Source organism: Phyllobates terribilis, unplaced genomic scaffold (genome assembly GCF_046119375.1).
Source record: "Phyllobates terribilis strain yellow unplaced genomic scaffold, ASM4611937v1 Scaffold_7__3_contigs__length_470593459, whole genome shotgun sequence".
Taxonomy (NCBI): Eukaryota; Metazoa; Chordata; class Amphibia; order Anura; family Dendrobatidae; genus Phyllobates; species Phyllobates terribilis.
This window is the reverse complement of record NW_027362767.1, coordinates 297,220,296-297,508,653: the sequence shown is the minus strand read 5'-3', so window position 1 is coordinate 297,508,653 and position 288,358 is coordinate 297,220,296. Positions and strand designations below refer to the sequence as shown.

The 288,358-nt window shown below is 44.5% G+C and overlaps 1 protein-coding gene across 1 annotated transcript; it reads left to right on the top strand.

Moving 5' to 3' along the window:
* The first annotated feature begins 120,765 nt into the window (after nt 1-120,765).
* Nucleotides 120,766-287,996, top strand: SLC16A2 (solute carrier family 16 member 2). The gene is made up of 6 exons (XM_073641028.1): nt 120,766-121,125; nt 274,936-275,080; nt 277,719-278,169; nt 278,721-278,864; nt 285,063-285,291; nt 287,079-287,996. The coding sequence occupies exons 1-6, from the start codon at nt 120,822-120,824 to the stop codon at nt 287,294-287,296; spliced, it is 1,491 nt and encodes a 496-aa protein (XP_073497129.1). The 5' UTR covers nt 120,766-120,821; the 3' UTR covers nt 287,297-287,996.
* Nucleotides 287,997-288,358: the final 362 nt, after the last annotated feature.

Below are 288,358 nucleotides of genomic sequence, written 5' to 3'. Positions count from 1 at the left end.
GCAAGATGAAGGCATTGAAGCTATGCACTGGCCCGCCCGTTCCCCAGACCTGAATCCGATTGAGCACATCAGGGACATCATGTCTCGCTTCATACACCAACGTCGCGTTGCACCACAGACTGTCCAGGGGTTGGCGGATGCTTTAGTCCAGGTCTGGGAGGAGATCCCACAGGAGACCATCCGCAACCTCATCAGGAGCATGCCCAGGCGTTGTAGGGAGGTCATACAGGCACGTGGAGGCCACACACAATACTGAGCCTCATTTTGACTTGTTTTAAGGACATTACATCAAAGTTGGATCAGCCTGTGGTGTGTTTTTCCACTTTAATTTTGGGGGTGACTCCAAATCCAGGCCTCCATTGGTTAATAAATTTGATTTCCATTGATGATTTTTGTGTGATTTTGTTGTCAGCACATTCAACTTTGTACAGAACAAAGTATTCAATGAGAATATTTCATTCATTCAGATCTAGGATGTGTAATTTGAGTGTTCCCTTTATTTTTTTGAGCAGTGTATGGGTCTCAGAAAATGGCGAAATAAACACATTTTTTTAACAGATTCCTGAATTCTTTTTAGTGCTAAAATAATTACAAAACCAGACAAGTTTGGCATTGAGGTAATTGTACACACCTAGAGAATCATGCTGTAGGGTCATTTCTACTGCACAATGAACGCCGTAAAAACAACCCCCCAAAAAAACAATGGTGAAATTACTTTTTTTTTTCTTCTTCACAATTTCACCTCACTTGGAATTTTTTCTTGTTTTTCAATACAGTATATGGTAAAATGAATGATGTCATTCAAAACTACAACTCATCCCTGTAAAAGACAAGCCCTCATATGATCATTAAAAAAGTAACGGCTCTTGTAACAATGGGAGTAAAAAATTAAAGCACAAAAGCAAAAAATTGCCTCTTTATTAAGTGGTTACACAGTAAAATATGGACAACACACGGATAATATCCATGTGCTATCCATTTTTTTTACAGGGCTATTGACTTTTATTGGCAAATTTGATCCACAACACAGATCACAATTGTACATCTCTGTTTTTTTGGCGCACAATCTGTTTGGAAAAAATAGGACATGTGCAAAGGCACATTGATTGTAGTGAGTCTGTGATCTATCCTCAAAAATAATGGAAACCACATGTACCAAAAAACTGATGTGTGAAGTCCTTATACTGACAGACCACATCTAAATCAGAATCTAATAGACTTTGAGTTTCAATAGTACCCCATTAGCACCCCATAATTGAACTTGCTGGCCAGGAATATGCTGACTGATGGAGCATTCTCGCTCTGATAAACTCATCAAATGCCTATTGATTGTGACATATGAGTAGTTAAGATGCCGGGATTAGAGCTTCTTCCTGTCCATGAAACGGCAAGCAGCTACAGTCGGCTACCACTACAAGTAACATAGGCCTACAGTGAAACATGGTGGTGGCAGTGTCCTTATGTGAGGCTGCATGAGTGCTGCTGGTGTCAGGGCTCTACATTTCATTGATGGTATTATGAATTTACAGATGTACTGCTCTGTATTGTAAGAGAAGATGCAACCATCACTCTGTGCCCTTGGTGAACGTGCACTTTTTCAAAATGACAATGATCCAAAACACACATCTAAGGCCACTGCTGCATTTCTGAAGGACAGGGTGAAAGTGATTCCGTGGCCAAGTGTCTCCTGATCTGAACTCAATTGAACACCTATGGGGAAGAGACAAGTTGCCATCACTCTCCATCCAGCATCCAGGATCTAAAAGAGGTCGTTCTTGAGGAATGAAAAAAGATTGATGTTGCAATATGTCACCAACTTGTTCATTCCATGCCTAGAAGACTTGATGCTATGCTTAAAAATCATGGAGGTCATACAAAAGACCAAGCATAGTAGTTTTTGATGCGGGTTGTATTCATTTTTGCTTCAACTAATTTGAGCAAAACTGAAGATTTTGTAATTAAAGTTATTATATTAATTTTATTTTTATGTTATGGGTAGTGTTGAGCGATACCTTCCGATATCGGGAAATATCGGATCGGATTGGATCGGACCGATACCGAAAAAGTATCGGATATCGCCGATTCCGATACCGGAAACCAATGCAAGTCAATGGGACAGAAATATCGGAATGAAAATAAACCCTTTCTTTCCTTGTAGGTTAATTCTACATGAAGGAAAACAACTAAGAATAATGTAGAATGTATTGGGGGAGGTGGGGGAGACAATAAAGGCATAGAGGTTTAGCCCAATCAAATGGAATAGCAGGAATTAATATTTTTTTTAAGACGTTCTGAGTTACGGAAATATTGACTATGTTAAGTATTTTTATATTTTGTCAGATATTTATGTTTCACTACTTCCATGCTCTTCACCTTCTTTTTTTACTTCTCCCACACTTTCTCCTTCATCATCCTCAGCATCTTTTTCATCCTCTTCTTCTTCACCTTCTTCATCTTCTTTTTCTTCACCTTCTTCGTATTATTCTTTTTTTTTACATTCTTCATATTCTACTTCTTCATCTTCTTCATATTCTTCTTCTTCATCATATTCTTATTTGTGACAGGCATTCCTGTAGTTGTTATCTATAAAAGGTTGGACATTACACCTTTCGTTCTGCCCGTCACAAAAGATTTACAACAGGATTTGTCCGCGTTCAGTTTGGCCTGCAGCAGCAGGTCTTTTCCAGGGGCACCACGAGGAGGAACGGACTCACCCCCATACACTGCTTAGTCATCTTCTGCTTATAATTTAGATATTATCTTTTGCTCTGATTTTTAGTCTTATGCTTAATGTTCTTCCGCTTTTTGTTCTGCAGCTTCTTGTATTTCTGCTTCTTGGTTTTCTGTCTCTTATTCTTCTGTATCTTGGTGCTTGTCTTCTCTTCTTTGTCCTCTTGGTCAACTTCTTCAGGGTCATCTTCTTGGTCTTCTTCGGGGTGGTCTTCAGGGTCGTCGTCTTCGGGGGTCCTCGTCTTCGGGGTCCTCGTCTTCTTCGGGTTGGTCTTCTGGGTCCTCGTCTTCGGGGTCCTCGTCTTCTTCGGGGTGGTCTTCAGGGTCCTCGTCTTCTTCGGGGTGGTCTTCAGGGTCCTCGTCTTCTTCGGGGTGGTCTTCAGGGTCCTCGTCTTCTTCGGGGTGGTCTTCAGGGTCCTCGTCTTCAGGGTCGTTGTCTTTGGGGTCCTCGTCTTCTTAGGGTTGGTCTTCAGGGTCCTCGTCTTCAGGGTCCTCGTCAGGGAGATCCAGAGTGATTACCAAGAACCATTTCAAAAAGCTTGAACTTGGAAATGTAGCAGAAGGTACAAGAAAGCTGAGGAACTACCGAGAACCAGCTGACGGTACTGGAACCCGGATGGGTAGCAGAAGGTACAAGAGCCAATGGAACTGCCGAAGACCAGCTGACGGTACTGGAACTCGGTTACTAAGCAGGAGGTACCAGTGCCAGAAAGCACTACCAAGGACCAGCAGACATTGGTGGAACTTGGATACCGAAAAGGAGGCACCTAATCCAAAGGCACTGCCGAGAACCAGCTGACGGTACTGGAACCCGGATGGGTAGCAGAAGGTACCCATGTAAAAAAAAGTTCAAGGCCGCGAGCCGGCCGCAGTTACCAAAACCCACAGTCCTACAGGGGGTGCTTGTCCTATTGGCACTATGGAACCAGCCTTCATTGCCTGATCCCGCAGCCCACATAGGAGTCACCTAAACTGCAGGCACCATAGAGTCGGCTAACCCGACCGCAACATGACAGGACAACGCATTGGAGGCAAAGTGACGTTGACACTACCCGGAAACAGCTGGCGTGCTGGAACCAGGCTGGGCAGGAGGGAGTACCCGTGCCAAAGTCACTGCCGAGAACCAGATGACGGTACTGGAACCCGGATGGGTAGTAGAAGGTACAAGAGCAAATGGAACTACCGAGGACCAGCTGACGGTACTGGAACCCGGATGGGTAGCAGAAGGTACAAGAGCCAATGGAACTGCCGAAGACCAGCTGACGGTACTGGAACTCGGTTACTAAGCAGGAGGTACCTGTGCCAGAAAGCACTACCAAGGACCAGCAGACGTTGGTGGAACTTGGATACCGAGAAGGAGGCACCTAATCCAAAGGCACTGCCGAGAACCAGCTGACGGTACTGGAACCCGGATGGGTAGCAGAAGGTACCCATGTAAAAAAAAGTTCAAGGCCGCGAGCCGGCCGCAGTTACCAAAACCCACAGTCCTACAGGGGGTGCTTGTCCTATAGGCACTATGGAACCAGCCTTCATTGCCAGATCCCGCAGCCCACATAGGAGTCACCTAAACTGCAGGCACCATAGAGTCGGCTAACCCGACCGCAACACGACAGGACAATGCATTGGAGGCAAAGTGACGTTGAAACTACCCGGAAACAGCTGGCGTGCTGGAACCAGGCTAGGCAGGAGGGAGTACCCGTGCCAAAGACACTGCCGAGAACCAGCTGACGGTACTGGAACCCGGATGGGTAGTAGAAGGTACAAGAGCCAATGGAACTGCCGAAGACCAGCTGATGGTACTGGAACTCGGTTACTAAGCAGGAGGTACCTGTGCCAGAAAGCACTACCAAGGACCAGCAGACGTTGGTGGAACTTGGATACCGAGAAGGAGGCACCTAATCCAAAGGCACTGCCGAGAACCAGCTGACTGTACTGGAACCCGGATGGGTAGCAGAAGGTACCCATGTAAAAAAAAGTTCAAGGCCGCGAGCCGGCCGCAGTTACCAAAACCCACAGTCCTACAGGGGGTGCTTGTCCTATTGGCACTATGGAACCAGCCTTCATTGCCTGATCCCGCAGCCCACATAGGAGTCACCTAAACTGCAGGCACCATAGAGTCGGCTAACCCGACCGCAACACGACAGGACAACGCATTGGAGGCAAAGTGACGTTGACACTACCCGGAAACAGCTGGCGTGCTGGAACCAGGCTGGGCAGGAGGGAGTACCCGTGCCAAAGTCACTGCCGAGAACCAGCTGACGGTACTGGAACCCGGATGGGTAGTAGAAGGTACAAGAGCAAATGGAACTACCGAGGACCAGCTGACGGTACTGGAACCCGGATGGGTAGCAGAAGGTACAAGAGCCAATGGAACTGCCGAAGACCAGCTGACGGTACTGGAACTCGGTTACTAAGCAGGAGGTACCTGTGCCAGAAAGCACTACCAAGGACCAGCAGACATTGGTGGAACTTGGATACCGAGAAGGAGGCACCTAATCCAAAGGCACTGCCGAGAACCAGCTGACGGTACTGGAACCCGGATGGGTAGCAGAAGGTACCCATGTAAAAAAAAGTTCAAGGCCGCGAGCCGGCCGCAGTTACCAAAACCCACAGTCCTACAGGGGGTGCTTGTCCTATTGGCACTATGGAACCAGCCTTCATTGCCTGATCCCGCAGCCCACATAGGAGTCACCTAAACTGCAGGCACCATAGAGTCGGCTAACCCGACCGCAACACGACAGGACAACGCATTGGAGGCAAAGTGACGTTGACACTACCCGGAAACAGCTGGCGTGCTGGAACCAGGCTGGGCAGGAGGGAGTACCCGTGCCAAAGTCACTGCCGAGAACCAGCTGACGGTACTGGAACCCGGATGGGTAGTAGAAGGTACAAGAGCAAATGGAACTACCAAGGACCAGCTGACGGTACTGGAACCCGGATGGGTAGCAGAAGGTACAAGAGCCAATGGAACTGCCGAAGACCAGCTGACGGTACTGGAACTCGGTTACTAAGCAGGAGGTACCTGTGCCAGAAAGCACTACCAAGGACCAGCAGACGTTGGTGGAACTTGGATACCGAGAAGGAGGCACCTAATCCAAAGGCACTGCCGAGAACCAGCTGACGGTACTGGAACCCGGATGGGTAGTAGAAGGTACAAGAGCAAATGGAACTACCGAGAACCAGCTGGCGGTGCTGGAACCCAGGGTAAATACTAAAAACAGAGTGGAGCCAGAGGTGTAATTGGAGCAAGTTTTAAATCAGTAGTACAGTGGATGTGGACAAAGCAGGAGAATTTGCCGGACACACAGCAGGGGAACAGTTGACGTTACTGAACCCCAATAACACTGGAGCAAGCGTTGACTGTGCAGACGGCACTTCTGAGCAGCAACTAGCGGTATTGGAGCCCAGGGTAAATACTAAAAACAGAGGAGCCAGAGGTGTATTTGGAGGAGGTTTTAAATCAGTAGTACAGTGGATGTGGACAAAGCAGGAGAAATTGCCGTCCGCACAGCAGGGGAACAGCTGACGTTACCGAACCCCAATAACACGGCAGCAAGTGTTGACTGTGCAGACGGCACTTCCGAGCGCCAACTGGCGGTGTTGGAGCTCAGGGATAATACTGAAAACAGAGGAGCCAGAGGTGTAATTGGAGCAACTTTAAAATCTGTAGTAGTGAGAATGTGGACAGAGCAGGAGAAATTGCCGTCCGCACAGCAGGGGAACAGCTGACGTTACCGAACCCCAATAACATGGCAGCAAGTGTTGACTGTGCAGACGGCACTTCCGAGCGCCAACTGGCGGTGTTGGAGCTCAGGGATAATACTGAAAACAGAGGAGCCAGAGGTGTATTTGGAGGAGGTTTTAAATCAGTAGTACAGTGGATGTGGACAGAGCAGGAGAAATTGCCGTCCGCACAGCAGGGGAACAGCTGACGTTACTGAACCCCAATAACACGGCAGCAAGTGTTGACTGTGCAGACGGCACTTCCGAGCGCCAACTGGCGGTGTTGGAGCTCAGGGATAATACTGAAAACAGAGGAGCCAGAGGGGTAATTGGAGCAACTTTAAAATCTGTAGTAGTGAGAATGTGGACAGAGCAGGAGAAATTGCCGTCCGCACAGCAGGGGAACAGCTGACGTTACTGAACCCCAATGACACGGCAGCAAGTGTTGACTGTGCAGACGGCACTTCCAAGCGCCAACTGGTGGTGTTGGAGCTCAGGGATAATACTGAAAACAGAGGAGCCAGAGGTGTAATTGGAGCAACTTTAAAATCTGTAGTAGTGAGAATGTGGACAGAGCAGGAGAAATTGCCGTCCGCACAGCAGTGGAACAGCTGACGTTACTGAACCCCAATGACACGGCAGCAAGTGTTGACTGTGCAGACGGCACTTCCGAGCGCCAACTGGCGGTGTTGGAGCTCAGGGATAATACTGAAAGCAGAGGAGCCAGAGGTGTATTTGGAGGAGGTTTTAAATCAGTAGTACAGTGGATGTGGACAGAGCAGGAGAAATTGCCATCCGCACAGCAGGGGAACAGCTGACGTTACTGAACCCCAATAACACGGCAGCAAGTGTTGACTGTGCAGACGGCACTTCCGAGCGCCAACTGGCGGTGTTGGAGCTCAGGGATAATACTGAAAACAGAGGAGCCAGAGGTGTAATTGGAGCAACTTTAAAATCTGTAGTAGTGAGAATGTGGACAGAGCAGGAGAAATTGCCGTCCGCACAGCAGGGGAACAGCTGACGTTACCGAACCCCAATAACATGGCAGCAAGTGTTGACTGTGCAGACGGCACTTCCGAGCGCCAACTGGCGGTGTTGGAGCTCAGGGATTACAGTTCAGGTGGTAGAAACATGAACAGAACAGGAGACCTGGATACTTTTGCCAACAATTATTTATTCTGGAAGAGGACTGGCAAATTCATGAGAGATCCAGGCCTTGTTCATTTTGAGAAAAGTAAGCCGGTCAACGTTATCGGAGGATAGTCGCATGCGACGGTCTGTTAGTACACCACCTGCGGCACTAAGGACGCGTTACGATAATACACTAGCAGCATGGCAAGCTAGCACCTCCAATGCATGCTGACTTAGCTCTGGCCATGTATCTAGCTTACAGACCCAAAACTTGAAGGGAGAAGAGCCATCTGGGAGTACACTAAGAGGGCAAGACATGTAGTCTGTCACCATCTGACGGAAACGTTGCCTCCTGCTGACTGGAGCCGTCTGTGATGGTGTAGACATTTGTGGCGGCGGGGACACAAAACTTTGCCACATTTCGGCCATACTGGTCTTGCCTTGTGCTGAGGCGCTGCTTCTGCTCCCTCTTTGTGCAGAGCTTCCTCCACTGCCTCGACGCACTGAGCTGCTTTGTAAAGCACTAGCAGCACTGCTCTTGGTTGGAATGGAGAACATGATGGAATGCACCAGTGCGTCTTGGTATTCCCGCATTTTACGCTCCCGGTTCAACGGTGTTATGAGGCTTTGTAAGTTGTCCCGGTAGCGAGGATCTAGGAGGGTGGACACCCAATAATCTGCCGTGTTGAGAATGTGGGCGATGCGGCGGTCGTTTCTCAGGCACTGCAGCATGAAATCAACCATGTGCTGCAGACTGCCAACTGGCCAAGAAACGCTGTCCCCTGCTTGAGGCGTGATCTCTGCCTGCTCTGCATCACCCCACCCTCGCTCTAGATACTGACTACTAGAGCATTGTGTACCTCCCTCCTCTGGACAGATGTCTTCCTCATCCATTGACTCCTCCTCATCCTCCTCACAAAGTGTCCCCTGCCTAGGCCTTTGTGAGGAACCACGTTGCGCAGACTGTAGAGAAGCAGATGGCATTTGTGACTCCTCATCCTCCACCTCTTCCAAAACCTCGTCCCTTAGTGCTTGCAGTGTTTTTTCAAGCAGGCAGATAAGGGGGATAGTCATGCTGACTAGTGCATCATCTGCACTCGCCATCCGCGTGGAATAATCGAAGGCACGCAAAACGTGGCAAATGTCCTTCATAGAGGCCCACTCAGTGGTGGTGAAGTGTGAACGGCGCGCACTGCGACTTCTTTGCGCCTGCTGCAGCTGGTACTCCATTACTGCTGCCTGCTGCTCACACAACCTCTCCAACATATGTAACGTTGAATTCCACCTGGTGGGTAGGTCACATATGATGCGATGTTCCGGAAGACGTAATCGGCGCTGCAGAGCTGCAATGCGTGATCTTGCATTGCTGGAACGCCGCAAGTGAGCGCACTCTATGCGGACCTTGTGAAGCAGTGCATCAAGATCCGGATAGTCCCTCAAAAAACTCTGCACGACCAAGTTGAGCACATGTGCCAGACATGGGATGTGAGTGAGGTTGCCTAGGCCCAGAGCTGCCACCAGATTTCGGCCATTGTCACACACTACCATGCCTGGCTGGAGATTCGCTGGCACAAACCACACGTCGCTCTGCTGCTTGATGGCATTCCAGAGCTCCTGCGCTGTGTGGCTTCGATTCCCCAAAGAAATTAATTATAATACGCCTGTTGACGTTTGGCCACGGCTGTGCTCATATTGGTCACCATAACAGGTAACCCGTTCACGGGTCGATGTGGAGGTAGACCGTGACGGCTCCTGCAGCGCTGATTCAGAGAAACTGGAGTATGAGGAGGAGTCAATGTGTACAGACTGGATTCCTGCAATCCTTGGAGTTGGCAGAACACGTACAGCGCCACTCTAAAGATCTGTACCCGGCTCCACAACATTTACCCAATGGGCAGTGAGGGAAAGGTATCGTCCCTGTCCATGCTTACTGGTCCACGCATCGGTGGTCAGGTGGACCTTGCTACTGACGGCATTTTGTAGCGCATGTTTAATTTTTCCCTCCACATGATGTTGCAGGGCAGGGACGGCTTGCCTGCTGAAATAAAAGCGGCTGGGCACGTTGTATTGTGGGACTGCCAATGCCATAAAGTTACGGAATGTGTCAGTCTCCACCAGCCTGAATGATAGCATTTTAAGGGCCAGTAGTTTAGCAATGCCAGCATTCAGAGCCTGTGCTCGGGGGTGGTTTGCCGAGTATGGGCGCCTTTTCTCCCATGCCTGTGCTAACGATGGCTGTAGACTGGCCTGGGAGTGTGAGGATGACTGGGAAAGTGGTGCTGTGGGTGGAATTACACTGTGTCTCTGTACAACAGTGCCAGAGATTCTTCCATGGCGATCCTGTGAGGAAGCCGAACCAGCTGTGTGTGAGCTGGAGGAAGAGGCTACAACACGAGCTGAAGGGGTGGTAGGTGGCGCTGTAGGTTGGCCTAGGTCTTCAGTGTGTTTTTGTAACTCCACCACGTGCTTGGTCCGCACATGTTTCCACATATTTGTGGTATTGAGGTTGCTGACACTTTTCCCTCTTTTCACCTTCTGATTACACAGCTTGCATTTGACAAAGCAAATGTCATCTGCAACTGTGTCAAAAAAGGACCAGGCACTGCAAGTCTTGGGAGCGCCCGCTTTGGATTTTGGAAGAGCCATGCTCCTAATGGGTGCCGAAGTGGAGGCTACAGGCAACCAAGTCTGCCCCCTCCCTCTCCCTCCTTTTTGGGCTGTTCGGGGAATCTCTTCCTCAGAGCTGCTCCCACCACCTTCCTGTCCCTCACGCCATGATGGGTCAAGGACCTCATCATCTACACCACCCTCTTCAAACAACTGCTTCTCCTGGGTAGTCTCGACAGCACAGTACACACCAGAAAGTGGCACCTGAGTCTCATCATCAGATGCGTACTGAGGTGTGCTGCTGACCATAGGCACTGGCCCACCCGCCTCTTCAGATTCAGAGAGACAAAACGGTTGCGCATCACTGCATACTACCTCTTCTTCAAATTCTCGAATTCTGCTTGGCTGGCCCCCTCTTTCCAAGCCAAGAGATTCAGAGAACAGAAGTAGAGATGGCTCCTGTCCAGGGCTCTCTGACTGCCTGGGCAATTTGGCAGGTGGTGAAGAGACAGATGGGTGCTCTTCAGTGCTCAGGACCTGAGAGGATCTGGTACTAATTGAAGTCGATGCGTTAGCTGCCATCCATCCGACAACGGCTTCAATTTGGTCCTCCCGCAGCAGTGGGGTACGGCTAGCTCCTACAAAGCTGCACATAAAGGACTGTTCCCTGGTAAAACTGGGGGATGCTGAGTCACTGGTGCGCGCAGCAGGCACAGAATCTCCACGTCCTCTCCCTGCAGGCACAGAATCCTCACGTCCACTCCCTGCAGAAACTCCATGCCCACGCCCACGACCACATGCCTTACTCCCTGCCTTCTTCATCTTGGTAGACTGATAAAGATAGGCAGAAAAGTACTAAGGGCTTAGTGTGCTTATTCCTGAACAGCTGCTAACAGGTATAAGAAACACTAATTTTATAAAGTGTGGACTAGACTTTAATATGAGCTAATGTGGCCTACACAACTGTAAAGTGGAGTGTTTGGTGAACTTTATTTAGGTTTTTTTTGTCACAAAAAGACACTGGATGTGCCTAAAGATGTAATAACGATAGTATCACAAACTTTTTGTAGCTATTACAATGTAGGAAGGTAACCTACAATGCAATAGATGAGTCTGCAAAAAATAGGCTAATACTAATCTGGCTGGGGCTGCAGGGCCCAATGCTGCAGAAAGGCTCCTCTAACTACTCCTATATAGTGTGTTTGGAACCAATTTAGCTGAATACGGATGGAACCACCACACTAATAGGAGAAATCAGGAAAAATTATGAATTGGCAAAAAAGGACAATGTATGAGGCAGTGACACACACTGAGTGCACTACAACCAGACGTGGTTGAAGCACACACTACAGGGTGAGCTGCACTCACACACCAGACCTTGCAGACAGCGGTGAACAGTACAGATGCAGAGCACTGTGCACTAGCGCTGCAAGACCAAAAAAATTTCTCTATCTACTCCTATATAGTGTGTTTGGAACAAATTTAGCTGAATACGGATGGAACCACCACACTAATAGGAGATATCAGGAAAAATTATGAATTGGCAAAAAAGGACAATGTATGAGGCAGTGACACACACTGAGTGCACTATAACCAGACGTGGCTGAAGCACACACTACAGGGTGAGCTGCACTCACACACAGAGACCTTGCAGAAAGCGGTGAACAGCACAGAGAACTGTGCACTAGCGCTGCAAGGCACAGCGATTTATAAAGTAGCTTGGGTAAAGCAGAATAGACCAAATAGGAAGCTAAAACTGTCCCTCAGAACAACAGCATCCTATCCCTAACTGAATTCACAGCAGAGTGAGCTCAAAATGGCGGCGGCGGCTTTTATAGTGCATCATGACATCATTTCAGCAGCCAATCACAGCCATGCCATTAGTTAAGATGCCTACATGCCTAACAGGATGTGCCCACACTTCTTAGGATCCTCATTGGCTGAATAAAATGAAAATGGCTCATTGCATTATGGGAACTTCCGATTCCGGTATACGATATTGCAAAAGTATCGGAATTAAGTATCGGAATTCCGATACCGCGAATATCGGCCGCTACCCGATATTTCAGTATCGGAATGCTCAACACTAGTTATGGGTTAAAAAATGTTCTGTGAAACTCAGTCTTGTAAAAAATTTTAAAGTTGTTCTTGTGTTCAGTGAGATATTGATTAAATTCTTACTTTTCAAAGGGGATGTACTCATTTATGCTAAGCACTGTTTATATTCCTCCATATACTGGAAATAGTTACATTTCTTCCATGTGCAGGAAGTGATTTTTCCTTAGTTTTTACGCCTCCAACCTCCTGGAGTGAGACTAAAAAAATGTTTGCAAATTTTCAAATGTTGTATTCGTAAATGTCTGGCTAAGCAACAAACCACCCTCTCTTTCACTTTAATTATTGCTTAAATACCTCTAAATTTTGGTGCAAATGGTTAATAAATGTGTCCTACAGTAGATTGGTAGTAAATGCTAATATTAATAAATGTGGGCCTAATTCAACATCTCTAGACCTATGGAAAAATGCAACCATTTTTTGTAATGTGCAACATTTTCACAAATTGCGGTGCAACCTTATGATGTGCAGTGACCTCCAAGCCCTGGATGCTGCTGGAAGTCCTGGCCAATAGTGAAGAGTGGTGCACTGCAGCGGGTAACGAGCAGCGAGATGGTCGGAGAAATGAGAAATGGGCAATGAAGCATTAGGGTTTTTTTATTTGCTTGTTTTGCATTTTCTGGTCCTGTACCTGTTTCAACTTCCATAGAAATTCAAATTTAGAACAAGTGTAAGGGAGAAGACCGGGGTGTGAGTGCTTTCAAAGCAAGGGATCCGGAACTGCCGGGGCCATACCTCTTGTTGCAGGGGGAAGACAGACTGCAAGCAGAGGAGTCATGTGACAGGGAAGCAGGGGGTGTGTCGAGAGAGAGAGCTGGGAGGTCAGGTGACAGGGAAACTCCTGGTGTGACTAGAGGGAGGAAGAGACGAGTATGTTTTGCGTGGGAAAGCGGAGCTGGATCCGGCTCAGCAGAGCAGCGTGAGAGGGTCCAGGCTCCTGGCTCCAGGACTGGGAGCAAGAGCCGAGTGCAGTGGACCGGAGGAGTCAGGCCGACTAGAGAAAAGACGCAGGGTCGGTGGAGCCGGGCACGTGAGGTGCCGTGTTATGGACTAGGGGCTCAGCGGGTAAAACGGGAGACCGCCCGCTGCCGCCAGAAGACAGAGCATTGTTTGGGCGGGGATGCCTGAAAAATCAACACTGGCATCAGCGTGCATCTGCCTTGTGAGGAGCGAGAGTCAGCTAAGTGAAAAAAACGATTGATTATAACCGGTTTGACTCTGCTACATCCAGTTAAACTGTGAACTGTCAGTGATAGACTTTGACCTGCTTTTCCCTTGTTTTTCCCCCATATTTTCCGCTGATACTCCCTGCGTGGAGATTTACCCTGTTATTATAAACTTCCCCTGTTCATTAACCCCGTATTGGCTGCTCTGTGTTTCTGTGTCGCTGCATCTAAAGTACCTGTGTTACATTTGGCGTAGTCGGCAGGATGCAGTCATTAGACACAGACACTGCAGAGCAGTCCATCCTGGGAGCCCCTAGATCTAGCTTGCCGCTGGGGGCCATGCTCAGCAATCTCCCAAAGTTCACCGGGGACAATATGATGCTGTGGGACTGGACTGAGAGAGTTAGGAGTATGTTACGTATGCACCCGATGACCCCAGCTATGCAAGCCGAAATAGCCTTACTGGCCCTGGACAGCGAGGCCCGACAGTCCGTGATGTACCGCCCTCCTCATGACCGGGATACTGTAGAAAAAGTGGTGCGAATACTGGAGGAGATGCATGGGGATCCCACCAATGTAGGAGAGCTGAGGATACGACTGTTTCACCAAGTGCAGCAGGAGGGGGAGACTGTGACGCAGTGTGTTAATGCCTTACAGAGGGTGCATGTCTATACCACTAGAAAAGGCGACATGGGGAATTTGGCAATGGGCCCCCCTGACGTGATCTTAAGGGACCAGTTTGTGGCAGGCCTCAGGGATGTGCAGCTGAAGCAGGCCTTGCGGGAGCGCCTGTGCGCCAACCCACGTATGACTTTTCTAGAAGTGGGGGCGGAGGCACGTGTGAGAGAGCAGGAGATGGGGGTGACGGCCCTGGCAGGGATGGTCCGGAGTAATGAGGTACCCACCCCGCCTGCAGCTGAACCGGAATGGGCTTGAGAGATGCGGAAGGAGATACAGGAGATGCGGGATGAATGGTCCAGTCTCAAGAAGACCCCTGCCCCGACACCAGAGATACCCAGATCGATTGCCCCAGTTATGGAAAGAATTGAATTCAGGACTCCCCCCTGCAGGAGAGTTCCATAGAGGAGGGAGACAGCCCTACACAGACAGAGACACGACCTGCTGGAAGTGTGGAGGCGCAGGACATTACGCCAGAGGCTGTGCTAGCCGAGGGCGGCCCCTATCGCGACAGCCGTTAAACTAGCGGGCTGCGTGTTTGGGGGACACAGCACGGAGCCTGAGGAAGGGGAAAGAAACAGAGGAAGTCCAAAGGACCTAGTTTCCAGCAGCCCGACTGTCTGGGCCGAAATAAGCGGTCGGGCTGTTCACTGCCTGATTGACACGGGATCCCAGGTGACTACGATGACAGAAGCTTACTTTCAACAGCGATTTCCAGAGATAGCGCGGCCTGAATGGGGACCAGTAATTAGACTCACGGCAGCTAATCAATTACCCATCCCGGTCGCAGGGGTGGTGTGGATGAAGATACGAGTGTGTGGAAAACATGTGGGGAAAAAAGGAGTCGTCCTGGTCACAGGGGGAACCGGAAGTGGACCCCCGGTGACCCACGGAATGAATGTGCTGAAAGAGATCGGGCAAATCCTGCTTAGTAAGCCGATGGAGATTCCTCTAGACCAGTGGGACCCGCAAACTCCCCAAAGGAGGGTCTTTCAACAATTAATCCGAGCTGCCCAGGCTCAGGAGATGTCGAGTGAAGGGAAGATCCTGGGGAAAATAATAGTGCCAGCAGCTACAGCGCTCACCTTACCGCCCGGACAAACTGTACTCACATTACCCACACGGGCCTGCACACCTCTTGAGGGGGTCGAAGTTCAGATAGAACCAACATCGATGGACAAAGTACCCCCCGAACTCTTGGTGGCTCGGACACTGGCTACCGTCCAGGGTGGCAATGTTATAGTGCGGTGTGTTAATCTGGGCAAAGATGATCTCACACTCCATCCCAGGGCGGAAATAGCCCAGATTCTGGGAATGCCAGAGAAGTTGGTGCGACCTGATGTGGTACAGCTGTCCGCTGTACGAGGAGACCCCTGGACTCTGGCGGTCACTGTGCCGCCGGAACCCCACCAGGCTAGTGCGAAGGGGGGACGAAGAATCCTAGAACGAATGCGGGCTGAATTGACGGGACTTACACCTCGACAGGTGCAGCAGGTTGAGGATGTGCTGGAGCGGTACCAGGAAGTCTTTGCTCGCCATGATTTTGGTTGCACCGAAGCCATTACCCACGAGATTCCTACTGGGAGCGCTGCCCCAGTGCGGGAGAGATACCGGCAGATACCTCCCCAGATGTATAAAGAGGTTAAGGAGATGCTAGCCCATATGTTACAGAATGGTGTGATACGGGAGAGTCAGAGTCCGTGGGCAGCCCCGATTGTCCTGGTCCGGAAGAAAGATGGGACTCTGCGGTTCTGTGTGGACTATAGACGACTGAATGCCTGTACAGTACGTGACTCTTACCCACTACCCCGAATCGAAGAGTCCCTGTCGGCCTTAGGGATGGCAAGATACTTCTCCTCCTTGGATCTGGCTAGTGGGTACTGGCAGGTGCCCATGGCCGAACACGACCGTGCGAAGACGGCGTTCATATTACCCATGGGACTGTTCGAGTTCAATCGGATGCCCTTCAGCCTGACTAACGCCCCCGGGACGTTCCAGCGTCTGATGGAGAGGTGCCTGGGCGATTTGAACTTCGAGGCGACACTGATTTACCTTGACGACATAATTGTCTATGCCGCCACCTTCGAGGAGCACCTCCAGTGACTGGAGCAAGTACTGAGTCGCCTACAGAGTCATGGCCTAAAGGTGATGCCCCAGAAGTGCCACCTGTTCCGCAAACAGATCGAATATCTCGGTCATACTGTGTCCGGTGAAGGAGTCAGGCCCACCCAGGAAAAGGTGGCCGCCGTACAGGAGTGGCCTACCCCGAAGACAATGAAGGACGTTCGGGCCTTCCTGGGACTTGCCGGGTACTACCGAAGATTCGTGAAGAACTTCACCCGCATAGCCAACCCATTGCTGGAGCTACTTAAGGGAGTGCCGGCGGGCTCCAAGAATCAGGCGATTCGGTGGGGAAGCAGCCAGGAAGAGGCCTTCCGTGCCCTAAAAATGGCCCTGACCGAGGCCCCAATACTTGCCTATGCGGATTTCTCCCAACCCTTCATACTCCACACTGATGGGAGCCTACATGGTCTGGGAGCCGTGTTATCCCAAGTACAAGAGGGGAAAGAGCGCGTGATTGCGTACGCCAGCCGCTCCCTTCATGACTCCGAGAGGAACCCAGATAATTATAGCTCTTTCAAATTAGAGTTGCTGGCTCTGGTTTGGGCAATGACCGAGAAGTCTGCGGAGTATTTGTCCGGGTCCGAAGTCCTGGTGAGAACAGATAACAACCCGCTGGCCCACCTGTAGAATGCTAAATTGGGGGCCCTGGAGCAGCGGTGGGTGGCCCGCATGGCCAGGTACCGGTATAAGATCGCCTACCGGCCTAAGGCTGAGAATACTCACGCCGACGCCCTCTCCAGAGTGACATATGAACGGCCTGATCATGACCACGATGAAGATTTGGAGGCGGATGAGACCCCTAGCTTCCGAAGTTTCGTGGAACCGCTGGCTGCGGCGCAGGGACAGATCGGAGAGACGTCGGAAGAACAAGTGCTAGGACGGCCAAGAGATGACTGGATCCGACTTCAACAGACTGACAGAGAACTTGCTCAATTACGTCAATGGGTGGCTTTGCGGCAAGTCCCCAGTCGAGAAGAGAGGAGTACCCTGTCCTCGGGAGCACTGAAAATGCTGGGACAATGGTAGAGACTGTGTTTGCGAGACGGGCTGCTGTACCGACGGGTGCAGCTACTGTGAGAGTTCGGGACCACCTGGCAAGTGGTGATCCCAGAGAAGTTGGTCGGAGTAGTGGCTAAGGAGGCTCATGAACGAGGGGCTCACTTCGGACCAGAGAAGACATTTCAGTGGTTGCAGAGGCTGGTGTATCATCCCCGACTGCGAGCAACAATAGAAGACACTTGTCGAAGATGTCGGAGCTGTGAGCTGGTAAAGCCCCCGGAGCAGCGGGTCCCCATACAAACTATTGTGACTTCTGCCCCTTTGGAGGTGCTGATGATCGACTATTTGACTGTTGGACCAGCGCATCTCGGGTATGAACATTGCCTGGTAATGACAGACCACTTCACCAAGTTTGCGGTAGTGACCCCGACTAGAGACCAGACAGCTGAGTCAGCTGCGCAGGCCATCTGCCGAGACTTCATTCGGGTGTACGGCTGCCCAAAGAGGATTCATTCCGATCAAGGCGCCTGCTTCCAAGGCTGGGTGATGGAAGAGCTGCACCGGCTGTACAAGATTGAGAAGTCACGGACTACTCCTTACCACCCTCAAGGAAATGGGGCCTGTGAACGCTTTAATCGGACACTGATTCAAATGCTCCGCACGTTGGAGGAAGATCGGAAGGTACGATGGCCTGAGTTTGTGGCCGAGCTGGTGTGGGTCTACAACAACCGAGTGAATAGTACGACGGGGTTCACTCCTTATACCTTGCTGTTCGGACGAAAGGGGCGAGAGATCACAGAGTTAGAGCTGGACCCCGAGGAGGACTACCCACGGACGGGGGTGTCTTCCTGGGTCCGAGAACATCGGCATCGACTGCAGACCCTCTTACGGTTGGTACAACAAAAGTTTCAGGAGCTCAAACATCATGAGACATTGCCTCTTCGAGGTACAGCTCTGAGGCCCGGGGAGCGGGTGTTGGTTCGGGACAGGGGGCCCTGGGGCAAATTGAGTAGGCGGTGGGAACGGACCCCGCACCGAGTGAAGCGCAGGATTGGCGCTGAAGGACCTGTGTATGAAGTTAAACCCGAGGGGGCTGAAGGAGCCCCTACCAGAGTGGTTCATCGCAGTATGCTGCGACCCTGTCTGTCTAAAGATGACGAGGGTGGAAAATAATCACCTGTTTCTAGAGAGGGACCTGTCACAGTTGCCCCAAGCCACGACATGGACGAAGAAGAGTTGTTGATTCTACCTCCGAGCCCCAGCACTCGATTACCTGCAGTCCCCAGTGCAGGCGGAGAGGGAACAACATCGGTTGAAGCCACCGGGCAGGCGGAGATTGGAAATCCGAGTAACCCTGCACCCCCCATCGGTCAAACTGAGTTACGCCGGTCAGAACGGACAACAGCAGGAGTGCCTCCTCACCGTTACGAACGAGATCAATTGATATGGTACCGTATTGTCCAGGAAGTACAAGAATGTGAACGTTTGATGAAGGAACTCTCGCCTGTGGAATGGCGAGTTAAAGGAGAGCGGGAGTGTAAGGGGGAAGACCGGGGTGTGAGTGCTTTCAGAGCAAGGGATCCGGAACTGCCGGGGCCATACCTCTTGTTGTAGGGGGAAGACAGACTGCAAGCAGAGGAGTCATGTAACAGGGAAGCAGGGGGTGTGTCGAGAGAGAGAGCTGGGAGGTCAGGTGACAGGGGAACTCCTGGTGTGACTGGAGAGAGGAAGAGACGAGTACGTTTTGCGCGGGAAAGCGGAGCTGGATCCGGCTCAGCAGAGCAGCGTGAGAGGGTCCAGGCTCCTGGCTCCTGGCTCCAGGACTGGGAGCAAGAGCCGAGTGCAGTGGACCGGAGGAGTCAGGCCGACTAGAGAAGAGATGCAGGGTTGGTGGAGCCGGGCACATGAGGTGCCGTGTTAAGGACTAGGGGCTCAGCGGGTAAAACCGGAGACCGCCCGCTGCCGCCAGAAGACAGAGCATTGTTTGGGCGGGGACGCCTGAAAAATCAACACCGGCATCAGCGTGCATCTGCCTTGTGAGGAGCGAGAGTCAGCGAAGTGAAAAAAACTATTGAATATAACCGGTTTGACTCTGCTACATCCAGTTAAACTGTGAACTGTCAGTGCTAGACTTTGACCTGCTTTTCCCTTGTTTTTCCCCCATATTTTCCCCTGATACTCCCTACGTGTTTACCCTGTTATTATAAACTTCCCCTGTTTATTAACCCTGTATTGGCTGCTCTGTGTTTCTGTGTCGCTGCATCTAAAGTACCTGTGTTACACAAGCGTACAGAACTTTTCCGTAACTCGGGGACCAGAGACTGCCTTTACATCTAAAATAACAACTGTACTACCAGCACATTGTTTATGTCTCCATTCTTGTGAATTTTTAACTTATTAATGTAGTTGGTTTGCTAAGCGGAATTTCTCTATTATGAAGGAATATTTATTATGTACAGGAATGAACTTGGATGGTGTCCAGGGGGGTGGTTCTTGTGCCTAGAAACCCTCTCTGAACTGTTTATCTCTTTATAAAAAGTAGAGGTAGTTAATAAAATAATTTGTGCTGACAAAAAGGGAACTGTTTCATTTTTGTCAATGGGAGCTGTATAACGTTCTGTGCGGCACATATCTATAGGGACGCTGAATTGTATCATGTAACTCACAAGAATTTATCAACCTTTTATGCCAGAACACTGGCGTAATAAAGCTAAACAATTTGGGGCAAGATGTATTTTTTACACAATAAAAAATGGGCAAGCCTTAGCCAAAGGGGGCATATTCAAGATAGTCAGTGTAATGAAGGGGGCCGTATTTTGCCATTACACCATGGGCAACAACATGCTCGGAAACCCCTTTTTCATGTAAGATCTGCTTTTCAGATGTGAGATGTTCCCATTCAAAGCACTCTGATAGACTACTTAGCTCCGGCACATGTATTGCCTCTGTAGGTGGAATGCAATGTTAACCATTATAAATAAAAGCCCATCTAATCCAATTATATAAAACCCACTCCAATATCATCCTACTCTTGCAGCATTGCTGCAGCAGGAATGAGGACTTCTTCCCTAGTATTTTCTCTTAAGATACAGTCACACAACCGTAATTCTGTTCCTGGCCATTTTAGAAAGGAGATCACGCAGGCCAGTGATGTTTGATCAAATTGTTCATACGTTGTTTTTTTTCTTTTTGTAAATGGATCCAATCTGCTACACTCAGAGCATGTACGATCCTGATCCATTTTTGGCCATGCAATGTATGAGTCTCCGTTAAACCCGGATGGTACATTAAAGCCATCATCTCTTAATGGATCAGTTTTTGGCATTTGACATTGAAATGTGATTGTGCCCTTACACAAAAAAAAGTATTCAGTGTGGTTTCTAACAAAAAATACATTTTCTTAAGATTTCACAGGAGACTGAACAAGTCCACATATGGTACATTTGAGTTGCTTTAGGTGCCAATTAGTGTTGAGCGAGTAGTTTTCATTAACCCTGTCGAACAGTCAATCTCTGCATGTGTCACAGCTGTCTAACAGCTGTGACACTTGCAGCCGCGGCGACAGTAAAAGAAATGCCGAGCATGCCAAAATACTTGGCGAGCACGCTCGGGTGCTCGCCAAAAGGGTTAATGAAACCCCTCAGGCATCTAATGCAATAAAATCAGCAACCCCACAGTTACTACTTTTCACTCTGCACATTATTGCAGATCCTTCAAGTGTCAAATCTGCCACATGCTGTCATTATTGGAGAAGGATAGATGTATTTTGTGACACGTGTATGAGTTGGCTAATAACAAAAACATTATTTCTAAGTATTGCTGTTTGTACATTACCTGTACCGCCTGCAAACTGGCTGACATGATGCAATCTACCAGTCTTCTGGCGGCTATATGTTCTGTTTTTCATGTGGTTTTAATCTGGTTTGCATGTGAAATGCATTTAAAGCAGATGAAAAGTGATCTAGTAAAGAGGATATCAGTGTTATCAGACCTGCTTCAGTTTATACATTTATGATTTATGTATGGCTTTCGACTTATTAATGAAAAAGAAATGCTAACACAACCCCATTAATATCCCTTTCTTCCACATTTTGGCGGATCTACTAGTATTTATGGAAGGATCATAGGATGAGTGGGTCCAATGTTTACCAGCACCAAAAGTTCTAGAATATATTATATATAAAATAATGACAGGCCTTGTTCCTGTATGTCAGCCAGGGAGCTGTATACTGTTTTTAGACTTTAGATACCTCATATACGCAGTTATAAATCGAAGGCTCTGTAATGGTACCTGGACTGAAGCTACACATTGTCATCACCTGGATACCACAGCGGCATATTCACGGAATCCCTGGAGGAAGGAGAAACTCTTGATCTAATCAGATGGTTTACATTAAAATGTTTTCCTGTAGAGATGTATCAGTCATGTGCTGTATTGCTTAAAGCTTTAGAGACATTACAAATTTATGTGTATGAGCAATGTTTTCCCTGTAAGCGCTATTGTACTCATACAGAGAGAGATGATAAGCAGCGATGACCTGTTCTTTGAATCTCCACATATCCCTCTTCTATCTTATTCTTCTATTCTTCTCCAGTTCATCTACAAGAAAGGGCTTTATACTGAGACAAGTGGAAAGAAAAATCTCAAAACTATAATATTTATTTATACATTGATAATATTCGATACTGTACTCCACTGTATTTGACAGTTTGTACTCTATTGTCTGTGATCCCAGTGTGATGTACAGTACAGACCAAAAGTTTGGACACACCTTCTCATTTAAAGATTTTTCTGTATTTTCATGACTATGAAAATTGTACATTCACACTGAAGGCATCAAAACTATGAATTAACACGTGTGGAATTATATACTTAACAAAAAAGTGTGAAACAACTGAAAATATGTCTTATATTCTAGGTTCTTCAAAGTAGCCACCTTTTGCTTTGATGACTGCTTTGCACACTCTTTTCATTCTCTTGATGAGCTTCAAGAGGTAGTCACCAGAAATGGTCTTCCAACAATCTTGAAGGAGCTCCCAGAGATGCTTAGCACTGGTTGGCCCTTTTGCCTTCACTCTGTGGTCCAGCTCACCCCAAACCATCTCGATTGGGTTCAGGTCTGGTGACTGTGGAGGCCAGGTCATCTGGCGTAGCACCCCATCACTCTCCCCCTTGGTCAAATAGCCCTTGCACAGCCTGGAGGTGTGTTTGGGGTCATTGTCCTGCTGAAAAATAAATGATGGCCCAACTAAACGCAAACCGGATGGAATAGCATGCCACTGCAAGATGCTGTGGTAGCCATGCTGGTTCAGTATGCCTTCAATTTTGAATAAATCCCCAACAGTGTCACCAGCAAAGCTCCCCCACACCATCACACCTCCTCCTCCATGCTTCACGGTGGGAACCAGACATGTAGAGTCCATCCGTTCACCTTTTCTGCGTCGCACAAAGACACGGTGGTTGGAACCAAAGATCTCAAATTTGGACTCATCAGACCAAAGCACAGATTTCCACTGGTCTAATGTCCATTCCCTGTGTTCTTTAGCCCAAACAAGTCTCTTCTGCTTGTTGCCTGTCCTTAACAGTGGTTTCCTAGCAGCTATTTTACCATGAAGGTGACGCGCCCCTGGGCCTGTGTCGCGCTGCGTTGCGCACGCGGGAGCTTACCCGGAGCCGGATCTCTTGAGGGTTGTAGTCTCGTGGCGGTGACCCGGTCCGTGCCCAGGGAGTCAAACTGAGCGGCGATGTAACAGCGGTAGATGTAGGACGACTACGCCACCCGTTGAATGCAGCTATGGAGCTGCCGCTGCAGGACAGTCCGCTGAGGCCGGTGGATGGATGGTGCAGCATAGATGGTATAACCCCCAACGGGAGGGGTATGGCCTCAGGGCAGCAGATGTGGATGATGGGGGTAGCAGGAACCACTCAGAGACGGTGCGGTGTAATTCAGGGTCTTTACTGGTAACAACGATAGACCCTCCCGGAGTACTTGCTAGTGAACGGGGCCTGGTCAGTCCTTGAGCAGATGGGATCTCCCCTGGCCAGGCGGAGTTGTAGGCCTCCCAAACTGACTGTACTCTTCTGGCTACCTTGCTAGAAGCGGATATAAGTAGCCCACGTCCCTGAGTGTACCGTGTGGTGCTCACCCGTATGGCCGGTGACTCGGGGCCTTCTAATGGCTTCCGCTCCACGATGGCGGTGCTGGTCCCACGCGTGTGACCGTGCCTTCGGGTTTCTGGGCCTGAGGACCTGAAATCCCCTGCCGGTCGGCTTCTGCTGCTGGGTAAGAGTTAGTCCCCACAGCCTCGGACGCCGGGTCCGGTAAGAAAGCTTCTCAGTCAGGGCGAGCTCTGCAGCTGCCAGCCCCTGACTCGTAGTAGTATTGCTTCTGCTGTTTCTTGTCTCTACTCTCCTTGACTGACTAACCCTGCCTCAGCCCAGGGTTTATACAGGGGAAGTCCTTCCCCTCCCAAGACTGGGCAGGAGGTGTGGCATGCACAGGATCCCTGACCAAAGGACCTCCCACCTGCTCTCAGACATAACATTACATTACTGTGGAAAACCAGACCCCTGGGGTGCCTCATTCCCCCCTAGTGAAATTTAGTACTCCGGGACTAAACATATTTTAGAAAAAAAACATAACAAGATATAACAACAATAATAGTACAATAAGAAGAAACACATAAAGGTGGTCACGGCATGTCCGTAACCGGGTGTAGTCTTTGAAGAAAGCAAGGTGTCCATTTCACCAAAACAGGGAGACGTAACCAGGTAGGGGTCTGTCCTACCCCGAGTCCTTAACAGTCTCTAGTCCATCCTGGGTTACGCTCCAACTATGTACAAGGATTCCCGGTAAATCCACCAAGGATTCCTAAAAATAACTGGAAACACAAAATTATACACAAGCAACAATACACAGATAAACATAAATAAAACAATTTATACACTTCAAATCCTCCAGCGTGCGGGTAACTGGCCTCTAGTGGCCCTAGTGGACCTACGGAGCTGACTGTCTGGCCCTGAACTACAGGGTGTAGGAGCTGTCAAGGGTAAACTGGGCAGCTGTCTACCGGCTCTTTGTCTCACTAGGGGTACGGCAGGCTCACTATAAGCAGAGGGTTGATCCTCCTGTTCTGCTTGTGTGGAGTCTTCTGCCTCCTGGACCGGCTGTTCTTCCAGCTCTACCTGTTGCTCCGTAGGTGCTTGGGATGCTGGTTGGAGGAAGGTGAGTACGGGTACCACAACTGCACCATTGACTTGAGTCCAAGACCGAGGGAAGTCCCCGAGCACAGTACTAACCATATCTTCCCTTTCCTCTACGGGTCGATGGTCTTCTTGTTCCTCTTCAGGGTTCCTCAGTTGTTCGGGACACTTCTTCAGGTGGTCCCGGGATACAATGGCTGTGGTTTCCCCTCCGTCTTTACTGATGGTACAAACCTTCGGGTTCTCGTGGCTTGAGGGCAGTACGGTGTACGGGTCCTTCTCCCACTGGTCATCCAACTTGTGGAGCCGTCTCTTCCTCTTCAAGACCTGCTCTCCGGGTACCAGGGGAACAGCGGGAGCATACTGGTTGTAAGTTTTCTCTTGTCTTTCCCTAGCCTGACAGAGACTTCGCTCCACGCTCTCCTGTACTCTCCGGTACTGCTGCTGCCTCTCTGTGTCCCAGTCTGTTTCTGGTGAAGTGTCCTCGGGTGTCAGGACTCCCATTTCCAGGTCAACAGGTAACTTACCAGGTCTTGCCCTCATTAGGTAAGCCGGGGTACAGTTGGTGGAACCTACCGGGATGTGGTTGTATAGGTCCACCAGATCGGGCAACTTCTCAGGCCACAGACTGCGTTCTTCCAGGGGCAACGTTTTTAGAAGATCCATTACCACCTGGTTCATTTTCTCACAAAGTCCATTAGTTTGCGGATGGTAGGGTGTCGTCCTTATCTTCCGGCAGCCATACAGATTGCAGAATTCCTGGAAGACCTCCGCTTCAAAGGCAGGTCCCTGGTCCGTCAGCACTTGGTCCGGGTACCCGTGTGGACGGCAAAAGTGCTGCTGGAAGGCTCTAGCTGCTGTTTGAGCCGTTAAGTCCTTGACGGGGACGACAACCAGAAACCGGGAGTAATGATCCACGATGGTTAACGCGTAGACGTAGCCACTTCTGCTTGGGGTCAGTTTTACATGATCCAAGGCTACCAGTTCCAACGGTTGCCGGGTGACGATGGACTGCAGGGGAGTCTTCTGGCTGGCACGGTCCTTCCTTCTCAGGTTGCACGGGCCACAGTCTCTGCACCACTTCTCGATGGTTCCCCTCATGCCTACCCAGTGGAACCGCTCGCGCAGCAGGAACTCCAGCTTCTTCCACCCGAAGTGTCCAGCTCCGTCGTGGTATGCCTCCATCACCATGGCTGCGTCTCTTCGTGGCACCACTACTTGCCAGAGTAATTCATGCGTCCGGGAGTTAACCATTCTGCGGCACAACTTCCCTTTGTAAAGGAACAGTCGACTCTTCTCTGCCCATAGTTGTTTGGCTTCCTCCGGAGCGTCTGGTTCAAGGCGAGCCTCCGGCCGAGTCAGCATCTCCTTCACCAGTCGGACGGCAGGGTCGCTGTCTTGCGTTTCCGCCCAGTTGTAGTGGGGTAAGGGGTTCAACGTAGCAGCCTGCTTACTCCTTACCCGGTGGGAATACTGGATAGTCCCATGACGGTGGAATGCAGGGAGTTCAACTTCTTCCAGTCCCTCCGGATCTTCTCCTCCGTCCGGCAGGTTGGGCATCCTGGACAGGGCGTCCGCGTTGGTATTGGAGCGTCCTGCCCGGTATTTGATTGTGAACTCGTAGTTGGACAGACGGGCCATCCACCTCTGCTCCAGGGCACCGAGTCTTGCCGTGTCCAGGTGTGTCAACGGGTTGTTATCCGTATACACGGTGAACCGGGAAGAAGCGAGGTAATGCTTAAAGCGCTCGGTGACTGCCCATACTACGGCCAGGAACTCTAACTTAAATGAGCTGTAATTCTCGGGGTTCCTTTCGGTGGGTCGCAGTTTTCGGCTGGCGTAGGCAATTACTCGTTCCTTCCCCTGCTGGATCTGGGACAGTACGGCTCCTAGCCCGATGTTACTGGCGTCGGTGTAGAGGATAAAGGGCTGGCTATAATCCGGGTACGCCAGGATTTCGTCCCCCGTGAGGGCCATCTTCAGCTGGCGGAAGGACTCTTCTTCCAGCTCCTCCCATTTGAAGGGCGGCTTCTGGTTCTTGGCCTTCCGGGACTGGCCTATCAGGAGGTCCTGCATAGGTGCTGCCTTTTTGGTGAAACCGGGAATAAACCTTCGGTAGTAGCCTACCAACCCGACGAACTGCCGCACTTCTTTTACGCTGGAGGGGCTTGGCCATTCCTTAATTGCGGTGATTTTATCAGGGTCGGGAGCCACTCCGTCAGCGCTCACCACGTGTCCCAGGTACTGCACCTTTGGTTTCAGGAGGTGACACTTGGAGGGTTTCACCTTTAGGCCGTAACTTGCCAGAGCTTCGAACACTTCCGCCAGGTGTTTCAGGTGGTCCTCATACGTCTTGGAATATACGATGACATCGTCCAGGTACAACAGGACCGTCTCGAAGTTTCTGTGGCCCAGACAACACTCCATTAGTCGTTGGAAGGTTCCCGGTGCGTTGCAGAGTCCGAACGGCATGCAGGTGAACTCGCTAAGTCCCATCGGGGTGGTGAATGCGGTCTTCTCCCGGTCCGCCTCCGCTACAGGAACCTGCCAGTACCCGCTAGTGAGATCCAAGGTAGAGAAGAAGTTAGCAGATTTTAAAGCAGCCAAAGACTCCTCTATCCTTGGTAAGGGGTACGCATCCTTGTGTGTGATACGGTTGATTTTCCGGTAATCTACACACATCCTCATGGTGTTGTCTTTTTTTCGGACTAAGACTAGTGGAGCTGCCCAGGGGCTACAGCTATCCCTGATCACCCCAGCCTCCTTCATGTCTCTAAGCATCCCCTTGGCGTGTTGGTAGTGGGCAGGGGGTACGGGTCGATACCTCTCTTTTATAGGAGGATGGTCTCCCGTGGGGATGTGGTGTTCTACCCCCTTGACTCGCCCGAAGTCTAACGGGTGTTTACTGAACACTCTCTCGTACTCCTGAACCACCCAATAGACTCCTTGTTTCTGGTGTGCGGGAGTGGAGTCAGTACCCAGATGTAGTTGCTGACACCAGTCCTCCATGTTTTTCTTAGAGCCATTACCTTCCTCCGGGTGAGATGGAGGCAAGGGTTCCACAGATTGTATAGAATTTTGGTTAATGGTATATAATTTGGCTAACGTGGCATACCGGGGCAGGTACACTTCCCTCTCCCCGATATTTATTATGCGAACGGGCACCCTCCCATGGCGTACATCAACCACCCCCCGTGCTGTCAAAATGGTGGGCCTACTGTCCGAGTAAACTGGTTCTACCATTGCCTGGTAATCTCTACCTCTCAGACCAATAGCTGCCCGGCACCAAATCATCATTTCACTTTTTGGGGGCATGGCAATAGGAAAAGGGTCACACATTCTTACGCTACCAATCTCACCGCCGGAGAGTTCCACCTGTTGCCGTCGCATCAGTGCCCGGATCTCTTTCTGGAGCACCCGCTGCTCGCCGGAGCTGGCGTTCTTGGCAACCTGCTGTAAAAGGAAAATCACCTCTGCTAGACAATTTTCAATTACATTAGTTCCTAGAGTTATTTTTGGGTGACTCTCATGTTTGTCAATATCTACAATGATCAGTCCCTGTGCTGCCAGTTCGACTCTACCGATTTTGATGGTCACCTCTTTAAATCCGATCTGTGGCACGGGCTGGCCATTGCTAGCGATGATACTCAAGTCGTCGTCAGGGTAGCGGGTAATATCCGAGTCATTCCAGTACTGCTTAAAGAGCACGTACGGGATGGTGGTGACCTGTGACCCGGTGTCCAGTAGGGCACTCATGGGAATGCCATCCAGTACCACAGGCAAGACTGGACGTCCTCCCACATATCTGTCGCGCCAGTTCGATGGGCCTGGTGATCTTTTTCCTGGGGGTTGGCCCTCTACCCCAGGTTGTGCCCGTTTAAAGAACAGTACCTTGCCATATGTCCAGGTTGATTGCAGCGGTGGCAGATGGGTCGTCCGTCCTCGCTGTATCGGTCACTGGGTCTTCCTCTGGCCGGTGGGGTCCTCCTTGGTCGACGCCACGGGATGTCCTCTGGTCCGGATGCCAGCTGGATCTTCCCTGGGGTGGAAGCCTGTAAAGACTGCACAGTTCGGGTTAGCGCAGCAACGCTCTTAGCTAGCTCTTGGACCTGATGGTGTAGGTCTGGAGCCGGGTCATTGTCCAAAGCCTGCGCATCAGCTCCCACAGGCCCTGCCGACAAGGGCGCCGCCTCCTGGTGGTAAGTGATAGCAGGGCGCTTGTGGGTCACAACGCGACCCGGTGCCGGTTCTCGGAGCACCCGGATGGCTCTGTCCTTGAACTGTGCAAAGCCCAGATGGGGATCCTGTAAGGCCATTGCCCGCAACTGGGTTCGGTGGGTATTACAATACAGTCCCTCTATAAACTGTTCGGTCAACAGCCTGTCCTCGTTTCCCACTCCATCAGGGTCGGTCTGCTTAATGGCCCTCAGGGCCTCTTGTAGGTTTAGTGCATAGTCCCTTATACTCTCATGCGCTCGCTGCTTGCACCCGTAGAATCTAAGCTTAATCTCGGCTGAGGTGCGGGTATCAAAGGTGTCCTTCAGCCGGGTTAGTATCCCTGCGACAGTCTTCCTCCCAGGTGGCCAGGATTTTACTTCCCTTTTGGCTGCCCCGGTTAGTTGGGCCACCAGGATGCTCACTTTTTGCTCTTCTGTGAGGGGGTACACCTGGAAGAGGCTATCCAGCTTTTCTCTAAAGTCATGCAGGGTATGTGACTCCCCTGAGTACTGGGGTAGCCAAGCTGCTCCCGGGATATAGGGCATGGTGAAGGGCATAACTGCAGCAGCGGTAGCGCTGGTGGGGGTTGAGGCAGTGAAGCTCTCCTCCGTATCCGACATCTTCCTCCCCCCTAGTGGACCGTGGCCTACCTTGCGATGATCCTGTTCCGTAGGCCGCAGCTCCGCAGTGGATCGTCAGGGTTGAGGACCTTCCGTCGCGCTCCTGTGATGTCGGCGTCTGCTGGGCTCCTTCCAGGACCTTACGCAACGTCCGGACGTGAGGCGGGGCTTCAGTTCTCGCGCGCTTTCGGAGTCCACGCCCCTCTTCTTCCCGCGCGGCGTCCTCAAGATGGCGTCCAATGGCGGGAAAACTCCACGGATGGCGGGAAGAAGGCAGAAGATGGCGCCGGATGGCGGGAAACTTCACCGATGGCGGGAAGAAGGCTGAAGATGGCGCCGGATGGCGGGAATCTTCACCACAGGTAAGTTTGAAAAGTCTCTTTTTCAGGCACGCAGTACCCGGTGGTTGCGGGCACGAAATCCTGCCGACTACGCCAAAGTTGACGCGCCCCTGGGCCTGTGTCGCGCTGCGTTGCGCACGCGGGAGCTTACCCGGAGCCGGATCTCTTGAGGGTTGTAGTCTCGTGGCGGTGACCCGGTCCGTGCCCAGGGAGTCAAACTGAGCGGCGATGTAACAGCGGTAGATGTAGGACGACTACGCCACCCGTTGAATGCAGCTATGGAGCTGCCGCTGCAGGACAGTCCGCTGAGGCCGGTGGATGGATGGTGCAGCATAGATGGTATAACCCCCAACGGGAGGGGTATGGCCTCAGGGCAGCAGATGTGGATGATGGGGGTAGCAGGAACCACTCAGAGACGGTGCGGTGTAATTCAGGGTCTTTACTGGTAACAACGATAGACCCTCCCGGAGTACTTGCTAGTGAACGGGGCCTGGTCAGTCCTTGAGCAGATGGGATCTCCCCTGGCCAGGCGGAGTTGTAGGCCTCCCAAACTGACTGTACTCTTCTGGCTACCTTGCTAGAAGCGGATATAAGTAGCCCACGTCCCTGAGTGTACCGTGTGGTGCTCACCCGTATGGCCGGTGACTCGGGGCCTTCTAATGGCTTCCGCTCCACGATGGCGGTGCTGGTCCCACGCGTGTGACCGTGCCTTCGGGTTTCTGGGCCTGAGGACCTGAAATCCCCTGCCGGTCGGCTTCTGCTGCTGGGTAAGAGTTAGTCCCCACAGCCTCGGACGCCGGGTCCGGTAAGAAAGCTTCTCAGTCAGGGCGAGCTCTGCAGCTGCCAGCCCCTGACTCGTAGTAGTATTGCTTCTGCTGTTTCTTGTCTCTACTCTCCTTGACTGACTAACCCTGCCTCAGCCCAGGGTTTATACAGGGGAAGTCCTTCCCCTCCCAAGACTGGGCAGGAGGTGTGGCATGCACAGGATCCCTGACCAAAGGACCTCCCACCTGCTCTCAGACATAACATTACATTACTGTGGAAAACCAGACCCCTGGGGTGCCACAAAGGCCTGCTGCACAAAGTCTCCTCTTAACAGTTGTTGAAGAGATGAGTCTGCTGCTAGAACTCTGTGTGGCATTGACCTGGTCTCTAATCTGAGCTGCTGTTAACCTGCGATTTCTGAGGCTGGTGACTCGGATAAACTTATCCTCAGAAGCAGAGGTGACTCTTGGTCTTCCTTTCCTGGGGCGGTCCTCATGTGAGCCAGTTTCTTTGTAGCGCTTGATGGTTTTTGCAACTGCACTTGTGGACACTTTCAAAGTTTTCCCAATTTTTCGCACTGACTGACCTTCATTACTTAAAGTAATGATGGCCACTTGTTTTTCTTTACTTAGCTGCTTTTTTCTTGTCATAATACAAATTCTAACAGTCTTTTCAGTAGGACTATCAGCTGTGTATCCACCTGACTTCTGCACAACACAACTGATGGCCCCAACCCCATTTATAAGGCAAGAAATCCCACTTATTAAACCTGACAGGGCACACCTGTGAAGTGAAAACCATTTCCGGTGACTACCTCTTGAAGCTCATCAAGAGAATGCCAAGAGTGTGCAAAGCAGTCATCAAAGCAAAAGGTGGCTACTTTGAAGAATCTAGAATACAAGACATATTTTCAGTTGTTTCACCCTTTTTTGTTAAGTATATAAGTCCACATGTGTAAATTCATAGTTTTGATGCCTTCAGTGTGAATGTACAATTTTCATAGTCATGAAAATGCAGAAAAATCTTTAAATGAGAAGGTGTGTCCAAACTTTTGGTCTGTACTGTATATATGTGCTGCGTGTATTTATGCAGTGTGTGTGTAGGCTCTATATACAGTATATACAGTACATGTGATCATCTGATGATGGACCATAGAGTTCAATCTATTATCTTACATACAATGGAGTACAATATCGAATATTGTAAGTGTATTAATAAACATAGTTTTTTCCCCTTTTATAGTGATAATAAATACCTCACAGTAGTTGTGCTGTTTCAGTGATATTTTATACTGAGACAAACCAAATTGTGCATGCATTTTGTGCTTGCATATATACATACAGTACAAACACACATGCCCTACACAAATACAAAAAACGTATGTATGAAGAGCGGCATCCAGAAATTTAATCCGGTGCAGACCAGAAATTCAGAGAGCTAGCTTTGGGGTATGCAGCATATAAAGGCACTGTATACAGAGCAACTAAAATAAGTAGTGTAATTGACGATTTAGATTAAAGGGACTCAGCAGGGTTTTGCTATGTAATCTATAGACAACATGCTGTAGGGGTTAAAACACATATGATTCCTCTCTTATCAAGGTTTTGTTTACTTGTAATGATTGTTTTAACACCAGGAGTTTATCCTTGCCTGGACACAGCAGAGTGTGCATGCTAGTTCAACATGCCCCCTCCTATGGACATTGTATATATAGAGCCTAGTGTGGGCGGGGTTAGCTTCCTCAGCTCTGCTTCATTACTAAATCTAAAAGCTCTGATTGTGTCAGAAAGGCTGCACCCAGTAATCTAAGTTATACATCGTTGGATTCAGGGTGTCTATATCATGCTGCTCTCAGATGAGGTAGCAAAACCCTCCTGACAAATTCCCTTTAATAGTGTCATAGCATTGGCATAACAAGTAACAATGATACCTCACAGCAAAACTTGGAATGGCGCTCCACTTTTACCATGACAGTACATCCACAGGAAAAAAGATCACTGACGATCCGACCACTGCAAACACAACCAATTCCAAAAATGGGACTCTGAAATGTGCCGTACATACTATAGCTGTTTTTGGCAGTCCCATATACTTCTTCAATGTATTGGGACATTTTAGCAATTAATAAGTTATCAGCTTTCCTGTGGACACATAAAAACTTGCCAATTTGCGAATAACCTTTTAATCATCATTTTTGGTTTCTATAATGCACACAAGTAATGTCACAGTACAGGAAAGTGCTGACAGTGAGGTCACAATACAGGAAAAATGCTCATAATGATGTCACAGTACAGCGATAATGCATACAGTGATGTCACAATATAGGGATAATGAGCACAGTGTGCATAGTAAGATCACAGTACAGGAATAACACACTATAATGTCATGACAAAGAATTAATGCAGACAAAAAGTCACAATATTTACATGAATTCACTACATTGGAACATATTGTTATTGTTAGAACTCTCCTGTTAGGTTTTTTCTATTTTGCTGGTCACATGACCTTTTTGCCTATTTAATCCTGCTCCGCCCTTCTGGCCTTGCTGGACTTCATTGTAATTTCTACTCTTAAGCTAGCCAGGTGCTTTGTAACCTTTCTCAGTCAGTTTAGCTAGGTCTTTTGACCTCTATGTTCTATGTTGTTTGTTTGTCTTTTTACTGCTACAATTTCTGCTAGGAGGTGTCCATCTTTCTCCCAGTCCCTAGTTCTTGTAGGGATCCCTCCCTCACATCTATAGGTCTTCGTTCAGACTAGCTGAGGACTTTAGCGGGTCTGATCGCAGGATCAGGTTCCCCTTTACATCGTAGGGATCTAGCTTAGTTCTATTGTAGGGACAGATCTCCTGTCTTTCCTTAGTGCTTGTAGCCTATCATAACAGTTATAATGCAAACATTAGATCACAGGGCAGAGATAATGCAGTAGTGTGACAAGACATGAAAAATGCACGCCACTTCATTCATTTCTAATTGCACCTTAAGTCCAAATTGAAAGGCGTCCCATATGTGTTGGCCCATAACAGCTGCTATGCCTGCAACCCTGTAGTTATTAGGGATGAGCGAGCATACTTGGATATGGAGTTGTCCAAGCATGTTCGGGTTCGGATAGAGGAGACGGCGTGCTCGAGTCAAATGTTCAGGCATTCTCTGCATGTTTAGTCATGTTTAGCAGCAGTGTATCAGCCATGATACATGCGGCCGCGGCTACCCAAGCATTTGATTTGAGCATGCCGCCTCCTCTATCCGAACCCGAGCACGCTCCATATCCGAGCATGCTCACTCATCCCTAGTAGTTATGCCCATATGCTATGATCTGTAAATGATCAGAAAATGGCAACAACATTTTCAAAACCTCTCCATTTGTTCAGTATTTAGCATGAGCCTCACATGCAGAAACATATGGCTTTCCATTCCACGGCTGATATCAATGAGGTTATTAATAGTTGTCTGAGGAATGGTCTGCTGAATGAACTTGGGCAGCAAATCACCAAGATTCGCTGGAGCCGTTTTGACACCAGGCCGCATGTTGCTTGTGCTACTGTGAGCAGCCTTCATGGCCTAAACACGCTACGATAGTCTGCAGACTGTCCTGACTTGTCTCCCATTGAGCACACGTGGGACGTCATTGGTTGGCAACTGCAATGGAGCTGCCAGCAGCGAATCTTGATAATTTGCTGCCCAAGGGCATTCAGCGTTGCAGAACATTCCCCGATAACCATTAATAACATCACTGATAGCAGTGAAGGAGTGCAAGTGCATCTTTTGTGCGTGTCCCGATACTGAATAAATTGAGAAAATATTGTTTCCATTTTTTCATCATATGCATATCAATAACATGTCTACCCATCCTGTGAGTTCCATAATTCCACGAGTTTTCCTTCTTGGTGTTGTAATTTCAATATTGAGGAATATATGATTCAAGAATGGAAACACATATACACCTATAGAGGAATGAAGAAACAGTGTGATGATACAGAATATAGAGTATCGAAATACAGAAATAATCTGAACATAGTGTACATCAAGCAACATTATTCTGTGTGATCAAATGACAATTGCATTGTTTGATGTTTGTGTCATTTGATCACACTGAATCATGTTGCTTGATGTGCGCTATCTTCAGATTATTCCTGTATAGAGACGCCCTGTACTCTGTATCATTACACCACTTATTCATTCCTCTGTATGTGTATATGTGTTTCCATTGTTGAATCATTTTATCACTCTGTACACTGTATATATACAGTATATATATATATATATATACATATATGTATGTATATATACATATATACAGTACAGACCAAAAGTTTGGACACACCTTCTCATTTAAAGATTTTTCTGTATTTTCATGACTATGAAAATTGTACATTCACACTGAAGGCATCAAAACTATGAATTAACACATGTGGAATTATATACTTAACAAAAAGTGTGAAACAACTGAAAATATGTCTTATATTCTAGGTTCTTCAAAGTAGCCACCTTTTGCTTTGATGACTGCTTTGCACACTCTTGGCATTCTCTTGATGAGCTTCAAGAGTTACAGTAGTTTTTCACGAACCCATAGACTTGTATTTGCCCTTGTCATCCGTGCTGCTGGAATAAACGGACACGTCTCCGTGTGTTTTGAACGGACACATTGTCCGTAAAAAACAGCACCATAGATTTTAATAGGTACGTGTTGTATCTGTGAAAAAAATGGATACAACAAGTACGTGCAATACGGACATCTAAATGAGGCCTTACTGAAACTGCAGCACTGGGAGAAAATAAATTTTATTCCTCCTGGGAGCCACTGACTTTCAGTCATAGAGGTGTGTACAGAGTCGCTACAGTCACCGCTCAGTACACAGTGAGCGGCAGCTGGCACTTTGACAGTCAGCTATGCAGTGCATCTGTGCAGAGAAACATGCTATGTGCAAAGGGATCACCATATAATTATAACGTTTTTATTAGTACAAACTGCAACACAGGTTTAAAAACATTTAAAAAGTCAAACATGACATAGAAAACACACATAAGCCCACAATAGGCCCCTGAGGAAGCCACAGTGTGTGGCGATACGAGTTGGGCACCTCTGCCCTGTCGTTTCTTTTGATCATTTCTATGAATCCAGGACATTTCTGCTTTATGCCTTATTCAGGTTGTTGGTGCAATTATTGCTGGCATTTCTCTATGGTGGGCTCATAGAATTTATGTGACTCCTAATAGGGTTATTGCTTTGTGCATTTGGCATAGAGCTCTTTATTGGATATCCATAGGTAGTTGCCCTGCCATTTTTGCTTTGTTAGCACCTTATACATATTGAATGCAGCTTGTATATTTTTTGCATTGGTAATTGATGTTTCAGATACCATAAATTGTTGTTGCTTGCTCTAGGGTTTGCTATTTGTTATATATCCTGTTTAAGTCCTCATTCACCTGGTATGGTTTTGGAGGAGATTTATTCAGTTATGTTATATACTATCTATTTTCTTTTTAACTAAAACCATAACATATTGGGATATTGCTGATTTCATATATAAATAATTTCTTTTTGATCCGGGGTCCATTATTATTGTCTATTTTAGATTGATATCATTGTTTCAATCTCTTTTGTGGTCATCTGATTGACGGGGTTTTTGCCCTATTGTGGGCTTTTGTCTGTGTGTTTTCTATGTCATGTTGACTTTTTAAATGTTTTTAAACTTGTGTTGCAGTTTGTACTAATAAAAACTTTCTAATTATATGGTGATCCCTGTGCACATAGCATTTTTATTTTTTTTGTTTTGCATTATATGTCATTTTACATGCTTCAGGTTGATCACTGATATATGGTGGTGCCCTCTTTATTATCTTGTTTGCATCTGTGCAGAGCTGTCAATCTAGTTCCTGGGGCGTACATACAGCTGCTGCTCATTGGTGACTGCAGCCGCTCCGGGCATGCCTCTATGACGGAAATTTGGGGCTCCCAGGAAGGATAAGTTATGGTAATTTTCTCCTGATAGATTGGCTTTCAGCGCAGCAGCCGGGCAGCATTGTAACGCTCTTAACCGGCAGATGAACCCAATATCTGCAGGTTAATAGTGTTTGGGGACATGCAGGTTTCCTTCTTAAGAGTGAGCTGACTTAATTTTTAGTCTAGAGTCAAGATTCCCTTTAAAGTGAAACTTCGCAAGGAAATTTTGTTTCTTCAGTAACATTCTTATTGAAGTCATTCATTGTTGTCACATTTACTATAGGTCCGTTACATGTGTTGTTTTCGGCTTGTCTGCAATGTATCATTTAGTATTTCTTGGTGACCTGATGAATAGTCATGATCTTTAAAGAAACGTAACCATCTCTTTCGTCCCATGGGGATCACATGATCTCCAGGGGTATCCTAGTTAAAGTGACTTAATGATCATGAACTTAAAGACACTTCAAACGATTGTAAACTGTTGACGTTTTATTGGTTTGTCTAATGTTTAAATGGGTTGGTGGGCCCTTAGGAATAGGTAATATGACTGAGGCCGGAGTCACACTACCGTATAACACAGCCGAGTGCTATGCGATAAAACATCGCATAGCACTCGGCCCAGTGTTATACTAAGGGCCAGCTCAGATCAGTGATTATTTTCTCATGTCGATTAGGCAGCATGCTGCAATTTGCAGTGAGACTCAATTCACTCGCACCCATACAAGTCTATGGGTGCGAGTGAAATATCGGACTGCACATGGATGTCAGCCCAGTGCAGTCCGATAAATGCCGAGTCAGGCCATGGAGGAGATGGAGAAATTACTTTCTCCGTCTCCTCCACAGCTGTGCTCCAATCCTCTCATGCGAGGGAATCGCAGCACGGAGCACTGACACTCGGCTGACGCTCGCAGCAGATCAGGAGCCGAGGGTCATTACCATATCGCATCGGATGCCATATGCTGTTGTGACTCCGGCCTAAAGATGCAAGTAGCTTCTAAAGCACGTGTTTAATATCCAATGTAGTATTTTATATGATACCACAATAAAATATTGATTTATTTTATTTTAACTTCTGGATCATATTGGATTGACTTTGATTTGTTAATCAGTTTGGTACACTGTAATGCCTAAGTTTGTGTTGCAAAATGTGCTGGAGCTATATAAATAAAGACTATTAATTTGGGGACCTGCGTTAGAATTCATTTTAGGGGTCTTAAGCTATTGGACCCATAGGACTCTATTATTGCCACTGTGCGTATGTACATTATATAGTGAGTGTGCTAATATGAGTGTGCATGTATCTAATTCAATGAAAATGGAGACAGAAATTCTTCTCTTTTTCTATACAATGCTAACCACTCTTCCATAATAGGCTAATTATGTCCCACATTGTACCTTATGCACTCATTACATGAGTTTCCATGCTGCAAGTTAAATTGTGGGTTTTTGTTACAATTTGCAAAAATTTATTGCAAAACTTTGTCACTTTCAAGTTCCTTTGGAAAAAAAAATAGAGCAAAAAATATGACAACATGTGAATTTACTATACGCTCGGGTTTTGTCTAGTTTTTGTTGTAGTAAGTGAATAATCACAGAGTAAAGGGTTTTTGTGCGGTTACTGCTTTTCACTTCAGCTCTAGTAAAAGTCCATACCAGCGCTGAGACTGCTGGCAGCAGCATACGGTATTATCACCAAGGCCAGCCAAGAGCCCTTGTAGTGTTGTGAGGTCTATTGCTGCTGCCAATTAGTCTCAGCACCAACCCGAACTATTACTATGTCTGATGTGAAAAGCAGTAGGACATAGATGAGGGTTCCAAAAAATCAAGGACACATCAATTCTTTTTTTGACAGACACTGGAAAATGTCCACAAATTTACTGGCAGTCCACAAATTTATGGAAAGCTGGTAACCCTTACACATACAGTATACTGTATTAACCATACTCTTCCAGCTCTAGAATAATAATCATGGATGAATTATGGTGAGGAAAAACTGACGTGAATACGTACTGCTGCGCATTTTCCTGTGTAAAAGGTGCAGTTAAGTTGCCCATTTTGCCGTTTGCATTGCAGTATGCTAATATCTCCAGCAATAGCATAGATACCGTGAGAACTGAGGGCCGGCCGCCCTGGGCCCACTCACACGGAGGGGCCCACCCCTCGCGACCTCAACACTTAAGTATATAGGCATATGTTTTACATTAATATAAAGTAAACACTGGTCTCTGTGTTCTACCACTTTACATTTTGTAGGCTATAGGTCAATATATGCCTGTGGCCAACAGAACAATGTGATTACGCAAAAGGACATCATAGTCCTGGCACAGGCAGCGCTATGATGTTGTGATGCCACTCCACCTGCATTGGGTTGTGACAGTGTGTTGCCACTGCAATGGAGTTTGTGCTTGTAAGGAGTGGTGTCTTAGAAAGGGCACAGGGGCCTCCTTTATTAAAGGAAGCAGCAGTGCACATATATTTTGGTAACCTGAAGGCAGTGATGTGCAGTAGGATGGAGCTATATATAGATGAGAGGAGTGATTTGCTACAGTATATAGATGAGAGTAATGATATGCTGCAGGATGTTATATCCCTAGGTGGCGTACGTGGTTCGTGGAACCACTGCGCCACAGACCGGACTTACCCTGGAGGGGTGTAACTAAGCAGATACCTTGGTGTTCGCTGGAGCCTCTAGTGGTGAAGTTATGCTTGAGCGGCAGGTAGCTGCCAGGTTCCATCCGGCAGTAGCAGCTGACACCAAGGGTCAACAACATTTAGACGGGGCAGGACGGCCACTTGGGACAAGTTCAGACAGGACGGCCACTGGGACAGGTTCAGACTGTGTAGACAGGACAGCCACTGGGACAGATTCAGACACACAGGTCTTGGGTAACAGTTCTGGTACCACCGATGCGGCCACGGGGTACAAATACCGTGGACGTTGTTACAGGTTCAGGGTTCAGGCCTGGGCACTCAGCCCCCAGGGTAGCGGACGGGTACCGCTGATGCAATTACAGGAAAAGGACACAGCTAAAGCGGTCACAGGAACAAGGACAAACTATACTGGACTAAAAGGGACATAGGATATGGGTATAGTTTTAACAGACTAGGGACGGGGGACCTGACAACATACAGCTGCACACCAAACCACCCAACAATAACTATAGGGGTTGCTCAGGCGCCTTCTTATTGGGGAGGGTGCCTTTTATATAAGATGTCTCCCAGCTATTGGCTGGGAGACACCTTGCTGGTGATAGACTTAAACAAAATGCCTCCCAGCTGTTAGTTGGGGGCATTTACCAAATGCTTGCGCTTCCTCTTTAAGAGCAAGGGAGCATGCGTGCACTAGGCGCACCGCCAGCATACAATGTGGCGTGCACAGCAGAAGCAGAAGCAGGAGGCAGGAGGACGACAGGGACCGGGGCAATGAGTAAGCCGCACTGCATGGAGGGTGAAGGTGACACCATACGGGAGTGCCGGCAGCAGCTCTACACAGGATAAGGCTATATAAAAAGGAAAGGAGTTATATACTGCAGGATGGTACTTTATATAGAAGAAATGAGGGACGTACTATAGAATGGGACTGAATATCGAGGGTAAGAGTGCTCTACTGAAGGATGTGACTGTATGTAGAGGAAAGACGTGATGTACAACTGGAGGAGACTGCATATAGAGAAGAAGAGGGATGTACTGCAGGATGGGGCTGCATATAGATAAGAGGAATGATATACTGCAGGATGGGGCTGTATATAGAGGAGAAGAGTGATGTACTATAGGATGGGACTGAATATAGAGTAGAGAAGTGATATATTACATGATCAGACTCCATATAGAGGAGAGGAGTGATGTAGGTAAGAAGACTTATGTACTACAGGATGGGTCTGTATATAGAGGAGAAAAATTATGTACTATGGGATGAGGTGATATCTTCAAAAGGAATCTAAAGACCCACCTCTTCCAACAAGCCTACAACCTGCAGTAACCACCACTCCTTCATACCGATACGACCAACTCTACCCTCACCTACTTTATCCTCACCCATCCCTTGTAGATTGTGAGCCCTCGCGGGCAGGACCCTCTCTCCTCCTGTACCAGTCGCTGATTTGTATTGTTCAAAATTATTGTAATTGCTTGTGCTTTGTATACCCCTTTCACATGTAAAGCGCCATGGAATAAATGGCGCTATAATAATAAATAATAATAAGTGGAGTGATATACTGCAGGTTGGTGCACTACACATTGAGGACATTTCTTTTTAAGTTTTCCCACTTTCTGATACATCTGTGCCTTTGGGACTTCCGTGGCTAGAGCTACACGCTCCGGTCATTGACTGGTCATCTGACCAGTTCACCCAGTGGTGATCATCTTGTTTTCATAACTGCTTCAAAATTCCACCTCAATCACCTTCTTAGAAGGTGATGCAACTGTTGCCTCAAATTTTTCTGCCTCCTATCAGATCTTCGCAGATGTCTTTTTGGAGTATGGGGCCAAAGCGAACCACAGGGATGACGTGACTGAGCCTGAATGTGTTCTTGCACCTTTGTTTTCTAACTCTCCAACTGCAGGTCATCTTCTGGCCCTCAACAGGTCCTCTTCTATAATCAAAACTGTTCCTACTTCTGTTTCTGTTCCAATCAAAGATTATGAAATCAACCAAGTTGCGGACTGTGAAATGACTCGTGGCCTTGAAGAGAGATGCTGGGTGCCTAAAAAGGAAATATATGTTCCTATCCTACTCAAGACATATCATACTAAGCATCTTCTTTCTATTATCACTGTAATGCCGGCGTCCCTGCAAGCTCCCCTCCTCCCTCGGCAGGGACGTCGACTCACTCACCACCGTGGCCCCCACCCCATACCGCACTTCCTCTTCCTCCTGTTACTGTTGCTCGGGATCTGCACACAGCTCACAGATCCCCGGGCACTGTGCTTAGGGCGCATGCACGCTCCCGCCCTCTTGAAGGGACAGCGCACGCCATCCTAAAGTGTCCACAACCCATGGCTGGGAGACACTTATTATTTAAGGCACCTCCACCTATTGTGAAGTGCCTGAGCAATGTGTATTCTCTGCTAATCGCATTCTTGCTAGTTCTCTGGTTATCAGTACCTGTCTGTACCTGCCTGTTCCAAATACGGCTGCCTGTATACCAGCCGTAACTTGCCATACCTACCTGCACTTGCCGTGCCCACCTGTATACCAGCCGTGTCTGCCTGCACCTGTCATGCTCACCTGTATACCAGCCGTACCTGCCTGCAACTGCCAATACCTGCCTGTATACCAGCTGTACTTGCCCTATCTGCCTGTACTTGCCATACCCACCTGTATACCAGCTATACCAGGCTGCACCTGTCGTGCTCACCTGTATGTCTGTCGTACCTGCCGACACCTACCAGTGCCTGCCTAAATACCAACCGTACCAGTCTGCACCTGTCATGCCCATCTGTATACCAGCCGTTCCTGTCTGCACCCGCCAGTACTGCCTGTACCCGTCTGCATGCCAGCCATTCCCGCCAGCACCTGCCACTCCTGCATTCATGCTGTGCCTGCCTGTACCAGCCGAGATTTCCCTTTCTAGGCCGATCCAGCTCCATTCCCTTGGGGGTCAGCTGTCGTGCGTCCGAGGTCCATCCTGGAGTAGCAATTGGTGTCCATCTGGAGCCTAGTCTAACCCCACCTTTAGGGGCTCTAGCGAAGAGTCAGGTGTTCATCTAGTTACGCCCCACCAGGCTCTCCTCAGACCATGGCGGAGTGGTTCCACCACCATTACCGTTACAGTTTGCTCATGCCATGGAATCCGATGGCTTTCAATCTTCCTCTATCTCTGACCTATACCAGGAGGTTTTGCGCCAGAAAGACCAGCAGGACAAGATCTTCACCTATCTGAAGACAGTGACCATCCACGTGGACACGCTAACATCTGTGGCTACATCCACTCCTGTCCAATATGCGGAAACTCAGTTGTGACTCACCAGCCTCCCTGCCATGTTCCTGGTTTTGGACCCCATCTGTCGACTCCACAACGTTATGATGGTGATCCTGCCCTATGCTGAGGATTCATTAACCAATGCACTCTGCACTTTGAGCTCTTGGCACATCAGTTCGCTTCAGATCGGACCAAAGTGGCATTAATCATTTCTCATCTTACTGGTGGAGCTCTGGCGTGGCTCAGTTTCCTATGGGAGAGAGAGGATCCTCTAGTTTCCTATCTCCAGTTATTTCTTGAGGCCTTCTGCAAGGTATTTGATGAACCTGGTCACATCTCTTCCGCAGTATCCTCCCTCCTCTGATTGCGCCAGGGAAACCTCACAGTGGGCCAGTACACCGTCTAATTTTGTACACTGTCCTCCGAGCTCACCTGGAACAACGAGGTGCTGGTGGCCGCCTTCTGGGAGGGCCTATCCGGAAGAATTAAGGATGAGCAGGCTGGTCGAGATATACACACCTTGCTGGATGAGCTGGTGTCCTTGGCAACTCGGATCAACATCCGGTTTCAGGAGCGCTCTAAGGAGGTGACCCGCGAGAGAAGATCCGTGCTCTTGGCTCCTACCTTTCAAAGGCTGATCAGGCCACAGACCTCAGCTCCTCTGAGTCCATGCAAATCGACCGGGTGAAGCTGGCCAAGCATCGTCAGGAGGTCCATCATGCCGAGGGGAGGTGCTACTATTGCAGCAACCCCGAACATTTAATCGGTTCCTGCCCTGAAAAAACAGGAAACTCCAAAGGCTAGGGTCTGTTGGAGAGGCTACCCTGGGGGAGGACCACTCCTCTCTTTCGCTGACTCTGTCAGTTTCCATTTCCTGTGGAAACATCCGTTTTGTCAAACTGGCCTATCTGGTCTATGGTTCCGCAGGAAATTTCATTCAACAGGCCGTTGTGGAACGGTATCAGATCCCCATCCAACGTCTACAGAATCCCTTGGTGGTATCGTCCTTGGATGGGAAACCTCTATCCAAGGCCATTCTTTTCTTTTCTGAACCTGTTGAACTTCGGGACTTAATGTTGCACTCGGAGAGAATCTCTCTTTATGTACTATGTGGTCTGTCCCATGCCATTGCTCCTGGGTCTGCCATGGTTACGAAAACACAAGCCTATCGTAGATTGGAGATCTGAAGAAGTACTCCGTTGGGGACATGCCTGTCACGAGAAGTGTCTTGTCCACATTCGTCCTGCCCGACCTTGGGCTTCTACATCAAATTTAGCTGGCCTGCCTTCCACTTATTGGACTTACGTGGATGTCTTCTTATAAAAAGGAGGCAGAGACACTACTAATACACAGGCCATATGATTGCCCTATTGATCTACCTGGCTCCGCTCCTCTTCGAGCCTATATCTACCCTCTGTCCTAGGCTGAGACCTGAGCCATGTCCGAATATATTAAAGAGAACATAGCCAGGTGATTTATTCTGAAGTCTTCCACCCCAGCTGGAGCAGAAATCTTCTTTGTAAAGAAAAAGGATGGAACACTTCGTCCCTGTATAGACTACAGAGGTCTCAATCAGATTACGGTCAAAAATAAATACCCTCTGCCACTCAAAACAGAGCTGTTTGATCATTTCAAAAGTTCCAGAGTCTTTATTAAACTTGACCTGCAGGGCGGCGTATAACATGAACCGAATACGCCAGGGGGACGAATGGAAGACGGCTTTTAACACCTGGGATGGCCATTATGAGTATTGCGTAATGCCTTTGGGTTCTGTAATGCCCCAGCAGTCTTTCAAGAACTGGTGAATGATATCTTCCGGCACTGTCTCTACTCATGTGTGGTGGTCTACCTGGATGGCATATTGGTGTTCTCCTCCGGTCTGCCCACATACAGGAGCGATATTCGCCAGGATCTTCAGAGACTGAGGAAGAACTGTTTGTGTGCCATGTTTAAAAAATGTGTCTGAAGGCAATCCAGCTGTTCCTCAGATTTGCTAATTACTACCGCCAGTTTATTTTGCATATCTCATCTGGGACCACTCCAATCTCTTCCTTGACCCGCAAGGAAGCTATCCCCAGGGTGTGGACTCCAGAGGCTTAAAGCACCTTTGACTCCTTAAAACAGGCCTTCGCCTCCACTCAAGTGCTGCAGCAACTGGACAACAATAAGCAATTCTCTTTGGAGGTGGATGCTTCTTCCTCCGGTACCAGAGCCGTCATCAGACAGAAGTCTACTTTTGGCTGTATGGTGACCTACGGTTTCTTCTCTAAAGTCTTCTCGGATCCAGAACGCAATTACTCAATAGTTATTGAGAACTGTTGGCGATAAAACTGGCTCTGGAGGAGTGGCATTTTCTACTTGAAGGAGCAGTTCATCCTGTAATTATCTATATGGACCACAAGAACTTGACCTACCTGCAATCCGCACAGCGCCTAAATCCATGTCTAGCCAGGTGGTCTTTGTTCTTTACCCACTTTGATTTTGTTCTCCATTTCAAGCCGGCAGACAAGAACATCAAAGTGAATGCGCTTTCCAGGTCATTTCTGTCTTCTGACCAGGAGGAGGAGCCTCAAAACATCATTGAGCCCTCCAAGATGCTTACTATTGCCATGCTGGATTTTTCTTGAGTCACACCCGGAAAACCCTTCATCTCTGAAACGGACAGGAAGCGGGTGCTTCACTGGGGTCACTCGTCTAAATTGGCTTGTTATGCCAGACAGAAGAAAACAGCTCTTCTCATTTCATGGTATTATTGGTAGCCATCACTGCTCAAGGATATTGCGGATTTCATCTCGACCTGCCCCTCCTGTGCCCAGAATAAGACTCTGAAACAGCTTCTCACCAGCCGGTTACTTCCCTTACCATCTGCTCCCTGGCAGCCTATCAGGATGGACTTCATTACTGATCTTCCAGTATGGGCCGGATGTACCTTCATCTGGGTAGTTGTGGATCGTTTCTCTAAGATAGTCCATTTTACTCCTCTGTTCGGCCTTCCATTTGCTCCGGTGCTTGCATTCAACATATTTTTTGCCTCCATGGGTTACCTCTCCATATTGTCTCTGATAGAGGCGTCCAGTTTACATCTCGTTTCTGGAGGGCTACCTGCCAACTACTTAATATCATCTTGAACTTTTCTTCAGCCTACCATCCACAATCCAATGATCAGGTAGAGCGGGTCAACCAGATCCTGACCAACTATCTGCAGCACTTTGTCAATGCTCACCACACTGATTGGGCCGAACTCCTGCCTTCAGCCGAATCAGTGGCGTACCGCCAATGGCGGTAGGCCACGTGACTGCTATGGGGCCCGTGACGCGAGGGGGCCCCATAGCAGTCCAGGGGAGGACATACCGCTGCCGGTGCAGCTGCTCCCTGCACGCGGCGGGCATGGAGCGATCCCTGCTGCTCTGCTGCTGACAGGAGGAAAATGGAAGCGGAGCTGGAGGGGTCCGTTCTCTGCTTCCTCCTTGACACAGACGCGTGCAGCTAGATGACATCATCATGCAGTGCTCGCCTGGGTCAGGAAGAAAGTTTCCAGCAACTAGGAGGATGCTGCAGGAGGGCGTGCCGAGAGGTAAGTTTTCGGGTTTTTTTACTTAAAACGCTGGGGAGAGGAACAGGAGAATGAGGGGAGGTGGGGGAGAGCAATAGTGGGGCTGGGGAGAGCAATGAGAGGGATGGGGAACGAAATTATGGGGATGATGGGGCTGGGGAGAGCAATGATGGGGATGTGGTGCTGGGGAGAGCAATGATGGGGATGTGGTGCTGGGGAGAGCAATGATGGGGATGTGGTGCTGGGGGGAGCAATGTTGGGGCTGATGGAGCTGGGGAGAGCAATGATGGGGATGGTGGAGCTGGGGAGAGCAATGATTGGGATGGGGGTGCTGGGGAGAGCAATGATGGGGCTGGGGAGAGCAATGATGGGGCTAATGGAGCTGGGGAGAGCAATGATGGGGATGGTGGGACTGGGGAGAGCAATGATGGGGATGGTGGCGATGGGGAGAGCAATGATGGGGCTGAGGAGATCAATGATATGGATGGTGGGGCTGGGGAGAGCAATAATGGGGCTTATGGGGCTGGGGAGAGCAATGATGGGGATGGTGGGGCTGGGGAGAGCAATTATGGGGATGGTGGGGCTGGGGAGAGAAATGATGGGGCTGATGGAGCTGGAGAGAGCAATGATGGGGATGGTGGGGCTGGGAAAGCAATGATGGGGCTGGGGAGAGCAATGATGGGGATGGTGGGGCTGGGGAGAGCAATGATGGGGATGGTGGGGCTGGGGAGAGCAATGATGGGGATGGTGGGGCTGGGGAGAGCAATGATGGGGATGGTGGGAATAGGGAGAGCAATGATGGGGATGGTAGCAATGGAGAGAGCAATGATGGGGATGGTGAGGCTGGGGAGAGCAATGATGGAGCTGGGGAGAGCAATGATGGGGATGGTGGGGTTGGGGAGAGCAATGATGGGGCTTATGGGGCTGGGGAAAGCAATGATGGGGATGGTGGGACTGGGGAGAGCAATGATGGGGATGTGGCAATGGGGAGAGCAATGATGGGGCTGGAGAGAGCAATGATGGGGGTTTCACTTTGCTTGTATTGCAAAGCCTTGTATATTTGCCGTGTGCACATAGCCTTACAGTTAATTGGGGAGAGTCACAGAGACTGAATAATTTATATTATTGGGCGGCAGAGATTATAGTTAATGGGGGGCACAGTGCTGCTGATCACTTTGTATTTTGATTACTAAGTGGCTAATAGTATATTAATGGTGGGGTACATATTTGTATTCAGGGGCGCAGTGTGGGGGAGACACAAGTATATATACAATATATGTGACCTTGTTATTTTTAGGGCTGTACTGATCATTGTGACAAGATGAGTCGTGGCTGGGAGATGTCGACATGAAGGTCTGACCAGATGGAGAAGAAGCAGCAGAAACTGACTCTGATCAGATGAGACGTTAGCGGTAAGTTCCTGGATGTAAATATTATTCTGTATCTGCACTGTGTGACTTGGAGTGATAATGTTATCTGTAAAATCCCTTAGGCTGCATTCTCACATTTGTGTGAAATGTCCGTGTGCTGCCAGAATTTTTTATCGCATGGTCCATGGACTCGTAGAGTTTTATAGATACATAACACATCTATGAAAATCACGGATCTGAGAATGAGATCTGTGAGGGTCAGAGACTGTCCTGTTCTGATCCGATTTTGAGGATCAGAATAGGACATGCTCAATGCGTCTGTAAAAGTGGACAGCACACCGACACTGCACACAGATGCAGGACTGTAGCCTTATTATGTATAGCATACTCAGTATATAGTGTACTCACTTATTATGTATAGCGCCGTCCTTAGTTATATAGTTTCACCTTTTTTTATGTATAACACCCTCCCTTATTACGTATCATCCTCTCTAGCTCTAAGGGGTCACAGTTGGGGGATCATACTGTGTTGGGGTCACCATACTTTGCCCTGGGAGTTGAGGTGGGGTACAGTAGGGACATTATACTGCGCATGTGGAGGAATTCACCATGGGGGTATCATACTGTGTTTGGGGGACACTTTGTTGGCATGACACTTTATGGGGCAATGAAAGAGGGATCTAGGACTACAGCCGGGGGAAAATTACTATGTAACGGATGGAAAGTTGTGAGATCTGCTTTTGTGTGACCACGACAATTATTTACATTTTTTTTTGGGGGGGGGGGGGCATTTAGAACTTCTGCTATGGGGCCCCATGATTCCTATGTACGCCCCTGGGCCGAATTCTCATATAACAACCATGTAAGTGAATCCTCAGCTAAATCCCCATTTTTCGTGGTGTACGGTGAACACCCCAATATTCTGTTCCCTGTGTCTGTTACCACCGACATTCCTGTTGCTGAAACTCTCTTAAAGGACTTCTCTAAGATCTAGGAGGACACCAAGACCTCTTTAATGAGATCTTCCGAACGGATGAAGAGACACGAGAACAGAAGACGTCTGGACTTGCCTTTCTTTCACCTTGGGGATAAAGTTTGGCTTTCGTCAAAGTATGTCCGCCTCAAGCTACCCTCATATAAATTGGGTCCTCATTTCATCGGTCCATTCGAGTTTCTAGAGGTTCTTAAACAGATTAATGTCGTAGCTTACAAGCTCAAACTCCCAGCCTCTTTACGAATCTCCAATTCATTTCACGTGTCTCTCATCAATCCTGTTGTCTTCAGTCCCTTCTTCAAGGACTCAGGTATCACTCCTTCTGTCAGCACTGAAGATGTTTTCGAGGTAGAGAATATTCTAGCCACAAAAAAGATAAGAGGACAAAACTTTTTTCTTTTTGATTGGAGGGGGTTCGGTCCTTAAGAGAGCTCGTGGGAGACAGGGAGAACATCCATACCCCTCTCCCCATGGAGAGATTTATTGCGTGCTTGAAGAACAGGGGGCGTAAATGGGGGGCTACTGTAGCGCTGGTGTCCCTGCATGCTTTAATCCTCCCCCAGCAGGGGCCGACTCACTCACTGCCGTATCCCTCGTCCCACATTTCCTCCTCCTCCTGCCTGGGTTCTGCGCAAAGCTCTCAGATCCCCATGCGCTGTTGTGGCGCCCCTGAGGGTTCGACCGCCACAGGGATACTGCACTTCTCTAATGGAGTGTAGTGTTCCTCCTCTGAAGTAAGAACAGTGCGATGGTCAGGACCCTACCTCCATATCCAACACTACACTTCTCCCACCAGAGGGGGCTAGTAGGCACCAGGTGCTGCCCCTACTGTAAGTTGGGAGACTGGGGAACCAAAAGATAGGGGAACTAATTAGTGGGTGAGGGTGGAGGATTCACATTTTAGTGACACTTTAAATTTCATATTTAATACACAGCCATCTTGGTTCTTGGTCGTTGTTCTCTTTTGATGGTTCTTTGATCGTTCTTCCATCGTGACCTCCCTCCCTGAGTGTGGATCCTGTGTGGACCTGCAGAGGATGGAGGCACGGCCCTCGTACCCTGGCCTTGGGTCGAGGGGCAGGTTGCAGATAATGAATATCTCAGCACGGTCAAGGACCATGACCAAGAAGGCCCGGAGCTCAGGAGTATAGCTCCACCGCAAATGGATCCCGGGGAGGATGCAGACGGAGCGGTATACGCCACCTGTCCTAACTGATCTATTCAGAGGGATTCCGGCTGCAAGAGGGGTACCGGCCCCCGACACCTGACCTTGCTACTCTATGTCCTGGTCATGGAAGTCCAGTAGGCCCTGAGGATCCCACCGGGTATCGGAAGGAGCGGAGCTGCCACCCGTACCCTTTTTCTGAGTGAAGTTCAGAGGGAGACCCGGCCTATCTACACACACACAGACAGGAAAGGACCTGGTCTGAAGCCTAAGAACACTCTGGTGCGGCGTCTTGATTGAACACAGGACTTACTCGGAGGTTGTCGGACCCCCCCCCATCTCTGGTGACCGCAGAACTCCGTGAGGAGCAGGGAGAAGCCTTTCAACTGCAATCTCCACCGTGAGTAAAAAACCCTGGAAGTTAACCCCTATGGCCTCCGGACTCTTTATTCTGCATTACACCGCACTACGCAGCACCAGACCTTCTAGACTACAACCCCCTCCATCCTGTCCCTCTGCCCTGAGGCCCTGCTCTGCCTGTGGGGAGTAGTAACAACGATGGCTGCAATAACACCCTGCCTCAGCGGACTGCAGCAGCGCTGGTGGCCTTCACCAGGTGCCACAGGTGGCGCAGTCGAGATCAGCCACTCAACCCGGATAAGCCCATACCATCCTTTTTAAGTGCGACGGCCCTGGGTACGGAGCACCCCATCTACAACACAGGACCCGACTCCGAGTCCCCCATCTCCTAGGGTAGGGCTTCAGGCATCACACACTGTGTTTAGGGTGTGCGCGCACTCCCGCCATCTTAAAGGGACAGCACGCGCCATCCGAAAGTGGACTATGAGTTGCAGCTGAAGGTGAAAACATCTTACCGCAACACCTCAGACTTCTCTACTAATATTGGAGGAATACAATGCTTCTTCACCGAGCCATTAGCAGTTATCGACACTCAGGAGACTGAAAATATGGCCGCCGGACCTTCTAGCTAAGCGGATATTGGTTCTTCTCACGATAGTACGGAGGTAGAACAGCTGATGGAGTCAATCCCCCAACAAACACTGGCTTGTCTGTCTTCCCTTTGGGGTATGGGAATTACAACCAGAGGTTCCATAAAGCAAATGGCGAGAGGAGTGGCTGCTGAGGAGCATGGCCTGCAGGCCGCATGACTCACTCCTCCAATACAAATCACCCGGCGGCCTTCTGAGGGCCCAGAACTTGAGACTGTTTCTGGGTCTGCCCAGGAACGAACTTTACTTCCCTCTGATTCACCTCCGCTGACCACAACATCATACAGTACTGTTAAACGCGGGAACAGCTTCACTATGAACACCGTGACTCCACTAAATAGGGGGTTGGTGAATACACCACTCACTCGCCCTATAGGTGATGAAACATCTCTACCTGCCACACAGGGCATAGGTGTGATGGCCAAATTTGGGGAGCTATGTTCCTGCATCACCGACATTCCCACCAGGGATGACATGGAGGCATACATAAGTAGGCTGGAAAATGCTTACCGCACTGACGACATTCAAGTTCAAGCTCACACAAACAAATTCCAATATCTGGAGGGCAAGATGCACTCTTCTCAGACTGTGATCGATACACATTCCCACCAGTTCGACTATATAATAGAAGCTCTGGACGATGCCGAAAATCAGGTGTAACAATCTCAGAGTTTGGGGCCTACCTGAGTCTGTGGAATGTAAAGATCTCCACTCTGCTTTACAATGCATTTTCAACGAGGGCCTGGGAGAACCCCCTGATAAGGCACTTAAACTGAATGGCTCTTGGCCCCAAATCCATGGACCCTGATCATCCACAAGATGTGATCTGCCTATACAAAAGGAAGCCATTACGCAAAAGCTACTCTTCTGCCAGTTTTGAAAAGTCAAAATTACAAATATTGCCGGACTTGTTTCAGCCTTGAGACCCCTGCTGGACACACTTCGGTCACATGACCTGCCATATAGTTGGGTTTTTCATTTTGCCTCCAAGGGCGCCACACTGGCCGGATGCATATCATTCTGGCCTTGGGAGAGCCCCATGAATGGGTTTATTTTTCCTCATAAGTAGGTTTCATTAGTCCAATATTTAGTGCTTGGTCTAACTGATTAGATAATTGTTCTGATTCTAAATGTTCTAGCAGTTAGGGTAGTCAAATAGCTTCTGCCTACCTATTAGTTTTCTTCTTCCAAATTTATGGCACTTTGGTAAAGTCAACTGTATTATGAGGTTTATCTTTATCTCTATCTTGGTTCAGGGTGGGGAGCATCTCCATAGAAAGCACTCTTCTCACCTGGGACCACATTAAAACTTGTGCAATCGAGCATACTTCCTTCCTTTCTTTCTCTTTCTTCCCCTGATTCTCTGCGCTTTCTCTCCCAAAAAGTACTAGTGATATGGTATACTTTCCTCTCCCTCACGTTTTCCTAACTTACTCTTACCTTTTCTGCTTTTCTCTTCCTACAACACCACCCCCACTTTTTTTTTTCTTTCCTTACCCTTCCATGTTACCTTGCATTATCGCACTATGTCACAGATTAATATTGGATGTCTTAACGTTTGGGGGTAGAATATACCTCAAGAAAAGTCCCAAATCTTGTATGATATGCACAAAAGGCAGATTCATATCTTACTGCTTTAAGAAGCACATTTTAAAACAGGTCATCTTTCCACTTTGAGGGATAAATATTACACCTCTTGGGATCATAGCTCTAACCCGGATTCTAAATCAAAAGGGGTTTCCATTGCTCTTCACAAATTATTAGGCTATGTGCCCACGATGCAGAAATGCTCCGGATTTTTCCTGAGCGTTTCTGCATCTCCCCTGGCAGAAAAAACGCATGCTGATTGTACATGCGGATTGTACATGCGGATTGTACATGCATTTTTCCTGCCAGGAACAATTGGATGTGAAGCGTTCTTCACTGGCATTTCCACATGCGGGTTGGCAAGCGCTTTCCAAGCGATTTTAGCATCACTTGGAAAGTGCTTGACAACTTGGTCACAATATATAAATCCATGCAAACGGCATGGATTTACAGTGCCTACAAGTAGTATTCAACCCCCTGCAGATTTAGCTGGTTTGATAAGATGCAAATAAGTTAGAGCCTTCTAACTGCAAACGAGAGTGGGTTTTATGAACAGAAGCATAAATCTTACAAACCAAAAAGTTATGTTGCTCAGTTGAATTTTATTAAATTTTAAACATAAAAGTGTGGGTCAATTATTATTCAACCCCTATGTTTAATATTTTGTGGAATAACCCTTGTTTGCAATTACAGCTAATAATCGTCTTTTATAAGACCTGATCAGGTCTGTGGAGTTATCTTGGCCCACTCCTCCATGCAGATCTTCTCCAAGTTATCTAGGTTCTTTGGGTGTCTCATGTGGACTTTATTCTTGAGCTCCTTCCACAAGTTTTCAATTGGGTTAAGGTCAGGAGACTGACTAGGCCACTCCAACACCTTGACTTTTTCCCTCTTGAACCAGGCCTTGGTTTTCTTGGCTGTGTGCTTTGGGTCATTGTCTTGTTGGAAGATGAAATTACGACCCATCTTAAGATCCTTGATGGAGGAGCGGAGGTTCTTGGCCAAAATCTTCAGGTAGGCCGTGCTATCTATCTTCCCATGGATGCGGACCAGATGGCCAGGCCCCTTGGCAGAGAAACAGCCCCACAGCATGATGCTGCCACCACCATGCTTGACTGTAGGGATGGTATTCTTGGGGTCGTATGCAGTGCCATCCAGTCTCCAAACGTCACGTGTGTGGTTGGCACCAAAGATCTCGATCTTGGTCTCATCAGACCATAGAACCTTGAACCAGTCTGTCTCAGAGTCCTCCAAGTGATCATGAGCAAACTGTAGACGAGCCTTGACATGACGCTTTGAAAGTAAAGGTACCTTACGGGCTCGTCTGGAACGGAGACCATTGCGGTGGAGTACGTTACTTATGGTATTGACTGAAACCAATGTCCCCACTGCCATGAGATCTTCCCGGAGCTCCTTCCTTGTTGTCCTTGGGTTAGCCTTGACTCTTCGGACAAGCCTGGCCTCGGCACGGGAGGACACTTTCAAAGGCTGTCCTGGCCGTGGAAGGCTAACAGTAGTTCCATAAGCCTTCCACTTATGGATGATGCTCCCAACAGTGGAGACAGGTAGGCCCAACTCCTTGGAAAGGGTTTTGTACCCCTTGCCAGCCTTGTGACCCTCCACGATCTTGTCTCTGATGGCCTTGGAATGCTCCTTTGTCTTTCCCATGTTGACCATGTCTGAGTGCTGTTCACAAGTTTGGGGAGGGTCTTAAATAGTCAGAAAAGGCTGGCAAAAGAGATCTTTAATCCACACATGTGAAGCTCATTATTCTTGGTGCCTGAACTACTTCTTAATACTTTAGGGGGACCAAACAGAATTCTTGTGGTTTGAGGGGTTGAATAATAAATGACACTCTGAATTAACTTTTTACCTTTAAAATAACAAAAAAAAAAAAAAAAAAATTTGCTGCAGTGCATTTCCCACTTCCAGGCTGATCTACAGTACAAATGTCACAATGCCAAGTTAATTCCGCATGTGTCAACCAGCTAAATCTGCAGGGGGTTGAATACTACTTGTAGGCACTGTATATAGTGTAACCGTAAAGAATGTTTAAAAATTAAAAAAAACAACTTTACTTACCTTCTGATGTCCCCCGGAGTTTGTTTCGCTCCGTTCTCCCTTGCCGGCAGATCGCGGTACACTGAAGGACCTGCCGACGTCAGCATCGTGTGACCCGTCACATGACTATGACGTCAGCGCAGGTCCTCCAGTCCATCGCGAGCTGCCGGCAAGTGAAGACAAGGAGACCGGGGGCCATCAGAAGGTAAATATAATATTTATTTTTTATTTTATTCTTTTTTTTACAGGTACTATGGTACCCGGGTCCGGAGGAGAGTCTCCTCTCCTCCAGACCCGGGTACCATCCGCACATTGGAACACATGTATTCCGCATGTACAGATGCAGTGAAGCGGAATCCATGCGTTCCAATGCAAGTCAATGGCGGCGAAAACGCAGCGCTTCCGCAAAATAATTGGTAGTGCTGCGTTTTTTTCCGCAATGATAATCCACAGCGGAAATTTCCGCAGCATGTGCACAGCACATGCGGATTATCATTGGGGAACATGGCAGGCCTTCTACCAAGCGTTTTTTAAGCGTTTCTGCAGCGTTTTTGCCGCTGCGGAAACGCTTAAAAATGCATCGTGGGCACACAGCCTTAGTGTCATGTCCTATGATTTAGGAATCATACAGACAGTATTATATTATCATTGTGTTGTTGCTGCTACCTTGCAATAGGGTTTTCCCCTTTTAGAAATTGCCCTACCTCTCTCCATGTGACGCTGATGTAGCTCTGATATCAGTAACCTCTCCCTTCTTCTTGCTCATTCTGTAGGTCAGCCATGTTAAGAAGCACATGTGTCTGCATCTCTGGTTCAGAATAAGTTATTAGGTTATTTTACCTATTGTATTTGTGTATAACTACAAGAATTCAGCTTGAAAATAAACCTTCTTCTGAAATCATCATACGTGCTTCTCTTTTCGAGTCAAGCTATCTGATGATGATTCTACATGTGGTAACGGTACAGAGAGACAGTCATAGAAATGGTGTCTCAAGCGCACTACACTTGCAGCCTTGTAAGAACAATTAGTCTACTCAGTTTTGGACACCGTGGTTTATCCCGAGGGCAGATACATTTTTCTAAGAATTTGTGTCAACTCCACCATATACACAATATAGCCATCTGGTACTTGCCCAATAAAGATCCGACTCGGGTATGCTCATCTATCCTGACTTTAGTGACAGACTTCACAAAGGGAGTCTTGATTGCGGGCGGCGATTTCAAATTTTCTTTTGACCCAGAATTGGATACTTCCAGTCTCACAGATAGATTAAAGTCCTTAAACATTCTATTCAGAGCTTGCGTTTGGTTGATGTACACCCTACAGACATAAATTACACCTGTTATTCTCCAGCGCACACATCCTACAGCCATATTGATATGCTTTTACTCAGTAAACATGTCCTGACTTGGCATGTAAGATGGTCAGCCCACGCCCTCCATCCCTGGACCTGGTGTCTCAATGACAATTTACTTAAAGACCAAATTAGCATTATGGAAGTTCAGAGATCAATAACTGAATTTCCGGAAATCCATTCTCAGGACTCAACATCTCTTCCTACACAGTGGGAATCACTTAAGTGTGTGATATGGAGTATTCTAATTAAACATGGTTCTAGACCAGAGAGTGAGTAAGTCTCTCTCATTTCTTCATTGCACCGGATCAGCGTTTTAGAATCCTTTCATGAAAAGTCATTTTCAATCAATCAGCTTGCCCATTTCCTAGCAAAAGTCTTTAGCTCTGTCTCCAGTATCTCCCCGCTTGTTGCCCAGTCCCTGGAGGCTCACATCAGTATAATCCCCAAACCAGGGAAGGATCTCACAATTGTTTCTAACTACCCACCTATCTCATTGTTAAATGGTGATATTAAGTAATTCTCCAAGGTCCTTACCAATAGGCTTGCTTCCCTATTACCAGAGGTTATCCATACTGGCCAAGTAATGTTTCTTAAGGGTAACAAGGCTAGGGATAATACAAATAAAACATTTCTCCTGATGGTCCAGGCGAGGTCCAAATCACTTCCTTTGTGCTTATTGTTTGTTGATGCAGAGAAGGCCTTCGACTGGATCAATTGGAGCTTTATGTTTGCCAAGAAAGTCTTCTCATTATACAGAAGCCCTTCAGCCAAATTTAAAGTAAAAGGGTTCTTATCTTCATCAATCCCTATACGTAATAGTACACATCAAGGGTGTCCCCTGTCTCCCCTCCTTCATGTGACAATAATCGAGCACCTAGCTGTAGACATTGGAAACCACCCCAATATATATAACATATCGCTTGGAGATGGTCAATGTAAATCAGCCCTATACACTGATGACCTTCTCATGTTTATTTTTCCACTTGGCATTTCCATCCCCTCAATAATTAAAGAATATGAGACTTTTGGCCATCTGAGTAACTTTAAGGAAAACTATTCAAAGTCTGTGACCCACAACGTTTACCTGCCAAATATCGAAGTAAAACATATTAAAGAAAACTTCCCATTTAAATGGCAGAACCCAGCCTTAAATTACTTGGGAGTTACTGTCTCATCAGATTATACTAAAATATATTCTTTAAACTATCAGTCTGTTCTTGATAGGACTCTGAAAGATTTAAACAGTTATGATAAAAGGAGACTCTCCTGATTTGAATGTATTAATGCGCTTAAAATGGTTGTTTTATCCCATTTCCTGTAACTATTTCAGACTGTCCCTTTCTTTTCTTCTCTAGATTTCAATCGGCCCTTCTGGAATTAGTTTGGGAGGAGCAAGGACCTCGGATTGGCCTTAGTACCTTGCATAGACAGAAAAATTCAGGAGGAGCTGGTCTCCCTAATTTTAAACTGTATCATAGAGCAGCCCTTTTGACATGCCAGCTTGATTTGCAGTATCATAAATCTTCTAAACAATGGGTGAGCTTGGAACAAGATAGCTATTGCACACCACTTCATAATCTCCCATGGATCAGTCCAAAGAATAGAGGTCAAAATAGCATGAGGCTGACTTATTACAGGCTGCACTGAGGTCCTGAGATCATTTGACTAACAGAGGCTCTCTCTCTCTGGGCAGCGGACCACTCACACCCCTTTTCTCCAATCCAGATTTCCTTCTGGAAATGGTGGCAAAAGATTCACTCTGCTGGAAGGCAACTGAGGATACACGTTTTTTTCACATTGTTGAAGGCGCAAATTTACCCCCTCTCACCTCTTAGTAGACTTCTGATGTCAATGCCCCCCTTTCATGGCAGGAGTATTTACAAGTAAAATCTTTCCTCTCTTCATTTGGCAGAACAAAGAATTTTTCTTCTACCCCCATCAGGGCAACACGATGGCCCAGTCGTTAGCACTTCAGCTTTGCAGCACTGGGGTACTGGGTTCAAATTCCACCAAGGGCAACATCTGTAAGGAGTTTGTATGTTCTCCTCGTCTTTGTGTAGCATCGGCGTCTCTGCCTCCGGACAGGCAGAGACGCCCGTCCCCCTTACCGCTGCGCTTCTGGCCTGGCGTCTTCCGGCTCTCCTGCTGCTGCTGCCGGCGTGCGCAGCTTCCTGGGCACTGTGCTTAGGGCGCGCGCGCTCCCTCCCTCTAAAAGGTGCCGCGTATGCCGTCTTAAGGAGTCCCCGGCCAATGGCCGGAGGACTTTTCATATAAAAGGCACCTTCTCCAAAATGGAGGTGCCCGTGCAAGGTTGTAGCTCTGTGTACGTACCTCTGCTTCAGCCCTCAGGTCCCGTTGCTAGCCTGAATACCAGTCCAGTCCGGCAGCCTGACTACCAGTCCAGTCCGCCAGCCTGACTACCAGTCCAGTCCGCCAGCCTGACTACCAGTCCAGTCCGCCAGCCTGACTACCAGTCCAGTCCGCCAGCTTGACAGATGTAAGTATACTGCCTATGAATGAAAAATCCAACCACTGACCATATCAGATAGTAATGATTACAAATACTCTAGAAAAAGCTGAAAGCATGTCTAGCATAGAGTCAAAGAGTCCTGCATGTAGAATACATGCAGGTAAATATCAAAATGGTTATATGCTATCAAATAGATTGTAACCATGATAATTGCACAAGGAGATATGCATGTCAGTGAATAATAGGACCAGATATGGAACTTCCATTACCTTGGGTCATGTCTATGGAGTCCTAGGCAGCCTGGGAGGGAATGCTGGGAGTGCAAGGCATCCTCGACGCGTGTTTCGCCCGGAAGTGGCTTCGTCAGGAGGCGTCACAGAGCCTGTAACCCTTCAGGTGAGAATGCTGCACGCGGAGAGGATCTCCTTCCATGTGCTATCCGGACTCTCTCACTCCCTTTTACTAGGTCTACCCTGGCTACAGAGACATGAACCCGTTCTGAATTGGCGATCCGGTGAGGTGCTCCGTTGGGGGCAAGATTGCCATGAGACCTGCCTGGTTCCGGTTCGCCCGGCTCGACCTCCGTCTACTCCGGCTAATTTACCTGGTCTACTGGCACTTTACTGGTCCTATGCAGATGTCTTCGACAAGAAGGAAGCAGAGACACTGCCACCTCATAGGCCATATGATTGCCCTATCGACCGGGTACCCGGTGCCTCTCCACCCCGTGGGCGTATCTACCCCTTGTCGCAGGCCGAAACCCGGGCCATGTCTGAGTATATCGAAGAAAATCTGGCTAGGGGATTTATCCAGAAATCTACCTCCCCGGCTGGAGCAGGATTCTTCTTCGTAAAAAAGAAAGACGGTTCACTACGCCCCTGTATCGATTATAGGGGACTCAACCAGATTACCATCAAAAACAAATACCACCTGCCGCTCATCTCAGAGCTGTTCGACTGCCTTAAAGGCGCGAAGATCTTCACCAAGCTCGATCTTCGTGGGGCGTATAACTTGGTCCGGATCCGCCAAGGAGATGAGTGGAAGACGGCATTCAATACCCGGGAAGGCCACTATGAATACCGTGTGATGCCCTTCGGCCTCTGTAATGCTCCAGCCATCTTCCAAGAACTAGTTAACGACATCTTCCGTGACCTCTTATATTCATGTGTGGTGGTGTACCTGGACGACATCTTGGTCTTCTGTCCGGATCTACCCACACACCGGAGGGATGTTCGTCAGGTCCTGCTTAGGCTCAGGCAGAATCACCTATACGCAAAATTTGAGAAATGCCTTTTCGAGCAGACCTCTCTTCCGTTCCTGGGCTATATTATCTCTAAGACTGGTCTACGGATGGACCCCGAGAAGGTCTCTGCCATCTTAAAGTGGCCCCGACCGGAGAGGTTGAAGGCGATTCAGCGATTCCTGGGCTTCGCTAACTATTACCGCCTCTTCATCCCACATTTCTCTTACCGGACTGCACCCATCTCTGCACTCACCCGTAAGGGAGCAAATCCTAAGGAATGGACGTCCGAAGATGAGGAGGCCTTCCTCTCCTTATAACAAGCCTTCTCTTCTGCCCCGGTGCTGCACCGTTCGGATTGCAACAAACAGTTCTTTCTGGAGGTTGATGCTTCCTCTTCCGGAGCCGGAGCGGTGCTCACCCAGAAATCTCCGTCCGGGAGAATGGTAACCTGCGGCTTCTTCTCCAAGCTCTTCTCGTCCGAGCGCAACTACTCCATAGGAGACTGAGAACTGCTAGCCATCAAATTGGCGCTGGAGGAGTGGTGTCACCTTCTAGAGGGGTTCTGCACCCGGGGGTCATCTACACTGACCACAAAAACCTGGCATATCTACAAAATGCCAAAGACTCAATCCGCGTCAGGCCTGGTGGTCTTGGCTCTTTGCCCATTTCAACTTTACCCTACATTACTGCCCTGCAGACAAGAACGTTAAAGCCGACGCTTTGTCCCGATCCTTCCTGTCCTCCGATCAAGAGGAGGAGCCTATGCATATCATCGATCCCTCCAAAGTGATGAATGTGGCTCCGTTTGACCTGTCTCGTCTCCCACCCGGTAAGACGTTTGTAGCGGTTCCGAATCGTAAGAAGGTTCTTCACTGGGGTCATTCATCTAAACTAGCTGGCCATGCTGGCCAGAGGAAGACCTTCCTGCTCATTACCCGGCATTATTGGTGGCCTTCCTTGCGCACGGATGTTGTAGACTTTGTCACGGCCTGTTCATCCTGTGCCCGCAACAAGGTTCCCAGACATCTTCCAGCCGGCCGTCTCCTGCCTCTTCCAGTACCTGCTGCCCCGTGGCAACACATTGCTATGGACTTTATTACTGATCTCCCTGTTTCCGCAGGTTGTACGGTCATTTCGGTGGTCGCTGACCGCTTTTCTAAAATGGCCCACTTCATCCCTCTGCCTGGTCTCCCGTCCGCATCTGTGCTGGCTAAGGACTTCATCCATCACATCTTTCATCTCCACGGCCTACCCCTCCACATTGTGTCTGATCGAGGGGCCCAGTTCACTTCGAGCTTCTGGATAGCTACGTGTAAGCTGATGGATGTCTCCCTGGATTTCTCCTCTGCTTATCATCCTCAGTCCAATGGCCAGGTGGAATGTATCAACCAGATCCTTACCTGCTTCCTCCAGCACTTCCTCAACGCTCACCGATTGGGTAGAGCTCCTACCATGGGCCGACAAGAGACGTCTGCACCCACCTCAATTCCGCCCGAGAGACAAGGTTTGGCTCTCCTCCAAACATGTTCATCTCAAAATGCCCTCCTATAACCGGTTCAGGACCGCCCACTGTACATAAACGTCAGCGCTGCCCGGGCTCTGTGCAGCGCCGACGTTTAAAAACGGTGGGTGGTCCCGCAGCGCTCAGGACCCCCAGGGTCCTGCTAGCGCTGCGGTACCGGTTCAGAGCGATAGCTCTGACATGTGGCATCATGGGGACCTGAATGGATCAGGTCCCCATGATGTTAACCTGTTCCTATCTTCTAGATGCCGCGATCCATAGCGATCGCGGCATTTAAAAGATAGTGACAGCTGGTGGTCGGCGATCGGGACCCCCCACATACCTCAGGAGCGGCGGGGATCCCGGTGCTGTGACCTCTGACATCATCGAGACCTGATTGGCTCAGGTCTCGATGATGTCAGCGTCACACCAGCCAATCAGAGAGATCACCAGGGAAGTTTGTTTTAGCAACAAACTTTCCCGGGCGATCTGCCTGATAAATACACTGTTTCTCCTCCGATCTCAGTGAGAGAGCAGAGGAGAAACAGTGTGACAAGAGCTGTGTCAGCCTTGCCACTGTGAAAGTAAAAAATAAAAATAAAAAAGAAAGTAAGAGTTAGGGTTAGTCAGTCCTGTCAGATCTATCAGTCAGTCAGTCCTGTCAGATCTATCAGTCAGTCAGTCCTGTCAGATCAGTCAGTCAGTCCTGTCAGATCAGTCAGTCAGTCAGTCCTGTCAGATCAGTCAGTCAGTCAGTCCTGTCAGGTCAGTCAGTCAGTCCTGTCAGATCTGTCAGTCAGTCAGTCCTGTCAGATCTGTCAGTCAGTCAGTCCTGTCAGATCTGTCAGTCAGTCAGTCCTGTCAGTCAGTCAGTCCTGTCAGATCTGTCAGTCAGTCAGTCCTGTCAGATCAGTCAGTCCTGTCAGATCAGTCCTGTCAGATCAGTCAGTCAGTCCTGTCAGATCAGTCAGATCAGTCAGTCCTGTCAGGTCAGTCAGTCCGGTCAGTCCAGTCCGGTCAGTCCAGTCCGGTCAGTCCAGTCCGGTCCGTTCAGTCCAGTCAAAAAAAATAAAATGGCCCGTCAGACTTATACCGCAGAAGAGGTGTATGCCCTGCTGTGTTCTGACACTGATGACAGCGCAATCTCAGATGGAGATATGGATTTTGAGGGCTTTAGTAGCGGCGACACTGAGAGCTCAGAAATGAGCAGTGATTCTGTTCCATCCTCAAGCCCAAGGACCAGTACAGCAATAGGGGCAAATAGCGCTACTGGAGAAACGTCTCCAAATCAGGGAACACTGCCCAGTACAATCGCTGTCCCTGCTACTAGTGAATTGGCGCACCCCAGTGTACAAGGGGCTTTGCCACATGATCTAGCATTTCCCAGATGGGAGGCTTCGGATTCGGCTGCTCCATTCAGCCCTGATTTCAACGCCACTCCTGGTATAAATGTGGAGGTGGAAGATTTTGGACCAATTCATTTTTTTAATTTGTTTTTTACAGACAGCTTGCTAGAGCATATTGTCGTGCAAACAAATTTATATGCATCCCAATTCATAAGCCAGAATCCCCGATCTTACTATGCTAGGGCAAATTTATGGACACCAACTAATGTCCCGGAAATAAAAAAAATTTTAAGACTTACATTTGCCATGGGGCTTGTTAAAAAACCGAGCATTCGATCCTACTGGTCCAACCACCCTGTTCAAGCCACCCCTATGTTTTCAGTCATTCTGCCTAGGACCCATTATGAAATGCTCATGCGGTTTTGGCATTTTAACGACAATAGTCAATGCCTGCCCAGAAATGCCCCAGAACATGACAGGTTATATAAAATTAGACCCATCATTGAAAATTTGTCAGAAAAATTCTTAAGCCTCTACACCCCAACACAAAATATTTCTATAGATGAGTCCCTTGTAAAATTCAAAGGAAGACTGCACCTCAAGCAATTTATCCCATCTAAAAGGGCAAGGTTTGGAATAAAGCTCTATAAAATGTGCGAAAGTTCAACCGGATACACATCCGCTTTTCGCATATATGAGGGGAAAGACAGCCAACTAAACCCACCAGGATGCCCTACTTATCTGGGGACATCTGGAAAAATTGTTTGGGAGCTGATAAGTCCATTTTTTCAAAAAGGCTACAATCTATATGTGGACAATTATTACACCAGCATACCCCTATTTAAAAGTCTGGTTGAACACAACATCGGGGCTTGTGGGACCATCCGTAAAAACCGTCAGGGGTTTCCACAACCATTGGTCAACCAAAAGTTTCAAAAGGGGCAGTCAGGGGCTGTACGCAACGGAGAGCTGCTTGCCCTGAAATATAGGGATAAGAGGGATATTTTTGTCCTCAGCTCGATCCACACAGATGCCACAAGGGCCACTGTAGAACTAGGATCCACCACTCCGAAGCAAAAACCTGTGTCAGTCATTGACTACAACAAACACATGGGGGGTGTGGACCTTGCAGACCAGGTTCTACAGCCATACCAGGTATCAAGAAAGTCCTATACCTGGTATAAAAAGTTGGTTATTTATTTGTTTCAGGTGGCCACATACAATTCTTTTGTGTTGTACAAAAAAGCAGGAAATTCAGATCCTTTTCTTGATTATCAAGAAAAGGTAATTGAAAATCTTGTCTTTCAAAGTGTTAGCCCCGCTCATCCATTAGAATCTGAGGATGTGAAAAGACTCACTGAGCGACATTTTATTGCACTTATTCCAGCAACGGAAACAAGAAGGAACCCCCAGAAAAGATGTTGTGTATGTACTAAGAGAGGAATGAGGCATGATACCCGCTACTATTGCCCACAATGCCCATCATTGCCAGCCTTATGCGTCACTGACTGCTTTAAAATCTACCACACAGAACCACGTTTTTAAACTGTAAAAATGTATCCCAATTTGTCATTCAAACATTTGGTTCATTTAGTGAATGACATATTCGAGTAGAGCTCACTTAATTTCCAGGGGAGGTTCTCCAGAATCTAAACCTTCCATTGCGTGCTTGTTTCTGGAAATCATCCATCGAGTTAAAATGGTCACTAAACCCATAGATGAATTCCCAGAGGGGTGTCATTTCCAAAATGGGGTCACTTCAGGGGGGATTCTTTAGCTCTGGTACTCTGAAAAGTGACAGAACAGCATAATCCCCCCTGAAGTGACCCCATTATGGAAATGACACCTCTGTGGGAATTCATCTATGGGTTTAGTGACCATTTACCTATCTACTTATTTTCCCACCACTAGATTAATTTATACAGAGGAGTAGATTGTAAAATTCGGTCACTTGTTGTGGGTTTCCTCTGTTTAGGCACCTCAGGGGCTCTCCAAATGCAACATGGCGTCCGCTATCCATTCCAGTCAAATTTCCATTCCAAAAGTCAAATGGCGCTCCTTACCTTCCGAGCCATGCCGTGCGCCCAAAGAGTGGCTTTGCACCACATATGGGGTATCAGCGTGCTCAGGAGAAATTGCACAACACATTTTGGGGTCCATTTTTTCTGGCTGCCCTTGTGAAAATTAAAAATTTGAGGCTAAAGTAGCAGTTTTGTGTTAAAAATGTGTTTTTTTATTTTCACCCTTCAACATTATAAAATTCTGTGAAGCCCCTGGGGGTTCAAGGTGCTCACCACACATCTAGATAAGTTCCTTGAGGGGTCTAGTTTCCAAAATGGGGTGACTTGTTGGGGGTTTCCTCTGTTAGGCACCTCAGGGGCTCTCCAAATGCAACATGGCGTCCGCTATCGATTCCAGTCAAATTTCCATTCCAAAAGTCAAATGGCGCTCCTTACCTTCCGAGCCATGCCGTGCGCCCAAACAGTGGCTTTGCACCACATATGGGGTATCAGCGTGCTCAGGAGAAATTGCACAACACATTTTTGGGTCCATTTTTTCTGGCTGCCCTTGTGAAAATTAAAAATTTGAGGCTAAAGTAGCAGTTTTGTGTTAAAAATGTGTTTTTTTATTTTCACCCTTCAACATTATAAAATTCTGTGAAGCCCCTGGGGGTTCAAGGTGCTCACCACACATCTAGATAAGTTCCTTGAGGGGTCTAGTTTCCAAAATGGGGTGACTTGTTGGGGGTTTCCTCTGTTTAGGCACCTCAGGGGCTCTCCAAATGCAACATGGCGTCCGCTATCGATTCCAGTCAAATTTCCATTCCAAAAGTCAAATGGCGCTCCTTACCTTCCGAGCCATGCCGTGCGCCCAAACAGTGGCTTTGCACCACATATGGGGTATCAGCGTGCTCAGGAGAAATTGCACAACACATTTTGGGGTCCATTTTTTCTGGCTGCCCTTGTGAAAATTAAAAATTTGAGGCTAAAGTAGCAGTTTTGTGAAAAAAAGTTAAATGTTCATTGTTTTCTTCCACATTCCAAAAATTCCTGTGAAGCACCTGAAGGGTTAATAAACTTCTTGAATGTGGTTTTGAGCACCTTGAGGGGTGCAGTTTTTAGAATGGCATCACTTTTGGGTATTTTCTGTCATAAAGGCTCCTCAAAGTCACTTCAAATAAGATGTGGTCCCTAAGAAAATGGTTTTGTAAATTTTGTTGTAAAAATGAGAAATCGCTGGTCAACTTTTAACCCTTATAGCTTCCTAACAGAAAAAAATTTTGGTTCCAAAATTGTGCTGATGTGAAGTAGACATGTGGGAAATGTTATTCATTAACTATTTTGGGTGATATATCTCTCTGATTAAAGGGCATGAAAATTCAAAGTTTGAAAATTGCAAAATTTTCAAAATTTTCTCCAAATTTCCGATTTTTTCACAAATAAACGCAAGTGATAGCGAAGAAATTTTACCACTATCATGAAGTACAATATGTCACAAAAAAACAATCTCAGAATCAGGGGGATCCGTTGAAGCGTTCCAGAGTAATTACCTCATAAAGTGACAGTGGTCAGAATTGAAAAAATTGGCCCGGTCACGAAGGCAAAAACAGGCTCTGGCGCGAAGTGGTTAAGTTGGGTCCACGGTTTATCGGTCCATTTGAAGTCCTCAAGCAAATCAATCCATTGGCCTACAAGTTAAAACTCCCAGCCACCTTACGGATTCCCAACTCCTTCCACGTATCTCTCTCAAACCGGTTGTTCTTAATTCTTTTTCCGACGATCCAGGTAACTCCCCAGCTCCGGTCTCCGCTGAGGACGTCTATGAGGTAGAGAACATTCTGGCCACCAAGAGGGTAAGAGGAAAAGCCTTTTTTCTGGTGGATTGGAAGGGGTTTGGCCCAGAGGAGAGAACTTGGGAACCCAGGGAGAACATCCACACCCCGCTTCTTCTTAAAAAAATTTCTTCAGGCCTAAAAAAGAGGGGGCGTAAAGGGGGGGTACTGTAGCATTGGCGTCTCTGCCTCCGGACAGGCAGAGACGCCGTCCCCCTTACCGCCGCGCTTCTGGCCCGGCGTCTTCCGGCTCTCCTGCTGCTCCGTCCTAAGGAGTCCCCGGCCAATGGCCAGAGGACTTCTCATATAAAAGACACCTCCTCCAAAATGGAGGTGCCCGTGCAAGGTTGTAGCTCTGTGTACTTACCTCTGCTTCAGCCCTCAGTCAGGCTGGCGGACTGGACTGGTAGTCAGGCTAGCAGCGGGACCTACCAGTCCAGTCCGCCAGCCTGACTACCAGTCCAGTCCGCCAGCCTGACTACCAGTCCAATCCGCCAGCTTGACTACCACTCCAGCCCGACGGTCTGCCTACGGTCCAAACCCGCCAGTCTGTCTATGGGCCAGGCTAGCCTGCCTACCCGGAGAACGTACCAGTTACCTGCCGTGCCTACCAGCCAGCCTACCTGGAGGCTCCTGCTTGTTACCTGCCGTACCTACCAACCTGCCTACCTGGAGGCTCCTGCCAGTTACCCGTGGTGTCTGCCAGTCCGTCTACCCGGATCACCCGTCAGCCTGCCTGCCGTGCTCTTCTGCTGTACCGGTCAGTCCCTGCCTTCTGACCCGTGGGAGTCACCTGCTCTCATACAAGGAGTAGCACCTGATCCCTCTGCTTGGTCCTTCCCTGGTTCACGGAGTCGATTGAGCCGCCGTGCGACCTTGGTCAGTCCGAGTTGATACCTAGTTACGCCCCTCTGGTCCCTCCTTGCACCGCAGCACAGAGGGTCCACCACCCGGATCCGAACATTTTGCATGGGTTTCCTCCCACACTTCAAAGACATACTGATAGGAAATTTAGATTGTGAGCCCAAATGGGGACAGTGTCAATAATGTCTGTAAAGTGCTGTGGGAATTAATGGTGCTATATAAGTGAGTAAAATAAATTTGCTGCCTGCACATACTATATCCCTTATTTATGATCAGTATATTTTGGTCTATTGATTTTGTCATCCAAAATTGGTTGGATGTGATTATTATACCTTAAAAATTATAGTGATTATGTAAGACTATAGAATAGACCTGAGTTTTTTTCTACAAACAGTGCAATTTTTAGCCAGTTGGGTGGTATGAATTACATTTATGAATTACATTTTGGCTAACTACTTTCTCATCTTTGAGTCATAAAGACTGATCTTAGCTGGGAATAGACATCTGCATTTTTCTGCATGTAGTTTTGGCATACCTAGGATGAGTTGTCATTATGCCTGTGGCACATTTTTGGCATGTCTGTCACTGCTGGAATGATTCACCATCTAGCAATCAGACAGAAAGCACATTTACTCCAATGATAGTTGTACAATCCTCTCTGTCTCCTCCTCTACATTGTTATTTGTGATCAGTGCAAAATTGTAGAGGAAATTGACTATGATTAGCTTTAAATAGGCTGGCCTTGCTCATCCTCCTGTTACTGCATGATATGTAAGACATTGGGGAAGTGACACCCTTCACTGCCCACACTAGTGAGACATCATTATCAGCCTCTTTATTGCCATGGGCTAGGAATTTTACCATTAATCCCTTCATTGACATTGACCAATATTAACAATATATGACTATATCTTTACCATTTCCAATTCACTGATAGACTACCAAGTGATTTATCATTCACCCTAGATATGAGCGCTTTTAATCCAAGTCGAATTATCATGAAATTTGCAGGTCTCCATCAATTTGAACAATTTGTCATTGATTATTGTGATTGTCAAAACAAAGCCTGCTGCCTTTTTATATATGAAGAAGATTGCATCAGCAACAGAAGACTGACATATGACGATAATGTGTGGGATTTCCCATAATGCCTATCATCTATATACAATCGTCTTATCCCGTCTGTCTGTCTGTCTGTCTGTCTGTGTGTCTGTGTGTCTGTCTGTCCAGGAAATCCCGCGTCACTCATTGGTCCGTCAGCGGCCAATCAGCGCCGGGGGATTTCTAAAAAAAGATGGCGGCCGTTAGCGGCTCATCTGCGGGACGGAGCTGAGCGGCGATGCAGCCGGGAGATGACCGGCGCGAGGCGCTCATCTCCCGGCCGGCAACAGCAGAAGGAACCCGACCGCCGGACCCATCTGCGGGATGGAGATGCAGCCAGGAGATGAGCGGCGCCAGGCGTTCATCTCCCGGCCGGTAGCAGCGGAAGGACCGCCGGCGCCGCTGACCTCCATGCGGAAGGGAGGACCGGGGAGCGGCGCTGTGGGTCGGGAGACTTCTGCTGCGAGCGCCCGCTATGTCCCGGGTTCTCGCAGCGGAAGTATCTGCACAGGCAGCGGCGCTCCCCGGTCCTCACCAAGACGATTCGATGATTGGTCGCGGTCTTCGGACCCGACCAATCACTGATCTTAGCGCAAAACTTAAACACTATTGTGCTGATTGGTCGCCGACGCTGCCCGCGACCAATCACCGATTTGGGCGCCAAATTTAAATATCGGCCGCGACCAATCACCACAGCGGTGCTTAAATGTGGAGCCAAGATCGGTGATTGGTCGCGGCCGATATTTAAATTTGGCGCCCAAATCGGTGATTGGTCGCGGCCGATATTTAAATTTGGCACCCAAATCGGTGATTGGTCGTGGTCAGCGTCCGCGACCAATCAGCACAATAGTGTTTAACTTTGGCGCCAAGATCAGTCATTGGTCGCGGGCAGCGCCAGCGACCTATCACCGATTTGTGCGGCAATTTCAAATAGCGTCCGCGACCAATTGGATGTCAGCGCCGCTGCCTGTCCGGACACTTCCGCTGCAAGAACCAGGGACATGAGCGGGCGCTCGGAGCAGAAGTATCCGGACCCGCAGCGCCGCTCCCCGGTCCTCCCTTCACACCCTAGCCGCTGATGTCCCCACAGTATCTGCATGGTGTTACAAAGGTCTGGACATTTGTGCTAAAAAACGCTGATTGGTCGCTGGCGCTGCCCGCGACCAATCACCGATTTCGGCACCAAATTTAAATATCGGCCGCGACCAATCACCGATCTTGGCTCCACATTTAAACACCGCTGTACTGATTGGTCGCGGACGCTATTTAAATGTGCCGCCCAAATCGGTGATTGGTCGCGCACAGCGTCGGCGACCAATCAGCACAGCGGTGTTTAACTTTAGCGCCAAGATCACTGATTGCTCGCGTGCGGAGAGCGCGACCAATCAGCGAATCGTATTGGTGAGCGGGGAGCGGAATCGTATTAGTGAGGACCGGGGAGCGCCGCTGCCTGTGCGGCTACTTCCACTCCGAGAAGCCGGGAGATGAGCGACTGCTCGCAGCAGAAGTATCCGGACTCGCAGCGCCGCTCCCCGGTCCTCCCTTCACACCCTAGCCGCTGATGTCCCCACAGTATCCGCATGGTGTTACAAAGGTGCGGACATTTGTGTTAAAAATCGCTGATTGGTCGCTGGCGGGCGCCAAATTCAAATATCGGCCGCGACCAATCAGCACAGCGGTGTTTAAATGTGGAGCCAAGATCGGTGATTGGTCGCGGCCGATATTTAAATTTGGCGCCCAAATCGGTGATTGGTCGCGGGCAGCGCCAGCGACCAATCAGCGATTTTTCACACAAATGTCCGGACCTTTTTAAACACTATGCGGATACTGTGGGGACATCAGCGGCTAGGGTGTGAAGGGAGGACCGGGGAGCGGCGCTGCGGGTCGGGATACTTCTGCTGCGAGCAGTCGCTCATCTCCCGGCTTCTCAGAGTGGAAGTATCCGCACAGGCAGCGGCGCTCCCCGTTCCTCACTAATACGATTCCGCTCCCCGCTCCTCACCAATACGATTCGCTGATTGGTCGCGCTCTCCGCACGAGACCAATCAGTGATCTTGGCGCTAAAGTTAAACAGCGCTCTGCTGATTGGTCGCGGCCTCTTCCCGCGACCAATCACCGATTTGGGCGCCACATTTAAATAGCGGCCGCGACCAATCACAGATCTTAGCGCCACATTTAAACACTGCTGTGCTGATTGGTCACGGACGCTGACCGTGACTAATCACCGATTTGGGCCCCACATTTAAATAGCGGCCGCGACCAATCACCGATCTTGCCGCGACATTTAAACACTGCTGTGCTAATTGGTCGCGGACGCCAGCCGCGACCAATCAGCGAGCTTGGCGCCAAATTTAAACAACGCTCTGCTCATTGGTCGCGGACGCCAGACGCGTCCAATCAGCGAGATTGGCGCCAAATTTAAACAACGCTCTGCTGATTGATCGCGGTCGCTGGCCGAGATCAATCAGCAGTATTGGCGCAAAATTTAAACCCCACTCTGCTGATTGGTCGCCGGCCGCGACCAATCAGCAGTATTGGCGCCAAACTTAAACGTCACTCTGCTGATTGGTCGCGGCCGTCAGCCGCGAACAATCAGCGAGATTGGCGCCAAATTTAAACAACACTCTGCTGATTGGTCGCCGGCCGCGACTAATCAGCGATTTTGGTGCCAAATTTAAACACGCTCTCCATTCCTCACTAACACGGTTCGCTGATTGGTCGCGGCCGCCGCCCGTGACCAATCAGCAATTTTGGCGCCAAATTTAAACACCGCTCTGCTGATTGGTCGCGGCCGCCATCCGCAACCAATCAGCCAGATTGGCGCCAAATTTAAACAACGCTCTGCTGATTGGTCGAGGCCGGCGACCGTGACCAATCAGCAGAGCGATGCAGAGCGGGGTTTAAATTTGGCCCCAAAGTCGCTGATTAGTCGCGGCTGACGGCCGCGACCAATCAGCAGAGCGTTGTTTAAATTTTGCGCCAAAATCGCTGATTGGTCGCGGCTGGCGGCCTCGACCAATCAGCAGTATTGGCGCCAAATTTAAACACCGCTCTGCTGATTGGTCGTGACTAATCAGCGATTTTGGTGCCAAATTTAAACACGCTCTCCAGTCCTCACTAACACGGTTCGCTGATTGGTCGCGGCCGCCGCCCGCGACCAATCACCAATATTGCCGCCAAATTTAAACACCGCTTTGCTGATTGGTCGCGGTTGCCGAACGCGACCAATCAGCGATTTTGGCGCAAAATTTAAACACCGCTCTGCTAATTGCGCCCCGTCGGCCGCATACCTATTCTAGAATACCCGATGCATTAGAATCGGGCCACCATCTAGTAGCCTATATAAAAACCTAGAGAGGAAATTTCAGCAGCCATTTTAGGGTGGGGAGGTAGTGAGAAGATGTCAAAACGCACAGTTCAGCAATTGAGATAGGAAGATAGCCCTAAAACATTGGACAAATACTCAAATTCAATTGTTAAGGGGAGAGAGATATAAAAAAGGTGTCAGCAGCAGTGCCGGTGTGAATGATCAGTGATAGGCCACGTTCACATGTTCAGTATTTTACATTAGTATTTGTAAGTCACAACCAGGAGTGGAACAATCAGAGGAAAGTATAATAGAAACACGTCACTACTTTTGCATTTCTCAACCAATCTTGGTTTTGGCTTACAAATACTGAGGTAAAATACTGACCAAATACTGAATGTGTGAGTGTGGCCTTATGGTGTAGCTGGCATTTGTCCTGCTGCATTTGTATATCAAGTTACACTTTTTTCTTCATACTTAATGCACTAGGAAGCAGCGAAGCAACACCATATATTTTATAGAAAAAAAACTAAAATCAGTATCATGTTATGGCTGACTTTTTGTAATTTGTAATTTTGGCTTGAGAAATGCCTATCTTGGCAGAAACATTGCTTGATTAATCTACCTCATTTGTAACTACTGCGATATGCTTTTAAAGACAGAATAAGGGCTCGCTGTCACTTGCAATTAAATCGGACAAATGCAATCCGATAAAAACTCGGATTGCATTCGGACCAATTTAATCCTATGATGGTGTGCTCAGTGGTGTATTTTTTTCCAACTCAGATCGGATTGCGATCGGGCTGGAAAAAAATCCCAGCATGCTGCGATTGCATGCTGGATTCGGATCACACGCACCCATATAAGCCTATGGGTGCGTGTGAAACATCACACCGCACTCGGATATTACCCGAGTGCAGAGCGATTCCCGCCGACGCCGGCAACAGAGGAGATGGAGAAATTACTTTCTCTGTCCCCTCCGCAGCTGTGACACTCAGCTCAGACTCGCAGCAGAGCAGGAGCCAAGTGTCATTAGCATATCGCACCCGATGCTCTCGCATTGAATGCCATGCGGTAGTGGGACCCTGGCCTAAAACTTATATTTGATCCCTATGAGAAGTTTTCTGGTGCCTCAGATTTCCTTGATTTTTTTAAGCTGAAATCAGTATCAGCTAGAGATGGTGTGCTTGTTTGACACAAGTGACTGTTGACTTTTTGCATTTCTTGTGCAATCCAGCTTCTGAAGGGGGAATAATTGTTTTTTTAAAAATACAAAAGAAAATTTCCCAAAATACATATATTTAACAGTGACTGTCTACCTCACACAGTATGCATGTATGCATCTGTTTTACTTGTCTATACACAACACACCAATACAGTGCTCTGTTTCAGGTGTTGGCTTTTTGGATGTGTACCTACATAGCATTTTTTGCACGTCATTTTTGGGAAGGTGCATTTTGTTGAAAAATTAGAAAAACATGTTTAAAACATGTAGACATTTTAACCGTGCATGTGTGTTTTCGCAAACACTGATTTTACTAGTCTAATTTGACTTTACACGACATACCTATACTGTGGCCCTCTCACACATTTTGCTTTCTGTACATGTACCTACCTAGCATTTTTTGTCACATCCTTTTTGGAAAGGGATGAATATGGGGCTAAAAAGTTCAAAAGACAATTATAGTTAGTGGCGTAACATGAAGCTCATGGGCCCCAGTGCAAATGCACCAACGGGGCCCTCGATTATTGAAAGTCTTTAATACTACTGGTTTTTTTCATATAGGCCAAAGGGACTTTTTGGGCCCCTTAGGCACCAGGGCCCGAGTGCTAGTGCAACCCCTGCACCTATTGTAATTGTCTCTGATTATAGTGTTGTACAAAATGTCTGGTAAAATAAAAACTTGCAATGACAATGGACAGGGTACCGTAAAAGAAAAAAATATATACACCAAGGCTAAGAATGTGGGTTCACCTATCAGCAGCAGAACTACCACCACCAATGGCACCAGCCGTCCAGGCAGTAGTACTACCATCACCCATCTCAGTCTCAGCAAGATGATGTTAAAGAGGAACCATTACCAGTTTTAGCATGTTAAACTGGCCACATCATGGAATAGTGACTGTAGAGCTGAATAAAACATAGCTTTTATTTTTACATTTCTCACCTCTACTGAAGAGATATCAGGCTTGTAAAGTTTAAATTTTACTTTATGCTAAGACCAAGGGGGCGGTAACAGAGATTTGTTTCTGAGGGTGTAATTTGTCAGGATAGCCACTCCCGTTGCCACCAATTTGTCATAAACACCACTTGCTTGCGACACACGTGCCTCAGATGCTACTGTGAAGAGGGACTCCGCTTCCCACACTCCCTCGTCCTATTGCAATAGGCTGATAATGAGCTGAGTGCACCCCACAACCAGTTCTCACATCTGCACTACACTTTGCGCTGCCAACAATTGCCGTTTAAAATAAAAGAGATAAAATACAGATACGTCTTATGAATTGGATCTTTGAAAGCTTCTGGCGTAGAAGAATTTCGCAGGAAATATGGACAGATCTGCAATACTCCTTGTTTCTCCTGGGGTCTGACACTGATATTCGGTAAATGAGATGTTGTAAAGGGTCTCATCTGACCCCTCACTTCTCCCTCAGCTGAGGTAAGAGGAGGATGGCTGAATAGATTCAATTCTAATCCAGTTTTAGGTCATATTTTTGTTGCTAGCCATATTTTCCACCAGGAACCTCCTAGAGAAGCAATATGGCCATCATCTTACCAAACATCCTTCAAGCATTCTATACATACCACACATGAATGTGATATATCCATAATTCAGGGAGATATTGTATTCATGTGGGTTGCCAGCTACAAAAACTTTTAACATTTTACCCACAGATGCAAATAGGTTCACTGATCATTGATGTATCCAAGGATTGTGTCAAACTTGAATTTTATAGATATGGCATGGAAAATATTGTACTTCCATTGTCAAGTGAGGCCTCTGATTGTTAGAACCTTGCTCTTAGGTTTTTTCTATTGCTGGTCACATGACCTTGTTGGCCTATTTAGTCCTGCTCCGCCCTTCTGGCTTTGCTGGACTTCATTGTATTACTACTCTTTAGCTAGCCTGTGCTCAGTATCTAACTGTTAGTTTGCTTGGTCTTCGGACCTCTGTGTTCTATATATTTTGTTTGTTTGTCTGTCTGCTACTATTTCTGTTAGGAGGTGTCCATTTTGCTCCCAGTCCCTAGTACTTGTAGGGATTCCTTCCCCACATCTATAAGTCTCCGTACAGACTAGCTTAGGACTTTAGCAGGTCTGATCGCAGGATCAGGTTCCCTGTTACATCGTAGGGATCAAGCTGAGTTCTATCGTAGGGACAGATCTCCTCTCTTTCCTTAGCTCTGGTAGCAGAACATAACAGTAAGTCCAGCCTGCAAATTCTCTAAGGAAAGATTTTTCTGTTCCATCATGGTGTCGGTTCTGGATTTGGCTAAACGCCTGCAGGGACTCTCTCTGGAGGTGGCCGAGCTCCATCAGCACGTGAGTAACTGTCCTGGAGCACATTTCTTGGAGCCTAAGGTATGTTTGCCTGATTTATTTTTTGGTGAACACCAAGAATTTTTTTCATTTAAAAATGCTTGCTTATTGTATTTTCGTTTGAGACCCAGGTCCTCTGGGGATGAATCCCAGCGCATAGGGTTCATAATGTCACTTTTGCGCAAAGAGCCTCAGGAGTGGGCCTTTTCTTTGCAACCTAGTGATACATGCTTTAGATCAGTGGATAGTTTTTTTTCTGCTTTGGGGCTATTATATGATGATCCTGACCGTGTCTCATCTGCTGAGACTGAGTTGAGACGTTTGAGACAGGGATCAGGTAATGTGGAAAAATATTGTACTCATTTCCGTCGGTGGTCTACTCAAATAGGGTGGAACGATTCTGCTCTGAAGAGTCTGTTTCTTGCTGGGCTTAGTGAAAGGGTTAAAGACCTGTGAATTGCTTATCCCACACCTGAAGATTTGCAACAGGCTATGCAATTAGCTATACGTGTGGATAGGAGACTGCGTGCAAGGGTTAATGAGAGCAAATCCTCTGCTATGTCAGTTTCTGGTCATGAGAATGTGTGTACTGACAGTGGAGAGCCGATGGAGATTGGAGCGATGGCACCTCGCTCTCAAGAAAAGGACCGCAGATTTTCTGAAGGTTTGTGTTTCTATTGCGGAAATTCTGGTCATTTCATTAAAAGCTGTGTGCTTCGTATGAAGAAAGAAAAAAAAATGGTCAGTCATGCCCGTATTGCCTGTTTAAATTCCAAGGGTGTATTTTTAGCTGCTTCCACTATTGCTCATGAAAAATTAATGGAATTTCGGGTGTTTGTCGATTGTGGGTCTACTCTGAATGTAATTGATGGGGGATTCTTGGAAAAACTCAATTTAAAACCCGAACCTTTGTCATCCCCCATTGCTGTGGTTTCTGTGGATGGCTCCCCTTTGAAGAATGTTACTCTCAAGGTCTGTGAATTTCCTCTCACTATTAATGGTGTTCACCATGAGAAATTGGATTTGGTAGTTTTGAATAACTTGCCTTCTCCGGTGGTGTTGGGATTGCCCTGGTTAAAATTGCACAATCCTGTACTGGATTGGTCTACCAATGAAATTAAGTCCTGGAGCAATAAATGTTATGACAAGTGTTGTAACGGGCATATTGCAGCTGTAGATAGGGGGGAATTGCCTGTTCCTATTCAGGATTTTTGGAGAGTTTTTTCTGAGAAGGAATCGCAGGTTTTGCCTCCCCATAGAGACTATGATTGTACTATTGAATTTGCCCCTGGAGCGACTCTTCCTAAAAGTCGTTTATTTAACCTTACTATTCCTGAGAGAAAGGCTTTGGAGGAATACATACAGACAAGTTTGGCCGCCGGTCACATTAGGCCCTCTAAGTCTCCTGTGGCGGTTGGATTTTTTTTTGTAAAAAAAAAGGACGGCGGTTTACGTCCTTGTCTGGATTTTCGTGAGATTAACAAAATTACTGTACGCAATCCTTACCCACTGCCATTGATTCCTGATCTGTTTAACCAGTTAGTGGGGGCCAAGTGGTTCTCTAAAATTGACCTTCGGGGGGCATACAATCTGTTGCGCATGAAGGAGGGTGACGAATGGAAGACTGCTTTTAACACTCCTGTGGGTCATTTTGAGAATCTGGTTATGCCTTTTGGTCTTACTAATGCTCCTGCATTTTTTCAGAATCTTATTAATGACATCCTTAGACCTTTGATTGGCAAAAATGTGGTTGTGTATTTGGATGACATTTTGATGTATTCGCCGGATCTGGAGTCTTATTGGCGGAGCGTACGTGAAGTATTACAGTTATTAATTGACAATTCGCTTTTTGCTAAGCTGGAGAAATGTGAGTTCGCTGTACAGAGAATTAGTTTTTTGGGCTACATTATCTCCAGCGAAGGTTTTGAGATGGACCCGGTGAAAGTTCAAGCGGTGCAGGAATGGCCTAGGCCTATTGGTTTGAAATCGATACAGAGGTTTTTGGGTTTCGCCAATTATTATAGAAAATTCATTAAAAAATTTTCTATTATTGTCAAACCTCTGACCGATCTCACCAGGAAAGGTGCTGATGCGGTTCAGTGGACTTCTGAGGCCATTGAAGCTTTTGTGTATCTCAAGGAGAGGTTCACCTCTGCTCCCATCCTTATGCAGCCTGATGTGACTAAGCCGTTTTTGGTTGAGGTTGATGCTTCCTCTGTGGGGGTTGGCGCAGTGTTGTCTCAGGATAACGGGGATGGAGTACATCCCTGTGCCTTTTTTTCAAAAAAAATTTCGGAGACTGAACTGAATTACGATATTGGTAATCGGGAATTATTGGCTATTAAACTCGCATTTGAACACTGGCGCCACCTCTTGGAAGGTGCTGAATTTCCCGTTCAGGTTTTTACAGATCATAAAAATCTGATATATCTTGATGCTGCCAAGCGCCTGAATGCCCATCAGGCTAGGTGGGCACTGTTTTTCTTGCGGTTTAATTTTTCCGTTACTTACATCCCAGGTACTAAGAATGTTAAGGCGGATGCCTTGTCTCGCAGTTTTTCTCCCATAGTCGGTGCTGAGAAAGAGGAGAACATTTTACAAGAAGGTGTTGTGATTGCTGCTTTGGACTCCGTTTTGGAAGATGAGATTCTTAAAGCACAGGAGAATGCCCCATCTAACACTCCCCATGGGAGGTTGTTTGTGCCTGGGACCTTTAGGAGAGATTTGTTTGTTGAGTGTCACGAATCTCGGTTGGCAGGTCATCCCGGAATCTCTGAGACCAAGAGACTGGTGGGTCGCAGTTTTTGGTGGCCTGGATGGCAGAAGGAAGTCATTAAGTGGGTGCGTCAATGTACTATATGTGCTAGATCTAAGTCCTCACATACTCCTTCTGCGGGGTTACTTTGACCTCTGGAGGTTCCCAGTGCTCCATGGACACATTTGGCTATGGACTTTATAACTGACCTTCCCCCCTCTGAGGGTTTTACTGTCATCTGGGTGGTCGTGGACCGTTTTAGCAAGATGAGTCACTTGGTTCCCTTCGTCAAACTGCCCTGCGCTAAGGCCTTTGTCAAGGAAATTGTCAGACTTCATGGTGTTCCTACTGACATTGTTTCTGATAGGGGACCTCAGTTCGTGGCTCGTTTTTGGCGCGCCTTTTGTGACAGGTTGGGAGTTCATTTGTCGTTCTCATCCGGATATCATCCTGAATCTAATGGCCAGACAGAAAGGAAAAACCAGGATGTTGAGCAGTTCTTGCGTTGTTTTGTGGCAGACAATCAAGAGGGGTGGTCTGAGTTTCTGCCACTTGCTGAATTTGCTCTGAACAATCATACATCTTCTTCTGCTGGTTGTTCGCCTTTTTTTTGTTGTTCTGGGAGACATCCGTCGTTTGGGTCGTTCTCCAAGTTGGTATCTGCCGTGCCTGAGGAGGAGAATTTTTCCGGCGATTTGGAGAGAGTTTGGACGGATGTGCGTGGTAATCTTCAGGAGGCTAACAGAAAATCTAAAGACTACTTTGATAGGAAACGACAGGAGGTTTTGTTCGCTGTTGGTGACATGGTTTGGTTGTCCTCTAGGAATCTGCGGTTGAGGATTCCTTCTAAGAAATTGGGTCCCAAGTTTGTAGGGCCCTTTAAGGTGCTTCAGGTTGTCAACCAATCTGCTGTTAGGTTGGAGGTTCCTACCTCCTGGAGAATTAATCCGGTGTTTCATGTCTCTCTGTTGAAAAAAGCTGTTGTGTCGGATTGTGACGCCTCTGCCTCTGTTCCTCCGGTGGTGGAGGACGGGGAATATGAAATTTCTCGCATCCTTAATTCTAGACGGTATAGAGGTAGTTTGCAGTATCTCGTGGCCTGGAAAGGTTTTGGACCCGAGGATAACTCATGGGTGAGGTCGGATGATGTTTCCGCGTCCAGACTTATCAGAGCGTTTCACAGGAGATTTCCTGATAAGCCTGGTCCTAGGGGATCCGGAGGATCCTCTTAGAAGGGGGGGTACTGTTAGAACCTTGCTCTTAGGTTTTTTCTATTGCTGGTCACATGACCTTGTTGGCCTATTTAGTCCTGCTCCGCCCTTCTGGCTTTGCTGGACTTCATTGTATTACTACTCTTTAGCTAGCCTGTGCTCAGTATCTAACTCTGTTAGTTTGCTTGGTCTTCGGACCTCTGTGTTCTATATATTTTGTTTGTTTGTCTGTCTGCTACTATTTCTGTTAGGAGGTGTCCATTTTGCTCCCAGTCCCTAGTACTTGTAGGGATTCCTTCCCCACATCTATAGGTCTCCGTACAGACTAGCTGAGGACTTTAGCAGGTCTGATCGCAGGATCAGGTTCCCTGTTACATCGTAGGGATCAAGCTGAGTTCTATCGTAGGGACAGATCTCCTCTCTTTCCTTAGCTCTGGTAGCAGAACATAATACTGATATGGAGCCGTGTCATCTGTCTTCGGACCAGAATTCTTCACCTTGCATTGATTAACAGTACTTCTTTAATAATTAGGTTGTACATAGTTCAATTTTGCCCTTCCAACAACTGTCAGCTAATTGTCAATTACTCTGTATACACGCTCCATGTCTGCTCTCCATCAGATAACCTGCTTCAATTACCTGTTAAGAGAGGGGATGTAGGAAGCGATCCAAGACCCCCATTCTTTGATCTGCATAACTATAACTCCATTTATAATAGGGGGAATTTGCTTTTTCTCCTGCATGACATTGACCAATCATAAGCATAAGGTGTCATTCAAAGGGGAAAAACACATTCCAAGAAAGCTTAGACCAGGATTTTTTTTTGTGTGAGACAGATGCATCTTGGGAAATGTAATCTAGAGGAACAGTGGGAGAGCTATTTCGAACCTCAGAATGTAAACAATAACAAACCACACAGATGGCTGAAGGGGAGCTACAACACTAAAATTAGGGTTTGGGTACTCATTTCAGGGACAGCTTGTTTGTTTTACTTTTTTGTTGTTGTTTTTTTGTGCTTAGATAACCCCTTTAAGAAAGTTACTTTGTTGAATGCAATATGATTGGTGGGGATGTGGTTCCAGCAATGATATTGAGAAGATGAGGCCCGGGGATGGAGGATACTACGATGCCATATGCTGCCTCAGTCTGTATACATTACATCAAGTGAGCCAACTGCTCATATAAGGTAGTGAGGGCCCTTTCCTGCACAGGGCCCATCAAGGTATTCACCTATTTCCCTATGGGCCAGTCCGAGTCTGCCTATAGCAGACTGCAGTCGTTGATCGAGATGTGTGAATGACACACTTTGTTTCACCAATAATATCTTTTGCTATAAGAGAGAAAAAAATTGTTCATGGGCGGTAGAAGAAAAAGTAGATCAGGTATAAAAGTTAGTGAATGCAGCAACATACTATACACACAAAACACAAATCCAATATGTATTACATGGACAAGCAGATTCTTCTCTTCCGCTGTACTCTATTGACAGGGCGTCTCTACTGATGTTATGCTAATTGACAGCCTGCTCTCCGCTGCCTAACTGCGGGGAGAAAGCTCTCAATCAGCAAGACATCTGCAGTGACGTTCCGTCGACAGAGCAGCCCAGAAGAGAAAGTGCTGCTCTGTTGATGAGGGGTGAATTGAAGCATTGCCGGTTGGGCCGGCAGAGATTGGCCCCATGCAAAACAGGCAGATAGTTAGCAACTACCTGTCTATTAGTTCTTAGCCCCATATGCAAAGTATTAAAAGTCTTCATGTGACCATGACACTGTGGCATTCATCATCTGTAAAATCCCATTCTTAAAAACAAAACACTCTTTTGGTCTCCTTCTAGCTAATCTAAACCTATAGACCCATTTAGGGAAAATTCATTATATTCTTTAGGCCAGAAAACTGGCCTAGAAGTTTGCAACTTTTGGTAATTTTTGCTCCTGCTCAGCTACCATTCCAAAACATGGCTGGGACTTAGCAGGAGGGGGTATAGCATTTTTACTGCCTAACAGATTCACAGTAAAATTTATACTAGAATGTGGAGTAAATTATAGCACAAATTTACTCACGCTCATAACAGAAGAACATTTTCAGGCTCTGGGACAGGCCAGAAGATGCACCAAATTCACTAAGAGTGAACATGGTGCATCATACTCTAGTAGACTCTTCATTAAGACTAGAATATAAAACGCCAAATTTGATGAATTCGAAACTGTGTGAACCAGACTAACACCACAGTATTTAGCAGCATTATATATGTGTTAGTGTTAGTCTCACCTGATGAGGTGGATTCTCTAAGCCCCAGATTCAGGTGGGCACATGAACAACGGGCATTGATGCAGCAAACAGGAAGGCAAGTGGGCAGCAAGGACTTGGCCTACTCACGAATCTCAGGAGCAGCAGGACATTGAAGTGGAGCCCAGCAGAGATGAATGCAAGCACAAACATGAAAAGCACAGTTGGTGGAGTACACCAAATATGGGACTAGAGTCTCAATCCCAAGACACAGGTGTGTGTCTTAATGGGCCTTAACCCTTTTATGACCTTGGACGTATAGCTCCGTCCAAGGTCATCTACCCTCCTTTGCTCCAGTGCTGAGCCCGCATCTTTCCCGACACATAACAGCTGATTTAACTTGAAAGCACCAGAAGCACGTCATAAGACCTGTCCATCGGCGCACCTGTCACATGATCACGGGGCGCTGATGGGTTGGCATGACAGCCGGGTATGAAATCTGCAATGAATCTGTAACATTTCTGCCGCAAAATCTGTACAATTTGGTTCAGATTTTTGTATGGTGTTTACAAATCCCATTTGGATGTATCCTGCAAGACTTGTCCTGAAGTGTCAAAAATTAACACAACAATAGGAAATGTGATCATTAAAAAAATTACCATTACTTTCCCATTAGAATCCCCCCTCCAGCACAGCACTGATGCTCCATTAGTTCTCCCCAATCTTTATTTCTGTGTACTTCTTTCATGACCACTGATGAAAATTACTGGACTCAGCTTTTTTGTGCAATATGAAGACTTAAGAGACCACCAGAGAATCGGTTTTGGGATAATGGGGGATTATTAATGGTTATATTTATTCACATACCTTCTTATTATCCTAATTTTTTTAGACTGCCAGAAAACCCTAATAAAGGGCACCCCTAAATATTGCTGGTATTATTTCCTGTAAACAATTGAAATCAGGCAGAATTGGCAATATTTTTTGCATTGTTGGCACTGTCAGTATTGTCTGTAAAGTTGGTTTTGTTGGTATTCTTAGTATAGTTGGTATTATCTGTATAACTGGCATTGTCTGTAGAGTAGGTATTGCAAATCCTGTTTTAATTGTTGGTATTCTCTGTATAGTTAGTATTGCTGGCATTTGGGGTATTGTTAGTACTGTTGGCATAGCTGGTTTAGTTGGTATTGTCAGTACTGTATGTATTGTTGGTAAAGTTAGTAGCGGCACCTCTGCAGTACTGTTGGTATTGGTAATATTGTCAGCACTGTAGTTATTGGTGGTATTGGTGGTTGTAAAGGTGCACTGCTCAAGGAAGGCTGGCAGCTCTTAATAGGGCTTTCATGGACTGGCTTTTCTCAAGCCACTCTGCTTAGCAAGTTCTGTGGGAACCCTAGATTTTACCCTTTGAAAAGGTTGTCCACTACTTTATCATTGATGACCCATCCTTACAATAGGTGATCAATGTCTGATCGGTTGGGGTCCGACACCCGGCACCAACGCTGATCAGCTGCTATCGGTGTCAATGGTGGCCGGAAATGCTCAATTATGGAGCTGCTCTGTCTTCTGATAGTGGCCGTGGCCAGGTACTGCTCATCCACCTCCTATTGATTTGAATAAATCAGTGATAAAGTAGTAGACAACCTCTTTAACCCCTATTCAGTGATCTGGACTTATACAAGGCCCTCTGGGCTACATTCATGGAATGGTTGCAGGCTGGTGGAGTGAGCTAGCAGATCGAAGGGTCATCAAGCCAGTCATATCCAGGAGGTCAAAGTCATGGGCAAAATCAGAAGTCAGGGATGTGGTCAGGAGAATGCAGAGATCACTAACGTAAATCAAATAGGCTGAATCAGAGCAGGGTAAGAGGAGTATAAACTAGGGTAAGTATAACTTATACAGTGGTATTTAAAATTTTGGGCACCCCTGGTCAAAATTACTGTTATCGTGAAGAGTTAAAAATGCAATATGGAGTAAAAACGACTTTTACTGCGCTGCTGGCTGACCACGTGGAAAAGACACATTAAATCCAAAGGAATTCCAATAAAGGATTTTTTACTTATTATTTCTTGTCTGTTAAAGATTAAAATAAACGCGTTTCAAAGTTTTATCCAACTTCTTCATCAGGATTGAATAGGAGGACAAATCTATAATCCTATCCTGATGAAGAAGTTGGATAAAACTTTGAAACGCGTTGATTTGAATCTTTAACAGAGAAGAAATAAAAAGTAAAAAATCCTTTATTGGAATTCCTTTGGATTTGATGTGCCTTTTCCATGTGGTCAGCCAGCAGCGCAGTAAAAAACGTTTTTACTCCATATTGCATGAACTCTTGATTCAACGGATCCACGGCTAAGCAGCAGCTGGTACATGCTTAGCTCAACTTGCTAAGGTGAGTGCAAGATTTTAATTTATTTGCACTGTTTGTAATCAGGTAAAACCCTATTTGCGCTCATTATTTTTCCAGCCACCTCACTTTAAAGTTAAAAATGACACATTTCCTTTGTATTTTAGACAAAAAATATATATATTTTCATCTTTTAAATTTTAAAAATTACAAAAAGTAAAATGGGCCAATGCAAAAGTTTGGGCACCCTTGGAGAATTTTGTGCTCAGATAACTTTGACCAAGGTTTCAGACCTTGATTAGCCTGTTAGGGTTATGGCTTGTTCACTATCATCGTTAGGAAAGGCCAGGTGATGCAGCCATGGGTTCTTCTAAGCAGCTGCCTAGCACTCTGTAAATGAAAATGGTGGAGGCCCACAAAGCAGGAGAAGGCTATAAGAAGATAGCAAAGCATTTTCAAGTTGCCCTTTCCTAAGTTCAAAATGTAATTAAGAAATGGATTTTAACAGGAACAGTTGAGGTCAAGATAAGGTCAGGAAGAGCAAGCAAAATTTCAGTGAGAGCTACTTATAGGATTTCTAGAGAGGCAAATCAGAACCCTCGCTTGACTGCAAAAGATCTTCAGAAAGATTTAACAGACTTTGGAGTTGTGGTACATTGTTCTACTGTTCAGAGACACCTGCACAAATATGGCCTTCATGGAAGAGTCATCAGAAGAAAATCTCTCCTGCGTCCTCATCATAAAATTCAGCAAGTATGCAATAGAACATCTAAACAAGCCTGATGCATTTTGGAAACAAGTCTTGTGGACCGATGAGGTGAAAATAGAACTGTTTGGCCACAGTAAGCAAAGGTTTGTGTGAGAAAAAAGAGCACAGAATTTCAGGAAAAGAACATCTCACCAACCATTAAGCATGGCAGTGGATCAATCATGCTTTGGGGTTGTGTTGCAGCCAATGGCATGGGGAACATTTCACTGGTAGAGGGAAGAATGGATTCAATGAAATTTCAACAAGTTCTTGATGCAAACATAACACCAGGTGTAAAAAAGCTGAAGTTGAAAAGAGGATGGCTTCTACAAATAGATAATGATCCTAAACACAAAATCTGTGGCTAGACCTCAAAATAGCAGTGCATGCAAGACGACCCAGGAATCTCACAGAACTGGAAGAATTTTCCAAGGAAGAATGGATGAAAATCCCTCAAACAAGAATTGAAAGACTCTTGGCTGGCTACAAAGAGCATTTACAAGCTGTGATACTTTCAAAAGTGGGTGCTACTAGGTACTTCCCATGCACGGTGCCCAAACTTTTGCACTGGCCCATTTTCCTTTTTGTAATTTTTAAAATGGAAAAGATGAAAAAAAATATATATTTTTTTTTGCCTAAAATACAAGGGAAATGTGTCCTCTTTAACTTTAGGCCTTTTGGAGATCATTTAATCTTCAACTTGCTTAACTGTTCACAATAACAGTAATTTTGACCAGGGGTGCCCAAAGTTTTACATGTCACTGTGACTGGCAGGTTGCAGGAGGTTTAAATAGAGTGTGTCTCTGCCCAAGGCTATTAATGGATTCGCCTCTTAATGTATCAGGAACGTCTGACTACTAAATACCCCCTCATCAGGACAGGCAAGAAAATCTAAGTGTTTCAGAGTACAACATACCTGGCTGCAGTCGCACAGCAAGGCTCTAAGGTTATGTGCTCACGATTAGGATTTGCTTGCAGAAATTTCGGCACCTCTTGGCTGCAAAAACGCTGTGGAAAATCCGCAGCGTTTTGATGCGTTTTTGCCTGTGGATTTGCCATGCGTTTTTTCCAATGTATTGTATAGGAAAAACACAGGCAAAAACGCACAAAGAATGGCATGCTGCTTCTTTTAACGCACATGAAAATCTGTAAAGAGATATCCTGATCATGTGCACTGATCTTGTAAAATCACATAGAAAATGCTGGGATAAGGTTTGCAATGAGTTTTTGGGGCCAAATCCGTGCGGATTTACCACATCAAAAACACATTGCAGACCTTATCCCAGCATTTTCTATGAGAATTTGCAAGATCTGTGCACATGATCAAGAATTTTGCTGATAGAATTTCAGCAATGCATTTAAATAAGCAACATGCCTATTCTTTGTGCATTTTTTTTTTTTCCTATAGAATGCATTGGAAAAAACGCAGGCAAAAGCACAGCAAAAACACATGAAAACGCATCAAAAAAGCTGCGGAATTTCTGCAGTGTTTTTGCTGCCAAGAGGAGCAGAACCTTGCAGAAACGCTGCAGACATTTCTGCAAGCAAATCCTGATCGTGCTCACATACCCTTTACAATCTGGTTTCCGCTCTTTATACTCTACTGAACTGCCCTCACTAAAGTCTGTAATGATCTACTAACAGCTAAATCTAATGGTCACTATTCCCTGCTGATTCTCCTGGATATCTCTGCAGCATTTGACACTGTGTATCACCAGCTCCTCTTCACTATGCTCTACTATTTTTGGGCTCAAGGACACCGTTCTCTCCTGGTTTTCCTCCTACCTTTCTGACCACCCCTTTACTGTATCTTTTGCTGGCTCCTCTTCCTCCCGTTTTCCTCTTAGGCTGCGTGCCCACGTTGCGTATTACAAGTGTATATGCTGTGGAATTTCTGCAGCGTAAAGGCTTGTAAAACGCATGTATATCCGCACCCCATGGTCCCCAATGGCATTCCGCAATGTGAATGCCCATGCTGCGGATTTTTCCGCAGCGTATATGCTGCGGTCAAAAATCCGCAGCATGTTCATTAATTTTGCGTTTCCGCATGCGGAATCAATGTGCGGATGGTACCCAAGTCTGGAGGAGAGGAGACTCTCATCCAGACCTGGGTACCAAAGAACCTGTAAAAAAAAGAATAAAATAAAGTTTATACTTATCTTCTGATGTTTTCCCTCCGTCGCGCTGTTGTATGAAGGACCTGCCACGTCATTGAGTCATGTGACCCATCACATGACTCAATGACGTCACTGAAGGTCCTGCACACAACAGCGTGAGCCGCTCAAGACTCCGGACGGGGCAGAGAATGCATCGGAAAGTGAGTATAAACTTTATTTTTTTATTTTTTACCATTCTGATTCTTTTTTTTTAACTATTACTTGGTCACACTATATAAATCCATGCCTGTTGCATGGATTTATATAGTGTGAACAAGTTGTCAAGCACTTTTCCAAGTGATGCTTAAATCACTTGGAGAAGTGCTTGATAACCCGCATGCGGAAATGCATGCAAAGACGCCTCACAAACGCTTCTACCTGGCGGGAAAACCGCATGTAAAATCCGCATTCGATTTTCCCGCCAGGGAGAAGCGTAAAAAATATGCTTCATTTCCGCAACGTGGGCACATAGCCTTACTGTTGGGGTTCCTCAAGGATCAGCCCTAGGCCATCTCCTCTTCTCCTAATATACTGCCCATATTGGACAAACCATCAGTAGATTCGGTTTTCACTACCATCTCTATGCTGATGACACCCAATTATACATATCGTCTCCTGAGATCACCCTGTATTACTACAAAATACCAGTGACTGTCTGTCCGCTGTCTTTAACATTATGTCCTCCCTCTATCTAAAACTGAACTTGTCAAAAACTGAACTCCTTGTGTTTCTTCCCTGCTCTAACCTACCTATGCCTGATATTGCTATTTCCATGTGTGGTTCTTACATTACTCCCCACCAACGTGCCCGCTGTCTTGGGATCACTCTTGATTCAGATTTTTCATTCACCCTCTACATCCGATCACTTGCTCTCTCATGCCATCTACACATCAAAAACATCTGTAGAATTCGACCTTTTCTTACCTTTGACTCTGCAAAAACTCTTACTGTTGCTCTTATACATTCTCGTCTGGACTATTGCAACTCTCTACTAATCGGTCTCCCTCTTACCAAACTCACCACTCTCCAATCCATTCTTCATGCAGCAGCCAGGATTATATTCCTCTCCAACTGCTACACTGATGCCTCCACCCTATGCCAGTCATTGCACTTGTTGCCCATCCGGCATAGAGTTGAATATAAACTTATCACTCTCACCCACAAATCTCTCCACGGTTCAGCACCACCCTACATCTCCTCCCTCATCTCTATCACCCTATCCATGCCCTCATTCTGCTAATGACCTAAGACTAACATCCTCTATAATCCGAACCTCCCACTCCCATCTCCAAGATTTCTCACATGCTGCGCCAATTCATTGGAATGCACTACCCAGGACAATTTGATTAATCCCCAATATCCACAGTTTTAACCGTGCCCTAAAAAAGCATTTATTTAGACTGACCTACTCACCACACTTACCTAATTATCCCTATCTTGCCCATACAAAACTTTCTTCAAAATCAGGACCCTCATAGCATCTGTTCACATACCTTGCATTACTTATTAGCCCTCTGTGCCTGTACTTGTACTGGTACTGGCTGGGGACTCGTTCTTGCAACATTATTTGAATCTTCCTATGTATTTTATTGATGTCTGAACCATACAATACAAGCATTTTTTACCATTCACCTTTGAGGTTTCCTCTATTTCCTCATAGATTGTAAGCTTGCGAGCAGGGACCTCACTCCTTTTGGTATCTGATTTATGTGTTACTCTGTAATGTCTTTATTGTCTGTACAAGTCCCCTCTAAAAATTGTAAAGTGCTGCTGGAATATGTTGGCACTATAGATATAAAAATTATTATTATTATTCAAATCCTGACATATACAATTATACAAGCAACAGACACTGCATAACAGTGTAAAAAGACTCTGAAAGAGGCAACAGATGGAAGTGATGAGTAATAATGTGTTTATTTCATGTACTTCCACACAAGTGAACACTCTATTCAACAATGCAGTTATGAATGACTAATATTCCTGTGTGAATGTGCTCGCATGGGGTTATTCTAGGTGACACAAAGGACACCTACTGTATGATACAATGTAGATAATATAACATGATGTTATATGAGCCATCTGATATACATTACCTTTTGCAGAATACCTCTATGAAATATTAAGCTATAATGAGCAATCGCAGGAATAAAATATAAATGTTCCCTGGATCGATGGATATTTGAATTGTGCACTCCACGTAATCAAATCTTGTTATTTTAAAATGTGTGCAGCAGCAGGCTGTACAGACTGTGCCAGTCTTTTACATTGCCATCTCTCTGCTGATGCATTGCACAGCACCTCCCTGTCTCCCATGTGTGCTGTCTGGCTCTAAGCTGTATGCGCTTGATGTGCAGACACAGTCCCACTGCTTTTTGCATTCAATACACAGAACCATATGCACATTTTATGTATTAAGTATGACATAAGCAAACACCGAGCACCTTAGATTTCAGGGAAAAGCCAAATAAGATTGTACGTACAGTAATACATTCATATCCCATTAATGTACCATTCTTCGTAGACTGGGGTAGTAGGTTCATAGACTATGCATGCATGCCGGTCTGAAAATGTATTTGCTGTGCTGCAATTCTAGGAAGAGCAGGGAGTAAACACAAAGCACATAATTGTCCTGCCCACAAGTTACATTGAAGAACTGATGGGAAGGGTTCTGTGAAAGAGAAGAAATGCCTACTCAGAAACATTCACTATTTATGCCATGTATCTTGCAGATAGTTAGTAAATATCAGTAAATACAAATATATGTGAAAATAGAGATAGTTCACAATGCTACCCAGTGAGAAAGAGATATTTTTTTAATACCTATAAGGCTGTGCACTGTCAATGCTGGGTATAATAATATGTGGGTGCAGTGCTTCAGCAGCAGAGGTGGTAGACAAAAAAATAGGAAGCTGCCAAAAAAATACTAAATACACTGTCATGGGAGATTAAAGGACAAAGGAGTATATTTATAATACTGGTGCTCTGCTAAGTAGTACATCTGTATGTTTTTTTCACTGTCTGATAAATCCATTGGGCCCCAGTTATGTGTGTACAAATGTGTTCTGCATATACAGTTATTTCACATGGCATTGGTTTATTGTTACTTGTTTTGTGTTTACAAATCGCCCCATTCTCATCATGTCCTAAATGGCCTCTGGAGAGGCATGGGAGTGCAATATTAAGTCTGAACCACATCTATCCTGCCTTATTGGTGTAGCATTGACCAGTGCCGATGACCCGGATCCATACCACGTTATAATAAGGAAGAGAAAGTGTGGTTGAGACTTACCATAGCCCTTCCCATGCTGATCATAGATACAGAAGGAGTGGTATCAGTGAAGAGGTCCTCCTGACTCATTAGGTATCATGATTACAAATGGGCAGTCGCTTTTACTTTGAGGGTGAAGGGGAGCTTTAACCTTTTTTTTAATGGACACTGCATATTTTTTAATTTTTCACTCTTTATATAATGAACTAGCTGTTTAAATTTGTCATTTTGTTTTTGACTATTCTTCTTTTAGAAGCTTTGCAAATGATAGAGCACGTGGTGCCTGAAGAAGGACATAATTGTCTGAAACATTGTTACTGCTCTTCTTTTATGAAACTCTGATGCCATAATAAATACATACTTGTATTTGCATCACAAAGTCTGAAGTGCGGTTTATATTCTCTTTAGTATACCTTGCTGTACACACAGCAAAGACATTATCTACTCCTGAGGAGCAGCGCATCTGTTAGAAGCTCACTTCATGAGGTGCATTCTCTAAACCATAGATCAGGATGAGCAGCAAGGACCAGAGTCGATAATGCAGCAGACCTGGGATTGCCGAACAGCTCATACATCAGCGAGGACCTGGACAGCAGGGTAACAAGGACAGCAGATGCGCAAGAGAAGATGGGAGAAGTAGATACAAATGGTGGGCGGTTATATACAGGAACAGCAGAGAAGTTTAAGCAATCAGGTATTTTGCAGCAGAAATATATTCAACCTCAGGAACAGCAGAGATGAATATGCAATCAGATATCTTGCAGCTGGGATACGTTTATCCGAAGGAATAGCAGAGATGTGTATGCAATTAAGAACTTGCCGCAGGGATACGGTTAAGCGCAGGAATAGCAGAGACATATATGGCAATCGGGTATCTTGATAGCAGAGATGAGTTTCTGCTTGTAGCTGTAGACAGCAATAGCAGCAGGAGTCACTGAAGTGAGCTAGGGAGTAGTAGTTGTATGCTTTAAGGCAGACAGAAGTTGCAGTGAGGATAATAAGCCACCTGGCTGGACAGAGTCTAGATGAAGATGGGGCTAAGACCTGCAAAAGCATGTGGAAGCAAGGTGCTACACTTCCTGAATACTCAGGCAACTCATGGTTGCCTAAGCCAGCCTTAAAAGGTGTTGGGTGATGATATCAGAGATGCTCGCCAAAAATCTTTCACGCAGCATAAGTCACTGTCAAAAATTTGGGGCTCTTCTGCCTGTCTGACCTAGCCTTTGTAACATACCTGGTGGCGTCCTTGCATAGTGGTCCATCTCCCACTGTGCAAGAGCGCGCACTTGATCTCCAGTCCAGTCTGCTAGCCTGGCTTCCCTCCATGCTGTCTGCTTGCCTCTGTTTCTGCAGCTTAAGGGCGGCGCCAGATCACTTCCTGTTTCTTGTACCTGCTGCAGACACACCCCTGATGCGTCCTCAGCCTATTGCTGTCTGTCACCTGGTATTTAACCCAGCTCCTCCCAAGAAACCCTGCCTGAGCATTGTGCTTGCCTGTACCCCCCTGCCTGCATACCCGCCTGCCTTCATACCTGTAGTGCCTGCCTATACCCACCAGTCTGTGTGCCAGCCTAACCTGTCTGTTCCTGTATTCCCCGATGTGGGTCAACAGCCGTGTCCGGGGTCTGTCCTGGAGTAGCACCTGGTCCCTCTGCTCGGTTCCTCTTTGGTGCACTGGCGTCGTATGCCGTCGTGCGACCCTGGTCGGATCGGGTGAATACTTAGTTACACCCCTCCAGGCATTCACTCTCCGGCACGATCCAGTGGAATCACTACATATACACGCACACGCCGCTCAGCCCAGGCGTGTGCATTACAGCATGCTCAGGCCATGGTTCCCGTTGAGCCCCACGGCCTTCGCTCTCTGAGACGTTTTCCAGCGAATACGTGCTTCTAGAAGAAATTTTTTTTTTTTTTGCTACCAGCTGAGTTTCAGGCGTATTACGCAACCGTCCAGATGGATCTATCAGCACTCGTTCCTGCGGATCCGCCACGGTACTTTGGGGATCCAAAACAAAGTCGTGCATTTGTGGAGCAATGTATGCTACACTTCAAGGCCTACCCTCTCTATTTTCCTTCCGATTGGGCTAAAGTGGCCTTTATGATTGACTACCTAGCGGGTGATGCCTTGAAATGGGTCACCCCCCTATGGGAAGCATGAGATCCTGTCGTCCTTGACCTGCAGGCCTTCCTGGTGGCCTTTCGTATGGTCTTCGAGGACCCTAACCCTGAAGCCCCTGCTGAAGTTTCACTTCCCAATATCCCAGAGCAGCCCCGACGGGTAATGTGTGTGGGTAGCGCACTAGTCCTCCTGCCCGAAGAGACTACTGCCCACCCAGAATCCACACAGGATGACTACGCTCTCTGGAATACTTCTCACGTCCTCAAGAGGCAGTTCAGACATGCTAGGCGTAGAGGCAAGCCGTCACGCCAGGGTGTGTTCTCCCAAAGACCTCCTGATTCCAACCTTGAGGTTCCTGCTGAAGCTTCATTTCCCGGTATCCCGGAGAAGCCCCGACGGGTAATGTGCGTGGGTAGCGCACCAGTTCTCCTGCCCGAAGAGACTATTGCCTACCCAGAATCCACACAGGAGGACTTCCTGCACCCGGTATCTGATGCTTCACCCACTTTAACCGGTGAGCCTGTCCAAGGGTACTCTGTGCATCTCTGCTACCTGGCGGAGGACCCCCTGTTGCCTCCTGAATCCTCCGAGATACCACCTGATGACAAATGGAGAGAGACTTCCCTACACCCGGTACCCGATACTTCGTCCGCTCCGTCCTGTGAGCCTGACAATGGGTACCTCAAAGCGGTAGTTAACCCCGAGTCTCTACACCGCTCCGACCAGGCGGATGACCTCCAGTTGTCTCCAGAACCCTTCGGGGTGCTACCTGGTAGCGAATGGACAGAGCCTTCCCTATACTCTGTACCTGATACCTCGCCCGCTTCGTCCAGTGAGTCCGACCTAGTGTACTCCGAAGCAGAGGTTATCTCCGAGTCTCTACACACCTCCGACCAGGCGGAGGACCTCCAGTTGTCTCCTGAACCCTTCGGGGTGCTACCTGATAGCGAATGGACAGAGACTCTCCTATACTCGGTACCTGATACCTCGGCCGCTTCTTCCAGTGAGTCCGACCTAGTGTACTCCGAAGCAGAGGTTATCCCCGAGTCTCTACACCCCTCCGACCAGGCGGAGGACCTCCAGTTGTCTCCTGAACCCTTCGGGGTGCTACCTGATAACGAATGGACAGGTACTCTCCTATACTCGGTACCTAATACCTCGCCCATTTCATCCTGTGAGCTTGACAAGATGTACCCCGAAGCAGAGGTTACCCCCGAGTCTCTGCACCCCTCCAACCCGGCGGAGGACTTCCAGTTGTCTCCTGAACCCTCTGGGGTGCTATCTGATAATAAGTGGAGAGAGACTTCCTTGTGTGCTGTTCCTGGTACTCCACCCGTTTCGTCTGTTGCTGAGGATGGCTGGATAGGAGGTAGCATCCTAGCTACCCAGATGAGACCAGTTTCTCCTGTGGACAGTGGAAGTGATCTCCTTGAAGTGAAGGATTGGCCCTCGAATTCCCTGCGGAACATTCTGGCAGGCTTGAAGAAGAGGGGGCGTAAGGGGGGGTACTGTAACATACCTGGCGGCGTCCTTGCATAGTGGTCCATCTCCCACTGTGCAAGAGCGCGCACTTGATCTCCAGTCCAGTCTGCTAGCCTGGCTTCCCTCCATGCTGTCTGCTTGCCTCTGTTTCTGCAGCTTAAGGGCGGCGCCCGATCACTTCCTGTTTCTTGTACCTGCTGCAGACACACCCCTGATGCGTCCTCAGCCTATTGCTGTCTGTCACCTGGTATTTAACCCAGCTCCTCCCAAGAAACCCTGCCTGAGCATTGTGTTTCTTCAGTGTGCTCTTTCACTCTGAATGTGCCAGGTCCCTTTCTGTGTTTGCTTGCCTGCCTTTCCTGGAGGCTGTATTTCCAGGCCTGTCTGACCCACTCCTGTATCTCGTCTGTCCTGTCTGAACACGCTCCTAGTCTGTTCCTTCCGCCTTCTAGGGGCTGCATACCTAGACCCGCTCCTGTATCTTGCTACTGTGTCTGTTCTTGTCTGTATACTCTTCTAGCCTGTTTCCTGCTGTTCTCTATGTCCGTACCTTTCCTTTTTCTGCAGAGTCTGAACTCGTACCTAACTCCTACTCGTTGTCCCTGTACTCCCGTTTGTGAGTTTGTGGTCCACTCGCTACTTCACTGCAAGTACCCTGTGGGTATCTGGTTCTGACTTTCCCTTCCTGTCTGTTCCGTGTGAACAGAGCCCTGTCCCCCCTGCTCTGCCTTGCTCACCGCTCCGGCGGTTCTGGCCTGCTCTGACCCTTTGCTCGCTGCTCCGGCAGTCTTCCTCCGCTCTGACCCTTTGCTCGCTGCTCCGGCAGTCTCGCTCTGCTCTGACCCTTTGCTCGCTGCTCCGGCAGTCTCGCTCTGCTCTGACCCTTTGTTCGCTGCTCCGGCAGTCTTCCTCCGCTCTGACCCTTTGCTCGCTGCTCCAGCAGTCTCGCTCTGCTCTGGCCTTTTGCTCGCTGCTCCGGCAGTCTCGCTCTGCTCTGACCCTTTGCTCGCTGCTCCGGCAGTCTTGCTCTGCTCTGACCCTTTGCTCGCTGCTCCGGCAGTCTCGCTCTGCTCTGACCCTTTGCTCGCTGCTCTGGCAGTCTCGCTCTGCTCTGACTCTTGCTCGCTGCTCCGGCAGTCTCGCTCTGCTCTGACTCTTGCTCACCGCTCCAGGCGGCCTCGTCCTGCTCTGACTCTTGCTCACCGCTCCAGGCGGCCTCGTCCTGCTCTACTCTTTCTCACCGCTCCAGGCGGCCTCGTCCTGCTCTACTCTTGCTCACCGCTCCAGGCGGCCTCGTCCTGCTCTTCTCTCGCTCACCGCTCTAGGCGGTCTCGTCTTGCCCTGCTCTCGCTCACCGCTCTGGACGGCCTCACTCTGCTGTGTTTGTCTGCCACATCTGTGGTTCAGTTCCTGAGTCCCAGTGTGTACTGGGTCCTATCCCGCCTGTGTTCCAACCTGCTAGTGCCTCCCTGTCTGCACTCTTGCCGTGCTTGCCTGTACCCCCCTACCTGCATACCCGCCTGCCTGCATACCAGTCGTGCCTGCCTATACCCACCAGTCTGTGTGCCAGCCTAACCTGTCTGTTCCTGTATTCCCCGGTGTGGGTCAACAGCCGTGTCCGGGGTCTGTCCTGGAGTAGCACCTGGTCCCTCTGCTCGGTTCCTCCTTGGTGCACTGGCGTCGTATGCCGTCGTGAGACCCTGGTCGGATCGGAAGAATACTTAGTTACGCCCCTCCAGGCATTCACTCTCCGGCACGGTCCAGTGGAATCACTACATATACACGCACACGCCGCTCAGCCCGGGCATGTGCATTACAGCCTTAAAGGGGTTGTCCGGTCAAAAGTGATAAGTCTGCAGTCGCTCTGTGTGACTGCAGACTTATGAATCACCCCAGCGCAGGCACTGTGCGTGGCGGGGATTCGCCGTTATGAGACCCAGGACCGGAGGCTATGTATACGTTATGCATACCCCCGGCCATTTAGCACCGCCTCGCTCCATACACTTGTATAGAGCGAGGCCACGCCCCGTCTTGTGATGCAGACGGCTAGTAGGCGTGTCCGACTAGAAGGCGTGGCCTCGCTCAATACAAGTGTATGGAGAGTGAGGTCGTGCCCACTGGCCGGGAGTATGTATAACGTATACAAACCCTCCGTAACCGGGTCTCATACCGGCGAATCCCCGTAGCGTACGGTGCCTGTGCTGGGGGGATTCATAAGTCTGCAGTCACACAGAGTGACGGCAGACTTATCACTTTTGACCGGACAACCCCTTTAAGCTTTTTAAAATTAGTAATGCAACAATACATTTCTAGCTATGTCATTATATCCATGCGGAGGCAGAATCTAACCTCTCACACAAATACACAACATTTTCTCATTCACTTGAATTTGTGCAAGTTTGAACCTCTTACCTCCAAGTTTGCATGGCATGTCCTAGGGATAGATTATCAATTTTAAAAGCCTGGATAATTCCTTTAATGCTCTAGAAATATGAGAAATTTGCTTCCTTGCTATAGGCAATGCCACTGGAGTTTAGTGTGTTTTGATAAAACCATGTAATATTCAGTTCACTGATACGTGTTTACTTAAGATTCAGATTCATCTAGGACTGAAAGAAATAAAGTTAGGATTGATGTAAATAGAAATGGTTTGTGAGAAAGGTTCAGATTGAACACTGGTAGAATCTCTCTTCTTTTGTTCCTTAATTTATGAGTTGGGGTGGTCTGGTTTCTGAGAATTATGGAATTTCATATAATATTTGTGATTCTTTTTTTGTTGTAACAAGACTTTTAGTCACAGATTTTTGTGTAAAAAAATATTAAAAAATAATACTAATCTACTAAACATAAAGAATAATAAGAATTATAGAGGTACGATCAGTATGTAATGGTGAAAGACCCAGTATACTGTAGTGATAATATACATTGTATTCTATAAACCAACTAGGCACACAATAGCATTCCCATGCTGACAGTCGTATGATGTATGAGTGCTAATACACAGCAGTAGTATGAATTATATATGTTCAATTGAAACAGCAGAATTATCCAGTATGTCACAGCCCGTTCTTGGATGTCGGGCAGATGACAGACGTCATGTGATTCATGTCATACTGTATAACGGCTTAGGTATCCTGACACACTATGTCATAGAAAATATTTGTTTTAATTCACTGTAAGATGAAAACTCTGTGGATAGTGTATTTATATTGAGCTTCCAGTACTGCATCCATGTGCATTATGATAAAAATGGCTATAAGAGCACCATGAAAACTACTGCAGATTTACTAAACAGTCTTGCAAAGTGGATATGTCTTACTAGTCAGTGTGAGTAAGACGTAAAGTTTTTTTTAAATTTGCATTTCTACCAATTCTGTTGCTTGATTTAAAAATCCTCATATTAATGACCATATAAAGATACTGTAAAGGCCCCCATATGCATGTGATTTACGCAGGACCCGCTCACTATCTAATGTGTGTAGGGGCCTTTAGAATACCTTTCTATGGTATTTATTGTATTGGGGGTATAACGACCCTGACAGATGATAACAGGAAAGAGATAGAATAAGAAGATGGCACTCAAACACCTGATCCTATTGTCCTGCATTAGACAAGCTGCTACCCGCCTCTTCCCATTCCCATAGGGGAGTCAGGAAAGATAGTTGTTGGCTGAACGTTTAGCTGACAGCTATTGTGGGAGTTCATTATTATGGATGTCCATCAAAAAGCCGAATACACTCATGACTGGATCGCTCTTTCTTATAAAAGGAGAAAATGCTGTACTAGAAACACACCCCTCAACCCTGAAATTTCATAGTTTTATAGGTTTTAAGGTTGAATGTAGACATAAATTGATGGATCCTATCACAGAATCTAGTAGACCAAAACTTTTAATATTATATTTTTCAAAAAAGGCATTCAGATCCTCATCTCCTTGTACTTTTTTAGTGAATCAACCATTACAACATCATGTGGCAGAGAGTTCCATAGTCTCACTGCTTTTACAGTAAAGAATCATCATCTATGACAATGATTAATCCTTCTTTCATGTAGAGGATGCTGCCTTGTCAGAGTTGCAGGTCAAGGTATAGAAAGATCATTAGAAATATCTCTGTATTGTCCTCTCATATACTTATACAATGTGATAAGATCACCCCCTACGTCATTGTTTTCCAAAGTAAAAAACCCAAGTTTGATAACCTGTCTTGGAATTGCAGACCACCCATTCCCTTAATAACCTTGGTCGCTCTTCTCTGCGCCCGCTTTAGTTCAGCTACATCCTTCTTATACATTGGAGCCCAAAATTGTACACAGTATTCTAAGTGTGGCCACACTAGTGACTTGCATAGGGGCCAGACTATGTTCTCGTCATGAGCATCTATGCCTATTTTACTGCATCCCATTTTATTTGCTTTGGCAGCAGCTGCCTGGCACTGGTCACTGAAGTTGAGTTTGCCATCCACCCATACACCCAAGTCTTTTTCAGTGACAGATTTAGCCAGTGTTTTACCATTTAGTACATAATTGTACATTTTATTTCCTTGGCCTAAGAAGGAAAAGTTGTGAAACTATGTAAATTACAGAATCAATAGACATGTTATTGATGTACAAATGATAAAAAATGGAAACATTTTCTAAATATCTCAATTCATTCAGTATCGAGTATGAGTGCAAGGTGCAGCAATCCCCGTACTTTTACAGCGTTGACTGCTATCAGTGAGGTTATTAATGGTTCTGAGAGGAATTTTCTGCCACTTGTAATGCACTTAGGCAAATCATCAAGATCCGCTCCTGGCAGCTCACTTTACAATTGTTGATCAATGAAGTCCCAGATGTGCTCGATGGGAGACCAGTCCGGAGACGCTGGAGGCCACGGTAGCACATTTAGGCCATGCAGGCTGCTCATAGTAATACAAGTAACTTGTGGCCTGGCTTTGTCATGTTGAAAAATGGCTCCTTGGACAATTTGGAGAAATGGCAGTAACACAGAGGACTATGTAATAGGAAGCATAGGTCTGAAAAGTAATAATGTAAACTGTGAAGAGAAGTCAGCTGAGCTGAGTATGCAAGTGGATAAAGGGGTCGAGAGAAATGTTTTTTGTCCGTAAGAAGTTATATACCGCCATTTTTCTGCACACTACGTCCTATGTTTTCCTGCATAGTTGAGTCCTTTGGCATTATTTCCACGTAGAAAGTATAGTTTTTTGGCTGCAATGCCTCTATGTATGCCACTTTTGACCAGACTTCTCTGAACAGGAGATGGGCGTAGCTGAGTCCCACTGTTTGCTGCCAGTTCTGACCTGATGGCACTGCTGGACATTGTCTAGTTTTGATGGGAAGTAAGTATTATGTGTCTTTCATCTACTGCACTAAGTTTCCTGGGTCGACCACTGTGTATACCGTCCTCAGCGTTGCTCATTTCTTGGTGTCCTCAATACTGAGAAATACAGGCAGATACTTATGCAATACCATCAGGGAGGCACCTGGAAGGCTCCAAATTTATTCTGCAACAGGACAATGACTCCATACATACAGCCAATGTAATTAAAGGGAACGCCCCACCAGGTTTTCCCAATATAAACTAAAGCCATCACCTTTAACTGGTTTACTACCACAATCCATAAACCTGTATTTAACTCCCAAATAACCCTGCATATCGCAAAAAATAACTCATAGTCTCCTGTGCTGTATGTGTATCAAGATGGTCTGGTACGAGGGGTGTCGGCAGTGTGGGGTCTGCGCCTCCTCCAACGGCAGAATCGCTGTCTTCCTGTCTTCATTGATGTGGATGAAGCATCCAACATTATCCACAGATCCCTGAGAATTTTGAGCCTGCGCAGATGAAGCAAAGGGTGCACTGTTATACTAAGGGCAGAGCCAAGTTCTGCAGAGCTCGGCTTCACTTCCAGTTAATTGGCGCCGGCGCCATGATTGCCAACTGTCCAGAAATTCCAGGACAGTCCATAAAAATAGGGCACATTTTTGCCCTGTCTGCAAAAAAAATGTAAGGCATCTATGATTTTTTTGAAGCTGAAGAAACTTATACAGATTATTATGACTGTAATTATCATCATGTTACAGTTTACTGTGCATGTAGCTGATATCTTCATATCAGAATTGTTAGCTGTAGAGATTAATCACTAATATTCATAATGATTTATTACCGTTTTCCAAAGTGTCTGTAAAAAAATTTTGTTTGTGATGTTTTTGATAAGCCGTCCATAAAAAATAAAACGTCAAGTTGGCAACCCTGTTTGGCGCATTACAGATCTTTGTGCTGCCCTTAACAGGCAGAGCACAGTGTGATTGCGCAGGAACGCGCCTCAACTGTACCGGATGCACAGGGATCTATGGAGGACGACGGACATGTCACCCACAGCAACCAACATCAATGCTGGTGTATATACAGTACAGACCAAAAGTTTGGACACACCTTCTCTGTTATGTTCTGCTACCAAAGCTAAGGAAAGAGAGGAGATCTGTCCCTATGATAGAACTCAGCTTAATCCCTACGATGTAACAGGGGACCTGATCCTGCGATCAGACCTGCTAAAGTCCTAAGCTAGTCTGTACGGAGACCTATAGATGTGGGGAAGGAATCCCTACAAGTACTAAGGACTGGGAGGAAAATGGGACACCTCCTAACAGAAATAGTAGCAGACAGACGAACAAACAAAATATAAAGAACACAGAGGTCCGTAGACCAAGCAAACTAACACAGTTAGATACAGAGCACAGGCTAGCTAGAAAGTAGTTATACAATGAAGTCCAGCAAAGCCAGAAGGGCGGAGCAGGATTAAATAGGCCAACAAGGTCATGTGACCAGCAAAGGAAAAAAACTAAGAGCAAGGTTCTAACAGTACCCCCCCTTCTAAGAGGATCCTCCGGATCCCCTAGGACCAGGCTTATCAGGAAATCTCCTGTGAAACGCTCTGATAAGTCTGGACGCGGAAACATCATCCGACCTCACCCAAGAGTTATCCTCGGGTCCGAAACCTTTCCAGGCCACAAGATACTGCAAACTACCTCTATACCGTCTAGAATTAAGGATGCGAGAAATTTCATATTCCCCGTCCTCCACCACCGGAGGAACAGAGGCAGAGGCGTCACAATCCGATACAACAGCTTTTTTCAACAGAGAGACATGAAATACCGGATTAATTCTCCAGGAGGTAGGAACCTCCAACCTAACAGCAGATTGGTTGACAACCTGAAGCACCTTAAAGGGCCCTACAAACTTGGGACCCAATTTCTTAGAAGGAATCCTCAACCGCAGATTCCAAGAGGACAACCAAACCATGTCACCAACAGCGAACAAAACCTCCTGTCGTTTCCTATCAAAGTAGTCTTTAGATTTTCTGTTGGCCTCCTGAAGATTACCACGCACATCCGTCCAAACTCTCTCCAAATCACGGGAAAAATTCTCCTCCTCAGGCACGGCAGATCCCAACTTGGAGAACGACCCAAACGACGGATGTCTCCCAGAACAACAAAAAAGAGGCGAACAACCAGCAGAAGAAGATGTATGATTGTTCAGAGCAAATTCAGCAAGTGGCAGAAACTCAGACCACCCCTCTTGATTGTCTGCCACAAAACAACGCAAGAACTGCTCAACATCCTGTTTTTTCCTTTCTGTCTGGCCATTAGATTCAGGATGATATCCGGACAAGAACGACAAATGAACTCCCAACCTGTCACAAAAGGCACGCCAAAAACGAGCCACGAACTGAGGACCCCTATCAGAAACAATGTCAGTAGGAACGCCATGAAGTCTGACAATTTCCTTGACAAAGGCCTTAGCGAGAGTTTTAGCGCAGGGCAGTTTGATGAAGGGAACCAAGTGACACATCTTGCTAAAACGGTCCACGACCACCCAGATGACAGTAAAACCCTCAGAGGGGGGAAGGTCAGTTATAAAGTCCATAGCCAAATGTGTCCAAGGAGCACTGGGAACCTCCAAAGGACAAAGCAACCCCGCAGCAGGAGTATGTGAGGACTTAGATCTAGCACATATAGTACATTGACGCACCCACTTAATGACTTCCTTCTGCCATCCAGGCCACCAAAAACTGCGACCCACCAGTCTCTTGGTCTCAGAGATTCCGGGATGACCTGCCAACCGAGATTCGTGACACTCAACAAACAAATCTCTCCTAAAGGTCCCAGGCACAAACAACCTCCCATGAGGAGTGTTAGATGGGGCATTCTCCTGTGCTTTAAGAATCTCATCTTCCAAAACGGAGTCCAAAGCAGCTATCACAACACCTTCTTGTAAAATGTTCTCCTCTTTCTCAGCACTGACTATGGGAGAAAAACTGCGAGACAAGGCATCCGCCTTAACATTCTTAGTACCAGGGATGTAAGTAACGGAGAAATTAAACCGCGAGAAAAACAGTGCCCACCTAGCCTGACGGGCATTCAGGCGCTTGGCAGCATCAAGATATATCAGATTTTTATGATCCGTAAGAACCTGAACGGGAAATTCCGCACCTTCCAAGAAGTGGCGCCAGTGTTCAAATGCGAGTTTAATAGCCAATAATTCCCGATTACCAATATCGTAATTCAGTTCAGTCTCCGAAAATTTTTTTGAAAAAAAGGCACAGGGATGTAATCCATCCCCGTTATCCTGAGACAATACTGCGCCAACCCCCACAGAGGAAGCATCAACCTCAACCAAAAACGGCTTAGTCACATCAGGCTGCATAAGGATGGGAGCAGAGGTGAACCTCTCCTTGAGATACACAAAAGCTTCAATGGCCTCAGAAGACCACTGAACCGCATCAGCCACTTTCCTGGTGAGATCGGTCAGAGGTTTGACAATACTAGAAAAATTTTTTATGAATTTTCTGTAATAATTGGCGAAACCTAAAAACCTCTGTATCGATTTCAAACCAATAGGCCTAGGCCATTCCTGTACAGCTTGAACTTTAACCGGGTCCATCTCAAAACCTTCGCTGGAGATAATGTAGCCAAAAAAACTAATTCTCTGTACAGCGAACTCACATTTCTCCAGCTTAGCAAAAAGCGAATTGTCCATTAATAACTGTAATACCTCACGTACGCTCCGCCAATGAGACTCCAGATCCGGCGAATAAATCAAAATGTTATCCAAATACACAACCACATTTTTGCCGATCAAAGGTCTAAGGATGTCATTAATAAGATTCTGAAAAAATGCAGGAGCATTAGTAAGACCAAAAGGCATAACCAGATTCTCAAAATGACCCACAGGAGTGTTAAAAGCAGTCTTCCATTCGTCACCCTCCTTCATGCGCAACAGATTGTATGCCCCCTTAAGGTCAATTTTAGAGAACCACTTGGCCCCCATTAACTGGTTAAACAGATCAGGAATCAATGGCAGTGGGTAAGGATTGCGTACAGTAATTTTGTTAATCTCACGAAAATCCAGACAAGGACGTAAACCGCCGTCCTTTTTTTTTTACAAAAAAAAATCCAACCGCCACAGGAGACTTAGAGGGTCTAATGTGACCGGCGGCCAAACTTGTCTGTATGTATTCCTCCAAAGCCTTCCTCTCAGGAATAGTAAGGTTAAATAAACGACTTTTAGGAAGAGTCGCTCCAGGGACAAATTCAATAGAACAATCATAGTCTCTATGGGGAGGCAAAACCTGCGATTCCTTCTCAGAAAAAACTCTCCAAAAATCCTGAATAGGAACAGGCAATTCTCCCCTATCCACAGCTGCAATACGCCCGTTACAACACTTGTCATAACATTTATGGCTCCAGGATTTAATTTCACTGGTAGACCAATCCAGTACAGGATTGTGAAATTTTAACCAGGGCAATCCCAATATTACTGGAGAAGGCAAGTTATTCAAAACTACCAAATCCAATTTCTCATGGTGAACACCATTAATAGTGAGAGGAAATTTACAGACCTTGAGAGTAATATTCTTCAAAGGGGAACCATCCACAGAGACCACAGCAATGGGGGATGACAAAGGTTCGGGTTTTAAATTGAGTCTTTCCAAGAATCCCCCATCAATTACATTCAGAGTAGACCCACAATCGACAAACACCCGAAATTCCATTAATTTTTCCTGAGCAATCGTGGAAGCAGCTAAAAATACACCCTTGGAATTTAAACAGGCAATACGGGCATGACTGACCATTTTTTTTTCTTTCTTCATACGAAGCTCACAGCCTTTAATCAAATGACCAGATTTTCCGCAATAGAAACACAAGCCTTCAGAAAATCTACGGTCTTTTTCTTGAGAGTGAGGTGCCACCGATCCAATCTCCATCGGTTCACCACTGTTAGTACACACGTTCTCATAACCAGAAACTGACATAGCAGAGGATTTGCTCTCATTAACCCTTGCACGCAGTCTCCTATCCACCCGTATAGCTAATTGCATAGCCTGTTGCAAATCTTCAGGTGTAGGATAAGCAATTAGCAGGTCTTTAACCCTTTCATTGAGCCCAGCAAGAAATAGACTTTTCAGAGCAGAATCGTTCCACCCTGTTTGAGTAGACCAACGACGGAAATGAGTACAATATTTTTCCACATTACCTGATCCCTGTCTCAAACGTCTTAACTCAGTCTCAGCTGATGAGACACGGTCAGGATCATCATATAATAGCCCCAAAGCAGAAAAAAAAACTATCCACTGATCTGAAGCATGTATCACTAGGTTGCAAAGAAAAGGCCCACTCCTGAGGCTCTTTGCGCAAAAGTGACATTATGAACCCTATGCGCTGGGATTCATCCCCAGAGGACTTGGGTCTCAAACGAAAATACAATAAGTAAGCATTTTTAAATGAAAAAAATTCTCGGTGTTCACCAAAAAATAAATCCGGCAAACATACCTTAGGCTCCAAGAAATGTGCTCCAGGACAGCTACTCACGTGCTGACGGAGCTCGGCCACCTCCAGAGAGAGTCCCTGCAGGCGATGAGCCAAATCCTGAACCGACACCATGATGGAACAGAAAAATCTTTCCTTAGAGAATTTGCAGGCTGGACTTACTGTTATGTTCTGCTACCAAAGCTAAGGAAAGAGAGGAGATCTGTCCCTATGATAGAACTCAGCTTAATCCCTACGATGTAACAGGGGACCTGATCCTGCGATCAGACCTGCTAAAGTCCTAAGCTAGTCTGTACGGAGACCTATAGATGTGGGGAAGGAATCCCTACAAGTACTAAGGACTGGGAGGAAAATGGGACACCTCCTAACAGAAATAGTAGCAGACAGACAAACAAACAAAATATAAAGAACACAGAGGTCCGTAGACCAAGCAAACTAACAGAGTTAGATACAGAGCACAGGCTAGCTAGAAAGTAGTTATACAATGAAGTCCAGCAAAGCCAGAAGGGCGGAGCAGGATTAAATAGGCCAACAAGGTCATGTGACCAGCAAAGGAAAAAAACTAAGAGCAAGGTTCTAACATTCTCATTTAAAGATTTTTCTGTATTTTCATGACTATGAAAATTGTACATTCACACTGAAGGCATCAAAACTATGAATTAACACATGTGGAATTATATACTTAACAAAAAAGTGTGAAACAACTGAAAATATATCTTATATTCTAGGTTCTTCAAAGTAGCCATCTTTTGCTTTGATGACTGCTTTGCACACTCTTGGCATTCTCTTGATGGTTTTCACTTCACAGGTGTGCCCTGTCAAGTTTAATAAGTGGGAGTTCTTGCCTTATAAATGGGATTGGGACCATCAGTTGTGTTGTGCAGAAGTGTGGTGGATACACAGCTGATAGTCCTACTGAATAGACTGTTAGAATTTGTATTATGGCAAGAAAAAAGCAGCTAAGTAAAGAAAAATGAGTGGCAATCATTACTTTAAGAAATGAAGGTCAGTCAGTGCGAAAAATTGGGCAAACTTTGAAAGTGTCCCCAAGTGCAGTTGCAAAAACCATCAAGCGCTACAGAGAAACTGGCTCACATGAGGACCGCCCCAGGAAAGGAAGACCAAGAGTCACCTCTGCTTCTGAGGATAAGTTTATCCGAGTCACCAGCCTCAGAAATCGCAGGTTAACAGCAGCTCAGATTAGAGACCAGGTCAATGCCACACAGAGTTCTAGCAGCAGACACATCTCTTCAACAACTGTTAAGAGGAGACTTTGTGCAGCAGGCCTTCATGGTAAAATAGCTGCTAGGAAACCACTGCTAAGGACAGGCAACAAGCAGAAGAGACTTGTTTGGGCTAAAGAATACAAGGAATAGACATTAGACCAGTGGAAATCTATGCTTTGGTCTGATGAGTCCAAATTTGAGATCTTTGGTTCCAACCATCGTGTCTTTGTGAGACGCACAAAAGGAGAACGGATGGACTCTGCATGCCTGGTTCCCACCGTGAAGCATGGAGGAGGAGGTGTGATGGTGTGGGGGTGCTTTGCTGGTGACATTGTTGGGGGATTTATTCAAAATTGAGGGCATACTGAACCAGCATGGCTACCACAGCATCTTGCAGCGGCATGCTATTTCATCCGGTTTGCGTTTAGTTGGACCATCATTTATTTTTCAACAATGACCCTAAACACACCTCCAGGCTGTGTAAGAGCTATTTGACCAAGAAGGAGAGTGATAGGGTGCTACGCCAGATGACCTGGCCTCCACAGTCACCAGACTTGAACCCAATCGAGATGGTTTGGGGTGAGCTGGACCGCAGAATGAAGGCAAAAGGGCCAACAAGTGCTAAGCATCTCTGGGAACTCCTTCAAGATTGTTGGAACACCATTTCCGGTGACTACCTCTTGAAGCTCATCAAGAGAATGCCAAGAGTGTGCAAAGCAGTCATAAAAGCAAAAGGTGGCTACTTTGAAGAACCTAGAATATAAGACATATTTTCAGTTGTTTCACACTCTTTTGTTAAGTATATAATTCCACATGTGTTAATTCATAGTTTTGATGCCTTCGGTGTGAATGTACAATTTTCATAGTCATGAAAATACAGAAAAATCTTTAAATGAGAAGGTGTGTCCAAACTTTTGGTCTGTACTGTACATTACTGAGGTGTATACGGTATGTGGTTTATATACTGTATATACATTGTGAGGTGAGGTGAGCAATATACTGTATATACATTGTGAGGTGAGGTGAGCAGCATACATTATATTAGTGAGGTGATATATATAACATATTTACACTAGTGAGGAGAGCTACGGTGTACGGTGAGGTATATACATTAGTCTGGTGAAGTATATACTGTGTATACACTAGGGAGGTTGTGTATATGACGCGCCCCCTGGGCCGAGTGTGCGCGTGTGTGGGATACCCGGAGCCGGGTCTCTGGGGGTTGTAGTCTCCGTGGCGGCGACCCGGTCTCGTGGCTCAGGGTGGTCAAACCAGTGGCAGTCTTTATAGGGTTTTTGTGGTTTAATGTCTGACTACGCCACCCGTGGATTGCGGTCAGTGCGAACCGCCGCTGCAAGGCAGACCGCTGGGGCTGATGGTGTATGCAGCTGAGGTCGTGTAACTCCCCACGGGAGGAGTGCAGCCCCAGGGCAGTGTAGTCGATGGTGGGGGTGATGGTGCGGGCGTCCCAGCACTAGTAGTGCTGTATGCGGTGAGAAAGCACAGAGACAAGGTATTGCAGTTCAAGTTCTTTACTCACAGTTCTCATCCAGGTCACTTATGCGCAGGTAGGACCACCCGAGCCGTGCTGCATCCACCAGGCAGGGGGCTCGGTCAACCCCCAGGTAATTCCGGAGTGTGGCTCAGGACTCCCTTCTATCCTTTCGTCAGCCGTGCCCCACCAGTGACACTACTTCTGTCCAGCTGCCTCGGGTCTTCTCTTGGGAGGCTGGGTGTCCACTTCCCTGACCCTATGTGGTGTGCCTTTCTAGTAGGTGTAGTGAGGGGTCGCACCAGTAAATGGTCACGACCGCCGGTCCTTGGCTGAGGATTAGTCGCCTCCACCAACTTGGGATCTGGTACCCTGTTCTGCCAACCCGTCACCCGCAATCTCCTGGGTCCTTAGGGTTCCTTCTGCTTCCGTGTCTCTGGGCCTCTCTTGGTGTTCTGTTCCTTCTTACTTTCCTTTCTGTTTCCGTTCCTCTCCTCTGGCTCTGGCCTCCACTCCAGGCCTGCCTCGTGGAGCTGGGCCCAGACTGAGCCACAGCTCCCTGTCAGCCCTCTCTGGCTGAATTCCTTCTCTTCTCCAACTCTCTGCACTCTCTGCCTTGAACTAAGATTGTGCCCACCTTTTATACCTCCCTCTCTGTGTATGAGCCCAGGTGACTTGCAACCAATGGGCTCCTACCTATGCCCAGAAACCGTCCTCTCCTGCTCCTACATCACTGGGTTTTCCTCCCCCCTCCCCACTCCAGCCAGGGACATGTTCTGTCGTGCCTGCATTACTGTACTAATGGGAGCACCGATGAGCTGTCTCCCGGAAATGGGGTGTGTGTGATGCATGCAGCTAACTGAGTCCCGGTCCACACACCATCCTTACCCGGGAGTGGGATATCACACCTCTGATTGAGGTGCAATACCTCTGTAGCGACCGAACTCTCGGGGTGCTACATTCCCCCCTGGTAAACCACAGCACGTCCTCGGGCTGGAAAAGAGCAAAGACAATTCATAAACATACAAAATTTTTAGAATGCATTCGCATATAAGACAATAACCATTTAACCCATCCCTTTATGGGAGGCACTTTTCTCCTTTAACGTTACTGGTACACTTTTCTCTTTTAACAAATATTACAAGACTTTCTTCACACATATAAAATACCATAAAACTCTTTTAGCAGCATATAAAACTTTTCAGTATAAAACATTCTTAAGTAAAACATATTCTTGGGTACTGGCCGCGGTGCAACTTGCGACCAGGTGTTCTTTCTTCTTAAAGGTGCAACAGTCCAGTAAATTTGTCTTGAGGTAGACGTTGCAGTCTTTTTATAAAACCAGTAGGGGGCGCTTTAGGAAGCGCAACTATTTACAGGGACGGCCGCTCTCAGTCCTCGGCCAGTTAGGGAAGGGGATGGCTGTTCTCAGTCCCCAGCCAGATTAGGGAAATAGGGGGGGGTAACTTTCAAACAGGTAACAGTCTCATAACAGTCCCACCACTCTCTCAGTAGAAACAGCTCCACAACAGTTCTGATACCCTGACGGGTAACTATTTACAAAGGCGCTTTCTCTCCTTTACTGCAGGCGACGTCCTCCATATGCGCCTTGCTCCTCCTGGTGGTCTTCAGGCCCGTCCGGACCCTCTTGACTTTCTCCACAGTTGTATTGTAGCTCCTCCTCTGTGAGCCGGTGGACGTGGAGAGCATATAATCCCTTTGCGCCCTTGTGCCGGGTGTAGGTGACCACGTCACCAGGGTACAGGTCACGTCCGTGATGCCCCTCTGGCAGGTGACTCTCGACGTCCCTTCTTGTCACGAAGACGTCGTTCGTGGCCTCCGGGTCTCTAATGAAGCCCCAGCAGTGCTCCAGCTGAAACTTTACTACGGTCCCGGTGGCTCGGGGACCGCGGGCGGCTTGGGGATCCTGACGGGCTCTCCACTTCTGTTCTGCGCTCCGGGCTTGGAGTTGCTCCTCCCTGATACGCCTCTCCCGCCGCTCTCTCTCAAAGGTCGCCAGCTGCTGACGGCAGGACTCCAGGCGACGGGCTGCGTTCGCCCGGGTTTCCTGGGTGAACCCCATTAGGCTTTCGCCAGTGGGGTCCCACTCGAACTGGACATCCTGTAGCGAGGGCTGGGTGACTTCCACAGGCTCCGGAGCAGGTATCAGGGGCTCGCGCAGGGGTTGAACTCTCCATGGGCGGCCGCTGGTCAGCTTGGCCGGCCACACCAGGGGCAGTCCATCCGAGCCGGTGTGCTGGGCGAACAGATCCGCGCCCAGGGGTGGTATGGCAGGGGGCCCCGGTTGGGGAGCAGCGCCCGGGGACACTCGGCCTTGCGACCAGGCCGGTGGTCGCCTGCTGGTCGTGCCCGGGAGTGGTGCAGTCAAGGTAGGGGGCGCTGGTGAGGCAGTGACGCCCGGGTGCACTAGGCCTTGCGTCCCGGCCTGTGACGTCTCTCTCTTTATTGCGCCCGGGGTTAAAGGGAACAGTGCGGGGCGGGACGTAGCCACGGCTCTTGCCGCCTGAGGCCTAGCCGGGAGTAGCGGAGGCGCGGTGGCAGGTACGGTTCCCGGGGCTTTGGGTCCCGCAATGGGAGGCGGGGGCAGGCTTGCGGCCTCAGGGCTTGGGGTGATGATGTCCCCGTTACCTGCCTCGGTCCTTGTGGCTTCCTCCGCGGCGTCTTCGGCCACCGGTCCACCTTCACCGCCCTCGGAGGCGGGCGTGCTGCTCGGCCCTGGTGATGTCTCCTGCTGGTAGGTTACAGGCCGCCGGGCCAACTCCTCCTTCCACCCGGCAAACACATCCCGATGCGCCCGGACCATCCTCCGGTCCAAATCCTCCAGCGCAGCTCGCGCACACTCCGGGTCTCTGGGGAGCTGTGCCAGCAACTCTGTTAGGCTGCACGGTGGTTCAGCCTGCAACAGGCTACGGGCCAGGGTGCTGGTGGGGTTCGTTGCTTCTTCCATTCCCGGGTGCGGTATGTCCAGACTGATCCAGACCGCACCCTGCCCCACGGTTTTCTTTCCTGTCCGCCCCCATTGGGGGTGGTCCTGGGGCCATCTGCTGACAATCAATTTCAGGGGCAGCCCCCCCACGCTGATGGCCATCTCTACAGCCGCACTCATGGCTGTTGAGGGCGGGCTCCTTCTTTGGCGCCATTCTGGGACCTGGCCCACGATGGGAGGTGGCTTCCTGTTGTCTTTTGGCGCGCACATTATGGCGTCCGTTCTGCTGGGGCGGGCGCCATTTTTCAACACAGTCAGTTTCGATTAAACAGTCTCTTTTTCTTCAGGCGCGCAATACCCGTTTGTGGCGGGTTGGTAACGATCCTGCCGACTACACCGAAAGTTGACGCGCCCCCTGGGCCGCGTGGGGAACCCGGAACCAGGCCATTTTGTGGGATGCTGGGGGTTGTAGTCACCGTGGCGGCGACCCGGTCCCGTGGCTCAGGGTGGTCAAACCAGTGGCAGTCAATTTATGGGGTTTTTATGGTTTAATGTCCGACTACGCCACCCGTGGATTGCGGCCAGGATGAACCGCCGCTGCAGGGCAGACCGCTGAGGCTGGTGTTGTGGGTGCAGCAGAGTGTAGTACAACTCCCCACGGGAGGAGTATAGCCTCAGGGCAGTGTAGAGTGATGATGGTGGTTGTGGTGCGGGGCGTCCCAGTACTAGTAGTGCTGACGCGGTGAGAAAGCACAGAGACAAGGGGTTGCAGTTCAGGTTCTTTACTCACAGTTCTCATCCAGGTCACTTGTGCACAGATAGGACCGCCCGAGCCGTGCTGCGTCCACAAGGCAGGGGGCTCGATCAACCCCCAGGCAATTCCGGAATGTGGCACAGGACTCCCTTCTATCCTTTCGTCAGCCGTGCCCCACCAGTGACACTACTTCTGTCCAGCTGCCTCGGCTCTTCTCCTGGGAGGACTGGGTGTCCACTTCCCTGACCCTATGTGGTGTGCCTTTCTAGTAGGTGTTGTGAGGGGTCGCACCAGTAAATGGTCATGACCGCCGGTCCTTGGTTAAGGATTAGTCGCCTCCACCAACTTGGGATCCGGTACCCTGTTCTGCCAACCCGTCCCCCGCAATCTCCTGGGTCCTTAGGGTTCCTTCTGCTTTCGTATCTCTGGGCCCTTCTACACTTTGGGTACTTCTCTTCTCTTCCTTTGCTGTTCCTTTCTGTATCTATTCCTTTCTGTTTCTGTTCCTTTCTGCTGGCTCTGGCCTTCACCCTAGGCCTCCCTCGTGGAGCTGGGCCCAGACTGAGCCACAGCTCCCTGTCAGCCCTCTCTGGCTGAGCTCCTTCTCTCACTGAACTCAACCTCTTCTCTTCTCCTCCTGACTGAACTGACCCAGAACTAAGATGGTGCCCACCTCTTATACCTCTCTCTAGTGTATGAGCCCAGGTGACTTGCAACCAATGGGCTCCTACCTATGCCCAGAAACCGTCCCCTCCTGCTCCTACATCACTGGGTTTTCCTCCCCCCTCCCCTCTCCAGCCAGGGACATGTTCTGTCGTGCCTGCATTACTGTACTAAGGGGAGCACCGTTGAGCTGTCCCCCGGAAATGGGGTGTGTGTGATGCATGCAGCTGAGTCCCGGTCCACACACCATCCTTACCCGGGAGTGGGATATCACACCTCTGGTTGAGGTGCAATACCTCTGTAGCGACCGAACCCTCGGGGCGCTACATATATATCAGCTATGGTGTATGGTGAGGTAAGAAGCCTATATTACATTAGTAAGGTATATACATAAGTGAGATACACTATATGGCAGAAGTAAGCTGTAGTAAGTGGCACATACATTACAGTGGTGAGGTATATACATTGGCTAGGTGAGGTATGTACAGTGGTGAGGTATATACATTAGTGAGGTATATACATTGTTTAGGTGAGGTATATACAGTCGTGGCCAAAAGTATTGGCACCCCTGCAATTCTGTCAGATAATACTCAGTTTCTTCCTGAAAACGATTGCAATCACAAATTATTTGGTATTATTATCTTCATTTAATTTGTCTTCAATGAAAAAACACAAAAAGAATTGTCCTAAAGCCAAATTGGATACAATTCCACACCAAACCTAAAAAAGGGGGTGGACAAAAGTATTGGCACTGTTTGAAAAATCATGTGATGCTTCTCTAATTCGTGTAATTAACAGCACCTGCAACTTACCTGTGGCACCTAACAGGTGTTGGTAATAACTAAATCACACTTGCAGCCAGTTAACATGGATTAAAGTTGACTCAACCTCTGTCCTGTGTCCTTGTGTGTACCACATTGAGCATGGAGAAAAGAAAGAAGACCAAAGAACTGTCTGAGGACTTGAGAAACCAAATTGTGAGGAAGCATGAGCAATCTCAAGGCTACAAGTCCATCTCCAAAGACCTGAATGTTCCTGTGTCTTCCGTGCGCAGTGTCATCAAGAAGTTTAAAGCCCATGGCACTGTGGCTAACCTCCCTAGATGTGGACGGAAAAGAAAAATTGATGAGAGATTTCAACGCAAGATTGTGCGGATGGTGGATAAAGAACCTCGACTAACATCTAAACAAGTTCAAGCTGCCCTGCAGTCCGAGGGTACAACTGTGTCAACCCATACTATCCGTTGGCGTCTGAATGAAAAGGGACTGTATGGTAGGATACCCAGGAAGACCCCACTTCTTACCCCGAGACATAAAAAAGCCAGGCTGGAGTTTGCCAAAACTTACCTGAGAAAGCCTAAAACGTTTTGGAAGAATGTTCTCTGGTCAGATGAGACAAAAGTAGAGCTTTTTGGCAAAAAGCATCAACATAGAGTGTACAGGAAAAAAAAGAGGCAAAGAAAAGAAGACGGTCCCTTCAGTCAAACATGGCGGAGGTTCCCTGATATTTTGGGGTTGCTTTGCTGCCTCGGGCACTGGACTGCTTGACCGTGTGCATGGCATTATGAAGTCTGAAGACTACCAACAAATTTTGCAGCATAATGTAGGGCCGAGTGTGAGAAAGCTGGGTCTCCCTCAGAGGTCATGGGTCTTCCAGCAGGACAAGGACCCAAAACACACTTCCAAAAGCACTATAAAATGGTTTGAGAGAAAGCACTGGAGACTTCTAAGGTGGCCAGCAATGAGTCCAGACCTGAATCCCATAGAACACCTGTGGAGAGATCTCAAAATGGCAGTTTGGAGAAGGCACTCTTCAAATATCAGGGACCTGGAGCAGTTTGCCAAAGAAGAATGGTCTACAATTCCAGCAGAGCATTGTAAGAAACTCATTGATGGTTACCAGAAGCGGTTGTTCGCAGTTATTTTGGCTAAAGGTTGTGCAACCAAGTATTAGGCTGAGGGTGCCAATACTTTTGTCTGGCCCATTTTTGGAGTTTTGTGTGAAATGATCAATGATTTGATTTTTGCTTCATTCTCTTTTGCGTTTTTTCCTTGCAAGCAAATTAAATGAAGATAATAATACCAAATAATTTGTGTTTGCAATCATTTTCAGGAAGAAACTGAGTATTATCTGACAGAATTGCAGGGGTGCCAATACTTTTGGACACCACTGTACATTGATGAGGTATATACATTAGATAGGTGAGGTATGTACAGTGGTGAGGTATATACATTAGTGAGGTATACACATTAGATAGGTGAGGTATATACATTATATAGGTGAGTTATATACATTAGTGAGGTATATACATTAGATAGGTGAGGTATATACATTACATAGATAAGGTATATAAATTAGTGAGGTATATACATTATATAAATGAGGTATATACATTATATAGGTGAGGTATATACAGTGGTGAGGTATATACATTAGTGAGGTACAGTACAGACCAAAAGTTTGGACACACCTCATTTAAAGATGTTTCTGTATTTTCTTGACTTTGAAAATTGTACATTCACACTGAAGGCATCAAAACTATGAATTAACGCATGTGAAATTATATACTTAACAAAAAAGTGTGAAGCAACTGAAAATATGTCTTATATTCTAGGTTCTTCAAAGTAGCCACCTTTTGCTTTGATGACTGCTTTGCACACTCTTTCCATTCTCTTGATGAGCTTAAAGAGGTAGCCACCGGAAATGGTCTTCCAAGAATCTTGAAGGAGTCCCCAGAGATGCTTAGCACTTGTTGGCCCTTTTGTCTTCACTCTACGGTCCAGCTCACCCCAAACCATCTCGATTGGGTTCAGGTCTGGTGACTGTGGAGGCCAGGTCATCTGGCGTAGCACCCCATCACTCACCTTCTTGGTCAAATAGCCCTTACACAGCCTGGAGGTGTGTTTGGGGTTATTGTCCTGTTGAAAAATAAATGATGGTCCAACTAAACGCAAACCGGATGGAATAGCATGCCGCTGCAAGATGCTGTGGTAGCCATGCTGGTTCAGTATGCCTTCAATTTTGAATAAATCCCCAACAGTGTCACAAGCAAACCACCCCCACACCATCACACCTCCTCCTCCATGCTTCACGGTGGGAACCAGGAAAGTACAGTCCATCCGTTCACCTTTTCTGCGTCGCACAAAGACACGGTAGTTGGAACCAAAGATCTCAAATTTGGACTCACCAGACCAAAGCACAGATTTCCACTGGTCTAATGTCCATTCCTTGTATTATTTAGCCCAAACAAGTCTCTTCTGCTTGTTGCCTGTCCTTAGCAGTGGTTTCCTAGCAGCTATTTTACCATGAAGGCCTGCTGCACAAAGTCTCCTCTTAACAGTTGTTGAAGAGATGTGTCTGCTGCTAGAACTCTGTGTGGCATTGACCTGGTCTCTAATCTGAGCTGCTGTTAACCTGCGATTTCTGAGGCTGGTGACTCGGATAAACTTATCCTCAGAAGCAGAGGTGACTCTTGGTCTTCCTTTCCTGGGGCGGTCCTCATGTGGGCCAGTTTCTTTGTAGCGCTTGATGGTTTTCGCAACTGCAATTGGGGACACATTCAAAGTTTGCCAAATTTTTTGGAGTGACTGACCTTCATTTCTTAACCCCTTTATCCCCGAGGGTGGTTTGCATGTTAATGACCAGGCCAATTTTTACAATTCTGAGCACTGTCACTTTATGAGGTAATTACTCTGGAATGCTTCAACAGATCCCCCTGATTCTGAGACTGTCTTTTCGTGACATATTGTACTTGATGGTAAAATTTCTTCGATATCACTTGCGCTTATTTGTGAAAAAGTCGGAAATTTGGCAAAAATGGAGAAAATTTTGCAATTTTCAAAATTTTAATTTTTATGCCCTTAAATCAAAGAGATATGTCACACAAAATAGTTCATAAATAGCATTTCCCACATGTCTACTTTACATCAGCACAATTTTGGAACAAAAATTTTTTTTTAGTAGGGAGCTATAAAGGTTAAAAGTTGACCAGCGATTTCTCATTTTAACAACAAAATTTACAAAACCATTTTTTTAGAGACCACATCACATTTGACGTGACTTTGAGGGGCCTTTATGACAGAAATACCGAAAAGTGACACCATTCTAAAAACTGTACCCCTCAAGGTGCTCAAAACCACATTCAAGAAGTTTATTAACCCTTCAGGTGCTTCACAGGAATTTTTGGAATGTGGAAGAAAAAAATGAACATTTAACTTTTTTCACAAGAATGTTACTTTAGACCCCAATTTTTTTATTTTTGCAGGGGTAACAGGAAAAAATGGACCCCAAAATTTGTTGTGCAATTTCCCCTGAGCACGTAGATACCCCATATGTGAGGACAAACCACTGTTTGGGCACACGGCAGGGTTTGGAAGGGAAGGAGCGCCATTTGACTTTTTGAATGTAAAATTTGTTTGAATAATTAGCAGACACCATGTCATGTTTGGGGAGCCCCTGATGTGCCTAAACAGTGGAAAGCCCCCACAAGTGACACCATTTTGGAAACTAGACCCCTTAGGGAACTTATCTAGATGTGTGGTGAGCACCTTGAACCCCCAGGTGCTTCACAGAAGTTTATAACATTGAGCCGTAAAAATAAAATTTTCACATTTTTCCCACAAAAATGTTTTTCAGCCCCCAATTTTGCATTTTCATAAGGGTAACAGGAGAAATTGCACCATACAATTTGTTTTGCAATTTCTCCTGAGTAAGCAGATACCCCATATGTGGGGGAAAACCACTGTTTGGACGCACTGCAGAGTTCGGAAAGGTAGGAGCGCCATTTGACTTTTTGAATGTAAAATTTGCTTGAATAATTAGCGGATGTGCCCCTGATGTGCCTAAACAGTGGAAACCCCCCACAAGTGACACCATTTTGGAAACTAGACCCCTCAGGGAACTTATCTAGATGTGTGGTGAGCACCCTGAACCCCCAGGTGCTTCACAGAAGTTTATAACATTGAACCGTAAAAATAACATTTTTTTCAACAAAAACTTTTTTCAGCCCCCAATTTTGCATTATCACAAGGGTAACAGGTTGCGTTTGGGGAGTCCCTGATGTGCCTAAATAGTGGAAACCACCCCACACTCCCCCCAGTGACTCCATTTTGGAAGCTACACCCCTCCAGGATTTTATCAAGGGGTACAGTGAACATTTTGAACCCAGAGGTACGACACAGAATTTGATAACTTTATGTCATCATATTGAATAAGTTGTCATTAGTCTTGAGTGCAAGTGCTCGCTATTTGAGTTTGCATCAGGTACTAGGGTATGCACCAAGTATCGCGGTTGCTCAAGTGACATGCTCGAGTCCCTGCCCCGCATGTTTTTTTATTAGACACCCAAAAAAAGACATGCGGGGATCGCTCGTGCATGGCAGGCAATCCCCGCAAGTTTTTTTTGGCCGTATAACAGCTGCAAAACATTTGGGGAGGAGACTCGAGCATGTCACTCGAGCACCCGCCATACTCGGTGCATACCCAAGCACCCGATGCAAACTCAAGTAGCGAGTACTTGCGCTCACTAGTCGCCATATCGTCATTTTTTTTTCTTTACTTCTGAAAAAATCTCAACCCCAACCCGAACCTTAGCCCAACCCTAAGCCCAGCCTAACCCTAACCTTAGCCTAACCCTAGCCCAACCCTAAGCCTAGCCCAACCCTAAGCCCAACCCTAGCCCAACCCTAACCCTAGCCCAACGTTAACCCAAACCCTAGCACAACCCTAACCCTAGCACAACCCTAACCCTAGTTTATTTTTTACGCCGTTCCTTGTGTGGTATAAGTGATTAGACGACGTTATTCTTCGGGTCGGTGCAATTACAGCAATGCCAGATTCATATCGGGTTTTTATGATTGACAGCTGTCACACACTAAAAGACTCATTTTTTTGCAAAGACTAGTTTTTGCCATATTTTGAGAGCTATAATTTTTTCCATATTTCGGCCGACAGAGTCATGTGACGGCTTGTTTTTTGCGGGACAAGTTGACGTTTTTATCGGTATCATTTTTGGGCAAATTACATTTTTTGATCGCTTTCTATTCCGATTTTTGGGAGGCAGAATAAACAAAAGCCAACAATTCAGGAATTGTTTTTTTTTCTTTTAATGACGTTCTGCGTGTGGTAAAATTGATAAGGTAGCTTTATTCTTCGGGTCAGTAAGCTTACAGCGGTACCGCATTTTTTTTTATTTTATTTTTTAATATTTTGGCGCTTTTACACAATAAAAACTATTTTATAGAAAAAAGAATTGTTTTTGCATTGCTTTACTCTGAGACCTATAACTTTTTTATTTTTCTGTTGTTGGAGCTGTATTGCAGCTTGTTTTTTGCGGGACAAGATGACGTTTTCAGCGGTACCATTTTTATTTACATTCGTCTTTTTGATCGTGTTTTATTCCATTTTTTGTTTGGCGGTATGATGATAAAACATCATTTTATGTTTCCTTTTTTTTTACTGTGTTCACTAAAGGGGTTAACTAGTGGGACAGTTTTATAGGTCAGGTCGTTTTGGACGCGGCGATACCAAATATGTGTACTTTTATTGGTTTATTTATTTTTTCATAATAAATAAATATTATGGGTTCAATATATTTTTATTTTTTGGGGATTATTTTTTTAATATATTTTTACAATTTATTTTTTTTTTCTTCACTTTTCTACTTTTGTTTTACTTTTACACATTGTCCCACTATGGGACTTTCACTTTTTGCAGCCTGATCGCCAGCATGGCATAGAGAGCAGCAGCTCCCTATGCCATGCAGCCTGTCAGCGCTGCACAGGGAGAAGTTACTTTGGTCGTGCATTGCGCATGACCAAAGCAACTTCCTGCCTCCTGGTAACCCGGATGTTGTCATGATGACGTCGGGTCACATGGCAACATCCAGGACCGGATTCAGACGCCGCTGGACGCCGGCAGAGAAGGTAAGTATAGAGCTTACCACCCCTTGCCACCGGAATGCTGCGATCGATTTCGATCGCAGCATTTCGGGGGTTAATGTGCCGGGAGCGGTGCGGGATCACTCCCTGCACATAGCACAGGGTGTCAGCTGTGACAATCAGCTGACACCCGGCGGCGATGTCGCCCGCACCGCTTGTGTGCGGGCGAAATCGCCAGGGCGTATTAATACGTATCAGGCCCATAAGGCCCAGGGCACAGATACATACTAATACGCCCTGGGTCAGAAAGGGGTTAAAGTAATGATGGCCACTCGTTTTTCTTTACTTAGAATTTGTATTATGGCAAGAAAAAAGCAGCTAACAGTCTATTCAGTAGGACTATCAGCTGTGTATCCACCAGACTTCTGCACAACACAACTGATGGTCCCAACCCCATTTATAAGGCAAGAAATCCCACTTATTAAACCTGACAGGGCACACCTGTGAAGTGAAAACCATTTCCGGTGACTACCTCTTGAAGCTCATCAAGAGAATGCCAAGTGTGTGCAAAGCAGTCATCAAAGCAAAAGGTGGCTGTTACGCTCACGCCCGGATTAACTGGCGTGAGCGTGGTTAGTGATCCCACTGGATCATGAACTGAGGAGTGACTGGAGGGGCGTAACTAAGTATCAACTCGGTCCGAAAGGTCACACGGAGGCTCAGTCGACTCCGTGAACCAGGGAGGAACCGAGCAGAGGGACCAGGTGCTACTCCAGGTCAGACCCCGGTCACAGCTGTCGACCCACACCGGGGAATGCAGGAACAGGCAGGTTAGGCTGGCATACAGACAGGTAGGTACTGGCAGGCACGGCTGGTATGAAGACAGGTCGGTATTGGCAGGCACGGCTGGTATGCAGACAGGTGGGCACTGGCAGGCACGGCTGGTATGAAGACAGGTCGGTATTGGCAGGCACGGCTGGTATGCAGACAGGTGGGCACTGGCAGGCACGGCTGGCATGCAGACAGGTGGGCACTGGCAGGCACGGCTGGCATGCAGACAGGCGGGTACTGGCAGGTAGGAACGCAGGTAGGATAGGGACCAGTACAGACTGGGATACAGGAACGGAGCCGCAGATGCGGTGGACAGCAGAGCAGAGCGAAACCGCAGATGCGGTGAACAAGCAGAGCAGAGCGAAACCGCAGATGCGGTGAACAAGCAGAACAGAGCGAAACCGCCGGTGCGGTGAACAAGCAGAGCGGAGCGAAACCGCCGGTGCGGTGAACTCGCAGAGCGGAGCAAAACCGCAGGTGCGGTGAACAAGCAGAGCGGAGCAAAACCGCAGGTGCGGTGAACAAGCAGAGCGGAGCAAAACCGCAGGTGCGGTGAACAAGCAGAGCGGAGCAAAACCGCAGGTGCGGTGAACAAGCAGAGCGGAGCAAAACCGCAGGTGCGGTGAACAAGCAGCGGAGCAAAACCGCAGGGGCGGTGAACAAGCAGAGCAGAGCAAAACCGCAGGTGCGGTGAACAAGCAGAGCAAAGCAAAACCGTAGGTGCGGTGAACAAGCAGAGCAGAGCGAAAACGCAGGTGCGGTGAACAAGCAGAGCGGGACCGCAGGTGCGGTGAACAAGCAGAGCAGAGCGGAACCGCAGGTGCGGTAAACAAGCAGAGCGGAACCGCAGGTGCGGTGAACAAGCAAAGCAGAGCGGAACCGCAGGTGCGGTGAACAAGCAGAGCAGAACAAAACCCTGCAGGTGGGGGAACAGACAAGATAAAGGAAAGGACAGGACCTGGCAACTCAGTTGCACAGAACACACTGAATGAAAGTGTTGCTCAGGCACCCCCTACTGGGTGGAGGGGGTTTAAGTATCCAGTGACTCACAGCAATAGGCTGGGGAGGCATTAGGAGAGCACACACAGTAACTATAAGAATCAGGCAGTAGCCGCGCCGCCGCCCTAAGCAATCAGACAAGAAACACAGCAGATACTGGAGCAAAGTGTGCAGCCTGGATTGAAAGATGGCGGACTTGCATGGTGGGATGCGGTAAGCCATGCCAGCACGCCGCCAGGGATGTTACAGTGGCTACTTTGAAGAACCTAGAATATAAGACATATTTTCAGTTGTTTCACACGTTTTTGTTAAGTATATAATTCCACATGTGTTAATTCATAGTTTTGATGCCTTCAGTGTGAATGTACAATTTTCATAGCCATGAAAACACAGAAAAATCTATAAATGAGAAGGTGTGTCCAAACTTTTGGTCTGTATTGTATATACATTAGATAGGTGAGGTATATACATTATATAGGTGAGTTATATACATTAGTGAGGTATATACATTAGATAGGTGAGGTATATACATTATATAGGTGAGGTATATACAGTGGTGAGGTATATACATTAGATAGGTGAGGTATATACATTATATTAGTGAGGTATATACATTATATAGGTGAGGTATATACATGAGTGAAGTATATACATTAGATAGGTGAGGTATATACAGTGGTGAGGTATATACATTAGATAGGTGAGGTATATACATGAGTGAAGTATATACATTAGATAGGTGAGGTATATACATCAGTGAGGTATATACATTAGTGAGGTATATACATTAGTGAGGTGTATACATTAGTGAGATATATACATTAGTGAGGTGTATACATTAGTGAGGTATATACATTAGTGAGGTGTATACATTGTATAGGTGAATTAGACACGTTGGCGGTGTGTATATAGTGGCCGCCATGGCGCAGGCTGAGGTAAGTGGCACATGCAGTACATGACATTAGTGAGGTGTATACATTATATAGGTGAGGTATGTATATTAGATAGGTGAGGTATATACATTAGGTGAGATATATACATTAGTTGGGTGAGGTATACAGGTTGGCGGTGTGTGTATACATTAGACAGGTGAGGTATATACATGGTATAGGTGACGTAGACACGTTGGCGGTGTGTATATAGTGGCAGCCATGGCGCAGGCTGAGGTGAGCTGAGGTAAGCGCTTCTGCGTCGCACCGTGGCGTCTGCCGGAGCAGGTAGACCGGGGCATGGAGGGAGGCGGGGGGCGGAGGCATGGGAGGCTGCTGGGAGGGAGCTCTGAGGAGGAGGAGAGCCAGACGATGGAAGAAGAGACGGAGGAGGACGAGAACCTGCCACCGGGGGAAGAGCAGGGGATGCGGGACAGCCTGCTCGGGGGAGCCCCGGAAGGGGTGCCGGTGCCCGCTGAGGTGCCCTCACATGGAGCTCGAGAGAAAGAAGTGCGGAGCAGAGTCCCTGAGGGCGGCTTCGGCTGGGTGGTGGCGCTGGCGGCCACCTGGTGCAGCGGCTCCATCTTCGGCATCCAGAACTCATTCGGGATCCTGTACGTTATCCTGCAGGGCGAGATGGACAGCAGCACGGAGCACGGCATGGACTTCAGGACAGGTAACCGGGCTGCTGCGCGCCGGCCGCCTCCTGCCCGCACTCCCGTCCTAGCTGCGCTCACAACTTCCCTCAGTGTGTGACAGCCAGCGCCTCCACGTGTGGTGTCAGTGCGGCTCCGAGCGTGTGCGCACTGCTGATCCAGTCACTGCTGCCCGACCACTGCTGCTCTGCCCCGTGTGCGCACTGCTGATCCAGTCACTGCTGCCCGACCACTGCTGCTCTGCCCCGTGTGCGCACTGCTGATCCAGTCACTGCTGCCCGACCACTGCTGCTCTGCCCGTGTGCGCACTGCTGATCCAGTCACTGCTGCCCGACCACTGCTGCTCTGCCCCGTGTGCGCACTGCTGATCCAGTCACTGCTGCCCGACCACTGCTGCTGTGCCCCGTGTGCGCACTGCTGCCCGACCACTGCTGCTGTGCCCCGTGTGCGCACTGCTGCGCCCGACCACTGCTGCTGGCCCCGTGTGCGCACTGCTGATCCAGTCACTGCTGCCCGACCACTGCTGCTGTGCCCCGTGTGCGCACTGCTGATCCAGTCACTGCTGCCCGACCACTGCTGCTGTGCCCCGTGTGCGCACTGCTGATCCAGTCACGCTGCCCGACCACTGCTGCTGTGCCCCGTGTGCGCACTGCTGATCCAGTCACTGCTGCCCGACCACTGCTGCTGTGCCCCGTGTGCGCACTGCTGATCCAGTCACTGCTGCCCGACCACTGCTGCTGTGCCCCGTGTGCGCACTGCTGATCCGTCACTGCTGCCCGACCACTGCTGCTCTGCCCCGTGTGCGCACTGCTGATCCAGTCACTGCTGCCCGACCACTGCTGCTGTGCCCCGTGTGCGCACTGCTGATCCAGTCACTGCTGCCCGACCACTGCTGCTGTGCCCCGTGTGCGCACTGCTGATCCAGTCACTGCTGCCCGACCACTGCTGCTGTGCCCCGTGTGCGCACTGCTGATCCAGTCACTGCTGCCCGACCACTGCTGCTGTGCCCCGTGTGCGCACTGCTGATCCAGTCACTGCTGCCCGACCACTGCTGCTGTGCCCCGTGTGCGCACTGCTGATCCAGTCACTGCTGCCCGACCACTGCTGCTGTGCCCCGTGTGCGCACTGCTGATCCAGTCACTGCTGCCCGACCACTGCTGCTGTGCCCCGTGTGCGCACTGCTGATCAGTCACTGCTGCCCGACCACTGCTGCTGTGCCCCGTGTGCGCACTGCTGATCCAGTCACTGCTGCCCGACCACTGCTGTGTGCCCCGTGTGCGCACTGCTGATCCAGTCACTGCTGCCCGACCACTGCTGCTGTGCCCGTGTGCGCACTGCTGATCCAGTCACTGCTGCCCGACCACTGCTGCTGTGCCCCGTGTGCGCACTGCTGATCCAGTCACTGCTGCCCGACCACTGCTGCTGTGCCCCGTGTGCGCACTGCTGATCCAGTCACTGCTGCCCGACCACTGCTGCTGTGCCCCGTGTGCTGCAACTGCTGATCCAGTCACTGCTGCCCGACCACTGCTGCTGTGCCCCGTGTGCGCACTGCTGATCCAGTCACTGCTGCCCGACCACTGCTGCTGTGCCCCGTGTGCGCACTGCTGATCCAGTCACTGCTGCCCGACCACTGCTGCTGTGCCCCGTGTGCGCACTGCTGATCCAGTCACTGCTGCCCGACCACTGCTGCTGTGCCCCGTGTGCGCACTGCTGATCCAGTCACTGCTGCCCGACCACTGCTGCTTGCCCGTGTGCGCACTGCTGATCCAGTCACTGCTGCCCGACCACTGCTGCTGTGCCCCGTGTGCGCACTGCTGATCCAGTCACTGCTGCCCGACCACTGTGCTGTGCCCCGTGTGCGCACTGCTGATCCAGTCACTGCTGCCCGACCACTGCTGCTGTGCCCGTGTGCGCACTGCTGATCCAGTCACTGCTGCCCGACCACTGCTGCTGTGCCCCGTGTGCGCACTGCTGATCCAGTCACTGCTGCCCGACCACTGCTGCTGTGCCCCGTGTGCGCACTGCTGATCCAGTCACTGCTGCCCGACCACTGCTGCTGTGCCCCGTGTGCGCACTGCTGATCCAGTCACTGCTGCCCGACCACTGCTGCTGTGCCCCGTGTGCGCACTGCTGATCCAGTCACTGCTGCCCGACCACTGCTGCTGTGCCCCGTGTGCGCACTGCTGATCCAGTCACTGCTGCCCGACCACTGCTGCTGTGCCCCGTGTGCGCACTGCTGATCCAGTCACTGCTGCCCGACCACTGCTGCTCTGCCCCGTGTGCGCACTGCTGATCCAGTCACTGCTGCCCGACCACTGCTGCTCTGCCCCGTGTGCGCACTGCTGATCCAGTCACTGCTGCCCGACCACTGCTGCTCTGCCCCGTGTGCGCACTGCTGATCCAGTCACTGCTGCCCGACCACTGCTGCTCTGCCCCGTGTGCGCACTGCTGATCCAGTCACTGCTGCCCGACCACTGCTGCTGTGCCCCGTGTGCGCACTGCTGATCCAGTCACTGCTGCCCGACCACTGCTGCTGTGCCCCGTGTGCGCACTGCTGATCCAGTCACTGCTGCCCGACCACTGCTGCTGTGCCCCGTGTGCGCACTGCTGATCCAGTCACTGCTGCCCGACCACTGCTGCTGTGCCCCGTGTGCGCACTGCTGATCCAGTCACTGCTGCCCGACCACTGCTGCTGTGCCCCGTGTGCGCACTGCTGATCCAGTCACTGCTGCCCGACCACTGCTCTGCGTGCCCCGTGTGCGCACTGCTGATCCAGTCACTGCTGCCCGACCACTGCTGCTCTACCCCGTGTGCGCACTGCTGATCCAGTCACTGCTGCCCGACCACTGCTGCTCTGCCCCGTGTGCGCACTGCTGATCCAGTCACTGCTGCCCGACCACTGCTGCTCTGCCCCGTGTGCGCACTGCTGATCCAGTCACTGCTGCCCGACCACTGCTGCTCTGCCCCGTGTGCGCACTGCTGATCCAGTCACTGCTGCCCGACCACTGCTGCTCTGCCCCGTGTGCGCACTGCTGATCCAGTCACTGCTGCCCGACCACTGCTGCTCTGCCCCGTGTGCGCACTGCTGATCCAGTCACTTCCGCCCGACCACTGCTGCTCTGCCCCGTGTGCGCACTGCTGATCCAGTCACTTCCGCCCGACCACTGCTGCTCTGCCCGTGTGCGCACTGCTGATCCAGTCACTGCTGCCCGACCACTGCTGCTCTGCCCCGGTGCGCACTGCTGATTCAGTCACTGCTGCTCTGCCCCGTGTGCGCACTGCTGATCCAGTCACTGCTGCCCGACCACTGCTGCTCTGCCCCGTGTGCGCACTGCTGATCCAGTCACTGCTGCCCGACCACTGCTGCTCTGCCCCGTGTGCGCACTGCTGATCCAGTCACTGCTGCCCGACCACTGCTGCTCTGCCCCGTGTGCGCACTGCTGATCCAGTCACTGCTGCCCGACCACTGCTGCTGTGCCCCGTGTGCGCACTGCTGATCCAGTCACTGCTGCCCGACCACTGCTGCTGTGCCCCGTGTGCGCACTGCTGATCCAGTCACTGCTGCCCGACCACTGCTGCTGTGCCCCGTGTGCGCACTGCTGATCCAGTCACTGCTGCCCGACCACTGCTGCTGTGCCCCGTGTGCGCACTGCTGATCCAGTCACTGCTGCCCGCCACTGCTGCTGTGCCCCGTGTGCGCACTGCTGATCCAGTCACTGCTGCCCGACCACTGCTGCTGTGCCCCGTGTGCGCACTGCTGATCCAGTCACTGCTGCCCGACCACTGCTGCTGTGCCCCGTGTGCGCACTGCTGATCCAGTCACTGCTGCCCGACCACTGCTGCTGTGCCCCGTGTGCGCACTGCTGATCCAGTCACTGCTGCCCGACCACTGCTGCTGTGCCCCGTGTGCGCACTGCTGATCCAGTCACTGCTGCCCGACCACTGCTGCTGTGCCCCGTGTGCGCACTGCTGATCCAGTCACTGCTGCCCGACCACTGCTGCTGTGCCCCGTGTGCGCACTGCTGATCCAGTCACTGCTGCCCGACCACTGCTGCTGTGCCCCGTGTGCGCACTGCTGATCCAGTCACTGCTGCCCGACCACTGCTGCTGTGCCCCGTGTGCGCACTGCTGATCCAGTCACTGCTGCCCGACCACTGCTGCTGTGCCCGTGTGCGCACTGCTGATCCAGTCACTGCTGCCCGACCACTGCTGCTGTGCCCCGTGTGCGCACTGCTGATCCAGTCACTGCTGCCCGACCACTGCTGCTCTGCCCCGTGTGCGCACTGCTGATCCAGTCACTGCTGCCCGACCACTGCTGCTCTGCCCCGTGTGCGCACCTGCTGATCCAGTCACTGCTGCCCGACCACTGCTGCTGTGCCCCGTGTGCGCACTGCTGATCCAGTCACTGCTGCCCGACCACTGCTGCTGTGCCCCGTGTGCGCACTGCTGATCCAGTCACTGCTGCCCGACCACTGCTGCTGTGCCCCGTGTGCGCACTGCTGATCCAGTCACTGCTGCCCGACCACTGCTGCTGTGCCCCGTGTGCGCACTGCTGATCCAGTCACTGCTGCCCGACCACTGCTGCTGTGCCCCGTGTGCGCACTGCTGATCCAGTCACTGCTGCCCGACCACTGCTGCTGTGCCCCGTGTGCGCACTGCTGATCCAGTCACTGCTGCCCGACCACTGCTGCTCTGCCCCGTGTGCGCACTGCTGATCCAGTCACTGCTGCCCGACCACTGCTGCTCTGCCCCGTGTGCGCACTGCTGATCCAGTCACTGCTGCCCGACCACTGCTGCTCTGCCCCGTGTGCGCACTGCTGATCCAGTCACTGCTGCCCGACCACTGCTGCTCTGCCCGTGTGCGCACTGCTGATCCAGTCACTGCTGCCCGACCACTGCTGCTCTGCCCCGTGTGCGCACTGCTGATCCAGTCACTGCTGCCCGACCACTGCTGCTCTGCCCCGTGTGCGCACTGCTGATCCAGTCACTGCTGCCCGACCACTGCTGCTCTGCCCGTGTGCGCACTGCTGATCCAGTCACTGCTGCCCGACCACTGCTGCTCTGCCCCGTGTGCGCACTGCTGATCCAGTCACTGCCCGACCACTGCTGCTCTGCCCCGTGTGCGCACTGCTGATCCAGTCACTTCCGCCCGACCACTGCTGCTCTGCCCCGTGTGCGCACTGCTGATCCAGTCACTTCCCGCCCGACCACTGCTGCTCTGCCCCGTGTGCGCACTGCTGATCCAGTCACTCCTGCCCGACCACTGCTGCTCTGCCCCGTGTGCGCACTGCTGATCCAGTCACTGCTGCTCTGCCCCGTGTGCGCACTGCTGATCCAGTCACTGCTGCCCGACCACTGCTGCTCTGCCCCGTGTGCGCACTGCTGATCCAGTCACTGCTGCTCTGCCCGTGTGCGCACTGCTGATCCAGTCACTGCTGCCCGACCACTGCTGCTCTGCCCCGTGTGCGCACTGCTGATCCAGTCACTGCTGCCCGACCACTGCTGCTCTGCCCCGTGTGCGCACTGCTGATCCAGTCACTGCTGCCCGACCACTGCTGCTCTGCCCCGTGTGCGCACTGCTGATCCAGTCAATGCTGCCCGACCACTGCTGCTCTGCCCCGTGTGCGCACTGCTGATCCAGTCACTGCTGCCCGACCACTGCTGCTCTGCCCCGTGTGCGCACTGCTGATCCAGTCACTGCTGCCCGACCACTGCTGCTCTGCCCCGTGTGCGCACTGCTGATCCAGTCACTGCTGCCCGACCACTGCTGCTCTGCCCCGTGTGCGCACTGCTGATCCAGTCACTGCTGCCCGACCACTGCTGCTCTGCCCCGTGTGCGCACTGCTGATCCAGTCACTGCTGCCCGACCACTGCTGCTCTGCCCCGTGTGCGCACTGCTGATCCAGTCACTGCTGCCCGACCACTGCTGCTCTGCCCCGTGGTGCGCACTGCTGATCCAGTCACTGCTGCCCGACCACTGCTGCTCTGCCCCGTGTGCGCACTGCTGATCCAGTCACTGCTGCCCGACCACTGCTGCTCTGCCCCGTGTGCGCACTGCTGATCCAGTCACTGCTGCCCGACCACTGCTGCTCTGCCCCGTGTGCGCACTGCTGATCCAGTCACTGCTGCCCGACCACTGCTGCTCTGCCCCGTGTGCGCACTGCTGATCCAGTCACTGCTGCCCGACCACTGCTGCTCTGCCCCGTGTGCGCACTGCTGATCCAGTCACTGCTGCCCGACCACTGCTGCTCTGCCCCGTGTGCGCACTGCTGATCCAGTCACTGCTGCCCGACCACTGCTGCTCTGCCCCGTGTGCGCACTGCTGATCCAGTCACTGCTGCCCGACCACTGCTGCTGTGCCCCCGTGTGCGCACTGCTGATCCAGTCACTGCTGCCCGACCACTGCTGCTCTGCCCCGTGTGCGCACTGCTGATCCAGTCACTGCTGCCCGACCACTGCTGCTCTGCCCCGTGTGCGCACTGCTGATCCAGTCACTGCTGCCCGACCACTGCTGCTCTGCCCCGTGTGCGCACTGCTGATCCAGTCACTGCCGCCCGACCACTGCTGCTCTGCCCCGTGTGCGCACTGCTGATCCAGTCACTTCCGCCCGACCACTGCTGCTCTGCCCCGTGTGCGCACTGCTGATCCAGTCACTCCGCCCGACCACTGCTGCTCTGCCCCGTGTGCGCACTGCTGATCCAGTCACTTCCGCCCGACCACTGCTGCTCTGCCCCGTGTGCGCACTGCTGATCCAGTCACTGCTGCCCGACCACTGCTGCTCTGCCCCGTGTGCGCACTGCTGACCCAGTCACTGCTGCCCGACCACTGCTGCTCTGCCCCGTGTGCGCACTGCTGATCCAGTCACTGCTGCCCGACCACTGCTGCTCTGCCCCGTGTGCGCACTGCTGATCCAGTCACTGCTGCCCGACCACTGCTGCTCTGCCCCGTGTGCGCACTGCTGATCCAGTCACTGCTGCCCGACCACTGCTGCTCTGCCCCGTGTGCGCACTGCTGATCCAGTCACTGCTGCCCGACCCTGCTGCTCTGCCCCGTGTGCGCACTGCTGATCCAGTCACTGCTGCCCGATCACTGCTGCTCTGCCCCGTGTGCGCACTGCTGATCCAGTCACTGCTGCCCGACCACTGCTGCTCTGCCCCGTGTGCGCACTGCTGATCCAGTCACTGCTGCCCGACCACTGCTGCTCTGCCCCGTGTGCGCACTGCTGATCCAGTCACTGCTGCCCGACCACTGCTGCTCTGCCCCGTGTGCGCACTGCTGATCCAGTCACTGCTGCCCGACCACTGCTGCTCTGCCCCGTGTGCGCACTGCTGATCCAGTCACTGCTGCCCGACCACTGCTGCTCTGCCCCGTGTGCGCACTGCTGATCCAGTCACTGCTGCCCGACCACTGCTGCTCTGCCCCGTGTGCGCACTGCTGATCCAGTCACTGCTGCCCGACCACTGCTGCTCTGCCCCGTGTGCGCACTGCTGATCCAGTCACTGCTGCCCGACCACTGGTGCTCTGCCCCGTGTGCGCACTGCTGATCCAGTCACTGCTGCCCGACCACTGCTGCTCTGCCCGTGTGCGCACTGCTGATCCAGTCACTGCTGCCCGACCACTGCTGCTCTGCCCGTGTGCGCACTGCTGATCCAGTCACTGCTGCCCGACCACTGCTGCTCTGCCCCGTGTGCGCACTGCTGATCCAGTCACTGCTGCCCGACCACTGCTGCTCTGCCCCGTGTGCGCACTGCTGATCCAGTCACTGCTGCCCGACCACTGCTGCTCTGCCCCGTGTGCGCACTGCTGATCCAGTCACTGCTGCCCGACCACTGCTGCTCTGCCCCGTGTGCGCACTGCTGATCCAGTCACTGCTGCCCGACCACTGCTGCTCTGCCCCGTGTGCGCACTGCTGATCCAGTCACTGCTGCCCGACCACTGCTGCTCTGCCCCGTGTGCGCACTGCTGATCCAGTCACTGCTGCCCGACCACTGCTGCTCTGCCCCGTGTGCGCACTGCTGATCCAGTCACTGCTGCCCGACCACTGCTGCTCTGCCCCGTGTGCGCACTGCTGATCCAGTCACTGCTGCCCGACCACTGCTGCTCTGCCCCGTGTGCGCACTGCTGATCCAGTCACTGCTGCCCGACCACTGCTGCTCTGCCCCGTGTGCGCACTGCTGATCCAGTCACTGCTGCCCGACCACTGCTGCTCTGCCCCGTGTGCGCACTGCTGATCCAGTCACTGCTGCCCGACCACTGCTGCTCTGCCCCGTGTGCGCACTGCTGATCCAGTCACTGCTGCCCGACCACTGCTGCTCTGCCCCGTGTGCGCACTGCTGATCCAGTCACTGCTGCCCGACCACTGCTGCTCTGCCCCGTGTGCGCACTGCTGATCCAGTCACTGCTGCCCGACCACTGCTGCTCTGCCCCGTGTGCGCACTGCTGATTCAGTCACTGCTGCCCGACCACTGCTGCTCTGCCCCGTGTGCGCACTGCTGATCCAGTCACTGCTGCCCGACCACTGCTGCTCTGCCCCGTGTGCGCACTGCTGATCCAGTCACTGCTGCCCGACCACTGCTGCTCTGCCCCGTGTGCGCACTGCTGATCCAGTCACTGCTGCCCGACCACTGCTGCTGTGCCCCGTGTGCGCACTGCTGATCCAGTCACTGCTGCCCGACCACTGCTGCTCTGCCCCGTGTGCGCACTGCTGATCCAGTCACTGCTGCCCGACCACTGCTGCTCTGCCCCGTGTGCGCACTGCTGATCCAGTCACTGCTGCCCGACCACTGCTGCTCTGCCCCGTGTGCGCACTGCTGATCCAGTCACTGCTGCCCGACCACTGCTGCTCTGCCCCGTGTGCGCACTGCTGATCCAGTCACTGCTGCCCGACCACTGCTGCTCTGCCCCGTGTGCGCACTGCTGATCCAGTCACTGCTGCCCGACCACTGCTGCTCTGCCCCGTGTGCGCACTGCTGATCCAGTCACTTCCGCCCGACCACTGCTGCTCTGCCCCGTGTGCGCACTGCTGATCCAGTCACTTCCGCCCGACCACTGCTGCTCTGCCCCGTGTGCGCACTGCTGATCCAGTCACTGCTGCCCGACCACTGCTGCTCTGCCCCGTGTGCGCACTGCTGATCCAGTCACTGCTGCCCGACCACTGCTGCTCTGCCCCGTGTGCGCACTGCTGATCCAGTCACTGCTGCCCGACCACTGCTGCTCTGCCCCGTGTGCGCACTGCTGATCCAGTCACTGCTGCCCGACCACTGCTGCTCTGCCCCGTGTGCGCACTGCTGATCCAGTCACTGCTGCCCGACCACTGCTGCTCTGCCCCGTGTGCGCACTGCTGATCCAGTCACTGCTGCCCGACCACTGCTGCTCTGCCCCGTGTGCGCACTGCTGATCCAGTCACTGCTGCCCGACCACTGCTGCTCTGCCCCGTGTGCGCACTGCTGATCCAGTCACTGCTGCCCGACCACTGCTGCTCTGCCCCGTGTGCGCACTGCTGATCCAGTCACTGCTGCCCGACCACTGCTGCTCTGCCCCGTGTGCGCACTGCTGATCCAGTCACTGCTGCCCGACCACTGCTGCTGTGCCCCGTGTGCGCACTGCTGATCCAGTCACTGCTGCCCGACCACTGCTGCTGTGCCCCGTGTGCGCACTGCTGATCCAGTCACTGCTGCCCGACCACTGCTGCTGTGCCCCGTGTGCGCACTGCTGATCCAGTCACTGCTGCCCGACCACTGCTGCTGTGCCCCGTGTGCGCACTGCTGATCCAGTCACTGCTGCCCGACCACTGCTGCTGTGCCCCGTGTGCGCACTGCTGATCCAGTCACTGCTGCCCGACCACTGCTGCTGTGCCCCGTGTGCGCACTGCTGATCCAGTCACTGCTGCCCGACCACTGCTGCTGTGCCCCGTGTGCGCACTGCTGATCCAGTCACTGCTGCCCGACCACTGCTGCTGTGCCCCGTGTGCGCACTGCTGATCCAGTCACTGCTGCCCGACCACTGCTGCTGTGCCCCGTGTGCGCACTGCTGATCCAGTCACTGCCGCTGTGCCCCGTGTGCGCACTGCTGATCCAGTCACTGCCGCTGTGCCCCGTGTGCGCACTGCTGATCCAGTCACTGCCGCTCTGCCCCGTGTGCCGCTCTGCCCCGTGTGCCGCTCTGCCCCGTGTGCCGCTCTGCCCCGTGTGCCGCACTGCTGCCCGACCACTGCTGCTCTGCCCCATGTGCCGCTGCTGTACTGCCTTGCACCAAGTGTGCAGTGGGCACGTCCATAACCTTGCACCGCATTGTGTGCTGGTGCCACATAGACCGGCTACCACACATAACATTACTGCACATGCTGGAGGCACAGCCTGGGTACAAGTGGACCGGGTGCCACACATAACATTACTGCACATGCTGGAGGCACAGTGGGGTATATGTGGACCAGGTACCTGACTGCACAGTGGTTCTCATCACTTGGTAGAGAACTACCAGCACCAATGTTCTGTTTATTGTAGACAATGAGGGTTGTAGTCCGATGATAACAGGTAATATCACGGATGTAAAAATTATTTATACATATTAAAATGGTGTATGTAAAGGATGATGACGGCTGTGTGGTACATGCCACGCTCAGGATGGTTGCTCACAGAAGGGAGCACAGACCAGCAATGGATAAATTAGAAAGATCCCACTTGTACCAGCAGAAGTGATGAGTAGACCAGACTTGTTGGGAGTTGTGATTTTACAACCAGAAGGGCACAAATCCAACTACAACCTGGTACTTCTGGCTTATGGTAAACCGTAGACAATATGAAATGCTATATTAGTATATATGCCAGGGCAGGGAAAGGTGGGGTTGTAAGCGCACAGCTACAGGTTGTGGACCACTGCTAAGTTATACAAGTAGTCTGTATAGATACTGGGCAAATGTGGCAGATATAGAAGTATGATAAGACCCCTCATTCTCCTGTAGGATTAGCCATACGCTGAGCTGGGACTCCAGGACACTTACACCCCTCAGGGAAGAAACTGGTGACTCCTACTGGAATAGTTATCCATCAGTAGTGAATGTTAATAGGTGTTCATTACCTGGACAGAGACGATGCTGAATGTCCTTTTATTTAGTAAATATCAGAAGATTATTATCACAACTTCTTCATCTTTCTCTCATTCAGAATTAATAAACCTGACGTGTAGCGATTCTGCAGTACGCTAAGTACTTGTGTCAGTCGCTGAACTCTCCAGTACATCTTTTTCCCATCACATGGCTTATACATAATGGTATTAGACATCTGAGTTCAATTTAAAGTAATGAAGTAGTAGGAGATGTGGATAACCTGCGCTGCTGGTTGTGTCCACGAAAAAATCCAGTATGCAGTAAAGGAAATATCAGTGCACTTTATTTTCGACGCGTTTCGAAGTTCCCAAACTGTTTCAGGAGAAACACCAATTTAAAGTAGACACTTAACCTTATTAAACAAGCAGTAAGCATGACCAACAATGGGGTAAAAATAATTCCATATAGTCCAGTACCGAACAATAATATAATCTGCATTTCGCAGATCAAACACCTTTGTAGCTTTATGTGAGCTGTGTCCATGCCGGGCCAATTTGATTTTAATATGAAGAATTAAAAAATTCCAAGGATTATCATAATTTGTTCCCAGATTTTCCACATAAGTATATGTCTTGTGTATGTCTCATACTTGTGAGTCCTTTAAAGGCATTTATTTATCAGTAGGATAAACCCTCCTAAGCATTCAAGTCATAGGAAGCTAAATAAAATGATACCTTGATATCTATGATCCAATGTCTTATTCCAGAGAAATCTGTGTTTGTCTTAATATGTAAATGAGCTGTTAAGATCTATGGGCCGGACATAGGTCTCCGTGAATCTGCCTCCGGAGATTATTTTAAATAAATGGGTGTGAAACCTGTAGCTCAGGAGAGGAGCAGACTGTCAGTCATTACATGTCTCACCCTGGTAACTCGCCCTTTCATTTAATATAAGCTCTGGAGGCAGATTCTCAGGGAGATCCATGTCCGGCCCATAGATCTAATTTACATATTAATAAAAAAAACGTGGCTTTCTCTGGAATAAGATATGAGATCGCAGATATCAAAGTATCACTTTATTCAGCTTCCTATGACCTAGATGCCCATATACACGGCTTAGGAGGGTTGATCCTAGTGACAGATTCCCTTTAAAAGTTGAACTAAGGACGAGACTGTGCCTACTTGTAGATGCCCTCACTCCTCCTGTAACTATTGAAATGTGATACATTGAATTGTTTTTGTCAGTACCTGTCCCTACTTAATTGTAAAGTGCTGCAGAATATGTTGGCGCTATATAAATAAAAATTATTATATTATTCTGTTACCCCAGATACTGTAGTCTGCAATGTTTATGTGACTACATACAGTTCTCATGTCCATAAGCTTGACGCTGTGTGCCCACTATGCGTTTTTTTTTTTTCGTTTTTAGCGTTTCCGCAGCGGCAATTCTGCTGCAGAAACTCTTAAAAAAACGCATGGTAGAAGGCCTGCCATGTTCCCCAATGATAATCCGCATGTGCTGTGCACGTTCTGCAGAAATTTCCGCTGCTGATTATCATTGCGGAAAAAAATGCAGCACTACCAATTATTTTGCGGAAGCGCGGCGTTTTCCCCGCCATTGACTTGCGTTGGATCACATGGAATCCCCATCACTGCATCTGTACATGTGGATTCCATGCGTTCCAGTGTGCGGATGGTACCCGGTTTTGAAGAAGAGGAGACTCTCCTCTGGACCCGGGTACCATAGAAACTGTAAAAAAAAAAATAAAAAAAAAAAATATTATAGTTGCCCTCTGATGGCCCCAGGAGTCCTTGTGTCAGCTTGCGGTAGACTAAAGGACCTGCGGTGACGTCATTTAGTCATGTGACGGGTCACGCGACCACTGACGTCGGCAGGTCCTTTAGTCTACCGCGAGCTGCCGGCAAGCCGAGATAAGGACACCGGGGGCCATCAGAAGGTAAGTATAATACTTATTTTTTTACCATTCTTTCAGGTCACACTATATAAATCCATGCCGTTTGCATGGATTTATATAGTGTGACCAAGTTGTCAAGCACTTTCCAAGTGATGCTAAAATCGCCTGGAAAGCGCTTGTCAACCTGCATGCAGAAATGCAAGTGAAGAATGCTTCACTTCCACATATCCCTGGCAGGAAAACGCATGTACAATCCGCATGTACAATCCACATGTGTTTTTTCTGCCAGGGAGATGCAGAAACGCTCAGGAAAAATACAGAGCATTTCTGCATCGTGGGCACATAGCCTTACAGATACTTGGAGTTCTCTCACCCTGTAAAATGGTCATCATATACCATTAGATATGTTTAATTTAATACTTAAGAGGCCTCATTGTACTAGCTATATGATATCTGCTACTTTATCGAAGCTTCCATATACATATATACTTTCTGCTTCTTTGTGTAACACTCTTTAGACTTTCCTAGAAACAACAGATTTTCACTTTTTTGCTTCTTAGTCAGAAACGCCATTGGCTTCCTTACATGCTGTATATAATGTTCTGCTGCTCCATAGGCTTTTTGTACAATCCCGGAGAGGCCTTCCAATTCATTGGCCCTTTTAGTTAGTTTCTTCCAAAGAAGGCTGTTTTAATCGCTTGCAATATGTAACGTCTTTCATTATAGCAAGTAGTTGCAGTGGTTTTTATGTTTTTTCATGCTGTCCCCTGATTATAAGGGAAGCTCTCGGTGGAGTTGGAAATTGCAGCATTGAAAAGTAGAGAGAGAACCCAGCAATATGAATCACCATTATGGCAGACGTAATATAATCTTTAACGTTGATATAATGGATGGGTTAATGTAATTAGTCTATTGAAGCTATGAATTAATAGTATCATTTAGACAACACATCCATTTTCATTGCGGTGTCCCTGGAGATATTCCATGGCACGCCACTAATCTGTTGCAGCGTAAAGTGAAGAAAGGACTATAAGACATGTCTAGCCAGTTGTGTATGTGTATGCCATTGTTTGGCATGAATAGCTGGTGTAGCGAATTAATACAGGTCACAATGTGCCAAGCCCCATTTTTAAAGTATTTACACATTCATCTAGGTGGTGGTGTGTGTTTATTTTTATTTTTTTTTTATATTTGTTTACAAATTGCAAAGTTGAGCAACTTTCTAAATAGTTTCTAAAAACTACTAATCTTTCAGAGTTCCTCCTCTGTTTTTTGTTGTCTCTGCTCTCCTTCTTCTTTATTTTAGTGTTAGAAATGACAGAACAGGGGACGAAAAATTTGTGGCCCAGATTAAAGGGGAAGGAAGACTATATACAGTCTCAGAAAAGGTAGAGGAAAGCTCAAGTGGAAACTGGTGCAGGATAGAAGCTGGGATGATATGAGCTCATGAAGACAGCAGCACCCTGAATATGCAGAACCTATATTTCTGGAGTAGAAACTCTGGTTGCAAAGTGCATATGAGACGTGTCATGATTCCTGTGATCGGTGTGTCTAGACCTCAGTCAGTGAGCATTCAGCCGTCCAATCTAGGGCCGGGGGAGTGTTGAGCTGTCAGTATGGTGATGGGCTGCTGAACTGTCCAATCGGAGGCTGCGGACGTGCTGAGCTGTACATCACCAATCAGGGCCGGTTCATGCCGGGTTTTCTCCATGTATTGGAGTGATTACTTGACTTTCTGCCTCAACTACTTCCAGTTCTAACTTGGCTTAAGTGGTCTGTGTTTGCTCTGTGCTGAGTTCTTATATTCTGATCTTTGTTGCCCGACCTTGAGTTTGCCTTTGACTATCCATTTGTCTAGTCCTTTGTGTCTTGATCTGCTACCTTCCTGGAACTCTGCCCTCGGTCCATGACCTGAGTACTCCTCTGTCTTTCCCCTTTAGTTTACGACAAGCTCTCTTGATGTCTGTCCCTGGACCTCTTGACTACCCTGCCCCACGGCTTGTTCGTGAATAGTGACTAGCGTCACAAGGGGGTCGGAAAATGAATGATTGCAGGTGACCCCTGAGCTGTAAGATTTTGTTAAATACTGTGCTTATTTTTGTGAGACATGCTTATGATTTATATTTTCTTCCAAATAGATTGAGTGGACAGTAAAGGCCTGTGCTCCAGTATGGAAGGAGCATTACAGTCCTTGAAAACGCAGATTGTATTGAGAGTTATTAGAATAACTAACTAGGATTTGCAAGAGAGGAGCCATTGTTTGGGGCTTCTTTTAACTAGATATCAATAAAAATTCTTCCTCGATGTAACAAACCGATGCCTGTTACATTATCCTAATACATAGGCATGAAGCATACATACCTGCAACCTTCAGAGTAATCTGGGATTACACACAAGCATCCTACTAAGCGAGGCATTGTTTCATCAGATAGGTAACTTGCTCCGCATCCTGTGCTGTGAACACATTAAGCAGAAATCTCTTTATTGATGTGAGGTGATACCATCTGCCATCCAACAGACAGATGGTTTACTTCCATTAGCTAAGACTTTGCCGGACGAGGGGCACTCCTGCCCCTGTCATGCTATAGTATTAAGTGAAATGTGAGCTGCTTGTTCCTATTCATGTTTTAGGGACCAGTGAGTATACCTGTAATCTCCACAGACATTTGGTGATTAATCCATCTATACATATATTAACTCGCTTATAGCCGAACGTGATGTTTTAGTAAAAAATGAATGGTTTATTATATATGATGGCTTATTCCTTATCCAGAGTCATCATTCAGGCTGGGTTTTTGTTTTTTTTCCCCTTGTTTTGGTTATAAAGTTAATAGCCCTTTGACTGTAAACACGTTTGTAGTTTTCTTTGTGTTTAAAAGGTATATTTTATGTATGAAAGATTCTGAATAGTGGTGCAAGCTACAAATGATAAACCCTTAAAGGAGTTGTTCCCTTTCAAACGGCTTCGCAACCCTGGGCAGTTTGGAATAGAAAACTCCCCCCCAGTCCACCGGTGAGTCTCCAACTCTGCTGTCGGTGGGCTGCGGTGCTGACTTCATGTTGACAGCGCTGCAACCATCAGTGAGCGGTGTGTTCCATCTATGCTGGCAGAGCTTTGAGCTCACTGATTGGCTGTCAATGTGACGTGAGTGCCACAACCAACCCAAGATACAAAGCATCAACTAAGACTCACTGGTGGACCAGAGGATGGTGAGTATAACTCGTTCTTATTTTTTTTATCTCAAATGTGTCGGGGACTAGGATTTGATGGAAGGTGACAACCCCTTTTAGACACTCTAGGGCTGCGGCTTCAGACTTGGGCACTTTACTTACATATATACAGGACTGTACAAAAATGTAATCAGATCTGGAAAAATGCTGCGAAATAAGAATGCTTCAAAAAAAAAAAAAAAAAAAAAGTTCTGTTAATAAAAATAAAGAAAATGTAAAGAGAATAAACTTAAGAGAAATCTAAATCATTATCTGCTGTGACCGCCCTTTGTCTTCAAAACTGCATCAATTCTTCTACTGACACTTGTACACCATTATTGCGGGAGCTCTGCAGGGAGGTTGTTCCAAACATCTTGGAGAACTAACCACAGATATGTGGATGTTGCTTTTGTAAATCCTTCTGTCTCTTCATGGAATCTGAGACAGACTGGATGATGTTGAGATCAGGGATCTGTGGGGCCATATAGTCACTTGTAGGACTCCTCGTTCTTCTTTTTACTGAAGATAGTTCTTAATGACTGACTGTATGTTTGTGTGAGGTGGTTGTCATGCTGCAAAATAAATTTGGAGGCAATCGAACGCCTCCGTGATGGTACTGCATGATGAATATATTCAAAAGCTGTCTGTGTACCTAGAAGAATTGATCCTGCATTGAAGGCAAAGGGCAGTCACACCAAATTCTGATTTCTCTTTTGTTCATTCACATTGCATTTAATTGATAAAAAATAAACGATTAACATGTCTATATTTTTACTTTGCAAAATCTTTTCCATACTTGCCTAAAAGTTTTGCACAGTACTGTGTATTTTATATATTTTTTTTTCACTCAGTTTAAATGGTGAATGAGGACAAAAGCATCTAGCAAACTACTTCAATCTGTGTAAGGTTTTTTTCTTCCATTGTGTGGCAATATACTATTAAGTGTGAGCAGCTCTGCATTGCTGTTTTGTTTTGTTTTGTTTTAAAGGGGAAAAAATGTACTGTAATCTATTGTAAAGTTGTTCATTTGGTTGTTTGTAAAGCTTTTTTTTTTTTTGCATTAAAACTGGGTCAGACAAATTGTTTGTAACCCTAGCTAAGTAGTCCTGTATAATTCACATATTTTGCTTTTGAGCTTGTATACATAACCTGTACAACTTTCAATATCATTTGCATTCCTGGGGTAGCTGCAAAAAAAAAACATTACCTTGTTTGCACTGAATGCAGATTTTGCAGCCATGGATACCCTAAAGGAACAATTCTGAATTTGGTATTCAACTTGTAGGAAACAATCGAATGACCAAGGCCGCATTCACACATCAGTGTCACGATCGGAGTACAGACCATGATTTAAAAGGGCATTAAAATCTCCAAGATCCTATCCCAATATGTAGTAGGTATGATATTATTATTATTATCATCAAACATCTCCAATTAGAAATGTTGTATAGTTTTTCTGATTAGTTATCTCTTTCCTCAGGTGCAGGGTATTGCAGGACCTTAGGTATCCATGGTTATGACCATTAGCAGTTAGCTAACTGTCACTAGATCAGTGGTCATAACCATGGATACCTAAGGTCCTGCAATGTCTGCACATGAGGAAAGAGACATGGTGAGCGAATCAGAAACTGTACTACATTTTTAATTAGAGGTATTTGGTAATATTATTATTCCTACTATATATTGGGTTAGGAATTTGGAGATGGGAATTCCCCCTTTAAGCATTGGCCGCTGGCAAAGGTGTAACTACAATAGGGGCAGGGGTTGCAATTGCACCTGGAGCCTAAGGGGCCCCAAAAGTCTCTTTAGCCCATATGAAAAGACCAATATTATTAAAGACTTGCAATAATTGGGGGCCCTATTAGAGCTTGTGCATTGGGACCCATGAGCGTCAAGTTACACCACTGTCTCTTGCCCAGAACTTGACAGCCTCATGGCATATATAAAGCTGTCAAGTTCGAGTCAGGAGACCTGCATCCTGATCTGGCAGGTCATACCTAGCAGAAAATGACCGACACGGCGCTGATAACAGAAGTTGGTGACGGGTAAGTATTCTTCTACACGCAGGGAACTACGATTCTGTGCATTAGTGATACAACTCCTGGGGCGAAATTTAAAAGAGAAAAAACACCAGTGATGCTCTGATGAGCCTGTGTACACATACTATTAAGAGCAGCTGATCGTTAGATTAATATTTAACGGTCGTTTAGTACTGCTGGTCGGCCTGTGTAAACGGATTTTTAGGCTATGTTCACACTAGGCGGTTTTCATTTTATTTTTTTATTTTTTATTTTTTTTTTCTCCCCTGCAGCAAAACCTGATCTCTTGGCAGGAAAGAAGCTGCATCAAAAAACGCAGTTTCTTTTCCTAACATCAGACCATATCACACGTGGTTTATTCACGCTTGGCAGCCAGTGTTGTGTATTGGTAGAATCCCTGCTTGGTGTCTTGTGAGCGCAGCCTGCAGCCCAGATCACCTGCTTCTCCGAGTACTGTCTGCTCTGTTCACAGGGACTTTCTACAGACGTTCTCCAGCATTTACTAGACAGATGGTTTGACTTTGTGGGGAACACCTCCCTGCCATCACACTTCCTCTGTGGCCTCTATAAGGACCTTATGGGGGGTGGAAGAAACAGACTGTTGGGAGCTGGCTATTGAGAAAGAGCATGCTACTGGTTTGCTGCAGGCCTCCTCTGCCTGTACATTCCAGGCTCTCCTGGGATAAGCCTTTCTAAAAGTCTCTGCCAAAAAGAGCCTTATTGTATTGTTGCTGTTTTTGATGACGATAGTGTTAAGGAAAATACATATGTGATCCGCAGCCCGATCTCGGCAACGTTTCAGCAGTATAAACCTACCTATCCAAATGTCACCGTTCCCTCTGCATCAGTGTGTGTGTGTGTGTGTGTGTGTGTGTTTACAATGCATGTAAAAAAAAAAAAAATGTATTCCTATAAGTGGGTAGATGAATGGCCATCATACCTTAACCAGATGGACATCAAAGATCAGGTATATTCAAGAAAACCATGCACAGTAACCTGATTCAGCTATTATCCAAACTGCATACCTTCTTCTGCACGCCTTTTGTATTATAGATGTAGTTCGACTTTTTTTTTTATACTTGCTAAGATGCTTTAACTGTATATGGGGGGAAAAAAAAAAAAAAAAAAAAAAGGTGCACAATTTGTGCTAGCCTGACATCACTTAAAAATTAATTAAGGCTATGTGCCCACAATGAGTTTTTGACGCTGTGTATTTTCGGTGCATCAAAAAAACGCAACATCTTATAGTTCAAAGTGGATGGTATTTATAGATATCTCATGGCCACACTTTTTTTTTTTTTTTTTTCTTTAACTTTACACTGAGTGTAAAACTGACCTGCGGTGCGTCTTTCAAATCCACAGCATGTCAATATCTCTTGCAGGTGCGCAGAGTTTTATGTGCAGATTTTTCCCATAGGCTTGCATTGCAGGTAAAAAAAACAAAACCAGAAACACAAATGCGTTTTTAGTGCGTTTATGCGGCAAAAATAATCAAACCCATGTAATCCGCAAAGAACTGTATCAATAAAAATTTGTCAAAGCCAAAAACCAGGAAGCGTTAAAATAAAAAATAAAAAAAAAATCAGAAACCCTCTGATGTTGCAACCCAGCCTGTTTAATGCCTGTGTACACTGAAGAAGAGCCTGAGTGCTGGCGACTTGTCCTATATTATTGCAGAATGTGGCTCCTATATCAGTAATTGTGAACAATGGCACACCATGTGGTCCACACTGCTCTATCACCGTGAGAAGAAAAAATAATCTTAATCTCTGCTTCAGTAAATTATAATCTGAAGTTCTAGTACCTGCACAAGTCATGACTATGAGCTAAAAAGACCACTCGATTTACAGATCAAGCGAAACAAATATTCTAGTTTCCTGTGACCTACTTCTGATGTTATGAGTTCAATGTGTTGAATTGTCCATATCCTCAAATTGGGCAGATAGAAAACATAACATAATCTGGCCCTTTTAAAAGGGAACCTGTGCCACCTAATCTGAGATTACCATAAAGTAGAGACAGAGACCCTAATTCCAGTGATGTCACTTACTGGGCTGCTAGATATAATGCGGTATGATTACATTGTTAAATTGCTATTTTCAGGTTTTATCTATTTATTAGTAGAGATCAATGATGTCTTTCTTCAAAATGCAGTTAGTTTGTGTGTTTGAGAGCCATTGTGGACCAGCATAGTGTGAGTAATCTGTACAAGGCCATACCTTGCTGTGCAGTTTAAGGATGCATTTACACCGCATGCTTATCGAGGATGAACGTTCCAAGGACTGCTCTTTTCCTGATAATCTTGTGTTGTCAACAGTCTTTTGACCACAGAGAAATGAGCAAAGCGCTTGTTCATCGGGTAAAATAATCTTTAAGGTTGGTTAAAAATCCTCGTTCTCGGCAGTGGGCAGTGCATCATCCTGTGTAAACAGGACCTGTGCTGGCAAGAACAATGGCAGCCTGTGCTCACAGATTGCTCCATGCACATGGGAGCTACTGTCTGCCTGTCAACAGGTTATTAAACGGTCATTTGTTATATATGTAGCTGATGGACAGTGGTGTAATGCCGCAGGTTATTCAGTGTAAACCCATTTTGAATACTGCATCAGGCTTTTCCTAGCCATCCGAAGGGGGGATAAAAAAAACCTAAGCCTTTCATAAAGGGAAATCTGAACCCAAAAATAAATGTTCTATTTTACCTTTCACATTGTCTGTTCTTGGATGGACACTGATGTTTTCCTGTTTCACTTTCACTTCTCCACTGTTAGTGTTGCACTGATGATCTGTGTGTGGGTTAGTGATGTGCAGTTACATCCACACAAGTAGGAGATGGATTAAACTAAGTTACAGAGGACCCGTCTGATTTATGCTGCCCTATCTGAAGGCAGGATAAGGTGGAGAGCTCATAGCTGAGCCCCATGATATATAGGTTTATTATCTTTATAAGAGGACTTCTGGATAAAAGCAGTGTAAAAACACAATGTTCTTGGCATATGTTCTTACTGCCAACTGCAGAAATATGTATACTGCTATCTGCGTGCTTATACAATTGGATCCTGCTGCCATTGATTTCTAATGTAAATAAAAGTTTACATCTGGATATTATGCTTTGACAGTAAAGAGAAACTTAGCAGGCTGGACTTTCTGTCCTGACAAATAAAAAAATACAATACAAACGTATAAGCATCCAGTTAGCCGTATGTGTGTGTATATATATATATATTTTATTTTGTCATCTACAGTACAGACCAAAAGTTTGGACACACCTTCTCATTTAAAGATTTTTCTGTATTTTCATGACTATGAAAATTGTACATTCACACTGAAAGCATCAAAACTATGAATTAACACATGTGGAATTATATACTTAACAAAAAGTGTGAAACAACTGAAAATATGTCTTATATTGTAGGTTCTTTAAAGTAGCCACCTTTTGCTTTGACTGCTTTGCACACTCTTGGCATTCTCTTGATGGGCTTCAAGAGGTAGTCACCGGAAATGGTTTTCACTTCACAGGTGTGCCCTGTCAGGTTTAATAAGTGGGATTTCTTGCCTTATAAATGGGGTTGGGACCATCAGTTGTGTTGTGCAGAAGTCTGGTGGATACACAGCTGATAGTCCTACTGAATAGACTGTTAGCTGCTTTTTTCTTGCCATAATACAAATTCTAACTAAAGAAAAACGAGTGGCTATCATTACTTTATGAAATGAAGGTCAGTCAGTGCGAAAAATTGGGCAAACTTTGAAAGTGTCCCCAAGTGCAGTTGCAAAAACCATCAAGCGCTACAAAGAAACTGGCTCACATAAGGACCGCCCCAGGAAAGGAAGACCAAGAGTCACCTCTGCTTCTGAGGATAAGTTTATCCGAGTCACCAGCCTCAGAAATCGCAGGTTAACAGCAGCTCAGATTAGAGACCAGGTCAATGTCACACAGAGTTCTAGCAGCAGACACATCTCTCCAACAACTTGTTAAGAGGAGACTTTGTGCAGCAGGCCTTCATGGTAAAATAGCTGCTAAGAAACCACTGCTAAGGACAGGCAACAAGCAGAAGAGACTTGTTTGGGCTAAAGAACACAAGGAATGGACATTAGACCAGTGGAAATCTGTGCTTTGGTCTTATGAGTCCAAATTTGAGATCTTTGGTTCCAACCACCGTGTCTTTGTGCAACGCAGAAAAGGTGAACGGATGGACTCTACATGCCTGGTTCCCACCATGAAGCATGGAGGAGGAGGTGTGATGGTGTGGGGGTGCTTTGCTGGTGACACTGTTGGGGACTTATTCAAAATTGAAGGCATACTGAACCAGCATGGCTACCACAGCATCTTGCAGCGGCATGCTATTCCATCCGGTTTGCGTTTAGTTGGACCATCATTTATTTTTCAACAGGACAATGACCCCAAACACACCTCCAGGCTGTGTAAGAGCTATTTGACCAAGAAGGATAGTGATGGGGTGCTACGCCAGATGACCTGGCCTCCACAGTCACCAGACCTGAACCCAATTGAGATGGTTTGGGGTGAGCTGGACCGCAGAGTGAAGGCAAAAGGGCCAACAAGTGCTAAGCATCTCTGGGAACTCCTTCAAGATTGTTGGAAGACCATTTCCGGTGACTACCTCTTGAAGCTCATCAAGAGAATGCCAAGAGTGTGCAAAGCGGTCATCAAAGCAAAAGGTGGCTACTTTTGAAGAACCTAGAATATAAGACATATTTTCAGTTGTTTCACACTCTTTTGTTAAGTATATAATTCCACATGTGTTAATTCATAGTTTTGATGCCTTCAGTGTGAATGTACAATTTTCATAGTCATGAAAATACAGAAAAATCTTTAAATGAGGTGTGTCCAAACTTTTGGTCTGTACTGTATATGGTGAAGACATGGTGAAAACATTAGCCTTAAGTCATGTTTCCTTCTCCTTCTCCTCCTCCTCCTCCTTCTCCTCCTTCTCCTCCTCCTCCTTCTCCTCCTCCTTCTCCTCCTCCTTCTCCTCCTCCTCCTCCTCCTCCTTCTCCTTCTCCTTCTCCTCCTCCTCCTCCTTCTCCTCTTCCTTCTCCTCCTCCTTCTCCTCCTCCTTCTCCTCCTCCTTCTCCTCCTCCTTCTTCTCCTTCTCCTCCTCCTTCTCCTTCTCCTTCTCCTCCTTCTCCTTCTCCTTCTCCTTCTCCTTCTCCTTCTCCTTCTCCTTCTCCTTCTCCTTCTCCTTCTCCTTCTCCTTCTCCTTCTCCTCCTCCTCCTCCTCCTCCTCCTCCTCCTCCTCCTTCTCCTTCTCCTTCTCCTTCTCCTTCTCCTTCTCCTCCTCCTCCTCCTCCTTCTCCTCCTTCTCCTTCTCCTTCTCCTCCTCCTCCTTCTCCTTCTCCTTCTCCTTCTCCTCCTCCTCCTTCTCCTTCTCCTTCTCCTCCTCCTCCTTCTCCTTCTCCTCCTCCTCCTCCTCCTTCTCCTTCTCCTCCTCCTCCATGGGGAGTATCACTATAGGGGTAGACGCCACTCGGGAGGGAGAATCTTGAAACTGTAATTTCCCATATTAATCTGTACTATTATACTTTTAATATAATAGGATGGCAAACCTTATAAGAATCAGACTGTAATCTATGCTCCACAGCTGTGAAGTATGTGAGGATTGACTATCATCATTTAATAATTGATTATTGCAACTTGGCTTGTACATATATTTATGCATATGATTTCTTTACCTCCTTTAATCTTATATACTTGATAAAGCCAGTAGCGTATCTTATCACATAATTTTGCTTTGCACTAGAGCCTATATGTACTAACACTAATATGTGCTAGAACTTTATACACTTTGACATATTATGGGGCTACAATTCCCGCACTAGCACCTTATATCTTTCAGTCCCATATGTTAGCCTAATTTATATGTGCTTTACATAATTGTGCAAATTTCTACTAGCTCAATACACATAGACTTAATCACTCTGTCTGATTTATTCACTCCATCCTGGACATCAGTTAATATATTCCCTGGGGGTGCGGCCCTTGTTTTTATATTGTTTTAAATTTTTATTGTCCATTTGTTGTCACCTGATTTCAAATAAAATATGATTATTTCTCACCAGTTTTGATGTACTTGGACTTTATAGTGGGATATCTTCCTCGGTTTCTCTTAGGAGTATCACTATAGTGTGGGTCTTTTCTCTTACATTTTGGCTTCAAAAGCCTCACCTAAAGCTGCAATAAAAATTACATGTTAAATGCTACATGTGCACTAAAGGCACTTCTCTCATTCAAATGAATGGAAAGATTGTTGCAAGCAGATTTGAAGACTTCTTTTTTTTTTTTTTTTTTTTGTGGATCTTGGTGAGGAATCCACAAAAAAAAACCCTCTATACTATAGATGATGTGCACACAGCGTCTTTAACATACTGGCAGAACCACCAAGTTTTTGACGGCAAAAACACTTCAAAAACAACTGAAACGATGGCTGCATTTTTCTGAAGTGTTTCTTCCACCTGTGTCTTTATTCTACACTTCCAAGTAAATGGAGAAGTCCACTTCCTAGTGGAAGCCGTCTGAAGAATGAACGTTGCTACTTTTAATCGCTTCAAGGTTTCCGGTCCCTGAATTGTGTTAAAGAAATGACACCAGACGGTACATGTGCACAGAAATGTTATGACATTGCTGTGCATGAAGGTCATTTTTTGACGCTTTTGCAACACTTTTTCAAGCGAGTTCCAGGCATAAGTTGGCTGAAAAAGACGTGGTGTGTACATACCCTTAAGCTGGAATCATGTATGTACTAAAACCAGAAGTGGATTCCAAAAGGAATTGGAAAGATGTGTACTTGTTTCTGCCTGACCCATTTTTGCCTTTGGCTCAATAAAGCGCACCAAAAAAATTGTTTCTTTCACTTATCCTGATAGGACATCTTGAAGATCGTAGAGGTCCTCCACTCACATACTATAGTTGACTGCGTCCTCTGTACATACAATGTTAATAGGGAAAGCTGTTAATCCCTCACGGTCTCTCCGAAAGGTCCCAGCAGGATTTACTTCGTTTTTTCTTTTTTTTTTTTTCTTATGGAAAGCAACTAAAGATAATCTAAATCTATATTATTATTTATCATGGCACCATTTATTCCATGGCGCTTTACATGTGAAAGGGGGTATACATACAAAAATTATTACAATAATCTTGAACAAAATGTGATGGCGACTGGTACAGGAGGAGCGAGGACCCTGCCCGCGAGGGCTCAGTCTACAAGGGATGGGTGAGGATACAGTAGGTCAGGGTAGAGCTGGTCATTCAGCGGTGTGGTGGCGCGGTGGTTACTGCAGGTTGTAGGCTTGTCGGAAGAGGTGAGTTTTCAGGTTCCTTTTGAAGGTTTCCACAGTAGACGAGAGTCTGATATGTTGGGGTAGAGAGTTCCAGAGTGGGGGGGGAAGCACGGGAGAAATCTTGTATACGATTCTGAGAAGAGGGGAGTAGAGCAGGAGAGATCTTGTGAGGATCGGAGGTTGCGTGCCGGTATGTACTGGGTGACTAGGTCACAGATGTATGGAGGAGACTGGTTGTGGATGGCTTTATATGCTGTTGTTAGGCTGTGTGCCCACTATGCGTTTTTGATGCGGATTTTCCGCAACTTAGACTCTTTCAAAACGCTTGGTAATCCGTACCCCATGATCCCCAATGAAAATCTGCATGTTCTGTGCCCATGCTGCGGAATTTTCTGCAGCATGTCCATTATTTGTGCGTTTCTGCATGCGGATTTGAGGTCCCAATGCATTTGAAAAACGCAAGTCAAATCCGCATGTAAAAACGTGTGTAAAATCCACAAGCGGTTTTGACTGCCAAGAACGTGCAGAAACGCTGCAGAAATTTTCTGCTTCATTTCTGCATCGTGGGCACATACCCTTAGAGTTTTGAACTGGAGTCTCTGGGCAATGGGGAGCCAGTGAAGGGATTGACAGGAGAGGACGGGGAATAGCGGAGGGACAGGTAGATTAGTCTGGCAGCAGAGTTTAGGATAGATTGGAGGGGTGCGAGAGTGGTAGAAGGGAGACCGCTGAGCAGGAGGTTGCAGTAGTCGAGGCGGGAGATGATGAGGGCGTCCACTAGTGTTTTTGCAGATTCGTGGTTCAGGAATGTGCAGATCCAGGAGATATTTTTGAGTTGGAGTCGTCAGGAAATGGAAAGGGCTTGGATAGTACTATTAATAATTATTTATTAATAATATTATATATCAAAGCTTTGTTTTTAGCTGTTCCCTATGGTGTTTTTTTTTATTGAATCTAATTCTACATACAGTTAGTTCATTCCTAGATGTCACTGAGGGAGAAAAAAATCAAATGTCTAATAATGACATTGCTTGTACAATACCTAGGAAATCCTGAACCATGACCTGTAGCATGGAATTGAATAGCAGAATTGGGGAAACCCTGGTGTAGATGACGGCGTTTATATTCTGACAGCGCTGTACTATTGCGCCCGTGACGTGCACTCATCATATAGACTTTCTCTATAACGCGGTTAGTAATAACGTGTCAGCTGTTTTCACTGACCGCAGTGTGGTAAACATCTGAGGATCTGTTCTTTAGTCTTGTGAAACTCTGCAAAAGTGGAGCTTCACCTTAAGGTGGGATCTAATAGAAAAGCAGGCCTGCACTTGAACAGCCTAATAATTCAAGGCCAAGTAGGGATTACTAAAATACATGTTTTAAAGGGATTATTTTAATTATGTAAGGATTAACAAATAGTTTTAATTATTTGTAACACATGATACAGTTTAAAGCTTTTTAGAATGTTCTTATTTTTCTCTTTGTCAAAAACTTTCAATTTTGATCAGCAATTTAATTAAAAATGTTGGCTGCTTTGTGCACAGCATTTTTTCTAAGAAGCTAACCTCAATCTTGGTTGTGCATGCAATTAAAAATTGCTCTTTTCTGTTGTAAGGACCCTGTCAAGCCGATGAAATGGCTTTCACAGACACCGCTAGGAAAGCGCAGCGTTTGTGAAAGCCAAGTCACTTGACATATGAATGAATGGGAAGCTTTTGCTTCCTTTAGTGCCACAAATAATGCTATTCCATTGATTCTGTGTATCTTATGAACACATGTACAGGAAATGATCAGAGAGGGAATCACAGGTGTTATTTCAGTGCAAGCTTAAAGTTTCTTTCAACATTACAACGTGTTATAGTTTTTATAAATTTTTTTCATTTTTTTTTTTTTTTTTTCCTTGTAATATAATTTTTTTTATTTAAATGACTGTGAGGGAAAAGGGAAAATGGATGCTACAGCACAGAATGACTGACTGCTCAAACAAAGCAGTGGAGCTTGGTGCACCCTTTGCGTGGCCAAACATTTATATCCACCTTCCCACCCGCTTGTTTTCCCTCCATCTCCAGCCCCTTCTTTGACAGCTCTGGCTTCAAAGAGCCAGAGAAGGGTGACGATGGATGGAAACCAAGTAGGTCGGAATGTGTAGTTAAATGTTTGGCCCCCACGGTGATATTCTGGGTACTGTATTTAGATAGTCCCTTTTAACAAAATGATTTACAATAACTAGATTACATGCTTTTCTTTTGTAGAATGCAGTGCATCTTGTAGTTTACCATGTGTATGTTTTTTTTTTTTTTTTTTTTTTTTTTTACTATTTTTAGAACAATATATTGTATTTTTTTTTCTATGAACTGCTAAATTAAAGTTATATTATTGATGAACTTAAACTAATTTTCTGAGTAAAAAGTATATATTACCTCTCTATTTGATTGGTGATTAAATGTATGATCACTAGGGGTTCCCCTCCAATACCCCTGTACTTCTTTATTGAATTGAGACCAAATAGACTGGAGATGCATGCACATGACCGCTGCCACTCTTTTGCATTTGTGGGACTGACTGAATATAGCAATTGCTTATCTCCTTCCTTCTCATAGACATGAGTGTAGTGGTCGTGCACGACATTGATGCTCCATTCGATACCAACTCTGTATAGAAGGGGAACAGGACACCCTGCTTTAGTGATTGTGGGGATGGCACCAGTGTGATTTCCCGTGATCAGACACTTATTAACTTTTCCTACGAATTATATTACCTTTTCACAGGATAAGCACTTTATTAGTATGTTATTACTGCACCTCTTGCAGTGATTATAATCTCAAGGCTTCCGTACTGTAACACACTCACCATTTACTAACAGCAAAGAATCCTGAGACCATTGATGTGTGGGGCCGCTTTTCATCCAGGGGAGTGTTCTTACTCACAATTTTACATAAGAATACTACCTTGAATAAGAAATGGGACCTAAACTTCCTCCAAGAGCAATGTTTCCAAACGACCCAGGAGCAATTTTTGGTAAAGATCAATGCTTTTCCAGCATGATGAACACCATGTAACAAAGCAAAAGTGATAACTAAGTGGCTCGGTGAACAAAATCTTTGAAATTTTGAGTCTATGGCCAGGAAATTCTCCAGATCTCAATTCCATTGAAATTCTCAAAGTGGGTGGACAAACAAAAACACAGAAATTATGATAAATTCCAGGCACAGATTCTGCAAGAATCAGCCAGGTTTTTGCCTAGAAGCTGATCTGCAGTTGTTCCTGACAGCTGGATAAGTCTTGAAAAATAAGTTTCAATACAATATAAATTGAGTCTTTACATAAACTTGATGTATTTGTCAATAAAAGCTTAAACTTGTGAAATCTTTATAATTGTACTTCCATAATCATAGAAACAACCGGCTGCAGCTGATGCTGCACGCTATTAAAGAAAATGAATATTCACTCCTCTCCACACCCATGGGCATTGAGAAGAGTGAATATTCATTTTCTTTAGCAGCAGGCACACGTGGTAGCTGCAGCAGCCGGCTACTGCCTGGGCATTGCTTCGCCACCGCAAACCACCCTCCACAGCCGGAATGTAAGTATATACTTGAGTATAATCCAAGGGAGGGGCTTAAAAAAAAAAAAAAATTGCTGAAAAAGTCGGCTTATACACGTGCATATACGGTATTTATCTTCATATGTATAAAAAACAACTACCTTTATATATATATATATAAATATATATATATATATATATATATATATATATATATATATATATATATATATATATATATATATATATATATTTCTAGATTAGGAACTTGCATTTACACTGAGTTGCATACTATAACAGGTTTTTAAATAGAAGACTATTGGCATGAACGAGTGGGTGAATATGTAATATTGTCGGACATGCTATATTTCAGTACATCTTCTGAGTTTCTAGAACTCCTTGGTAATAGATATTTTGACTAGAGGCGGTTCTTATTCGTATTTTAATATTAGAGGAACTCTTGATTTCAAAGGCATCTCCCTTTGTTTGATGCATTTCTGATTATAGAACTGTACAATTCCTTGGGGAGGGGTGAGGGCTATGTTAGTAAGCTGTAAGCGGAGATCGGGCAAATGCACACTAGCATATAAACAGACCACTGATCAGCTCATTGAGCATGCACCATAGATCAGTAGCCCAATGACTGCCATGCACTATGGAAATGACTTTGCAAAGTATAGCCCACATGATATCCCAGTCCCTGAAAGAAGGTAGTGTACCCATGATAAAGTGACCACAAACAGCAGCAGTCCAAGGAGATCAAAGCAGTGAAGTGAGAAGTGAATGTATTGAAAAGTTGTAATTTTTTGCAAATTAAAATTAAATGGCTAAAAAGAAGTCAAAGTATCATGAAAGATTTATTTATTTTTAATTTTTTTTTTTACATGCCATAGAAACGGGTCATATACGAATAAAAATGTATCTACTTGCAACAAAAAATCACTACAGCTGAAGTTTGTCATGAGAGCAAAGTAGGATGGCCGCCATCAACAAAATGCATTTTATTCTTTTGCTCAAAGAATACTAGCTTTAAGATTTTAGCTATAATTGCCAGTTTTACAAATTAAAGAAGCACTTCTCCCATCAAAAGTTTTTATCCTCTTAATATATTGCATTCATCATACTTTGTGGCACTGTGTACTTAGAATTGCTCATTTTGTCTTTCTACCCAGTTAATTCTTCTCTTTTCCATTAGGTCTATGGCCTCACGTGATTTAAAAACTGACTAGTTGAATCCTTCTAAGATCTATGTAGAAACAGGAGGTCTATTTTCCCTGCATGAGTCACTGCAAAAGTCAATGGCAGGTGGGGGGGTGGAGCAGCTGGGTCAGGAGTTGAAGAGGGGAATAATAAATGCTGGTACAATGTTCCTACATAGAGCAGAAAAAAGAGAAGAATTAGCTGGGTAAAAAAACAAAATGAGCAATTGTAAGTACACAGTGCTATATAATATGGTGATTCCAATATATTAAGAGGATAAAAGCTTTGATAGGAGGAGTGCTTCTTTAACCCCTTTCTGACATATGACCTAATAGTACATCTTGGTGACCTGGGCCGATTGGACCAATGACGTACTATTAGCTCATATGGCGATCGCGCCGCACACAAGCGGTGCGGGGCGATCTTCGCCGGGTATCAGCTGATAGTACCGGGTGTCAGCTGTGACTATCAGCTGACATCCTGTACTATGTGGAGGGAGTGATCCCGCACCGCTCCCAGCACATTAACCCCCTCAATGCTGCGATCGAAGTCTATCGCAGCATTGCGATGGCAAGGGGAGGTGATCGCAATACTCACCTCCTCTTCCGGCCTCCAGCGCTGTCTGCCGCGGCTTTCTGGATGTTGTCATGACGACCGAATGTCGTCATGACAACATCCGGGTCACCCGACAGTGCATGACCAAAGAATCTTCTCCCTGTGCAGCACTGACAGTCTGTATTGCACAGGGATGGTGCTGCATTCCTGTGCTATACAGGCGATCAGAATAAAAAAAGTGAAAGTCCCAGAGTGGGACACAGAATAAAAGTCCAAAAAGTGTTAAAATAAATAAAAAAAATCCACCAAAACTAAAAATATAATGTACCCATCAATAAATATTATGAAAAAAAAAACCTCTAAAAGTACACATATTTGGTATCGCCGCGTCCGGAGCGACCTGACCTATAAAACTGTCCCACTAGTTAGCCCCTTCTGTGAACACTGAAAAAAAAAAAAAAAATAATAAAAAACAAAGCAAAAAACAATGCTTTATCATCATACCGCCAAACAAAAAATGGAATAACACGCGATCAAAAAGACTAATATAAATAAAAATGGTACCGCTGAAAACGTCATCTTGTCCCGCAAAAAACAAGCCGCCATACAGCTCCATCAGCCGAAAATTAAAAAATTTATAGCTCTCAGAATAGAGCGATGCAAAAACTTCTTTTTTTTTCTATAAAATAGCTTTTATTGTGTGAAAGCGCCAAAACATAGAAAAACAATATAAATGTCGTACCGCTGTAAACGTACTGACCGGAAGAATAACGCTGCCTTATCAATTTTACCACACGCGGAACAGCATAAAAAAAATAAAACAGCAATTCCAGATTTTTTTTTGTTTATTCTGCCTCCCAAAAATCGGAATAGAAAGCGATCAAAAAATGTCACGTGCCTGAAAATGGCACCAATAAAAAAACGTCAACTCATCCCGCAAAAAACACGCTGTCATATGACTGTCTGCCAAAATATGGAAAAATTATAGCGCACAAAATATGGCGATGCAAAAACTAGATTTTGCAAAAAATGCGTCTTTTAGTGTGTGACAGCTGTCAGTCATAAAAACCCGTTATGAATCTGGCATCGCTGTAATCGCACCGACCCGAAGAATAAAGTCGTCTAATCACTTATACCGCACGAAGAACGGCATAAAAAATAAACTCTAGGGTTAGGTTTGTGATGGGGTTTTAATTTTTTTTTCAAAAGTAAAAAAAAAATGACTATATGGGGACTAGTGTTGAGCGCAAGTGCTCGCTACTTGAGGTTGCATTGGGTGCTCAGGTATGCACCAAGTATCGCGGGTGTTCAAGTGACATGCTCGAGTCCCTGCCCCATATGCTTCGTGGCCAAAAAACCTTGCGAGGATTGCCTGCCATGCACGAGCGATCCCCCGCATGTTTTTTTTGTTTTTGTTTTTTTTTGGGTGTCTAATAACCATGAAACATGCGAGTGGGGACTCGAGCATGTCCCTCAAGCACCCGTGATACTTGGTGCATACCCGTGTACCTGATGCAAACTGAAGTAGCGAGCACTTGTGCTCAAGACTAATGACAACTTATTCAATATGATTACCTATTGTTATCAAATTCTGTGCCGTACCTCTGGATTCAAAATGTTGATTATACCCCTTGATAAAATCCTTGAGGGGTGTAGTTTCCAAAATGGGGTCACTTGTGGGGGGGGTTCCACTATTTAGGCACATCGGGGGCTCTCCAAATGTGACATGGCGTCCGCTCTCAATTCCAGCCAATTTTACGTTCAAAAAGTGACACAATGCTCCTTCCCTTCTGAACTCTGCCGTGCGCCCAAACACTATTTTCCCCACATATGGGGTATTGGCGTACTCAGGAGAAATTGCACAACAGTTTTTGGGGTCCATTTTCTCCTCTTACCCTTGTGAAAATAAAAAAAATTGGGGCTAAAACATTATTTTTGTGGAAAAAGTTTGATTTTTTTTTATTATCACGGCTCCATGTTATAAACTTCTGCAAAGCACTTGGGGGTTCAGGGTGCTCACCACACATCTAGATAAGTTCCCTGAGGGGTCTAGTTTCCAAAATGGTGTCACTTGGGTTTTTCCACTGCTTAGGCACATCAGGGGCACATCCGCTAAGTACTCAAGCAAATTTTACATTCAAAAAGTCAAATGGTGCTCCTTACCTTCCGAACCCTGCCATGCGCCCAAACAGTGGTTTTCCCCCACATATGGGGTATCAGCTTACTCAGGAGAAATTGCACAACAAACTACATAGTGCAATTTCTCCTGTTACCCTTATGAAAATGCAAAATTGGGGGCTGAAAAACATTTTTGTGGGAAAAATGTGAAAATTTTATTTCTACGGCTCAGTGTTCTAAACTTCTGTGAAGCACCTGGGGGTTCAAGGTGCTCACCACACATCCTAGATAAGTTCCCTGGGTGGTCTAGTTTCCAAAATGGTGTCACTTGTGGGGGGTTTCCACTGTTTAAGCACATCAGGGGCTCTCCAAAAGCAACATGGTGTCCTCTAATTATTCAAGCAAATTTTACATTCAAAAAGTCAAATGGCGCTCCTTCTCTTCCAAGCCCTGCCGTGTGCCCAAACAGTGGTTTTTCCCCACGTATGGGGTATCTGCGTGCTCAAGGGAAATTGCACAACAAATTTTGGGGTCCATTTTTTTTTTTTTTTTTTTTCTTGTTACCCCTGTGAAAATAAAAAAATTGGGGTCTAAAGTAACATTTTGTGTTAAATGTTAATTTTTTTTTTCTTCCACATTCCAAAAATTCCTGTGAAGGGTTAATAATCTTGAATGTTCTTTGAGCACCTTGAGGGGTGCAGTTTGTAGAATGGTGTCACTTTGAGGGGTCTTTATGACAGAAAATACCCAAAAGTGACTTCAAATGTGATGTGGTCCCTAAAAAAAAGGTGTTGTAAAAATGAGAAATCGCTGGTCATCTTTTAACCCTTATAGCTCCCTAATAATAAAAAAAAAATATTTTGGTTCCAAAATTGTGCTGATATAAAGTAGACATGTGGGAAATGTTATTTATTAACTATTTTGTGTGACATATCTCTCTGATTTTTAAGGGCATAAAAAAATTCAAATTTTGAAAATTGCAAAATTTCGCCAAATTTTGTACAATATGTCGCAGAATCAGCGGGATCCGTTGAAGCGTTCCAGAGTAATTACCTCATAAAGTGATAGTGGTCAGAATTATAAAAATTGGCCTGGTCATTAACGTGCAAACCACCCTCGGGGGTAATGGGGTTAACCTACTACGCACCAATTTGTACAAAACAAATTCTCCACTCCGACTGCTCCTCTTCAAAAAAACAGGATAGTTAGTTTAGCTTTGGATTGCAGCACATTTTTAGCATTTGTCATACTATATTCATGAATATATTCTCTCAAGGTCACAGGACCTGATGGACATTTTACTTGTATGTTATTGTAACAATGGTTACATTGAAATTATGCAAGCCATACAAAACATTGAACAAATTTGCCTTTTTACAGATCTTGTCTGTGAATGCCATCTCAAACTAAGTTACAAATGTTTGGCAACCATGACAGAATCTAAGTTGGACAGGAAATCTTGAAAAATCTCTTGTAGGAAGTGAGCACAATCGTTGTTTAGCATTTTACAGAATCAAAGTGTTTAGTTGTCTAGTACTGATTCGCAGTTGATTCACCTTCTTACCCCTTCTTTCTTCCATTACATATCACCTCTCGTAGAATGGCAGCACTGCCTCATGTTTTAATGTTATATTTCCTTTAAAATAATTTGCAGATAATATACACTCGATGCCATGGGCTAATGCATGTATTTACTGTACTGTTTCCTGACCTGCCTGAAACTGGTCTAATTATTCCGTTTATATTGCCTTTTTCCTGGCTCCTTTGCTGACCTTGGCTCCGGATCTCTCAACAGCATCCTCTTGTTCCAACTTCAAAGTGTTCATTTAGTATAAAAAGCCATCAGCGTGCTTTGAATCCGTGGACTGGACAGTGGAGAGATGAGACCTGCTGAAGGTCTGCTTTAATGAGGGAATTATTTTAATGATTATGTCTTCACATTTGGCACTGCTATTGATGCAGTTGCCTGCAGGGAGTTCGCAGTAAGAGGATGCAGCTTTTTAATCTACATGCATAATATGTTTGATTTGAGAACCACACCCTTTAAGTATTTTATTTCGTTTTTTTTTTCTTAAATATGACATTGACATGTCTTTAAAGTCGCGTACCTCAAATTCTAACTTCTATTGATCTTCACAATAATTGCATTATCTATTTAGACCCATCAGGCCATTTGGACAGCCCCACTTGAAACTAAACAATCCGCTCAAGAGTGTGTGTTAATACCCCTGTAAATCAACAGATATAGCTGCTGTAATGTATGGGTAACCATGTGATATGTTACATAATGCACATTTCTATGTATCTTGCCTGTCCTGGTTTAAGGGGTTTTAAGAGTTTTATCATCCATGAGCAAAGAATTAAAACCATAAACTGAGATGGTGCTCTCCTTCCCTGCGCCATCGCTACTCCACTGCTCCAGTCTCTGCTTCTAGGCTAGAGTGCATATCACCTCTGCAGCCAATCACTGAGCTCAGCTCGTGCCATCTACACTGACCGAGACACTGAGCTCAGTCATTGGCGTAGTCATATCTTAAAAGCCGAACAGCATTAGTTGCTATAAGGGCAATTTGTTGATTAAATGTTCTTAACAATCCATGTTTTAGTTCAACTTAATTAATCAAATCTGTTAGTTGGTGTTAACTTTACCTCCTGCATCAAAGCTAGCTATCGGCCGATGCTCTGCTAGTCTGCAGTAATAAGTCTTTGCATGTAGAATGGGGTTGCCATAAGTAATTTTTTTTTGTGCTTTTCATTATTGCCTCCCCTTCCAAGAGCCATGTCGCTTTTTATTTTTTATTTTCACATAGCTGTATTAAGGCGGTAATTTTTTTGCAAGAAGAGTTGTAGTTTTGACTTCATTCATTTTACCATTCAATGTACTGGAAAACAGGGACAATAATTACAAGTGTGTTGAAATTGCACATAATTCCGCAATTGTTCTTTGGGTTTTGAGATTTGTTTGTACGGTAAAAATGATCTGGCAACACTACAATTATGGCTATACCGTGTGTGTGTGTGTGTGTGTGTGTGTGTGTGTGTGTGTGTGTGTGTGTGTGTACATGTGTCATAAAATATATATATTTTGGGGGGGGGGGGAGTGAAAATTTAAAATTTTCATTCACTTTTGTTTCATTGTTTGGTCCATGAAGATGTGTGTGTTTGTATTTGGAGTAGAAACAACGTTTTGACTGGTTCTTTTATGCTATGTTACAACTACTATATAATCACAATTCTGGTGTGCTGATCTGCTTGATATATATATATATATATATATTCTCAGTACAGACCAAAAGTTTGGACACACCTTCTGGTGCTACGCCAGATGACCTGGCCTCCACAGTCACCAGACCTGAACCCAATCGAGATGGTTTGGGGTGAGCTGGACCGCAGAGTGAAGGCAAAAAGGCCAACAAGTGCTAAGCATCTCTGGGAACTCCTTCAAGATTGTTGGAAGACCATTTCCGGTGACTACCTCTTGAAGCTCATCAAGAGAATGCCAAGATTGTGCAAAGCAGTCATCAAAGCAAAAGGTGGCTACTTTGAAGAACCTAGAATATAAGACATATTTTCAGTTGTTTCACACTTTTTTGTTAAGTATATAATTCCACATGTGTTAATTCATAGTTTTGATGCCTTCAGTGTGAATGTACAATTTTCATAGTCATGAAAATACAGAAAAATCTTTTAATGAGAAGGTGCGTCCAAACTTTTGCTCTGTACTGTGTGTGTATGTATATATATATGTATGTATGTATGTATGTATGTATGTATGTATGTATGTATGTATGTATGTGTGTGTGTGTGTGTGTTTTTTTTCTGTAACTTTAATTGGTGGATAGAGTGATTCAAGTTTTTATATTTTTATTTAAAAGTTTTTTTACTTTATTTTTTTTTTTAGTGACCGTAGGGGACATGAACCTGCAATCATCTGATTGATATTTAGTATATAATACGAGCAGTTTTGTAGTATAAAGTAAAAATAATTGCCTCCTATGAACGCTTCCAACCACAGGCTGGTCTTCCTTTTAGATCCTGCTTTTTTTTGTGTACACAGTCCATTCCTGTTATGAATACAAATATGTAATGCACCATTAAACGTAACGTGTCAGCAGGATTTCTATTTATATACTGCTGCCAACACCATATATGCAGCATAATGCACATCCCTGCAACTTTTGCATACCTTTACAAAATGGTTGTATAGAGGTCTCGGGCTGCATGCAAATCTGCCCATTGGTGTCTCCGAACCGCACTCGGCACCACCTCGGAGTTGGCAATTTTACTGCATGGCACAGATTTGCATGCATCATAGGCCCTATATAAAACAACTTTCCAAAGCTATGCTGCACTATTATGGGAATATATAAGGAGTTGTAGAAGGAGAACCTGCTGACAGTTTCCCTTTTTAATATAGAATTTGCAACTTTTCCCATCCCACACCCACCCGTCCCATTTACTTATTTGCTGCAAAGCAAAAAAAACACAAAACCTTCACCTCCTGTTGTTCCCGCACTGCGCCTCTTCTGGCCTGGATACCACTGAATAATATTAAACCAAAAAATAATTAAATTGTATTAAATGTAGTACCGAAGACGCGCCCACAAAAAATGATATTTAAACCCCCAAAACAAAGGTGCAACAGGAAGTCTTGCATAGAAAAATGCTTCATTGATATGAAGATAATATTTTATTAAAGGTAGGCCACATATACAAACTCAGGTTACACCCTATAACTGTTGAATGAATGAGTGCCTCAAGTTTAAATCGCAGTGCATAATGCAAAATGAAGAACATCTGATAAGAGAACTTCCATAATGTACTGGTGGTAAGACCTGGATGTAGTGTGGATATGGCGCCCCAACGCGCGTTTCACCCTCGCTTTGTCATGACACAAATTTTATCATTTAAATATTTCTGAGACCTCAAGATGCTCTTTCGTATAAGAGAAAGCACTAAATGTTCATACATTTGTCTTTGCCATGTATATCGAGGGAAAGGTATGAGGTACCACATGGTTTCATTATCAAGGTATTATTTTAATCAAATGTGTATGGCCAGCTTGATTAAACGTTGTCTAAACTTGTTGCTTTTGGTGGGACTATGTGTCCCGTGAAAAAGAGTCAAAGAGTTAGACTTTTACATGCCTCAAACTTTTGTTCCACTAGTGCTCAATTCTCTTTACCCATTTGGATCGTGCAGCCAAATCTAGAGTTCATGTACATGGGATTGTTGGGACGAACATGCTTTCGGCTGTCAGTAATTAAGTTTTATCCAGCCCAAGAAACTGTTCAAATAAATAATAACTTTAGTCTTATCTGCAGTGTGTAATCAATAAGGAAATCCTACCAGTCCATCATAATATCTGGTCGAATCCATTTCATTACATACGTACATGGCAGACTTCATAAACCATCATCTATGGGGAATATGCTTGTATGAGAATGTTTATTTGCAATGTAGATATGTAACATCTGCTTATGATGGCAGTACTTTGGTATCTTGAATCATGCTGGATTGCGATGTAACCCTGTCACAGTATGTTTATTAAATTACATTTTTCTTTCACAAAGAAAATGAGAAGGGGAAAAAATAACAGGTGATGTAAGTGAAACAGTTGATCAGCTGCATTTCATTCTTATTGAAACAAAAATGCTCTGTCTAGCATTGAGACTGTAGAGAAAAAAACGCTTTGTCCTATCAGATTTTGTCCTGAGCAAAAATCTCTTTAACCTCTTCAGGACATGAGCTTGTGCATTTTAAGTGGTAGGCTGTAGCTGAATCCTGAGTATTTTTGTCATGTTGATTTTTGCGCTGCCGCTTTGCCTGCACATTCAAGAGCAGGTAACACCTGTAATATACCTGGAGCCTCACTATAATGGCAGAGATCAAAGAAACATCTGATTTCTTAAGAAATGTTTTCTACCCAAATTTAAAAAAAAAAAATGAAATTCAGCACTAATGCATGTCTGTTATTTAATTAGGTATAAGTTGTCCTGCAGAAAGCAAAGTCTTACCATTGGAACTCAAGGAGGGAAAGTCTGAAAACCTTTTTAAGGCCAAAATTATCCTGATCTTCCAAGTGCAACTCCCACTATCATTTTTATTATAACAGTCATTTCCTTTTGGTTAAAGGGACTGAACAATTGATAAATTACGTGTAGGATAGATCATCCGTATGAGATTGGTGGGGTTTGACAGTGGGCACCACCCACACTTGAGATGTAATCTGTGTGTGTGTTGGAAGAAGAATTACTTTGATTCTGAGTAAATTTACAATAAAAAGTGGTCCGATTGTTATTGAAGTCACAATTATAGACAAACACCTCTAAAGTAATATTGAGCGAGCAGATTTGGTAAATAACCAAAGTGCAGGAAGAAAGTGAATTGCCCCTTATTTTAATAGCATGTAATTCCACCCTAACTGATTTACATGGCACCAACATTTTTTTTAACAATTTTGAGTTGGTGACACCTTGTGCTTCCATTGCATGGACTCTTGTGGTGGACCTATGTGTCATCCCCTGTAATAATTCAAGACTGGAAGCCTCCTGGATTTTTTTTCTAAACATGTCTTATATTCTCTTGGCTAAATTGATGGCAACAAGTTTTTTTTTTGCTTAGGAGTCAACATTCGTGGCAGCCACCAGGAACTGACCTTTTGACATCCTTAAATATCATGAATTATACTGGAAACCCTGCGAACTGAAATGCCTAATCCATGAGCTATAACACTGATTTTGACCCATCTATTTTCCCAAATCATAGCCTCCACTTTTTAGATGCATTGACGAGTCGCCTTGAATCAATTGATTCCCTACCCCAATTAAACTGGTTGGCCCAAAAGTTTACTTTGTGGAGGAAAAGTGCATGAACATCATATACAGCAATCATCCTTTCTTGGATTTCTTTAGGCTTTTATTCATTTTTGTAAAGAATTTAATCACAGAACAAAGCTCCCTCACATTCTTTGTAGAGCTGCACTGTACTGCACTTTCCATCCTGTCACTTCCAACGCTTTTATCAGACTGAACGTCTACTGTGTCTGTTGCATGTTCAGACGTGTCAACATGCACAGAAATGCTCAGCTCTCTAACACTGAAATAACAACATGCTGGGGTAGCAAACTTTTGTTGAACACCCCTTTTACATTCAAACATGGAGAGAACATAGAGACTCCATGCTGATGTTGTACTTGGTTGAATTTGAACCTAGGGTTGCAAGGCATCATAACCACTGAGCCAGCACCATGCTTCTCATTAAGCAGTCATACTTTTTTGTGTTTAAAAAGTTCCAGCTAGTGCTAAAAATTCTACTTTTGTCTCTTCTTTCCATAGAACATTTTCCCAGTAGCATTGTGGGACATCCGGGTAGTCTTGAGTAAATTTGAGTGGCCCGTTTTTCTTTACTTCCATGATCACCATTCTTGTTGAAGACAATTTGTTTAACCACGGATTGTCATACAGACCTTCCTGTAATGCTTTTGCAGCCTGTTCTAGTTTCAGAAGTCTCTAAAACATTACTTCTGAGGTCTTCTGAAAGTTGTTTGCTTTGAGCCATGGTTCACACTAACCAATCTTCCTTGAGAAGAACATACTTGCCAGTAACCAGGCTTTGTGTGCCTTTATTCAACGGCAAAGCACCTGTAAAACCCACACTGTCAATCTCATTTCCTTAATTAGCTTTTGTAGAAGTCATTAAAACGGTGGTTCACTTGCTCAGTGTTGTTCTAGTGTTTACTCAGTGTGCGCAACAAAACCGTTTAGTCTCATTGTTATCACTTCACATTGATAGACTACCAATAAAATGTGGTCGTATGGCTTAATCACTGTAGAAATCCAGATAATTCTACAGGGTTCACTTTTTCTCTTATAAACATGTCTGTATAATGTAATACTGTTGTAAGGGCAAACCTGCTTCCCAAGAACCTAACAGTGGAAGAACCCAATTAATGATCAAGAGTATAAAAAACAGGACAATGTGGCCCTTGTAGTTTGGGGTTTGTTTTTTTTTCAGAAATTTTTTTTTTTTTTTTTTCCCGGCACCTCAAATGGGGTTCAAACCACACAATGAATTCTGTGTGGTCTTCCTAGGGTAAAATTACTTTTTTCTTTCCTTGTGAAATTAATAGCTGTATTCATTCAAGGGGCAATAAATAATGTGGATATTAAAGAAAGTCCTAAAGTCTTAGAAATTAAATCCTACACATCATGGGAATTTTATACTACAAGAATAAAAAACAGGAAGAAATGTGATTTATTTCTGCCCCAGAGACCCTGAGGACTATGTATGAAGCCGTGTGTGTTAAAGACCCATTTTATTTGGCTTGTCTTCTGTATGATGGGGAGGAGACATTTCATTATAACTTCCTCACACTTACCACAGCCAGCCATTGTTGCTGCAAATACAGAATTTTTGTCGGATGAGACTTAAGAATATTTTCAAACAAGATTAACAGTGGAAAACACCACTAACACTTCAACGAACTGGAAATAATGTATGACACAGTGAAGGAAAGGTCTTGGGTTCATTGGGGTCTTCATACCCAGAGCAAAATGTCAGCTTTTTTTTAACATTACATTCTAATGGAAATTCTGTCTTCTATTTAGAAATCAATCCGAAAGTTTTGGGGTTCTGCCTTTTTTTTTTTTTTTTTTTTAATTCTATAGCCCAGGATAATAGGGAACACATGATTTGTGTTTCCTGTAGTCCCTATATATAAGATCACTGATATGTAGTGATGCTGGTAACAGTAAATTTGTGTTTATTATTCCTATCGTGCCACCAAAATGGCCCTTACTGGACCTCTGAAGGTGATTGGTGAGGTCCTATAAGTTGTGTGGTGTGGTCTCTATGGATATGAGTTTTTAATTTTTTCTTTTTTTTTGTAGTACATCTTACAGATGCTTGATCAGACTGTGTTTACTTGGCCTCTAAATTCACCAGGTCACACAGTGCTTTGTCATAGTCCTCAAACTAACTTTTTCCTTTTTTTTTTTTTCTTTCTTTGTCAGCTCTAAGCATCTGTCTTGTTCTGGCGGTGGTGCTTTAAATCGAAACTCCGCTTTTAAACAACATTTTTACATTTACATGTGATGTTGATTAATGTTTTAGATATTCTGTTTATTTAAACTGATCCCGATGTACTTCATGCCTTTTCCTCTAATCACAGGCTGAACTGTATTCCTAATTCTGCTGGGTTCCTCTTGCTCTAAGATGCAGGTTGTCCCATCTCAGTGGACCTCATTGCTGGGTCATGGGGGTCCCTGAGGAAGCTAATAAGAAATGAACCTTGGGGCTTATCTTTGGTCTTATTTGGCACGTTGGTAATTATGACTAGTGTTGAGCGAATTTGTTCAGCATTTTAAATTCGTTTTCGGGATTCTGGCTTGTTTGCGCCAAAAAAATTGGCTCCGCCCACGAACATCCCTGATTTGCTACGCTGTCACTCAGATGTTATCTGCGTGGCAAATCAGGGATGTTCGTGGGCGGAGCCTCCTTTTTTTTTTTTTGGCATGAACAAGCCGGCATCACGAACACTAATTTGAAATGCTGAACAAATTTGCTCAACAGGAATTATGGGCGTTCTGGCTAGAAGTCTATGGGCCCAATTATCAAGACTAGCATTGTTCATGCCAGGTTTGCTGAGTAGAAGGTATTAGAGTCCAACACTACTGATTCATGAGGAGGTGAGCTCCTTTTCATAAATCAGAAGCAGTAGATGAGTGGTGTGAGCATCTGTGCTTTACCACAAATCTCCAGTCCCTGCTGTGGTAAGATTTGTGAACGCCACCGCTAATCATGAATTTGAGCGGCGGGTGCCGCCACCCCCGGCCCATTTTGGCTCCACCCACTGTTGGAGCTGGGTGAAAAATGGCGTGAGAACACCATACGTCCTTATCATTTTAGCGCAGCCTCCAGTTGCACCAAAATGTGACTTTTTAGGGCTTTTTACGCCAGAATACTGATGTAAAAGCTACGATGAATAGGGCCCTATTAGTTTACACTCTTTACACTATGGGCATTCCTGAATCTCTAGGGAGCTTTTTGGGTCTGTTTTGTGATTTTCTAAGGTTGAGTACTTTGTCTATTATATACTTCCACTTTGTCTTACATTTTTTAATTGGTATAACTGCTTACAGGCTTGTTACATGGGCAGTCGGACAGGTATTTTGCTTTGGATATATTTTATTCTTTTGTATATAATTTTTTTTTAATTGTTTTTCGATTCATGAATTTATAAAGCAATATATTATTTTGTACTTGGCTTATGAAGTGTATGTATGTATATATAATATGTTTTTTGATTTTTGGAGACGTTTAGGCCCACACTGACTACATATTAAACTGTAAAATTATACACACGTGTTGTTGGTACCCCTCGTTTAATGAAAGAAAAAACATGTCCCTTTTGTCACATTATTTTCAGGGGTACCATCATTTCTGTCCAGGCCTATTTCAAGAGTTTATTTTTTTTTTTTAATTCTGTGGAAGCAGAAAAGCAATGTCTGACTTTCATTTGTTCATTTTCATATATTTAATTTATTACTTTTGTCAGATTCAAGTTATTTCTGTGACCATTGTGGGTTTTTCTTTCATTAAACGAGGGGCACCAACAATTTTGACCACGTGTGTATCTGAAAAGATTTTAAAAATGCCAAGCTATTTTCACAGGTCCAAAAAGCGTTCTGAAGACAGATATATGCAGGCATATATAGATCTCCCTGTTATTGTGGTTGGAGGATCTATGTTTCCGTGCCCCTTTTTAGAGAATTTATTCTGCGAAAAATGCATTAGCGCTTTAGTTTTGTAAATGATGCGAATACAAATCTGCCATATTTAGACAGTGCTGCTGTAATGACCTTTTGTCTCTTAGCCTTTTCCTCCTTTTTAAAAGAAGGTCAGCTTGCTTTATACTACATAGTGTGCCAGTGACATGGTGTTACATTTTTGAGCAGCGAGGTAACTCATTAAACTGAGCATTTCTCTAATTTGACTAGCCTGTAATAAACTGATTCCTGCTATCAAGTTGACAGACTCCAATATGTTGGTGTCGATGGCCATCTGTGCCCTTCCATTTGTCAAATAGGAAGGTATGATCGCTCTGAACATAAATGGGCTTTCCAGGATTAGATGGCTGCTTTCTTTCCTAAACAGTGACACCCTTGACCATGGGTTGTGGCTGTTATTGCAGCTCCTCTCCATTCACTTCAATGGGGCAGAATTGAAATACCAGACACAACCAATGGTCAGTTTGGCCACATTTCCTTTTTCCGATCCAAGGCTGGCGCTGCTGCAAAATTGACCTAATGGTTGGGGAACAAGAATTGGATAAGGCTGTGTAGATGCAGATTGGGAAAGGGAATGAGATACCTCTTGAAAAAAGATGTTAGTGTCAAACTTTGCTAACTCCCCCACCCGCTCTCCACTCTTCCAAATTAGGACTGCATTCACTATGACTGACGGCATAATTATAAACCGCGCTATGTATTGGAACAGCAGCACTGACACAGCATGAATGTTGTATGCCAAGTCACCAAAACCTCTGATTAAATATTTGCAAGGATTATCAGCAAGGAGAAAAATAACCTTTATTGTCTGCCAGTGAACGGAACTGAGGTTTTTAGGAGCAGATGAGTGCTGGGTCCAGATACATGGATGATGCATCTCTTCTAATTATAACTAAAGGAAATCTATCCTATAACACAGCTGCCATCATTAACCCTTTATTCTGGAGCGCTCCTTGTAACTGTAGTCAATTCTTATATCTTAAGAGTTTGTAACGTAAACGTGGACAGAATTTGATATATTATACTTATTTTATATTATACACATTCATAGTGTTATGTTTTTGTTTTTTTTCTTAAAAAAAAAAAAAAAAAAAAAAAAAGCCAAGCATTGTAGCCACAAACCAACAATTATCTCATTTTCTATCAATTCCAGCTGCTGTTGTCACAGAAAAAAATGACAATCTGTGACAGTATTTCTGCATGAAAATAAGGTCAGCTAGTAAATAGCTGGGTAATATGTAGGAAGTAGTGTTGAGCGAGTATGTTCTATTAACCCTTTCGCCGAGTATGCTCGGGCCGAGCTCCGAGTATTTATAGCTGCTCTGTGTTATGTTTGAATCACTCCCGTGTACATGATTTGTAGTTTAGTGAACACTGGGGGAAAAATAAATGAGGAAAAAACTATGCTTTATCATACTTCCGAACAAAAAGTGGAATAAAACGCTATCAAGAAGACGAATATAGATAAAAATGGTACCACTGAAAAACATCATCTTGTCCTGCAAAAAAGCAAACTGCCATACAGCTCCATCAGCTGAAAAATAGTTATAGCTCTCAGAATAAAGCGAAGCAAAAATAATTTTTTTTCTAAAAAAAAGTTTTTATTGTGTAAAAGCGACAAAACATAAAAAAATAAATGTGATATCACTGTAATCGTACCGACCAGAAGAATAACGCTGCCTTATCAATTTTGCCACACACAGAACAGCATTACAATAAAATTTAAAAAACAACCTAAAAATCCGATATTAATCTGGTATTGCTGTAATTGCACCGAAACCCCCCCCCCCCCCCAAGAATAAAGTCATCTAATCACTTATACCGCAGAGGAACAGTGTAAAAAATAAATCAAACCAATCCTTCATCTGCTGCTGATTTGTTCATTCTGCCTCCCAAAGATCGCAGTAAGGCTCAGCTCACCTTTATCCTGCGCTGAGCTTATCGTGGTTTCCTTGTAAATCTCTGAAATACGTGTTTTTAACGCAACCCCAGGAAGAAGATTCCTTATAACGAAGCAGATGGAGGCACTGTGGACACCGTCTGGCATTTGATCTGGCGGTGTCCGTCTTTTTAAACATGCATAAAAGCGGCATTGGCTACAGTTTTGTGCACCTCTGGGGAAAAACAGAACAGAGGCCAGATGGAGTCCAGAGTAACTTTGCTGCCTCATTATAGTGAATGGGTCCCTCGGGGGTTTCATCTGAATTGCGTCACTCAGAGATTTAAATGGAAACTCCGATATCCGTGCTCAGCGTAGAGCACAGGATAAATGGGAACATTTTTACATAACATTTTGGATCACAATAAAAGCTTTGACTCAATCCAAAAAAAAGCAAGTCACCACTCAGATCCATCGTCTGTTTAACGGAAATATAGGGGGCTTCCACTTTACTGGTAGCACAAAAGCTCTGGAAAAGCGAAATGGCCCTTTCCCCCAAAAGAAATTCGGCAAATTCTGTGCTCCCAAATCCAAATTCCCTTCTCCCTTCTGAGCCCCACAGTGTGCCTAAACCACAGTTAGCGTCCACATGTTTGGCATTTCTGTAGCGATTAGAGCCTACCTAATTTACTGGTGCATGTCTCCAGAAGCACGGGCACTACAATGGAAGTTTGCAATTTTCACTCAGCAACATCCGCTGCTTGTTTCTGGAAAACACCCATGTAGTTAAAAATCCTCACCACACCTGTAAATAAATGAACTCCCAAAGGGGTATAATTTCCAAAAGTGGGGTCACTTGAGGGGGGGGGTTCTGCTCTTCTAGTACTTGGGGTCTCTGTATATGTAGTCCGCAACTATTCTAGGAAAATCTGCATTCCTGGTGGCAAATGGCACTCTCCCTCCCGAGTCTCGCCATGTGGCTAAGCAGTACTGTACAGCCACAAGAGGTATAGCTACATTCAGCAGAAATAGTGGGACAAATTTTGGTGCCATTTTTACCCATTCCCTAGTTTGAAAATGTAAAATCTGGGGCTAAAACAAAACTATGGTGGTGAAAATGTAATTATTCATTCTTCACCGCCCAATGGTGTAAAATTCTTGGAGGCACATGTGGTGTCAACATGCTTACTGCACCCCAGATGAATCCATCTAGAGCTGTAGTTTGTAAAATGAGGTCCCTTATGGGGGGTCTGCTGTTCTGGCACCTCAGGGGCTCTACCAGTGTGACATGGCACCGTCAAACCAGTCCAGCAAAATATGAACTTCAATATGGTGCTCCTTCCCTTCTGAACTTTCCCATGTGCCTCAAAAGTAGTTTTCGACCACATATGAGTATTTGCATACTCAGGTGAAAATGGTCCCCAAATATGAAATTTTTATTTTTACGGCTCAATGTTATAAACTTCTGTGAAGCACCTGGGGGTTCAAGGTGCTCACCACACATCTAGAGAAGTTCCCTGAGGAGTCTAGTTTCCAAAATGGTCTCCACTGTTTTGGCACATCAGGGGCTCTCCAAACGCAACATGGCGCCCGCTAATTATTTCAGCAAATTTTGCATTCAAAAAGTCAGATGGCACTCCTTCCCTACCGTGCCCAAATAGTGGTTTTCCCCCACATATGGGGTATAGGCATGCTCAGGAGAAATTGATTTGTCATTTTTCCAACAAAATTTACAAAACTTGTGCACTGGTCATCTTTTAACACTTTATAACTTCCTAATCCCAATTTGGGGTTTCCTAGCAAAACAAAATTTAGTTTATAAAATTGTGCTTATGTAAAGTAGACAAGTGGGAAATTTTATTTATTAACTATTTTGTGTGACATATCTCTCTGATTTAAGGGCATAAGAATTCAAAGTTTGAAAATTGCAAAATTTTCCAAATTTGCGCCAAACTTACGTTTTTTTTTTTTTTTCTTTCACAAATAAACGCAAGTTATATCAAATTTTACCGCAATCATGAAGTACAATATTTCACAAAAAAAAACGTATCAGAATTAGTGGGATCAGTTGAAGCGTTCCAGAGTTATTGCCACATAAAGTAACAGTGGTCAGAATTGTAAAAATTGGTCTGGTCATTAAAGTGCAAACAGCATTCAGGGTAAAAGGGTTAATGTGACACTTTAGTACACGGTAGAATTGTTTTGTACTGTAAAATGGTTCTGACATTGCATTCATGTACTGGTGGTAGTTCTGGTGCTGCACTCGTGCTAACAGTGGTTCTGATCTTGTACACTTAATGTCAAAATTTAGAGATTTGAGATTGAGGAAGATTTTCTGCTCCAAATAACTCAATTTACGCTGGCGTATGTTCACACTGATCCCTTTTTTTTGTTTGTTTTTTTTTTGTGCAGAAACTTCTCCAAATCCTTCTCAAATACTCAAAATTTGATTCTGGTGATGTATTAATGCACTGATGGTGGTTCTGGTGATGTATTCATGTAACTACCCCTTGGGGAAAAAAAAAAAAATTACGGCCCTTGGGATTGGTTCAGTATGGCAATGTGGCCCTTGGGTGAAAAAAATGTTGTGCACCCCTGATATAACCTTTTGAGCAGAAACCACCAGAAGAATGATCAGGTCACTTATTTTACCCGCTTTGCATCTTTCAAAGCCTGAAGTGAAAAGATTGAACATGTGCACAGCAAGTAATTTTGAGTGCAATGCACATGTTCATTCTTTTTAGCATTTTTAGGCTAATTTCAGGCAGATTGTGCCCACAAAAAGACTTTGTGTAAACATTTCCTGCTCTGCCATCACCTACTTGGGTGTTCTTTTATTTTAAGCGTATCTTTTTAAATCCAGTCTTTTCGAATTGATGTTAAGAATCCTGTTTGACAGCAAGATTATGTTGTTAGTCGTTATCCTGAGCAGTTTTATTTTCAATGTTCCCATTTGAGTTAAGCTATTTACAAGCTCTTGCAATAGTTTTTTCCCCAGCTAATAAAATTTATCTGTTATTCAGTATGTTCTTGCTGTATTCAGGAAATTGATGCTAAGATGGTGAATCATCAATATGTTCCCTCAGCACATGTATTCACATACTGATTATCCAGAAGCATGGAGATCCAGGGTGGTCACTGCTGGCTGTGAAACATACTGTGGTCATGTAAAAAATACAAACATATTCTGGCCACTGCTAAACATGGCCGAGACTTTGTAATCTATCAAATTTGACCAACTATAGTGTACAAAACAATGTCTACAGTGTTTTGAAAACTGGTGACAGATTCACTTAAGTAGATGCAAACTTCATGCATTATTAAATTAATTACTTAGACCTGATTATGCTGGTATGCTTACTGTGAAATGTCATGTCAGAATAGCTATAGTTCTTTTTAAAAGTTTCAACTCTGTAGATCCGACTAGGTGAGCAGAGACAATCTCCTCAGTGTCCCTCCTGCTGCTGAGATCTCACACCGCTCAGTACAAGCTGCAGCAGTCGGTCAGGCTGGGTGGGTGAAGATTGAATATTCTGGCATTCACATGCTCTCACTTTTTAGCTGGATCATTGAAATGCTTATTTTCATATTAGGACTGTGCAGCCATTCTGACATGGACATTTTCAATCTGATTACAGCAGCCTCACCAAGGCAAGGGAAATCCATTTAATAATGTATACAATTTACGTTGTGAAACTTGAAGAAAAGTCCACATTAAGGATGATAAAAATGTCTTCATTCCCCATAGAATCATAGAATGTTAGAGTTAGAGGGGATTTCCAGGGTCATCTGGCCCAATCCCCTGCTCAATGCAGGAGTCACTAAACCATCTCAGACAGATGTCTGTCCAGCCTCTGTTTTGAAGACTTCCATTGAAGGAGAACTCGCCACCTCTCGTGGAAGCCTGCTCCATTGATCACCCTCACTATCAAAGTTTTTTTCTAATATCTAATCTGTATCTTCTCCCTTTCAGTTTCATCCCATTGCTTCTCATGTTTCCATGTGCATATGAGAATAAGAATGATCCCTCTACACTGTGACAGCCCTTCAGATATTTGTACACATCTATTAAGTCTCCTCTTAGCCTTCTTTTTTGCAAGCTAAACATTCCCAGATCCTTTAACCATTCCTCATAGGACCTGATTTGCAGTCTGCTCACCGTCCTGTACAGTCATGGCCAAAAGTTTTCAGAATGACACCAAAATTATATTTTCACATGATCTGCTGGCCTCTGGTTTTTATTAGTGTTTGTCTGATGTTTATATCACATACAGAAATATAATTGCAATCATATTATGAGTACCAATAGGTTATATTGACAGAATGAGTTAATGCAGCAAGTCAATATTTGCAGTGTTGCCCCTTCTTCTTCAAGACCTCTGTAATTCTCCCTGGCATGCTCTCAATCAACTTTTGGACCAAATCCTGACTGATAGCAGTCCATTCTTGCATAATCAATGCTTGCATTTTGCCAGAATTTGTTGGTTTTTGTTTGTCCACCCGTCTCTTGATGATTGACCACAAGTTCTCAATGGGATTAAGATCTGGGGAGTTTCCAGGCCATGGACCCAAAATCTCTATGTTTTGTTCCATGAGCCATTTAGTCATCACCTTTGCTTTATGGCAAGGTGCTCCATCATGCTGGAAAAGACATTGTTGAGTGCCAAACTGCTCTTGGACGGTTGGGAGAAGTTGCTCTTGGAGGACATTCTGGTACCATTCTTTATTCATGGCTGTGTTTTTAGGCAAGACTGTGAGTGAGACGATTCCCTTGGCTGAGAAGCAACCCCACACATGAATGGTTTCAGGATGCTTTACAGTTGGCATGAGACAAGACTGGTGGTAGCGCTCACCTCTTCTTCTCCGAATAAGCTGTTTTCCAGATGTCCCAAACAATCGAAAAGGGGATTCATCAGAGAAAATGACTGCCCCAGTCCTCAGCAGTCCACTCCCTGTACCTTTTGCAGAATATCAGTCGGTCCCTGATGTTTTTTCTGGAGAGAAGTGGCTTCTTTGCTGCCCTCCTTGAAACCAGCCCTTGCTCAAAGAGTCTCCGCCTCACAGTGCGTGCAGAAGCACTCACCAGCCTGCTGCCATTCCTGAGCAAGCTCGGCACTGCTGGTAGTCCGATCCCGCAGCTGAAACAGTTTTAAGATACGGTCCTGGCACTTGCTGGTCTTTCTTGGGCGCCCTGGAGCCTTTTTGACAACAATGGAAGCTCTCTCCTTGAAGTTCTTGATGATGCGATAGATTGTTGACTGAGGTGCAATCTTTGTAGCTGCGATACTCTTCCCTGTTAGGCCATTTTTGTGCAGTGCAATGATGGCTGCTCGTGTTTCTTTAGAGATAACCATGGTTAACTGAAGAGAAACAATGATACCAAGAACCAGCCTCCTTTTAAAGTGTCCAGTGATGTCATTCTTACTTAATCATGACTGATCGCCAGCCCTGTCCTCATCAACACCCACACCTGTGTTAATGGATCAATCACTAAAACGATGTTAGCTGCTCCTTTTATGGCAGGACTGCAATGATGTTGAAATGTGTTTTGGGGGTTAAAGTTCATTTTCTAGGCAAATATTGACTTTGCAAGTACAGTAATTGCTGTTAAGCTGATCACTCTTTGACATTCAGCAGTATATGCAAATTGCCATTACAAAAAATGAAGCAGTAAACTTTGGAAAAATTAATATTTGGCTCATTCTCAATACTTTTGGCCATGACTGTATGCAGTATTCCAGATGAGGCTTGACCTAGGGGTAGTAAAGGGGAATAATTACTTCATGTGATCTAGACTCTATGCTTCTCTTAATACATCACAGAACTGTCTTTGCCTTTTTTCTGCTGCATCACACTGTTGACTCATGTACAGTCTGTGATCTATTAGTATATCCAAGTCTTTTTCACACGTGCTGTTGCTTAGTTCTAGTCCTCCCACTCTGTAGATTCAATTCTAATTTTTCTTTTCTAGATGTAGAATTATGCATTTCTCCCTGTTAAATACCATTTAATTAGTTGCTGCCCATTGTTCAAGCTTATCCAGATCCTTCTGAATCCTTTCCTTGTTTTCTCAAGTGTTAGCTATTCCTCTTCGCTTTGCATTGTCTGTAAATTTGATTAGCTTACCTTCACTTCTCTTATCTAGATCATTTATAAAAATGTTGAACCACACTGGGGCCAGGACAGAGCCTTGTGGTACCCCAGTTGAAACGCACTTCTAATTGGATGTGCAACCATTTATTACCACTCTGAGTATGGTCACTGAGCCAGTTATGAATCCAGCTAACCGTACCCTTGTCAATCCCATACTTGGTCATTTTTTCCTTAAGGATAGTATGAGATACTTTATAAAATGCTTTGCTGAAGTCGAGATATGCTATATCTACCGCATTTCCCTGATCCACCCAGTGATTTCATCATAGAAGGAAATTGGATTAGTCTGGCATGACTTGTTTGCTACAAACCCATGCTGGCCCGGGTTAATTACTGTATTCTTTTCTAAGTACTTGCATACATGCTGTTTAGTAATTTGTTCAAAGATCTTTCCTGGTATAGAAGTAAGGCTCACTGGCCTGTAATTTCCTGGCTCCATCTTCTTTCCTTTTTTGAAGATGGGGACATTTGCCCTTCTCCTGTTCTCCCAGGATTTTTCAAATATTCTGGCTAGTGGTTCTGCAAATTCCTCGATCTCTTTCAGTACCCTAAGATGTAATTCATCTGGACCAGGAGATTTAAATTGGCTAAGTGTTCCCTCACCATTTCTGGTGTAGGAGGACTTATTTTTTGTGTGGACTAACAGGGGAGGGTGCTAATAAAAGAAACAATTCTACCATTTAGTTTCCGTGTTTTTTTTTCTTCAGAGTTCAGTGTGCAGTAAAAATGGCTTGTTTAACTTTATTATGCAACACAACTTGATTATACAATCACTGCAATACCAAAATGTTGTTTTTATTACTTCCACACAATCAAATAACAAGACCCATAACATGTTTCATTTTCCATTACCAGAGTTTATTGGCTACTAATTTGTGTGTTTTGTTTTTGTTTATTAATAAGCCAATTTGTACCAGGAAAATTATATATATTTTTTTAACTTGTGATTTATTTATTTTTATTTTTCTGGATGGCCAACCTGGGGGCCTTCATTAGGACTTAAGCTGCCATTGAAAGCCGTTGGTATCCCACTGTTGAAAGGAAGGCCAAACTACTTAGATGCCGGAACTATTGACTGCAGCATCTAAGGGTTAGGTTACAGCTGACTCCCATTTATGTTCACGTGTCTGGTAAACCTCCGTTAGAACAGATCCAGGCACAACTTTTTTGACCATTTAAAAAAAAAAAAAAAAAAAAAAACTAATTTCAGCTGGATCTTTTTTTTTTTTTTAACATTGAAGACACGGATCCGTTAACCAGCTATTCGTTGTTCTCCCATTTGAAACAGATCAGTTTTTTGCTTACTGGAGGTGAAAAAATCACTATTTAACTTCTACTACTGGACATGTGAACTTTTCAAGTAATCATCTACTTGAAACTGATCCAGTAAGCGAAAAACGAATCAGTTTGAAATAGATAATGGATGGCTTATTAAGGGATCCGAACGTGGCATCCTGGGGATGTACAATTATAGGTCTTCACGTTAATTATTAGTGGCCTGTGCTGTAAATATATGGTGCAAAGCTGGAATTGTGCCTTTTTAAAGGGGGTTTCCAGGATTAAAAAATTGGGTCTAATTTTTCTTCCCTGGACCTCTTGTGTCCATTTAATTCTGATATTGCAGCTTCACTGAATTCAGTTGAATAAGGCTATACTGAAATACCAGACACCACCAATACAGAAGAGTGACATTGTTTCTAAAATAATAACTTTTTTTGTAAATCTTCAAGTCATTTATATTTTCATTTTAATGTTATGAGAAGTAAATCTGTTGACTTATATGCAGATTTTTTTTTATCTAGTAAGCCATGTATATATCTTAATATTAAAATTGCAAGAGAGTAAGGAGGATAAGCTAATTAATACTGTGCTACTGATTGATACTTTCACATCTCCTGCTCTGCCCACCTCCCTATCAGCAGTTTTTATGTATGGCTCTGCAGGCATTTGATAACCTGTTATGTTCTGCTCTCGGTCTCCCTCGCTCTGCCTGTACAAAACTTACTGGAAAAATGCCGTGCAGAGCTCCCAACTAAAATATATATTCATTCCTGTGTCTGGAAAATTCATAAGTGAGTTTCATCCGAGGAAATATAGCTTTTGTGTTTTTTTTTTTTTTTGTTTAGCTGTAAAGGGGTTAAACAAGGACAACGAAATTGATTGAGTAGAAGCCGGAAACATTCTCTCATATTAGAGCATGGGGATCTTAGTTTGATACTTGTTTGTTATGATATGGCTTTGACTCATTGCATAACATAACACAACTGCAGACTACATATCTGTCTGCTTTTCTCCATAAGGAGGGGGGGGGTAGCACGGCCATAATGTTCTTGAGCTCATGCCAGCTGCTAATCCGTGTGTTTCAGTTTAAAGACATTCATTTCCCAAGCTGTGCATAAACAATGGACGCCCAAGGTCTGGCCCCCAACTGAGCAACGCCACTGAGCTTCCAGAAATATGGACACACCGGTATTACAATATGAATACCATTTAACTCTTCGGAGCACTTTTGCAGTACATGGTATGGCTTCGGTTAAGTTAGGTACAACGGTATTAGAAGAAAAGATTATAAATTCTGTGAACCGTACAAAAAGTATTCTGTCCAACCATGGAATGTGAGAATCAATGATAATCCGGTTTAACAGGCATTGTAGCTACAAAGAACAGTTACTAAAACAAATATATTAACTCTAGAAGCACTGCACAATTCCTGCATCTAGAAGAATGCGCAATTGCATTCAGTTTCTTCATTGTACCTTTAATATTTAAAGGATAGGGACACCTTCGGGGATTTTTTATCTTAAATGCACATATTTTGGGCTTAGTCATTTTTACTATTCAGTTTCCTAGAAAAATCTTGCACTATAGGACTTATGTAGCCTCTGTGTTGTACTAACTATTGCCGGTTATAGAATGAGTTGTCGAAGAACTTGTCAGTCAGCTTGTTCTGATGGGATGGTACACAAATCGACTAAGGAGTTCAGATGCCAGTTACAAACTCCTTATCAAAAGGAGCTAATTTTGAGTTAACTCCTTCAACACAGAGGCTACACAAGTCAAATATTGCACAATTTTTCTAGGAAACTGAATAATAAAAATGACTAAGCCCAAAATATAGGCATTTAAGTAAAAAAAAAAAAAAAAAGCTTGTAGCTTAAGCCCAGACAGCCCCTTTAAGGTCTTGCGATCCCCACCGATTGCACAATAAACCGTTGAGAAGCACACGCATCAGCAGACTGGTGCTCACTGAGTACACACACAATAGAAAACATAAGTCACAGAGTTATACTTTCCATTGGAACCATAGCCCGGTCTGTGTGTTTTTACTGTTGAACATAGAGCTAGTATGTCTAGGTAAAAGAGCCATGTTGTGTTTTTTTTCCTTTTATCTCCAGCACTATCTGTTTGAATATTTATTCAAAATTCTGTAAACATAGAGGCAAATTTTATCACAGGAGATTGCTCCATACAACATTCAGAAAACAGCCGAGAAACTTGTTTTGTTGATGGTAGCCGTGTGGTGAACTGATTGGTTCATCAGGATCACACAACATATTTTTAGTGTCTTACGTAACATAGTCACATAGTTTTTAAGGTTGAAGGAAGACTAAGGCCATCTAGTTCAACCCATAGCCTGACATGTTGATCCAGAGGAAGGCAAAAAATACCCATGTGGCAAACACTAAGCTCCACATTGGGGAAAAAAATTCCTTCCCAACTCCATACGACAATCAGACTAGTTCCCTGGATCAACGCCCTATCAAGGGATCTAGTATTTATAACCTGTAATATTATACTTTTCAAGAAAGGCATCCAGGCCCTTCTTAAATTTTAGTAGTGAATCACTCATTACAACATCATGCGGCAGAGAGTTCCATAGTCTCACCGCTCTTACAGTAAAGAATCCCCGTCTGTGATTATGATTAAACCTTCTTTCCTCCAGACGTAGAAGATGCCCCCTTGTCCCTTTCTCAGGCCTCAGAGTAAAAAGATCAGTAGAAAGGTCTTTGTACTGTCCCCTCATATACTTGTACATAGTAATAAGATCACCCCTAAGCCTTCTTTTTTCCACAGTAAATAACCCCAAGTGTAATAACCTGTCTTGGTATTGCAGACCCCCCAGTCCTCTAATAACCTTGGTCGCTCTTCTCTGCACCCGCTCTAGTTCAGCTATGTCTTTCTTATACACCGGAGACCAGAACTGTACACAGTATTCTAAGTGTGGTCGCACTAGTGACTTGTATAGAGGTAAAATTATGTTCTCCTCATGAGCATCTATGCCTCTTTTAATGCATCCCATTATTTTATTTGCCTTTGCAGCAGCTGCCTGACACTGGCCACCAAACGTGAGCTTGGCGTCCACCAATACACCCAGGTCTTTTTCAGTGACAGTTTTGCCCAGTGATTTACAATTTAGCATATAATTATACATTTTATTTCCTCTGCCCACGTGCATTACCTTACATAAGTACATTGTTCCAATAGCCTCTTAAGAGATGAAAAAGATGGGGACACTAGTGCCACCAATTGGAGGTAGCGAACCTAAAAGTCAGCATGCTACATGACTTGGGATAAGAAGCCAAATCAGAAACTCCATGTGCAGTGTTTCTTGTTTTTTTGGGGTGGGTAATTTTTTCCCCTTCGTTAGTGCAAAGCAGGAGAACTGGTTGAGAAGCTTTTGTCATGCGGTCTAAGGCTATGTGTGCACGATAAGGATTTGCTTGCAGAAATTTCTGTAGCGTTTCTGCAAGGTTCTGCACCTCTTGGCAGCAAAAAGGCTGCAGAAAATCCGTAGCGTTTTTGATGTGTTTTTTTGTGTGTTTTTTTCCCTGCGGATTTGCCATGCGTTTTTTTTCAATTCATTGTATTGGAAAAAGGCATGCCAAAACGCACAAAGTATGGACATGCTGCTTCTTTTTCTGCACATGAAATTCAGTCAGGAAAAATCCTGATCATGTGCAAAAATCTTGCAAAATGTCATGGGATAAGGTTTTCAATGCGTTTTTGGCCCATTTCTGCGCAGAAAAAACGCACCGTGTGCACATAGCCTTAGGGTGTAAAGTTGTGGAGAGCACAAAGTTGGCATGGGGAGACAGAAGGCCAATGTACTCCTGATAATATTAATATGCAAATAGTCTAAGGAGTTTTTACTTTTATTTCATATGTCAGAATTGTAGAAGCAGATACTGTATATTACAAATGTTACTATTTACTTATTTTGCAATCCTCCTTGGAGAACCATTTAAACTTCCCCATTTTTGTTACACCATGGTCCCGATTCATCAAAGTGTTTGCAGAGATCTGTTTTAAAACACTTTGAATAGTGACAAAATTATAGCGCAATTCAGGGTTGCACAAAAATGTACCAACTTTTGGCGTTTTCAAAGCAGTTTCAACCAGCACTGCCAAAATGGATGGAGCTGGAATGGGACGTGGCTATGCCCGCTCATCTAATTCATGACTAGTTGTGGCTTACCTTACGCCACAATTTTACAGCAGTCTCTGACAATTTTTAAGATGCACCTGACTCCTTTAGAGGCGTGCTCCTCTTATTGAATGAGACACTTTCGACTCCAGCATGCCTACTCATCAAGACTGGCGTAAACGGCACTGGTCATGGTAAATCGGGGTCAAATATTTAAGAAGCACAAGAGTAAATTCTCTGCTTGTGGAGAATGCCAGGTTAGAATAGTCAGATTTGTAGGCCATGTAGTGCTTCTCTGGAAATTTGTAAAATACAGTATTTGCTTTTACAATTCTGACATATATTAAAGGGGCTGTCCGATCCAAACCGATAAGTCTGCAGTCATTCTGTTTGACTGCAGACTTATAAATCCCTCCCGTGCATGCACTGTGCACTGCTGATATTTGCTAGTTTCTGAGCCGGGACCAGAGGGTATGTATGAGTTATACATCCTTCCGGCCAGTGGGAGTGGCCTCGCACTCCATACACTTCTATGGAAGTGAGGCCGTGCCCACTGACCGGGAGTATGTATAACTCATACATACCCTCCGGTCCTGGGTCAAAGACCGGCGAATCTTTGCAGTACAGAGTGCGCGCGCTGGGGGATTCATAAGTGTGCAGTCACACAGAGTGACTGCAGACTTATTGATTTGGACCGGACAACCCCTTTAAATATACAAGCCGGAAATAGTTTTTACTCTAACATTTATTACAGTAATGTAGATTTCAGCAACAACCGTCATGGGAAGACTTTCCAAGAATGGCTTAGTTTACATTGTAGAAGTATAGTTTGTATAACGCCACCACTACCATGTGTGAATAAGGGATGAAATGGGAAAGAAAGACCTCAAATTCAAGGGACTGAATTTTTCTATGCTTTTAGTCAAATGTAGAACCCTTTTTACATTGAATCACAAATGTCCTATATTATCCTACGCTGCTGTTTCTGTATGTAGAAGGATATAGAGCTTTTGTAAATTCAACGAGTTTCAATTTCTAACAAAAAAACAGATGTTCGTGCAGTATTCATCTTAATATTCCTTGGGGTTCATTTTACCTGAGATATGTGAGGATAAAGCTGAGGCAAACGTCTTAGTGAATTTTGCTTGTTGATTCCATTTAAAGAAACAAATGACATCCTACAACTGTAGACTGTTCATCTTCACAACATATGAAGTCAGTCAGATTTGCATCGTAATTCTTTGCTCTTGGTTTTGGGAAGTGATTGAGAAGTGTCCATCACCAGTATTAAGACTCCTTTTCGAAAGAAGTGAGTGTGATGGAGTTCCTTCCTACACTGTCATGTGGCCTCTTCAGAAACTAAGGTCTTGGTCAGGATTAGTAAGTAGTGATAAAGAAGCTATAGCACTCTTCCAATTTTCTCTTTGTAGCATCTATAAAATTTACTTGCACTCGTAGAGTGGAGCATTCCTAAGGGAACTGCCTCATCAGTACAATCCCATTCCATATGCCTCTTTTGGTATATGGAAATCTTAGAGGGTCCCACCTTGATGGTCTTAACCATTAGTCAGGCTGTAGAGCTCATAGGTTGTTTTTTTCAGAAGTATTTGGAGCAAAAACTCTGCAATTCTCCAATCAAATCTTGTATTGTTTGAACAACTCCATGGTTTTTGGATTTTTTTCTGCTACAAAAACTTTAAAAATCTGTGTGAATATACCCTAACTGTGTCAGAATCTTCCTTTCCACATATTACTTGGACACTCCTTCATTTTATCTGTTGGTGGCCTATATAGGTTTAATGGATTGACATCTAAGAAAGGGTTGGAATAGGAAGATAAAATGGTCTTGCCTTGCATTACAATAATGTTTTCTATAATTGAGCAATGTGCTTCTGTTTTAATAACTATATACGGTACATCTTGAGAATATCTGAAATACTTCATGAATATCTGATTCTGAAAAAAAAAATGCATGACAACAAATGTGATAGTTAGTTTTACATGTTTTATCTTGCTCGGTTGCATTTTTGGAATAAGTGATGTAATCTCGGCACATAGGAGCCAAATGCCTAGTAGACAGGAATGCGTCGTTGACTTTTCTGGTGGATAATGAATTAAACATTTCTTCTAAGGTGAGCTAGAGTTGGTATTCACCTGTTCATAATATAGATTATTTTTGTTCTTAGACAATACATTAAAGTGGATCTCCAAGAATGAGGTTAAAATGAAGTCCCTGATGTAATTCAAACTGCAGTCCATTCTAATCACATGTGCCTCAGCTGGCGGCCAGGAGCATGGCTGTTACATGTAAAGAAATATCTCCTCCTTGCTGAGCACAAAGAGGGTCATCTCCAGCTTCATCATCCTCAATGCTTGTTTTCCAGTTGGGTGCAGTCAGTCTCTGCACTTCTATAAAACTGTCAAACTGATTAAGAATGAAGTTGGACATCTCCTCGCTAAGTGCAACATTGGTTAAAACATATTTCTTCACATATATTGCAGCCAAGCTTCCAGCCACTGACTGACTGTGAGATACAGCTCGCCAGTCAAGGCACCAGTCTCGGGAGCTGTAAATCTTCAGTCTGCAGCCTGTACTGACTTGTGACTAGGATGAGCTTCAGCTTGAATTATATCAGACTCTCCATTTTTATCTAATTTTTAGAGAACCTCTTTAAGGGCATAGTCAGATGTCCGTATAAATCTGATTGAGAACTGAACGCAGTGCATGGACTGTCTGGCTGCTCTCCCGACACGATCGTGACATCTGCATAGAAATACATGAAGCTGTCACGCTTAGGGCAGGGTAGCCGCCGGCCAGTCCGTGCACTGCGTTCCAATCTCCCTTTCTCACTTCGTATACGGCCATCTGACTGCACCCTAATTGTCTTGGTCTGTAAGAGGATTTCTTGCTAAATGTCTGCCACGTATTTAGATGCCACTGACATCTCCCCTCCACCATAGCCTAGAAAAATGGATTATGATTGGGCTACAGTGGGAAATGCACACTTTTGTTCCTCAAATTGTTTCCTTTGGTGATAAACTTGCAATTTACTTTTAATCTGCAGTCGCTGAGATTATGAACAGTTTGACTTCAGGCTCGCTTTTTTTTTTTTTTTTTTTTTATCAATTTGATCTAAATTTGCTTAGGTATTGGGTTACACTGTGTTGTAAGGATTTGAAAAGCAGTTTAGTACTTAGAAAAAAAGAACACCAAATATTAATTTTCTTTCATTGATTTCTCGGTTTCATATTAGGCATGGTCTGGCTCATAAATACCGTACAGCTGAACCTTTGCTTGTGTGGAGAGGGTTGATAAACTGAAAACCTACAAAAAAAATCCATGAATTCTAAGTTCCTGTTAAGAATTGCTTATCCGAACAATATGTTCCTGCACAGGTACAGCTGAAAACTAAGCACTCTGAAAGGAAAAACTAGTTCAGAAGAAACCCATAATTTATAAAATCTTTGCTGGTGAGCCAGTACATAGTGAAATTGTGCTGTGCGGTCCGAAAATACTGGACCCTTTAGACACCACTCACAAATGATTAGTGGTTTGGGAGGTTGTTTCCTATTTGATGTCAGTGTAGTTTAATAGATGTTTTTTGTTTTTTTTTCTACTTATTTTATTGGTTAAAAATTTTGATTGACCATATTTTCTTATGCAAATTTGCCTCTTCAGAGAAAAAGAGGGCTTGTACTCTATAGCGCCACCTATTGGAAGTAGCAATCCTACAAGTCACAATCAACCCTTTAACGAGTCGTGCAATATGACTTGGGATAAAAGCCAAATCAGAATCTCAATTTGCAGACACTGTTTCGGGCTGTTGGCCCTCATCAGTGCAAAGTATGAGAACTGATTTGGCTAGATGAGAGGCTCTGGACTGAGGTCTAAGGGGTAACGTTTCTCCTTATGGAGAGTGACCCACCAGCTCTGGCACGTCAAGGTAAGGAGGCTTATTCGCCATGCAATGCTCCTCTGGGAAATTTAATATGCAAAATGCCACTTCAGAGAAAAAGCGGACTTGTACTCTATAGCGCCACCTATTGCACCGTGTCTGCAAATTGAGATTCTGGTTTGGCTTTTATCCTAAGTCATATTGCACGACTCGTTAAAGGGTTGATTGTGACTTCTAGGATTGCTACTTCCAATAGGTGGCGCTATAGAGTACAAGTCCTCTTTTTCTCTGAAGAGGCAATTTGCATATTAAATTTCCCAGAGGAGCATTGCATGGCGAATAAGCCTCCTTACATTGAAGTGCCAGAGCTGGTGTGTCACTCTCCATAAGGAGAAACGCTACCCCTTAGACCATATTTTCTTTAAATTTATATAATCCAAAGCCTTTAATAAGAAATGTAAGTTTTCTTGTGGAAATGCACAAACTGGACACATATTTTGATCTCTCTCAAAAAAAAAAAATCACTAAATTGGTTTCATCGAAGTAGCTGCCATCCAGTGTAATAATTTTCCAATCAATTGGCGAAACCAGTATGAGATTATATTGTGACTTGCTAAGTTTTTAGCTAGCTTAGATCTTGTTCAGTACCCTGCAGTATATGCTCAGCGTGAACCTATAAGACCATATATATCCCTGTGCTTGCACAAGTCTTAAAGGGCTTTCCGGGCTTTAAAGATGGGTTAAAATAACACAAAATAATTTCTATGTTTTATATGGAAGTTCTGCGTCTATTAGATCTATCATTATGTCAATGTTTAAAGTAGAAAAAAAATCTTAAAACAAAGTCTGTTCGTCAAGGTAGATATGTATTATGTGAAACAATGTGTTTTTAAGTTTAGACATTAAAGGCTTCTGAGTCATTATAAAATTACTATTTAGTCTGCCGCTCTTTGGATCTCTCTTTTTGGATGCCGCCCTCCAGACAAAGAGCAAATTGGGCAATCTATTAAATAGTGTTGAAAGTATTGCCCCTGCTTATATTATGAGAAAGTTGATACTCTGAAGTTAGGAGTAAGCTACCGTAGTGATCCAAGTGTATAATTGATGGTTGACTTGTACATTGTAAGAAATGTGTGCACACGGGATTTCTTAGGTTCGTGGAGTCTACAGCATGAAATTGTTTGAACAGTATTCTAACAATACGAAACACACCTTAAATGATTCTCACAAGTTTTCTCTTAAGTGTTCTTTCTTGCTATAAGATTTGTGGCTATTTTCAAGACATGAGTGTATTTTATGGTATATGGCCAAAAGCATTTTTGATTTAGGCAAAGTATGCTGGTTTCTTACATCTTTCTCAAATCCTTAGAATAAATTGTAGAGCTTCTCCCAAAAGAAAATCTTGGAACGTTTTTTTTTTTTTTTTTTTTTAATTTCTTCATTTGAAGTTCAAATTTTTTTTACCTTTTTTAGAATTAGAAGCTGGTTATGTCTGACCGTATAATTACAAGATTCATTAGGATGTGCAAAATTGTGAGCTGGTTAGTGCCACGTCGAGCATGCTTTTGTGTACTGTCTATGAAGGAACTTTACACAATCTTTGTCCTTTTACCATTAGATCTTTCTTATTAGACAATGTCTCAGTACAACAAAGCTAGAAATGTCCTTTAAAATACATAAGATATACTTGTATATAGTGTGACTACTAAATGGGCTACACGCATTGGCATATTACAGTATGTCCTGGGCAATTGTGCCAAGCTATGAATCAAGGAGACCGGTCTCTTCTCATTTGGTGCAGACACTGCTCCTTACTGCCTGCTCGTCATACTTACTCACGTAAGCAGATGTTTCCAGCACAGTACATATGGACCAACCAGAAGCCAAAAACACTGTGATCATGGTATATTAGAAATGCGATACATTAAGAACATATGAAATTCTAGGGAACAAGCCCATGACATGCTGACATCTAAACTGTCCTGCCAACTCCATCACTGCAGAGCAGAGGTGGGCTTCATACGCTTTCTTTATAATGTTATGGGAATTGGTAGCTCAAGTTCCTTATCACTAATGTCTTTATACAGCTTCATGCAAGCTCTGAGTTGTGTGGATCTACAAGACTTTACATATCCATAGAACTGTACAATAAATATGTGGCTTCTGACTTCAAAATATTTTTTTTTTTAGTCTCAGATTTATGGAAAGTTTCACTGGATGTAACATTACTGAACTGTTCTCTCAGACCCATGGATTCTAGGAGGACTACCAGTGTAATTTTGTGCCATGCCGAGTCTTTATATGGCGACATACAGTACAGACCAAAAGTTTGGACGCACCTTCTCATTTAAAGATTTTTCTGTATTTTCATGACTATGAAAATTGTACATTCACACTGAAGGCATCAAAACTATGAATTAACACATGTGGAATTATATACTTAACAAAAAAGTGTGAAACAACTGAAAATGTCTTATATTCTAGGTTCTTCAAAGTAGCCACCTTCAAGAGGTAGTCACCGGAAATGGTTTTCACTTCACAGGTGTGCCCTGTCAGGTTTAATAAGTGGGATTTCTTGCCTTTTTAAATGGGGTTGGGACCATCAGTTGTGTTGTGCAGAAGTCTGGTGGATACACAGCTGATAGTCCTACTGAATAGACTGTTAGCTGCTTTTTTCTTGCCATAATACAAATTCTAAGTAAAGAAAAACCAGTGGCCATCATTACTTTAAGAAATGAAGGTCAGTCAGTGCGAAAAATTGGGAAAACTTTGAATGTGTCCCCAAGTGCAGTTGCAAAAACTATCAAGCGCTACAAAGAAACTGGCTCACATTAGGACCGCCCTAGGAAAGGAAGACCAAGAGTCACCTCTGCTTCTGAGGATAAGTTTATCCGAGTCACCAGCCTCAGAAATCGCAGGTTAACAGCAGCTCAGATTAGAGACCAGGTCAATGCCACACACAGTTCTAGCAGCAGACACATCTCTACAACAACTGTTAAGAGGAGACTTTGTGCAGCAGGCCTTCATGGTAAAATAGCTGCTAGGAAACCACTGCTAAGGACAGGCAACAAGCAGAAGAGACTTGTTTGGGCTAAAGAACACAAGGAATGGACATTAGACCAGTGGAAATCTGTGCTTTGGTCTGATGAGTCCAAATTTGAGATCTTTGGTTCCAACCACCGTGTCTCTGTGCGACTCAGAAAAGGTGAACGGATGGACTCTACATGCCTGGTTCCCACCATGAAGCATGGAGGAGGAGGTGTGATGGTGTGGGGGTGCTTTGCTGGTGACACTGCTGGGGATTTATTCAAAATTGAAGGCATACTGAACCAGCATGGCTACCACAGCATCTTGCAGTGGCATGCTATTCCATCCGGTTTGCGTTTAGTTGGACCAGCACTTATTTTTCAACAGGACAATGACCCCAAACACACCTCCAAGCTGTGTAAGGGCCATTTGACCAAGAGGAAGAGTGATGGGGTGCTACGCCAGATGACCTGGTCTCCACAGTCACCAGACCTGAACCCAATCGAGATGGTTTGGGGTGAGCTGGACCGCAGAGTGAAGGCAAAAGGGCCAAAAAGTGCTAAGCATCTCTGGGAACTCCTTCAAGATTGTTGGAAGAGCATTTCCGGTGACTACCTCTTGAAGCTCATCAAGAGAATGCCAGGAGTGTGCAAAGCAGTCATCAAAGCAAAAGGTGGCTACTTTGAAGAACCTAGAATATAAGACATATTTTCAGTTGTTTCACGCTTTTTGTTAAGTATATAATTCCACATGTGTTAATTCATAGTTTTGATGCCTTCAGAGTGAATGTACAATTTTCATAGTCATAAAAATACAGAAATTTCTTTAAATGAGAAGCTGTGTCCAAACTTTTGGTCTGTACTGTATGAAGTGTCTGTGGCTCCTGGTATCTGCCCTGCTCCAAACTTTGAAAACAATGCTTATATCTTCCAAGTATGAAAGAGGAAAGGTATTGCATCAAAACATTTTTGGGGTGTAATTTTTTTTTTTTTTTTTTTTAACACCTATTAGAAAAATCAACCAAATATGCTTCTGAATATGTCTGACTGCTTATTACTAGTCCCTATACTATTCCCAGGGGCCACACCCAGGATAGTATTAATTCTCACAGCCACAACCTGTCCCTTACCTGCCACTGGTTATGGAGTGGTCATTCCACACACCTTCCAGGTTCTATCATAGAATGTTAGAGTTGGAAGGGATCTCCAAGGTCGTCGTGTCCATCCCCTGCTCAATGCAGGATTCGCTAAACCATCTCCAACAGATGTCTATCCAGCCTCTGTTTGAAGACTTCCATTGAAGGAGAATTCGCCACCTCTTGTGGAAGCCTGTTCCACTCATTGATCACCTTCACTGTCAAAAAGATACTAATCTGTATCTTCTGCCTTTTCAGTTTCATTCCATTGCTTCTCGTGTTTCCATGTGCAAATGAGAATAAGGGTGATCCCTCTACACTGTGACAGCCCTTCAGATATTTGTAGACGGATATTAAGTCTCCTCTTAGCCTTTTTGTTCGCAAGCTAAACCTTTCCAGATCCTTTAACTGTTCCTCGTAGGACCTAGTTTGCTGTCTGCTCACCATCCTGGTACCTCTTCTCTGAACTTGCTCCAGTTTTTCAATGTCTTTTTTATAATGTGGTACCCAGAACTGGACACAGTATTCCAGATGAGGTCTGACCAAAGAGAAGTAGAGGGGGTGATTACTTCACGTGATCTAGACTCTATACTTCTCTTAATACATCCCAGAACTGTTTGACTTTTTTTGCTGCTGCATCAAACTGTCGACTCATGTGCGGTCTGTGATCTATTAGTATACCCAAGTCTTTTTCACACGTGCTGTTGCTTAGTTCTATTTCTTCCATTCTGTAGATGGAACTTTTGTTTTTCTTGCACAGATGTAGAATCTTGCATTTTTTTTCCCTGTTTAACTCCTTTCTGACCTGGTCAGTAATAGTACGCACCAGGTCGGAAAGGCCAGTTCAGCGGGGGCTCCGGCGCTGAGCCCGCACTGAACAGGGCACATGTCAGCTGATTATTACAGCTGAGATATGCCGACAACAGCCGCGGGTGGAATCGCGATCCATCCGCGGCTGTTAACCAGTTTAATGCCGCTGTCAATATCTGACAGCGGCATTTAACTCGTGCTTCCGGGAAGCGCGTCCTAAGCCCCGCCCATCGGTGACCCCGTCACGTGATCGCGGGTCACCAATGGGTGGGCATGACAACCCAGGGTCTGCAGCAGACGCCTGTGGTTGTCATGTCTCAATTGCTATGAGCGCCACCTAGTGGTCAGCGCTCATAGCAAGTGAGCATTTCTGCTGCATACAAGCGATCTACTCATCGCCTCTAAAAAAAAATAAAAAAAATAAAAAAAAAACTATATAAAGTTTAAATCATCCCCCTTTCGCCCCATTCAAAATAAAATAATTGACAAAAAAAACACATACACATATTTGGTATCGCCGCATTCAGAATCGCCCGATCTATCAATATAAAAGAAGAATTAATCCGACCGGTAAACGGCGTAAGAAGAAAAAATTCTAAACGCCAGAATTACGTTTTTTTTGGTCGCTGCAACATTGCAATAACGGGCGATCAAAACATCGGATCTACGCCAAAATGGTATCAATAAAAACTACTGCCCGGTGCGCAAAAAATAAGCCCTCACCCGGGCCCAGATCCCGAAAAATGGCTGCATTTATTTATTTATTTTTTATTTTTATATTTTTTTTTTTAGCAAACGTTTGGATTTTTTTTTTCACCACTTAAATAAAAAAGAACTTATACATGTTTGGTGTCTACGAACTCTTAATGACCTGGAGAATAATGATGGCAGGTCAGTTTTAGCAATCAGTGAACGTGGTAAGAAAAAGGACCCAAAAAACAACTGTCGAATTGCATTTTTTTTGCAATTTCACCGCACTTGGAATTTTTTTCCCGTTTTCCAGCACATGATATGGTAAAACCAGTGATGGTGTTTAAAAGTACAACTCGTCCCGCAAAAAATAAGTCCTCACATGGCCATATTGAACGAAAATTAAAAAAGTTCTGGCTATGGGAAGAAGGGGAGCAAAAAAATGAAAACACAAAAACAAAGACCCAAGGTCGTTAAGGGGTTAAGTACCATTCTATTAGTTGCTGCCCATTGTTCAAGCTTATCTAGATCCTTCTAAATCTTTTCTGTCTTCTCTAGTGTTGGCTATCCCTCCTAGCTTTGTATCATCTGTAAATTTGATTAGTTTATCTTCGGCTCCCTTATCTAGATAATTTATTAAAATTTGAACAGCACTGGGACCAGGACAGCCTTGTGGTACCCCCCTTGAAACACACTTTCAATTGGATGTGCAACCATTTATTACCACTCTTCTGAGCCAATTATGAATCCACCTAACCGTAGCCTTGTCAATCCCATACTTGGTCATATTTTCCATTAGGATAGTATGAGATACTTTATTAAATGCTTTACTGAAGTCGAGATATGCTATATCTACTGCATTTCCCTGATCCACGCAGTCAGTGATTTCATCATAAAGGAAATTGGTCTGGCATGACTTGTTTTCTACAAACCCATGCTGGCTCTGGTTAATTACTGTATTATCCAAGTACTTACATACATGCTGTTTAATAATTTGTTCAAAGATCTTTCTTGGTATAGAAGTAAGGTCACTGGCCTGTAATTTCCTGACTCCATCTTCTTTCCTTTTTTTGAAGATGGGGACAATATTTTTGTTTCTCCAATCTTCTGGGACTTGTCCTATTCTCCGAGATTTTTTTTAAAGATTCTGGCTAGTGATTCTGCAACTTCGTCCTATTCGTCCTATTCTCCGAGATTTTTTTTAAAGATTCTGGCTAGTGATTCTGCAACTTCGTCATTCTCTTTTCAGTACCCTAGGATATAATTCATCTGGACCAGGAGATTTAAAGTCATTTAAATTAGCAAAGTGTTCCCTCACCATCTCTTGGTTTACAGATAGATGGGTAGAGGGATTATTTTATTCCTTCGATAGCGCAGTGAAGATCAGTTTGTTACAATTTCTTTATTAGAGAACACATGCAAAATAGGAATTTAAAAGTTTGGCCTTATGGACCGCATTTTTGACCACTTCTCCTTTTTCATTCTGTAAAAATCCTATAGCATCTTTGATTATAGCTTTTGACATACCCACAAAATCCTTTTTTTATTGCTTTTGGTCTCCCTTGCAAGCCTCACCTCATTACTGGCTTTAGCTCTTCTAATGCTTGCCCTGCAGGTCGACAGAACCCGGGGATTCCCAGCCAGTCACCCATGCTGGTACTGACCCGGCCTCAAACTGCATAACGGCCGCGATCAGACAAGGGCAGGCACACTCAGTTTAGCATGGCCTCATCCTCTAAAGCCATATTTTTTCTGTCTTAATTTACATTCACTTGGGGCCTTGTTCCTCTCACCACAACCTTTCACTGAATGGTCCCAATTTACCTCTTCATAGGCCCTGCTCACTGAACCGAAGAGCCAGTCTGAAGAAGAGCTCCACTTCTCTTTATCCAGACTCTTTAACCACCTGCACTTCTCTTTATCCAGACCCTTTTTATCGAGCTCTACTTCTCTTCATTTAGATCTTCTCTAATTAGCTCCTCTGATCTTTATCCAGACCCTTTTTTAACCAGCTCTCCTTCTTTTTATTCGGATCCTCTTTAATGCTATCCTGTCCTGACCATTTTATATTTTTCCATGTTTGATTTCATTATATATTTTTAATCTTTGTTCATGAAAAATAAATTGTAATTTTTTGTAGTTTTTATTTATTTTTTTTTTTTTTTTTAGAAGAAAAGCAAATGGATCTGAACATATATGAAACTGATTTTTTTTTTGTAAATCCTTAATTAAGAACCTTATATTTCCAATCTGTTCAGTCGCACTGCTCAACTGAAAAGAATTTCAGCATGTGATCTACTGAGCCAGGCATAGGATTTATTTCTAGTTAGTTATACAGATTTTCAGGATTTAGTACAAAAACCATTAACTGTTCTAAGGAATAATGCGGCTGATGTAAATGGGGCTGACGTGCTTCCTGATACAGCGGAACAGCATCATTACAGCTTGGAACTCATGTCTCTTATATGTTCTATTTCTGATTTATATAAATGGGTGTTGTACTGATATAAAAAATTTAATATACTCTCACACGTGTATAGATATGTATTAATTTGCTACTCTAAGAATAGCAAATCTGAGCCTGACTGTAGGGGATGGTGAATGCCTTATTCTTAAGGTGGAACATGTCAAGATATGCCAAAGTTCATCCTGCTCCTGGTTTCCACTCACCGCTTTAATTAATTTTTACATTTTTGAATTTTCTCCTGAAGTATAATTTGATTTGCATTCTCTTTATGAAGAATTCCAACTTTATCTTCTGGCATGTTGCATAGTCATTGTAGACCATATCATATGGGGAGGGGACCCTAGTCACAGCTCATATTGTAGAGGCTATGCTACAATGACCACACGTCTCTGGCAATTGTCAAGTTTAGCAGAGATGAAAACGTAGTTTGTACAGGTCTACACAATGTCGCTATAGTAAGGCTGAACAAGGTCATAGAGGAGTGGTCTCATGGGAATAGAGAACTAGAGAAGCTACAATGATAAGACCTGACTTCAACCATTTATAATATTCACCTTACGCCAAACTCACTTCAGCCCTTTAGAAATCTCTAGTCTTCATCTTTTTCAACACTTGTCAACTCCCTGTTGTGGTTCTTGTACAGTCATGGCCAAAAGTATTGAGAATGAGACAAATATTAATTTTTCCAAAGTTTACTGCTTCATTTTTTGTAATGGCAATTTGCATATACTCCTGAATGTCAAAGAGTGATCAGCTTAACAGCAATTACTGTACTTGCAAAGTCAATATTTGCCCAGAAAATGAACTTTTAACCCCCAAAACACATTTCAACATCATTGCAGTCCTGCCTTAAAAGGAGCAGCTAACATCGTTTTAGTGATTGATCCATTAACACAGGTGTGGGTGTTGATGAGGACAGGGCTGGCGATCAATCAGTCATGATTAAGTAAGAATGACATCACTGGACACTTTAAAAGGAGGCTGGTTCTTGGTATCATTGTTTCTCTTCAGTTAACCATGGTTATCTCTAAAGAAACACGAGCAGCCATCATTGCACTGCACAAAAATGGCCTAACAGGGAAGAGTATCGCAGCTACAAAGATTGCACCTCAGTCAACAATCTATCGCATCATCAAGAACTTCAAGGAGAGAGCTTCCATTGTTGTCAAAAAGGCTCCAGGGCGCCCAAGAAAGACCAGCAAGCGCCAGGACCGTATCTTAAAACTGTTTCAGCTGCAGGATCGGACTACCAGCAGTGCCGAGCTTGCTCAGGAATGGCAGCAGGCTGGTGTGAGTGCTTCTGCACGCACTGTGAGGCGGAGACTCTTTGAGCAAGGGCTGGTTTCAAGGAGGGCAGCAAAGAAGCCACTTCTCTCCAGAAAAAACATCAGGGACCAACTTAAATTCTGCAAAAGGTACAGGGAGTGGACTGCTGAGGACTGGGGCAAAGTCATTTTCTCTGATGAATCCCCTTTTCAATTGTTTGGGACATCTGGAAAACAGCTCATTCGGAGAAGAAGAGGTGAGCGCTACCACCAGTCTTGTCTCATGCCAACTGTAAAGCATCCTGAAACCATTCATGTGTGGGGTTGCTTCTCAGCCAAGGGAATCGGCTCACTCACAGTCTTGCCTAAAAATACAGCCATGAATAAAGAATGGTACCAGAATGTCCTCCAAGAGCAACTTCTCCCAACCGTCCAAGAGCAGTTTGGCGCCCAACAATGCCTTTTCCAGCATGATGGAGCACCTTGCCATAAAGCAAAGGTGATAACTAAATGGCTCATGGAACAAAACCTAGAGATTTTGGGTCCATGGCCTGGAAACTCCCCAGATCTTAATCCCATTGAGAACTTGTGGTCAATCATCAAGAGACGGGTGGACAAACAAAAACCAACAAATTCTGGCAAAATGCAAGCATTGATTATGCAAGAATGGACTGCTATCAGTCAGGATTTGGTCCAAAAGTTGATTGAGAGCATGCCAGGGAGAATTACAGAGGTCTTGAAGAAGAAGGGGCAACACTGCAAATATTGACTTGCTGCATTAACTCATTCTGTCAATATAACCTATTGGTACTCATAATATGATTGCAATTATATTTCTGTATGTGATATAAACATCAGACAAACACTAATAAAAACCAGAGGCCAGCAGATCATGTGAAAATATAATTTTGGTGTCATTCTGAAAACTTTTGGCCATGACTGTAGTATATTGCCCAAAGCTACACCTCACATTCACTGTGCGGCATCTCGAATGATTTATACAATATTATGCATAGAATCAATTTGCTTCTGCAACCTTATCTGTGCAATAAATTCCCCACCTTTAATATTTTAGCATTAAATGTAATTTTAGTTTTTTTTTTTTTTTTAACCTATGCTGAGAATTTAGCAGCCTTTATGGGGTCTCGCCATTGTTTCTAATACTAGAATTTAAAAAAATATATATATTGTTTATTAAAATGTGTCTTCTAAACCCCTTAGAGTATTGAAGTAAGTACAAGAGGAATAAGGGTTCTTCTACGTGGGCAGATAATTGCCACTCATTATGGCCAATCGCCAAGATGATCAGATGTAGTTTATGTTCACTTGCACGTAACAACAATCATGAAGAGACTGTTTAAAAGATCACTTGTGTGATCTTCTGTGCTTCCTCCTGCCATACACTTTTGCATATTTTCATAAAAGGGAATGTGTTTCCAACCACTTTTTTATATATTATATTATATACACCCACATTAATGTGAAAAACAGACAAGCATTTTAATCGTTTGATCGCTGGACTGATTACCATGACCTAACATAGGGTTTGTGGACAATTTTCTTTTTTTTTTTAATTTAGATAATGTGTCACTACCATTAAATACCTTGTGAAAATCTGTTAGTTTCCCTGATTCTGCTTCTTTTCTGTTTCTGTGCTACATAGCTCCATTGCAGAGGTATTCACATTTGTTTCTTCTGGAGCACGCTATGTGACATCTCTGCTTTGCAGTCCGACGGGGTGTTTCTTCAGTCTTCTCTGGGAGCGAGATTGCTAAATTGACAGATCAACTGCTGACCTGCTATTGGCTCTAAGAGGGCTGCACCTGCCCCATTACTGCCACATGATGGGTGTGTTATTCAGCAATCATCTGTCTCTAACACCAGCGAGTAGAGCTGAGCTCTGCCTTTTGGATGTTAACCTGTTTAAATAGCAATGTTGTTCTCTAACAGTAGCATTTACTGTACGCAGCCCTCCCGTCAACCTTCACATCTCCCGTGACACGATTGTGGGTCGCCCATGGTTTTCCTGCTGAAGACCCCTGTATCTGTCATGATTGTGTTCCTATGAACGTATATTTATATAATATAGAAAAACCTAATTTGAATCACTTTTTTTTTCCCCGATTGAAAATCAAAATATTAAAAAATACACGTGATATTGCTATAACCAAAAAACGTCAGATCTATATAAAATATATTAACCCAATTCATAATCAAAAGTTGTATGTAACCCTAAATGGTATCAATAAAAACATCAGGTTGCCCTGCAAAAAACAAACTCTCACACAGCCCCATCAACCAAAACTTTGAAAATGTTATGGGTCTTTGAACTATGGCAATACTGTTTTTGTTTTTTTTGTTTTTTTATTTCACCATTTTTAATAGGTATGTTCTTAAATTGCCTTGCTTATTTTCATGCTGTATAACCTAAGTTTGCAATTGATTTGCCTTTTCTATCTGCTGTTATTCTCCTGCAATGAGAGCTGTTATCTTACATAGTGTACAGCATGTTTCCAAGGAGCTTGGCCTCCAGACCCTGGCCGACAGTGTGCAGTAGTTACATTCCAGAAAAAGTCAGCTCTCTTCTGCCCATTGACTTCTACATGGTAGTTATCTGCTCCCCTCCCACCCTCCCTCTCATGTTCTGAAGAGATGCTGCTATAAATCTTGCAAAATCACCAGCCACAGATTTCACAGCAGATCTCCTAATCATTGCTCTTCTCTCAATGTCTTGAGTAGTGTGCTTGTTCAAATGCCCTGTTATCTCTGTGTGTAAATACAATGATAACCATGTAGTAAAAAAACACTGATAGCTGAATGTGTTACAGCGGTACTTGTGCTGAGCCTATAGTTCTAATACTACAGTTCTACTATTCTGCAACTAACACTCAAGGAGCAGCAGGAGCATTCGTTCTACAAATGACCTAAGACTAACATCCCCCATAATCCGAGCCTCGCATCTCCGTCTCCAAGACTTTTCTCGTGCTGCACCAGTTCTCTGGAATGCTCAACCCCAGACGATCCGACTGATACCTAGCCCCCATGTCTTCAAGCGCGCTTTAAAAACCCATCTCTTTAAGGCTAAGTGCCCATGATGCAGAAATGCTCCGGATTTTTCCTGAGCATTTCTGCATCTCCCTGGCAGAAAAAATGCACGTGGATTCTACATGCGTTTTTCCTGCCAGGGACAAGCGGAAGTGAAGCGTTTTGATCATGCGATTTCACATACGGGTTGTCAAGCGATTTTAGCATCACTTGGAAAGTGCTTAACACTATATAAATCCATGCAAATGGCATGGATTTATATACTGTGACCGTAAAGAATGGTAAAAAATAAATCTATACTTGCCTTCCGATGGCCTCCGGAGTCTTTATTCCATCCATCCTGGCTTGCCGGCAGCTCGCGGTACACTGAAGGACCTGCCGTCACATGACTACATGACAGCGCAGGTCCTTCAGTCCACCGCGATCTGCCGGCAAGCGAAGACAAAGACACCGGGGGCCATCAGAAGGTAAATATAATATTTATTTTTAATTTTATTCTTATTTTCACAGGTTCTATGGTACCCATGTCCGGAGGAGAGTCTCCTCTCCTCTAGACCTGGGTACCATCCGCACATTGAAACGCATGTTATCCACATGTACAGATGCAGTGATGCGTAATCCATGCGTTCCAATGCAAGTTAGTGGCGGCGAAAACGCAGCGCTTCCGCAAAATAATTGGTAGTGCTGTGTTTTTTTCCGCAATGATAATCCGCAGCGGAAATTTCCGCAGCATGTGCACAGCACATGCGGATTATCATTGGGGAACATGGTAAGCCTTGTACCATGCGTTTTTTAAGCGTTTTTGCTGCTGCGGAAACTCTTAAATGCATAATGGGCACACAGCCTAACTTATAAATACACCACAATATAGAGAACATAACATTACATAAGTGGATATTCAGGGCCGGCTCTAGGTTTTTGTGGGCCCCGGGCAAAAGAGTCTCAGTGGGCCCCTTTAACAGATATGATTCCAGATGCACCCCTTAAGTGTGTAAGCCCCCCAACATGCAGCATCAGTCAAATTCCACATGCAAGAGGAATGAAATGCAACATCACCCCCTTACATATGCAAGGCGCCAACATGCAACATAAAGGGTATGTGCACACGGTCAGTAAACGCTGCTTATTGGATGCAGCACACTTGCTCTGCGTGCACACCACAGCATTCGACATTACAAGCAAAGTGGATGGGATTTGAAGAAATCCCATGCCCACTATGCATCTCCAGGCACCAGCGGATCACCCGCGGACACAGACATGCAGCGCGTCTTTCCGTCAATTTCTCTTGCGGAGTCGCTAGTCTCCGCAAGAGAAATTTAGATCAGTGCAATGTATAGGATGGGGTGAATCCACATGGTTCAATGAACACATGCAGATTCACCTGCGTGCAGCGCTTTGGACGCAGCATAAAGTATACTGCGTTCAAAGCATTGACAGTACAGATGGTGTGCACATAACTCATTCCCTGTAAAAGCCCCCACAACATGCAACACATGCATGCATCACCCCTTCCTTGTGCTAGACCCTCAACATCACCCACTTACATATGCAAGTCCCCAACATGCAACATCACTTCCCTATGCAATTCCTCACAATATGCAGTGCCATGCATGCATCACCCCCTTCACTGTGCAAGCCCCACAACATGCAGGCAGCCCTGTGCATGAAGCATCAGCACATTTCATGTACATCACCCCCCCCCCTTTCCCTGTGCAAGACCCACAACATACTACATTAAAGAGGTTATCCGCTACTAGGACAAACCCTTTTCATATCCCACGCTTGGCCCAGATAAAATAGAAAAGCCTATACTCAGCTCTGATGCCGTTTCAGCGGTGTCGGTACGAGTGGTCTCTGGGCTCCCGTACGGTTGTTGACACGTGACCCCAGTGACCAGTCAGCGCTGGCGTCACTGTCCCCACCTTTGTACAAATCGAGCATCAACAGGAAGTCAGGGCTGTGGCTGATCTCAGACTTCCTCTTCATGTTCAGTTTGTACGAAGGTGGGGACAGTGACGCCAGCGCTGACTGGTCGCCGGGGTCACGAGTCACAACAACCGCACGGGAGCCCAGAGGCCACTCGTACCGACACCGCTGAAACGGCATCAGAGCGGAGTATAGGCTTTTTTATTTTATCTGGGCCAAGCGTGGGGTATGAACAGGGGTTGTAAAAGCAGTGGACAATCCCTTCCCTGTGAAAGGCCCCACAACATCCAGCACATGTATGCATCACTACCTTCTATGTGCAAGACTCTCAACATCACACCTTTAGTTATGTAAGCCCTCACAACCTGCAGAACTGTGCACATTCTGTGTGCAAGACCCACTACATGCAACACTCATGTAGTAACCTGATCCACATTTTTATGCCCCCAAAACACAGAATCAGACCATTTACACTTTGTCCTATACATAAAAACTAAATACATAATTGCTGTCTCCACACTGACCACTTATGCAGCTCCTCAGCCCTCCCAGGATCTGTAGTGAAGCATCACCTCATATACAGCAGCCTCAGCAGCACCACGCTGCTTCCTGGTATCGGTGGGCACTGAACTGGAGGAGGCACCGCCCCTTCCAATTGCATCATCACCTCCCGGGAGCAACTCCATTTTAGACACTCCCAGAGCGAGCAGCGTTGTCCCAGACTGCCAGTGGGCCCCTCTGTTAGTCTAGGGCCCCGACACTTGCCCGGGTGCGCTGGGTGGTGACGCCGGCCCTGTGGATATTCACTATGCATATACTGAAACTACCAATATAAACGTGAATAACCACTCAAAGATTTCTTAATGTAAAAGGTATAATTTTATTGACACATAAAGGTTAAAAACACATTAAAATGGCGGGAGGCCATACACTATGAAAGTTCACAGTGAAATGTATAGAGCGTGAGTATGCTATAAATAACAATGTCTTCTTCCCTAAAAAACAAAACGTATAAGTATGTATATAAAAAAAGAAAAACAGAAACCGCACCAGCAATGGAGTTTAGGTGGCAGCCTACCAATTAAGATCCAAGATATAAACTTTTTTAACAAATTAAAAACTTTAAGTTAAATATTTCTAATCGCCCATATTGGCCTGTTTCACCCAGAGCTGATCATACATAATTAATTTGCATTTTATTGCATGAAATAAGTATTTGATTCAATAGAAAAACAGAACTTAATATTTGGTATAGAAACGTTTGTTTCAGTTACAGAGGTCAGACGTTTCCTGTAGGGAGCAATGCAATAATCATTAAGCAATTGATTGCAAGCAGATGTTTGAACAAGGATTTAAAAAAAAAAAAAAAAAAAAAAAAAGAGAACACTTAGGATTGGTGCAGGGCCGTAACTACACAGCCGGGGCACTGCCCCGGGGCCCCAACCACCCAAGAGGCCCCAAACTGATGGTAAAAAAATTGTATTTTAATACTTTAATTTATCATAAAATACCCAGCTCCTATATTCCTGTCAGTCTCTCCTGTCCTCCGGGTGACATTGTCTACCATTTCAATAATTTCCAGGAGCTCTGCCAGCTGTCAATGAATGGAAACCTGCACTGGCCTGGAGAGTCTCATAGCACAAGATATGTAACAATATGTTAGTCTGGAGATCACAGAGAGTTGGCGAGGCCGGCACAGTGCCCACTGACTGTAACAAACTCTCAGCATCTTTGAGAGGAGACAGTCTCAGCAGACACATATCTCTGAGAAGCCCTGCTATTTAATAAACATATACAGTTATTTGAAAATTGTGCAATATTTGGAATTATTCACCTTATTAATTTTCCAAACATATTCATTGAATATTTAACTTCTAAAACTTGCATCATAAACAACAAAATCTATTAAAGGTCTTGCGGAACGTGGTGAAGCCTGTGTGTTGTATACAACAATGCGTAGCAGGCTTCACCACGCTCCGCACAACCTCTAGTGATTGAAATGTTGAGGGGCCCCACTATGAAGTTTTGCCCCGGGGCCCCGAAGTTTATAGTTACGGCACTGGATTGGTGGAGTGTAGGGAATGATGTTAACATTCCAAGGGAGTATGTACCCGTGTGACAAGGAATATAGTTGATTTTCTAAATTATTAGGGAGTTTTGCTGTTGTGCTTCACCACCGACCAGCTGAAATATGTGCCATAGTTACACTAATTCAGATGTTTGTGTTTGTTTTTTTTTTTCATGTGTGAAAGAAACAGTCTTAGGCCACGGCCCCACTATCAGTATTCGGTCAGTATTTTTTTTTTCTCAGGAGTGGGAGCCAAAACAAAGAGTGGGTGATAAATGCAGAATTGGTGACTTGTTTCTATTATACCTTTTCTCTGATTGTTCCTCACCTGGTTTTGGCCCCCACTCCTGAGAAAAATACTGATAGGGGTTAAACAAAAATCACATTAAGGCCACGGCACCACTTTCTGACATTTGCAGTAATAGTACATCCTTGTGCCCTGGGCCTTTTGGGCCAGGGATGTACTACTACGCACAATGTGATCGCGCCCACACACAAGCTGTGCGTTGTGATCGCCGCCGGGTGTCAGCTGATAGCATTGGGTGACAATGTGCAAGGAGCGGTCCCTATAAAGAGGAGCACCTGGGGTCAGAACGCTGCTCGTCATAATGTCTGACATGGAGCAACAGCAGCTGTCGCCACGGCCACAGTCGCTACCACCTTCATCGCCACCTCTGTCTGCTCGCCGGTCTAGAGGGTCCAGCGGAAGGCGCAGCAGTCGTCCGAGTCAGAGGGGTAAAGCTTCTCAGGACTCCACGGTCTCCAGGAGGGATACGTCGCGTATCCTGAAAAAGCCTTCAATTCTGGTATCCGCAGTGGCGGGGTGAGTGATCTTCGTGAATGTCAATAGATATATTTGCTAATGGGCTCCTACTGTGTGTTTAAATCACCAGGAGGAACCCAGGAAAGTAACCGCCAAGAAGCAGAACAGAGAATGTGCCATATGCAAATGCCCGCTAGCAATAGACTGGCAGAAGGAGCTCTGCTCGGACTGCATTCAGAAAACTATTTGTGAGGGTACCCCGGATTTTGCAGCCAGCCTCAGATTGGTTATCAGATCGAAGGTAGAGGGCTCCCTTAAAACTATTTTGAAAAAAAGAAGGAAAATCATATCTGATCCTTCTTCTGACTCTGACTCCTCTGTATTATCGGATGGACCGTATCATAGTGGGGCCTCATCCTCATCCTCTTCCTCTTCGGACAGCGATAGAGGGGGGAGACCATGTTTCCCTATAGAAGACACAGACAAATTGGTAAAGGCCGTCAGAACCACTATGGGGTTAAAGGAAGATAAATCCGTTAAGTCCCTAGAAGATATCATGTTTGCAGGGTTATAAGAAAAGAAAAAACGCACCTTCCCGGTGAATGCTAAGGTCCAGGTACTTATCAATAGAGAATGGAGGAAACCTGAGAAAGTAGGAGCCTTGCCTTCATCCTCAAAGAGAAAGTATCCCTTTGACCTAAAGGACTCTGAGAACTGGGACAAGGTGCCAAAAATTGACGCTGCGGTGTCTAGATCATCAAAAAGATCGGTACTCCCTCTTGAAGACTCAGGGGTACTTGGAGACCCCTTAGACAAGAAGGCGGATACCTTTTTAAAACATGCCTGGGAATCCACAGCAGGAGGTCTAAAGCCGGCCATTGCAGGAACATGTACCGCTCGTTCCCTTATGATATGGTTACAGCAGTTGGAAGATCAGCTGAAAAATAAAAAGACCTCAAGGGTAAAAATTCTAGTCAGCCTCCCCATGTTGCATGGTGCAGCTGCCTTCCTAGCAGATACCTCTGCTGACTCAGTAAAACTGGCAGCTAGGTCGGCTGGGTTATCAAACGCGGCTAGACGAGCTCTGTGGCTCAAGGGATGTCCTGGGGATTTACAATCAAAGTCTAGACTGTGTTCTATCCCCTGTGATGGCCAATTTCTCTTTGGCAAAAAAATTGGACGATGTCCTTGAGAAAGCAAGTGACAGAAAAGGAAGGTTCCCTGGGTTTTCGGCGGATGCCAGAAAGACCTATTTTCGGAGGGGGAAATTTAGTAGAGGTCGCCCCCTGGGAGAAAAAAGAAAGTGGGATTTTAAGAACAAAAAAAGAGTCCGGATATATGTTCGGGGGTCCCTCCGCTGCCTCCACAATGACGCCAGGCCACAAGTTGGAGGGAGACTTTCTCATTTTTTTCATGCCTGGGGAAACATTTCCTCCAGTCCCTGGGTCCTCAACATAGTGAGAGATGGACTAAGGATTCAATTCGTTCAGCAGCCATACCGCTCGTTTGTGATAACTCCGATAAGAAAATCCCCAGACGAACAACTGGCCCTAGAATCCGAGATGGGACACACCAGTACAAGACATCATCACGACCGATGCAAGAAACTCAGGGTGGGGCGCACACCTAGAAAATCACATGATTCAAGGCCCTTGGTCATTCCTAGAGAAAAAGGGGTCATCAAATCTAAAAGAGCTATGGGCGGTGAGAAACACTTTAGAAGGCTTCCTCCCTTAACCCGAACATGGTGACCCTGGAGTAATGTCGAACAACAGAACCACTGTGGCCTACATGAACCACCAGGGGGGAACAAGATCTTATTCTCTTCTGGAAGCAGTAGGCAGGCTTTTTCAAATAGCGGAGAAAAATCTTCTATCTCTCACAGCGCTACACATACGAGGCATAGACCACGCAAAAGCAGACTTCCTAAGCCGCAACAAGTTGAGACAAGGGGAATGGGCCCTGAATCCCAGAGTATTCCATCAGATAGTACAGCTGTGGGGTCTACCAGAGATAGATTTGTTCGCCGACAAAAACAACAGGAAAGTGGAGAAATTCTGATCACTAGACCCAAAGGGAAACCCTTTGGCAAAAGATGCTCTCCAGATTCCTTGGAGCTTCAAGTTGGCCTATGCATTCCTGCCAATAACTACAGTGCTGGCCAAAAGTATTGGCACCCCTGCAATTCTGTCAGATAATACTCCAGTTTCTTCCTGAAAATGATTGCAATCACAAATTCTTTGGTATTATCTTCATTTAATTTGCTTGCAAGGAAAAAACACAAAAGAGAATGAAGCAAAAATCAAATCATTGATCATTTCACACAAAACTCCAAAAAAAGGGCCGGACAAAAGTATTGGCACCCTCAGCCTAATACTTGGTTGCACAACCTTTAGCCAAAATAACTGCGAACAACCGCTTCCGGTAACCATCAATGAGTTTCTTACAATGCTCTGTTGGAATTCTAGACCATTCTTCTTTGGCAAACTGCTCCAGGTCCCTGATATATGAAGGGTGCCTTCTCCAAACTGCCATTTTGAGATCTCTCCACAGGTGTTCTATGGGATTCAGGTCTGGACTCATTGCTGGCCACCTTAGATGTCTCCAGTGCTTTCTCTCAAACCATTTTATAGTGCTTTTGGAAGTGTGTTTTGGGTCATTGTCCTGATGGAAGACCCATGACCTCAGAGGGAGACCCAGCTTTCTCACACTGGGCCTTACATTATGCTGCAAAATTTGTTGGTAGTCTTCAGACTTCATAATGCCATGCAGACGGTCAAGCAGTCCAGTGCCAGAGGCAGCAAAGCAACCCCAAAACATCAGGGAACCTCCGCCATGTTTGACTGTAGGGACCGTGTTCTTTTCTTTGAATGCCTCTTTTTTTTTCCTGTACACTCTATGTTGATGCTTTTTCCCAAACATCTCTACTTTTGTCTCATCTGACCAGAGAACATTCTTCCAAAACGTTTTAGGCTTTCTCGGGTAAGTTTTGGCAAACTCCAGCCTGGCTTTTTTATGTCTCGGGGTAAGAAGTGGGGTCTTCCTGGGTATCCTACCATACAGTCCCTTTTCATTCAGACGCCGACGGATAGTACGGGTTGTCACTGTTGTACCCTCGGACTGCAGGGCAGCTTGAACTTGTTTGGATGTTAGTCGAGGTTCTTTATCCACCATCCGCACAATCTTGCGTTGAGATCTTTCGTCAATTTTTCTTTTCCGTCCACATCTAGACTTCTTGATGACACTGCGCACGGAAGACACAGGAACATTCAGGTCTTTGGAGATGGACTTGTAGCCTTGAGATTGCTCATGCTTCCTCACAATTTGGTTTCTCAAGTCCTCAGACAGTTCTTTGGTCTTCTTTCTTTTCTCCATGCTCAATGTGGTACACACAAGGACACAGGACAGAGGTTGAGTCAACTTTAATCCATGTTAACTGGCTGCAAGTGTGATTTAGTTATTGCCAACACCTGTTAGGTGCCACAGGTAAGTTACAGGTGCTGTTAATTACACAAATTAGAGAAGCATCACATGATTTTTCAAAGGGTGCCAATACTTTTGTCCACCCCCCTTTTTTAGGTTTGGTGTGGAATTATATCCAATTTGGCTTTAGGACAATTCCTTTTTGTGTTTTTTTTCATTGAAGACAAATTAAATGAAGAGAATAATACCAAAGAATGTGTGATTGCAATCATTTTCAGGAAGAAACTGAGTATTATCTGACAGAATTGCAGGGGTGCCAATACTTTTGGCCAGCACTGTATGATACCTCTGGTGGTGAGGAAGATCAGAAAGGGATCAAGCGAGAGTGATTCTCATAGCCCATTTCTGGCCAAAGAGACCATGGTTCTCCCTTTTGAGGATGATGTCACAATCAGACCCATGGATCCTACAAGAGACCCCGGACCTTCTAGCTCAGGGACCAATATTCCATTCTCAAGTGAAGAGTTTCCACCTAGCAGCATGGAATTTGAGAGGGCAATATTGACGGGCAAAGGGTTTTCATCAGGTCTAGTGTCTACTCTATTAAAAAGTAGAAAGCCCATAACCACCAAAATCTATGGTAGAACATGGAGAAAATTTTTACATTTTCTAGGAAAGCCATTAAGCCAAAAACCTCCAATTAAATCCATCCTGGAGTTCTTACAGAATGGGTTTGAGTTAGGTCTAGCTACCAGTACACTTAAGGTCCAGGTTTCTGCCTTGGGTGCGCTATATAACTATAACCTTGCAGCCAATAAATGGATTACAAGGTTCATTAAATCCTGCGGTAGATCTAGGCCAATCTCAATACCCAAAGTTCCTCCATGGAACCTAAATTTAGTACTTGACGCACTAACTATGGAACCCTTTGAACCAGTTCAGGAGTTGTCCGCAAAATACATAACTCTCAAAACAATTATTTTGTTAGCCTTAACATCGGCCCGTAGAGTAAGTGATTTACAGGCCCTATCCATAAATCCTCCATATACGCAAATATTTGAGGATAGAAATGTGACACCCCAGGGGTCTGGTTGCCACAGTAATAGAGCTATTATGTCTGAGAGCAAGTGGGAGGTTTCTCTGGTCAGGATCCCTAAGCATGCAACACGGTCCGCCCAGACCTGGGAGGGGAGGAATCTGCCCTTATAAACTGGGTCTGGGCGGGATTAGAGCAGTCTGAGTCAGAGTCAGTCAGAGTGAAGCTGCAGACACAGGGAAAGTGAGATCGGGAGCTCTGGAGGAGCAGTAGCTGAAGTCCAGGGGCTGGATCTGAGCAGAGTTCGCCCTGGACGAAGATACTAAAACCGGACACAGGAGTCCGAGGCTGTGGGGACATCCAGGTCCAGCAGCAGAAACCAGCCGGCAGGGGATTCCAGGTCCTCTGGCCATAGAAGCCCGGAGGCTCAGTCACAGAGAAGGGACCAGCGCCGCCATCCAGGAGCGGAGGCTAACAGAAGGCCCCAAGTCACCAGCCATACGGGTGAGCACCACACGGTATACTCAGGGACGTGGGCTACTTGTAACCGCTGACAGCAAGGTAGCCAGGAAGAGTGCAGATTAACGGGGAGGCCTACAACTCCACCTGGCCAGGGGAACTCCTGCTTGCTCACAGACTGACCAGGCCCCTTATACTAGCCAGTACTCCCGGGAGGGTCTGTCTTGTACCATCAGTAAAGACCCTGAACTGCACCTCACGTCTCTGTGATTCCTTGCCGCTCCAGCACCATTAGCACTGGGACCCTCACACCATCACTCCCATCATCATCCACATTAGCTGCCCTGAGGCAATACTCCTCCCGTGGGGAGTTATCCCATACTCGGCTGCGCAACCAACATCAGCCTCAGCGGTCGGCAGCGCAGCGGCGGTCCCCACTGACCCCAATCCACGGGTGGCGTAGTCGGACACTTATTTCAACAATTAGACTGCCACTGGTTTGACCACCCTGGGCACGGACCGGGTCACCGCCACACAGACTACAACCCCCAGCATCCCAGCGATCCGGTTCCGGGTATTCCCCCTGCACAGCAGCAGCAGCACAGGCCCAGGGGGCGCGTCAGAATAGTATTGAGGCCTGATCCAGCCTACCTTCCTAAGGTTGCGCTCAAGTTTCATAGATCTCAGGAAATTGTTCTGCCCTCCTTTTGTAACAGCCCAAAGAACCCAGGGGAGCAAAAGTTTCATAACCTTGATGTTAGAAGGGCTCTATTACAATACATAAAGGTAACTAGCCAATGGAGGCGTAGCCTTCCAGGGGAGTAGGAAGGGGTATGGGATGACGAAAGCAACTATAGCCAGATGGATTAGTGAGGCCATTTGCTTAGCCTACTCTACAAGTAACACCCCGATCCCGGACGGCATCAAAGCTCACTCCACCAGGGCCGTGGCTACCTCCTGGGCAGAGAAGGCAGAGGTATCGATAGATCAAATCTGTAAGGCCGCTACATGGTCATCACCATCTAACTTTTTCAAACACTACCGTTTGGATCTATCCTGCCTATCTGACTTAACCTTTGGTAGAAGGGTGCTACAAGCAGTGGTCTCTTCCTAAGGTGTTTCTTCTCCAAAATTCTCTCAGGTGTGCTGTCATGGGTGAAGGGAAAACACCAAGGTTACTTACCGGTAGCTGGTTTTTCCAGAACCCATGACTGCACCCGTATATTCCCCCCCCCCCCCCCTTCTTTCTCACCATATGGGTGTGCACGTGTGTTGGGTGTTATTTGATGTGGTGTTGGATTTGTGTTTAACTCTTTTTTATGGAGGTCCTTTCAATGCTCTGTAACCAACTGAAGCGGGGGAGAGGTGCTGCCCTTTTATTTCAGATGGTTTCCTGTCCTTGAAGGGCGGATCCTCTCAGGTGTGCTGTCATGGGTTCTAGGAAAACCGGCTACTGGTAAGTAACCTTGGTGTTTTCTTGTGAGTCTGGAGGTACATACTGTATTAACTATTAGGCTTGGGTAACACAACCGTGGGTGTGTGGCCATCTTAATCCTCTCCATTACGTCTGCTGTGAAAATCTGATCTCATCTGAGTGTGGTCCGATGTTGTGTTTTTTTTTTTTTGTTTTTTTTTCTCTTTTTTCCAATAAAACATTCACCTTGTGATGCCTCCGCATGTTGCAAACCCACACACTAATGACTGTAAAGCGACAATTCATGTCTTTCACACACTTCGATGTCTTTTTAGATGACTCCATAAACACCCGAAGTCCTGAATTGAACTTCTCAAAGGATCATCTAGGCGTTTAGTAATTGCCGCTGTTACTCCGTGGTTGATCACTAAGCAGAGCGACATGGCATAATTGTGTACAAGCACAGACCTAGTTCTCTTCCTCCTCATGTCATTGTGTAGAGTATGCAAAGTGACTGCATTTACAGCTCCATTAATCTCAGGGAGATTTATGATGCTGTCTCGGCAGTGAATAGGGCTAAAAATTATACATAAATGCTAGCTATTTTTTTTCCTTTTTTTGGAACAATGTACTTCACACCTCCATTGGTTTTTGTGTGCTGTTAAGCTGCCACACATGGCCTGGGTATGCTGCCTGATGCAATTTTCAGACTAGCATTCGAGCTGTGAAGGTACCACAAAAGAGCACCTCTGAAAATGTAAATCTCACTTCTTTTCTTTTAATGGGAGCAATTTGAGCCAAAAGAGTCAAGACTTTTAATTTATGACTTTGTTTTTTTTTTTTTTGTGAAAAAAAAAAATACATTGCATTTATCTCTGCAAAATTGGCCTGCGGCCTTCAACAGTCGAGAGCTACAAGGAAAAAATATTTGCGTCAATCTTATGTATATATGTGTGTATATGTATATATATGTATGTGTGTATGTATATATATATATATATAATATATAATTTTTTTTTTTTTTTCTTCTTCTTTTAAATTCCTTTAGGCCCTATTAACAAGGCAATATCTTGTTTAGCATTTTTGCATCTGTATTTGTAAGCCAAAATTGGGAGCCAGCCCAGACCACTGAAGAGGTGCAAATGATTCCACTATTTCCAATTATAGTTATACTTCACCAAAGCAGAATATTGCCATGTGAAAGTGGCACAAGGCCACAGATTGAGGATCTGCCACAGGCTAGAGGATTCGTGGCAGAAATCCAAGACTGTGCCGCGGTCTCGCATAACAATTGGCACTGTTGCCATTCATTGGAGCTATTCCACAGCCTTTTAAAGTTTTTTTATTTTTTTCTAGTGCATGTAAAGTAGGTATAAAATACTGAAACACCAGATTCACTTGCATGAAATGCAGAATTTTAGCCGGCGTTACGGTGATGTAGGTGTGGATTCCTCCCTAAAATCCTCAGTGAATCCTGAACATGTGAACTTAGACTAAATGGTGTAATGCATTGTAAAGGCATACGCGAATGAGCACTTATCCTAGTGACTATAACTTGTAAGGGTGCAGTCAGACGGCCGTATAATTCGGACCAAGATCTGAATACAATGCACGGACTGGCTGGCGGCTCTCCTGACCCGAGCGTACTGTATTTCTATGCAGCTGTCACGCTCAGGTCAGGAGAGCTGCCGGCCAGTCCGTGCACTGTGTTCTGATCTGTCCAATCCTATGCTTGGTCTGATATGTATTAAATTAATGGTGTGATGTTATCGCACCTTATTGTATTTTGTATATGGCTTTTTAGACTTTAAGACAACGTTCACACATTCAGTATTTTACATCAGTGTTTGTAAAGAACCTATAAATGTGACTCATGGTCAGTATAAAATGAACATTTATTGAAAAATTCATAAAAACACATAAGAAACAATGATACAAAAGAGGAAAAAAGTAAACAGAAAAATGGGCATCTGAGGGTAGGTAGAAGCATAAATCGATATTTAAAACCATGTACAAAAACACCGTGACCAAAGTCAGCCTAAGGTAAAGATACATATGGAGACCATCATTTAAGTAAAGTGCAAAGTGCAACAAAGATGTCCCAAGTGGGTAAGTACTTAGACTACATAGAAAGGGGGTCAGTAAGTGAATAAATAAGACAGCTGATACAAAGGTCAAAGGTACTGAAAAGTAGACATGAAAGTATCAAATGAGCTACCTGAAAATCCCTAAGTCCACACAGGTCCGACGCACGTTTCGGGGAAACGCGCGTCGGACCTGTGTGGACTCTGAGGGATTTTCAGGTAGCTCATTTGATACTTTCATGTCTACTTTTCAGTACCTTTGACCTTTGTATCAGCTGTCTTATTTATTCACTTACTGACCCCCTTTCTATGTAGTCTAAGTACTTACCCACTTGGGACATCTTTGTTGCACTTTGCACTTTACTTAAATGATGGTCTCCATATGTATCTTTACCTTAGGCTGACTTTGGTCACGGTGTTTTTGTACATGGTTTTAAATATCGATTTATGCTTCTACCTACCCTCAGATGCCCATTTTTCTGTTTACTTTTTTCCTCTTTTGTATCATTGTTTCTTATGTGTTTTTATGAATTTTTCAATAAATGTTCATTTTATACTGACCATGAGTCACATTTATAGGTTCTTTATTCAATAAAGGATATCTGGTCACCAATCATTTTGTTCTTTTGGATTTATCAGTGTTTGTAAGTCAAAACCAGGAGTGGATAAAAAAAAATACAGAAGTGATGACTTGTTTCTATCATATTTTTTCCTGACTGTTCCACTCATGATTTTGGCTCATAAATACTGATGTAAAATACTGAATGTGTGAACTTGGCCTCAAAGTGAAACTGTCACAATCACATGTCCCAACCAAATTTGCAGAGGTCCTGGGTGATGCCGTTGCAATGTGCTCTGTACAACATCCGCAGCCGCTTCTGCAGCTTTAGTAAAGTGGTTTCTTACTTTTTAGAACTTTTTAAAGCTTGTTTCTCCTGCGATCGTCTTACTGTGCAGTAGAGAAACACAGCACCAACATTCTGTAGGGATCCATATTACAATATCTACATCTGGAAACCCATCCTTTCCTCCAACTTACAGTTCCTCTACTCCTCCCTCATCCTCCTCACATCAAAGGATCCTAATAATACTGTACTAGATTGCTGCACAGATATCTGCACTATTTATGCTGGCAGGAGAATTATTTTTTATACTAATGTTGCATACTTATATCCTGTTTTACTTACTTTCTTTCATGTTCGGAAACCTGTATTGTGAAAACAATGCCTTTGGTTCTATAAGTATCTCACATAGTTAAGATCTCCCTTTGTCTCACAAGCTCTTTATTGTTTAGGTTATTTTATATGTTTTTCTGATATGCCTAAATTTCTGGCATACTTGACTTCCAGTAAAAGATAATGGACGCATTACATGCACTATTGTTATGTAGGAAGCAGATTAGACAATTCTCCTTGTTGCCAGAAATAGAATTAATTGGAATAATCTCTTTAGAGCGGTTTTCAGACTGTGAAACCTATTCTTTAAATGACTTGGACCAATTAAAATAATTAGTGATGGTCACCTGCACCTATTCTATATAGTGGATGCAAAAAGTTTACACACCCCTGTTAAAATGACGACAGGTTTTTGACCTGTTAAAAAAAAAAAAAAAAAACCTTACGAAGATTAATCATTTCAGAACTTTTTTCACCTTCTATTTAGTTTTAATTCCACAATTATATTATGACTTACACTTCAGTGATTTGTTTGTAACTAAACCAGACATTTTTCCTTGAATTAGGGTTGTTACTCAATTGTTCCTCCTAAAAAAAAATGTGCGAATAAATTGACAGCTAAGTATTTCCATGAATCCTTATTAGGGCTCGCTCACACAAGTGTATACATCGGATGTGTGTGCTGATTTTTTTTTTAATACCTGACAGCATTTGGACCAATGCTGATGCATGATTTTTTTTTCACTGAGTGCATCTGTCAGTGGAAAAAAATCACCTCATGATACAATTTCACTGTGAAATCAGATGCCACTCACCATTGAAGTCTGTGTGCACCGAAAACTTTAGACTGCGCTCGGATGTCATCTGAGTGCAGTTTGATTTCCATGGACTCGCAGAATGAAGAGGATGGAAACATTTTGTTCTCCATCTTTTCCTCACATTGCGCTATGGTTCTTTCATACGAAAGAGTCGTATCACAGTAAACAGATACTCTGATCCAACGGATCAGAGCTGCATCAAAGTGTCATTTGCATAATTAATCCCATTCTCTCAGATGAATCTACGGCCGTCTGACCATAACCTGAATTGAATGTCTGCCTACAGTCTTATCATTCATGCTGACAAATCAGTTCTAGCAAAGTTTGTGAACATTTGCCTAATTGACAAGGGGAATGGTAACCCGCTTCCAGGAGGAATGGTACTTTGCAGATGCTTTATTTTTTTCTAAAACGCACATGTCAGAAGTGCTGGCTGGTTCTCTTCGGAGTCTACAAGACCTTATAGAAATGTTTAGTATGCAGCTACATGGTGACATGTCATACAAAAAAAATCTTAATTAGTTGTGCTAACCAAAAAACCTGTACAGCTGGTCTCTGATTTGGTGTTTTTTTTGTTTGTTTTTTTTCACCGCATAATTACAACTTTAAAATTGCTCCAGACAAGTTGTTTGCAATGCAGTGTATGACCAGTAAGTCACTTGCAATTTGTGACCAGCGACAAATTCCAACAAACGGAAACCTTTGCTTTTTCGATGTTGCAATCAATACAACACCATAGGAATTCATTGGATGCAACGTGAAACTGCGATGTCACTGTGTAGCCCCGGCATTATTGCGATAAACCCACTGTATGTTGGGGAGGGCGAGGGCAGCGACTCTTCCCAGCCTCTCCTAGACAATAGGTTTTAAAGTTGAACAGAAATAAAGGAGCAATGAAAGCACCGTTCACGGAGACTGTAGGATCAGCACAGTTTGGAGAACTGGGTCATTCATGCATGTTGCCTAGCACTGTCTGGGAGACATGAGGGTAACTGAACTTGGCAGCCTCCATCTCACTGCAGCGTGGAGTTTAGCAGCTTTGGGTGTGTTATTTTGGGTGCGTAAAGAGACATCTGGTGCAAACACAGCATTATGAATATTCTGAATATACGAGAGGGTATCCAGACATTTGCCTTTTTCATAAAACGTGTTAACCTCCGATATACTGAAGCTGACATTTCTGCTCTGCTGACTTTGCAGTGAAGACTACAACAAGATTATCTTGAAGAAAGCCACTTTATTAATTCCCAGATAAATAAAGGATCTAATTTATATCTGGTATATTCATTTTTATTTTATTTTTTTATTTTTTGTTATGCTCCATTGGTTTGGCAAACCCTTTAATGTCATAGCTCATAAAATACACCTGCTTGCAGTCTTTATCACCTCAAGCTGTTCACACTATATTCTTGGTTTTCAAATGGGTTATTCCAGCTATTATTTTAAATTAATTTGCATGTCAAATATAATTTCCAGGAAGTTCCCAGTCGGTCTACTCTGCACTCTAGTGACTTAATGTGGTACCCTGTAACTTCTTAGTTAGTCGTCTTCCCCCTCTGGTGGCTGTAAATGTAGCCATCTGAACTTTTCATAGTCATTCCCCTTCCCCCTCTGACAGCTGTCCATATAGGAAGCTTACTGGGGAATATACAATCTCCTGTGCGTGTATATGTGTATGTAGATAGAGAGATACATATATATCTCTCCTTCCTTTCTAGTAGCTATAAATACTGTCTCAAATATAGTGCCCTAGAATTCCCGTTAGTCTCCTTACTCTTCCCAGTAAGTTCCCCTGCAGACACATAACTATTGTACCATACAGTCTGAAGCAGTAAGAATGTGACTGCTTGCTTACAATTAGGAATTAAAGGGGTTGTCCAGCCATAGAGTGACTGCAGACTTGTTAATCCTCACATCGCACTTCAAACTGTGTGTAGTCTCAGAAGACAGACCCATGACTGCAAGTATGTGATTTGCATATGTACGGTCACATGCCAACTAGATGGGCACAGCCTCGCTGAATGCAAGTGAATTCAAGTTTGAAAATAGTCTAGTCGGAATGTGGCCGGAAGTATGCAAAATCTCATACTTAGTCACATGACCACCAACACCAGAGAATCCTCAACTATCAGTGCGTGCGATGTGAGGATTCACAAGTCTGCAATCGCTCTCTAAGGCTAGACAACCCCTTTAAGAAGCAGTCTTTTCATCTTTGCTGTATATTACTGTGCTACTGCACAGGTTCTAGGCTTTTCTGGTCTCCCAGGATAGGACCAATGTGTACTGTTAAGTCAACAGAGGATCACTATGCTGAGATCTGAGAGGATCTTGTAGTGGGTAGAGTGACTGAGCATGCTAGTCCTGCAGCACTAAGCTTTCAGGGGTTGCCTGGTGAAAACGACAAACTTGCTGATTTGTAAGGGCCTAACTGCTGGGCGTGCACCGATAGGCAGAACTGGGAATTTTTATCATGGTTGCAAAATGGAGTGGCAGGTCGGATGTCTGACTGCCACTCCATTCAATTCCTGTGGGGCTGCTGGAAAAAAGTGAGTGCACCGCTCAGTAGCACCATGAGGAATGAAGGGGGTTGTGGTCAATCATGTGCAATGTCACAATTTTATTGAGTGGCGATTCGAGGCCCAGCAGTCGAACCCCTACTAATCTGTTATACACCATGCTGAGGATAGGTGAAAACGTATTTTCCTGATGACCCCTTTTAAGTACCTTGATGTGTATAATGATAAATATTTTAAACACTTATTAGTGCCCTACTTTGTAGGAAAATATATTCAACTGATTTCATTGAATTCTATAATAAATTGGTAAGATGTCCCTTGTGCAGCCATATTTTTTTTCAATTTGAAGAATATGGTAACAGAAGAGCGAAGGCGTGACTACTGCAAAAATATATTAAAGGGAACCTGTCGTCATGAGAGCAGGGGGAGCTGTGCAGATTGATGTATAGTTTTGTGAGAAAAGATTCAGTATAACCTGTGTTTTCATCATATAATCCTCTGCTTTTTCTGGGATTTTCGATCCTGTGGGCGGTCCCATTAGTGACTGACAGCTTTCTTTGCATTAATGTGCATACAGAGTTAGCTGTCAGTCACTGATAGGACCGCCCACAGGACCGAAAATCCCAAAAGCAGCAGAGTTTTGAACAGTGACGTAACTAGTCTGATGGGCACCGGTACAAAATTTGGACCTGGGCCCCCACCTGCATGTTGATCAGATGTATAGGCCCTTGTAGCGTTCTAGATCCTATAAATATCCAAGGGGTAACGTTTCTCCTTGAGGAGAGTGACATATTAAGCATGTCAAGGCACAAGACGCCTCTCACCCAGCCAAACCATATCTCTCACTTTGCACTGACAAGGGCAGTACCCCGAAACAGTATCTGCAAATTGAGATTTTGGTTTTGGCTATTATCCAAAGTCACGTGACGAGGCTCGTTAAATGGACAATATTGACTTTTAGGATTGCTACTTCCTATAGGTGGCACTAGAGTTCTAGTCCTCTTCCTCTCTGAAGAGACAATTTGCATAGATGCTATAAAGACATAAATGTTTGCCCCCGTGTAATGTCTCCCGTCTTGGCTCCTTCTTGTAGTAATCTTCCCTATGCTATAAAATTTTCCCTCATCATCCTGGTATAATGGCCCCATTCTTTTATAATGACCCCATTCTGGTATAATATCCCTCATTGTGGTATTACGCCCCCAATACAGGTAAAATTTCCCCCTCTCCCCCAGCCTGGACCCCTTCCGTTACTGTCCAGCACATTCTAAAAAGAAACAAATGATTTTACTCAACTTCCTCTGCTCCCACGCCGTGTGGCGTCCTCTTCTGTAGCCAGTGCTGAAGCTGGCAGCTGAATTCAGCGTGCCTGCATGGTCAGTGCGTGACATCACCGCCATGCGCCACAAAGCCGACGTCAGCTGCTGGCACATCCAGGTGAAATTGGTGTCACCGGCCCCCTCCCACATGGAGGTGGTCGCACCCTCTCTGACCATGATCATTTCGCCCCTAGGTTTAAATGATTAAAGCACAGATTGTACTGAATATTTTCTCTTAAAACTACAGTGGTGTAAAAAAGTGTTTGCCCCTTCCTGACTTCTTATTCTTTTTGCATGTTTGTCACATTTTAAATGTTTCGGATCACAAAACAAATTTAAATATTAACCAAAGATAACACAAAATGCAGTTTTTAAATGAAGGTCCATTATTAAGGGAAAAGAAATCCAAACCTACAGGGCCCTGTGTGAAAGTGATTGCCCTCCCCCCTTAATTTATGTTTTAACTGTGGTTTATCACATCTTTGGGAAGCTGAGTTCAATTTCCCTATCCACACACAGGCCAGATTACTGCCACACCTGTTCTCAATCAAGAAATCACTTAAATAGAACCTGTCGGACAAAGTGAAGTAGAGCAAAAGATCCTCAAAAGCTAGACATCATGCTGCGATCCAAAGAAATTCAGGAACAAATGAGAAACACAGTAATTGAGATCTATCAGTCTAGGAATGGCTTTTGCCTTTTCCAAAGCTTCGGGGCTCCAGTGAACCACAGTGAAAGCCATTATCCACAAATGGCGAAAACATGGCACAGTGGTGAACCTTCCCAGGAGTGGCCAACCTACCAAAATTACCCCAAGAGCGCAGCGACGACTCATCCAAGAGGTCACAAAAGACCCCACAACAACATCCAAAGAACTGCAGGCCTCACTTGCCTCAGTTAAGGTCAGTATTCATGACTCCACCATAAGAAAGAGACTTGACATAAAGGCATGCAGGGCTGTGGAGCCGGTGTCCATTTTGGTGGAGTCGGTATAAAATGGACCGACTTCAACTCCTAAAATATATATAATAAATTGGGTACAGTAATTCAATGCAGTTTGTGGGGAATATTTTTTTCATAAGAATTTGGAAAAGTTATGAAATGTCCTATTCCTGATCTAAGGGTCTAGACTTTTAGCTGAGATGAATCTCTGCTACAGTAAATGTATCACTTTTAACATGAGCCATGTATGAGGGAGTTGGAGTCGGTTTCATGGAAATTGAGGAGTCTGAGTTTGAGTCGGAGGTTTGGCTTACCGATTCCACAGCCCTACCAAGACTAAAACCACTGCTGAGCAAAAAGAACATAAAAGCTCATCTCAGTTTTTACATGTTGATGATCGCCAACACTTTTGGGAGAATATTCTGTGGACTGACGATACAGAAGTTGAGCTTTGTGGAAGGTGTATGTCCCATTACATCTGGCGTAGACTTAACACAGCATTTCAAAAAAGGAACATCATACCAACAGTAAAATATGGTGGTGGTAGTGTGATGGTCTGGGGATGTTTTGCTGCTTCAGGACCTGGAAGACTTGCTGTGTTAAATCGAACCCAGAATTCTGCTGTCTGCCAAAAAATCCTGAAGTAGAATGTCTGGCTATCTGTTCATGATCTCAAGCTGATGCGCCCTTGGGTTATGCAACAGGACAGTGATCCCAAGCACACCAGCAAGTCCACCTGAATGGCTTAAGAAAAACCATATTAAGACTTTGGAGTGGCCTAGTCAAAGTCCTGATCTTAATCAGATTGAGATGCTGTGGCATGACCTTAAAAAGACGGTTCATGCTCGGAAGCCCTCTAATGTGGCTGAATTACAACAATTTTGCGAAGGTGAGTGGCCAAAATTCCTCCAGAGCGTTGTAAAAAAACCTCATTCCCGGTTATCGCAAACGCTTGATTGCAGTTGTTGCTGCTAAGGTTGGCCCAACCAGTTGTTAGGTTTAGGGGGCAATCCCTTTTTGACACAGGGCCCTGTAGGTTTGGATTTTGTTTTTCCTTAATAATAAAGACCTTTATTTAAAAACTGCATTTTGTGTTTACTTGTGTTATCTTTGTCTAATATTTAAATTTTGTTTTGTGATCTGAAACATTCAAGTGTGACAAACATGCAAAAGAAAAAGAAACCAGGAAGGGGGCAAACACTTTTTCACACCACTGTATATATCAATCTGCTGAGCTCCCCTTGCTCTATAACATGGTGCCAGCAGATTTGACTTCAGTTTCATGTTAAAATATAACATTTATTGTTGATGTATTAAAAACAATGAAAAATGCATAAATATAATAAGGGAAGGAAAGCAACACAAACAAAGGTCGCCGGGATTGGACAGCTATAGTACATGTAAAAAGGTTCACTAATATTAAATATAGTCACGTGCTGCAAACATATAAAAGATCCGCACTGCAATAGATCATGTGAAGTTTACATGAGGTACAAAGAGTAAGTAGATAGACTCACAGTGCAAAAATAGTCAATGAGGCAGCAAATTGTATAGTGAGATAGAGTATAAGGTAGATATGAATAACAGAGCTGTACTGACCCGTAAGACCTAGATCCAACGCGCGTTTCGCCTGGGCTTTAACGAGGGCTATATCCTCGTTAAAGCCCAGGCGAAACGCGCGTTGGATCTAGGTCTTACGGGTCAGTACAGCTCTGTTATTCATATCTACCTTATACTCTATCTCACTATACAATTTGCTGCCTCATTGACTATTTTTGCACTGTGAGTCTATCTACTTACTCTTTGTACCTCATGTAAACTTCACATGATCTATTGCAGTGCGGATCTTTTATATGTTTGCAGCACGTGACTATATTTAATATTAGTGAACCTTTTTACATGTACTATAGCTGTCCAATCCCGGCGACCTTTGTTTGTGTTGCTTTCCTTCCCTTATTATATTTATGCATTTTTCATTGTTTTCAATACATCAACAATAAATGTTATATTTTATATATTATTGTCCAGGTGTCATATTATAGGTTGTTGCTGTTTATGCAGACACATGGGCATTTTGATGGTTCTGTGTGACTTAGCTCTCTGATTGTTATTCATTTTCATGTTGACAGATGCCCTGTAAGTGAGAAATTACCAATGATTGCTGGACCCCAAAATTGCCACCTTTTTAGATGCCATCCTAAATTTGATCTCCTGCTCCTTAATGGAGAGACGTAGCTGTTTCTTTCTCTTATCCTAATTTGGTTTTGTTTTTGAAGTCGTGCTCTGCCATTTTCTCATGGTTACGCTTTTCTACATAACTTCTGGATATCTATGTTACCAGACATCCTATTTGTGGGCTCTAAGACGGCTAACATTGGAGCCAGTACAGTGTTATTGAAGCTTTCCCTACTGAATGAATCCATTATACAGCGATTATGTAATTCATGCTTGTATTAAAAGTGGCACAATAGCCGTATCTTTCACATATCAATGGGCACAGTGCTACACATTCCCTTGTAATATTTACCAATCTAGTGGAATAGTGAGATTAGGTAAAATAATCATTGCTCCCTATCTGGCACAATGCTGCACAATGCTTCCCAATTGTTGTTAACCACACCCTCATTGCGATGTAACCGTGCCCTTTCCTGGAATTCATATATTATCCTTATGTGATGTGTTCCATTCGTATGGATCAAGTCCTGTTCACATGGGATGGAAGTAGATATTAGAACTTTGGACAGGTACAATATTGTGGTGGCTCAGGAATATTCTGCAGGATATGACACCTGTAAATGCCGCCATGGATGAGTCCTCATACCCGCTGCACATTTCACCAGAATCCAGCCAGGAAAATGGTGTTTGTGCTGCACTACATTTCAAAGATGAGCCATAGAGCAAGATTTATTTATGTATTTTGTATTGGTTTTAACGTTGTATGGACTAACATTTTTTTATGTATTTATGCATTATTAACAACATACATTTGGATGAGGCCTGACTGTAATGTAACTGTTACAATGGCAGGTCAATCCTTAGTAAGAATTAGAGCGCAGGCTGTCACTAATCACCAGACAGGGTTATTTTACATGCTTGACACCAGGTCTGGTCTGTATAGAACTAATTAACATTCTCTATGCTGAGCCATTGAGGGGATTGAATTTTTTCTTTTTTTTCTTGTCCAGTCGACATTCTGCTTGATCTTTGTATCTCCAACTCCCAGCTCCATGTTCAGGACTCTCTGTACTCTCTTGCCACTTAGGTTATAACTGACAGAAAATTCTTTATTAAACTTACTCATAAGAATACAGGAATCAAAACCCCCAGAGAGTAAAATCCCACACATATCCACAACAGAACTCTGCATTTTGTTCCTGCATCAAATTTCACAATTTATTTCGATTTTTCTCCCTGAAATGTAACCCTTTCAACAAAATAACTGTACCTGAAATCTAGGAAATTGATGTGAATGCCTTCAATACTTGTATGCCCCCTGCAGCAGTGAAGAATATAGGGCCTAATTCATTATTACATTTCCACCTGTTGTTTTTGTTTGTTTTTTGTCAAGTGTTTGGTGTTTTGCATCATTTTTTTTTTTTTTTTTTATTATAATTTTTTAGCCAAATTCACTTTCCGTTTTTGTGTCGTTTATTTGTTCACTTTTTGTTTGTTTTTTTAGCATTGTGGGCAGTTTTCCTGGTGAGTACATTTGCGACAAATTAAAAGTCACAAATGACACAAGGCCCACCCTGTAAGTCGACTATATGCAACATTTTCTAAAACGTGTAACATTTTTCCGTTAAGTCACTACGGCCACGGCCCCACTATCAGTATTTGGCCACTGCCCCACTATCAGTATTTGGCCACTGCCCCACTATCAGTATTTGGCCACTGCCCCACTATCAGTATTTGGCCACTGCCCCACTATCAGTATTTGGCCACGGCCCCACTATCAGTATTTGGCCACGGCCCCACTATCAGTATTTGGCCACGGCCCCACTATCAGTATTTGGTCAGTATTCGGTCAGTATTTTTTCTCAGGAGTGGGAGCCAAAACCAGGTGATGAACAATCAGAGAAAAGGTATAATAGAAACAAGTCACCAATTCTGCATTTATCACCCACTCCTGGTTTTGGCTCCCACTCCTGAGAAAAAATACTGATAGTGGGGCCATGGTTTATTTGTTAAATGCAGATCTCCTTCTCCTCCTCCCCTCCCCCCCATGCACATGTTGATGAATTTGGCAAAAAAAATAATAAAAGAAAAACATCAGCGACTACCATAAGACAAAAAAAAAGAAAATTGACATAAAAAAGACTGCAAGTGATGAATCCATCTCAGGCTGTGTGCCCACGATGCGTTTTTTAAGCGTTTCCGCAGCGACAATTCCGCTGCAGAAACGCTTAAACGCTTGGTAGAAGGTCTGCCATGTTCCCCAATGATAATCCGCATCTGCTGTGCACATGCTGCGGAAATTTCCACTGCGGATTATCATTGCGGAAAAAACAAAGCACTACCAATTATTTTGCGGAAGCGCTGCGTTTTCGCCGCCATTGACTTTCATTGGAACGCATGGATTACGCATCACTGTATATGTAGATGCGCATTCCATGCGTTCCAATGTGCGGATGGTACCCGGGTGTGGAGGACAGGAGACTCTCCTCCGGACCCAGGTACCATAGAACCTGTAAAAAAAAAAATAAAATAAAAAATAAGTATTATATTCACCTTCTGATGGCTCCCAGCTGCGCTCGTCCTCCCTTGCCCACAGATCGCGGTGGACTGAAGGACCTGTGCTGACGTCAGTCATGTGACGGCAGGTCCTTCAGTGTAGTGCACCGTGAGCTGCCGGCAAGCCAAGCTGGAGCAAAGCAAGACACCGGGGGTCATCAGAAGGTAAGTATAGATTTATTTTTTTACATTCTTTGGGGTCACACTATATAAATCCATGCCGTTTGCATGGATTTATATATTGTGACCAAGTTGACAAGCACTGTCCAAGTGATGCTAAAATTGCTTGGAAAGCGCTTGACAACCTGCATGCGGAAATGCATGTGAAGAACGCTTCACATCCGCATGTCCCTGGCAGGAAAAACGCATGTACAATCCGCATGTACAATCCGCATGCGTTTTTTCTGCCAGGGAGATGCAGAAACGCTCAGGAAAAATCCGGAGTATATGTGCATGGTGGGCACATAGCTTTAATGTTCTTTATTTGAAGGCCTAGTTCTACCACTTAGAAAGCAAAAAAGCAGAAACTCACAGCTGCAGAATCTATCCTAGAGATGATCTGAGAGATTATCCCATTTTCCTGACATATTTGTGTTTCTAATACCCGTCAGCCTTTTGTGGTACAAGATGTTCTGCAGTTTGAAATGGTGAGAATTTATGCTACATTGTTGTGTCTGAAAATATCAGTGTACCTCTGTCTTGTGGTGTTGGCACATGGTGTCATATGTGCCAGTGTTACCTTGTGTGAGATTCTGGGAAGTTCTAGCAAGGGATCTTCTACCTGCATTCATGTTTGTTTTTCTATGCTGTTTTATATTGCAATGAAGAAACCTTAATTTTCCTAAATCTTTGCCCTTCATACACGTGTACAGAGGCTTGAAACGGGAATATTTTCAGACCTAGATTATAAACAAACAGACTAGATGGGGAAACCTAATATTCATCATGTTTAGAAATCCTGACCGCAGCATTTACAGGACAAGCAAAGGGCATTTGACACTTCCTGCTGGTTTTATCAGAACACTTCCCATAATTACAGATTGAAGATTTGTTATTGACGCAGTGTCCTAATATTTTTATGTGCCCCCATGATGACTTTGTAAGAGCTGTACGTATATGTTATGTAAAAGTGTAAATTTGTTTACATATTGGTGTCTTTAACATTTTCTAATGCAATTCACACTATACTGTTATTGCCTCTATGAAGGAATTGCTCTCCCCCTGTGTGGTTGAGGTTCCTTTGGGTTAGTATATGATTGAATTCTCGACTGTACAGCTACTCCACTAATGGAAAATGATGATTGGGCATCTACACCTCTAACTAAATGGCCTTTCTTTTAGTGTCTAGCACAGTTATACCATTTGTTTTATAGAAGGCTGAGGTTGTGTCTTTTTAGAATGTCAAATCTGCTAATCTAGTGACAGACAATTGGACAACAACAGTAATGTTGCAGTATTGCGCCTGGGAGCATACTGGGAGCATTGCTTCCTACTACTAATGCTGGTGACCTTGTGACACCCCAGCTTAAACCCACAAATATTCTCTTGAGTCTTGGTTTTAAAGAAAAAAAAAGTCCTATGCCTTGAGAACCATCAAGGATTCATGATTGGTGCAATATGCTTCCAGGTAAAATGGTTTAGGAAATAGTGTTCCATTCGTCACCATCATTTTCTTGTGTCCCCAAGTTACTGGATGATTAGTGCCTCAAAGCCTCTATAAAACATAGAGATAATATGGTTGTATGTTCAGCTGTCCAGCTATATACTGAGGTCATGTAAGGCAAAAGCAGAGCATCGAAAGCAAGAATTGCATCCGCAGCATTAAATATTTATGTATCATTGCTGTAATAGCATGCTAATGAGAAAGTTTGGCTACAACCTATGAATGCCGTACTAAAAATTAATTTTTACCATATGCAGCCCACTACAAACATGTGTTTTTTGTTGTTGTTTTTTTGTCCTGTTAACATTCTTTTTTTTTTTTTTAACTATCTGTTTATCTTTGTAGTGGAGCTATTTAAAAGAGCTGTCCACTAATATTTTTAGGATAAGTCATCAATGTCAGATGGGTGGGAGTCTGACGCCATGCACCCCACCAATCCTTTACCAGTTCTGGTTGAACAGCACCGCTCCATACACGGTGTAGTGCTGATCCCTGGTACTGCAGATCAGCTCCTATTTATTGAGTGCAGAGCGGTTGGAAAGTGCTCAGTAGAGAGACCGGAGGTTACGTCCGATCTAGGATCTGCCTCCAGTGCATTTGTAGGACTGACAAGTGTTTTGAGTGAAACTGTACATCAAGTCATATCACTTTTTACTTAAGGCTCTATCTGTCCCCATCAGCAGTTTTGCACAGTCAAAAAGGAGCTGACGGGCTTTTTTTTTTTTTTAAAGCTGCATTTCTTGAGAGATGACAGATCCTCATTTTGCCTGCTTCCAATTAATTCTAAATAAGCTTCAGCAGCAGATGGAAGGAAGGGAGACACAGTCATTACTAGTGGGTAGGCGGAGCCCACATAGGATAGAACACCTCAGATTAAAAAAAAAAAAAAAAAGTGTTGTCCGGCCCCTCCAGCTTGGGCTCCTCCTACTCCAGCTCTCCAGTCTAAAATTTGAGGTCACAGAGGATGGTCGCTTTTTGGTGTCAATCGACATTCGCGACGCTTATTTGCATGTTCCCGTCGGAAGGGCCCACCAACGCTTCCTTCGTTTTGCCATAGGTCAGGACCATTTCCAGTTTGTGGCCATACCATTCGGGTTGGCCTCGGCGCCCAGAGTTTTTACAAAAATTCTGGCACCTCTCATGGCGATCCTTCGAAGACAGGGGGTTACGGTTCTTCCCTACCTGGACGACCTTTTGATTGTGGCGTCCTCAAAGGAGGAGGCGGTGACGGCTCGCAATCTATCCCTTCAGCTCCTGGAGGACTTCGGGTGGCTGGTCAATTGGAAGAAGTCGTCTCTGGAACCGTCGCAGTCAATCCTGTTTTTGGGGATGCATTTCGACACGGTACGAGCAGTGGTGTCCCTGCCTCCAGACAAGCAAGCAAGTCTTCTTCGACATGTACAGGTTATGAAGTCTTCGACAGCAATGTCCCTTCGAAGGTGTATGCGCCTTTTGGGTTTGATGGTGGCGTCAATGGAGGCACTTCCGTTTGCCCAATTTCATTCCAGGACTCTCCAAATGCTCATTCTGAACCGTTGGGATCGATCACAGGCTTCGCTGGATCGCAGTGTCATCATCTCCCACAGGGTGCGAGAGTCTCTAGAATAGTGGTTACGTCCGGAAGCGTTATCCCTGGGGAAGTCCTTCCTCCTTCCGAGGTGGTCGGTCATAACCACCGATGCCAGCCTGTCAGGCTGGGGGGGTGTCTGGAACGATCTCTGGATTCAGGGAGTATGGTCGTCGGAAGAGTCTGTCCTGCCGATCAACATCCTGGAATTGAGGGCGATTTTCCTTTGCCTCCAACACTGGACGGTCCCTTTAAATGGTCTGCCAGTCCGAGTGCAGACAGACAACGCGACGGCGGTCGCGTATATCAGCCATCAAGGTGGAACGAGGAGCTCCAGGCTCATGATGGAAGTGTCTCGGATCCTGGTATGGGCCGAGGCCAAGGTGCCAGCCATCTCTGCAATTCACATTCCGGGAGTTCAGAATATCACGGCGGACTTCCTCAGTCGCGAGAAGGTGGATCCCGGAGAATGGAGTCTTCACCCAGAAATTTTTGCACAGCTGTGCTCCCGTTGGGGAACTCCTCAAGTGGATTTGATGGCATCAAGGTTCAACACCAAGTTACCGACGTTCATGTCCAGGTACAAGGACCCGAAGGCTGTGGCGGTGGATGCTCTGGTGGCTCCGTGGGACCAATTCGAGCTAATCTATGTGTTCCCGCCGATATCCTTACTTCCTCTGGTGTTGCGTCGGATCAGACTGGAAAGAGTCCCGGCTATGTTAGTAGCCCCAGACTGGCCAAGGAGGACGTGGTTCTCGACGCTGGTGTCGCTTCTGGCTGCGCCTCCACTTCCTCTCCCTCTTCGCCCGGACCTGTTAACCCAAGGGCCCGTTCGTCATCCGGACCTGAAGTCTCTGCGTTTGACGGCGTGGCTCTTGAGACCGAAATCTTGACTCGTCAAGGTTTTTCAGCCGAAGTCATTGCCACTCTGCGAGCTGCCAGGGGTCCTGCCACTACTAGGATCTATCACAAGACTTGGGAGGCCTTCTTTTCATGGTGTTCGGGTTCTTCAAGGAACCCGAGGATTTTTTCCATTCCCAATTTGTTGGCCTTTTTGCAGTATGGCCTGGACAAGGGTTTGGCAGTTAGCACTCTGAGGGGTCAGGTTTCTGCTTTGTCCTTGCTGTTTCGGAAGGCTATCGCCTCGCGTAGGGACGTTCGTTCCTTTTTTCGCGGGGTAACCCGTCAGTTTCCGCCGCGGAAGGAGCTTGTGTCCCCTTGGCGGCTCAATCTGGTCTTGGAGGCTCTTCAACATGGGCCTTTTGAGCCTATGGACTCCGTTAGCCTTTCTTTGCTTTCTTGGAAGGTTGCCTTTTTAGTGGCAGTCACCTCTTTGAGAAGGGTTTCTGAACTGGCGGCTCTTTCTTGTTCGCCTCCTTTTCTGGAGTTTCTCCCGGATCGCGTGGTGCTTCGCACACGGGGCGACTTTCTACCTAAGGTGGTGTCACAATTTCATGTTAACCAGGATATTGTGTTGCCCTCGCTCTGTCCGGAACCGAGGAATGCGAAGGAACGGGCCTTGCACTCATTGGATTTAGTGCGGGCTTTGAAGTTCTATTTGTCTATTACTCAAGGTTTTCGGAAATCGGACTCTCTGTTTGTGATTCCAGCAGGTCGTCGGCGTGGTCAACGAGCTTCCAAGGACACTATAGCTCGATGGATTCGGTCGGCCATTTTAGAGGCTTACCGACTCAAGGGCGAATCTTGTCCAATTAAGATTCGAGCTCACTCCACGAGAGCTGTGGGTTCATCGTGGGCTTTTCATCAAGGGGCCTCGGCAGCTCAACTCTGCCGGGCGGCTACCTGGCGCTCCGTCCACACTTTTACAAAGTTTTATAAGGTGGACGTCAGTGCTTCCGCTGATGCAGCCTTAGGACGTAGGGTCCTGCAGGCGGCTGTAGTTTAAGTTATCGTTAACTTGTATTTAGCGCTAGTTGCGCATTTTTCTAGGTTGTTGGGATTCTGCCTCTGTTGGTTTTTTCCCACCCTTAATTTTTGGACTGCTTTGGGACGTCCCACTAGTAATGACTGTGTCTCCCTTCCTTCCATCTGCTGCTGAAAGATGGATTTTGGTAAGACCTTACCTGTAAAATCCTTTTCAGCGAAGGAAGGAAGGGAGACACGGCTCCCTCCCATGGCAGAAGTGTGTTGTTGTGTTTTCAGATGCAGCGTGACCCTTCTCTGATAGCGATTATCTGGGCTGAGGTCGGCGCGCTAAGGCTCTGTTCCAGCATTGCCAGCTCATCGCAGTGGTCAGGTCCAGTGAGTAGTACCTGGGACTGTGTGGTTTTTCTGTTATATGCATAACCTGTCTCTTGTTTTTTCTCTGAAGTTCTTCAGAAGGGGTTATGTTGCTCCGCTGGTGATATTTGCTCTTCCTTAGCTTGTGTACGGACTGGAGAGCTGGAGTAGGAGGAGCCCAAGCTGGAGGGGCTGGACAACACTCTTTTTTAATCTGAGGTGTTCTATCCTATGTGGGCTCCGCCTACCCACTAGTAATGACTGTGTCTCCCTTCCTTCCTTCGCTGAAAAGGATTTTACAGGTAAGGTCTTACCAAAATCCGTCTTTTAATGTGCTTAAAGTAAAATATCACATTGCATTATGCCTCCCTTTTTTTATTTGGTGCTTTGCAATCCATTCCCATCTGCAGGCACTGACTGACCCATCAAGGAGCTGGTAAATTCCCTGGTGGGCCTTTTGGGCTGGGAGTAGGATCCTATCCTTGCTTTAGCGACCAGATCCAATTCCTTCTAAATCATGTCAATTAGGTTAAGGTTGGGTGATTGTGGAGCCTGTGTAATCTGAAACTGCAACCCATCCCTTTAATTCTAGGACACACAGGCCTTCAATGCCAGGAGATGGTGTTTCTTTCGGAAAAACCAAAAACATAAGTACAAACCAGATGGGACGGCATGTCATTGTAGAGGGCTGCGGTAGCCCATCTGGGAACATGAGCCTTGGAAATTGAGCATGTTATTGTATAGATGGTGGCCCCGAAAAATCTATTCCATTGCGTGATGTGCCCCAATCCAACATTGCCCATCTGTCTCTTATTACTGCTTATTTACTCGCTGTACACGGTGATTACCTGAGCGCAATCATGGTTTGTGCTGCTCTTTTCAAGACCTCGTCCATACAATGCTTTTCATGGGGTTAATCTAATATTAAACTTTCACAAGGTGTGACCGAAGACTGAAGTGAACAAGAACAATCCTAGAAACGCATTATAGCATCATGTATTAGTAGAATGTTATGCAGCTCCTATATTTATTCTAGATGTTATATTTCATGTACAATGTACATTTCACAAAGGGTTCTCCCAAAAACATGGTGCTGCCCTATACTTTCCACTAAATGTGAAGAGACTACAGCGTGCCTTTGCACCGGCAGTGGTGTTGTACGGCGCGGGCTGGCCGGTTGGGCACGGATCGGCGGCGAGGATGTTGGAATTGTGCTCGGTGCTGTTGTCAGTATAGAGGGGTTTAGCGCAGTGGGATGCTTTGTTTATATGAAAGAAAATGTTAGTTGTTTTAGTGGAAAAAATAAGAAGCCACAATCAGAAGCCACAGTAGGAAAATCTTATACCCAATCTTATGTCTAGCATAAGACCAGGAGAGGGACGCAGGCTACCTTTACCATTTGAACCCCTAGATCATGCTCAGCGGTCCTCAGGTCCAGCACTATACATAAGTGCTCCTTTAATTCTGTTTTAGAGATGCTATAGCACTTAAAAGTAATCTATCACCAGATTTTTGGTACCCTATCTGAGAGCAGAATGATGTAGGGGTAAAGAACCTGATTCCAGTGATGTATCACTTACCGGGCTGTTTGCTGCAGTTTTGATTAAAAACTTTTCTCTACTACAGATCTCCCAGTTCTCTGAATGCTGAGCTCTGTATAACCCCGCCAACACCACTGATTTGCTGCTTTCTGTGTACACTGTGCATAGGCAGAAAACTGCCAATCCGTGGTGGGGCGGGGTTATACAGAGTTCATGAATATGGAGGACTACCTGGCAGCAGGTTTACTAGTTCTTTAATGATTTCCTGTTGATTAAAAATGATATTGTCAAAACTACAGCAAGCAGCTCAGTAAATGACATCGCTGGAATCACGGTCTCTTTCCCTACATCATGCTGCTCTCAGATTGGGTAGCAAAAACCTGGTGACAGATTCCCTTTTTAAACGTTTTGTTTAAGCATCCATTTCTGTAAAAGTGACACTTTTGAATGCACTTTTGAGAACAGGAAGACAATCTGTCATTTGTCAGCATGTTCTGTCTACCCTTAACTGACCGTTTCACCATGGGTTGCTGAGAAACTGTAGCGACTGCTTTATTATCTGCTTGGCTACCTTGTCAATCTACGCATGTCAATATAAAATGACAACAGATAAAGAGATCTTTTCATTTAACATATTGTGCAAAAAAAACAAAAACAATTTTCATGCAAAGCCTTCATTTGATGCGTCCATACTTTCATTTAGTGTTTTTATTATTCACGTGAAATGCACTCATTCTCTTTTTTTTTTCTCTCATCCAATTATTTTTTTGTTTGAAGTTTACGACAACAACAACAAGTTGTATGACGGAATTATCACAGCATTACACTGTTCCGGTTAAGAGAACAGTTTAATGAGCTATAAAGGACAGGATCTTTATATGCCCCAGGTTTCGTGGGGAGAGGCCATGACCCAGAAATTTTCCCTGCTCGAGCCTCTTGTTTTAATGTCAGCGGTTCTTGGTAAAAATGTATCCCATTAATGGAAATCCTGATTTATGGTGTGTTTCCTTATACAAGAAAGCAAGATGTTCATAAAATAAGAATTACTTCCATATGAGCAGAGTGAACCCTAAATCCATTTTATAACACGCACAGCTCCAACTCCGCGTTCCTGTGGACTTTTAGCTTCACTGTTTTGTTTGGACCTCAATGTATATTTTCCGGCCATTTTTTTTTTGGGAGGAGGAGTGGGAGGGTGTTGAAGTTCAAAGCGCTATGAGACAGGAGAAAAATATAATTTTTTTTTTTTTCTCGGCGGGAATGCCAACTAGAATGTGTTGAGGTGCGAATCGATGGGGTACAGCACCCCATTTCCTGCCCCCTGCAGAGAGCTTCATCTGAAGCTCTCTGTGTTCTTCTGTTTCCTGAAGTCCGCAGGAAATGTATAGATTGCACATTTCAATGGGAAGGTAAATATGCATAACTTTAACAGCAAAACAACTCTTTTATATCACAGGGGGGAAAAAAAAGCAGTGGAATCAGTCGCTAAAAAAATAAATAAAATATAGGTCATTCTCAAGGCAGAAAAATAAGACAGAAATCTGGATATTTCCTGTAAGTGAATGTGTTATTTTTATTCTGTTCGGTATTTGTGGCGCCAGTAAAATTTGTTAATGGCACAAAACTTCTATAATCATTTTTTTTTATTTATTTATTTTTTTTTATTTCCTTTCTTTTAAAACCCATTTATAAGTACACAAACTACGGTTAAACTGAAGAGAAAAAAACCTTTAAAATATAGGTTAAAAACATTTTTGAAGTAGCTTTCAACTTTTAAGTGCCGCCCTTTTAGCATTGTAACATTACAAACAGCAAATACTAGCCCACCCTGCGTCTAGTGCCAACTCGTTGCCCCTGCTCTGGTCGCCAATCTTTTGGCTCACATTACTGCTGCAGCCAATCACGGAGCTTGTTGGCTTGGGCTGATTACATCAGTAGAGCCATTGAATTGGGTAATCGTCTGCAGCGGTGATGTGATGTTATTACTGCAGCCAAAACGCTGAGATCGGAGCAGCAGCTGAGAGCCGGCACTAGACCAAGGACGGCGAGTACCTGCTTTGTTGCATATCTAAAAGCATTTGGGGTCCACTCTTCTTAAAGTGGAAAACTATTTTAAAGTTAATCAAAATATATATTCCGAAATCTCTCCTTACAACAGGTCTGTGTATTTTCTGGATAACCATAATGTTTACCCTCTTGTTTCTTTACCGCGCATCTCTGGGGATTTTTGAGCGATGCCTCCATCCTAGTCACGGGTTGTATTGTGAATCATCCAGTTGTTTGTGTGGGAGACATTTTTGTGAAATGATGTTTCCTTTTAGAATCTACTTTGTGCTAAGTTTTGTTTTTCCTCTGTAAAGTACTGGACTTCACATACTAAAGACTGATGGATCAAATCACAAGAAATCTACTGAAGGAGAAAAGAGCAGAAAAACCTTGGTTTGAAGTCATTTGGCGGCTGGGCTGTTTGGAAATCTGTATTGGTAACGGATACAATGTCTTGTTACACAGTGTTGTGTAAGTCCTATACTAATGTAATGTTGTAATACACTCTCTGATGCCTGGCTTGATTAGGTAGAGTTTGGCTTTTTGGACCACGGCATGGTTTATTACATACTGGCCCTTTTTTCTATGATCATTTTTGGTAAACTCCATTAAAATAATTTTTACGGCATCTTTATTAGACCATGGGGGAAGACTGTCTCTGAGAATGGAAACTGCATGAAATCTCTATTGAAGTAAACGGGGGTTTCAGAAAATCATGCGCATGCACTGACCCATTATTGGGCTTGGTGGGGATCCCAACGGCTCAATCCCAACTTTATTAGGATTTTTATTTGCACTATGTGTATAATACAAAAAATGATAATTGTAAAAAGTCTAATAGATGACAGTCCTAAATGGGAGACTCTACTTCAAAATGGGCTTTCCAACAATATACATTTTTACCCCAAGTCTCCTCTAGAGTTAGATACTGCTGTATGGCTGGGGATCACAAGCTTTACTGATTCAATGGCTACATTGTCAGAATGTGCCACTCCAAAGCTCTGCTCCTTACCATAGGCCTCTAATGTAAAAGATACAAGTGGGAAGCCACTAGAGGGCACTAATATGTGTCTTCCTAAAGGTGATTTCTATGATCACTGCAGGAAAAGAACTGAGCTGTCATCTCAGCCCTGCACTCTGTGCCCTGCGTTAGAAGGATGCAGATGTCTTTTAACAGCCATACAACACAGTCATGCTTTTTCTTTTTTAAAGAAATACTATTTACATACATTGTATTTCCTACAATGCACTAATAAATGTACCCATGACCCCTTCTTCCAATGGAGAGACTGGCGGCTTAGCAGTTTTAGAATTCTAAAACCTTTCTACACCAGAGAGAAATCGTCAATCGTTTTGTGATTTGCACAGGCATTGATTATCACCAGAGCCGGTCATGTTGGTTGAAGATACGAAGATTTAAAAGATCTACTGTATGTTCATTGTATTCAGCTCTTCGTGGATACCTTCATGCATAGATGGCTTATCTGTGACTTGGTAGCACGCCTATCCTAGTAACACAAGGATAAACAGGTCACTTGTGACTTTCTCTGAACTGTGAAGTTTATTTTGGTCCTGTGGTTCATGCCGTGAACATTCAACAATCATCCCTTAGCAAAATAAGTGGATAGTGATATTAAGAGGCTGAAGATTGTGAGCTTAGACCAGATAAACCAAGCAGTGTGTGAAGATCCTTGGGATTACATGATGGCTGTACCGCATTAGGTGCATTGGTCTCTGTTTATTCCCATCATTAGCGGCAAACTCAATGGCCTTATGACCTAATAATATATTAGCTCTGGTGATAAAACGGTTATTTAGTGTGCTAGATACATAATACCGAAACGTGTAATAAGGGCGTAAAGAAGAAGTGCTTCTTGCCCCAGCAATACTATTGAAATGACCAATGAAGAATTAGTTGAATTACGCTAATTTTCACCATTTAAGGGATTTTAAATTGTTGCATCTTGTAGGCGATTAAAATGGTGACTTCATGCTAACAAAAGCAATCTGCAAGCTGCGATAGTATGTTTCACAGTACTAATGGAACAGTGGTGAAGGTCTTTAATTTTAGTTTTGTAGATCTATGATCAGTTCAGGACCTTGAGAGCAGTGAACAGGTACAAGGTATTCTGCAGGACACAACCAATCTATCATTTCATGCACATCAAATACAGCACTGGCTTTAGATTTCCACAAATTCTACGGCCCCAATTAAGACTGACATTTTGTATGCCAGTCGTGATAGAGTGTGCTGGAGTAAGGTGCGCCAAATTCACTAAGAGTCATGCACCTCTTAATGGATTTATCACATCTTTCAGCTGCCATGTACCGATGCTAGGAATTCACTCCAGCGGCTTAACGTGGGTTGCCAGCGCCTGGAGCAAAGCAAGTATTTTGCTCTCCCTTATAAATAATAATAATGTTATATAGCGCCAACATATTCCACAGCAATTTTATTACCCCAGCCCTATGTCTAACCTTAAACCAATCTCTAACCCTAATCCAGATGAGGTTAGAAAATGCGTAATGTAAAATCAAATGAAGTGCACATTAGCCACTCCATTCTCGCCTCTGTCACTGCTTATGCCGAGCACAGGAGTTGAGATGACTGTCATACGTTGCTGCTCTTTGCATAAGCAGCGACTGAGAAGACAAAACTTACTTTATTATACTGAGCTTAGTCATTTTAGTCGCTGCCTATGCAGAGCGCAGTAGCTGATGACAGTCCTCTAGCCTGCTGTGCTCCACTTAAACAGTAGGGGACAGGCACTAAGAGCAGTGCACCTTGCAGTTCCCGAACATTTTCCATCAGGGAAGCATGTGGGGTGAAAACTCTTTGAATTGGCGCCTAGATGTTTAGTGTATTTTTTTTTTTACATCATTATTAGAGAGATTTAAAATTCATTTTATTTTACTATATTGAGCTTGGGGAAAAAGGCACATCTAGAACACGAAGCATGATAAATTACCATAGAGACAAGGCTGAGCAAGCGCCATTATATACAGCATCACATATGTAAGGAATTACTGGGGATTTCCAGATACAATTCATCTCCAGTTAACTTTGGGTGCTGGGATCACGTTCTTGTGACTGAGGAGCAGAGAGCGCACGCATTACGTTACAAAGACTGTATGAATTGTGTACATACTGGAAGATGCATCACGTTACATTATTGAACTTGGAACTTCGGTTTAGTGAATGTTACTGCGTTCAGAGAGAAGTGATTAACTGTTGTAGCCGCTATTTCATTTTGGTACAGGAGGTCGATTTTGTCATTACTCAATTCTCTCATCCGTTTGAAAGAAATAGTATAATATATGGAACACTATTGAAAATCAAAATGTACTTGAAGGTAATGGCATGTATTGAGAATTTGTCATCTCTCCTGACATTAATATTTAGTTTAAGCTTGCATTGCCTGGAGTAGACAAATGATGGTCCATTGCCGGTCATGCCGTGGACATGAAGCTTCAGTTGGTGTAAAGGTTGGAATTTTTTTTGTTGTCTGTCGTCGACAGGAGTCAGCCATCAACCAGTGAAAACAATCATTTGTGTAGAATTTTCAAACAATGGTGTGCCAAAATCTGCTGTTTTCGGTCAACTTTTATCCTATACGCATTGTCAGCTTAGGGCCACATGTGGCTCTCTGGCTAATGTGCACTAGTAATATTGGTAGAGATCATATGGAGACTTGCTGTTCTACGAAGGCTGCACAGGCTGTAAAAAATAATAAAATCTTGCATACAGTTTTTTTTATATTGATTCCCAAAGGTGTCTTAAAGAGAACCAGTCGTTTGCCATACGTGTATTTTTATTTTTTTACCAGGTGTAAATGCCTGAATCTGCTTTTCTTTTGTTCCTTCGTCTCTCCATTCAGGAGATATTGCCCTCTATTTCCTGTATGTAAATCTAGTCTTTTTAGCCAAGTTGCCGTGGTCCTCAACTCTTCTTTTTGGAACTCTTCTTGACAACCATGCCCAGTTAGCTAAAAAGTCTAGATGTATTGTATATACAGAGAAGAGTGGCCCATATCTCAGGACCAAAATAACTATTCTAGATTCAGGAGAATGGCAACCTTTACAACAGGTGAAAAAAAAAATTGGCAAGTGACTGAGCCTTTTTAAACTTCTTCTTCTCTACGTTTTTGGCTCTTGATGCCAAGAATGTTGTGGACCTCTGCAATAGTAAAGGGCTCAATTTTTCCCTAAAATGGTATCCAGATAGCCACATGCATGCACAGGCTATTGGTTTACCACCTGAGAAAGTTTGGATGTTTTCAGTTTTTGGACAATGAATACTACCAACGGTGAGAGAGGAAGATTAGTCAATCATATTTCATTAATTGGGTGTATTGGTGTGACACATTATTTTTAAATAAAATAAAAAAAAAAAAAGCTTTACAAAGAATTGACTTGCTACAAAAGCAGAATTGGTCTTTATGTGTACAACTTTTAGACAATTCTATATGACTATGCCTATATAAAGAGTCGTCCCCTCTCTGATCTCTTTTAGAGTCATAGCCATGTGATATACGAGACTATTAAACACTATATAAAAACACTGCTGCTCACAAACTTCTGCAAAGTTCAGCTGTATCACAGCCATCTGAAAACAGCACTTTGGAGTTAAGTAGATTAGATGCAGAGTGTGAATATGGTAATTTATGGTTAACACATAGCAGTGTTTTTGACTGGAGACCTATTCTGACTCTTTTTCACTTGATTAGATGGATGACTAGACAAGGTGAAAGGACATGTTTGTGGAGTGTCTAGTCAAGTTGAAAATAACATGGTGGTCAAAGTGATTAAGGACAGAAGTGAATCATATGATCAGCAGACTTCTGAGTATTTTAGCCTCATTTGTAGTTTACTCTCATTTTAGCTGACCCTTCTAGTTAATAATTTGTTCGCTGTACAGTATGTTTGATCTGATTAAATGCTGACTCGACGGGAATGTGCAGCAGTCTCTTTAATGTGGCAGATTATTGTGATGGTGCAGCTAATATGATTAGTCCACATGATGGGACTTTGGTGTGTGTGTATATGTGTGTATGTATATATATATATATATATATATATATATATATATATATATATATATATATATATATATATATATATATATATATATATATATATATATATATATATATATATATATATATATATATATATATATGAGATTTTTTTTTTTTTGCATTTCTTTGTTCCTAAGCACCTTTTTTATTTTAGTATAATTTTTTATTAAATGTTAGTGGTTACCGCCATTACAATAAATGAGTATGTTAGCAGTGAAAAATATTTTGATACTTTTCTAGTTGATTTTTCAAGAGCGCATACAGGAGAAAAACTATTTTATTTTTTTCCCTGACAGCTGAATAAAACAAAACAATTCTACCATAAATATTCTTCGGCAGGAAAGGTGAGATTTATTGGGCCAGGCCAGCTCCTTTCCCACAGTGTCTGAGGATATGTAGTCTAAGGGGTAGCGTTTCTCCTTGTGGAGAGTGACCCACCAGCTCTGGCACATCAAGGTAAGGAGGCTTATTCGCCATGCAATGATCCTCTGGGAAATTTGGCTTTTATCCTAAGTCATATTGCACGACTCGTTAAAGGGTTGATTGTGACTTGTAGGATTGCTACTTCCAATAGGTGGCGCTATAGAGTACAAGTCCTCTTTTTCTCTGAAGAGGCAATTTGCATATTAAATTTCCCAGAGGAGCATTGCATGGCGAATAAGCCTCCTTACCTTGATGTGCCAGAGCTGGTGTGTCACTCTCCATAAGGAGAAACGTTACCCCTTAGACCTCAGTTCAGAGCCTCTCACCTAGCCAAATCAGTTCTCATACTTTGCACTGACGAGGGGCAATACCCTGAAACACCGTGTCTGCAAATTGAGATTCTGATTTGGCTTTTATCCTAAGTCTTATTGCACGACTCATTAGGGGGTTGATTGTGACTTGTAGGATTGCTACTTCCGATAGGTGGCGCTATAGAGTACAAGTCCTCTTTTTCTCTGAAGAGGCAATTTGCATGAGGATATGTAAGGAATCTTGGGCAAGTCCCCACTAACTCCAGTCTACCTGGAAGATGGTTCAAAAGCAAAACGTGTTCACCGCTGTTGCCCATTATGATGTCTGCTTCATAGTTTATAGAAAGCCAATGGCAAATGAGGGGGCAAAGACTTTTCGCAGAATATAAGTCACTTATTTTCTCTCTCTAATCAGCTTAATTATTTTTTTTTATTTGGGTGCAGATTTTATCGAAATATTGCTTGGAATTAAAAAAGAAAAAAAATCTTTGCATTTACCTCCATAAGTTTATGTACATCTTTATTTTATTTTACTCACTTATATAGCGCCATTTATTCCACAGCGCTTTACAGACAATATTACATTTGACCTTTTTACAGCCCTGGTGGAATCGACAAGTTTTCCAAGGTGAACACTATTCACAAAAACGCCTATGATTGTTTACTTGAAGCATCTTTGCCGGTTTCTTTTCTGTCACTTTTGCAACGGCTCAGCCGCCGGCATCTTTGCTGTGTACTTTCAAGTGTAGAGAGTGGATGACTGCACAACGAAGCCGCCTGAAGAATGAACTTGTCTTTAAACCACTTCAAGGTTTCTGAACCCTAAGGCCACGTGCACATGTTGAGTATTTAGTGAGTTTTTTACTCAGTATTTGTAACGCAAAACCTGGAGAGGGTAAAAAATATATACTTGTATATGAAAAACATGCATATGTGTCTTTTTATAGAGTGCATGTAAACTTCTGGTTTCAACTGTGTATATTTGGATATTGCGGTGTTTCCCACTTTGTGGGTTTGTTAGTTCTGGGATCAGTAGTTACATCTGTATTTCACATTCTAAAGTATATTTATATCAGTATAACTATGTATGTATCTGAGGCAATTATTTAAAGGAGTATTGTGACCATAATCATTTATAACCTAACTAAGGAGTCAAGAAAAAATGACTAAAAGAGTTGCTCATACTCCTATAGGCTACAGCAGAAACTCACATTTTTGGTTCTCTAATCTCTGGCTAAATCAGGGTCCTCTGCCCCTATCAGAGCATAGGAGTGTGTCCCATTGACCCACTCCTCCAAATCAAACATCTATGGCTTATCCTATTGCACTTGTGAATGATCATGGTAGGGATAAAGTACTTTTAAACATCAGGAGTTCTTCAATGTATAATAGGAGAGTGCAGATAATTAAGTATCCCTATTTAAAGAGGATCTTTCACCAAATTTTTCATGTTCATCTGGACACATGATGTAATGGTGGCTGCAAAGCAGAGTAAAACATGTTAGTATTTTTTTATTTCACTTCTCCATTGCGGAGATATTGGCAACCAAAATATTGGTACCTAATAAGGTAACTTAACTTTAGTGATGTAGTTCTCCCTGTACACATTGCACGCACTTGGACTTATCAGATGCTTTTCACTTTGGGTAAGTCTAAGTGGGTGTCAACTCATCATAATCTACAGAGGAGCCAGGGATGCTGGCACATATGAAAAGACTACAGAGCCCACGTCCAGAGGCCACGGTATACTGACGTGAACACTGAGCCAAGATGGCTCATTTGAGAACCAGAGCATTCTGTTTAATGGGATTTTGTTTATTCTTTGGGAAGCGTCTGACCAATTGGGACAAACTTTTTAAGCAGCGACGCCATCACAAATATTGGTTACCAGGAAATATACATAAAATGAAATTACGTTTTTTTTGTAGCTGCGTTTGGGTGGTTTGCCGGATAGAACCCCCGATGAAGCTATAGACTACTATGACAGGAGCGGAGTTCACATGAGCTCTTATTGCTTTTTTTCTGAAAGTGTCAATATTTTTAGACTGACCTAATAACAGTCAACTCCATTTTTGTACCTATCTGAAAAGGACACTTTAAGAAAATAGAAAAGCACAAACTAAGTTCATTTGAATTCTGTTTGTGTATTTGCAGTCTATGGCTTTATGAATCGTGTTTTTATGGGGATCCAGATTTAACCCCCGGACATAGGCTACGTTCACATACAGTGGGGGAAATTAGTATTTGATCCCTTGCTGTTTTTGTAAGTTTGCCCACTGACAAAGACATGAACAGTCTATAATTTTAAGGGTAGGTTAATTTTAACATTGAGAGAGAGAATATCCAAATCAAGAAAATCACATTAGTATAAATTAAATACATTTATTTGCATTTTGCAGTGAGAAATAAGTATTTGATCCCTCTGGCAAACAACACTTAATACTTGGTGGTAAAACCCTTGTTGGCAAGCACAGCAGTCAGACGTTTTTAGTAGTTGATGATGAGGGTTGCGCACATGTCAGGAGGAGTTTTGGTCCACTCCTCTTTGCAGATCATCTCTAAATCATTAAGATTTTGGGGCTGTCGCTTGACATCTCAGAGCTTCAACTCCCTTCATAAGTTTTCTATGGGATTAAGGTCTGGAGACTGGCTAGGCCACTCCATGACCTTACTGTGGTTCTTTCTGAGCCACTCCTTTGTTGCCTTGACTATTTGTTTTGGGTCATTGTCTAGCTGGAAGACCCAACCACAACCCATCTTCAATGCTCTTACTGAGGGAAGGAGAATACATGACCCCATCCATCTTCCCTTCAGTACGGTGCAGTCGTCATGTTCCCTTTGCAGAAAAGCACCCCCAAAGTATAACGTTTCCCCCACCATGCATCACAGTTGGGACGATGATCTTAGGGTTGTACTCATCCTTTTTCTTCCAAACATGGCGAGTTGAGTTAATGCCAAAGAGCTCAATTTTTGTTTCATCTGACCACAGCACCTTCTCCCAATAACTCACAGAATCATCCAGGTGTTCATTGGCAAACTTCAGACGCGCCTGCACATGGGCCTTCTTGAGCAGGGGGCCCTTGCAGGCATTGTAGGATTTTAAACCTTTAAGGCGTAATGTGTTACCAATGGTTTTCTTGGTGACTGTGGTCCCAGCTGCCTTGAGATCATTAATAAGTTCCCGTGTAGTTTTAGGCTGATCTCTCACCTTCCTCATGATCAAGGATACCCCACGAGGTGAGATTTTGCATGGTACCCCAGATTGATGTCGATTGACAGTCATTTTGTATTTCTTACTATTGCACCAACAGTTGTCTCCTTCTCACGCAGCGTCTTTCTTATGGTTTTGTAGCCCATTTCAGCTTTGTGCAGGTCTATGATCTTGTCCCTGACATCCTTAGAAAGCTCTTTGATTTTGCCCATGTTGTAGAGCAGGGGTCTCAAACTCAGCTGGGCATATGGGCCGCACACGGAAAAACATTTAATTTGGGGGGCTTCATTATTTGCATGACAAAGTGACATTTTTAGTAATACCATTTTATTTTCTATATACTTTTGAACTGGTCCCCATATTGCCGACATGGTCTCCCATCCAGGTCCCCCGTATTGCCGACATGGTCTCCCATCCAGGTCCCCCGTATTGCAGACATGGTCTCCCCTCCAGGTCCCCCTTATTGCAGACATGGTCTCCCCTCCAGGTCCCCCATATTGCAGACATGGTCTCCCCTCCAGGTCCCCCTTATTGCAGACATGGTCTCCCCTCCAGGTCCCCTGTATTGCAGACATGTGTCCCCCCCCCATACTGCGCTCAGGGTCCCCGTCCCCCCATACTGAGCGCTGTATTTCACATGACAGAGGAAAAAAAAAAATTCTCACCTGTCCTCTGTTCCCTCGGCGTCCTTTCTTCACCTGTGACCCGCAGGCACAGACCCCGTAACGATCGCGGCTCTCTCCAGCAGCCGCCGACATCAGCGCTGTAATGCAGTGTATTGCTGTGCAGAGACCGGCTCTCTGCACAGCAATATCAGTGCCAGCCGCCGGCCTATCAGAGGCCAGCCGCTGACATCTGCGCATGTCAGTGGCGTCATACACGGCTACGCTGGGACGCAGATGTCAGCTGCTGGCCTCTGATAGGCCGGCGGCTGGCACTGATATTGCTGTGCAGAGAGCCGGTCTCTGCACAGCAATACACTGCATTACAGCGCTGATGTCGGCGGCTGCTGGAGAGAGCCACGATCGTTACGGGGTCTGTGCCTGTGGGCCACAAGAAGCAGCCGGAGGGGCTGCATGCGGCCCGCGGGCCGCTTGTTTGAGACCCCTGTTGTAGAGGATAGAGTCTGACAGATTAATTGAGTATGTGAACAGGAGTCTTTTATACAGGTGACTATGTAAGACAGCTGTCTTTGATGCAGGTAACGAGTTGATTAGGAGCGTCTAACTGGTTTGTAGGAGCCAGAACTCATAATGGTTTGTAGGGGATCAAATACTTATTTCTCACTGCAAAATGCAAATAAATTTATCTAATTTATACATTGTGGGTTTTTGTTTTTTTTTTGGATATTCTATCTCTCAATGTTAAAATTAACCTACCCTTAAAATTATAGACTGTTCACGTCTTTGTCAGTGCGCAAACTTACAAAAACAGCAAGGGATCAAATACTTATTTCCCCCACTGTAGAGTTGATGTACTAACTTAAACATTTAAGTTTCATACTCTAATAATTTATTTTTTATATTTGGCATCGTAGCCTGTTGGATAATCCAAAGTTGTTCTTGGATAGGGCACAACTTGATCAGTTTGGAACATCCTTGATATTACCAGGGAACACATGAGAATGTTGCTACTGTTTGGGGATGTCTCGCTATTATTTTTGGCTGGCTGAACTGTATGTGACCTGGCTGATTTATGAGACTGCTACAAGGCTAGTGTTTTGTCAGAAATGCACAAGCAGGTCATGAAACACTGGCTTACTGTCACTCTTTGAATGACTGGAATTTGCCCAAACTTTCATCTTTGAATTTTTAAAAAAGTTATATTAAAAAAATTTAAAAAAAAACAACAAAGACCATCTAAAAAAGTTGAACACGATGGACCTGTGTCTGCTCTAAACCTTAGAGCGATGAAAACTCTAAAAATATAAATGAAATGGATGTGTATGAACTCAGATTTACATTTATTTTACTATTTCCAGTAGGTTAGCAGTAACATTTTAATTATTTACCTGCATTGTCTATACCATGGTAAGGGTACAATCAAGGTTTATGTTCATCCTTCTTTTATCAAAAATAAGTTTTACTGAACTGTATGCGAAAAATTAATTTTCCTTCCTAACCTTCTCTCCACCCCCCAAAAAAAAAAAAAAAAAATCTAATTTTTAAAGGAATATATTACATATATTATTTTTGGAATACCGTACTTAAAAACATCTCATGAAGCACATTTATTTATTTCTTATCTGTTTTTGGACAATTAAAAATAATTTTACTAATTTTTTTGCTATAAGATAGTGTTCTAGGCATGCTTTGTAATATGTGTAAAGGAAGTGGAAGAAGGTGTGCTGTGACCATTAGTTATTGTGAATGGTGCATCCTGTGTGATCCTGCCTGTGCTGAAAATAAGATAAGGATGTGTGCACACATTGCAGATTTGGTGCTTTTTTTGTTATGCAGATTTGCTAGCAAAACCTGAAGCAATCCTAATGCCACTAAAGTGAATGAGAAACCTGAAGTCTCATGCACACGTTTCTTATTTTTGACTTGTAGATTTGGTGCAGAAAATAATCTGCAGCATGTCAATTCTCTGTGCGTTTTTGCTTGCGTTTTTCACCATTGACTTCACTCAAATTAGTCAAACGCACCAAAAAAAAACGTGCGTTATTGCAGCTGCGTTTTTCCTGCCACGAGGTGCAGAAATTTTACTCAACGTGTGGACATACTTATTCTTCTGTAGAGATCACTTCTCAGTAAGGGTATCAGGTTTAGTAATCAAAGTTTAAAATTTACAATATTTTACAATATAGATTGTAAGATGAAAAATAAAACAAAAAATGTTTAAAGGGAATCTGCCAGCAGGTTTTTGCTTTTTAATCTGACAGCATGATGTAGTGACAGAGATCCAGATTCCAGTGATGTATCACTTAGCTTACTGGGTGCAGCAGTTATGATAGTCAGTTTTCTCTGCTGCTGATGTAGCAGAGCTCAGTTGTTGAGCTGTGTATAACGCTGCCCACAGCACAGCTGTCGGTGTACAATGTATAGTGACCGAGAGCAGCTAATTAGTGCTGGGAGTGTTTAGAGCAGGAGGTAGGTCACTTGTCCTATAATGATATAATCTGCTCCTAAAACACTGATTATATTGAAACAGCAAAACAGAGCCCAGTAAGTGACACATCTCCGTAATCAGGGTCTCTGCTCTTGCATTAGGCTTCTCTTTACATAGCGAAACCTGGTGACCGATTTCAGAAAAAAAAAAAAAATTATATATATATATATATATATAAATTAAAGTTTGTTCAGTGAGTGTAATATATATATATTACACTCACTGAACAAACTTTATTTTATTAAAAATGTAGTTATTCCCTTTAATAAATATATATTATATAATTTTTTTTTTAATAAATGGTCTTCTACCCCATAAACATGATTTTAATAAAGTCTGTAATTGCTTATAAGTAGTGTTGAGCATTCCGATACTGAAATATCGGGTATCGGCCGATATTCACTGTATCGGAATTCCGATACTTAATTCCGATACTTTTATAATATCGAATACCGGAATCGGAAGTTCCCATAATGCCTGCGCTCTGCAGTGTCTCTGAAGGATGACAAGCTGGATGGCAGCGCTCAGCTGCGATCCAGCTTGTCATCAGAATGCCATCCCAGCGTGGGAGAATTCTCCTGATTGTTTAAAAGCCGGCGCGCGGTAAAAAGCCGCCGGCTTTTAAACAATCACGCAGCCCCATACTGCTTCCCCGCAGCCTCCCACCCCGATCCTCCGCTCCCCTCGCCACCTCCCATCCCGATCGTAAATTAGGACCGGGCGGGGAGCGCAGCACCAAGGAGCGAAGGACCCGGGCGGGGAAGCCGGCAGTGAAAAGACTTCACCGCCGGCTTTCCCGTTCTGTGCTGCGCTTTCCCGCCGGTTATTTCAAATGAACAGCTGAGGTATCAGGTGATGCCGATCAGCTGTTCATTTGAAGTAGCCGCGGTGCCCTCAGAGGGTTCATGTGAGTTCATGCTTGACTGCATGAACTCACATCAACTTTCCCACGGCCGCACAGGTCAGCCTCACCTCCCGGACCCGTCATGATTAGTGTGTGCGGGGTGTGTGTGTGTGCGTGTGTGTGTGCGGGCAGACATAGGCCGATGTGACACTACTACTCCCATCGGCCTATGTCTGTCCCCCGTCCACTCCTGCCAGCAGGATCAGCTCGATGGGAGCAGTAGTTCCCATCAGCCTGATCCTGCTATTTAAATTGCCCTACTGTGTCCCCAATAAATGTTAAATACATGTCATTGGTGGCCAGTGGTTACCTAAAAGAAATTAGTTCATACATTACCTGTCCCCGCCGATCGCCACCTAAAATAAAGTAAAAAATAAAAAACTACACCTATACTCACCTAGACACCTAATTCCCCGAAGCCATCGATCTCCTGTAATAAAATATAAAATAATAAACCACAACCTTATCCTTACCCCTCCGTAGTAGTCCACGAGTGTCCCACGAAGATCTCCAGTTCAGAGCAGCCACATAGAATGTGACCGCTCTGAACCGCTGCCGCCGCTAGAATGACGGGGCCGTAAGGGTTCACCGGAGTTCAGGCAGCGCTGCTCCGGTTAGCTCCTTTACGGCACTGCTGTATCGTGAGAAATTCCCACGGTACAGCACTGCCGTAAAGGAGGTCTCCGGAGCTGCGCTGCCTGAATGCACTCCGGTGACCTCAGTCAGTGGCTCCCGCTGCCGGGAGCGGACGTGTTCCCGGCAGCGTGAGCTTACAGCAGCCATGCACAGCTGTCACCATCTCCAGATGTGACAGCTGTGCATGGGAGATCAGCGCAGGAACGTGGACAGGTAACTATTTTTTTTTTTAGTAAACTAAGAATTAAATAAAATGGTGTTTTATTTCAAATAAATTATTTTTTTCTGGGTGTAGTGTGTTTTTTCTTTTTAACACTTTGTAGGTTAGTAATGGGGGTGTCATATAGACGGCCATCATTACTAACCTGGGCTTCATGGCAGCTGGCGCTGACATGAACCCCACCACTATTACCCCCTGCCACCGCACCAGGGCAGCGTGGAAGAGCGAGGCTAAGTGCCAGAATTGGCGCATCCTATGGATGCGCCATTTCTGGGGCGGCTGACGGCTGGTGTTTCTAGCCTGGGAGGGGGCCAATATTCATGGCACCCTTCCTGAGCTATTAATATCAGCCCCCAGCTGTCTGCCTAGCCTTTGCTAGCTATTAAAATAGAGGGGACCCCACGTCATTTTTTTTTGGGGGGTCCCCCATTTTAATAGCTAGTAAAGGCTAGGTATTCAGCTGGGGGCTGATATTAGTAGCCTGGGAAGCTCCGTGGGTTTTACCCCCTTCCCAGGCTTCAAACATCTGCCCCAGCCGTCTGCTTAACCTCCGCTAGAGACTAAAATTATGGGGGATCCCACGCCATTTTTTTTTTAAATAAATCCTTTATTTTAACACTAAATGACATTTGAGGACTTAATAAAGATGCAGTCCCTAAATTATTATTTATTTTTTAATAAATTTTTCCCAAAACTTTTGACGTGGGCTTCGCCATATTTTTGTATGCCAGCCAGGTACAGCATCCAGCTTCTATGAACGCGCCATTTTCCGGGGCGGCCGCGGACTGCAATTTTCAGCGGGGGGGGGGAGGGCAAAAAGCTTGGGCCTCCCTGCGCTGCAGATTCCATCCCCCAGCTGCCTAGTTGTACCTGGCTGGACACAAAAATAGGGAGAAGCTCCACGTTTTTTTTTTTTTAATTATTTCATGAAATTCATGGAATAATTAAGAAAAAAAGGGCTTCCCTATATTGTTGTGTCCGGCTAGGTACAAATAGGCAGCTGGTGGTTGGGGGCAGCCCGTTCCTGCCTGCTGTACCTGGCTGGACACAAATATAGTGTGAAGCCCCACGTCAATTTTTTTTTAATTATTTCAGGAAATTCATGAAATAATTAAAAAAAAATTATGTGGGGCTTCGCCCTATAATTGTGTCCAGCCAGGTACAGCAGGCAGGAACGGGCTGCCCCCAACCACCAGCTGCCTATTTGTACCTAGCCGGACACAACAATATAGGGAAGCCCTTTTTTTCTTAATTATTCCATGAATTTCATGAAATAATTAAAAAAAAAAATGTGTGGCGCTTCGCCCTATTTTTGTGTCCAGCCAGGTACAACTAGGCAGCTGGGGGCTGGAATCTGCAGCGCAGGGAGACCCAAGCTTTCTGGGTCCCACCCGCTGCAAATTGCAGTCCGCAGCCGCCTCGGAAAATGGCGCGTTCATAGAAGCGCCATCTTCTGGCGCTGTACCCAACTCATCCAGGGCCCTGGTGCGGTGGCTCACTGGGTAATAAAGGGGTTAAGGCCAGCTTGGCATTATCAGCTGGCCCTAAGCCCGAAATTCATGGGGTCACGCCAATATTAGACATGACCGCCATGAATTTCTAGTAAAGTATTTAAAAAAAACACAAACACTCAGAAAAAAGTCCTTTAATTGAAATAAAGACACAATTCTTTATTGTTCTAAATTAAACCATACTTACCGCCACACCCATTCCAGCTGAAGCCAACGATCTCCTGCAATAAAAGTAAAATAATAAAGCAACCTCATCCTTACCTTTCCATGGTTCCCAGGACAGCTTCAGCTCTGCTACATCGAGATGACAGGCTGGACCGCAGCAGAACGCTGCCATCCAGCCTGTCATCCCGCGGACACTGAGAAGCGCAGGCATGCTTGCGCTCCTCAGTGTCTTTCTGTGACGTCATCCAGATGAGCCGAGGTCATGTCCAATGAACTCAGCTCACCTCATGTACGTCACTGACAGCGTGGGAAAATTCTCCTGCACTCAGCGCTTCAGCGTGAGAATTCTCCCACGCTGTCAGTGACGTGCATGAGGTGCGCCGAGTTCATGGGACATGACCTCACCTCATGCACGTCACTGACAGCGTGGGAAAATTCTCACGCTGAAGCGCTGAGTGCAGGAGAATTCTCCCACGCTGTCAGTGACGTACATGAGGTGAGCCGAGTTCATTGTCGGCTCATCTGGATGCCGTCACAGCCAGACACTGAGGAGTGGAAGTATGCCTGCGCTTCTCAGTGTCTGCGGGATGACAGGCTGGATGGCAGCGTTCTGCTGCGGTCCAGCCTGTCATCTCGATGTAGCAGAGCTGGAGCCGTCGTGGGAGCCATGGAAAGGTAAGGATGAGGTTGCTTTATTATTTTTCTTTTATTGCAGGAGATCGTTGGCTTCAGCTGGAATGGGCGTGATGGTAAGTATGGTTTAATTTAGAACAATAAAGAATTGTGTGTTTATTTCAATTAAAGGACTTTTTTCTGGGTGTTTGTGTTTTTTTTAAATACTTTACTAGAAATTCATGGTGGTCATGTCTAATATTGGCGTGACCCCATGAATTTCGGGCTTAGGGCCAGCTGATAATGCCAAGCTGGCCTTAACCCCTTTATTACCCAGTGAGCCACCGCATCAGGGCCCTGGATGAGTTGGGTACAGCGCCAGAAGATGGCGCTTCTATGAACGCGCCATTTTCCGGGGCGGCTGCGGACTGCAATTTGCAGCGGGTGGGGCCCAGAAAGCTTGGGCCTCCCTGCGCTGCAGATTCCAGCCCCCAGCTGCCTAGTTGTACCTGGCTGGACACAAAAATAGGGCGAAGCTCCACGTTTTTTTTTTTTTAAATTCATGAAATTCATGGAATAATTCAGAAAAAAAGGGCTTCCCTATATTGTTGTGTCCGGCTAGGTACAAATAGGCTGCTGGTGGTTGGGGGCAGCCCGTTCCTGCCTGCTGTACCTGACTGGACACAAATATAGGGCGAAGCCCCACATCAATTTTTTTAAATTATTTCATGAATTTCCTGAAATGATTTAAAAAAAATTGACGTGGGGCTTCGCACTATATTTGTGTCCAGCCAGGTACAGCAGGCAGGAACGGGCTGCCCCCAACCACCAGCTGCCTATTTGTACCTGGTTGGACACAACAATATAGGGAAGCCCTTTTTTTCTTAATTATTTCATGAATTTCATGAAATAATTAAAAAAAAAAAATACGTGAAGCTTCTCCCTATTTTTGTGTCCAGCCAGGTACAACTAGGCAGCTGGGGGATGGAATCTGCAGCGCAGGGAGGCCCAAGCTTTCTGCCCCCCCCCCCTCCCCCCGCTGAAAATTGCAGTGCGCAGCCACCCCGGAAAATGGCGCGTTCATAGAAGCTGGATGCTGTACCTGGCTGGCATACAAAAATATGGCGAAGCCCACGTCAAAAGTTTTGGGAAAAATTAATTAAAAAATAAATAATAATTTAGGGACTGCATCTTTATTAACTCCTCAAATGTCATTTAGTGTTAAAATAAAGGACTTATTTTAAAAAAAATTGACGTGGGGCTTCGCCCTATATTTGTGTCCAGCCAGGTACAGCAGGCAGGAACAGGCTGCCCCCAACCACCAGCTGCCTATTTGTACCTGGCCGGACACAACAATATAGGGAAGCCCTTTTTTAAAAAAATTATTTCATGAAATAATTAAAAAAAAATTGACGTGGGGCTTCGCACTATATTTGTGTCCAGCCAGGTACAGCAGGCAGGAATGGGCTGCCCCCAACCACCAGCTGCCTATTTGTACCTGGTTGGACACAACAATATAGGGAAGCCCTTTTTTTCTTAATTATTCCATGAATTTCATGAAATAATTTTAAAAAAAAATGCGTGGGGCTTCGCCCTATTTTTGTGCCCAGCCAGATACAACTAGGCAGCTGGGGGCTGGAATCCGCAGCGCAGGGAGACCCAAGCTTTCTGGGCCACCCCCGCTGCAAATTGCAGTCCGCAGCCGCCCCAGAAAATGGCGCGTTCATAGAAGCGCCATCTTCTGGCGCTGTACCCAACTCATCCAGGGCCCTGGTGCGGTGGCTCACTGGGTAATAAAGGGGTTAAGGCCAGCTTGGCATTATCAGCTGGCCCTAAGCCCAAAATTCATGGGGTCACGCCAATATTAGACATGACCACCATGAATTTCTAGTAAAGTATTTAAAAAAACACAACACCCAGAAAAAAGTCCTTTAATTGAAATAAACACACAATTCTTTATTGTTCTAAATTAAACCATACTTACCACCACGCCCATTCCAGCTGAAGCCAACGATCTCCTGCAATAAAAGTAAAATAATAAAGCAACCTCATCCTTACCTTTCCATGGCTCCCACGACAGCTTCAGCTCTGCTACATCGAGATGACAGGCTGGACCGCAGCAGAACGCTGCCATCCATCCTGTCATCCCGCAGACACTGAGAAGCGCAGGCATACTTCCACTCCTCAGTGTCTGGCTGTGACGGCATCCAGATGAGCCGAGGTCATGTCCAATGAACTCCGCTCACTTCATGTACGTCACTGACAGCGTGGGAAAATTCTCCTGCACTCAGCACTTCAGCGTGAGAATTTTCCCACGCTGTCAGTGACGTGCATGAGGTGAGCTGAGTTCATTGGACATGAACTCGGCTCATCTGGATGACGTCACAGAGAGACACTGAGGAGCGCAAGCATGCCTGCGCTTCTCAGTGTCTGCGGGATGACAGGCTGGATGGCAGCTTTCTGCTGCGGTCCAGCCTGTCATCTCGATGTAGCAGAGCTGGAGCTGTCCTGGGAACCATCGAAAGGTAAGGATGAGGTTGCTTTATTATTTTTCTTTTATTGCAGGAGATCGTTGGCTTCAGCTGGAATGGGCGTGATGGTAAGTATGGTTTAATTTAGAACAATAAAGAATTGTGTCTTTATTTCAATTAAAGGACTTTACTCTGGGTGTTTGTGTTTTCTTTTAACTTTGACTATGGGGTTAGTAATGGGGGTGTCTTATAGACGCCTCTCCATTACTAACCTGGGCTTGATGTCAGCTGGCATTATAAGCTGACATCAACCCCAACCCTATTACCCCCTGCCACCGCACCAGGGCAGCGTGGAAGAGCGAGGCTAAGTGCCAGAATTGGCGCATCCTATGGATGCGCCATTTCTGGGGCGGCTGACGGCTGGTGTTTCTAGCCTGGGAGGGGGCCAATATTCATGGCACCCTTCCTGGGCTATTAATATCAGCCCCCAGCTGTCTGCCTAGCCTGTGCTAGCTATTAAATTAGGGGGGACCCCACGTCATTTTTTTGGGGGGGTCCCCCATTTTAATAGCTAGTAAAGGCTAGGTATTCAGCTGGGGGCTGATATTAGTAGCCTGGGAAGCTCCGTGGGTATTACCCCCTTCCCAGGCTTCAAACATTTGCCCCAGCTGTCTGCTTAACCTCCGCTAGAGCCTAAAATTAAGGGGAACCCCACGCCAATTTTTTTTTAAATAAATCCTTTATTTTAACACTAAATGACAAGTACAGTAATCAACACTGTCACTGTACTTCATATATATGTGACTGACATGTTTCTATCTATCTAATCTATGTGTGATTCTCTATTCCTTCTATTCTAAATTGTCGGGTACAGATGCTGAATTGCCGGCCGGCTTTCTTAAAGAGACGGTGCATGAAAACACTATTATTTTTTTAAATAAATCCTTTACACTAAATGACAAGTTCTGTAAGCAACACTGTCACTGTACTTCTTATATATGTGACTGACATGTTTCTATCTATCTAATCTATGTGTGAAGCTCTATTCTGTCTGTTATAAATTGTCGGGTACAGATGCTGAATTGCCGGCCGGCTTTTTTAAAGAGACGGTGCACGAAAACACTAATATTTTTTTTAATAAATCCTTTACACTAAATGACAAGTACAGTAAGCAACACTGTCACTGTACTTCATATATATGTGACTGACATGTTTCTATCTATCTAATCTATGTGTGAAGCTCTATTCTTTCTGTTGTAAATTGTCGGGTACCGGTGAATGCCGCTGATGAATTGCCGGCTTTTCATGTCATTCTACATTATTCTTAGTTGTTTTACTTCATGTAGAATTAACCTACAAGGAAAGAAAGGGTTTATTTTCATTCCGATATTTGTGTCCCATTGACTTGCATTGGTTTCCGGTATCGGAATCGGCGATATCCGATACTTTTTGGGTATCGGCCCGATCCAATCCGATACGATATTTCCTGATATCGGAAGGTATCGCTCAACACTACTTATAAGGGAACTGTACTTTCACAAACTTTGCATAAGTTAATAGTGCATGCGAATGTAAGGAACTTGTAATATATCTCTTCAGAGAGAATTCTGCTTCTTTCTCCACTTATGAGAAACTTCTGTTTTTCCCTCTTGAACTCTCCATCCACTCTGATAAAATCATTAAACTCTTTCGTGTATGAGGCTGTCCAGTTTGGGTCTGGAGACCAGTGGCCACTATGTGCATCACTGTCCGGACACGGGCCTGGTTTCCGACGCTTTAAAGCCAAATTCGACCAGTTTCACATACTCCCAATACTTTATTTTGTTAGGTTCAGAGGAGTCGAGGGAATGTTGGAATATTTTGGCCATAAAAAAAGATGCCTAAACGGCAGAGTGAAGCTGACCTATTAGGAAACAGGCTGGTATTTTTATTATGTCTTTCTGTGAATTTTTATTTTTGAAGGAGAATTGATAGTTGCAAATTTATGTAGTGTGCAGTTGGGAGAAGCTGAGTCCGTTTTTCCACTGTGACATTTTCCAGTTTTTAATGTGTAGTGAAGCTTTGGTTTTGTGGTCCCTAAAACAGCGTTGCACACATTATTCATATAGAAAAACTGAAATTAATTGCTATAATAAAATGTGCTTACTCACTCATCTCCTTATTTTCCAGGCTTGTTGCTGCACCATGTCTTGTTAAAAGAAAAAAAAAATAATAAATCAGGCGCCTTACTGTCTCCTGTCTCGCAGTCTGCTTGCTGGCAGCGTTCAAGGGCAAACACAAAATTTTTTAGAGCCGGATTACCAAGCATGTACGATGGAAAAGTGCAACTAGTGGAGCGTCAAGGAATTTTCTGATAATTAATAAAGGTAATCAAAGGGGTTGTTCACTACTCTAACAGCAGCTTCTGGAGCTGAGCTTTGCCCTGCTGTTAACCATTTACATGCTACTGTCAATGTTGGACAGCTGCATTTAAATGGCGCAGTCGTCAGTGCTTGTGCACTCTTTTATCGGCTCCCTGCATTGCAGGGGACTGATGGATTACAATGGCAGCTGGGGACCTGTTGAAGACCATGATTTACATTATATACTGTGGTAATGCACAGTATATTATGTGATCAGACGATTGCAAGTTGTATAAAAAAAATACAATAACAAGTGATCAAAACCTCATATCTCGTAGCTGTCCGCTTGCCACACAAAAAAAACAACCTCTCGCACAGCTCCATCAATATAAAAATATTAGAGGTCTCGAAAAAAAAGTTCTAAAGTTTGTAAAAAAAAAAAAAAAAAAGTTGGTTTCTGTCATCATTTTCCACTATTTGATTTTTTATTTTTTTTTATTTAATCTATGCAAATTTGGTATTTACATTTCTCGTACTGACCTGGAGAATCATGTCTACAGGTCTACTGCGAAATGAACACCGTAAAAACAAAAGCTATGCAGAATTGCATTTTTTTTTTCACCATTTCAGCCCACTTGGATGTTTTTCTCATTTTTGAGTACATTATATGGTAAAATAAATTTGTGTAATTCAAAACTGCAACTTGTCCCACAAAAAAAGTCCTCATGGATATGGAACAGAAAAAGGAAAAAGTTATGCTCTTGAAAGAAGGGGCAGAGAAAACAAACGTGCAAAAAATGCTAAATTGCCCGGGCATAAAGGTCTTAACCAAAGGTTGTGGACAACCCCTTTAATCAGGGTTATCAATGATCAGTAAGTTTATGGACACTCCACTATTTGCACTTTTGCCATCTTAAATGCTTGGTAATTGCACTCCAAAAATTCTGTTTAGCACTTAATATTCCTTGTGGGCTTTTCTAGGATTAAGAACTCCTTTCTTTGCTGTACACCGCACTAAGGAGAGATGGTGAAATTCAGTTTGACTTCAGCCACCAGTAGGGGGAGCCCACTGCCATTGGACTCAAGAATAACACAACGGACAGTGAACTCCCTCTGGTGGCAGCATGAAAAATTGCAATTAATTTGGCCTGTGTAGGGCTGAGAGTAGATTTATTCTTCATCCAAGGGCACACTTGTACGCAAGGATAAAGTGCAGAAAAGTCTTTACATTTACAAATATGTAGAAAGAAAACTATCATTGGCAGCTGTGCATTTTGCCACTAGTGCTAGATAAGTTTTCTCTTTGTGACCACTGTGGTATGGTTGTGGCTGAACGTTTCCAGTCACCTGTATGAGCGGTTTCTCTAGACAAACACCCAGACTAATCACATCCCTCACTTCTGCATGTAGCACCATCTGCCCCAAAGCTGTTCTTCTTGGCGTATAGACTTGTTTTCTTTGTAGCAAGGTCACTGATAATACAGTTGTCCTGCTGCGCCTGAGAATAAGGTAATTTTTCTAAAGCACATGTGGGTGGATTCTTGTGGGATGTAAGATGGAAATCCAGGCTGTGTTTCTGCACAGCTGCCTAAAAGAAAGAAGCTGTTGAATTTAGTACAAAGAACAGCTTAAAATGTGCGAGCGGCTATCGATCAAGTTTTGTAGATTTAAAAAATTATGAAATCTTGTTGTTTAGGCCACAGCCCCACTATATCAGTATTCCAAACCAGGTGAGGAACAAACAAGTCACCAATTCTGCATTTATCACCCACTTCTGGTTTTGGCTCCCACTCCTGAGAAAAAATGCTGATAGTGGGGCCATGGCCTTAGAGACAGACCACAGAGCCTAAAGGGCAATGTATAGCTGTTGTCCGGCAACTATCCCTCACATTTTCTCCATATAGTGGAATTCTCACTCTGCTGAGCACGCCTATGTTCTGTGAGAGAGCTGCTGCCAGACTCTGGCAACTGCTTATCTCTCCAAGAACAAAAGGATTGGCAGTCGAAATCGGACATGCCAGAACCTGATCTCAAGAATCTGTTAGCACCCATACACATTAGACTGACGGTCAAGCCCTTCGACATCTGCAAATTCGGCCAACGTTAGTCTAATATGTATGGGGTAATTTAGGGCCCTTTAAGATGGTTGAACCCTGGCCAATAAAGGTCTGCTGATTTTTGGCTGGGTGCAAGCAGATCGGAAATCTGTCAAAGGCCTGTTTAGACAGGTCGATCACGCGTCTATATGCACATAATGGTCGTTGGGAACCCAATTTCACAGGTCAATAATTGGTAAACAAGCTTTCTTAGGCCAGTCTAAATGAATCCTGAGAATAAGCTGACACTTCCTACTGAGTACCGCACTTCTCCGTAGTCATCTCATTCTCATCATGAATGAATATCTATCTATCTATCTATCTATCTATCTATCTATCTATCTATCTATCTATCTATAATATGGGTAACACAATGCTCATTGATGGGATATACATACCTCCCCGTCACTCTCTCCATGCACATTGACCTCTGCACAGATCACAGGGCAGGACTAGAACCAGTTTTTGGAAGTAAATAAAGAAGCAGAGATCATGAAACCATAATTAATTCTCGAAATATATTTGAATCAGAATACCCCTTTAATTTGTAATTAAAAGGCATAGCAGGCTTTAATTTTTTTTAAAATTATAGTGCAAACTTATCAAAAAACACTTTAATACCCAAAGACAGGTCTAACTGATGATCAAAAGGTCTATTTTGTTTCTAGTTTATGGGGAACCTAGAGCCTCATGGTGCCAATGGACTATAATTATTTCTAAAAAAGAATTAGTCATGGTACAGTTAATCTACACAATATGTGAGACATCAGTGTGAATCATACATCACAGCAGATGTACGATTACCAGCAATTTGCCTTCACTTTCTGGACGTGTGAATACAAGTCTGGGATGTGCCACAGCTCCAGACCTATGGTGGGATCATCAGGGATGTAGAGAGGATGGCTTTCCCAGGCTTTGTTTTATTTGTTTGAGGTTTTCACATAGTGTTGTCTTATGAGAATTCAGTTAATGAGGTTTCCAGGTTCATTTCAGGATACGGCTGTTTTTTTCCCTACAATATAACCTTCATTGGAATCTAAATGTAGCAGCAGGATTTATCTTTCTAATTATTGTATATTCTTTTTTTTCCTTATAAATTTAGAAAAAAGAAAAAAAAAAATCTCCACTTTATACAAGGCCTCCTTGCCTTAATGCTAAACTTGGCCAAATGTATTTGATTTTTCTGTGACTTAAGATGCGGCTACTCTTGAGTTGTTGTTTTTTTTAAAACCAGTTTTCTTTTTTATAACGTATTTTGTAAACCTGATAGATGAAAAAATTAATGATAACAAACTGGTAGATGGTGGATACTAGATGGAGATACTGCATAACATATGTTTTAGGGCTGCACCAGTAAAACCCGTCATACACGTTAGATGGCTGTTGGCAGAACAATGCTTCAGTTGATCCTTTAGGCCGACAGCCATCTCTGCCTGCTCTCCCATACATAGTAGCACTTCTCTGACCTAGCGCTCCTGTGTTCTCTATGAGAAAGCTGTTGACAGCATCTTGCAGTGGCATGCTATTCCATCCGGTTTGCGTTTAGTTGGACCATCATTTATTTTTCAACAGGACAATGACCCCAAACACACCTCCAGGCTGTGTAAGGGCTATTTGACCAAGAGGGAGAGTGATGGGGTGCTACGCCAGATGACCTGGCCTCCACAGTCACCAGACCTGAACCCAATCGAGATGGTTTGGGGTGAGCTGGACCGCAGAGTGAAGACAAAAGGGCCAACAAGTGCTAAGCATCTCTGGGAACTCCTTCAAGATTGTTGGAAGACCATTTCCGGTGACTACCTCTTGAAGCTCATCAAGAGAATGCCAAGAGTGTGCAAAGCAGTCATCAAAGCAAAAGGTGGCTACTTTGAAGAACCTAGAATATAAGACATATTTTCAGTTGTTTCACACTTTTTTGTTAAGTATATAATTCCACATGTGTTAATTCATAGTTTTGATGCCTTCAGTGTGAATGTACAATTTTCATAGTCATGAAAATACAGAAAAATCTTTAAATGAGAAGGTGTCCAAACTTTTGGTCTGTACTGTATGTATGTATAAAAACCTCTTATTTCTTAGACTCTGGCTGTATGCAAAGCAACATCGCATGGTGCCTCTTGTCTGGCATTATCCTTTGTAGCTCACTGGATGTATAAGGTTTAATTTAAAGGGGTGGTCTGAAGCGAATATTTTTCTTTTCTTTCTAAATGTCTAACTATATGTATTGTAATTTTCAAATTGTTTTTCTAATACACTTTAATAAGACTCCCTACCTTTCCATCTCTAAAATGTTTGTTTTTTTTTTTTCGAACTACATACGTTTTGATGACATTTAGTTTGTGAATCCCCAGTGCATGCTGAGAGACTCAAACAAAACCTCATCAACACACAAGTAGATAAAGAACAAATAAAGCAGTTAAAGGTTGTGTGCCCACTATGCTTTTTTTAAGCGTTTCCGCAGCAGCAATTCCGCTGCAGAAACGCTTAAACGCTTGGTAGAAGGCCTGCCATGTTCCTCAATGATAATCCGCAGTGGAAATTTACGCAGCATGTGCACAGCACATGCGGATTATCATTGCGGAAAAAAACGCAGCACTACCAATTTTGCGGAATCGCGGCTTTTTCGCCGCCATTGACTTGCATTGGAACGCATGGATTACGCATCACTGTGTATGTAGATGCGCATTCCATGCTTTCCAATGTGCGGATGGTACCCGGGTTTGGAGAAGAGGAGACTTTCCTCCGGACCCGGGTACCATAGTACCTGTAAAAAAAAAAATAAAATAAAAAATATACATTATACTTACCTTCTGATGGCCCCCGGTGTCCTTGTCTTGGCTTGCCGGCAGCTCGCGGTAGACTAAAGGACCTGCGGTGATGTCATTTAGTCAGGTGACGGGTCGCGCGACCGCTGACTTGAGCAGGTCCTTAGTTGCATGGATTTATATAGTGTGACCAAGTTGTCAAGCACTTTCCAAGTGATGCTAAAATCGCTTGGAAAGCGCTTGTCAACCCGCATGTGGAAATGCATGTGAAGAACGCGTCACATCCGCATGTCCCTGGCAGGAAAAACGCATGTACAATCCGCATGTACAATCCGCATGTGTTTTTTCTGGCAGGGAGATGCAGAAACGCTCAGGAAAAATCCGGAGCATTTCTGCATCGTGGGCACATAGCCTAATAGATTAAAGGGAAATGTAGAGACTTTTTCATTAAAGTGTAATATAAAAACGAATAGATGAATGCATTAAATAGCCATTTTTTAATAAAATCAATATTCGTTTCGGACCATCCCTTTTACTCTCAACTCATGGTTATTTATTGAAAATCGAACTGTACAAAAAGTTCTACCCAATAAAAGATAACTTTTATCACACTTAAAACAAAATATTACACTAGTTCCTGGAGTATACAAATAATGTTGAGTGAATTTGGTTTTCCACTATTATACCAGGCAAACAGGGCTGAGTAGGTCAGGATACATGGCAAAGGAGGACCTGATACTTTCCCTAAGAAATGCCCTACCTGACCGCGGAGGTTGGCACCCTAAATAAAGCATGCAAGAGAACCCTAGGGAGCCCTGAATTCTCAAAGGCACCAAATAATAAAGTGCCAGTGCAAATAATGCATCACAGATAAAATGCGAATAGTGTTTAGATTGTGCAGTTATCTGGTTCAGCTTGAGAAAAAAACCCTGCTGGGTCCAGCAGGCAGTAAACCAAAATTCGTACGACCAAACAGGAATCTAAGCCACTTATACAGTTATATGAAAAAGTTTGGGCACCCCTATTAATCTTAAGCTTAATGTTTTATAAAAATTGGTGTTTTTGCAACAGCTATTTCAGTTTGATATATGTAATAACTGTTGGACACAGTAATGTTTCTGCCTTGAAATGAGGTTTATTGTACTAACAAAAAATGTGCAATCTGCATTCAAACAAAATTTGACGGGTGCATAAGTATGGGCACCTCACCAGAAAAGTGACATTAATATTTAGTAGATCCTCCTTTTGCAAAAATAACAGCCTCCAGTCGCTTCCTGTAGCTTTTAATGAGTTCCTGGATCCTGGATGAAGGTATTTTTGACCATTCCTCTTTACAAAACAATTCCAGTTCAGTTAAGTTTGATGGTCGCCGAGCATGGACAGCCCTCTTCAAATGATCCCACAGATGTTCAATGATATTCAGGTCTGGGGACTGGGATGGCCATTCCAGAACATTGTAATTGTTCCTCTGCATGAGTGCCTGAGTAGATTTGGAGCGGTGTTTTGGATCATTGTCTTGCTGAAAGATCCATCCCCTGCGTAACTTCAACTTTGTCACTGATTCTTGAACATTATTGTCAAGAATCTGCTGATACTGAGTGGAATCCATGCGTCCCTCAACTTTTAACAAGATTCCCGGTGCCAGCATTGGCCACACAGCCCCAAAGCATGATGGAACCTCCACCAAATTTTACTGTGGGTAGCAAGTGTTTTTCTTGGAATGCTGTGTTTTTTTGCCGCCATGCATAACACCTTTTTGTATGACCAAACAACTCAATCTTGGTTTCGTCAGTCCACAGGACCTTCTTCCAAAAAGAAATTGGCTTCTCCAAATGTTCTTTTTCATACTTCAGCCGACTCTGTTTGTGGCGTGCTTGCAGAAACGGCTTCTTTCGCATCACTCTCTCATACAGCTTCTCCTTGTGCAAAGTGCGTTGTATAGTTGACCGATGCACAGTGACACCATCTGCAGCAAGTTGATGCTGCTGCTCTCTGGAGGTGGTCTGAGGATTGTCCTTGACTGATCTCACCATTCTTCTTCTCTGCCTTTCTGATGTTTTTCTTGGTCTGCCACTTCTGGCGTTAACAAGAACTGTCCCTGTGTTCTTCCATTTCCTTACTATGTTCCTCACAGTGGAAACTGACAGGTTAAATCTCTGAGACAGCTTTTTGTATCCTTCCCCTGAACAACTATGTTGAATAATCTTTGTTTTCAGATCATTTGACAGTTGTTTGGAGGAGCCCATGATGCCACTCTTCAGAGGAGATTCAAACAGGAGAACAACTTGCAAGTGGCCACTTTAAGTAGCTTTTCTCATGATTGCATACACCTGGCTATGAAGTTCAAAGCTCAATGAGGTTATAAAACCAAAAACAGTGCTTTAGTAAGTCAGTAAAAAGTAGGTAGGAGTATTTAAAACAAGAAAATGATAAGGGTGCCCATACTTATGCACCTGTCAAATTTTGTTTGAATGCAGATTGCACATTTTCTGTTAGTACAATAAACCTCATTTCAAGGCAGAAACATTACTGTGTCCAACAGTTATTACATATATCAAACTGAAATAGCTGTTGCAAAAACACCAATTTTTATAAAACATTAAGCTTAAGATTAATAGGGGTGCCCAAACTTTTTCATATAACTGTAAATAAAGGACCCCATATAGCTACCAGTTTATTGCCAACTCGATGTGTTTCCCCATCCTTGATATAGGTGCATCAGGTATTAGAGGATAGTCCAAAGCAGATCATTGCAGTCATGATGCCTGAATAAAAGAATATTATTTGGCCTCCTGAAAGTCCCAAAGATTTCCATCAACCTAGAAATGCCCCCCCCCCAACCCCTTTTTTTTTAAATTTGGTTTGAAACCAGTGTTGATTTGAGTAGTATGTACTAGGCGTAACATACATAGGGAAGAGGGAATCCCACGGTATGTGAAATCGAATCTGGCCATCTACTACCACTTTTCGCGCCATCAAATACCACTTGCAAAAGTTATAGCAGGTTCCGAATTTATAGAATGAATGAGGAATAGTACCTCAGAGACCAATAAGCACCAGATGGCTCTCCTCTGAGACCTCTCACCCAGTCAGCAATGGTAACTGAGCTCAGCAGGGGCGGACATACAGTTGGTGCAGCCGCACAGGGGCCCAAGAGCTAAAGGGGCCAACTTCCATCTTCAAGCTCAGCAGGCAGCTTCTGCCCCAGACACGAAAGAAGGGTCCATATAGTGTTCTTGCACATGGGCCCTCTTTTGTCTGTGCCCACCACTGGGGCTCAGGTTACATGTCCTGGTACTTCTTGCTTATGAGAAGGTCTAGAGCTTGTCCATGAACATACCCCGTGCTGTTGCTTGGCCAGTAGGGATCACTGAAGTGATGTACGTTTCTGTATATGCACTTATGTATGCTCCTGATTTGCTTCTCCCAGTACTTTTTACCATTTTATAAGGGCTTTTTTTATGAAAAGTGCCCCTTCTATCACAGTTTTGCACTCTACTCTCACTGAAAGTTGGCACTCTACGTCAGTCGGAGAGTGGCGTCAGGCTCCAGAGACAGTGAGTCACTCCTTTTCTCGTGATGCTAGTGAATACCAGTTACATTTCTGTAGCTGTAGATATTTTGCTTTACAGTTTTATGTAAATACGAGGATTTTAAGGTCCGCAGCGGCATTAAGCCTCCTATTGATGTGCTGAATCAACACGTTATGTAACCATGAAATTCTGATATCTGGTTGTTGTTTTTTTTTGCATGGATTTATAAAAGCTGCCAGAAGCTGTCATTGTTTTTACTTGTGGTTTATTAGAAATGTAAAGGCTTGTCATATGTGAGCATTTTTAGATAACTTAGTTTAAAGCCATGTCTGTGAAGCCTTGGTTTTGATTCAATATCTCATACAGACCTGATTAGAGCCATGACTATATGTAGTGGATTATCATTCATAAGGCAGTGCCATCATGTGGATACGTTTTTTTAATTATGGCGATCACTAAACGAAATTTAAGATTAAAGAATATCTTATTGGGAATTTGATATCGTAACACAGGAATAACTTAGGAGTTTACTTCTATTCAGAGGTGTGTGTATAGAAAATGATGGAATAATTGGAATGAATGAGGGTGCTAAAATAAGTAGCCACATGAAATGCATTAAAAAATAAATCCCTGTTAACATACAGCAAACTAAGCTTCTCTAACAACAATCACGAATGGGTTACTAATTGGATAACATGGATTTTCTAAAGTAGACAATCCATGTAAGCTTCTCGAATTGTCTATGGATCTTCCCTCTTTAACCTAATAGGCAGGGGATTTTCTGAATGTTTTCTTAAAGCACCACTCCAGCGTTTGTTTGTTTTTTGTTTTTTTTACAGCTGGAGTGGTGCTTTAAGCATAAATGCCCTGCCCCCAGTCATATACTCACCCTTGGCGTCTTCACCGTTTTTCGGCACAGGTCCAGTCCCACAACACCATCTATGAGAGCCAGAACGAGGCTCTCCTAGACACTGATTAGTGACCTCCGGCTCGCTCCATGAAGCGCTGGAGCAGCCGGCAGGTCAAAAACTGCAGGAGACTGACCTGAGCAGTGGCGAAAACAGATGAAAATGCCGGAAGGTGAGTATCAGGCAGAGGACAGGTGACTGTCACCATTCCAGTGGTGAAATAGAAAAAAAAACACTGGAGTGGTGCTTTAATAATTTTAACATCTCAACATGAAGTAACTAAACAGAGCTGGGATCAGTAGAAGACCACTTTTTCATGACAGCAGAAAGTTCAAAATATTGCATCAGTATTTGCAAAGCAAAACTGTGGATTCTGGATGCACAGTGTACCAACACTGCCAAGTACCCCCAGGCGAAGTTATATGCGAAACACGCGTCGGGGTACTGGGCAGTGGTGGTTCTTCTGTACATGATGGGTAAAGGAGTCTGACTATATGATCTTCACTGTGTGAATAGTAATGCAGGGGGACTGTGGACTATCTATGGTGATAACTTAAAGTGCGTTATATCCATAGCATTTGTTGTTCATATAGGTTTATATATAACTAAATGTTATAGCCATATCCAAGGCATTAATTTTGGTCCTACTTGACTATTGCTGTTTTCCATCTTACCACACTGCCCTTTTTATAAACGTTTTTGTCTTCTGTAAACTGTGATTTAAGTTTTTGTTAATAGATATATAATTTTGGTCTATACACTTGTGTAATTTATTACCGTATATTCTGTTTTGTGGTAATTATAGGACTAATTGTTTAAATTAATGCCTAGGTTATTTGAGGACCAGTAGCACAGCCTAGTTGAGCTTACTTTGATAGAACTTGTCTATGCAAGAAGCAAGGAAAATTAAAGAAAAGGTAACTGGAAATTCAGGGATATATGCAGTGTCAACAAAGATTGAAAAGGTGGCACTCGCCATCCCATAAAAAAAACCTCTCTATTCACATCACATTAAAAACATGATTGTAACATCAGGACCTGTTGAAACGGCCATTGTCCACAGCGCTCCCGCATCCATGTTTTTAGCGTAATGTGAATAGTGTTTTGTGTTTGTTTTTTTTTATGGGATGGTGAGTGCCACCTTTTCAATCTTCGTTGACATTGTTTAACTACTACCTGTCAGGTTGAGCACCATGGTATCTCACTAGTCAGACCAGTACGTTTCTAAAGTATCCCTCTAAGTGGAGGTGGTGGTGGTGGTGGTGTCAGATCACTTCTTGAATTTTTTCAAGGATGTATGCAGTTATTCTTGAAGACTCTTGTTGCTTGTCTAATTTGTTATTCTGTGTAAAATGTAAAGAAAACAATGATTTGGAAATTTTTTACAGCCATATTTTATTCACAACACAACGTAGAAAACAGATCAGAAGTTGAACTTTAAATTATTCCAAAGAAATGGGAAAATGTCTAATTTATCTAGAAATTGATGGCAGCAACACATCTCAAAAGTTTTGACATGGCATCTACCATTGTGTAGCATCATCTCTTCTTTTTTCAATACAACAGTAAGTAGACATCTGGGAAGTGAGGAGACCAATTGCTGGAGTTTTGGGAGAGGAATGTTGTCCCATTTCTGTGTGAAGCAGGATTTTAGCTGCTCCGTGGACCTCGATCTTTGCTGGATTTTTCACTTTATAATGCACCTAATGTTTTCTTTTGGTGAACGGTCTGGACGGTGGGAGGCCAGTTTATCAGTCAAACTCTTCTGGTTAGCCATGCTCATGTGATGGATGCAGTATGTGGTTATCATTACATTGCTTAGATATGCAAGGCCTTCCCTGAAACAGACATGGTCTAGCTAGGAGCATATGTTGTTATAAAATGTTCAGCATTGTTGGTGCCTTTTAAGATGTTTAAGCTGCCAATGCCATAGACACTAATGCAACCCCATACCATCAGAGATGCAGGAACTATGCACTGATAAGCTGGATGGTCACTCTTCTCTCGAGTCCTTAGGACATGACGTCCATGGTTTCCATAAAGAATTTCACATTTTGATTCGTCTGACCACAGAACCGTTTTCCATTTTAAATGAGCTTTGGCCCAGAGAAGACAGCAGTGTTCCTGGATTGTGGTGATATATGGCTTCTTCATTGTATGATAGAGCTTTAACTTGCATTGGTAGATGGCACTGTGAACTTTGTTCACAGAAAATTAATTCTGGAAGTACTGTATTTCTGAGCCCATACAGTGATTTGCATGACCGAATAATGCCTGTATTTAATGCAGTACCGCCTGAGTACCTGTAGATCATGAGCACCCAATAATGACTGTAGGCCTTGTCCCTTGTGCAGATGGATTTCGCCACAATATCTCAATCTTCTGATGTACTGTAGATGGTGGGCTATTCAAATCCTTTGCAATTTTATGTTGAGTAACATTTTTCTGAAATTTATTCCAGTTTTTAGATGCAGCTGTTTAGATTGGTGACCATCTTTTCTTCTGAGAGACTCTGCCTCTCTAACATGCTGTTTTTATACACTCATGTAACTTGACTAACTAGTTGAAAATGGAGCCTCCTGCTGTATTTCAATAGCAGCATTAACGTTTCTAGCCTTTGGTTATCCCTGTCCCAACTTTAAGATGTTGCTACCATCAATTTCCAAAAGAGTTGGACGTTTTTCTATTTCATTTGACAAAAAAAAAATAATGTTCAACTTCTGACCTGTTCTCTGTTCTGTTATAAGTAAAATATGGCTATAAGAGAATTCCAGATCACTGTATTCTTGTTTTATATTTTACACCGGGTCCCAGCTTTTTTGGAGTTGGGGTTGTAATTGGGTTTTATTTTACCATTTTTTTTTTGTTTTATATTCTTGAAATGAAATCTATCACAAAGATAAATGCAATCGTGAGTATTCACCTGACCCATAATAAGTAAAACCATGGAAAAGCAATGCCAACATTAACATAAAATTAGTAGAAAGCATGGATTAAGGGAACTTAGATTTAAGTGATACTGAGCCTGTGGGTGAATCGTGAGAGCTCTACATAGGCACATGTGCTGTTTTGGAAGGCGTTGCCTTTAATTCTTTTGGCCACTTACACATTGCTTCTTATTCCTCACTCCCAAGAACTGGCTGTAGAATGCTTATTCCATTAAAGGAAAGTATGTCTTGAAGACAATATGCCACAGCAAACCACAATTTGTCTTCTTTTCATGAAGTTCACTTTTTCCATTCGTGATCGGAATACTTTTGTGGATTCTTGTACGGATAAGAATCTCATGTGTAGAGGTTAACTTGTGATTTTGCTTAGATTTTGTTTTCTAGTCTTGCCTCATCCCCTCATTTATTGTCTAAGTGTATTATAGGATCACATGAGAATGTGGTATTCATTCTGCAAATCTTTCTTAGCCTTCAGTTCATAATAAGATTAACATGATCTTCATCACATATATGTTCTGAATATTCTACTTCCTCAAGGAAACAAAATGGGGTCAATTTAGGGGCATAGCTGTAAAATTAAAATGTCTAAGGGCAGTAATTGACCTTGACTCAACCTCCGTTTTCTTTCATCACAGCTCTGTTCAGCTTTAAGCTTAAGTTCACATACCCACCTTATTTTTTTTCCCATGCATTTCTGGCACCATTCATAATGGCTTCCCATCACATGAAGGTGTTTAAAAAAAAAAAAACCTTAGTTCCATACATTTCTTCTGTCCACCCTTTTAATCTAATTACATGTTAAATCTTTTGGTTCCGTGTTGGTGATGCCATTTAGGTTACTTGTGTGGGCTCTAAGAACTCTTTATCTATAGCAATCAATTGAGGTGTTTGATTTCTCAAGTCATAGTGGTGCAAATACCATATTATGGGTAAGGTTTGAAAAAAGACATTTTTACATCAATTAATTTTATCAAGTTCAAGGAGTCTTAAATTCTACTTTTTGGTGTGCCCTGAATGGCCATCCTGCAACTAATGAATATATATTGCAATTTGCATAATTTTATGGTAATGCCATACGGACAGATCTGACTATCTATGCCCTATTTTGCTTAGGTTTTTTTTTTTTTTTTTTTTTTTTTCAGATTCTAGTTTTAAGTAGCCTTGACCCTACTAAACGTCATACTATTTGTCTGTAGACATAGAATTATTAGATCAAAATAAATAAATGAATGGCCAGTTATCCCAAAATGGTCCTATATATGAACCTTGGTTTTTGAAACCTTTTCATGAGATGAGTGTCAAGGATAGCGCGGATATCCCCCTGCAGTTTTCAGGTAGTCACAAACAAGCACTCCACTGCCTCCATTCGTCAGGACAATTACGCAAATGGATGATGATTGATGGATGAGACTGCGACTGCTTTTGCTACTAGGTTGGTTATTGGGGAACTCTGTGAACGTATAGTATATACACATCCAATTCCAACCCATGGAATATATACATATATTATATTATATACTGCAGTATGGTCACCGCCAAGCTCTGTAATAAGCCTGGAAACTAGCTGCTACTATCAATTCTTTATACAGGCCGTTTGGACACCCATTTCTGGTAACCTATGACCTCACAAGGCTTCAGGGGTGTAGTTTATAGAGCAAGAGGAGCTAAACTGTTACATTTTATTTAATTAATCCGAAAAATGGGCAATGCTCAGAAAAATATACAAAATGGGAAGAAAAAAATACAGTATATACAATTACATAAAAATAAAAAAGGATAACAAAGATGTATTAAACCTGATGTTGCAGGAGTGACTCTGACTCTTATGAAGGGGAGTTCTTTGTTTTTGGAAATTGTACAGAACTACAGCTAACTGTATCTCCCAGGACTGACAATCATGAAAACTCAAACTCTGGTTTTATTAGATAAAGGTTATGCCCACATACCTCCCCTTGATGAGCTCATACAGGGGCTGGTCGTGGGATGTGGCTAGGTCTATAGAAAATGTAGGGGATCCCCAACTTTCAGGATATCTTCACCCCTGGAGATCCCATGCAAGAGATATTAATGCCATATTGCCTATCATTATTTTACATGGCATATATATTGTCATCCTTTTGTCAGATTTTAATTTGGGACTGATGTGGCGACCACCCAGTGATGCAAGTCAATGCGTTATGTTCGCCACTTTGTCACAACGCCGAAAATATGTCTGACATAACTGTAGGACCTACACCATTCACCGCCCCCCCCCCTCAAAAAAAAAATTCTTCATAACAGGACACCAGAGACGGGTGTCTGACTGTAATTGTTCAATGTTGCTTTAAACATAGGAGGCCTTTTAACTCTGAAGGTGTTAGATTTGTACTTCCTAGCCTCTTGAATATACGGATCCTCGACTGTCTGGCCCCCAGCAGATATCCTGCTGTAATTACCTGTTCACTGCAGGAAGCCTTAGTTCAATAGGGTTTGAAGTGTCAGCTATTTTTCACTTCCCCAATTATAATTAATCCAATATGTTTAATGTAAGGTTGATGTGTATCCTCCCCAGAGGTGGCTTTATAGATTTTAGTTACATCTATGACAGAGAGTATGGTGATTGCATGTTGATATATCCGTATGGGCTTATTTTATTGAGGTCACGACCAATGGTTAATGATGGAGAGTCACAGATGGTAGTAGAAGGCCACAGAGCTGCAAGTCACAGCCCAGAAAAGTAAGGTGAAGAAGTTGAAGTAATTGCACACAAATTATACACAGGGAAAAATGTCTTTATGGTTCATTTTTTTTTTAGACAAAATTACTATAGATACTGTCTTTCTAAGGGAGGCCTATACTCTTGAACTTCCAGGTGGATCTGCGCAGAGTTTTGGCTTTGCACTATGTAATTCATGGTTAATAAACTATTCCAGAAATGTAGGGCACAGACCTGGAGCTTTTAGTCATAATTATACCCAGACGGTTGTTCAATGTGAGATCGCTCTGCCAGTGGGTGCAAGTGGGTCAAGTGCTGGACAATGGCTGGATTATTGCCTTGGATTACACAAGAGTCCTCTTTTAGGAGACACTATTCGTACTGAAGGATTTTTTTTTTTGTTCTGTGCTCTCATTAAAACTTTTTAGCACAATTAATTAAATGTATTTATATCCTGGCTCTGTGTGATACTATCGTGTTTGTAATCAATTAGGCTGGCTTGTAGCATTGTTTGTAACTTGGGAGAGTAAAGCGGTGCCAAAGACAGCTTATGCCCAAAAGCATTCAGATCTATTTAGGCACATGCATACTTGCTAGTCCTTTTTTTATTTTCTGAACATCCATTGCCAGCATGACAAAAACACTTATTTCACTTGTTTGTCATGGAATTGTTGGTAACAGAGCATTATTGTACATCATGTCAGTGCATTGGAAACGACGGCCTCCCAGAAGTTAGAAGGCAGACCTAGACATTTGGAAATGATTTTGCAATTACTTGAGTAACTTGAGTAACCTTGAAGAGGTATTTCAATCTTTATTTTATATACACTAGCCAAAAATGCCGATAGGTGTCACCTCCTAAGAGAACAACGGCTCCTGATAAACAAATGCTTGTGTTGTACGGGGAGGTGGCTTCATGTCACGAGTGTATCAGAGGTGACAGTCGCCCTGCAGTTAGTTGCAGTAGAGCTCTACATTTTGGCATTACAGACATTTTATATGGGATGCTGTCTCTGGGACCTCACTGCTACCTCCCTCAGGTAAACTACTCCCTGTCCTGGATATATTATATATTATATACCTAGTGTGTCTGAGAGGGAGGTGCCGGCTATATTGATTTCTTCTTGTGAAGGCTTAGCAAGAGCATTACTTGGTCCTCTCTGGAGTTTGAGGCCGAGGTCGCATTTGTCTGGAGTCGTCTAAAGCTAAGCATTCTACCCTTGTTGTCTATACAGTTTTTAGTGGAGATCGACTAGTGCACATCTCCTCCCTTCCCTAGGCTTAGCTAGACTCCAGGGAAAAACAGGGCGAGGCACGCGTGCAGCGAATGCTGAAGAGGCAATATAGGGACGGTAGTTGAGACAGGGTGACACTAGACCAGACTAGGAGGTCTCCACTTCCCCCTTTCCCTAGTGTCTGAGCTCCCTTTTACTTTTCCCTCTGTGTTGCACTAGGTCATTCCCACACCTGGCGTGACACTTCACTTGCATCCAGCCTTCTGTATTGAAGTCTATGGACTTGACAGAGTAAGCTGAGGAAGGAGCGCTCACTATTGCAGTGAATGTCAAATATGGTGAACGGAATCAATAAACAGGGCTTCCCGGATTCCTCAGTGGCCTTACATGAGTTGTGCAGGGGCCACTGCATGCTGATTGGTACTGTTGCCAAGGCAAGTGTCCAGCGCCTAGATTGCAATTATTAGGATCCGTGCTTGATACTCACGGTGTCAGACAGTTGCTGAGGTAACTGTATGGCCGAGCGCGCAATGTCGCCTCTCCACCGTCAATGTTAAATCAAATCAAGCTAGAGAGTATTCTTAGACCACATCTATCAGCATTTGCACTTCTGTGTCGATCTTTTGGAGTTTCAATGTAATTTAGAATAAATTAAGCAACTTTGAAAGCAGATTTAAAAATACATACACATCCAGTGCCAACCTATATGCCTTCAGAGTTACATACTACTCCTAATTCAGTCTACACAATGTGTTTCTATTCTGTAGCCATTGAGACTCATTTGGTTTGCATCAGAGTTGTTAATACAAATTGGTAGGTAGGCTATTTTTAAAGGCTATCTTTAGTAGGAATAACCCTCCTAAGCCGTGTATATGGGCATGTAGGTCATGGGAAATTGAATTAGATGATATCTTGATATCTGCGATCCGATGTCTTATTCCAGAGATACTTTTTTCGCCACTGTACATATAAGAAAAATGTGGGTATTTAGTCAGCCACCAATTGTGCAATTTCTCCCACTTAAAGATGAGAGATGCCTGTAATTGACATCATAGGTCGACCTCAACTATGAGAGACAAAATGAGAAAACAAATCCTGAAAATCATTGTCTGATTTGGAAAGAATTTTTTTTTCAAATTTTGGTGGAAGATAAGTATTTGGTCAATTACAAAAGTTCATCTCAATACTTTGTTATATATCCTTTGTTGGCAATGACAGAGGTCAAACTTTTTCTGTAAGTCTTCACAAGGTTGGCACACACTGTTGCTGGTATGTTGGCCCATTCCTCCATGCAGATCTCCTCTAGAGCAGTGATGTTTTGGGGCTGTACCTGGGCAACACGAACTCTCAACTCCCTCCAAAGGTTTTTTTTTTATAGGGTTTAGATCTGGAGACTGGCTAGGCCACTCCAGGACCTTGAAATGCTTCTTACGAAGCAACTCCTTCGTTGCCCTGGTGGTATGCTTTGGATCATTGTCATGCTGAAACACCCAGCCACGTTTCATCTTCAGTGCCCTTGCTGATGGAAGGAGGTTTGCACTCAAAATCTCACGATACATGGCCCCATTCATTCTTTCATGTACACGGTCAGTCGTCCTGGTCCCTTGGCAGAGAAGCAGCCCCAAAGCATGATGTTGCCACCCCCATGCTTCACAGTAGGTATGGTGTTCTTTGGATGCAACTCAGCATTCTTTCGCCTCCAAACACGACGAGTTGTATTTCTACCAAACAGTTCTACTTTGGTTTCATCTGACCATATGACATTCTCCCAATACTCTTCTGGATCATCCAAATGCTCTCTAGCAAACTTCAGACGGGTCTGGACATGTAATGGCTTAAGCAGAGGGACACGTCTGGCACTTCAGGATCTGAGTCCCTGGCAGTGTAGTGTGTTACTGATGGCAGCCTGTGTAACGTTGGTACCAGCTCTCTGCAGGTCATTCACTAGGTCCCCCCGTGTGGCTATGGGATTTTTGCTCACCGTTCTTGAGATCATTTTGACCCCATGGGGTGAGATCTTGTGTGGAGCCCCTGATCAAGGGAGATTATCAGTGGTTTTGTATGTCTTCCATTTTCTAATTATTGCTCCCACAGTTGATTTCTTCACACCAAGCTGTTTGCCTATTTTAGATTCAGTCTTCCCAGCCTGGTGCAGGGCTACAATTTTTGTTTCTGGTGTCCTTCGACAGCTCTTTGATCTTCACCATAGTGGAGTTTGGAGTGTGACTGTTTGAGGTTACGGACTGGTGTCTTTTATACTGATAACAAGTTCAAACGTGCCAGTACTACAGGTAATGGATGGAGGACAGAGGAGCCTCTTAAAGAAGAAGTTACAGGTCTGTGAGAGCGAGAAATCTTGCTTGTTTGTAATTGACGAAATACTTATTTTCCACCAAAATTTGAAAAACCTTTCTTTCCAAATCAGACAATGTGATTTTCAGGATTTTGTTTTCTCATTTTGTCTCTCATAGTTGAGGTCTACCTATGATGTCAATTACAGGCCTCTCTCATCTTTTTAAGTGGGAGAACTTGCACAAGTGGTGGCTGATTAAATACTTTTTCCCCCCACTGTAAATGAACTGTTCCAGGCTATGGGCCAGACAGTGATGTGCATCCAGAGATTATTGTAAATCCATGTGTAATGGCGGCACTCGGCTCTGCGGTAAGATCAGGAGAGCTGAGTGTGATTATACCTGACACATTTGCAGGTTCCCCTCAGCTTCCAGCTCACAGGCAGATAGGGTTGCCATAGTGTTACAATACAGCAGAGTGGTGAGAGCTGCAGCTGCTAACGTGTTTGTTATGAGACGAAGTTCAGTTCTGCTTTACTGTGTTAGTTACTTGTCTCACACTGGTAACACCTCCTTTTATATAAGATAATCTCTGGAGGCAGATTCTCACGCAGATCAGTGTGTGGACCACAGGTCCTGAACAGCTCATTTACAGGTAAGAAAAATGTGGATTTCTTTGGAATAAGACATCTGATCACAGATATTAAGGTATCATTTTATTCAGCTTCCTATGACCTGAATGCCCATATAGACTGCTTAGGAGCATTGATCCTACTGACAGATGCTCTTTAATTCTTACTTTTTATTTAATTTATTTTTAGTGTCTAAAATAACACACAGCCTATAAAATATATGGTAGTAGGGTCTGGCTAGTTAAGTATAACCGTTTTAAAAAAATAGAGAGATATTAATATATATAATAAAATATTTTATATCTGGTAATCTTTATAGAAAATTACCTGCTTGATAATAAGACTGGGTAATCTAGACCTTTTTTATATTGATGGACTATTTTCAGGATAGGTCATCAATATCAGATATGACAAATCTAACCCAAGCTGGGGTACAGAAACGCCTCAGTAACATTAAAATAAACAAATCACCAGGACCTGATGGCATACACCCACGGGTACTAAGGGAACTAAGTAATGTGATAGACAGACCGTTATATCTTATATTTAAGGACTCTGTTGAGACTGGGTCTGTACCACTTGATTGGCGACAGGCGAATGTAGTGCCAATATTCAAAAAGGGAGCAAAAAGTGACGCCGGAAACTATCGGCTGGTGAGTCTGACGTCCGTTGTGGGCAAAATTTTTGAAGGCTTTATTAATGAGGCAATCATGGAGCATCTTGACGCTAATAATCTATTAACCCCGAACCAACATGGATTCATGAGGAATCGCTCCTGCCAAACAAACCTGATTGACTTCTACGAGGAGGTTAGCTCTCGAGTAGATCAGGGGGAACCAGTGGATGTCGTGTATCTCGACTTCTCAAAAGCGTTCGATAGCGTGCCACATAATAGGTTGGTATACAAAATGAGAATGATGGGGCTGGGGGAAAATGTCTGCAAGTGGGTAGCTAACTGGCTAAAGGATAGAAGGCAGAGGGTGGTTATAAATGGAATATACTCAGATTGGGTAAGCGTCACTAGTGGGGTACCACAGGGGTCTGTACTAGACCCAATGTTATTTAATATCTTTATTAATGACATAGTCAACGGGATAAATAGTAAAATATCAATATTTGCAGATGACACAAAGTTATGTAAAACAATTAATACAAAAGAGGATAGTGAAGACCTTCAGAGGGATTTGGATAAGCTGGGTAGGTGGAGCATTAAATGGCAAATGAGGTTTAACGAGGAGAAATGTAAGGTCATACATATGGGAAGGAAAAATGGAAGTCACCAGTACTCACTGAATGGGAAACCATTGGGGAATTCAGAGATGGAGAAGGACTTGGGCATCTTGATTGATAGCAAACTAAATTGGAGTGCCCAAAGTCAGGCCGCTGCTGTAAGGGCAAACAGGGTAATGGGATGTATCAGAAGAGGTATAGCTGCAAAGGATGAGAACATTGTTCTTCCACTGTACAAAGCACTGGTCAGACCACACTTGGAATACTGTGCTCAGTTATGGGCCCCAATATATAGAAAGGATATAAATGAGCTTGAAAAGGTACAAAGGAGGGCAACAAAATTAATAAAGGGAATGGAGGGACTGCAATACCCAGAGAGGTTGGCAAAACTAGGACTATTCAGCCTGGAAAAGAGAAGGTTGAGGGGGGACATAATAAATGTGTACAAATATGTTAGGGGACAGTATAGAGACCTTGCCCGGGATTTGTTCAAAAGGAGGGATATTACGGTAACAAGAGGGCACTCACTAAGACTGGAAGAGAAAAGGTTTCAGCACCAGCATAGGAAGGAGTTCTTTACGGTAAGAGCAGTGAGAATATGGAATTCACTGAGTGAGGAGACGGTAATGTCGGATTCACTACACCAGTTCAAGCGGGGACTGGATGCATTTCTAGATACCAGGCAGATTTCTGCATATACTTAAAAATAGAATAAAATAGTAGGTTGATACAGGGATTTATTCTGACTGCTGGTTTCAGAGTCGGGAGGGAATTTTTCCTCCGGTGAAGATTGGCTAAATCATTTGGGGTTTTTGCCCTCCTCTGGATCAACTTTAGCAACTACAGAACTTACAGGTCGAACTTGATGGACGCAAGTCTTTATTCGGCTTTACAAACTATGTATGTACTATGTACTATGTAGATCAGTAGGTTTGCGAGACAGTCTGTACCCCTGCCGCCGATTAGCTGTGGAGATGGCAGCTGGAAGTGTTCAGTTGCGGACCAGAACAGCACAGCTCCATCAATGGTATAGTGCCCACGGCCGGATTCTGCACATCTGTAGAGGAGGATCTGCAGTATCCTGCTGTTGCCATTAACAGTTAACTGAGCTGTACTTACTGCGCACATCCGACCTTCACCGGGAACAGCTGATTGGCGGCGGTGCTGTGTCGCACCCCCAGTCATTTGATATTGATGACCTAGCCAAAGGGTATCAGTCAATATAAATGTACCACTTTAAGGAAACAAACTCTTTATTCCCTCTCTGACCTGTAGCAGAGAGCCATCACAAAGAGCAGCTTTCAGTCAGATTCACGCCTTGTATGTATTGCTTGGCCGTCCATCAATTAGAAATGTGTAATCGGATGCATCTGGTCACCAGAGGTTAGAGAAGCTGACCATCTATTTAGAAAGATCTTGCCTTCGTGAATCAATCAACCTTTTCAACGCACACAATTTTTTTTTTCTTCAAGTCGAGACAGCACTATTACTATTACATAAAATATATAGAGTAAATGGATAAAGCTCAGACACATTATTCTGTGTCTTCTTGACCCAAAATATCTAGAGATATGTTGAAAAGAGCCAGTGTATGCTGCTGGTGGGATGTAGACTTCGTCATTCCTCCTCAGTTTTGTTTGCTTTTAGTTGCCAAATGTATTGAAGCTTCGGAATCATGTTTTAAAACAACAAATTCCAGTAAAATATACAAATAGGTTTCTCCAAGCAGATCAGATATACATGGAAAACACAATTGGATTGGGTATAAATTGCAATTAATGTTTCCAATTCTAAATAATAGGCACGTCTTGTAGGTCCTGAGTATTGACCAGTGCCTACAGCTAGTTATGGTATCCTTTCACTAAAGTATTTTCATCACTCAATAAATTACTTACTCCCTTGTATCCTCCAATTTTATAGATATGCTCTTGTCCTATTAGTAAAAGGAAACTTAAGGTGCACTTAAACTGCACAATTTTTGGGAACAAGCTCATTTAACGATAATTGGCCAGTGTACACAGGCTGCCATTCACACGACGAAGTGGAAAAACACTCGTTCGTTGAGTGAGTTGATTTTTAAGTAGCCAACGGTGACAGATCTACTACTGATCGTTCTGTGCATTTCAGAAGCCTGATCTAAACAGGCTATTAACCGGAGAATGGCAAACATAGCCTTTTTGGGGTCATTTATTGGCTGCAGGTCGCCTAATGCAATTACACCCTTAAATGGGTTGTCCAATAGTTGCCCACTTGGCTCCTTTTTGAAGTAAATAAAGAGATGTATTCCGATACACCTCTCCTTTATGGGCAGACAACTCAATGGGTCCCATTGCTGCTTTTCCCAGTGGTGGGACCTTCAGGGTTCGGACGTTTATAGTATTTCCTTTCAGTATGTCTTAATTGCTCTGGATGGGAACAGCCCTGTAAAATGAGTTTCTATGAATAATACTCGTTATGGAGAACTCTAAGCCCAGCAGCCGACCTATTTCTTTCATGGTCTGCTAGAAGCTTCCTGAAGCTCAGGAAAGGTGGATAAGAATTTATCTTTCTTACATTTTTCTCTTTTTAGATATCAGGTTGACTTATCCTTTAATAGAGTAGACAAGATTCCAGGATTATTTGTAATAAAAAAAAAAATATTATAGAGCATAGCTCTTCTGTTTTCAAGAGCTTGAGGCTTTAGTCACATAACTGAGATTATTGCATTTTACTGATTTCTTTGTATGTTTTCCATGACGGAGACTTTAAAATTGACATCATGTTTTCAAGTGCGTCTTGATGCAAAGCAGAGACACTTAAACAATTAGCAATGGCTCGCAAGTGAGTTAGGGGAATGCTTTGATTTCTGTAGCCCTAAATGAAGTCTACAAGCAATAAAAATTTGCACTTTTAGCTATTCCTGGTAGAAGTTTGCATGTCATGGTGATCTCGACCACATTATTTTTCAAGTCTTTCATTAGCACAGAATTTATAGCCAGAAATTCATGTTCTGCAATACCTGAAAAATTTAAAATGGATTTGTGTGTACAGGCTTGGACTGGCCCACAGGAGAATCCTCCGGTGGGCCCCTGTGCAAGAAGAGTGGGCCACCACCCTCTTATATGAGCAGTACTCGGCACAATATACATTTAACAATCTACACAGCTCATTGTTATATACATTTGTGATCGAGAATAATGTAACATTGTCATGCTGTTGAAAATTGGGGCCCTGGTGATGGTTGCTGGTGTAACCCCAGTCCGACATTGTAATTGACATTCCTGGATTTAAACTCCTACACACACTGAGTGTAGTCTGTGTTATCTATAGATACAAAAAACACCAAGTAAACTTTAATCTGATCTGTCACCAGATTTCACTATGCAAAGTGTATATATTACTTAGTAGATCTTTTAAGCCTCCCATACCCTTTACATAGCAGTCTGCCAAACGATGGTTTGGCTGATGTCGAGATAGCTGCTCATCGAGCAGTCTCTTCCATACATAGGAGAGCTCAGATGGCTGAACACGCTTGTGTTCTCTGAACGAGCCGCTGGCTGACTCCTCTGGCGGTGGCTTATCTCTTTGAGAGAAAATAACAATTAGCTGTCTGAAATTTATCAGGCCAGATCTGATTAAATCTGTCTGGAGCCCCACATACACATTAGACTGTCAACCAAACCCATCGATATTGGCCTTAAGACCCGGTGAGGGTATGCAAGAAATCAATTTTTTTTTAACAGATGGGAATACTTTAAAAATGATTCATAGTTATACTTGCCTAGATCTGCTCTGAGATCTGTTTGAAAGGTGTGAAGAACCTCGCGTAACGAATACGTCAAGGGTCACGCGGTATGGTCTCCCCACTTTCACCAACGTGACGTTGGGCACCCCCTGGGGATACTTAATGTCAGCTTGGCACAGTTTTACACACACCCTTTGTCCACACTGGCACAGTGAGGCGCAGGGAGTGAGAGAGGGTGGCCCAAACGACAGCCTGCGTGGCATAACATTTGCTCACAACCCCGACAGGCTGAGAGACCCCTTTCACTGGCACCAATGAAACAGAGCCTTGTCAGACCAGTATGACAGCCACCAGTTCCTTGTTGGATATGAGCTGGTCCGTTAACGGGATTATATTGGGCCAGAAACCAGCCCCAGTAGCATGTAATGTGAAATGGAGAACACAGGCGTGTGGATTCTTGGATCGAGATAATAGAGCAGCCCAAAGATAGTTTGGATATTTAATTGCTTTAAGGCCACGCTAGATAAAACACTGTATATACACAATGGATATACATATACGATGGTCAGATATGCAAATTCAGGTGGTAGTACAAAAGGTATAAGCAGATGAAACATGTCAGTTACCAGTTTGATGTTGGGCCTCGGTGCTGTTTAGTCACATGGGAGGTGTGGGGTGCCAGCAGTTTCCGGTTTCTTCCAACATGATACGATTGCTTGACCTCCCACAGTCTCGCATGAGCAATTAACTCCTTGGTCTTTCACTCCCTTTCTCACCCCTGGGATGGCCTTAGTTTCCCTCCCCTTGGGTCTGGTAGCTAAAACTCCAAAACCTATGATGGATCATAACTTCTCAATGGAAGGTCATAGGGAGGTGGTTTTGGTGCCATTGGATCCAGCCGGGCCCCCATTACACTTGGAGACCAAACACTGCTTTGCTACCTGGCTTCTACTAGCCATTCTATGTATCTCCCCACCCCAGGGTGCAAGAATGGGTTGAGACCCAGGCCGGTGTTCTTCCCGTTCCCGCGATCTCGGAAATGTAACCGGTATACGGCTAGGATGTTCGATAACTTCATAACTCCTTATGAAATTACAGCTCCTGTCTGTCTGTGGGGTTTCTTTGAAACCATTAAGCAGCTTGGACTCCCAGCATGGGTTTTCCCTGCCAGAAAGGCCTTGGTCCCAGCTAGGCTGCTAGGGGTGTGAGTTTTTCCACTTAAAGCTTTTGAAGCTGGATCACCTGCTGAGCCAGGTGTCCTGTCTCAGCTTCACATTTTGAAGGAGGTCTATAATCTTGGGCCGCATATGATATAGCCGATTTGGCATGAAATTATATCCCCCATATTCGTCACAAAGGGATTATTTGAAGTATTGATGATCTATCAGGATATAATGTGACAACCCAGACCCTTTATCCCATAAAACTCACTATGGTAAAGTTGCATTTTGGTGATTTGAATAATAAATTTAAAACTGAATTGAAAAGTACTTTGTATACCATTGTTATCTGTTAAACACATGTTTTTGTTTTTTCTTCCTTGCAGCTTGGGTTGGATCTCTAGCCATGGGAATGATCTTCTTCTGCTCCCCAATTGTCAGCATCTTCACAGACAGGCTGGGATGTCGAAAGACCTCATCTGGAGGAGCTGCATTGGCTTTTATTGGATTGTTGTCAAGTTCTTTCACCAAGTAAGCTTGTGATTCTCATGTCGCACATTCTTTGTTTGGTACTAAACACCTGTTCGCTCAGCTTTACTTTCATTATAGACCAGATTACCCCAAAGCACAAAACTACTCCTCTTTGTTTTGTGAGGTAGACCTACTCTGTGATCTCTACAGTGGCATACAAATGAATATATCATATATCCTTTACTACTAAGCCACAGGTACAGACAAATGTCTTGTGGGAAATGGGGATTTTCGCATTGTGAGACCCTACAGCTTTTCATGCACACTATTCGGTAGTTCCAGAAGTCATGTTTAGGCCATGTCACAACCTGCCTTTTACTTTCTTTTTCTCTGTTCCATTATGAAATTGAGATCATTAGTATAACTGATCTGTTACACAGATGCGTTTTCCTGAGCAGACAAGTCCCATTTACCAATATGGGTCCATTTGGATTCCATTTTCTGTCTGCTTTTGAAACAAAAAGCGCTAGACCATAAAAAAAATATATATATATTTCTGAGTAACACTTCTTCATTTCAGTAGTGGATACTTCACTATGGGAGTCTTCTGCATATTTAGTATAAGACCTGTGTCACACATCCAACATTCACGGCTCAATAACGGACCACGATGACTGGACCAGACGTGGATCTTCTGACCCAAACTCTGCAGCCTAGTAGACATATGTGAGGGTTGAGTTTGGGTCAGAAGACCTGTTGCCGGTGCCTACATCATAGTCTGTACTCGGATATTTTCAGGTGATCTCTCTTAAAGCACCACTCCAGCATTTGTTTTTTTTCAGCACTGAGGTGGCACTTGAAATGCAAGTCCCCTACCCCTGGTAATATGCTCACCTTTTATCGACGCAGCTTCGGGCGCCAACTTGTGCCCGTAACTTTTGACTGGCCGGAAGTCAGAAGTTGCGTCACAAGAGCACAATGCAAGTCTATGAGAGTTAGAACGAGGCTCTCATAGCGCTGTATTTGAAAAGGGACCTTCATGAAACACTGGAGCTGCCGGCATGTCACTTTTTGCCTGAGACCAACTAGAGCAATGCTGGAAAAGAATGAAGGCGGCGGCAGGTGATTATGAGACTGGGCAGGGGAATTACATTTAAAGCACCACTCCAGTGGTGCAATGAAAAAAAATGCTGGAGTGGTGCTCTAAAGTAATGTCCCGTCTTAAGAAGAAAAGTCTGCAGTCATTTTGTATGACTGCAGACTACCAAATAATGACAATGTGTGATGTCCACACGGTCACGATTCTCTGGTAGTCATGTGCCCACTTGTATGCGATTTGTATACTTGCAGTCATGTGCTGGCTTCACTCAATAGAACAGATTTGAGAGAAGTGCAGGAGTCGAAGTCGGCACGTGACCGCAGGTATGCAAATTGCATAAATGTGGTCACATGACTGTCCACCCGCATGGGGAATAGAGGGCAATCATGTAGTGTACTCATCGCACATTGTCACTACTTGGTAGTCTGAATTCATATAGAGTCACTGCAGACTTTTATTCTGAGACTAGAGAAACCCTTTAAGTGATGACTTTAAATATTTCACTTCACCAGCACTGTCCATTCTTGTTGGTGCTGGTTATACGTTGTGCAACCCTTCATTTTGAGCATGCGTAAGACTTTGTTCTGGCCAATGTTATCTCTCCCATTCCAAAGTACCATGTTTTATACCCCGAAAGAAAATATTTCTTTTATCTTTTCATTAGCAGCTTTTTTTATTGCAAATATTTTTTGAGTAGAAGTCATTGGCACATCCTCCTTTCTGCTGCATGTGTGGAGCTCAGTAGATCATCATGTAAAAGACTGAGCAAAAAACCACTGCAGATTTGTTTCCCTTTTTGTACTGATCTGTTTTCTTCCTGGTGAGTCCACACTTAGCTGAAGACGCACCACTGTGACACTGGAACTAATACAGTAATTATAAAAGTAGTTCTAGGGATTGTGGTTAGAACAGATTCTAGGAAAAACGTGAGCTTGGTACCGAAATCACAATTTCTTCTCTCAAAAGCATGGTAGCCCATCATGATCATGTTGATGATTCTCCTGGAACTTTGTGCAGTACTTGATGTTAAGCGGCACTTATAAATCATGTAGAATGCTGATGTACAATGACTATAAATAGCAAAAACGAGAACTAACAACAACTTAAGGACAACTAGAGACATGGTAAACAATTAGAAAGTAATCAATTTGCGGCCAGATCAGGACCAGCCAATAAACATGTTCTGTAAGGAGGCGCGACCACCAAAAGCTCGGGTAGGATTTTTAGTTCTTATTGTAAATTAAAAGATCACTAAAAACAGAACGTACAGGAAAAAAATTCCAGCAATTTTGTTTCTTAATCTCCTGTTCTTTGATCCTATTTTGTCTCAAATTATCATAAAAATGGGAAATATTTTTAAGAAATTTCTTCTGTGTGACTCAAGAGCTCGGCCCTGTTCCCCTTTCGCTTCACTATCTTGTGTGACTGCTGGACCTCGTTCAGATGGCCATTACTCTTGTACGTGTTTTGTCTGGGTTCTTCACGGATAGGACATGTGCCCATTATACTCAATTGCCATGTTCACATTGCTGTTTTTGTACAATACTAAAGCTATTACTTGACATTAAGATGTCTACATAATTGTATTTTTCTCCACAGTTCTCTAGGTGTCCGCTATTTTACTTATGGGATCCTATTTGGTTGTGGCTCCTCCTTTGCTTTCCAGCCCTCATTGGTCATACTTGGTCATTATTTCAAGAAGCGCCTTGGACTTGTGAATGGCATAGTGGCCGGGGGCAGTTGCGTGTTCACAATATGCTTTCCTTTCATGCTGAAGACAATGGGAAAAGAAATCGGATTGGCACATACGTTTCAAGTGCTCAGCGTTTTCATGTTCATCCAGATTTTCCTTTCTCTGACCTTCAAGCCACTTCTGCCACCCCCGGTAGAAGTCAAAGAGAATTTGGCAGGGAGAAGCAAGACCCAGCAGTATCTGGCTCATGCCCGGAAATACTTCAGCATGCAAGTATTCAGGAAGAAGACCTACAGAATCTGGGCTTGCGGGATTGCTACAACGGTTTTGGGATATTTTGTTCCATATGTACACCTGGTATGTGAATATTACTAATGGTCTAAATGTATGTAACAGTGTATCTGCTATAGTACCGGACACAGCAGCACAGTCTCTGGAGCAGCGCACGCGCGTCACTGCAGTACCGGTTAGCATTCAGCTTTGCCTGGTATTACTGCAGAGAAGGGACTGTGACGCCTGTATCCCTGTGCTATGCTTATAGTGGGAGTGCCATGGCTAGGATGCCTACTAGAGATGATGTGAATCAATTCGCAGGACCCTGTCCATTGGCCGGGTTGGTTATCTGTGGTCCTGGACAGGAGCCCAGAGAACCACCTCTTACCTGATGGCATCCATGGCTCTTCTTTTGATTACAACCTGGGCACCGATGTGGCTGATGGACCAAGTTCCTATTAATCTATTCACACCAACTCTGAATTGCCCTTCATGCACTCGTATATGATATTTCCTATATTAAATCCATTTAGTAAGAAATATATTACCGTGTCCAGAAGCCACACGGTAATACAAACCACTGCACTATGAAAGCTGATGCTACAGACTCTTTAACTGGATTTCTGTTCTTTTAGATAAAGTTTGTGGAGCAGAAGTTTAAGGACAACTCTGAAGAATGGATACTGTTGGTGTGCATTGGAGCAACGTCTGGCGTGGGGCGTCTTGCATCTGGTAGAATTGGTGATTGTATTCCTGGTCTAAAAAAGATTTACTTGCAGGTATTGGCATTAATAAAGTTTTAGGAAATGTATTGGTTCCATATATGAAGTTTAGATATGGAGCCACAATAATAATGTATAAATGGCAGCTGCCTAGTAATTGTACTTTGTCAAGAGTCGTTCATTGGAATCTGGGGTTCCCCAGAACGTGGCAGCAGCGAGGCTGGTTACTTCCAGAAGACGGATGGAAAACTAATTTCAGCTTGGTCATAGATGCTCAGCAAAGCTGTCCCATGTAAGCCACAATATAGCGCTAGGCATGAATTCTGGAGAGCGTCACTTTCCGCTACATCAAGGCTATAATGGCAGGAGAGTTCCCGCACTGTGATCAGCCTGGGAATGCCCTTTTTATAATGATTGTTGAAAAGGGATTTTCTAAAATTAAAACATCACCTACTGGTCGGATAGGTACGAAGTGTCTGACTTCTAATGGTTACAAGAATGGGGTGCTCTGTACCCTGTTTTTTTATAGACTAGAATTCCGATCTGCATGTATCCTCTTTATTCAATGTCTATAGGACAGATTTAGATTGCTGATCACTGTACCCTGCTGTCACTCCCATATACTTTATATGCCTGCACGCTCTAGCATAGCGCCTCATTGAAATGGGGCATAGGGGATAAGTTTCTATTTTGGAGAAACCACTTTAATTATCTGCAGGGCTACTAGGAATTAATTTATTGAAGGGTTCTTCCCATCATATATGGTGATTGCACATGACGTAGACCTTCATTAACCTTTATTAGTGTCTGGCTTTCTCTGCATGGCGGCCATCTCTGCCACTTGTTGTGCAGCACAGCCCCACTCCAGTGATCACTTCATACTCCGGATCAGTGGGGATCACAGAGGTGGCGCATCTTTACTATAGTGAAGACCTACAGCGATGGCATATTGCTAAGCTATAGCGCTCAGTAGTGCTGCTGTATCACTTGTATCCAGTGCATGGTTTTCATTTTCTGCATCAAGTAACTTCTCTCTGTTGTACTTTTGATGCTGCCATTTAGGTTGAGGCCCTTTAAGTTTCACTGGAGAATGAGAGCATCTGCACAGTAGTGCGGAGTGGTCAGCTGCACAGCACTTATTTTGCAAAAGAGTAACCGTAGCAACCATGGCTTTTTTTTTATTTTTTTATTTTGGTTTCTGGTGCAGATCAGGATAATGAGTCATCCTGACATTACAGATGTCAGCCACTGCCCTTGAACATTTGTTCCTTCGTGAGCAATGTGGCAACATTTACTTTGTGTCTGTACTTCTCATGACACAGGATCTTATAGTTGGTGTATATATGTAAACTTTTTCGGAAAGATAACTGTTTACAGTAGGGAACAGTTATCCGCAGGTTTTTTGTTTTTTTTGGGAGCTTTTTTTTTGTTCTAGCTGCTGCTTATGAATTTCCTCCAAATTAGAATGGCCTTATGCTGCAGCGTCAGATCTAGTCCTCTGATAATCTTCTTATGATGTGCCCTGCATTATGGGGACGATATAATAACTCCAGCTGATTCCAGAAAATATATAACCTTGGCTCATTTCTTAAAAGGAAACTGCCCAAACAGGTATAATATAGCCTGCCTATAATAAAATCCAAGCAAGAACTGGCCACTTTTCACCTGGTGACAGGTCCTCTGAGTCTTCTTTTTTGTTTTATATAAATCCGCCATATGGTTACAGAGATGTGGGCCTTTTTATTTAGTGCTAATTTTTATGATCTTTACAAGGGGGCTTGGCTCACAGGGAAACTATGCAGAGCAGACTAAAGACACGCCCCTAGAGAGCCCTGTGAGCCCCGCCTCCTTGGTAAAGATCATAAAAATTAGCAACAAATAGAAAAGCCCATATTCTGGAACCATGTGATGGATTTTTTTTTTTTTAAAAAAGCAGAATACTCAGGGAAATAAAAAAACGGACCCTTGAGAAAAATAAACCGTTAAAACTGGCCTCTTTTGATCTGGTGAAAGGTTCTTTGGGTCGAGATGAACATAAGGTTTCCGCTTTATACAAAAGTATGTAACCTTTAATTCGGTACCGCTCTGTAATCACAAAGTCATCAAGTATGAACCGATCAATTGTCCAAGTATATGAAAAGCAAGGTCTTTTTCAATTCTCGACATCTCATTTCACAGCACAAATTGCATGCATTATTAAGTGGATCTCTTAGACCTGATGAGGCAGGTCAGAACGACTGTAATAATAATCACACTCCAGCTAGATTCGCAACATGATCGTCTTTTTCAGGATTCTGAAAATCCATGTCAGAACGGGTGTAGAATCCTGAAATAAAGAGGAGCGTTTTGTGCATCTAGCTAAAGGGTGATTTTAATATTAGTTATTCTGACGTTTATTTTCAAAGTAGGTACACCTGCCTCATCAGGTCGAAGAGATCTATTTAATATGCCATTTGTGTTGTGAAAGCTGGTTGAAGATCCACTTTGATATGCTGGCTATTTATATATTACATACATACATACATACATACATACATACATACATACATACATACATACATACATACATACATACATACATACATACATTCTGATTGTTATGAAACGAAGTGTCCCTGTGATAAAGCTGAGCTGTCAGAGGAGCTTTGTCATAGGAAAACAGCATAACTTCTCATTATAAGAAAGAGAAAATACCTCCAGGCAAGGAATATCTGCTAGAACCTTTCTTTGCACTTGTATTTAAAAAAAAAAAAAATAAAATAAAAAAAAATTCTGCAGGTAATCTTTCTCAGCATCCAATGAGAAAAATTACAAACATAAATCTTTTTTTTTTTTTTCTTTCTTATACAAGTGCATAGAAAGGTTCTAGCAGAGATTTCTTGCCTGGAGGAATTTTCTTTCTTATTGCGAGAAGTTAGGCTGTGTTCCTATGACAAAGCTCCTCTCTGACAGCTCAGCTTTATTACACTTAGTTTCATAGCAATTTTCATTTTTCTAGTACACAACATGAAGTGTATCTCTTTCTAGAAGCACCTCTGCCCAGAGTGTGTTCACTAAGCTTCCTTGCGTTCCCCGCTAAGGGGCCATCACATTGCATTTTGTACCTTCTGTTTTGTGCTCTGTCTGAATCCCCAAAAAATGTGACTCAGACTGAAGCTCCAATGGAGCCCGAGTACAATGTACAATGAGACAAACTGTTCAGATTGACTCTGTGCTTTTTTTTCTGGTAGTGTCTATTTTATAGACAGACACAAGACCATGGACTACTAATATTATTGTGCCAGTTCCTGGCAGCAAAAGCCTCAAACGGAGTCTATTTGAAATCTTTATCTCCCTGTACTCCTTGGCTCCATCAGAGTTTCCATCTGAATTATGTTCTTCAGGGAATTAGACAAAACACCTTATGGAAGTGGCATGGAAATGATAGAAACCAAACTTTTCTATGTGTTGTTTTTTTTTTTTTTTTGTCTTTTGATGATGATGTGGCTAGGGGACCGAACAAAATCACCGCATGAAAGAAGGGAAGACCTTAGTAGTTATATTCACACATCATTTCTTCTAACATAACTTCATTTTGGGGATGTGCAAACCTGTAAATACCCCTGACTTTGGACACTAATTTGAAGCAGCCTAAGCAGTTTTCTCCACGTTTTCAGCCTTTGGAAAATGCATTGACAGCAAGTTCATTAATTTGTGCGCTTTAGGTTATCATCAACACAATGTTATTTTGTTCTTGCCAGGCACTTTTACCCTGTTTTTCTCACCAGAAAATATTGATAACTAATCTTTTGGAGTGGTTAGGCTTCTTTATCCTCTGTTTTTGTTAGCTCAGGCAGATTGTGAATATTTCACTTTTATGTGGTGCAGCTGCTGCATTGTAATTTATAGGGTAACATTCATTTCTTTATCCAGAGTTACAACATGTAGAAGGTCCCTGCTGGATTTTGGAAATGAAGTGCTATGTTTAGCGAGTTTCTTGGCCAGCCAAAGTTTGAGGTTTTATAAGAGGCTGTATAGGTTACAGGAAATTTTATACCGCTGACGTGTAATGGGTCTAGAGCCCAGACCCTATGTAACAAGACTTTTAAATCATGACATGTGGGTACAGACAGGAGAATATTTTATTGGTTTTCAATTTCCCAGAAATAACTGAATATTCATTAAAAGTATATTTCACATTGAGAAGTGAACACCGTGTTATAAATCAGGTCTGCGGATAATGTGACGCACACAGAGTGACTATAATATGTGTAAGGCGGTATACAGTCTCTTACACCTGCCCACGGCCTATGTGTAATGTATAGACATAATAACGTAATGGTTCTTTGGTCTTGCAAAGAAACATATTTCTCCTTAGGGCTCATTCAGACGTCTGTTTTTTTGTTCGTACGAGACAAACATTCCTAGTTCCATCGGTGGTTTTGTTTAGAGTTTCATCAGTTTTTCTGAGGGAAAAAAAAGTTTCTCTACCTTCTATCTAGCAGTCAGTGAAAGACAGCAATCAGTCGTGTCCAATTTTAAATTAAGCTTAAATGTTACCAGATCTTAAAGGGGGGCTGTCATCACAAATTACTTATTATGAAAAAAATATATATCTCCTAAAATCCTGATGTACACGTCACAACCTTTACTCATTTATTTAATATTTTTTAATAATCTTATTAGTGACACACTGCCCACTGGAGCTTTTTTAGACTCCTACTTCCTGTCCTTTCAGGAAGAGTTTTCAGCAGGCTCCTTATTATCACAGGCACGATTACAGTGACAAATAAAAGCTCTATATATGGCTGATAACACAGAATCCACCATCCGCAATAGGCGATATCACAGCTCCCCTGTTCCTCCTCCCTTCGCAATGACATTTGCACATACGCATTAGATGCTTCAATACTAAAGGGAGGATCAGTGTCTGTTCATTGCTACTAATGTTCATGTGAAATTCCTGCTCTAAAAATGAGCTTTTTGCAGCAATTTCCATGTAGAAATCATGCTGTAAAACACAGCTGCCTATTTAACCATCAGTGTATATCTGCTAGAGTTAGAAATTTCCATACTACATAGGTGGCAAAGCTGAGGTATTAAACATTTAAAGGGTTTGTTCCATATGTATATGTTGCCTTTCACTATTAAATCTTGCAAAAGTTAACAATTTTTCAGTTGGAATCAGTTAAAAAAATATATATATGTTCCAGTGTCTGTTTTTACACGATTAAGAGCACATAATTGACTATCTGTAGTGGGAGATTGGAGGGTGTGAAGAAGATTTAATTTGGTATTTCCATCTAGAAATTAAATAAGGTTTGAGTTTTGTGGTAAAACAGGTTACAGTAGAAGACCTCATTCAGGTCAATACAATTTTCATGTATGAGTGCGATCTATGGTTTTCATGGATAGCACTCGTACCTATGATAGTCTATGAGGCCATACACCTGTCCGTGATTTTTTGCAGTCCACGGAAATTCACAGAGCAGTGTCCAATTTTGATCCGAGGGTCAGATCAAAACTGGCAATGCAAGTCTCTGGGTCGGTGAAAAATTCGGACTGCACTCGGATGCTACCCAAGTGCTGTCCAATTTTCACGGATTGTCAGGAAGGAAAAAGTGGAGAAACTTTTGTTTCTCAACATACGAGGAAAAGTAATGACACGCTGACGACACTAAAAAAAAAAAAAACGGTCTGTTTTTCTTGTACATGGAAAAATTGGACGTCTGAATGAGGCCTAGAAGAGCAATAAGTTAATGGAGAGAATGAGTAAGACTTTGCTGGAGTACTGCACATCCATTATATATGTGCAGATATCTATTGCCTATAACTTTATTGTAGCATCGTCTGTCCTGGAACTGCTGCATATCAGTGGTTTGTTCTTTACACGTTTTATCCCCTCAGGAATTCTGCAGTTGTTTTCCTGTGGGATGAATGAGGGAAACATCTGCACTACAGTAAAGACCCATTAGGATTAGTGTTTAATCTCACACTTTTTCGCTGCTCATAATTCCAGCAGCTAACACCCTTTCTGCCAGTGCAGTTCTCAGCACATTGTTGTGCTTGGCCACCAAGGCTTGTTAGCTGCAGACCTTATTTTATGTAGTTTGGCATTTCCAACAACTTACCTGTGTATGCCGCCATCTTTCTCTCCTGTATTACCAGCTCTATGCCATTCACTGATTACCTTTTGGTAAGTCTGCAATTTTATGATCTCACTATTTCGGGATTTACTGTTCCATTCTTCTTCTCTTCCATCGTTGTATTTTGCAGGTGGCCTCCTTTTTACTGCTGGGTATTATGAGTATGATGCTGCCACAGTGCCAAGTGTTCGAAAGCGTGATTGTTGTGTGCCTTTTCCTTGGCTTGTGCGATGGCTTTCTTATCAGCATGATGAGCCCTATTGCTTTTGAGTTGGTGGGCCCAATGCAAGCGTCACAAGCTATTGGTTATGTCCTGGGACTGATGTCCATTCCAATGACCGCTGGACCTCCTTTAGCAGGTTTGTTTTAAGCTTTGATTTAACAATCTGTAATACGTACTTGGCAAATTATTTATCCATATCTTGTAGATATTGATATATAATCAAGTCAAAAGGGTTATCACAGCGAGGACACATACGCTAAAGCTGCTGGACACATTAGATAAAAGTCTGCTTAACCTGTGTCTGAGGCAGGCAGCGGCTTATTCCCTCTTATATTAAAATAATTCCACTAGTTTCATTTAGTACAGTCATCCACCCTGAAAGGTTCCTTTTTAGTGATGTAAGTTTTGGATTCCATGGAGAAATAAAGCCAATTTGCTTTAAGAGGTTCTAAATAATTGTACAAATGTCCAAGAAAGCTTCATTTAAAGGGGAGTCTGTCACCCCAAGACTTGAATTAAACTACTTCTACAGTCCTGTAGGCACCCATTCACTGCACATATGATCACATTGTAGCGAGCAACTGCTGCAGACAGAGAGGGTAAGAGTACGCTTGCACGGACAGTGTGCACACCTGTCTGGCTCCTGCAGAGTCGGTGTAGATGTTCAGGACAGGGGATTCAAATCAGGCAGCGCTAACTATGATTTTTATAGGGCCTAAGTCCCATATAGGACTGTATAAGTAGTTTTGATTTGAGTTTGGGGATTGTCAGAATCCCTTTTAAAGAGGATCTCCCCAAATATTCATGTTTAATGGTACATATGATGTAATAATGCAGAGCAGAATAAACCTTTTTTTTTTTTTAATTTTGCTTCTCCATTGCGGAGATATTAGCTATCAAAGGGGCAGTTTAGGAGTTAACACCCACTTGGACTTCACAAAAGTTATCAGAGAGTTTTCACTAGGGGCATGTACTACTTCATCTTGTATGTTGCTGACCAATCATAAGCGGGCAGCAACACAACAGAAAAAGAACACGCCCCCATCATAGCTTGGAGCAGGTGAAATTAGAGGTGGATGTCATTATGTCTCATAGGATTAGTCCATAACACCCTGCTCCTGTACGAGATGTAATGGCAGCTCTGATCGCAGAGCGAGTACAAGTTGCTTGAGCACAGCAGACATAAGTGTGATTATATCTCACACACTGAGAATTCTGCTCTAAGCTGTGGTGGGGGCGTTTTGTTTTTCTACTGTGTTGCTGCCTGCTCATGATTGGTCAGCCTCATACAGGGAGAAGTACACACCCTCAGTGAAAACTCTGATAACACCAACTTAGACTTAACAAAAATTAACTCATTAGGTGTCAGGTACTTTAGAGGCGAAATTTAAAAAAAAGCAAAGTCTTCTCTACAGCCATTATTAGTCCAGTTCAACATTATTCAAACTTTTGTGGAGTCCTCTTTAATACAAGGTAATTACTACAGTAGTGCTGATGTCATCATTTAGAAAGTGCTGCTCCCTGTTAGTATGGGGTTGTGGAACAAGGCTTTGGATAGAGCGGCATGTAAGCAGACTCTGCCATTAGCTTCATTAGTTGAATACCACGGTGTACAGCGCAGCATATTCTCTAGTTTCTAGTGCAGATATAATTGAGGCTTATGTGAGCAGACCCCGCCATCAGCAGCCATGTTATACACCAGAGCACCATGCCATTGAGGGGGCAGCACTTTTTAAGTGTGGACATTGATGCTGTAGTGATAACTGCATTATATTAGTAAATGAATGTATCCTGGAAATGTGTAAAAAATAATTGGAAATTGGCCAAACTCTTTAAGGTGCTGTTGTTGTCCAACAAAACTAAGAGAACCTTTCATTTTTATGTGAATGTAATCACAAATCTGACCATTTTCTCTTGTCACAGGACTGCTGCGGGATCATTTTGGTAATTATAACCTGGCATTTTACCTGGCTGGCATTCCCCCTCTGATCGGAGCTCTGGTCCTCCTGTCTGTTCCCCTGCTCCATGAGCGAGACCTGAAGAAAGCCGAACAGGTTGAGGCTGGGAAAGAGAAGACACAGGATGGCGTGGTGAACGGAGAACTCCTTCCTGGAAGCCCCGTGACTGACGCTTGTGTTTAAACAGCTTCTAAGAATTGCACACCCACAGGGCGTAATGCCAACCTCATGCCAATTCTGGGTAGAAACCTATATTAGTTGGTCTGAGTTGCTGTTTAACTGGAAGAGTCTCCGAATCGAGCCTTATATTGTTAGGGAGCCATATAATTTGATATGATTTTATACAAGGCTCATTAGCGATGTGATTTTATCTTTGTACAAAACACTTACGTGAGCGAGGGGTCCTGGCTGTCCAGGACTATCGGAGGTGACCCTTTATGAAGGTATATGTTCTGTGTCATTCCTCTGTGTTCTTTTGTATGAAAGAGACCTGATCGTGCTGCGTGGTTTGTGTCCTCACAGACATCTTTTCATTGAATGTTTAGTTGTCTTATACATTTTACATTGAGAAAACACATTTGAAGGGACAGGCGACACAAAAGTCACAAGTCTCTGCACTTTCAAGATTTGTAATGTGCGATTTTGTTAATTGGCCTCTTCCCTTCTCGTAATTTAAAGAAGGGAATATATTTTTCAGGGTTGTATCGGGGCTGGTTACACCACATGTGTTTTTTAAATGAAACACAAGAAAAACGAAAGAATTCTATGTGTCGTAAAATGTTGGAAAAAAACATTAATGTATCGTCCTTGTCTGAGCGCATGCATTTCTATGGGATCTGATCATGTAGCTTCTTCTCTTGTGTAAGATCAGAAGTTTCATCACGCCATGTAAGCTTATACTCTCTGGTCATTTTTCTGTTATGCCCATCATTCAAGGATGACCATAGAATAGAGGTATCTCATGCACCTTATGTCGAAAGAAGGCCAGCCATAGCTCAGACTTGTCTACCTACATAGAAGTGGAAAATGAGGGGAACGCTGTAGATGGGTCATGCCGCACTTATTGACCAGTAGGAAAGGGATTTGGGGAGCAGGGGGCCAAATGGCCCTATACCCTTCTGTTTCTGAATAGTAGGGTGTGATAGCATGATCTAGTATGCAATGTTTTTTATTGCAATGGAAAGCTTGCATTTATCAATGACCATTGTGCTTGAGCTTAAAAGCAATATAATGTATTATGCATAC

What these genes read in the sequence shown, in the direction of transcription:
- SLC16A2 (XM_073641028.1), top strand. Translation starts at nt 120,822, where the DNA reads ATGGAAGAAGAGACGGAGGAGGACGAGAACCTGCCACCGGGGGAAGAG. An exon ending in TTGTCAAGTTCTTTCACCAA is followed by an intron (nt 275,081 to 277,718) that starts GTAAGCTTGTGA and finishes TTTTCTCCACAG; the next exon opens with TTCTCTAGGTGTCCGCTATT. An exon ending in TAAAAAAGATTTACTTGCAG is followed by an intron (nt 278,865 to 285,062) that starts GTATTGGCATTA and finishes TGTATTTTGCAG; the next exon opens with GTGGCCTCCTTTTTACTGCT.